Here is a 288,358-nt window from a genome sequence, read left to right as displayed (position 1 = left end):
GACCAACTACCAACTCGGGGATGCGGATTAAGATGAGTGAGACGGACTGATAAGTTTGTTAAAGGATTTACAACTGTCACGCCAAAAATCCAACCCTCTTCATTCTCATGACCAAAATCAAACACCCCACCCCAAGTGTCACGTGCGCAGTGGGTGACAACCCATCACGTCTCATGATTGGGTGGACCCATTCCCAGTTGCTTCATCTCCAGTTTCTACCTTTAATTCCACCCTTCATTTTATTTTCCAACATAAATAATTTCATATTTTTCTTTTGGAATTTTGCTGATAATTTTTTAACCTGGTTATGTTTGATTCATGAAAAATATATAAATAAATAAAAAATATTAAGGAAAATGATTTTTTATTGTCCTATAAAATATTTCAAAAAAAATTAAATATAATTAAAATTAGTTAAAAATTTATATATTTTAAAATTATTTAATTTTTATATTAATGAGTTAAAATAAATAAAAAAGGTTTGAAATAACAAATAAAAATAATTTATCATCTTTAACTTTATTTTTTATTTTTCTTTATTTTTTTTTTTTCTCTTTATTTTCTTTCATTTGCATTCTCCCTCAAATTTTCCGAAAAACAAACATAGCCTAAATATTTTCAAATCTCAAGTCATTTGTTCCTGTAATTCTTTTGAATTGCTTAAATTATTCGTTAAATGTCAATTCATGTTAGGCCTTTGGACTTGTACCTGAAACAAATATCCCAAGTCTAGATAAGGCTATGCCAATTTTGTTCAAAGAAGCCAAGTTCAGCAATTTATTCGAGGATCTCATCTTTTCAAGAGAGGAATTTTTCTATTCAAAAACCAATTCTCCATGCTGGCATAGAAAATCTCATAAATGAAAATGGGATGACAGACCCTGGTATTCATGTTTTAAGGATATGACTTCATCCCATACAAAGAATCAAGAGGTGAGAAAGCGCAATCCTTCCTCCTCCATCTGCATCGGGAATAGCAACGCGTCCCAAACTTTATGGCCTTCCCCTTTCCCTTTTGCCAACCACTTTCCTACTTTTTCCAGCTTGCAATTACATTTAGTCACTTACCTTTCCTTCAACTATAATTTTCTTCGCTTTTTCTCTTATTTATGGCCTTGATAACACTACAAAACACTTAAAGGGGGTTCTAAGAGTCTAAAAGGGAGGTGGAACCAGACCCATTAAATTCAAAATCTCATATATGACCAGCCAAAGGGACAAGGTTGCTTACAATTTAGGCTCAACCCAAATCACCAAATACATGAAGATGAATATGACATTGCAGCATTGTTTAATCAAATTAGGCAGATGGAGAGACAGGGCCATGAGATCCAAAGACAAGCCATGTGAAATGGTCACCAGGGCACGTACTTCCATGGATACACCTTAGAAATTATCAATTTATATATAACTCACAAACAACCCAAAGGTTCTTTACTATAAAAAGAAGCTCCAATATGCCAACATTTACAGCTGAACAGGGCTGCTAGCTCCCTCATCTTTTCACAAAAGCTGAGAATTTGTGGGGGGTTCAGAGATCAAGTAAAATGGGTACTATGAAACTTTGACTAAAAATAATTACCAACATTAGATCTTGATCTAATGACCAGGTCAGAGACTCAGAATTGGTGGTGAGGAAACCACCTGATCAAACCATCTGATGATAAATTCAGTGCAGGCCTACTATTTTGATCATTACTTGAAATTGATGAACATGGAGTCTCAGCTAAAAACACCCTATTTGGTAAGAAATTCTATCAAACAGATTCCATTCTGATAATTTATTGGAACTCGGTTTTATCATACTAGAAGATTAGAGAAGAGAAAGCACAACATCAAAAGGTCATCAGTCTCTGTGAAGAGGCTAAAATAAGGCTCTTGAATGTCATTTTCAAAATATACATAATTTGTGTATGAGAGAGATGTCATACTACTTTTTTGAAAAGCATAAAGGCAGTGAAGAAAATGGAGGAGCATTATTCAGAAGGGTGAAAGAAGACAAACAGCCACATAGTAATGTTTAAAAAAAAGGCCAAAACCCAGTACTCTATTCCCATCTCCTCTCTCCCCCACAACTAAAGGACATTCATTCCTCCACATACATGAAACACCCTCTTCTCTTTTTTCACCTTTGTGAAAATCCATATTTCATGCTCCAAAATGTTCTTCTTCCCTTCAACAATTCCCACATTTTTTACCTCTCTATCTATGCACCACAAAAACCCATTTCCTCTTTGAAAAGAAAAAGAAAAAAAAATACATAAAGAAAGAATCCACCTCAAAAAGAACTTTGCCTCTTTTCAGACCTAACTCTTCCTTTCAGAAATCTGCAGAAAAAAGACACAAATTCCAATCATAACCCCCATTAGACAGCCAGATAAATAAAGAAGATAGAGTGGAAAATAATGAGCAATCTCACTTTCAATCCTTACATACCTTCGTGTTTCTTCATCAAATTTCTAGCAAACAACATACAGATCACCACAAACCCTAATGCTGCTGCCCCTCCTACTATAATAGCAACTGTCTTCCCTGTAGTTTGACGTGTCCCTGCACCAATCCACCACAACCCCAACATTAATAAAGTAGTCAATGAACACTTTTCTATCATAGGAGAAAACCCCAAGTTTTTCCAGTAATTTCTCTGTTTTTCCCTACAGTTTACCTGATGAAGATGAAGAAGAAGAATCTGATGATGACCTCCTGGGAACCCCATTTGGGTAGTAGCTGTAACTGATGAAGCACTTGTGGAGATAGATTTGGCCTGAAATGGAGCTTCCACATTCAACTTGAGCTCTTTGCACAGCACTCTTCACACACTCACTACAATCCGCATCACCCACATCCCCTTCACACTGCCCCAACACATATACAGATTCATAGCTGGTGGCATAGAAGCCATGGCCACTAACCATGCCACTTTCCATGGATGAAAAGGCAGTGTCCCTTCTCTCTGCAAACCCACTTCCTGCAACATTCGTGGCACTGCAAGTCTTGTATAGCATCTTCATGCCTGAAATTTGAGCAAAACCCGCTACTTCATAGAGAATGTAGCACCCATAGAGCTGAATCCTAGAAGCTATGGACGTGCCACACAATTTGTCAGACATCTGGGGAAGCTTGTTCACACAGTTGTAGCAATCAGAAGTGGAGAGGTCTCCCCTGCACTGGAAGAGGCCAGTGATGCTAGTTTGGCCAGTGCCAGAGGTGGTTTTGAAAAACTTGGCTTTGGTAGACTGAGAAACTAGAGACCCAAAAAGGGCTGAGAGGGCTTGTCCCGCGTTTGGATCTGACAGTGCCTGCTCTGCACAACCCTTGTACACCAAGGCGGTGTAATCAGTGGCAGATTCAGCAAGTGGGGTGAGCTCAAGATTGGTGAAGAGAACCATAAACGGGAACAGGAGGGAAAAGGGTTTTGTGGGAAAACCCATTTGGTGATTTGGGGGTTGCTGTGTCGATGAATCAAATCATGGGCAGCTGGAGAGATTTTGGGAAGTTGGCTAAAAATGACGAAGGATTGGAGGATTGTGCCCTGATTTGTGCTTCTTTTCGGCCAAAGGGCCTCTGGTTTTGTGGTGTTGTGGGGAATAGGGATTACTTTCCTTTTGAATGCCTGCCTCTGCCTAGCTTTAGCTGTGCAGAGATGAGAGGGCAAATGACAACCCCTTCTCCCCACAGAACTAGTTTTGAGCTGTACAATAATACTCCCCAACCCTACCATGTACTCTACTCTCCATATACGGGTGATAATAGGGTAATAAAAATATTACTTTTTATAGAAGCTAGGAATTGTTTATATTTGAATAGAATGAGAACAAAAGGATTTCAATAAAATAATTTTGAAAAAAGTAACCACAATATTCTCTAGGTCATGAGGCTATGGCGAGTCTGAACTGATAAAAGGGTATCTGACATTGTGGGAGGCGAGTGCAATAGTATAGTGCATGTGGTTTGACTCGAGTACATCAACACTTGAGTTGGGGTTGAATTCAATAACAAGGGTAGGCTCTTCATTCATCATCCTCTTTTAATGTGGAGCCAAACCATCTGAACTCAGCTTTTAATACTTGGGGAAAAACCTCATGACCAGAATGCCTTCAATCACCCATGCCTCCCATGATAGTATTAAGTTCAAAGAAAATGTTCCTTTTTCCCCTGGCAACACACATTCCCTTCAGTATGATAGTAATGTATGACAAGGACTAGAATATTACATCCATTCGTTTTCTTTTTCTCTATGCCCCATAGTTGAAAATAAAAACTAATCCAATTAACAAATCTAACAATGGCAGCACTCAACAAATCAAACACCTACCTTTGATTTTTTATTTTTTTATTTCGGTATTTTAGTTTGTTTGTCATGCAGTAGTAGTACTCTGAAACTAACATGGGAATGGTGGAGTTGCCAATAATGGATATGTTTCATATTTTAACAACTTAAATTGCAAGAATATATTACTTTTTCTTCTTTCCACATGGCCTGTCCTGACTAGTGAATCCTCTTCAGGGCCACACACAGTTAGGCAAATCCCCGGAGTTTATTCCTCTCATGTTAAGCTACCAATTTTTTGAATTAGATTTTGTTTTATAATGATGTTAAGAGCTAAGAAGTATTTTTTTAGTCTAAACTTTAAAAAACATTATCGGTGATTTCTTAATATTATAATATAATCTATTTAGTAATGAGTTTTGAAAACGCTTTTAGTCAAAAAAAAATATTTCTAAAAAAAATTAAGGATTCCCTTTGATCATATTTCCTAAAACTCATTTTTAAAATTTTTTTTATTATTTAACTTAAAAATAATTTTTAAAAACAAATTTTAGAAAATATGACCATATGTGCTCATATTTTCTTTTTGTTTTTAAAAACTAATGAAAACAATTTTTTACTTATTCTCTAAATATTATTTTCTATTTTACTTTGTTTTTAAAATTTACTTCCAATGTTAAAAATCACTTGTAATGGTTTTTTTTTTAAAATATTTGATGGGTGATTTTTCTAAAAACATTTTTAAAGAAAGCATTTTTATTAAAAATACTTGGAATAAAAATATTATTAAATGTATTTAAGTAATTTTTAAAAAAATTTAAAATATTTCTTAAAATTTATCAAATATTTAATTTTTTTAAAAAAAATATTTCCTTTTAAGTTAAATGCTATCCTTAAAATCAATACCAAACCGAGAAAGAAAATGAGAGGTTGTAAGCGGCCATCACTTTCACATCTTTTCCTTGAGCAATGATTTAAATAAAAGGACTGTGGAAGAAAATGAAATGAAAATAATTTTGACAGTAACGCTTGGCTCTACTGTTATATGAAGTACAATATGGACAAGAGTGCATAGCAGCAGCGTGACAGCTCTCTCGGTAGATGTATATCTAAGTAGTGTAATTACAGCACATGGTCCATTTTTTATTTTTTATTTTCTGGGAACACTCACTCTTTGTTTTTGACTTGTCTCTAATGCTTGTCGTCTGTGGCAAGACTCGCCTTTCTAATCCCACATTTAATTGTATTCATCTGAATCTAATTACCAACAAGACAATTGCATTTGGGGGTATTAATTGATCACTTTGATTCTCTTAATTAACATGATATAAAGGAACGCATCAAATGCACTACGCGTAAAAACTAGGGCCGGAAATATGCAACTTAGGGACGGGTCACCTCATCAGTCATCTCTGGCTTTCAATCAAACTACGTACACACATGAATAAAAAAACACAAAAAATTTTAATGTGATTTGACGATCAATGCAATTTTTATGCCCGTGGAATATACCACCGTGCAATAATTCATTAATAAAAACAAATGAGAAATAATACAATCGTGAAGATCTTATTCTTTTTTTGGGTTGTATGCTCTAAAAAAATAAAACCTTAAATTATAAAAGAATTAAATATATAGTAAGGTAAACTTGTTATTCATCAAATAAATAAATAAATAAATAATCTAAGGGACGTTGCACCTTTCAACTCCTATAAGTTGATCGAGTAGATCAATTCCCACGAGCTCAATGGAAAGTTCAACCCGTAACGTCTCCTATGAAGCACAACAAAACTTTGTCATCTCTAATGAAAACACGAGCCATGTGAACCCATTTTTGTTGAACCCTACAATTAGGTATAGCACATCCTTTAAAGTCCATTGGGAACTTATGTGTAAATCCATTATACCCAACACCATGGATCACTTGTCATCTCTTTTTATGCATTTCCTTCCCCAATGAGAATATTGTATGATGCAAGTGGATGACTTTGAAATAATAAAACATTAAAATGAACAACACTTTACTATATGGAGTTTTAAACTAAAATTAGTATCTCGAAAGATTTACCTTTCCTTTAGAATGACTTTTTGTTTGTTCTTAAACTAAAATTTGCTTAAAAAATTGGGCTAAAAGCAAAGCTGGTTGTGATTGTGAAGGAAACTGCAGAAGAGTAGAAGAGGTTGTATTCAAGGCATGGCCTCTAAGCAAAGAAAAAAGCAGAGTGTGATTGAATTGTGTAAGCTTCCTAATAATAATAAGCCCCCATTATCTTTCATTCTTATCTAATAAGCTTCATACGCTTGTGATGTGATGGAAATTTTGAGCTTTTGTTGATCAACTACGTGAATTTCACACCTTATTTTCTTTAATCATTGGCCTTCCCATGCATCATCATCATCATTATGATTGTCCCTGTCCCCAAAATATATGGACTTTTACACAAAAATATTCCATTTTAAATAAAGAAATATTAAATCTAGATTTTTTTCCTTAAAATAATAATCAAATATTATTTTTCTTTAGAAAGAAGATAGAAATGAAAACTTTTTTGTTATATTATATTTCTAGTCATTATCTAATTGATTTGATATATTTAATTATCAATTATCATATTTTTAAATAATTAAAAATATATAAATTATGAAAATAATTGTATGATATCATACAACTATTTTGGTAATTTGGTATGCTTTGAATTATTATTATTTTTAAAATGATCATTGATAATTAAATAATATGGAAAGGAAAATTTTTGTATTGAAATATAAAAATTTTACCAGTCAATAAAATTAAGAGAAAATTACTATAAAATATTAAATTTAATTTTTTTAATAAAAATACATATTTTTAATAAAAAAAAAAACTTCAATATTTTAACCAAGCAAAAAAATAGTAATGAAAAAAAAAAGTAAAATAAATTTGAAACAATATATAAAAATAATTTATTTACTTCAAATTTTTATTTTTTTTCACTTTTTCTTTCCTTTCTGTTTTTCTTTTTATTTTCTTTTCCTCATATTTTTCTTCAAACATTTTTGGGAACTTTTCAAAAAACTTCGAATTAGTCAAGTATATAACCCAAACTTGAAGGGTGTAAATGTCAAACCTCACTACATTGTTTAAAGTGGACTATCTTGGGCTTGATTAAGAAAGTAACCCATTTTATTTTATTTGAAAGTATTATGACTTGTAATCACCACCGTAAAGTACTTTTCTTAGTCAAACATGGATGAATTTTTTTCCTTCGCTCTTTCTTAGTCTTGGACGGAGCCGATTCTTTTGGATCAAGGTGCTTCCCGGACTTAACACCAATCCATTTCAAAAACACATGGTCAAGCCCAAGCTAGACCAATTTAAGCAATGGGCTGGGGTTTGTTATCGTAATTGCCTATAGCCTAATACAAATTTGTACAACAACAATGCACCCCATGCAAAAGTTTTGTGTAATTTGCTAGGATGATGTTATGAAAATTGCAATCATATGCCACATCCTATTAGTTTATTTTCAAAAACATTTAATTTCATACTACTGTAGATATAGAAGTTTTTTTCTTAATTATGTAAACGTGTTTTAAAGTTGTGAAAATTTATTGAGTTCAGAACGAACAATATCTATATAAGAAAAAATGAGTCATTATAAATGACATCAAAATCGATCCCTAATCCGATGTAGGACTTTGATTGAGTTTGTGAATGGGGTGATTGTAATATTCCAAATCAATTAGGAGAAGAATTTATAGATGGTTTTTAAAACTGTTAGAGCTCGTAATATCCACATGAGAGGGAATGGATCGTTAGATAACTTTCACTACAAATCATCATAGGTCACTAAATTTCTTTGAATAATTTTATTTTAACTTGCTGATGTAGAGTGGTGTTATGTGAAGAAGAATTTTTTTATCACAATAAAAACTTAGGATGACTCTCAACTTGTCATTAATCGTTAATGGATTTTGTAGTTTCCATGAGAAAAATAAAATAAAATAAAAAATGAAATAAAAGAAAAATAAGAGAGAATAAAAATAAACTTCAATTTTGTCGGTACTTCTTTAATGTTATTCAATGATTTAAAAATGTAAAATCTTTCAATAATTCAAATATCCTTTTCCTTTTCCTAATATATTTCATGGACCTTGAGACTATGCTATTGTCTATTCACATAATCTAAGCAAGCTTAGTAAAGAGGGGAAGAATTTGAAATAGTTATCATCAAAAGAAAAAAAAACATTTATAGGTTACTTTTCTAATAATTACTTCTAAGTTTTACCTACAGATTTTTTTTTCCTTTCTTTTAAAACCTATTAGAAAGAAATCTTTAAATATTTAATTACTATTATAAGCACAAATTTCGTGAAGTCTTACAACGTAAGTAAAACAATAATTAAAAAAAAAGTCAAATAAAAATGTATTAAAATTAATAATTGTACAATACAATATCAATGTTAATATTCTTTAGAAAATAATATTTTCGCTTTGATTTTAACAAATAACGATGAAAAATGTTTTTTTTTTAAAGCCAATCGAAAGCCTAAAATGACTTTATCGAAAGGTGAAAAATACGTGTTCTTTTAAGATTTCTCCAACTTGTAAAGAAATTTTGTGAAACCATTTTTTCCCATGTAGAGACGTTTTTGTCAATCCAAAGTCCCCTTCATCAAAGGAAGTCACAATATTTCATAGGTAAAATTGGGAAATTAAATTTGGAATCCTCAAGATTTAATTACAATTGTGATGTTGATGAAAGCTACTTCATCCAAGCATGGTTCGACAACTATTATGGATGGAATAACCATAAGGTACACAAAATAAAATCATTACACAATTTTTTTTGTTTATTTACATGTACGTTTTTAGAAATGACACCAAATTATTTTGATGTAGGTAAAGTAACATGTCACAACATGTGCTCTCCATTACATGAATTAAGTAAGAAACAACCTTGTCGTTTTTGCGGTGCAAAATGTTTCCAATATGAATCACCAAGCTTCTTATAATAACATATTCTCATTTACATCATTTGGAGTAAAGTTAGATAAAGAGCTCACAAGTTCAAGAAAAAGGGTTTATACATTTCATGGACAAAGACAAATACATCATGACCTCTCATCTTTATTACCATCAAATGATTCCCCATGCTTCTTTCAATTATATTCTTATAATATTGCTAATGAAGTTCAAAATAGGTTACAAGTCCTAAAAAACCTTGCACTTAATAAAGCTACTATTCACTGATTAATGAGGATATTGCTAAAAAAACCCATATGTTTTTTTTTTTATCGATTAGAGAATTTTTCATTAAATGCTTATGAAATTCGTATACGAAGTGACATTAAATTGGATAAAAAAGTTTACAATTCCTCATCAGTTGATCAAGTGGCTATTATATGGATCGAAGAAAATAATCCTAATACAACATGAATGTGATATTATAGTCCATACACATTCAAGTTACAAGCATACTATTAAACATTATTATGGTTGCTATAATCCATTATAGTACCCTCTATTATTTCCCAAAGGAGATGTTAAGTGGCATCAAAATATCTTGGAAATGAATTCTACTTAAATTAGCAATGAGGTGGCACAAACAAATGGTGATTCATAAGTGAATAATTTTGAATTTGCAAAAGATATTATGAATTGAGAACAACAATGTGTAGATGGTAGTGGAAATAAAAAGGTATCATGTTGATAGTACTATTGTTACAAATTACAAGAGATGATCAATTGATTCTATTGCATTCTAGTCATTTGTTGCAATATTGCGTAGTTGACATGTATATTAAGCTTAAGACAACAAGATTAGACTATTATAGAAGACAATGTTAAAAAATTAAAGCAAAGTTGTACCAAGGAATCGTAGATAGTATGATAGCTAGAGAAAGTAGGGCAAGTTAAGTTCGGAAAAGAATTGTTTTGCTTACATCATTTGTAGGTGGTCCTAAAGACATGCGTCATAGATATTTAGATGCTATGTCTTTAGTCCAACAATTTGGAAAACCTAATCTTTTTATAAAAATGACATGCAATCCTAAGTGAAGGTAAATTCAAGATGAATTGAAAGAAAAACAAATGCCATAGGATAGATTTGATTTAACTTCATAAGTTTTTTGTGCAAAGTTACAAGATTTGAAGAACCAATTATTTAGGAAACACACATTCGGAAAAGTTACAACACGTGTTCATATGATAGAATTCCAAAAAATGAGATTACCTTATGCACACATTTTGATAATTTTAAGACCAGAATATAAAATTATGAGTGTTGATCAATATGACATATTTGTGAGTACTGAAATCTCAAATCTTATTAGATATCCATAATTACATAAAAAAAAAGTTATAAAACACATTATGCATGGTCCTTGTAGAACACTGAAAAAAATAATCCATGTATATGAGATGGCAAATACAAAAATAATTGTACTCACTTTTTTTCCACTAAAACGATGTGAGGCAAAGACTATTATCCAATTTACTATAGGAGATATGATAAACAGGAAGTATCTATCTATAATGCAACATTAGATAATTGTTGGGTAGTACTTTATAATCCATATATTTTAACATGATATAATTTTCAAATTAATATGGAAGTATATTCAAGTACCAAGACAATTAATCATATTTATAAATATATATATATACGGGGCATGATAAAGTTGTGGTTTATATAGTTGATAGTAGTGATGACATTTTAGTTGATGAAATTCAACAATTTCAAGATGCTCGATGGATATTAGCAAGAGAAGTTATTTGGAGGATTTTTTTTTTAGTTTGTATTAAATGAAATATGTCTAGCAATATCAACTTAAAATTACATTTTTGAAATAAGCAATTAGTCTCTTATTGGGCAAACCAAAATTTAAAAAATGTTCTTTAATCTAATGCTACATCTAGAATAATGCTTACAGAATTTTTAACACATGTTCTCAACATGAAGAAGCAAGAACATACTTATATAGAACTTTTTTTTAGTATTATGTTTAGATTGAGTTGTATGAGTGTTGGAATAAAATGAAGAATTGAGAGATAATTGGTTGGAAGATAAACGATATTATTTGAGACTTTTGTTGAATCATATTAAAGGACCAATTTTTTTTCAAGATTTATTGAGCTACAATGAAGTTCAATATCTATCATTTAAGGAGGTTGTACAAAAACAAGGTTTGCTAGAATCTGATGACTTTACATCCAAATGTTTATGTGAATCTACATCTTTTGAAATACTCTTAGCAATGTGTCTTATTTTTGCTACTATATTAGTTTATTGTCAACCAATTGATATTAGAAACTTGTGGGATACTCATTTTGATTCAATGTTAGAAGATTTCTGAACCATCCATCAATTTACACATGAACCTCAAACTTTAAACACATTAAAGAGTGTAGACTTCTTCATATCCTTTCTTTTTTTTCGTCTGCCGCTCCCCCCTCTACCTGTTCCTCTCTTCCGCAGCAAGCCATTACCAGCTCCCATGTACACCATTTTGCCAGTGCGTCATCCTCACCCACCACCATGGGCGAGCCATGCTCCTGGCCACCTGTCCATACAGCTTCCTCATGGCAAAAAATGGGTCCCCTTCATCTTGAAAATGAATGCAAAAAAACCTCCTCGGGTGGTCCCAACTAAATGGAAAAAAACCATTGGTCTTTTAAGGGGTTTACACATATTTATATCAATCATTAGAACATTCTGTTGATAATTAGGTAATTTGTGTCTTTCTACACTATCACAAAAAAAAAAAAAAAAAAAAAAAAGTGTTATACCTACATTTCATTAATTACAATAGTCAAATTAATGTTAATATTGTTTATGTAAATTTGTAAAAAAAAATGCATTGTTCTTTCAAATCGACAATACTCCATATTCATAATATGGATGAACCTCGGTACAATGCATGGATAAAATGCAATAAGAAAATGTTGTTAAAGAATGAAGGAGTAGAATGTACAAAATATTGCAACACTATTACAAATTATTGTCTAAAGAAACATCTTTTATGTATATTGACTATTGACTTCATTAGTGATATTTATTGGAATTTTCAAACTTCCTTATTAACGGTAACATTAATATAAGTATATGCTTAGACTTACAATTGTTGATAGAACCCACCAAGCTACTTTAACCTTGTTCAATACTACTAAAAAACTCATTGTGTGTCCTATAAATAACTTCATCAAATATAAAAAAATATGTACAATATTTTTTACTTCTAATAAAATGGGAAAGAAGAAAAATCTTACAATCTAATTTGATCAATTTCATGTTTTAGGAAGACATGTATAGTATGTTCTATAAAGGATTAATCCAATGTTATGGGAACTCATACACGTTCCTCACAAAGATTAATAAAATCAAGAACACATCTTAGTTATTAATGAGGTTCATTATAGATGAAGTTTACCTGGAAAAAGACATTAACACTATTAGAACAAGTAGTGATGACAAATTGACTACTACAAAGAAACTCAAGATTGGAAATTGATAACTTTTTTATATTTTGCATTTTTGTTTAAAATATTGGCTTCCTTCACTTTTTTCCGGTTCCATGCTTGATTATGCCAGTTACTCTAATTCTCATTATCACAATTGAAATGGAGGTTTTGTTAATTGATGTGTGCATTTTGTCATTTAGGGTTTAGTGAAGCCTAATTGACCAAAAACAAATATGTGTTTTTCCTTCATTATAAGTCATTGTCATAGAGTACTTTGGAGCTCATTTACCTGTTTTGGAACCTGCATTGATTGAACAAAGTACCTATTTGTTTCTTTCTATTGAATCTTTTTAAAGATCTTGGACTATCAAAAACTTCCTCTCTCATACACAATTTAGTTTTGGACATATGTCATTTGAATAATCAAGTTCTTCGTACTTCATTTTTATTTTATGGGATGATCCATTATTATTGTTTTTAATTAGGTTGCATGAGCAAAATTCCTTTCTTTTTTAAGAACAACTTGTGAAATTTTGTCTACTTGATATGAGATTCATTAATTTGTCTATTAGAATGGTTTGTTAATTTTCAAAACATGGATTTTGTCTTTTTTGTTACTCATTTTCCACTTGAATGTACATAATATTTACAATAATTTTTTTTTAAATAAAAATTATGGACTACATAATAAAAAAAATTATTATAAAAAGTATTTTTTAAAAATTTAAATTCTAATTTTTTTATTCAAATACTAAAATTTAATCTTGAAGCATTTCAATACAAAACTCACATGCATTGCATGTGGCCACTTACTAGTTATAAAAATGTATAAATTAAACATTTACAGGTTCTTTCTAATAATTAATATTTTAAAAAAAATTAGATCATGAACTTGTTTTGACAAAAAGTTTTTAAATGGTGTATTAATTTGAAGTTAAATGTGAAATTATTGTAAAATATTTAAGGATTTTTTCAAGTTTTAATGAGATGTGTAATAATTAAAATAATACTTTGACATATTTTATAATTGAAATGATAATTTAGAAATAGGAAAATAAAATTAGGATGAAAAAAATATAGAACAATAATCTCCAATTCTCAAATATTATGTTTGATGATTGATAGGATATAGTATGAAATAGAAAGACATACGATGTACAAATATTGGTTGGTAATATAGTAGAATAAATTATCTTATTACTTATCATATTTCATATTCAATAAGATATGTTAATCCAAAGTTGGGACATAAGTTATACATATTTTATCATTCTCATCAATTTTTTTTTTCATTTTTTATATTACTTATTTTGCAAAACAAAAATTTTGTTTAAAAAAATTAAATTTGTAGTTAAAAAAGAACTAAAAAATATGTATAGAATAATTGTAAAATAATACTAATATATATATATATATATATATTGAATAACACAATATAAATTTTTTTTTTAATTAAATATTTTAATCCTAAATATATTACAAGTAAATTAAAAAATTACCTACTAAATTTTAAATTATTTAATAGTGTCCCAATAATAATAAACATGAAAGAGATTTCATTTTTTTAATAGCAAATATTATAATGGAATATAATTTTTATTTAATTGTGTCTGAAGTTTAATAATAAATGAAAATGTGATAGAATAGGTGGCTTTTGTTTTTTGTTTTGTTTTTTTTTGCTTTTACTTAATTTTAAATAGAACTTAAAATTAAATAGTGTCTAGTATTAAGTATAAAGTTATTTGTTTTCATAATATTTTATTTTTACTAAATATTAAAAAGTAAAGGAAAACCAAAATATTATTTTTTTCCATTTAAAAAAAAATCAAATATTTTGATGAATAAAAGATTTATAATAATTTTGTAAAAAACTTGAACAACAAACAACTAAAATTCAAAAGGAAATTACATTCATTAAAAAACTAAAAAAAACAAACACCCTCAAAAAAATATATATATATATATATATATATATATATATATATATATTATTTTGAATGATTAGATTTAATAAATAAAAATAGATAAATCCCAAATGACATGACTAATTCCTAAATATGAATGACTAACGTTAGGGTCAAAAAAATTAATAATTTAAAAAAATAATAAAATTAAAAAAGAAAAAGGGTAATGGGGAAAATGATAAATAAAAGCCAAGGAGTAGAAAAAAAGAGCATAAAGACAAGCAAGAGGACTCTACTCTAAATTGACCAAGTGAGAGGCTAACAACCATTCAAATGCTCTTCTTCATGCAATTTACTTTTTTTTCTTTTATATTCTCCATTTTATATTTTAGGGCGCTTTTTATAAATTTTAATCATAAAAAATGTTTAAATCTCATATTTATATTTCCCTGATAAAACTCACACTCAATTATATAAATATTATCCGTCCTAAATCCAAAGTAACTCTCTCGTAACTTTAAAATGTATCCATTAAATAGTATTAAGAAGTTTATTTGGCATTGGAAATTATAATTATTCTCTTTGTATTAAAACATCTTCTTGAAATTTTTGAAAATAAGAAGCCATGGATCATAATAAAATGGAATTGGGGACAAGAATGAGAGAGGGGGTGATGGAAACGGAGGAATGAGAGTAAGGGTACAGGGGAGGATGTGAGCACCGGCACGCAGCGTAGCGTCCTAAACTTAGGTTCTGTTTGTTAGGGAGCAATAGCCACCCGACTTTCCTCCACCGACGCTTCTTTCTTGTTTTTCTCTCTCTTTTTCTTTTTCACGTACTAACCAGAACAACCTCATTTCTAACGTCTCTCTTTCTCTCTCGCTTTTATATGGAATCTGACTTTTGATTTAGGGTTAGGGTTTGGGTATTGACAAGCACATTGCTCACAATCCTCGTCATGTACTTTAAGGACAAGCTTTCTCGTTTTTGGGACGATTCTTCGTCTTCTCCGTCTCAGGTATTTCCTCTTCTCCCATTTCATATATTCTAATTCTCTTCTTCTATTTTATCAGCAGCTCTGTTTAGTTGAATTTTTTGTGATTTTGATGATTTTTTTTTCTTTTTTTAGTTTTAAATTTATGCAAATTGATATGTTGTTTGATTTCGATCTCCGATTCTGCATCTGTTTCAATTTTTTCTGATCCGAATTTATTATCCTTGCAAATGTAAATGCTGGTGAATATGAACGTTTCTGAACTTTTGGATGCTTAGTATAAAAGACATTTGATTATTGCTTTGCAATTTTTTTTTTTTCTTTTTGATTAAGGGAAATCCATAAGTGTGAAGCTAGAATACCCTAACTTAAAGCCTGTTGACGCCTTCGCTTACAGCTTCAGTTTCGTGTTCATCCATCTCTCGATTTAGTTTAAGAATCATGTTTAAAGTTCTCTTTAGTTCCCTCCATTTTCTAAGCAACAAACCAAAGCATCATTGGCCTCTTCCATTTTAATTTTTAATTGTGAGTTATATTCATCATTGTTTGAAATGCTAGGTTTTTGAATGTGTAGGCCAGGCCTAGTTCTAAGGGAGGAAGATCGTTGTCCTCATTGCTTTCCTTTGTTCTACCCTCGGCAAGGTTTGATGGATTCAGATCAAACAAGCATCAACCTGATATTAGACCGATTAGATCACTTCCTGTTAGATGGAGTGGTAAAAATGGAAGGCATGATCCATTGGCTAGCCCTGCAGATTATAGTCCAGTTTGTGAGAAAAAAGAAAATGGTGAGTCAATGTACAAGAACAAAGGAACACTTGATGCTCCTGAAGAAGATGAAGACCATGGTTCTGGAAGAAGCACTAGTAGTTCTGACGTGTTTGAAGAAGCAACTGAGTTACATAGTTCAGAAAATCCTGCCCCCAATCTCACAGACAACTCTTCATTTATCTCCTCAGATTTATATGAGTTCTTGTTATCATCCCTTCCTAATATAGTTAAAGGGTGCCAATGGGTGCTTCTGTACAGGTGAGTTTTGCTAACAAAGTAATAGCCTGCATAAGTTGCTCTTGTATTTGGTTTTTGATTCAGCTCTGATCGTTTAAAATGAAGGGCAGTACGTTGAAACATGGTATATCACTCCGCACACTTATTCGTAAGAGTGCTGACCTTTCTGGTCCTTGTTTGCTGGTATGCTGTTGTCTTTATTTAAGTAAAAACCCCGAAGAATTCATGATTGTTTGAGATTCATCAATGAAAGATTGTTTTCAACTCTCATATCACTTACTAATAATTGAAATGGTGCCAATCATGCTTTACACTATTTAGATTGTCGGAGACATGCAAGGTGCTGTGTTTGGGGGCCTGCTCGAGTGCCCCTTGAAGCCTACTGCAAAAAGAAAATATCAAGTGAGTTGACATATCATTGTCGGTGTATTTGTGCTTGATGCAGTTGTTGTCTCTTTGATATTTTACGTGTTTGGTACTCTTTCTCTTTCTTTTGCCCATATAAATTTGAGGCATCCTAATGTTGAGCTAACATTGAACTTTTCATCTTTTTGGTTGTAGGGAACAAACCAAGCATTTGTATTCACGACCATATATGGTGAACCAAGATTATTTAGACCCACGGGTAAGCATCTCATCTACATAATGCTTCTATTCCTTCTAGAATGAAGATGCAACAAATAAGTTTTGAGATGCTTATATTTATGACTGAAGAAGTGACTTGGTGAACTCTGTTAGCCCCATTGGCATTTGGTAAATTCTGGTGTTTACTATTTGGCTGATGATTTGGTAAATTCTGGTGTTTACTATTTGGCTGATGATTTGCACACTTATATTTGATAGGATTTAGTTGTCTTTTACATAAACAAGGCTTTGTTCATTATTTTGCTTTTTTGAATGTTTCTATGAAGAGTTCATCCTTTCTAGGAAACCAAGGGAATCCAAATTGGTGGCGAATATCATTGGTTGACCTCAATTTATCATCCTTATGTTTTTAGTGGCATTTGGGCAGATAAGGGTATTCTTTCATCACATATGTACCTTTTCCTTTTTTTATGCATATGACAGCATGCATATAACCTGGGTTTCACATGTGTGTGGGGACTCTACATATTCTTTAGTAAAGGGTGTATAAAATTACAGAAGAGAAATTAAAAATAAATAAAAAAATCAAAATTAGGAGTCAATTTTATTTATTAAGTTTTTTTGCTGGTTAAAAAATAGTTGGTTATTTGCTTATGTTGGGTAATTATATCCTGGCTTAGTCCATAGGCTGGAGAATCCAGCCTACTGATTGCTGCCTTAGGAGTTACCTCCAGGAAAGAGGCTTTATGGGGTTGGAGCATTTTACATTGATGACCTCTATATATCTAATCAAATCCTTTGTACACTAGAATTTGATCCATAACAGTAATAATATTGTTACTAAATAATAGAATTAAAACCTTTTAGATAGTTTCCAGATCCAATCAAAATCTTTCTTAAGTACTAAAATCAAAACAGCAAACCTGAAGAAGGAAAAGGAGCCTGATCAAAGGACATATGCGGATGTAGCAAAACTAAGAGTGGGGAGACTTGGGGAAAAGGTTTGGCTGGAAGCGGGAAGGAGGGTGAAGCCTGGTAGATTAGAGCAGTTGGGTCGTTGCTTAGTGGGTAGATGGGATAAGGTGGAGAACCATCCCCCTGCGTTGGATTTTTTGAAAAACTGGGCTGTCCACGCTTGGCTACTCAAAGGTAAGCTGGACATAGCTGTAATGGGAGGTGGGCTATTACTCTTTGAGTTCGAATTGAGTAGTGAGGCCGAGCGTGTTCTTGCTAGAGGGAAGAGAAAGGTTCTAGGCAGTGTATTATTGATGGAAAGATGGCACCCGGAGGTGGGGTGCTTTAGCAATGGTGCTTTTGCTAGCAAGGTTTGGGTGAGAGTGGTAGGTCTTCCCCTTCATTTATGGAATCGAGAGGTGTTTAAGCTGATAGGAGATGGCTGTGGTGGGTTCATTGCTGTGGATAACAAGACGGATTTAATGGCAGAGCTGCAATGGGCTAGGATGTTGGTGAAATCGGCGGGCAGGGACACTCCTTCCTCTGTCCAGATTGTGGATGAGTTGGGGTGCTTCTCAGTGCAGCTGTGGTGGGAATCCCCACCTTGGTTCTCTCAGGTGGTGCCGGCGGGAAGTGGCCTTGGGAAAGGGGATGCAGTGGCTGTAGAAGTTACAGGGAGTGGGTCTCGTGATGAGTGTAGAGGTGGCGTTCTGGTGAAGGTTGGACAGCCGAAGGAGCAGAAAGGAGTAGCTGAGCCGCCCTGTGGTAGTTCTTCAAAAGGGGTTTCAGGCTGTCCATTTGAGTTGGCTGAAAGGGGGCCTAGAGACGAGGTGACTAATGGAGAAGACAGCTGCGGGATCAGAAGTCGAGGTGTAGGGATATTAGCAAATCTGGGAGGTTTTAAATCTGGGCCAGCAGCTTGTGTTTTTGGGCCCGATTGGGAGGCCCAAGTTAGGAGTGGGCTTGGAGAGGATGGTATTAAGACAGACCAAGTGGGAGCCCAGATATTTGGGCCAGATTGGGAGCCCAGGCCCATCACATTAAAAGGATGGGTAATGGGCTGCGATGATAGGCCCTTCCTCATAAAGGGGTCGATTGCGGGCTGCGAAGGGAGGGCCGACATGGGTTTTGAGTCTGAGGTGGGAGGGATAAAAGGAAGGAGGGCTTCTCCTCGTGCCAAAGTCGGGGGGTTGGAGATTAGGGCTACGATGGAAGCTTCGGGTGGCCAAGTTAAGGAGGACGGGGGGATCGCGTGCTTCCTAGGAGGAGATCGGAGGGATTCCGAGTCTCTAATGGCGGAGGCGAGAGCGCGTATGACTGAAGAAGTGTTGTCGGCTGAAGCATCCAGGTACGAGCCCGTTACCGACGATCTTGGGGGGGATCGGGTTTTCTTTTCTTCTTCTACTCTTTCTGGGTGCGATCGGGCTATGGTGGTGGGGGGTGTTAGGGGTACAGTAGTTATTGACGAAGATGATGGGTATCAAGCTCCGCTGCGTGCTGTGTTGACTGATGGCAGTCCGTGGGAGACGGGTACAGAGAGGGGAAAGAACAGGGGTTTCAGGTCAAAGGAGAGTGAGGATCTGGAGGAAGAAGAGGACCAGGGTAGCGGTTGGAATGACAGTAGCTTGGCTAAGTTTAGTAAGACTTTGGGATTCTCGATAGTTGGCGTTGAAGGGGAAGTCCTTAAACTACTGTTAAGGCTGAAATCAAGGAGGGATCAAGGCAAGAAGAAAGGAAATGCAGGGATGACTAGGTTTGATAGGGAAGTGAAAAAATTGGAATGGTCCATTAATTATGAAGGAGAAAGCAGGAAAAAAGGCTCGGATAGAAGAAATGGGGATAGAGCTCTGTGTCTTAAATGAAAATTAAAATCCTTTCTTGGAATGTCCGGGGGGTGAATGACAGAAATAAGAGAAGTGCAATTAAGGCCTTGATCAGATCCCATAAAATGGATTTGGTATGCCTGCAGGAGACTAAAATGTCTCAGATGTCTTTAGGGGTGGTGAGAAGTCTTGGAGTGGGGAGATTTTTAGATTGGGGAGTAATGAATGCGAGGGGGGTAGCTGGAGGGGTGTTGGTGTTTTGGGACAAAAGAGTGTTGGAACTGGAAGGGATGGAGGTGGGTCTTTTCTCCATCTCCTGCCGGTTCAAGAACTGTGAAGATGGATTTAATTGGGTTTTTTCAGGAGTGTATGGCCCTACCTTAAAGAGATATAGAGAGCTGTTTTGGGAAGAGCTAGGGGCCATCCGCGGGCTCTGGAGCGATCCTTGGTGTATCGAAGGGGACTTTAATTTAATCAGATTTCCGAATGAGAGTAGAAGAGGGGGAAGATTGTCTTCTTCAATGAGAAGATTTTCGGAAGTGATTGATGACTTGGATTTGAGGGACCTCCCCCTTCAGGGGGGTCCATTCACCTGGAGTGGAGGACTGAATAATCAAGCTATGACCAGAATAGACCGTTTCTTGGTGTCGGAGGATTGGGAGGGTCACTTTAAGGGGGTGGTGCAGTGTACTCTTCCTAGGCCTGTGTCCGACCACTTCCCTATTCTATTGGATGGGGGAGGGGTCAGAAGAGGTCCTGTTCCTTTCCGTTTTGAAAATATGTGGCTTAAGGAGGAGGGATTTAAGGATCTGTTGAAGGGGTGGTGGCAGAGTCTAAGCTTTAATGGGTCGTTCAGTTTCATTCTTGCTGAGAAGATGAAGGCTTTGAAGGCTATTCTAAAGTCGTGGAATAAGGATGTTTTTGGGCAGGTGGATGTCAATAAGAAAGTGGCCCTGGACAAGGTGAATTTCTGGGATGGTCAGGAGAAGCTTCGTCCCTTATCATTGGAGGAATTGGAAGATAGAAAGGTAGCAAAGGGGGACTTTGAAAAATGGGCTCTAATGGAGGAGGTTTCTTGGAGGCAGAAATCAAGAGAAGTTTGGCTAAGGGAGGTGATAGAAACACAGGTTATTTTCATAGAATGGCTAATTCCCATAGAAGGAGAAACTGCCTGTCCAAGATTAAAGTTGACGGGGTATGGTTAACAGAGGAGCAGGAGATAAAGAGAGGGGTGGTTAGAGCTTTCAAGGACCAGTTGACTGACCCGGGGGGCTAGCACCCTTCTATGGAAGGTCTGGACTTTAATAGAATTGGAGATGAGGATGTAGCAAGATTGGAGGAGGTTTTTTCAGATAAAGAGGTCCTCAAGGCTCTCTCAGACCTGAACGGGGACAAGGCTCCGGGTCCAGACGGCTTCCCCCTTAGATTTTGGCAATTTTGCTGGGATGTTGTCAAAGAAGAGATCATGGGCTTTCTGTTAGAATTTCATGAGCGCGGCAGATTCGTTAGGAGCTTAAATTCGACCTTCCTGGTCCTAATCCCAAAAAAAGCTGGCGCCGAGGACCTTAGAGACTTCAGACCGATCAGTTTGGTGGGTGGTTTGTATAAACTGTTGGCAAAAGTGTTAGCCAATAGGCTTAAGAAGGTAGTGGGCAAAGTGGTGTCTTCAGCTCAAAACGCTTTTGTTGAAGGAAGACAGATCCTCGATGCTGCCCTTATTGCCAATGAGGCAATAGATTCTTTGTTGAAACGAAATGAGAGGGGGGTGTTATGTAAATTGGACTTAGAGAAGGCATACGATCACATAAATTGGAATTTTTTGCTGTTTGTATTGCAAAGCATGGGATTTGGGGAAAAGTGGATTGGATGGATCTCCTGGTGCATCTCTACAGCAACGTTTTCAGTTTTGATCAATGGCACCCCGGAAGGCTATTTCAACAGTTCAAGGGGGCTGCGTCAGGGGGACCCCCTTTCCCCTTACCTGTTTGTGTTAGGAATGGAGGCCCTTAGTAGGCTGATCCATAGAGCAGTGGGGGAAGGGTTCCTATCAGGCTGTAGGGTTAATGGAAGGGGTGGGAATGGGGCTTTGGTCTCTCATTTGCTGTTTGCCGATGACACGTTAGTGTTTTGTAAAGCTTCTGAAGATCAGATGGTCCACTTAAGCTGGTTGTTGATGTGGTTTGAAGTCATATCAGGTTTGAGGATCAACTTGGACAAAAGTGAAATTTTGCCGGTTGGTAGAGTGGAGAATTTGGCTCTTGAGGCTGGCTATAAAGTGGGCAGACTGCCTTCTTCTTATTTGGGGATCCCTTTGGGGGCGAATCACAAGTTTGTGGCTGTTTGGGATGGGGTGGAAGAGAAATTTCGGAAACGGTTGGCCTTGTGGAAGAGACAATTTATTTCCAAAGGAGGGAGAATTACTCTAATTCGGAGTACATTGTCAAATATGCCCATATACTTGATGTCTTTACTTCGAATACCAAGAGTGGTTAGTCTAAGGTTGGAGAAAATTTAAAGGGATTTCTTGTGGGGAGGGGGTGCTTTGGAGAGGAAGCCTCACTTAGTTAATTGGGATACCGTTTGCATGGATAAAAGGAAGGGGGGTTTGGGAGTTAGACGCCTGTCCATCCTTAATAGGGCCCTTCTTTGCAAGTGGAATTGGCGTTTTGCAATTGAAAGGGAGAATTTTTGGAGGCAAGTCATTAGTAGGAAGTTTGGGGAGGAAGAAGGGGGTTGGAGTTCTAGAGAAGTCAGGGAGAGTTATGGAGTAGGTCTTTGGAAGGAAATAAGGAAGGAAGGTGCCCTTATGCAAAATAAAGTCGCTTTTGTAGTGGGGAATGGTAGAAGGGTAAAATTTTGGAAAAATATATGGTGGGGGAACCTCGCCTTATGCAATTCTTTTCCCTCCTTGTATGCTTTTGCCTCCTCTAAGGAGGCTTGGGTAGAGGAGTATTGGGACACGTCGGGAGGGGAAGGGGCTTGGAGTCCTAGATTTTCTAGGCCCTTCAATGATTGGGAGGTGGAAGAGGTGGAGAGGCTTCTTTTGACAATCCGAGGTGCAAGACTTAGTCCTCTTATGGAAGATAGAATGATGTGGAAGGCGAATTCGAATGGGATTTTTTCAGTTAAATCACTCTATAATGATCTTTTTTCAAGAAGAGCTGGTCTTTTTCCTCATGGTTTGATATGGAACCCTAGTGTGCCTTCCAAAGTGAGTTTCTTTGCTTGGGAGGCTTCTTGGGGCTAGGTGCTTACTATGGATCAGCTTAAAAAGAGGGGGTGGGCTGTTGCTAACAGATGTTTTTTGTGCTGTGAGGAAGAGGAGTCAATTGATCATATTCTTATACATTGCTCCAAGGCAAGAGCTTTATGGGAATTATTGTTCGCCCTTTTTGGAGTGTGTTGGGTCCTTCCTTTTTCGGCTAGAGAGACCCTTATTGAATGGAGAGGCTTTATGTTGGGCAAGAAGCATAGAAAGGTGTGGAAGGCAGCCCCGTTGTGCCTTTTTTGGGCGGTTTGGATAGAAAGAAACAGGATTGCATTCGATAATGAGGAATTTTCGGCTCATAGGTTGAAAAATTCTTTTGTTTGTAATCTTTGGGTGTGGACAAAAACAATTGTAAATGAAGGTTCTCTTACTTTACCTAGTTTTTTTGATTGGCTAGGCGCTAGATGAGGGTCGGGTTTGTTTTTTTCTCTTCTTTTGTGTGTGCCTTAAGGGGCCTTTTGTATACTCCCTGTATGCTATTGGGTTTTCCTCTTGGTGCCCTTTTCTTATATATTTCTGCTTTTGCCTATCAAAAAAAAAACCTGCTGAACTAGCCATAACCAGCCTAGGACTTGAAAATGAGATGAACCTTAGGAACTGATCCTGTTTCTGTCATAATGGATCTTGCAAGGGGCTGTGGAACTGATCAATTTGTGGTTCAATGGTGCTTCCACTCATGGATCTTCCAGTCAATTTTGGAGTCTATGCATATCTGTAAATTTGGTTTTTTCAATTCTGCTGGAACTTTTGTTTGGTTTATTTTTTACACTTCCAGTGGATAAAAGCACTTAGAACATTTCTTCTTGTTTCTTATGGATGCTAATTATTTTTGGTAATTTTGTAAGACTAGTTCTTTAGAAAACTTTCAAATTGTCCTTTGTAAACCCTTTTTCATATCAATTCTCAACCTGAATGGAACACCTCAATGCCCAATTCTTTCTCTTTTGTTTGTTTATTTATTTTTTTAGGAGGTTAGTCATAGCGTAAAAATAGGAACCCAATAACTTGTTCCATCTCTTTCACATATGACTGTGTAACATGATTATGATCTTGATGGATAATAGAATCAGAAAGGTCTTGGGTTTTGTGTACTGAATTCTGTAATGAAGACCATGAGAGCAATTAAGATGAAGGATAATTTCTAGGGTTTTTTCAATTAAAGAAAAAATTTTGAGTTTGAATTAATGTATGAGAAGCCACCAATAGTCTTTTTGTATTGTTCTTGTAAGCTTACACTCTGATTCATATAAATAGGTGCCAACCGATACTTTTATTTGTGTTTGAATGACTTGCTAGCACTTGGTGGGGGTGGGAACTTTGCTTTGTGCTTGGACGAAGATTTGTAAGTTGCTTTCTTGGCCATTTGACCATAAACTTGTTCCAACTTGTCTTTGCTTGGTGATGGAAAGCTATTCCTAAATTTGTTTCTCTGATTCTTAATTTCTCTATGAGAAGGTTAAGTGGAACCAGTGGACCCTGTGAAACATTTGGGAATTTATGCTTGGCTCATAATCCAGAATTTGAATTGAAGAATGTAGAGGTACTTCTTGGTTTTCTTTGCATGTCTTAATTTTTGTCTAACATCTAGACTGGATATTGGATAATCTTATTGTCTTTGCATTTTTAGTTAAGAGTATCTTCTTTTTGGCCCACTCCTGTTATCCAAATAATATTATGATTCTCAAGTAGAAGTTTGTAACATATGCTGCCAACCCACTTTATCAAACCCAACCCATGATCGCTTATCTTGTTTTACATAATCCCTCATTCAAGTTGTTGGTCATCATTTCTTCTATATGAAACCAAACAAAAAATGTATCAGTACTCTTATATACCAAATTCAATGGATAATATTTTATCAAATTGGGCAAAATAGTTGTAGATCATTTTAGGATTTACTTCGCATTTTGAAAGTTAATCCTTAACATAAAATTTCAAATTTCCATCCTTTTAATGAAATGAAATTCCACCTAAAGAAATTTGGAAGAGCATAGTTCTCTTCCTAAAATCTAGCAAAATCTCATTAAACATTTGTTGAAAATTGTGCAAAATGATCAAGGATCAGAAATGAAAAAGAATGAAAACTGAACCCATCACTGGTCATTTCAAAATGCTTTTCAAAGGAGGTAACGAAAACCAACAAAAAACAGGTTCTACACAAAGAATGACGATGGAACTCTCAACATTTATAATTTCTTTCAAAAGGGGGAAAAAGAACAAAAAAACATGTTCTGCCTGGAACATTTATACATATGTACATACATACAAACACGTTAGTTAGGATGAGTAGCTGCAGATTTTACTTGAAAATATACTAATTTTTCCCCTTTTAAGTTCTACTAGCTTGAGGATTTTCATATATTTTAGAAGTTTGAAGAATTGTTTTTATACAAATTAAACACTGAAACTTTACCAAACAATGGAAAAGTTCCAAGGTTTGGAGGTCAACCACCATTGCTTGCATAGTGTTTGATTATATCTGCATGACCATATTTTGAACTATGGTGATTGGATAAGCGAGTCGAACTTACCAACTTTGGCAAATTTTTTATGTTTCTGTTTATTACCAATTTTGGGAACAGACTTGAGTATCTAAATTGATCCTCTTGGACTTCTAAAGCTCAGAGCTTCCAAACACATGGAACACCCAGAACATCGGCATAAATTTTGACTAGAAATAAATGTCTGAAAAATTCAGTGTGAAATGGATTGTCTCCCAGGTAGGATTACCAAAAGAAGTGGGCAAGCGATGTTCAACTTGTTTATTTATACTCTTTGAAACATCAGTTTGCATCTTAATGCTAATCGTGCTCTTAGCTCTGAGTTTCATGATTGAATGTCATCCTGTCATCTATATCAGATCTGATTGTATTTATCTTGCATCCTCTCATTTATGCAGCTATGGGGTTTCACACATTCATCACAATACCTGCTCTGACACGAGATTGAGACGGTGTTTTCTTCCCAAGTTGTATCTCTGAAAATATTTATGGTCCTATTCTTTATTCTTTTCCTGTCCGGCTGCCCTCCGTTTTGGTCCAGGAGGGCTCTGATTCTACATGTCATGACTTACCAACCACCCCCAGGCTCCCAATTTGTATGATCCATGTATGTCATAGCGTGTTGTCCATTTGAAGTTTGGGCTGTTTTATGGGCCATGAGGCAGTTGAATATTTGGAAAAGAGAAAGATGAGTAAAGTCAAGACATTGAGTCGTTAACACATTACTTAATGTTTATGTATTGATGTACCTCTATTCTTTCAATATAATATAAGATCCATGGTAATATATACCTTAATCTAGCAAATGTTGCAATGAGAAATTGCCTAAAGACTACATGTAGATGTAGGGAGGCTGAAGCAAGTGCATCAGGTACTAACCTGAGTTGGGACTGCAATCAATCATCCACCAAGTTGATGGCCACAAATTTACTTTGGCTAGATAATGTAGTCATCTTGTAAGTTGTGGAGTTTGAGATGCATAAAAGCTTTTGTGAATCACTGGGCATATTCAACTGTTTTCTAATCGGCCATGATGACTCATATATCATGTTAACCACCTTCCACAAACATGTTTTCAAGTACAATTGTCGGGAATAAATTCTCAACAGAATAGGCTTTTACACTGCTTTGAGAGTTTCCTACAGAAATAAATAAACTAGACGCGATCAAAGCAAGAATTCAATAACATTACTCCAAATTAGGTCCTACAACACTATCTCACAATCTGAATATTCATATTGGGCTCAGTGGTTATGGTTTACCACAACCATAAAATATCTCATTGTAAATACTAACGCATTCAAAAAAAAAAAAGAGAAAAAAAAACGATTCTCTTCATTCTAATTTTTCAATGACAAGGTAACAGAAACAGGTAATTGATAGTTCAGGCGCCATAGCTCGCTGGGCCCAGGGATGTTTGCTGCAGAATTCTTAGGATACACCGGCTCTAGTCTCTCGTTAAAACTCTCTTTTATCATTTTGGAATTAGAGCATCCAGTCAAACACCAAATGATTAAATGTGATAAAGCTCAAAATTCCACCATTACTTAAAGCCTGTAAAATACACTGACCCAGCGACTGCAGGAAATACTGAGAGGGTTGTTTTCGGAATAAGGTTGATCTGAAGGTGTTTTATGACTCCATCGGACCATCATCCCCTGGGAGGCCAAATATGCGGAGGTTCCGATCCATTGATCCTACTGCCAAGTATTTTGCATCTGGACCAAATTTTACACAAGTTGCCTTGCCTGCATGCAGGACCAGAAGTCATCCATCAAGGAAACTGTAACTAAAACTGAAGATCGTAATGGAAGAATGATAGGACAGCAAGATAAATGTGACATGATTGCAAGATAAATGTGACACATGATTGCAAGATAAGAGGCAAAACCTGTGCCAGACAAATCAGGGAATGTTTTGATACAGTTCCACTCCGATTTTACATTGGCAACTTGGTAAACTCTGCAAAACCAGAAGCCTTAATACCAATTTCAATTAACCATAAGGAATTCTTCTAAAATTTCATTAAAAACCAACCTTATATCTGAGCCTGCAATTGCAAGATAATTTCCGCTATGGTCAAATTCAACTGCAAGAACCAAAGAACAGCTTTCATTAAATGTTTCTTTATGAATTGGCTTATAGTGCTATAAATATGAAATAGAAAATTTTCTTTACAAGGATGATAGATGAAGAAATAGAAAAATTTCCACTCCTTTCATCCACTGATATAAATATCATATATCGACACAATCATAGTCATTTGAACAAACAGGAGAAGAAAGAACAGTACTAGGTAAAAAACCCAACAGTCTTCAAAACTAGACTCTGGGTCATCTTACATAATCATTTTTCCCAATGCAGTTCTATGTGGTCATATCCACCATTAGATTTTCAAATTCATGGTTATAAGGTATCACCATATGCTTTATTTAGGGATACCTATCTACATTATCCCACCATGGGACTATTTTGACATTAAACATGACAAAGCTGCTGAGACACTCCCCATAAGTCAAGATTCCAAATTTCCAACTAGTTTAAACTTTTCCCCCTTAATCAGAAGTTTAATACAGCTTAATCTCTTCGTAAGGTTTAAAAACTCGGTGAATAAACTGAATACATACCAGAGTTTGTTGCTGTATTTGAATCATATGGTGTAAAGGTCCGGAAATTCCTCAATTTTCGTAGATCCCACAGCTTAACACCATCATGAGCTGCAGTCTAAAAACATCAAGCATAAAAAATCAGAAATGTATGTCACTTCCTCACATATACACTTCTAATTAGGAAAACACATACCGCAAGGAAGTAACCATTTTCTGAGAAAGATATAGCAGTTACAGCCCCAACGTGCCCGTCAAATCTTGCCACATTTGCCTGCAAATTAACAAAAGAAAGAGAAATAAGTGAATAAAGAATTCTAACAACCCAGGTTAAACTTGCAAGACATAATTTATTACCTGACTTTTTACATCCCAAATTTTAACAAGAGCCTCAGAGGTACCCGTTCCAAGGATTAGACCATCAGGATGAAAGGCTGCAGATGTATAGCCCTCAGATCCTGAAGCATCTGCCACCTGTAGAAAAGGAGAAAAGAAAAATCAGAATAATGACAATATGAAGCTATTGAGGGAAGGAATGTGTGAAATTGAGAGAAACCTGTGTCAGACATAAACCAGATGAAAGATCATAAAAGCACCATGTATTATCCAGAGAAGCAGTCACAAAGTAGTTATTTGTGGCATGGACCGTGACAGCTTGCACCTGACAAGAGTTGATAAATATGTCATTCTTGAATTATGTTGAAGGTGCTTAAAACAGAATACCATAAGAACCAGTACAATATAGAGCTAGATACAGACAACCAAACGCATGTACTATTCATTTGCCATTTGCTTAAGCATGTCGTGAAATAACATGAGCACTTAAGTGCCCTAGCTGGACATGGCCAATAGACTAGTGATCAACTTGATTATTCATGTTTTTCTTTGTTTTCCTGATAGGCATTGATTATACATATTTTTTTATGTGATTACAACTAGAGTCACTCAAGAAAGAGCTATTTCCAATGAAATATCTATTTAGTAATGTAACAAGCTATTGAATGATACAGATGTAAACAATCATATAAATTTCTCGCCATCTAGATTTCTCAAGTGGGACTTGTTACCTAATGCATCCCAATCCTCTATATTTAGCATTCACTACAACAAACAGTTCTTAGAAAAAGCTGCATTCACCTCAAACAAGATTTAGTCTCAAGCATTAAGGGTTCACTAGAAACAGCTGAACTGCTGTGAAGGCAAGTCCCTCTAACTCAATTTGAAAAAATGACAAGTATGATACCAAATTAGTAGGTAATATTGTTTTCTTTCTTGAATTACTTCTTGTTAAATCTGTTGTGTATATATGCTTGAATTTGCCAAAACAGAATCAAATTTTGAAATCATTTCCATACAACAAAATAATAGCAAGAGGAAACCCAGAAAAGTCAAAAAGCAAGCATATTACTGTGGAATTCAAGTAGTAACAGAATTGGGGCCAATGAGACCAGGAAAATTGATATACCTCTGCAGTATGATCCTTCAAGATGTGCCGGCAATTATAGTTCTCATTATCAGACCCTTGCCACACACGAACAGTCTGTAAACAAAGAATAAATAAATCAAATAATGAGATGCAAACTAAACCTGTATACGAAATATATAATACTCCATAGAATACATGGAAATTAAGTTGTATGGAGACATCAGTAAACATTAAAAATCAAAGCACAATGGGCCAAGAGTATTCTTCAGAGCAAAACAAATGGAAGAACAAATCAAACCAAGTTGTACAAGGTTACATCCTAAAAAAAAGGCCCATAATATAATCATGGGTGATGAAATTCAGCAAAGCAGATAAACAGAAATGTAGTCTTAGAAAACAATAACAAGAAACCCAAATTGTATTATTAGGAAAGGCTACCAAGAAGATTCCCTAGTATGAGCTTTAATAAGCTCACTTCAGGTCCTTCATTTTGGCATCAATCTTGAGGGCACAAACCATGTCATTATTGTGGGAATGGCATGCAAGTCTAATGCAGCAAGGGGACTGGTTGTATCTATTGCCAGGGCAGCTAATGGGGTTGGGAGCCCCATCTTGAGGGCTTTGTTTAAGTTTATTGTCTTATAGGGACCAGTTGACCTTGAGAAGTCCAGAGAGGAAGAGGTTGTGAAAGCCTTACCTGCTACTGGGTAGATAAACCCATTGTGGGACGGCTTTTCTTTAGCATTTTTGGCAACACAATCGAATTATCAAAAGACGGACATGCTGAATTTTCCAAGGCAATTTTATTATGTAGGGCATTTTAGACCTTTCCTAATAAATTAAGAGAGTGGTGGATGAGTGGTTTTAGATTCTCATAGTGCTTTCATACAACATTGGCAAATTCTTGCTGCACTTCTCATTGCTAATGAAGCCATAAATTTCAGGCTGAAGAGTTCTAAGGTGGGGTTCATGTGTGATTTGCATATGTAAAAAGGTTTTGATAATGGAGAGTTGCATTTTTTATTTGATTAGGATGGTTTTGGATGAAACTGCCTTGATCAAATCAACTTGTACATTTCAACTACCGGATCTCTTATCCTAGTCAGTGGTGAAGTTTTCTCCATGGTTCTACAGGTTTGAGGCACGGGGATTGCTTTCTCCTCATCTGTGTTAGTCACAGTTTCTCCAAGTACCATTCTAGTTATAGTGGTGGAAGGGACCATTTTCAAGGTTCAAAGGTCCCCAAAAGGGTAGACCTTGGAGCTGAAATTTCATTTCTTGTTCATTGATGATAATCTATTTTCTGTGGGGCAAGTGGTATTCAGTCATTATAGTTTAGTTGCTCTCTTCTTTGTCTTGAAGCTACATTAAAGTCGCAGGTTAATTTGTCAGAAAGTGAGATTATCCTTGTGCAATGGGATATAACGAAAGGTCACCATTGTTGCTTAGATCTTCATATCGAGGACTTTCATCAGCAATCTCATTTAAACCCTGAGCTGTTTGGTATTGAGTAATGAACTAGTTTGAGAAATATTGGGCCTCGTTGAAACAACTAGTTCAAGGGATATAGAATCACTCTTACAGAGAATACCCAGTCAACCTCTTCTCTATTTCATCTCTACTTTTGTGATTCCAACTACGCTTCCACTGAGCTTCTAAGAGAGGAGATGTGTGGTAAACTCTCCTGTTTGCTTAAGGGGTTTCCTATGTGCCTCTCCAAAAAGGAGTGCAGTTTGAACATTAGAAACTTTATGGTTATAAACAAAGATACTTTGGGAAAGAAATTCTGGAGGTCTATGGAGTTCAATATAGCCTGTGGAGAAAAGTTGTGTTGGATAAATTTAGGGAGTTAAGGGGAGGATAAGATCAAGGGGAAACCAGTGGTAGGACAGAGTGTGTATGGAAATCCCTTTTTCAGATGGGATTCTTTCTTTGGCTTTATTAGTTTTACTATGGACTATGGTCACATGGTCAATCTCCAACATCAAGTGATGTGGGTAGGTGAACTTGCAACTCCAATATCCATCCCTCCAAGCCTTATTTGCTATGGAAGCATTGGTTAAGTTTACTGCTGTGAGGAGGGTGATTTTGGCCATAGTACTCCAAAGTTTTGTAAGGAGTTTTCATGTTTAGGAATTGGGGTGTTGCAAGCTTCTTGTCCTGTATTTACAAGTCTATAGAGAGGACACATGTTTTTGCATCATGTCAAAGAAAGGTTTCCAGGTACCTATCAAAAAAATAAATAAAATAAAAACAAGAAAGGTTTCTAGGTTATCATTTTCTATGTGATGATTTCAGTCAGGTCCTCCTAGGAGTTTCCCTGGTTCCGTTTGTGCCAAGGTGCGTGAACTTCTTCATGCAAGAAGTGGTTTAAGAAAAGATTCACACCTTTGAGGCAGAAGAATCAGAGTTCATCTCATTGGTGTTTTTTATGCAAAAACGGGTAAAGAGTTAAAAGGATCTTATTTTGCTCCAGTCTGGAGTGGAGCAACTCTCTCGTCTAGCACACTTTTTTTTCTTTTTTTATGTTTCTCAAGCATTATCATGGCTAACATCAAGGGCTCATCCCAGTCTAGATAAGTAATTTTGCAGGAAATTAAGAAGGAAAGTTTAGAAAACTACTCCCCTTTTGTCGCTTTTGGTATTCTGGAACGAAAGGAGAAGAATCTTCAAAAGTGAAGAGCTTTGTATCGTGAAGACAAAAAATGTGTGCCTGAAGATAAAAAATGTGCCTTAAATTGGTATTTATAGTCTTCAGATTCTTTGGAGAAGGAAAGGTATCTCTTCTTAGTTTTGAGGATAGCATGCTGAGGATGCAGCAGAGATTCTTTTGCTGTCCTTGCTCTTTATTTCTTTTTTCATAGCCAAATAATTTTCATTAATAAAGCACCTAACAAGAGAGGCACAGGATAGGAACTACACGAACCACCATGAAAAAAAAAAAAATTCCAGGCAAACCCATCGTTAAGCCATCCACAAAATCCATCATACAAGTTACATTAGCTTCCCCCAAGGCACTAGAGCCCATGAGAACAGCTTTCTAGGGTAAATTTCTTTCCCTGCTGCCTCTATTGCTCTGCCTCTTCAAAAATTTATCTATTTCTTTCTTCCCAGAGTGCAACATAAACAAAGAGGAGGCACTTCCTAGCTTCCTTGTAACTCTTGCCCAAAAATCCAGCAGCCATCTAAGCAACAAATCCTTAACCAAATGGCAAAGCACGCAAGACATCTTAAACAAAGAAAATTAACTTCCAAAACCCAGAAACCCAACCATAGTGAACCAGAATGCAATTGGTGGATCCCTCCCTTCATTTGCAAAGACAACATCAGTTAACTGTTATCCAGCCTATTGACCTCCCAAATAAAGAAACTCAACTTAAGGGTACGTTTGGTATTGTGAAAACAGAAATGAAACTAGAGATGAATCACAATACCATTTTAAAGAGAAATCAAAATACAAACAAGAGTTAGATTTTATTATTATTGTCATCCTAATAAGTTGTCCAAATGTATGCATGTTAAATGGAATGGATTTCCTATTTCAGCATTCCAAATATGCTGTGAAAGGAATATTGTATCTCCAAATTTCCTTAGCAAGGGAAGATGTCACTTTATCAACAACTAAGCTGCAAGAAAGACAGCATCCATTCCAACTCCAAATCAAAGAAGTCCCTCCAAACCAAGACTCTCCCAACTACTCCAATCCCATTCCTGAGTTCCCAATAATCACCCACCCAAGCATTTTTTTCTAGTGACCAGATTAACAAAAGAATGGTAACTTGTCTTTCAAAGAATTTTCTCCAGACCAAACATCCCAGTCAAATCTAGCCAATTGATCATCAGCCACAGCCGCAAACCTTCTAGCTAAAAAAATCCTCACATCCCTTTCTAATTGTGTTCGAAAAGCTCCAACCATAAGGATCAGGCTTTGCCCTGCATGAAGAATCAACTCTGTATGAATCACCAGAACCCATCCAAATGACCCAAATGCCCTGAATGGGTGAAAACAGAACCCAAGCCACAAAGGACAAATGACCTGTTCTGTTTCATGGTCAATCAATTAGTGCAGGCCATTTCAACCAAAAGGAAAAGGAACTGATGGCTATATGGTACAATTTCAATGTGTCAACTTTTCATTTCACCAGTTTCAGCATATAAAAAAAATCAAAAGTTGCATTTAAAATTATAAAAGATGACAGTTTGAGTTCACTGCAAAAGAAATCTTAATGTATTATGGGCTGATTTTAAATATTAAGTAAAACAATGGTTTTAAACCTTGGGATGGCGTGAAAAAAAAAATGGTGGATATGGGAATCACTGCCCCAAAATTAAGTTGGTATGGCCTATACCAGCTTGAGTAGCAAAATCAGTTTGAACCTCTCCAATTTCTTGTATTAAATAAAATAGCACATGACAAGCCATCAATTCCATCTAGTAAACATGTACTTCTAGCAATGGGAAGAAAAAAAAATCCAAAAATAAAGCATTAATTCAGTACAGGTAAAATTTTTGTGGCTATGCAAGTTGAGGCTAATAAAATCATAACAGCAAACCTTATCCGCTGAGGCAGTTAAAAATAGGTCATCCTGAGTAACAAATTTCACACTGGTAACCTAACAAGAAAAAAACGTTTAATCAGCCAAGACATTACAATTAGAAGACAGAACTAAAGCGATTCAACCAGATAAACCATAAAACCTTCTTCGAGTGGCCACTAAGCGTGGATAAGATTTGTCCTGATTGTCGGTCAAACAGTACAGCATTTGCATCAACCCCCCCAGTTGCAATGATATCCTGGTAACCAGGAATAAAACAAAAGCTGAATGAATTTGTGGAACTGAAGATTGAACAAAATTATTGTATGATTTGGCATATCCAAATGCAACAGAAGGCAATTTGAAACTTAAAGACCACCAATCAACTGCAGATGTAATATTTCAACTAAATGAATGCATGAAGCGAGTTTTATTAAACTAAGCATACATACATACATATATATATAGATGGATAGATAGATTATCCAAATGCAACAGATGGCAATTTGAAACTTAAAGACCACCAATCAACTGCAGATGTAATATTTCAACTAAATGAATGCATGAAGCGAGTATTATTAAACTAAGCATACATACATACATACATACATACACATATATATAAATGGATAGATAGATTATCCAAATGCAACAGAAGGCAATTTGAAACTTAAAGACCACCAATCAACTGCAGATGTAATATTTCAACTAAATGAATGCATGAAGCGAGTTTTATTAAACTAAGCATACATACATACATACATATATATATAGATGGATAGATAGATTATCCAAATGCAACAGAAGGCAATTTGAAACTTAAAGACCACCAATCAACTGCAGATGTAATATTTCAACTAAATGAATGCATGAAGCGAGTATTATTAAACTAAGCATACATACATACATACATACATACACATATATATAAATGGATAGATAGATTATCCAAATGCAACAGAAGGCAATTTGAAACTTAAAGACCACCAATCAACTGCAGATGTAATATTTCAACTAAATGAATGCATGAAGCGAGTATTATTAAACTAAGCATACATACATACATATATATATAGATGGATAGATAGATTATCCAAATGCAACAGAAGGCAATTTGAAACTTAAAGACCACCAATCAACTGCAGATGTAATATTTCAACTAAATGAATGCATGAGGCGAGTTTTATTAAACTAAGCATACATACATACATACATACATATATATATAAATGGATAGATAGATTATCCAAATGCAACAGAAGGCAATTTGAAACTTAAAGACCACCAATCAACTGCAGATGTAATATTTCAACTAAATGAATGCATGAGGTGCGTTTTATTAAACTAAGCATACATACATACATACATACATATATATATAGATAGATAGATAGATAGATAGATAGATAGATTGGACAGATCACAAAAGCAATGAAAAAAGAGTGACATGAACCTCTTAGCTTTATGAAAAGACCAAATTCTTTGATAAATAAACAAGATTCATCAGACTAATGATGTGCACCTCATGTACAACTTATACTTTGAGAATTAAATTTCTCTTTTATTTGAATGTTTCTGAGGGTGGGTTTTGAAGATAGGGTCATAGAAGAACCAACTTTAACTAAAAGTTGCAAGCTTAAATAGGATCATCAATGTCATCTAAAATTACATTTTGCATGTCTAGCACTGAAAGCCACATTTACTCTGTCAATAGATTACATGTTTAGCACCAAAAGTTGTGTCTATATATTGCATGTCTACTGAAAGCCACACTTATCGTGTCTATGAGCTGGACATTCCCCTCTACATTAATGATTGTTAAGTAGCATGTAATGGAAGATCACGGGTTCAATTACGTTGCCAACATAGTTTGTCAAGTTTATGCCAGAAATATAAAGGAATAATGTCCAAGTTTATCTATGTGAAAGAGAAACAGTGGCCACAAGAATGAGGGCATAAGGCGCAAGTGACACAATGACAATGTCCCACTTCATGTAGATTTTGGCTTATCACTATCAGAACATAATTCTTAAACAGCATCAGGATATTGGTGCACCTTGGCAGTGTCAAAGAGCAGCACCTGCCTAAATCTACAGATTTTCGAAGTTCCCAATAGTCATTCAATCCAATTTCTAAAACAACAATTAAACACTGCAAACTAGCACACCAGATAATGCAAAACCATTTAACTATAGACTAACATCATAGGAATGAAGATATAAATTCTCAAAATACAGTTTAAATTATAATGCATGTCATACCTTGGAGTAATAGATATCAGCAGATAAAATGCCTGGTTTGTTAGTTTTGTGGAGAGGATAGCTAGAGAGCTGAGTATACCTCTCCACAGCATCAATAGGAGCCAATGATGTAGGTATCTGAAAAGAGAATGTGAAAATCAATATTTAAAAAATAGCCTTTCTAAATCTTAATTAAAATCTGAGATTAAACCAAATATGAGTAATTGTACATCATGGCAAACAATACCTGTCGCTTCTTCCGCTGCTGTGAAAGTGCCGCATTACAGTCTGTAAGTTCTGTAATGATACTAGCAGAAATTCCAGGACGGAGTTTCTTGCCATTAGGACCCAACTCCTCATCCTCCGCAGCTATCATTACAACAATATGCAAACGATAAATAAGTTGAAAGAAATTAAAAGATAATCAACCTAGGAGTAAAGCAAGAACCTCTTTTCCCGTTGCTAAGAGCAGAAGCATTTACTGCAGTTGCTGTTGACATTGACATGGGTATCTGTCTTTCTGATTGAGCAAGTAGAGACCTTGCTTCATCCCTTTCTTTTTTTAGTCTTGCAATTACACGACAAGCAGCATCATGCTGTGATATGTATCATAGTTTGCAACCAAAATTCACTTTGTTATGTTGGTCCCAAAAAAAATGGAACTTTTGTTTTTTGATCTGATAGTTTAAAAGAAAAGAATGTAGAAATGAAGACAAATGAATAAGAATAAACAAATGTAATAAAAATTGCACAGCATCTAAAACTCAACACCCATTTTTTACCAGACTCCTGAATAGCACAGTATGAGACCAAAGGATAGCTTATGCAAAAAGTAAGGCAAAAAAACAACAGCATGTTGAAATTATTCCAAACAAACATTCAATGAATAAGAAAATCAATTATAGAACTTGAAGAGGTAATAATACAGAGCCCTGAGTCCTAGCTTCCCAACAAAATCCAGAGCATACCACAATAATACACGCCTCATTCGCAAAATTGCTATTAGCAGTCAACTAAGGATTGATAAAATAGGAGTCACCTTCTAGCAGAAGTGAAATTAACATTTCATGTGAAACATTTCAGTTTCATGCCATAATAAAAAACAGTGCAAAAAAAAAGAAGATTATTGCTTGAGGACAATAGAAGTTTCATTTCAGATTATAATTTAATGTAAAAGTGAGTGTTTGTGAATAGATCCTGAGCTCAATATTGTGGATATTTTCTCACACATACCATGCAGGTAGAGAGTTCTTATCAATTAAGCTCTAGACAGTGCCTCAAACATCTGTAAGAGGAGGCTAGCAGCCATTACTGGCAAACCAAAAATGGAAATTATAACCAATTAGTCAGTAAACACCAGGGCTGATCATAAAAAAATTAACATAATAATGCTTAAAAGAGTTTGGAATGAGTTTTATTTATCAAAAAAAAAAGCATAATAATACTTAAAAAAAGTTTTAAGTATTCAAAAGTTAAAGAACACAAATACATGCATAAAAAAACATCAAAAGTGGATTTAAGTGGTTTCCATCAATGCAATGTAATTGAATAGTCACGCCATAGGCATAGTCAATCTTTTTATGTGTATATGGACATATGCAACAACATTAGATGTGCATGCACAACACTTTACCCTAACAATGGTTAATGGACCAAGACTGCTTATTATATGCACAAGCACACATGCATTACATGAACACACAGCTGCATTCACACATATGCAGATGCATGGACATCTATACGAACACTTTCCCTATCGAAAGACACAGTAAAAAAAAAATTGCTTATTTTCTTGTCAGACTACACACTCCCACATGCACCAGATCCATCCATGCCTAAATACAGACCCATCCTTGTCAATGGCTAAAGTTATAAATATGAATGTTCTCCGTAAGTTGGGAAGAAACATGCATGTCATGTATTTGCATAGTGAGAACCACAACTTTGTAAGAAATTGCTTCACTATTCCATAGCTTATGATATACTAATGCCCAAGGATGCATGGACAACTGTACGAACACTTTCCCTATCAAAAGACACAGTAAAAAAAAAAAAATTGCTTATTTTCTTGTCAGACTACACACTCCCACATGCACCAGATCCATCCATGCCTAAATACAGACCCATCCTTGTCAATGGCTGAAGTTATAAATATGAATGTTCTCCGTAAGTTGGGAAGAAACATGCATGTCATGTATTTGCATAGTGAGAACCACAACTTTGTAAAAAATTGCTTCACTATTCCATAGCTTATGATATACTAATGCCCAAGGATGCATGCAAACTGCTAACAGGATGATAAGTTCCAACAAGACAATCAAAACAGTGGTTGCTTCCTGCAGGTGAGTACAGACACACTTGCATTAAAATAAAAAACATAGAGAGTATGAAACATTCATGCCACATCACAGCTCGTCAAATCCAGAATTGGTTGAGTTGTTGTCAATATGTCTAAACATCTCCATGTAAAAGCAAGAATCTGATCCTGTTTAGATTGGCTTCTAAGAAGCCAAGATTTCTTTTTGAAGCTCAATAAAAGCTACTATAGATTGTTAAAGAGGTGTTATTTAGTTGGAGGGGCCCTTTTGTGGGGAAAAAGAGGAAAAAGATTTGGAACTCCATCCCGTTGTGTATTTTTTGGACGGTATGAAAGGAAAGAAAAGATTAACTTTTAGGGAGGGCTCTTTAGCTATACAAAAACTGAAAAATTCTTTTGTATGTAATTTGTGGAGTTGGGCTAGGGTGTATATGGGAGAGGAGTCCTCTTCGCTTTTAGGCTTTTTGGAATGGCTTGCGGTTCCTTAAGGGCTGGTGAGGCTGATTGTTCATGTGTTTTTTGTTCTTAGGCTGCTATGTATACTACCTGTATGCTTTGTGGCTTTTCGCCCTTTAATATATTTGTGCTCATTTATTAAAAATAAATAAAAGCTACTATAGATTGTAACTATTTGGGCAATTTTGTTAATAGAGCTTCTTGCTTAAAAAAGAGCATAATATGGAAGTCAAGAAAATGTTCCTACTCACAGAAACTCTTTTTTTTAAAAAAAAAAAAAAAAACTTGTTTCATTTTTAATGATACTTTTACAATAACAATATTACCCCTTTAAAATTACAGTTTTGGTTTCAACTTCTAACTAAAGTTAAAGATAAAGAGTCATTTCATATGAGGCCTCCCTTTCCAACTCCACAAGTCAATGTTAGGTAGCAAGATTTATAAAATTCAATACACAACTATTTTTTTGGAATAAGGGTCTCAGGGTATATAATGATCAATGTAAACAAGAATTAATTTATATAATAGTTAAAATCTCATAATTAAAAAATGAGGGAGATGGAGAGAGCATGACATAATTACTCACCTTCTTAGAGATAAAAGCAGTAGCATAAATCCAGACTTCACAATTCTTCCTTAGACCAGACTTTTTACATAAAAAAGCTTCACTTTGGTTACTTTTGAAAACTTAATTCATTACAATTCAAATTGAAAGGACTATGAGCCTGCATATGGGACTATGGCTTAAAAAAAGAGTCAAAGTGGGAATTTTAGTTAGCAGTTATTTCTTTTTTGCAAAATTCTATGCCCTTTAGAAGACCACTATTAGCATCCAAGGGCCATTATGTTCCATCCAAGGTTTAAAATGTCGCGAAATATCAGTGATATTTCACCGAAATCTCACGTGTTGAAGGGTGCCAACACAATAACTAATGGGGATATTTCGATTTCCGGATATTTCGGAATTTTTCATCATTTAACACCAATTTTCTCCTCTTTATCAGTGATTTTCTGATATTTCACCACTTTCGGCAAAAAAATCGCTGATTTTCTCAACACCACATCTCATTTAAAAATTTTAAGGCAACGCAAATTTGGGATTACAGAGCCCAAGCCAGGGCAGCCCAGCCCAAGTAACACGTGACAGTAGTTTGAAGTGTTGTTTATTAAGTGCACACTTTTTTTTCTTTAAGTCTTCAATGTGGGATTGCTTGGCAAAGAGAAGAAAAAACATTCAAATACAATCCCCGACATGTGAGAGGATCAAACCTGGTCCTCTGGTGTGAGACATGATTCCCTTTAACATTGGGCCAAATCTGCTACATATTCATTAACACATATACAATATAATATATATATATATATATATATATATATGTATATATATTAGAACATGTCTTTATGTGTATATTATAAATTAACTAAAATAAAATTATTGCAAATAATTAATTTTAATTATTTTAATATATATTTTGTAAAATAAATAAATATAAGATAAATATAAATTTTTAAATAAAATTATCAATATTTTAAATTAAAAAATAGTTATACATATATAATAATATCTTTTATATCCTTCAACATATTCAAATTAAATATATTATAAAATTTAATATTAATGTGTTTTCAAATCCTATATATTATCATAGATGTCACAAAATATATTATAGATATATTATTTTTAAATATGTATATTATTTCTTATTTTATCATTTTTTGGAATTTTCCTCAACATTTTTATAAATTTTGATCAATTTTTGGTCACTGATATTTTTTGTCAATGTTTCCATTAATATTTCCCAATATATCCATCAAATCCAACTACCAATATATCAGTAAAAACCGATATTTTCATCCTTGGACTTCCATCCACCAACATATTCCGGACTGAAGGATACGGGAAACACTGTTTTGTCATTTCATATCCCAAATAGAAAGAGGGATAAATGGTCAAATTACACTATATAACATTCCCATGGATCCAAAGAAGAATAGATTTTATGATCGTGCGTCACACTAGCCACTTAGAACAGGGACTAATGTGTTATTGGCCAGAACAATGTTTTTAGAACAGGGATTCAAGTTATCAATCAGATTAACCACTTCAAAATTCATACCAAAATGGAATAGTATAGTGCCAAAGTCAACAACAAAAAAAAAAAAAAAATGTTGTCAAAGAAATAGAATATACTTTGTTCAACATAAACTAATGGTATAGATGTTTTGTCCACAAGAAGCAAACCAGAACCATAAATTCAAACTTCAGTGGGCATAGAAGCTAGTTTCTAATACCTGGTACAAAGCATGACTTAGCTCCTGCCTAGCAGTATGCAGTTGTTGCTCCAACGCAAAATTGGATAGCATCAAGCCATCCCATTCCTATTATTTGAAAAAGAAAAAAAAAAGGCCTTAAATATTAAAATGAGAGAATCTTTAAAATTAACAATGAAGTGCAATCTAATGCCATAACTAACAACATTGGCAGACAATAGGAACAAATTGATAAACAGTATATGATAAGGATTTAGATTCATGTCCGAAATTAATTCAAAGAAAAGCATACATAGCTCAATGCAAAGCAACTTCCTTCAAAAATCTTGTATCCAAGAAAGCAAATTCATATAAATGAAGAAACACCTAAAACAGGAAAACTTGGACTACAAATTATAACAGTAACGCAGGATCACAATAATGAACATGAGATTCCAGGTCACCCTTCTTTTTGTCACTAATAAGAGAGGTATCAACATTCATCATGTCTGATCCATGGTATACAAAGAGCACTGATATAACATCAACAATAACCATGATTTTCCAGCTCAATAGTGATCATAGTCAGATAAGGACTAAGTGAAAGTAAAAGAAATTCATGGTTAAATACAATCTGCATGTTGCAAAGGGAACAATAATAAGACTTAATGCATGTCTTCTTGTCATGCAATGTTGAAAACAATAAAAATGTATTTGATAATAAAAAATTTTAGGCTGACAAATTTTTCTATAGCATATCAAAGTATTGAATAAAAGAAAACTTGTGATAGAAGTAAAAGAAAACATACAATCTGGAACATTCCAAGCATCCCAGGTATGCTAGCAGCCTGTACAGGTCTGGGCTTCACTATCTGCATTACAAGCCAATGAGAGTAAACATCAACATAGTTTTAGCATTAACAATAATAAAACCAGAAAATTCAATGATAAAATCTGAAACAATATAAAAGCATAACCAAAGAAACAACAGAAAAAAAACATCAATATAAAGCATACCTTTCCTGTTTGTATTGGAACAATATCGTCCATAGTTAGTGGCTCCCCTGTAATTGGACATTTTCCATAATCCTATACAAAGAATGGAAAACGGCATAGTTTTCTATCAAATGGAACATTGAAATATGAACCATAGCAATGAATATAAATTAAATCCTACCTATAAAAAAATGAATATAAATTAAATCCTTCATTTGGTTTCCAAGAAAACTGATAGAAAGCATCTATAAACCACAGAAAATATCAACCCCCTCTTCAGCTTCTGAGAAAAGCTGGGGGAAAATAAAAGTGAAATTCCAGGGTCTTTTGTTTTAGGTTGTTTTGGTTCCTAAAAAATTGAAAAAACTCTCCTACAGATTCAGGTGGTCTGAGGTCTTCGTCTGCTCAAGTAACAACAATGAAAAATCTAAGATTTTATTTAAGTTTCAGTACATCTTCCTCCAGTCAAATTCCTCTGAAACCAAATAGAGCATCCCCAAAAAGGTATAGGAAGGGCAAAAAATAAGAACCATAGATTAATTGTTTCCTTGTAAATATTGAAAGTACAGGCACACATAGCTCAACTACATCAATATACTTTCTTTTCCGTCTTTTTCTCAGCCGCCGAACTGAGCTTCCCTCCACCTCCCACCCCACCCAACAGCCACAGCCCTCCGGTTGGTTACCCAGAAACCATGTGGTTAAAAGAAAACAGAAAAACAAAAAAAAAAAGGTAAATTCCAAATCCCACGTTTTCTGCCGTTAAGAAAATACAAATAAAAAGTCACCTAAGAACCCCAATAGTTATCAACTCAATAAAGTGATGTGAGGTCGCAAACAGGGCAAACCCTAGGGTTTAAAATTCTATCTGAGTAACCAAACAGTGCAAAACCCAAGAAGGAAGAGCAGAAAATGAAGAATACCGATATGTGTCTCTCGATCAAACGTTTCTCGAAGAGAAGCCCAGATTTCTTGGAAACAACCGGCTCTTCCGGCACCTCGCCGGACACTGTAAAGACAAGCAAAAAACAAGAAAATCACAGATCGAGAAATGACCTCCACACACACACACCATTCGAAATACACATAGAAATAAAGAGATAGAAAAAGAGAGAAAGAGTTACTGGAGCAGTTCATAGTGGCTGAGAAAGCTAGGGTTTCTCCGGAAGCTCTGCTGAAGAAGGGAGTGTAGGCAAGAAAAAGAACCAAATCACTGTGAATTTTGGATTTTAGATAGGGAAACTGGATGTTTTTGTAAATAAACTCATTCTCCAGGGCTGATGGTTAAATTTTTGGGGTTACCTGCCTAGGGTTGGACCGAGTTTGATTGGGCTGGATCGGAATGGGTTGAAAGACTAAAATGACCAAGCCCAAGCACACGTTCATATTGCTTTCTTTTGCATCAGTCTTTAGTGAGTCAGTGACTAGTTTGCTTTCTTAATTAAATTCATAAATATACCTTATTTTCTCTCTTCTAAAAATTGAAATTTGTGAAATTTTTTATTCTAATTTTTAAGGGTATTAAACCCTAAGTTGCATATTTCATTCTTTTAATTTTGGTGCTATTTAATCACACATTTTATTTATTTTTTATTTTTAGGAAATTATTTTATTTTCTTTTGGAAATATATGTGTGCTAGATGTAATTTTTCGTTTCTGATTTTAAAATATGATAATAATTTCTTTAAAATGTAAGATAGTAGGAAAAAAATCAAACTATTTCTTATTTATAAATTCTTTTGCTTTTAAGATTGAAAAATGAAGGTGCATCCAAACCACATAAGTTTCTTTAAGAAAATGACACAATCATCTATCAAAACATAGTTTCCATTTAACAAATTGGTAATTTTTATTTTTTTATAAAAAAAATTATGAAGCAGAATACCTACAAATTTGATTAAAAGATGAGTTATAATAATTTTCAAAACTAAAATTTATAACATTTTTAGGAAATTTTGACCACTAAATGATCGAATGAACAGTAATTTCATTTTCTTAATGTCACTTTATCCTTCTTTAATTTCATTTGACCCATAATCTTTAACAATGGGGCACAATGTAAAATTTTGGAAACTAGGGTGCATGCTTGTATAATTTTCAAAAATCTCTGGAAGTGTAAATATATTTTTTTCTTTTGTATCTAGGGATGATGATGGTAAGGGTTTGATAGAGGTCTCTATCATCTCAATTTTTGTACCATTTATGAAAACTTATTCTTGTCTCGATTCATTTAATTTTTTGGAAAAATTATGTTTTGGATACAATTAGACCAAAAAATTAGCCTTTAAGTCCAAAAAAACCTGTCAATTTAAGCTGAAAACCCAACAAAAATATGAAAATTGATAAAAATGATATAAAACTTCAATATTTTCTGAAATGCCCTTTATGAAAAAACAAAATCACAAAATTTAGGTTGAAAATCATATAGAAACTTTTTTTTAAAAATAAAAAATAAAATTTGAAAAACGTTTTTTTTAATAAAAGTATAAAAAAAACGTTTTTAGAATAAAATTGAAAAGGAAAAAAATATTTTTCTTTTAACAAAATCGAATTTCCCTTTTTAATAAATTGAGTTTTTTTTTTAATAAATTATTATTTTTAAATAAATATTTTTTTAGGATTTGAAATCATATTTTTTTAATAAATTTGAACTTTTTTTCTCTTAATTTTTTATAATTAATTTAAAATATTTTTTTAGGATAAAACAAGGATAACTTTAAAAAAATAAAATTGTAACGCTTTTCTAAGTAAATTTTAGAGTTTTTTTTAAACAAAAATTAATTTTTTTATAAATATTTTCTAATTCAAATAGAAATTGGTTTTTGCCAAAAAAAAAAAAAAAGATTAAAAGATATTTTGCAAATAAAATTTTCTTCTATTTAATCAAATAAAAAATTATGGTCTTTTCTATGTCATTGTCACATGTGCAATCAACCAGCTTTTTAAAAAAATTGATTTGTCATCTTCATAAATATTTTTGTCCCATAAAATTTCATATCATTCTGTCAATTATGTCACTTACATAAAATGAAGGTCAATTTCAAGGTCCAATTAGGTCAAAAGCATAATTCTCCCTATTTTATTTTTTATTTTGTTATAATTATATTAAAAATAAATATGTTTTTATAAATAACTAAACAAAAAGGATAAAATTTTATAACTTATTTTTTTGAAATAGATATTTCTTATTATTTTATATGTGTTACGAGAAAAAAATGAAAAAAAATAAATTAAATTTAGTTTAATCTAATTATATAAATAATTAAATAAGAACCCATCTTAAACCCGAAACTTTTATTAAAACAAAATCTTAAATTTGTTTTTAATCCATTTATCTTCATTCCGAATGGGGTAACCTGAGTACTCAAAAGAAATTAAATTTTTGGCAAAAGTATGGGACAGCGCCCTGCCTACACTAATTAGACCAGTGCAGTGCTTTGCATGCATGCCTCCTCTAAATGAGAGGCATCTCTACCTACATCAGGAAATTGAGAACAAGAGCCAGACACAAAGTGTATTTATAAAGTCCATGCATATCTTTCAATACGAAAAAGTGAGAAAAGACAAAAGCACTTCAAGAGCGTTCGATATCATTTATATTTGAAGTGTTTTTAGTAGAATCACCAAAGGTGCAACACTAAATACTGGCAACTGTTTCATATTGTAAGTAAATGCAACGAAAAGACATGAAAATAACTCTGTAGACATAAAAAAATTAGTGGATTAAATTACCACTAATTTAGTCTTCAAAATAAAGAACCAAAAAAAAATCCTCTTATGATAAGATTCTCTAATCTCCAACTATAAAAAGGATAATAATAATAATAAGAAAATTATTATTATTATTATTATTATTATTATTATTATTATTATTATTATCTTGTTGGTAAAACCTCCCGGAAAGGAAAATTTGCTAAAATCGAGAAACTAAATCCCTTGAATTAAGCAACTAAAATTCGGGAATTTGAAATTCAAATTCGCTACCTTCACCTATAAATAGAGGTGTCTTCTATTTACAAAGGGGAGGAAATTCAGAAAAAAAAAAAAAAAAATCTAGAAAGGAAAATCCTAAGGAAAAAATTCAAAGGTAACTTTGTACGGGAATAAAAAAAAAAAGGTTTTACAACAAAAGAAAGAGCTTCATCAAATCTCCCTGGAAATTTGGTAAGCGGCAAAAGAACTATTACACTCGTTCTTCGCCATTCAACAAGGTCATTCGGGAATAAGCCACTTGTGACCCTCGATTGATATTCGAAATCAAGAAAACGTCATTATCGTCTTCCAAAGTGTGATTAAGGCAAAAGAATTAGAGGGAAAATATTATTTTGGAAAGACTATTATTTTTTTTTGAGATTGTACCCATTATATTTTTAATTTCAAAAAATATTTTGTTCGCATTATTTTCCTATTTTGTTTTCTAATTTCACAGGACCAAAATTTACGAAATTTGTGCATACAAATTTTTGGCACGCTCGATGGGACATCTTTATCTCTCATCTCTTTTGTTAGAAGATTGATCTTTACTACATCAATGGCACCCAAAAGAACTCAAGTTGTGCATACAAGGGCAATGACAAGATCGTCATTGCACAATCGACACATGACACCGCTACGGGCCCCATGACTCGTAGCAAAGCAAAATCAACATCTTCAATTTCAACAAAACAAACAAGTGAGTCTGCTTGTTTTCTAAAATAAGTAAGAACACGTGATGAGCACCAACCACTCATCACCTTGGTCTCTCTGGGGGCAAAGAGCCATAGTCCTCGTAGTAGGGGAAAACTCCCTTCAACACTACAGGACTTTGGGGATAAATCTTCTTGCTCTATTATTGAACTCTAGCACCGGCTCACACTCAGGATCGCCAATTGAAATGTAAAATGAGGAAAACTACTCCAATCCTTTCGACTCTTTTACTTATCCTTTCTCGATGACTATGTCGATAATAGCAACCGGCACTACATCCGTAAAGAAACAATTAGTAGAGATGGCTTGCGCCATCGCCAAACTCACCAAGATGGTTGAGGAGAAGGGTATGCAGATAGCCTCTCTCATAAACAAGGTTGAGGCACAAGTACAAAATACGGGTAAGTCAAGTCAATGACTCAACCATCTTCCGAATGTTGCATCTTCTCTCAATGATACACCACATACATATAGGACAATGCAAGTTAAGAGACAAACGGCGGAATCTGCTCAGTGGTGTCATTATCTGTCCAACAACTTTAGGATATGATAACTAATACCATTAGAGCGCAATACGGTGGACCCTCACAGAGTACACTCATATACTCTAAACCTTACACTAAGAGGATTAATAACCTACGTATGCCTGTGGGTTATCAACCTCCAAAATTTCAATCATTTGACGAGAAAGGAAATCCAAAACAACATGTTGCCCATTTCGTTGAAACTTGTAACAATTCAGGTATAGATGGTGACTTATTAGTTAAACAATTCATCTGTTCTCTTTGAGGGAATGCTTTTGATTGGTACATAGACCTTGCACCTAAGTGTATCGATAGTTGGGACCAAATGGAACGTGAATTCCTCAACCGTTTCTATAGCACCCGACGAACTGTAAGTATGATGGAACTTACTAACACTAAGCAATGAAAAGACGAGCCGGTAGACTACATCAATCGTTGGCCTTCTTTAAGCCTTGACTGCAAAGATAGATTATCTAAGGTATCAGTTGTGGAGATGTGTATACAAGGAATGCATAGGGGTCTCCTATACATTTTCTAAGGGATACGACCTCATACCTTTGAAGAATTAGCTACCCGAGCACATGACATGGAGCTTAGCATAGCCAACCATGGTTCTAAGAAGGATCTTACCGTTGATCGGCAAATAGAGATAGACATGATGGAAAAAGGAGTGACAAGACCTCGAAGAAACCCATCAAAGAGTCAATGACGATAAATATGACTCCCATCAAGATCTCAGCAAGGGATAAAAAGAAATGAGTAAAATAGGCTAGACTAATCTAGGAAAATGAGAGGTGTCGATTCACTTTGAAGGAATTAGAGGAGAAAAAATATCATTTTCCTGACTCGGACGTGTCTAACATGTTGGAAGACTTGCTCCAGAAAAAGGTTATTAAGTTACCTGAGTGCAGGCATCCAGAAGAAATGGATCGTGTTAATGATCCTAACTACTGTCATTACCATCGAATTGTCAGTCATCATATGGAGAAATGTTTCGTTTTAAAAGATCTCATAATGAAACTTGCAAAGCAAGGAATAATTCATTTAGATTTGGATGAAGTAGTAGAGTCAAATCATGCTACAGTCACATTTGGGTCATTTGATCCTATTCCATTACATGTTTCGCCTAAGAAACTGGGGGCATGCACTGGTACTATTCAATGCAAGTCACTGAACCCAAAGCAAACACAAGTGTTGTGTCAGGATAGCTTTCTTCGTCTTTGCTCTAATAATAAATCAATGCCATATGACGAAGAGGGTTGGACATTGGTGACACGAATAAGACCTCACAAGAAGCAAGTGTCGCATTCATACCTTAACCTTCCTAGGAATGGACGACATGAGTGGAATACTCGTCAACATTTGAAGAAGAAAGAAAAAAGAATCCTGAGAGAAAATGAGCAATTGTACAAATAGACGACCTTTTGGTCCAGAAACCCATCACCCCTATCACCCTAGGGGAATAATTCCCCTTAGGGTTCTTTGATAAAAGAGTGACAATATCAATTCATATGGTGTCTTGCAATGAGACTTCAAAAGAAGAGGGGTTAAGTGAAGATGAGGAAAGCATTATTAGTGTTGAGTCAAGAAAAACTAAGGAATAAGAGGGGGTAGTAACAAGCTTACAATACCTACCCTCACTATTTAGTAGCCACGAAATGCTACAACTTCCTAATGAGATGTGAAATATGTTGATTCAAGTACTTAAGAATCCAACACTCTATGCCACCAAAATGAAGGGGGCAAAAGTACTCGAGGATGAAAGCCACAATTGTGCCAAATGTTGTGTAGTCATCACCTTTACCGATGAAGACCTTCAGTTAGAGTCAAAACCACATAATCGACATTTGTTTGTTACCAGGTACATACGAGAATAAAATATCACTCATATCTTAATTGATGGAGGGTCTGCAGTAAATATCATGCCCAAAACAACAATGAAACGACTCGAGATTACTACGAAAGAACTAACTCGCAGTCGCCTAATGATCCAGGGCTTTAATCAAGGAGGACAACAAGCTATTGGTATGATCCGCCTAAGGCTTGTTACAGGTGAATTGAGTTCAAACACATTGTTTTATGTAATTGATGCAAAAACATCTTACAACGTATTACTTGGGCGACCATGGCTTCATGAGAATGGGGCAATTCCTTCAACACTACACCAATGTTTCAAATTCTATAAAGGGGGGGTAAAGAAAGTAGAGACTGATGCTAAGCCATTTACAGAAGTTGAGTCTTATTTTGTTGACGCTAAATTTTACATTGAAAATGATGCTATGGAGGAAGTCCTTCCTGCGATCATTCCCTCAACTAGGAAGACTAAATTTGAGAGAAAAGTTTAGCAGTGTAAGTTGACATTAATAGAGGAAATTTCACAACCATTGATGACTCGAATTGAAGAAAAAGAGAAATCCTAAAAAAAAATCGACATTGGACTCAACGATTGTCACTATTTCCCCAGTTTTTAGGTATATCCTAAGATCTCGACGAAGTGAGGGTCAGCCACCTTTCATAGAAGACAAAAGTGAAGTACAACCTCGAATATTGGAAAATGGGGACCTTCAAGTCTTGAAAGAAGATGCAACCATTCCCCTTCCAAACTTATAACTTATCTCTAGGGATGAGACACAAAAATTCGTCAAATCCTCAAAAGATCAAACAAAGCAAGAATTCATTCATGGTAAAATAATAGATGAGGAGTTCAACCTTAAGGCTTACAAGTTATTAGCCAAGGCAGGGTATGACTTCACTCCGTCATCACGATAAGAAGAACTTAGCCTCGAGACTACAGGTGAAAAGATGCATGACCTTAACGAAACTTAAAAGAAGTTGAAACAACAAGAGTATGCAGTCAAACCTTCTCAGGCAGGTTTAGGGTTTGTACCTTTTGAGCCTATCAAAATTTTAGCTAAGACTAAGAAGACTAAGACAAGTACACAACATATCATTGTAGAAGACATGGAAGAGAGTAGTGGGTCAAATTTTCCACCTTGAATTTCAGTATTTGATCGGATTGAAGCTCCAATTACATGAGCTTCAGTGTTCACTAGGTTGAGCGATTTTAACCAAGTAGAACAGAATTTAGCACATATTCCACAAAGGTCAATACAACAAAGGATTGAGACTCTACCTCGAAAGTCATGGCAACGAAATCCCAATAAGAAACGGTGTATTGAACTAAAGGAGGATGCAAAGAAAAGAAGTTTAATCCCATCAAGAATGAAGCACTATTCAACTTGGGAAATTCGTACTAATGGTTCGTTAAAATTAAAATGACGTATCATTGTGATTACCAAACTGTCGGACAAGGGATGCACTAAAGATGTTGAAGGAATTTCGACGCACACTAGCTACCATATTACAGTGCAAGTTGACTCTAATTCAGAATTTTCAGAAGATGAACCAAGGGAAGCTCCTCAAGTATTTGAGGACTGGGGGCAAGCCACTGTAGATGAGTTAAAATAGCTCAATTTAGGAACAAATGAAAACCCAAGGCCAATCTATGTAAGTATGCTTCTAAGTCCTTCTGAAGAGAAAAGTTATTTTGAGTTGTTACTTGATTATAAAGATGTCTTTGCATGGTCGTACAAAGAAATGTCAGGTCTTGATCCAAAAGTTGAAGTACATCAACTCATGGTGAAGCATGGTGTTCGACTTATTAAGTAAGCCCAAAAACGATTTCAACCAGAACTTGTTTCGCAAATAGAAACCGAAATTGACAAATTGATTGAAGCTGGTTTCATTAAGGAGGTAAAGTACCTGACATGGATTTGCAAACATCGTTCCAGTTAAGAAAAAGAATGAACAAATCCGTGTTTGTGTGGATTTCAGAGATTTAAATAATGTTTGCCCAAAAGATGACTTCTCATTACCAATCATCGAGCTTATGGTTGATGCAACTACTGGTCATGAAGCTTTATCTTTCATGTATGGATCATCGAGGTATAATCAAATACGAATGGTGCCAATGGATGAAAAGCTTACTGCATTTCGTACCCTAAAGGGTATTTACTGTTACAAAGTGATATCTTTTGGACTAAAGAATGCAGGTGCAACATATCAACGTGCTATGCAGAATATCTTTGATGACATGCTCCATAAGAATGTCGAGTGCTATGTTGATGACCTGGTTGTAAAGTCTAGGAAGAGAGAAGACCACCTGCGAGATCTCCGTATGGTGTTTGACAGGTTAAGAATGTACTAGCTCAAGATGAACCCGCTTAAATGTGCTTTTGGTGTTACTTCTAGTAGGTTTCTAGGGTTTATTGATTCGACATCGAGACATTGAAAGTGGATCAATTTAAGATAATAGCCATTCGAGATATGCCAAAGCCGAGGAATCTTCAAGAACTTAGAAGTCTTTAAGGACGTCTTACTTTCATTCGACGGTTTATTTCAAACCTTGTGGGACAATGTCAATCCTTCAACCGACTTATGAAAAAAGATGTCTCATTTGTTTGGGACGAAGCTTATCATAATGCCTTTGAGAACATAAAAAAATATTCGGCTAATCCACCAATCTTAGGTGCTCCTATGGCAAGAAAGCCATTGATACTCTACATCGCCGCACAAGAATGCTCTCTTGGAGCATTACTTGCATAAGAAAATGAGGAGAACAAAGAAATAACATTGTATTACCTAAGTCAAACTCTAACGGGACCGGAACTAAATTACTCCCCAATAGAGAAAACTTGTCTTGCTTTAATCTTCTCGGCAAAGAAGCTAAGACATTACATGCAGGCATACACAGTATATGCTATCAAAGCAAGTTCTTTTAGGACGATTAGCAAGATGGGGGTTGTTGCTCACTGAGTATGAAATAATCTACATCCTTTAAAAGGCAATCAAAGGACAAGCACTTGGAGACTTCTTGGCAGATCATCCTATCCTTACAACATGGGAAATTTCAGATGACTTCCCTAATGAGGAGATCTTTTATGTTGACATTTTTCCTTCGTGGATGATGTTCTTCGATGGGTCAGCATGCTATGATGGAACAGGTGCATGTGTTGTATTTGTCTCACCACAAAGACAGATACTACCGTATTCATTTGTTCTTAGTGAGAGATGTTTCAACAACGTCGCTGAATACCAAGCCTTAATTATCGGTCTACAAATGGCGATTGAAATGAAAATCACAAGCTTAGAGATATGTGAGGATTCTAAGTTGGTAATCAATCAACTATTAGCTTGTATGAGGTTAAAAGTGATGACTTAGTTCTTTACTTCCACTATGCCACCCAATTGATGAAAAAGTTTGAGTGAATCTCTTTAGTTAATATCCCACAAAAAAAAAAAAACAAATGGAAAATGCTCTAGCTAATCTAGCTACAAGTTTGACACTGCTTAAGGATGAGAATGTACATGTCCCTTTTTACCATAAGTGGGTACTACTACCATTGCCAATATTACAACAAGAAGAAGTAAACGCTACATTAGTATTCACTATTGACAGCGAAGATTGGCGACAACCATTAATTGACTACTTAAAGCATGAGAAGTCACCTGATGAACTAAGACATCGAATAGAAATATGATGTCGAGCTCCACGCTTCATTTACTACAAAGAAACACTTTATCGACGCTCATTCGATGAAGCATTTTTTCGATGCCTAAGAGGAGAAGAGGCAAACCAAGCAATTGAAGAAGCTCATTCTGGGATCTGTGGGGCTCACCAGTCAAGGCCAAAGCTTTATTTTCGAATCAAAAGGATGGGATAATATTGGCCAACTATGGTTAAGGATTGTATGGAATATGCAAAGAAGTGTCAATCGTGTCAATTTCACTCAAATTTTATACACCAACTCCCTGAACCACTCCATCCTACGATTGCGTCATGGCCATTTCATGCATGGGGGCTTGACGTGGTCGAACCCATTACTCCTAAATTCTCTGCTGGGCATGCTTACATATTAGCAGTAATAGATTATTTTTCTAAATGGGCGGAAGTTGTGCCACTTAAAGAAGTGAAGAAAGAAAATGTAGTGAACTTCATTCGAAGTAATATTATTTATCGGTATGGGGTGCCAAGATACATAATCACTGACAATGGGAAACCCTTCTATAACAAATTGATAAGTAATCTCTATGAGAGGTTCGATTTCAAACAACACAATTCATCAATGTACAATGCACCGACCAATGGTCTCGTAAAGGCATTCAACAAGACCCTTTGCAACTTATTGAAGAAAATTGTTGATAAGTCAAAAAGGGATTGGCATGAACGAGTAGGAGAAGCACTTTGGGCATATCAAACAACATATCGAACACTTACACAAGCAACCCCTTATTCTCTCATTTATGGTGTAGAAGCTGTATTGTCCCTTGAGCATCAGATCCCTTCATTAAGGATTGCGATACATGGAGGACTAACTGATGAAGATAACGCCAAGTTATGTCTTCAAGAGTTAGAAACACTAGATGAAAAGTGACTTGAAGCCCAACAACGCTTAGAGTGTTATCAAGCACGTCTTTCAATAACTTTTAACAAAAAGGTTCGTCTTCAGTATTTTCAAATTGGTTATCTAGTTCTTGCCATTCGTAGACCCATCATCACCACACATAAGATTGGGATCAAATTTACATCAAAATGGGATGGACCTTATGTGGTGCAAGAAGTTTACAACAATGGTGCTTATAAGATCGTCATTGAAGACGAATTAAGAATTGGCCCTATCAATGGCAAATTCGTAAAGCATTATTATGCTTGAGTCATACTATGTCCTGGCCCGCATGAGCATAAACTGCGTATGGCGCACCAAAAAAAAAAAATCCGCTAAGTTGAAAATCTGAAAATGCGACTTAGGCAAAAGTTAAGGCATATGCTTGCAAGATTAAATTTTTCTTTTAGTCTTGGAAAAAGTTAGAGCGTTAAAAAAAATTAAAAAAAAATGGAACTACGTTTGACTTGATTCCCTCTCTTTGAAGGGTACGTAGGTAACTCGGGAAAACCACTTGAGTTTAGTCACTACAAAAAAAAAAAGTCTCATTTTTTTATTAATAAATAAATCTGGCTAACAAATGCTAGACTTTATTTATTACATCTTAATAAAAATAAAATAATGAATGAAGGAAAAGAATGAGAGCTAAAACTAAGTAAAAAGGTACAATGATCACATCCACACCAAGCATGCAAGCTCGTCATGTTGAATCCTTAAGTCTTTTTAAAGTGTCTCTAAAGTCTTAACATCGACATCACTAAGCATAGGGGTTTGGGCGATCATGACGTGTTCTTTCCTCAAACGAGAAACATCACTTTGTTTATTGGCTATAATCTCATCGATCTCCAAGATTGAGTTGTGAAGACGCTCCTTTTGTATACCTAGTTGCTCCAATTCCTTCTTAAGTGCTTTCTGTTTAGCATCGAGAGTAGCTAAGTCAACCTTTAATGATTGACGATGGTTTGTTTGTACACCTTATAACATTCACAATCTGAGACGCAACAATAGTTAAACGTTCACTTTGTATTTCCGAAGATATCTTCATCGAATGGGTGCGTTGCATTACATCGAAGTGATCTACACTTTCCATGTACTTCTCAATCTGAGACTTCAATGGTGAAGGGCCACTCAAATCTTCGTGATAACATTGAAAAGCTTATCAAGTTTTCCTCTCAATAATGGGAGACACTCATTGGAAGTTTTGATAATCATCTCCTTAATGTCTTCTCCTATCATAAGTGCTGCTTGGCGTTGGGCATTAAGGATGATTTGTTCGACGTCGAATGTGTGAGTGGAAGTAGAAGGAGCAACCACAGTAGGGCATGGAGATTGTTGTTTAGAAATTAAACCTACAACTGCTAAAAATGTCAATTCATCATATGTTATATATCCAATTGTGGTCTTTTGACCTTAAGATTCAATCAGAACATCACTTAAGATGTTAGTAATATCTTCATCACCCAAACGAGAATGAGGCAAAGGTAATGGGATGATAGAGTGATTATCTCGTTGTATAGTTAATGTAAAGGGCATCGACTCCCTAGTAGCAACAACATTTTCAAACCGATCCTTAAGAGATGACTCATCCCCTTCATCGACAAATTGGTTGTCACCCTCCACCTAAGGCAAATATTTATATTTGTTAGTATCAATGCTAGATAAATAAATAAAAATTACCTCTTCACCATCAAGTTCTATCGGTTAAGTAGATGTTGGGACGTCAGCAAAGAAGACATCTACATCAAGAGGATGAGAGTTGGTCTCATCATAGTACACGGGGTTGGGTCTAATCTTTCGGTGTTTGAAGTGACATTCACTTGTATTTTCAAAGTCGTCATTTGATGCACAAAAACCCTCTGCATTTTTATGTTGTTTCAAAGTCTTGTGATAATTACCACCATTGAAAACAGTTTCCTCATGCTCTAAGTATGTAGAGGTATTAGTTTGATGTCCACCCATTGAGTGCTTAGAAGAAGCTCTTGAATCATCAGGTAAATCATCAAAATCATTCTCAACATTGTCTTTAACATTCTCCTTAGTAGAAACACTCGAGTCATTCTTGCACGTTCTACTTTCTAAAGATTTTGAGGGTATTTGCCGAGAAGAATCAAGAGGGGGTTGTATACAAGCAGTAGTAAGAATTTCCTTACCAGGATTACGCACTCTGATCCACCAATCCGCATAAGCCTTAGTGACTAAAAACTCTTCAAGACTATGATAATATGGTATAGTAACTTTAGAGTAGGTACCAAGCTTGGTGCATGACTCCCAATGTTGATACACCGCCTCTAAAGTTCCAATGCGAAAAATCTCTGACAAACCTCTTGGAAGGTCTTGAAGATACCTAAATTGCCTGGAAAACCGATGAGGATAATATGATTGGATCACCCGATAGTTACCTTGTCGCAAAAATAAATAGCTAGAGCGAAGACTTATGAGATAAGAAGCTTTGGTAACACTAATGAATTCATTATCAGTCCAGTGCACACTCTTTCAATGCCAAATGGTCCAACTTTATGACTTTGCAAGACATTATCAAAGCCTGAGATTGCAAATCATCAAAAGACTTATTAGAAAACTCGCCAGTGTAATAAGTCATCCGTGGGGATGGTTCCAAGAAGGAGAAATGAAATGGGTGTCGAAGTATTCACTAACCATCCATCCGTATAAGTAATGAATAGGGAAAATAGATGCATTAGTCCTAGGTTTCGAAGAACAAGCGATTTCATTTAAGCAATTGTAAATGTTTGCCAACACCAGAATAGAAATGCTAAATGTCTCAACTTAAGCCATTCTACTAGCTATTTTGAAGACTCCAGGATGAATCAAATTGACACCCCCCAAGGAAAAACAAACTTACATAACCAACATGCTAAGAAAGCAGCCAAGTAAGTCTCTTTAACATCTGTCTCAACTACGCCAAGGTTGTCAAAAACTTCCATCTTTGACTGAGTACAAGATTTAATAGGATCAATTTCCCCGGAGGGGTTATGAGCCTCCTTAGGCCTCTGCGCCTTATTCTTTGTACTTTTCTTTGGAGGTTTTGCATACTTCATAGAGCATTTATACCAAAATAACACCCAAGAGGCTAACTTGGCTGAAGACTTCCCTTTCGTCTTAGAGCAAATTCGATGACATGTAAGGAATAAGTTTCGACAACTTGGTGGGAGTGAGGACTTTGTTGCATCATTGGATAACTCTTCCGCGCTTGGTACCATCTCATCATAAAAAGATCCACCGATGGGTAGTCTAGCAATACAATACAAGTCCCAAAGAGAGATGGAAACCTCTCCAATGGAAATATGCAAGGTGTTGGTGGTAGGACACCAACGTTTGCAGAAGGCCCTAATCATAGAGACATGACGATCATAGCTTAATAAGGATGCAAAAATAGCTTCATAAAGCTTACATCCTTTAAGAAATGGTCCATGCTGACCCAATACCTCTTCAACCCATTCCCAATATCCTTCGTTAAAGAAAGATTTCCCAAGTACTTTGAATGAGCTTCCCTATATGGCTTCTCCATCACGAACACGAGAACCCAACAATCCAAATTCATCATGAACTTCAGTAGTAGTTGGGTGAGAAGAATTCAACAACGGAACATCAGAAACAAGTTTCACCTTATTAAGTTTTGAATTGCTGATATTTGTAAGCTTGCAAGATGTGACTCGAGACCAAGAAGAAATGTGTAATGGGTCATTTGTCACTGGCATTGACAAAGATTGAAGGTCAATAAGTGACTTATGCACTGACAAAGTAGTCCCTTCCTCAAAATCTTCACTATCATCCTCAAGAATGGTTACGGTCTTTTCCTTGAAACATTTGAAGAATGTCATCCTACAAAAAAAAAAAAAAAGGTAGAAAGAGAGATGAATAAAATATGGGTCTAAGTTTTTAAATGCTACTATACATTTAAGTCAGACCAATTTGCATGGGTGAAAACCTTAGCACTCATGTTGTATTAAGTGTCGAAAATACGACACCGCTTCGCATCAGGGCTACGACTTGATTACATGAGGGTTAAATCTTAAATATTCATTTTTTTTATGGATATTTAATTTTCTTAAAAATTCCCCTCAAGTATTAAGGTAATTTTTTTTTTAAAGTTAATTATTAATTAATTAAATTAAATTAAATTAAATTACCTGAAATCAAATTTACCTTTGTGAATAATGGAGGCTGATGTGCGTTCAAAAAAGGAAGGTCTTTTCCTCCCCTAAAATATCACGATGCATTCAAGTCAAGCAAATTTGCATGAGTGAAGACTTTAGCACATAAGTGCCAAAAATACAACACCACATAGTATCAAAGCTATAACTTGTTTGCATAAATACAAAGTATTATTCTAGTTTTAATTAAATATTAAAACTTGAACACCACTATGCATTCAAGTCAAACCAATTTGCATGAGTGAAGACTTTAGCACATAAGTGCTGAAAATATGACACCACTTCGCATCAAGGCTACAACTTGATTACATGAGGGTCAAAATTTAAATATTCATATTTTTTTATGGATATTTAATTTTATTAAAAAAAATTCACCTCAAGTATTAAGGTAATTTTTTTAATTAATTAATTAAATTAAATTACCTGAAATCAAATTTGTCTCTGCAAATGATGAAAGCCAACACATGTTTGAAAAAGATAAGTCTTTTTTTTTTTTTTCTTCCTAGAAAAAAAAAGGGGGTTCGCAAAAAAAAATGAATAAGTATAACACGTGTCAACATGTATATATATATGTACATGAAAATTGGAAAGTGGGTTCACATGTCAACTATATATATAAAACTAGAAAGTGGGTATCAAGGACCACAAACCAACGTTTTTCCATGGTAAGGTTTGACTTATGGAGATTTTATATCCCAGAGTTTGCAGCCAAAGTAGTGTTTACTTAAAAAAAAAAAACCAAACTAATACATCTTTCAAACTATTTGTCAAACTAGTCTTTTGAATCCACATCAGCAATCTACATCAACAAACTTTTACTTTGAAGACCCAAATTTTCATTCGAAATCATTCAATAAAGAAACCCTAACTATTATTTTCTCTTCTCTGTGGCTCCCACCATCTCTCCTCACCGTCTGCGGCTCCCACCACTTACGGCTCCTACCATCTACGGCTCCCACCAGCAGCTCCACTAACAGCATCTTGTAGTGGCTAGGTAAGTTTTTTTTCCCTCATTTTCCTTAGCATTTTTACTAACCAAACAGAAGAAAACGAAAAATTAAAAACAACCTTTGAAAATTTTAAAAATCTTAAGTTGTTTTTTGTGGTTTCTACTTGTGAACGGAAGAAAAAAACACCAAAAAATGATGGAGAAGAAAAAAAGAAAGATTGATAGAGAGAGATAAGAGCACTGAAGGAAATTGGTTTCTGTACTTTGGGGGTTTGGGTAGATTTCGAATTTGGGCGATGGTGGGTTAGGGTTCGAAGAGGAAGAAGAAGTGCAAGTCAATATGCAAAAATAACAAATTTTTTACCCAAATGCAAATTCTTTGATTTTGCCCAGTTTTTTTTTTTTTTTTTAAAAAAAAAAATCTTCTAGCTCCGTTCTTAACCCAACGAAACCCACCTCTCAAGGAGGCCTTCATCTTTCCCTTGACGCCATAAGCCTTATACAACGCGATCCTCTTCCTTCTCTTGATCTCGGGATCACTGAATCCCCATGATGAAGACGAGGAGTCCTCGTAATAATAGTTTTTGGAAATGGAGGTTCTGCCGGAGTGAGGAGGAGGGTATGGCACCCCACTCACCCGCATGTTGGTGGAATAGGCGCTCGACTCACCCAGCCTTTTGTAGCTATCATGGGAATATTGTGGATCTCTCATTTCTCTCACCTCTCTCATCTCTACTGGTTGAAGCTTGGAATTTTTTTAGTTTTGATGATCGAAAGAGGACAATAAGAAGGGTAGGGAGGGCTGCCGGAAAGGATGGTTTGGAGAGCGCAAAAAGAAATTATTTTAACTTTCTTTGAGGGATATTTGATAATTATTTTTGAATTAATTTTTATAATTTTAAAATTTTGAAAGTTGATTGAATTTTTTAATATAAAAATGATTTGTTTAATCATTTTTTATTTTCCTTTTTTTAATAAAAAATTAAAAATTAATTATAATCCACTTGTTTAAAAATCGAATGGGAACAAAAAGAAATAAAAAATAGAAGAAAATTAAAATAAATAAAAAAAACCACAAAGGTACATATATATATATATATATATATATATATATATATATATATATATATATATATATATATATCACTTATAATTATTATTATTATTATTATTATGAAAACTAACAAATATCAAATTGTGTATAGTTATTAATTGTTTTCAAACACAAGTTTTTGATAGATAAAATATTACAAATAAAATATATTTTTAATAAATATTTGAAAAACAAGAAAACATGTCCAAAATCTTCCCATCTGTATTTTTATTCTAAAAAAAATATTACAAATAGAATCAAATTTAAAACTATTTTCAAAACACTTCCTAATAAATCCTTAGGGTTATGAGTTATAATTACTTGTTCATTATTCAAATATTTTATCTTCTTATTTATTAAAATTACTAGATTTACCGAGAAACCATCATTACAAATGCTTAAGTTTTTCAAATTATTTTTAAATTTGTTTTCATAATGTATTAACTTTATAAAATTGGAAGTGATTATTAAATTTATTTTTCTTTCTTTTTCTCCTCTAAAAAAATATATACTTTTTATTATATATATATATTTTTTAAAAAAAATTTATTAGGATCAAGGAGATCTGAGTGTGTCATTTTTCAATCATTATTTTTCTAAAGATAATACTATTGCGCATATAACAATCTCTTCCCCATTGCAGGGCTCCTAGAACTCGAATCATGACCAAACTCTAGGGCTCGTAGAACTCGAATCATTTAATGGCATGTGGAACATTTAATAGCACCTCTACAAATGCTAACAACTTTATAAAACTGTAAAAAAACATGTAGAACCTAGGCTGGATCTCCAAACCATGAAAATTGCTTGTAATTATTGGTTAGCTTTTGAATTGTATCATATATTAGAAAGTGTATCAAATTCTCAATTAGTATAAATTCTTTCTTGTAAAGAATATTGTATAAAGTATTTTCTAAGTTAATTTATTATTGTGATATCATATTTCCTCATAGAATAAGGAAAGTTATTTAGAATATTTTTATAAATATTTTAGGTTATAGAGGGAAAAATCTATAAGATCGAGATAGACTCCTAAAGATTATAAGATATTTGAAGAACTCAATAGTTATAAAAAAAAAAAAACACTAAAAACAAATTTAATATATAGAAAATATTAGTTTTTACTTCAAATTTAACTTATTAAATTATAAACTATAGAAATTTAATTAAATTTAAAAAATTTAAAAATTAACCAGACACAAGCAAAAGTGTATTAACTATTCCGCTTTCTCTTTTTTAATTATTTTAATGGAAAATATTAAAATATTTATAGTCGTAACTATTAATTATGTTGAATATGTACACATTACATCCATTTTTGAGACTTATATAAAATCAAATTTTGAACAAATTTAAAATTTTTTCCCACTTAATTTGGGTAGCTTAAACAAAGACATTTTAATTGTTAATGGAAAAATAACAACCTTTTATTCAATTTTAATGCTAATAAATAATAAGAAAATATTATTAATAAAAAATATTGAATTATTTGGATATTAAGGTGTTATTTGTTATTTGATTATTGTTAATAACATACCCTATTATTGTTATTTGTTATTTCATTACAAATTGATGTTATTACTAATGTTTTCTATTGTGTAATTTTGTGGTAAAAAATGAAATTGATTTGATTTTTTTGGCTTCTTTTATAGGTAAACTATGTCTAATTTATCAGTGGCAAAAGTTTGTTTTTGTAATGAGAAAATGGTGAGAACACAAACCGATATTGATTATGTTGGGGATAAAGTTGTGGTTGAACCTATTGATGTGCCTCTTGGGACAACATATGAACAACAGTTGGAAATGATATACTCGGTCACTAACATCAATAAAGAAAATTTTCGATTAATTCTTAGTTATAAGTATCCTATGAAAAAATGGAATAAATTCCAACCTTACCCAGTAAAGAATGATAATGGTGTAGCTCGAATGTTAGAAATGCATAACAGATTTGGGATGGATGAAGTTGAGTTATTTGTTGAACAAGTACCTATTGACTTACAAATGAATTCACCAATTGGTAATTGCATGCCTTTGTTACTTGGTGAAAATGATGTTACTAGTAATATTCAAAATCCATTTACTTTTGAGCATAGATCAAAAGAGGATGAGGAAGACAAATAAGGAAGACAATGTGATGATGACAGTGTAGGAGCCGAGGATGTTCATAATGATGATAATCAAAATAGGGAAGGTAGCTCGCCTTTTTTAGCTGTTCGTGAGGCAATTGAAAGAGAACAAATGAGATATGTGGCTGTGGATAGGGAAGAATGTAACTTGTCAAACAATCGAGATACAGAGGATTTAGATGACCCAATTGAATTATCTCCAATGTAATATCATTTGGCACCATCACCACAGTTTGAAAATGTTGAAAACATTGGTCATATTGTGTCAAGTGAATGGACCATATGGGGAAACACTCTTATGGGACATCCAATTGGAGAGTTCATAGTTGGACAAATATTTAATTCCAAAGGAGATTCGCAACATGTTGTAAAGATGTACTCTATTAATTCGCATCAAGAGTATATCGTTTTGTCATCCACAAAGAAATTGTTGGTCCTAAGATGTAAGAAAGCTAAACAGTCTCATGTCCTTGGAGACTTCGTGCTACGGTTGTTAAAGGGACATATTTATTTGAGATCAACAAATATAGTGGCCCACACACATGTGTCAATCCTTGCATGAACCAAGATCATCATCAGTTAGACTCAAACCTGACAGCTGCCCATATAGAGGGAATGATTAAGACACAATTCACATTTTCAGTGGCTACCATTCAAGCAAGTGTTGTAGAAAGATTCGGGTACCATATCTCATACACTAAGGCTTCGAAAGGCAAGCGTAAAACATTAACTAATTTGTTTGGTGATTTCTATAAATCATACGCTAAATTGCCACATTTTTTTGGTGTCTTAGAGCAAGCCAATTCAGAATGTGTTGTAATTTCTGAAACATTCCCAGGAAATATGCGAAATGAAGAGGTATTTCAGCGAGTCTTTTGGGCATTTCATCCTTCCATAGAGGGCTTCAAGCATTGTCGTCATGTGCTAACTATTGATGGTACACACTTGTATGGGAAGTATAAAGGCATTGTAATGATTGCCATGGGCTGTGATGGAAATAATCAATTGTTTCCTCTTGCTTTTGCATTAACTGAGGGTGAAAATGTTGATAGTTGAGGATGGTTTTTGGCATGTATTAGAAATTGAGTAACTCAAAGGAGGGGTCTTTGTGTTATCTCTGATCGTCATCTGGGCATTATGGCCGCGTTTACTAATGTTTATCTTGGTTGGTCTAAGCCAAATGCATATCATCGAATTTGTATGCTCCATCTTGCTAGCAACTTTATGACTCACTTTTTAAGGACAAATGCTTCAAACAACTTTTATGTAGAGCCGTCTTAGAAACTAAGGTAGAAAAATTCAACATGCATATAGAGACAATTGGGAGAATCAATCAAGATGCACTAAGCTGGTTCGAGGCTATTCTCTTTGAGAAATAGGCACTATCACATGATGGAGGTCGACAATATGGCATAATGACCACGAACATGTCAGAAGTGTTCAATAGTGTGCTTAAAGGGGCACAGAGTTTCCCTATCACCGCATTTGTTCAATTGACATTCTATCGAGTTAATAGTTACTTTGTTGTAAGAAGAGAACATGGTGCTAGTCGACTTGCTTCAGGTGAACAATACACTTCTTATGTTGATGCTAAGATTAATGCAAATGTTGTTAAGGCAGGTTCTTATGAGGTTGTTCTGTATGACCACTTCCAAGGACTGTTTCATGTGAAGGCCAGTAGGGGTAGTAAAAAGACATCATCTGGTGGAAGAACATATCGTGTTAACTTACGTGAGCATGGATGCACATGTGGCAAAACACTCATATATGGATTCCCATGTAGTCATATTCTGGCGGCATGTCATTTTCGTTCAACATTATTATACTATACAATCGTACTTTAGCACTTGGGCACCACTGTTTAACCCTATACACAATGAGTACGAGTGGCCACCATATGTTGGTCCAGTTATTGTGCCTGCAGATTCAATGAAACGTGTGTCAGGTGGACGACCTAAATCTACTCGTTTGCACAATGAAATGGATGTTAGAGAAGGTAAAACCTCGGTTACATGTGGTTTGTGCAAACAAAGTGGTCACAATCATCGTTTTTGTCCAAATAAGAACATGGGTGCTGGGCCTTCATGATGGGTGCTAGGCTTTGGATGTATTATGTTATTTGTATTTTGGACAATACTTATGTTATAAGAGAGACTTTGCTGTTAATTTAAAAATTATAATATGAATATTTTGATGAATCAGGTTGTTTTTATTTTGGAGAATACCCTATTTATATGGGAGACTTCGTTGAAATTTTTAATATTTGGATGCAAACATTATATTATTACATTTTTTTTTCATTATTGTACTTGGATATTGATATTGGTTGCAGATGAATATTTTGATTAATCAGGTTGTTTGTATTTTGGAGAATACCCTATTTATAGGGGATACTCTACCTAAATTTTTAAAATTTGGATGTGAACATTAGTGTTAGACAATTTTTTTTTAAAAATTATTGTACTTGGATATTAACATTGGTTGCAAATAAATATTTTGATTAATCAGGTTGTTTGTATTTTAGAGAATACCCTATTTATAGAGGATACTTTGTCGAAATTTTTAAAATTTGGACGTGAACACTAGTGTTTGACAATTTTTTTAAAAAATTATTGTACTTGGATATTGATATTGGTTGCAAATAAATATTTTGATTAATTAGGATCTTTGTATTTTGGAGAATACATTTTTTATAGGGGAGACTCTGTCGAAATTGTTTAAATTATAATATTAACATTAGTTTATTATGACAGTATAGTAATGGAGCATAGAGAGGGTAGATTTGATCCAGATCCATTAGATCGCTCTATTTTAATGCTACAGGACAGACATAGGTCTCAATTAGTGGATTCTGGTCAGGTATATATGTATATATAAATATAGATGTATAGAAAAACATAATCATAAACCTTAATTAAGTTCTTATTTAATCGAAATGGTATCTTTTGTAGCTTAATCAGGTAATGACATGTCGACAACGTTTATGGACATTCATGCGAGAGTGGGAGATGGACCCTCGTATTCGGCGATATGTGATACAGTCTGGATTTTATGGTGTATATCGTGTAGGCCACATTTCACTAGATTGGCCATTGATCACGAGTCTTGTTGAGCGATGGCGGCCTGAGACACACACATGTCATTTACCTATTAGAGATATGACTGTTACTTTATAGGATGTAGCCATGATTCCAGGATTACGTATTCATGGGCTTCCTATCATTGGCACATGTGATATAGATTGGTCACTACTATGTTCTAAGCTTTTAGGTGTCGTCCCACCTCCATCTCAGATTAGAGGGTCATCTATATCAGCACGATGGTTGCGTGAGCAGTTCTCATATCCACCAACAGGGGTCGATGATGTTAATTTACAACGTTATGCGCATGCTTTCATATTAGCACTATTGGGTGGAGCATTGTTCACAAACAAGACTGGCACACATGTACAGTTATGTTACTTCCACTGTTGAGAGACTTCACTGAGATTTCTCACTATAGTTGGGGCAGTGCAGTGTTGGCATACCTATATAGAGAGCTATGTCATGCAAGTTTCGATAGTGCCACAGAGATTTCTGGACCTATCACACTATTACAGGTATTTCAACATAACTATCTATTCTAATTAATTGACTCACATTATTGTTGTAAGTTGTCTAATTTTGATAATGCTATTTGATTTTGTAGTTGTGGTCATGGGAGAGACTTCATGTGGGTTGACCTGATTTCGGTCATCCTCCAGTGCCTATAGTAGTCCCACATGTACATGATGATGTAGTTAATGGTTTACATGATCATCTATTGCCAGATGAGGCACTCTTAGTCGATCCATTGGGCCACAGGTGGAGAATACACTTGTCTTGGTCTCATAACCCATCACCACATGTGTTGACATTCTATCGAGATCAATTGGATGCCCAGACACAAGATCAGGTAAAGTGTAGATGCGTAAGATTACCTTCGCAATATTTTTCACCAATGTGACTAATTATTTTTAAAAAAAAATTACAGGTATTATGGGAACCATATACAACAGATTTGATTGGACATTTTTTGGCTATATGTTAGGCTGATAAAGAAATTTGGCAAACTATGTCGTCTCTAACTTGCTTTGATATTATCGAGTGGCATAGACCAGAGCGAGTTTTACGCCAGTTTTGTATGCAACAAAGGATACCTCTACTTTGTTTGATAGATATGGAACTACATTTAGTGGATAGGCGAGAACGACATCAGTATGATTGGGTCACATTCCATGCTCAGTATATTTCTCTTTGGGCTACTCGTTTTGAGCGTATTGCGATAACACCACTTGTGATTACTAACATGGCTTTTAATGATCCATATATGCAGTGGTATTGACGTATCACGCGACATCTTATCGCACCTGTTTTGCATAGAGATCATATGAGATTCCATAGTACAACTTCTGCCACTAAGTTATTGGTGAGAGCATTTGAGATACAAAACCATTTTTTAATGACTGTTAAACTTAAATTATGTGCAAATGCCTCATGTTTCATTTTCTTATACAGATCACCGCCGTATCGTAGATGGCTATTTCAAAAGATTTGGAGAAAACTCACCGAATTGCTATTGATGTTTTACGTGCTATAGGAGAGGACCATCGCATACACTCGACACATGAGCCATCCACATCTTCAGGGCTATCCATGAGACCACCATCATTGATTATGCCTGTTAGGGTACTACCCATTAGAAGTCGGGGGAGAGGTGGTCGTTGAGCTAGTCACCGACATGTATCTTTGGCATCTACTTTGGTACAACCCTCACATCCACCAGTCACATCTACCTTTCCTCTATTTCAGCCATCTGCATCATTAGAGTCGCCACTCTCTCCCCCTGATGTATCCATACCAGCCCATTCATCTCGACCCGAGACTACCATACCATCTACCTTTACCCATATTCAGCCATCTATATCATTGGATGCACCCCCACCTATTACAAAGTCTATTGCACCCCCACCTGTTACAAAGTCTATTGCACCCCCACCTGTTATAAAGTCTATTGCACCTCCACCTGTTACAGAGTCCATTGCACCTCTACCTTTTCTTCAGGGGATAGCTTATGCCGCACGATTACATCTACAGGTACCTAGAAGACATCAAGCTCCACGTGTACGTCGAATTCTACCTCCATCAGTTCCATCTAACTCGACAGCTCATGTAGATGACGTGTCATAGTCTATAGAGATGGAGACTTTTCAAATAGCACAGATGGATATAACAAATATGGTCATCTACCGTAGATGTTCACAACGAAAGAGAAAGATTCCATCATGTGGGACACATTGAGATCTTTTTTCATGTTTGTAGAACTATAATACTTTGGTTTATACATTTAAGGTTATATAAAGTGTTAATTCAAATTAGTGATGTTATGTTATTCACCTGTTTCCTTGATAATTCAAACAAATAAAACTCAAATGCATCCTAAAGTCTAAATGAAAGAAATTCTAACTAAATAAATTATTACAACCATTACCTATTTTTCTTTCATATAATTAAAAAATTATACATTTTAACCAAGACATAAGTTCAAATCATACTTAATAAGAAATAACCTAAAATCATAATCATTGGCATTAATTTTCATATGAAAATATAAAATTTAAAAATAATATAAACAATTTCTTTAGTTATTTAAAAATTTAAAAATAATATGAATAAATAATTTTCTTTAGTTCATATGTGAAAATATTCGTAAAACAAATAAATATTTTATTTACCATAAATATATAAATTTTTATGGGAATGCATGTAGACCAAATTATTTTCTCAAAATTTCAAGGTAGGTACTATTCTTACCATTTTTTTTTACAAATAAATTATTTTGGTCTTAAACTCCATATCCCAAGTATTCACTTTGGATTGGTGTTACAAATATATGTATATATTTAATCATCCATGCACGCCACAAACAACCACCATTGAAGCCTCTCCACAGCATCACGTTGGACACCACAATACGATGTCCACGACATGACTTCTACGTCCCAAGGCAACCACTATTATGGCTCATGTTTCTGCCAACATTGTGGCTCCATCCCACCAAGCTCCAACAAAAAAAAAAAAAAAATACTTACAAATTTGAAGAGAAGAAGATTTCTCACAATGAATTCAAGTCGGATTGAAGAACACTCAAAATTAAAAGAGCTCTCTAAGAAGGTTCAAGTTAAGTTTCTCAACTATTGTCCCCTTTATATAAAAAAAAAAGTGCATATAGGTATGACAAATTGGAAGAGGACTGAAAGTGTAAAGTAAGAAGAAAAACGAATTGGATGAGGATTCAAAGTGTAAAGCAAGTAGAAAAACGAAGTGGAGTTTGGAATAAAAAAAATTATTTCAAGACTCACCTCATCCACATGACAATGCATGTATGTCATCATGAAGTAGGGGCATTTGTAGACATAAAAAAATTAGTGGATTAAATTACCACTAATTTGGTCTTCAAAATGAATAATAATAATAAAAAAATCATCTTATGATAAGTTTCCCTAATCTCCAACTATAAAAAGGATGATAATATTATTATTATCATTATTATTATTATTTAGGAAAATTTGCTAAAATCAAGGAACTAAGTCCCTTAAATTAAGCAACTAAAATTTGGGAATTTGAAATTCAAATTCTCTATCTTCACCTATAAATAGAAATGTCTTCTATTTAGAAAGGGGAAGAAATTTAGAAATAAAAAAAAAAATCCAAAAAGGACAATCCTAAGGAGAAAATCCAAAGGTAACTTCTTACGGGAAAAATGAATTTCACAACAAAAGAAAGAGCTTCATCAAATCTCCCTACAAGTTCGGTAAGCGGCAAAAAAACTGCTACACGCGTTCTTTGCCATTCAACAAGGTCATTTGGGAATGAGTCACTTGTGGCCCTCAATTGATCTTTAAAATCAAGAAAACATCATCATTGTCTTCCAAAATGTGATCAAGGCAAAAGAATCAAAGAGAAAATATTCTTTTGGAAAGAATATTTTTTTTTTTTAGATTGTACCTACTATATTTTTAATTTCAATAAATATTTTGTTCGCATTATTTTTTTATTTTGTTTTTTTAATTTCGCAAGACCAAAATTTACGAAATTTGTCCAGCCAAACTCTTAAAAACCAATTTTTTTGAAATCACATAAGAGCTAGGCTGAATAACTCAAAAAGCTTGGGCTTGTAGGTGCTTGGGCTTAGAAGGTGATGAGCCAACAGTCTCATAAGTTAGTTAACATTCAACCAACAATTTGAAACTTGATCCACTACATTCTGAATCTCATGAAGCTAACATCTAAACCTATCATGTGATATGAATTAATTTGATAAAACTAGCACCTAATGAATTCGATCCTTTTAAGTTAGGGTTAACTTTATTGACTTCTTCTAAGGATTTGGTCAAATACATTTTATTCAAAATAAGGAAAATATTCGATAAAATTTCAAACGGGCCAAATTATTAAATAAATTTTAAAAAAATAACTGATGTAACATGTTTTGTTGCTTCTGCGAGTCAATAATCAGCATCAATACACTACATTGCTTTTTGGATGTCATCGGAATTATGCCCGTGACAAAAAGAAAAAATTCACACATAATGGATTCTAGTTGCATGGTAAATAGACTGCCAAAATTCATGTAGAATCAAAGAATCATGGGGTCAATTTCATCTGCATATCATCATAGAATCTGGGCATTAATGCCACCATGTGAGGGAAGTTCAGTATGGTAGAGTGTTTACTCTTTGAGTCCCCTCAGTAATTGGAATTTCAGTTCTGTAGTTTCACAAAAAGAGTCATGTTGTAGGAGACCCAATAATGTTAGATTTGAAAATCCCGTGGAACACCGGAAACATCTCCATGCTATCGAATTTTGCCAAACTGGGCAAATGGAAGCTCTCTAGAAGGGAATGGGTATATTTCAGTTACCAATCAAGGCATAAAGATTGATTAATGCTACGAAGCTTAGCCGACTAGCATAAGTGTAGGCTCAAATCAATATGGTTAATCATAAAGTGGACGGAAACCCAGAGATTCCAATGCCATGCACGAAGGTGGGAATGGAACTTGGGAAACTCCTTGAACAGATTATCAATTGATGCAAAGCAACCTAGTCAATAGACTTTTGATTTTCTTCTTCGTGCTGGCTTATGTAGTTTGTCTGCCTCTTGTTCTTACCAAGGGAATCAAAAGTGGAACCACCCTTTATTCCTCTTTTCTGGTTCTGTTTCCATGCTAGCTACTGTTTTATTTATACCCCGAGCAGTAAGGACACAGTGATCCAAGGGTGACGATTAACAGTTTGGTTTTTTCATGTACTTCTGGTGATGGTCGATCTAAGTACCGGAGTTTTCCCTTTCCCTTTCCCTTTCCCTTTCGCTTTCCCTTTCTTTTTCTTTTCGAACAGGCGAATCAAACATGGTTACGGGGAGTTGCATGAAAGATCAATGAAACCTTGTCGTCAAACTTACAGTGGAAGCATGAAACATGGTTTGATTCTCTAGCATAGAATGCTCCATTAACAAGAATCTCCCCAGACATGCACAGTTTTGAGCATACAGGATGAGGATATGCAAGCAAATCAAGGATTTTTCTCACATTTGTGTCACATCCCAAGCCTAACAACTCATCACCTATTATTGTCGTCTTGTTAGTTAGCTCAATTCACTTGATCTCTAATACAAACTTGTATGTATTATTTGAATCAGGAAGAAAGGGAAACAATATTAAAAAATTATTTCGGATAATTTTTTGTATTCTTGGGATGGTAACTATTTTTTATTTTAATTTTTTATTTTAAAAAATAGAAAACAATTTTCTATTTTTAAAAACATAAAATATGATCCTTTCAGAAGATATTTTTTTAATTGTTTTTTATAATTTTTTAAAAATAATTATATAAATATGAAAAATGATTAAAAATAAAGTACTATACATAAAAACTATTTTTAAAATATGTTAAAAATATTTCAAGTTTTTAAGACAAACATTTATTTTACAAAACATCATAAAACAGTTTTCAAAAATTATATCTCAAAATTGCTTCATAAGACCGTTTCAAAACAACGCCTTAATATAAAAAATTTAAACAAAGTAATAAAAAAAGAGCGGCTCGTGGCTCGTTTTCATGGTACTTTTATTCACTTTTTCATAATCATAACGCACTATTGAGATTTTTGGGAAGCATGTTTTCTCTCTAGGAATCTTCAACTTTATGAGAAATGGACATAGTATTCTCATGCAGCCATCAGCAAAAAATGTTTTAAAAGGATAAGATATATATGCTTAAAGTTTCCTCCAACCAAGGAAATTTTGTTCATAAACCCTATAGCCTCTTTTCAAGGCAAAATGCCCAGACAGACCAGCATGGATGGATTGAGAACAAACCAACTCCCAGACTCAAAACAAACCCTACTTTTGTAGTGTTTAATCACCTGTTGGGATTTTGTACTGCCTTTTGTTGTTATTTTATATTACTTTAAACCCAATTCTTCTTCTTCTTCTTCTTCAATATCATCAATTCATCACAATCTCCACAACTTTACACGTGTACAATATATTCTTAATGTACTTGCGACATAATAGACTATTTTATTATAAATTAATATCAATTCTTTCTAGGAAAAAAAATGATGGAAATGACAATTTTGTCATTATGTATATTCCCCTACAAATCTGACGTTATTTTGTCACTATGCATATTCCCCTACAAATCTGACGTTCAACCATAATATTTTAAATTTTTTTTGAAGATTTAGCATCATAATTACTATAATTAGCTCTTAACTATTAGAAAATTGAGTTAATCCGCATAAATCACGCGGGAATGTCCAAAACCAGTTGATTAGGTCCAAACTCCATAAGGGTGAATAGACCCAGGGGTAGTTTAGTCATTTCACTTAAAACTTGGTCAAAACGCGAACGGACAATAGCAGGGAGCTTTGGCTGGGTGCCCGATCCCCTTGCGTGGCAACAGCAGGCAGGGCTACATGGACACGATGGCAACAAGGAAAATGGATGGTGGGCCGACAAGCTCGGAGTCAGGCCCAATAATCCAGGCCGACTGATATGTACGGACATCGAAAGCCCTATATAACGGACTCCACCGTTTTCTTAGCCTACGCCCTTTGTTTTTACTTTTTATACTTTTCTCTCTCTACTTTCTATCTCTAGCTTCTGTTATGGAGCTGCGTTTTTTTCTTTAATGGGTAGTTCAGTCTCAGATTCGAGGCTGAGAAGAAAATAAAGGAAGGTGAGATATCATTTCCACCTTTTTTTTTTTCTAGCCTGCGAGGCCGATCGCCATGCTGCAAGACGTCGTTCATCCGCCCCAGCCTCACCTTCCCATCGTAAGACAATGTTTCACTCTTCACTTCCCACATTCTTTTCTCAACGTCTCATGCATTTCCTCTCTCTCCTCTCATCATTCGTCTGCCCTTTTGCTTGTTTCAGTCTTTTCGTTCCGGTGGGTCGGTGCATATTTCTTATCATTTTTGCCGAATTTGAGTGGTGCAGGCTTTATGGTCAGCCATTCATTTTTTTCACTTCAAATTTGTCCATGCGCACTCATACTTTTCGTTTTTGAATTTTTGTCTGTTTTTCTTAATGTTTTTACGTGTTTACAATATGCCTTGTTCTCAAGGGCAGTTTTTCTTTTTCTCAAAAACCTTTTTCCCTTCTTTGCTCAATATTTGTTTTTGGTTTCGTATGTCCGTAGCTCTTCAAACTCATCATCCTCCTTGCTTCTGATAATCATGGTATGCGTAATTCACATTAGTTTCCGGATGGACGTGAACACCAAAATGTCATTTTCTAAGGGCCACCATCATCCACTGCTGTAATCCAATCATGAAATTTTCCTGAGATTTAATTCAGATCTTCTTTGGACAATTGTGGAATAAATAACCTTAGGTGCTTAATGATTAAGCTTTCTAATTTTGATTCTTTCATTAAGTTGATGAAGGGGCCTAGCTTATGGCAGCACTTCACATGTAAGACATAATGGCTCTTGAGTGCTTTTAAATTCCAGATGTTTGTACAAATTCGGATATTGCCATATCCTCACAAAACTCACATACCATCAACTTCCTTTCTTTGTTAACGCTATTAAATTTTTGGCTACTCTCGTTGTTCATACATGTCACGTGGAGCACAAATGACAGTCCTTTTCTGCTTTGCGCAAAATATCCACCATCAAATAGCCGTCCTTGAGAGCCTTTTTCTTGTTTTCTTTTATCGAAAAGGGATGCAGAAAAGTTTAGGTGTATTGGAACACAGCACATTTGAGAAAGGGGGAGACATGTAATAGACCCATAACTGATAACCTGGGAATATTAGCTTTTAGATTTTATTTTGTTGTTGAATCATGGTTGGTTTGTGTCTGAAAGAATTGGATTCAAATTCATTAAAGAAAAACATGAAGAATTGTTCTTTAGGTTTGCTTAAAGACAAGGTGATTTCAGTTGTCGGTTGTGATATTATGGCCTTTACATGATATATTTAAGCTGTTTTTAATCTGTCGTTGCAACACTGATTATCTATGATTTGCAGGATGATATTTCCAGCCCAATAAGTGCTCAACTTTTTGAATTTTTCAACTCCGAATTATTCCCGGAAACCCTACAAAGCTCTGGAGGCACTTCCTCTTCAAATGGTTGTTGTGAAGACAACTCCTCTTATCCCACAACTCTTCCCTTGCCTCCAGAAATAAGCAAGTTCACTAGCAACCATGAAACCGCAACTCTTCCTTTGCCTTCAGACATAAACAAGTTCAATAGCAACCATGAAAATAATGCCACCACTGCCACAACCACCTCGACCACCACAACCGCTAGCAACAATAGCAATCTCTCTATAATCTTTGATTCTCAAGAGGAAATAGATAACGATATTTCTGCTTCAATAGGCTTTTCTCCATCCCCTCCATTTTCTGTTCCTCCATTTTTCAATCCCCAATCTGAGCAGTTCGATATCTCTCCTATACCACCTCAAATACAGATAACGGATACTGTTGTTGATGGGCTCTCACAGTATCCTCCTGACCCTGCTCCCGCTCTTATCGGCCCTCCATTACCATCAGTATGTGAAGAGGAGTGCTTGTCTTCCATCCCTCTTCCATACATGCGTCTCAACCCGTCATCTCCTTCGTGCTCTTTCATCGAGCCGGCCACCATGGGATCTTACCTGCTGGGGAATTTTACCGCTGCATTATCTGCAGACAGTTGTGGTATTTTCTCTGGGGGTGTTCTTATGGCTCCTGAATTGCAAGCACAAGAATTGGAGTACCAAGGCGATAACGGTGGAATTTATTGTCAAGACTCGATGCAGCGGGTTTTCAACTCTTCAGAGCTACAGGTAGTATATATCAGCCATAAAATATTTGAACTTCTTCCTTTGCTAAAATTTTTCTGTGTCATGAGTTATGGTTGGAAACTCACAGCCATCTCTCCCACTATGTCTACAATTAAACAGTACCAAGGCTGACTTGCATGACACCTTTTCAGTTTGGTGGACGTGGTGGCACCCCAAATTAATTGCATCTCCATATGACAACATATAATTCTGGAAATTCACTGAAAAAAATAGTTAACCAATATGTTACAGATAGAACCAAGTGAAAAATATAAGTTTTTTTGTTCCCTTAGAGGAAACCATTCAAATTAATTGTAACACGAAAGTGAAATTTGGATGATTATGAGAGGATCAATTGATTCCTAGGTTGACCAAGCTGAGTTTTGGAGCTGTAGAATGGGTAGAGTTGAAGAACTTGAAGAACAATATTAGAATTAGTACTGCACAGGTATGGGGCCCCATGTCCATGATGCTAAGGTGAATCCCCATAGAAAGGTCCGTGATCAGCTCTTCTGTTTTTTATTTTATGTTTGTGTTTTTCTGAAGGCACTTAGTAATGAGAACCAGCAGCTGGTGGGTGGAGGTGGGACTACTACTCCTTTAGCATCAGAGATGTCAAGTTTGGAAGAATCCACTTTCAAGGTTGGAAAACTCTCTGTGGAGCAAAGGAAAGAGAAGATCCATAGATACATGAAGAAAAGGAACGAGAGGAATTTCAGCAAGAAAATCAAGGTTATCTCTCTCTCTCTCGTTCTTCTGCTATCATTTTACATTCAGATCATGTATAGGCATACGTATGATAACTTAAACTTTATTTTCTTACTAAATGTTAGAAAAATATAATAATAATAATGCAGTATGCATGTCGCAAGACACTGGCAGACAGCAGACCACGAGTTAGAGGAAGATTTGCCAAAAATGATGACTTTGGAGAGGCCCCTAGAGCCAGTGGTGGACACCATGATGAGGATGACGAGGAAGATGTAAGATCTGATCTATTACCTGTATGAGATACTAAATGTGGCATGCAGCCCATTAATTTCTTTTCCCTTTTGTATTTTCCCAAACAGATGGGTATGAAAGAAGAAGATGAACTGGTTGATTCCTCAGATATCCTGGCACATATCAGTGGTGTGAACTCCTTCAAATGCACTTTTCCCATCCAATCCTGGATTTGATCATTGCCTTTTTGCAAGATGAAGCATTTCAACAAATTTTGCAGGCTCTTATTTCTGCCTGGATTTCGTGACCTCGGTTTAATAAAACTTAAATAATTGGGATCAGTATCCATTGTATATAAAAACAAATTTTGTAGATACGAAATATATGTACCTTATGCTATAGCTTGAACACATATATATCCATGTATTGCATGTTACATGCTGAAAGGCACGAGTTGTACGTACAAACTTATTTGTCTAAGTTTAAACTTTGTGAACTCAGCTATATAATACTATTATGTTCATATTCCTTAACAACGATCGAGTTTATATAGTTGACACATTGCATTATCTTTGGGGATGGACATGAAAATCTTTTTCTTCTCCTGCAGATTGAGCCTTTATTCTTGTGTTGTATGTCTTACACTTGAGGATACAAACTACTTTATTTGTATCCAAATGCACTGTACAGTACCGTCTAGATTCTGCAACTCTCCTCCATCGGATGGGTTGGACCAGGGGAGCCTTTGGGTCAGGTTTTTCGCAAAAGTTTAACTGCTACAGTGCTGTATGGATTCTAATTCTATTGTTTGGTTGTGATGGAAAAGAAAATGTGAGAAAATTTATGCAGATGTCTTATGTGAAACTCTTTTTCTGTGTTTGAAAGAAAAATGGTGAGAGTAATGGGAAGAATTGCAGAAATTGTTGGGCTCAAAATTGTATAGAGGTTTCACTTTCTTTTTCCTTTTCCCTTTGGTTTCCATTTCTTTTCACAGTTCCTAAGAACCAAACAAAGGTTAAGAACAACATGCTAAAAGTAGTATTGATGTTCCCTTTGGTTTTCCCTCTTATCCAAGACACCACCGGACTTCCCTAATCTGGGCTTGGTTTCAAAAGCCCAATATGGGTTATATAGCCTGGTTTGACATCATCCACTAAAGTTCAATCTAAGTTTAGCAACAGAAGCATAGCTATTAGGTTCATAGGCTTCCACTTCTGGGCCTAGTTACAAGGGTACCTTCTTTTGCTCAAGAGCTTCTCTGAACAGGTCCCAATGACTAAACCCATTACCAACCTGTGGGCCAGGCCCATATAGATGGTCTTACCTCTAATGACCACAAAATTAATCAGGAAAAGAAAAATGTTTAGTTTTAATTGGCTGTATGTGAAGTAGTGGTAGACTTTTGGCAAAGTAATCATTGTCTCATTCATCAATCAATTGCAAGTAAGATTAGTTGGAGACTTTGCATGTGAGCACTAGACCTAACTTTAGGGTTTGGGATGGAATCTTTTGCTAATTGGGTCTTGGGAACAGTTGGGTGTCAATGTTCTTGGGAAGTGCATCAGACTTTCAGGGAAAAGGACCTAACATTACATGAACAAGAATGAATGTTTTTTTGTTTGTAAGAAAGAACATGGGGTTGGGTTCTCGAAGTGACCAAAACCAAAGTATTCAAACTGTTTTTAATATGCTCTAGAAGCATAAAAAGATGGGCATGTGATCAGATCTGGAGAAGCAGAGTAGTCTTCTGATGGTGCCAAATTCAGGTGTGAGGTAGAGTCTTAACGCTGGGGTCATGTGCCAACATTACATGAACAACTTTTGGGGATTTTGAGAGGGTGGAATGTATTTCTTGAGCTTCCAAAGCTTGATATCATTCTGAATTGCTGTGGAAAATTCTAGCCGGGGCTCATGGAAAATGTTGGAAGATCCAAGAGAAAATTTAAAAATGGGCCAATGATTTGGCAAAGAGGCATAGATATAGGAGGTGATTGAGGATGGCATTGATGTTAATGTGCTTTCTTTCACATAGCAGAAAGTAGTACACACCCACATGCAACTTACCCATAAAAATACATAAAATAAAACAAAATGCTACAATGTCAAAGAGTGGATGCATGTTGAAGTACTTGAAGATAGTCCAAATTTATTGCAACATTTATTGTTGGCTATGTCTCTAGCCTTTTGCTTGACAAAATATTTATTTATTTTTTATTTTTTAAAATAAAACATCAATGCCCCACTTATTATTAATAGATAAATATGTCCAGACAAGGTCCAAATAAAATATTAAAGCTCTTGAATGTTTCAAACTTCCTTACAATTTGGTCAAATTTCATGATTCTTAAACTTTTCCTGCCCAAGAACCTAGTAGTTTTCTGTCAAAATCTGAAACCAACCTGCCTTTCGATGGGTTCACATGAGCTTATGGGCATCTGAAAGTAGGGTTCAAAACTCAAAAGCCCTTTTTTCAAAAAAAATAATTTCAAAAATATTTTTTAAAATAGTGTAAATTTTAAGCATTTTCAAATTTATGGTATATTTTTTTATAATATTTTTTAAAAATAATTTTCATTTAAATATAAAAATGATCTTTTCATAAAACAATTTTAAAATTGTCATAAATTTAAAAATATCATATTTTAATAAATAAATAAATATATATATATATATATATATATTTTTTTTTTTTAAAAAAAAAAAAAATTGTTCATTTTATTTTTATTTTTATCAAAAGCCCAATAAAAGATAGAAGCTGCCTAATCCCATTTGACAAACCCACCATAGGGAGGTCACCTACATTTGAAAAAATAGACTTGACAAACAAAGCTACAGAGGGGGGGAGGCTTTCCCCATTTTTTCAAAATGGTTGGTGGCTAGGGGCCTCCTACAATAACTAGCATTTCCTTGTCAACCACAGTTTAAAATCAGCTTCATTCAATTGGGTCAAGATTCATTTGGGCCCTCCCCCCCTTTTTTTTCCTCTCCTGAAACAATAAGGCCACTGTTGCTTGCTACAGTGGAGAACATGGCGTAGTGTGGATGGGTTTCAAATTTTTGCAGCAAAACAAGAAGATTGGCACATGATCTCATGAACAATAGTGGAATGGGTCTCATCTTCATCTTCAGACAAAATATTCATTTGTATGTTTGTTGCCCTTTTCAACCTAGCTTGTTGGTTAGTGAATACCTAGCTTTATTTGAATTTTTTTAGAGGGTGATACCAAATAAAAGATGCAAAAAAATGATTACTATAAGAAAATACCAATGAAATATTCAATGGCCTAAAGTATATGGATGGCTCAATTTGAATTTATTTCAATTTTTTTTTAATTTTCCTTCTCATAAACATCTTATCCTTATCTCTATTGAAAAAAAAAAATCTAAAATATTCTCTTTTAACATAATTTGTGATCTACCTAACACGATTCCTTTGATTACTTAAAATCTAATTCACATTATTAAAAAGTATTATAGTTAAGAAAAGTACATCCAAAGAAAAATTCATGAAAATAGTTTTTAAAATCTTAGGTTATGTTTGATTTCAAAAAATTTGACGGAAAATACAAGGAAAGGAAAATAAATGAAGGAAAATAAAAAAATAGATTAAAAGTTAATAAATTATTTTTGCACATCTTTTTCAACTTATTTTATTTATTTTTCTCAATTATATAAAAATAAAATAATTTTAAAATGTATAAATTTTTGACTAATTTTTTTTTCCCAATTTCACTCAATCAAACCAAACATTAAAAAAACCTTTTTTTTTAGTATCTTTTTCTTATTGTACTTTTCAGGAATTAAACATAGTCCAATTAAGGGAAAATGTGACAAAAAGAAAATAAAAATAAAAAGTAGAAAAATAAGTAAGACTATGTTTTATTCTTGAAAAATTTAAAGAAAAATACGAATAAAAGAAAAAAGAGAGAAAAAGTAAAAAAGAAAAAAAATAAAGAAAAATAAAAAATAATTTTAAATTTAATCAATCATTTTTATACATTTCCTTGTACTCATCTCTATATTATAACAAGATTAAGCATTTTAATAATATATAAATTTTAAATTAATTTTAAATATATTTGATTTTCTTTTATAATTTTTATAATGAAATCAAATATAAAAAAAATATTTTTTTAATATTTTTTTTCCTTTTCATTATATTTTTTAGAATCATGGCTTTAATATTTTATAAAAATATTTTTAATTTATGAATGTAAGGGTCCAAAAAGAAATATTCCACCACACCCATCTAAGTTTTAATAATAAAAAAAAGAATTCGTAATTTTTAACCGTTATAGCTTTCTCTCAAAACTATTGTTGGGCAGGAGAAGTTGGCATTCAAGTCTATTAATAATGGGTGCCGCCCAGTGAATAAATGAGTGAAGAAGAAGAATATGAGCACATTAAACCCAACAGCATTGAATAAAGTAAAGAGAACAAAGTCTAAATTCCCACCAGTAGTATATGTGTACACCACCACCCCCTTTTTTCTTATTATATTTTACCCTTCTTTTGTTTTTTCCCTGGCTTTCTCTCTCTCTCCCCTGTCCCACAGATTTTCCAGGAAAAAGCAGCCAAACAGAAAAAGAAACACGTCTACGTCAGCGTGATATTGCCACAACCCCTCCTGTTATTTTCGTGCACACCAGCTCATTCCTCTATCCCATTATCTGATAAACATAAACCTACTTATTCAAAACAAATATGTATATATGATTTGAAAAGTTGAATCAGTCAATCAAATTTGAGTCCACCAGGGTTTTTTGTTTGGGTCATTTTCCCTTTTGTAGTTAGGATTTTCCACAATCTCAAAATTTTCGAAGAAAATTAATCTTCTGTGGAAGACCGAATTTGAAAAGTAGGAAATGAAAGAATTTTTTTTTGGGAATATGAAAAATAATTCTTTTTGAATCAAATATACCTTTTATTAATTTTTTAATAATTATCAGATTTTAAGAATACCCTCTTAGGAGTATTACTTAAAAGTCAAGATTATTATTATTTTTTAATTTAAATATTTATTTTATTTATTGTTAATTATTACAAAAAACGATAAAGAGGGTTGATGTTTGCCTTACTTAAATTATTTCATGAAAAGGAAAGAAGGAATCAAAGGACCCATTAGATTTTGTATAAATCAATATGAGGAATCATTAAGTGTGTCTGATAATCACTCTTAGAAATCATAATTCTACACTTTAGATGAAGCTACCTTTGTCTTGGGAAGAAAAATTCAGAGGAGTCTGATATATTCTCCACAAAAATGTTGGGGCAAAGGTGATGGAGAAAGGAGCCGAGGTAGAGGCAGTTAAGGGAAGAGCCCAAGGATTTGGCAACAAAACGTGGCTTACGGCTGACTTCCTCTCCATTACGCCACCACAAAGTCTTCCACTTTTTTCAGTTGGTCTCCCTCCCTCTCTCTCTCTCTCTAGAATATAGCGGTGTTGGTATGTCAGTATGTGCTTTGTCCAAACAGTTGCACCCTTTTCTTAAAATCTCCAACTAGTTGTTGCTGTAGAAGTGGGGGTGCCGCTTATCCTTCCGTTTTCCCCTTTATCTTTCTCTCCACTACTATTTTGGCTTTCTCCATTTTTTTTTTCTCTCACTTCCTAGCAAATCTGCCCCCTCCAACACTGCTTGTTTCTCGGGAATCTGCTGCTTACTGCTGCCATCTCTGCTTGATTTGTGTGGGTTTTGGCTCCTGGATCCGGCTCTTGAGGTAAGATAAAGTTGTGGGTATGTTTTTATTTTATTTGTTTTTGTGTTCTTTTAATAAAAGCTTGCTGCTTTTTTGTTGGGTGTTTGTTTATTAATGTTTTTTTAGCACTTTGTGTGGATTGATTGATTGTAATCCTAATTTTCTGTGCTTCTTCTTCTTCTTCTTCTTCTTTTTTTTTTTTCTGGGTTTTTTGGTTTAATTCGTTCGAGGGTTTTGTTTAAAGGTGGTAAGGAGCAGATTATATAAGCCTATAAACATGTATTCAAAGCTGGTTGGATTGAGGAAAGCTGAACTTCTGAACTTCTGCTGTGTGATTAGATGTTTAGTTTGTGACATGACTGATTTTCTCGAATATCTATGTAACTTCTGCTCTGTGGGATGGTTGATTTTGTTTGACCTTGATTGAATTTTTAAACTCTTTTTTTGGGGTGTATTTCTATAGATTGATTCCTTCGTTTTCAAGTTTCCTTGTTCTTTTGTCAATGGTAGAAGGATATAAATACTGAGATTATCATAATCCTTGAAAAATTCCAAGTTTCTCATAATCTACGTATGTCAGTTGAATTGTGAGCTTCCTATTGGATTTTGTTCTCATACAGAATAGTGCAATCTGAGTACTGTATCTCTGCGGGGAATCACATCTTCTGTTTTCTTTGGTTTGATGGATTTGCCCCTTTTTACTACCTTTTATTTTTGCTTTTGATGTCCATCTCACAAAGTTAAGAAAAGAAAGAAAAGAATTCCTTCATTATATGTTCAAAGTTAATAATTGAACAGACCACACCAACTTTCAGGTTTTGTCTTGCTTTTTGAAAGCCTATCTTCCCCATCTTGATCCATGAGTAAATTTAATAAATTTTAGTTTCTTTCTTCAATTTTTATGGAATATGGTATACCCATTGAGATTCTTGTTCTTAAATGTATGTCTGCTTAGCTTTGTCCCTATAGAATATATTAATTCTCACTGTTCACTTTGCTTTACAGGTTACTCATGGTATATGACTCAGATGTATGTTATGCAGTCTGCCACTAAATGAGTTTTATTTAGTTCGAGAAGGAATATGGAAAATGTACTTGGTTGCCGTTAATGGTGCTACTTAGTTGGAAGGGAAGAATGGAAAATAAGTTTGTTAATGGGCCAAAAGATGGCCAAGTGAAAGAAGATATGTTGAATAGCTTAGGAGAAGATAGAGAATCAGCACAAGGCAATGATTTGGATTTTTCTGAATCCAAATCCAAGAGGCTGGCAAGAAAAGGAAGATCAGAGCAAGCAGTGATATTGAATGTTAAGAAATTGCAATCTAGAGGAAGTGTTAAGGTGGAATCATTTACTCATGGCTTGAATAATAGGATGCCAAAGCATATTATGAGTTTGGATGAAAGATATCTCCGTCGCTGCCTGGAACTGATACATATCAGTGCATCAAAAGCTGCTCCGTGTAACATATCTTTGAACTTAAGCTCCCTGAAGATGGGCATTTTTTCTGACACTTTGAATTTGCCTAAATTTAGAGGTAGAAATACTTGTGATATGTCTAAGCTTGTAATTGAATGTCCAGTGGCAACTGGAACTGGGGATGTAGTTGTAAGCCCTGCAGGACAGTGGGTTGTTGGTACACTCATGGGAAGTAAGAGTATGATGAAAATATTGAAGAGTCCTCTGTTTCGCCAATTTGGTGCATTAGAGGATGATGTCAAATTTGGAGGAACAAGTCTGATTGATGCTAAAGGAGCAATGTGCACTGATTTCATTAGCTCTCCTGGTGGGTTAAGCATCAGGTCACCACAGAATTTACCCAAGGGGAATATTTCACAAGGAAATCATAGATATGGACCTGAAGCCGTACATAAAAGGCTTATTTCAACATCCAGTACAAACTCAACATGCTCAGATCAGTCTCCTTCTTCTGGTTTTGCCACTGTTTCTCAGGGAATGCTCCAATGCACATGGAAGGGTGGAATTCCACATTTTGTTTTCTCTGTGGACGATCAGAGGGAGGTCTATGTAGCCAACCAGTGGAAGGCTGAGCTACCAGATGATAAAGCTTTGGACTGCATGTACTTGTTTCATTCCAGAACAGGTGGCCAAAAGGAACACAAGATTCCTGATAATAAAGCAGATCTTGTAGGTAAAATGAAAGTGTCGTCTTCTTTCACACTTTGCCCAAATGATTCAAAAATCATGGAGACTGAGTTTGTTTTCTTTGGTGGTAGAGAAAATTATGCCTCTAAGATGCAAACTTCCAGTAGCATCATTAGGAAGAATAAGGGGTTGTCAAAGAAGGTGGTGGAAGTGTTCAGAACCAGTCACTCATCCAAGCAGAGGACTACTTCCAAATTTGGTGGAACGACTGCCATACTAGAAAATGACTCTTGGGAACAATGCCAAGATACATGCAACAATCCCAGTGCACTAGGTAGGACAAATCTTTTAGAAAATGATCTTCCACCAAATCTTGAATTGGCTGCCATAGTCGTGAAAGACCATCTTCCTGGCAAGCGTCAGGAGGCAGAAGTTGGAGGTTGGGGTTTGAAATTTCTCAAGAAGGTTGGGCTTAAGCAAAACTCTGCTTCTCTAGAAGCGTCACTACCTTCAGAATGCTGTCTACGTAGTACAGGTGATTGTTCTACAAGCATGGACATTCTTGTCCCTGCTGGTATTCATGGTGGACCAAGAACCAGAAATGGTGGTCCTTCTAGTCTTATTGAAAGGTGGAGATCTGGTGGACACTGTGACTGTGGTGGCTGGGATATTGGGTGCCCACTCACAGTACTCAAAACTAGAGCAACCAAAGAAGAGTTTTCACACCACACAGATATCCAAGAGGAATACAAGTCATTTGATCTTTTTGCACAGGTATGCTTATCTCCTTATATTGTTTTGCATTATTATGATCAAAAGTAGCTGATGCTTTGCCAACTACTGGCTTTAAGCTACAGTGAACGATAAATTTTCATGGCAACACACGCTCTTATTTTTGCCTCCTATGTTTATCCTCATAAGCAAAATTTCCACTTTCCTCTGGGTTATCAATTGTCATGATTAAGGTCTTGCAATAGATGCAAACGAATTGGAAATATATGACATGGTAGTTTGGCTGTCCACTATTTTGACAAAAAGAAAGGAGACATGCTTTATTGACTACCATCTGTTTATAGTTTTCAACATTTTGGGTCTTTGGATCTCAACTAATACTTCCATCATCTGTTCCAGAAAGACTACAATATAATCTTATAGTTCTTTGCTTTTCTTCTGGTGCCATGGCATTTGTTCTTATGAGAGGAACAAAATCAGGGACCATTTGTAGCCTCCATAGTTGTTAAGAGTTTCCTGTTCTTGTTGATTTTTAAGCAATTACACCTTTATCCATACTAGCATTGGGATGACCATGGCACAACTTCAATTTTGCAGGGTTCAGAGCTCAGTGCACCTATCTTGAGGGTGGTAAACGTGCATGATGGTTTGTATTTTATTCATTTCCGATCAATGCTGTCAGCTCTGCAGTCTTTCTCAATTGCAGTGGCAATTATTCATACTCGGAGTCCCATTCTCCGACCCAAAACTGTATAGAGTTGAAGTAGCAAGAACCAGGGATGAGCTAATGTAGTTATAATCTCTTACTGTATTACAGTTCTGAATTAAATTATTTATACATGAATTGAGATGTCTGTTGTTTTTTTTTACGGTTGTGGAATGCTCTAGTCTCAGGCTGTTTTTGTATGTCAAGGTAGTAGATACTGATTCAACCGCTTGTTCTTCAATTCTCAACTTGTAATCCTCTCCTTGAATGAATTCACAATGCTTTTATTACAGAAAATTTTGTACCAGATTGTCTTGATGGCTATTGTATGATCTAGGATGACCTTCTAGAATTCTTTGCGGACAATAAGAACTCAAGATCGAAAAGAACCAATTTGAAAAACATATTTTGCAAAATACATTTAGAGTTTGCAATTTGAAGAGGGCAATATTTTTTTCTTTTAATTACTTGGTTATTTGCTAGTGTACTTTGTCAACAGAGCTTGAATTTGATGATCTAAGTTGGATCTTTTATCAATTGATGCTGAGATGGCAAGAGGTCAGAATAATTGAGTTGTTGCGCAAAAGATGCTGGCTATGTTTTAGTTCCATTCTAACTTGGAGGATCAAGAAGGTTAACTACAGTGTTTTGCTATCTTTACACCTGAACTACCATGCTGTATACATGCCATTGGAGTATAGTGGATTTTGAAAGGTCTGTTTCCTTGCACCTGTTGTTTGTGTCTTATAGCTTTTCTCTTCTTTGATCAAGGATTAATGTTAAATGCATTTATGCCATCATTTTCAGGGACTGCCATTTGCATCTGATCTGATAGAAGCTCAGAGGTCAGTTGAGGCTCAGCTCAGCTGCAGCTCATTCAAAATCTATTCACCAGTTAAGACTCGTAGATTTTGCAGTTGGAAACAAGCTCACTGTATTTACCACCAGTCCATTCCTCTTCTTGAGGGGAACTTATCACGGTAGATCCTAGAAAATGTATGCTTCCTTCTACTTCTTCCCTTCACTTTCTTTGGATTTATATATTATCTTTTAATGTTTGGATGTGTTATCCTTTACGATGTTTGTCCATGGACCTCTGACAAGATTACAATCATCACCAGACCTGTGTGATGCAGAAACAGGGGTGAGAATGGAAAATTTTATTGCCAAGCGTGTCCTTGGGTGTGCTTCGCTTTAGATATGCATGCATGTATATACATAAAAATATATTGTGGTTAAAATTTAAAGAAACCAAACTATCAATAGAAGTATGAAAAGTATACTAGGAAAAGAAAGAATAGAATTCTCAATTTGATGATCGGAAACACTATTTGGCGTTTCACAGATAAATTGTGAAGAGGGAGGGTCAAACAGCTGGAGATTGTTGGGAGATCTGCTCGACAGTTTCAGAGCACTTCAGTCCGTGTTCTTTGAAGTCAAGGTGTGCAAGTGCAATGGATCTGTCGCCTCGCTGGGTGGATTAGGTCACTAAAGTGTGGGACCATGGAATAGATGCTAAGGAGCCTGAAAAAGAGGAAACCAAAAAAGAAAGGCAACGGCAGAATCTAAATCCTTTTTTCTTCCGTCTTGAACTCAAAAGGTAAATGTGAAGCATTCAACCAACTTTAAGTGTAAGCTAGATCACAGTTTGCGATGCTATTGTCCCGAGAAATAGCGAAGGACATACAAATTTTGAGTTCATGCAGGTGTTCAAGACTGCCATCTATCAAACATCATAGGAGAGGGCCCTGAACACTCCTCATGATGTGGCTACTTGTGCTCCCTTTTCCTCTCATGTGTACGGATGAACTAACTATGGATGATTGCTGATGAAGTCCAGACCTGAAATGGTAACATGAACTCATTTGCCTACAAATTTATTTCCCACAAGCTACAGATGATGCTTTTGCAACTGGTGTTCGAGTCTTTTTGCTTTTGCAGGTCACTTGAAAGAAATAGTCTTAAACCTTTTCCTTTTCCTTTTCCTCCTTTATCATCTAAGTATTTTCTGAAGTGCCCTTTTTGCTTCCCGTACCACTTTGCATGCAGGCATTTATAGAGGCTTGAAACTCCAATCATGGCAGAGATGGCTTGAAACTCCCCAACGGTTTTGAAGGTGCACCGGCTCTATTGTATGATGTTAAGAAGCAACATCATGCGCTTCTTGGTAACAAAAATCTGTGCAATTTGTGCAAACCTTGATATCAAAATTGTTGAGACCTCAACTTCAAGATTCATGTAAATGCAAAGAAAGCCATTAAACTTTCTTAGAGAAATATTCCTTTAAATATTCTTACTTAATTTATATTAAACATGTATTCTCCCAAGCTTTGTTCAGAACAAACACCAGTTTTTCCAAAATTTTGCTTTCGAAAATCAATTTTTACTGGTCTCCTTTGATTTTGCAACAGATCTCCTTTTCCTTGCATGGATTTCCTCAGGAAGTCCCACAAGCACTTGTTCACAATGCTTAAGCTAGGATAAACATGGGTACTCACTCAAAGGCTTGGCCTTCATAAGTTCATATCATCTTCTTGAGAACTTGAATCTTCTTCACTATTGCTTTGATCTTCATCTATTAGCTAGACACATCATCACTATTAGTATACTATACTGATCATGTCATCTTATAATCCTTTTGTGAGGTTTATCCCATTTCTATATCTAAAATCCTTATTTTTCCTTTTTAGACATTTGTTTGCCAAACAATTCTTATCACCACATATAAAACATTTACATTTGCTCCTTTGAGGTTATATCTCTTAACATGCTGTGGACCTCTATTGTATTTTTTATATGTTCTACTTTTTCTAATGATTTTACTACCTTTACTCAAATTACTCTCATGTCTACTTCTAAAATTTTCTATTACATTCCCCATTCCAACTCTTTGCAACATATTTTAACGAGCAAATTTATTGTAATAACTACTTCATGAAACCAATGACCTTGACATTTCAAACAAATTTTAATAATCAGACAACATTTTACAAAGAAAAAGAATCAGTTGTTGGGATGCCTTTTTGGGTCAACCTAACGAAATGGATAGACTTCATTGAAGGTTTCCATTGGTAGAAGATTGAGATGCCTTTGATCGGCCTCACTTGTCATTGGTTAATCATGGAATTGCAATCCGGAGCATGAAAGGAATCTAAAATGGTTAACTTCTGCAACTTGTCAATATAAGAAGACACTTTTTGGTAACAATAATTATCTGTGGATTAATAAGAATTTACTTTCAAAAGACTATGTAGGAATACACTTTTGGCGCACTTCTTGTACTATTTTTCTTAGACATTTGCTCTTAAGGAATCTACCTTTACTTTTCTAATATAGTCTTGTGCAATGAGAACATATGCCGGTTTTTTATTCTTACTTTCTAGGGTGTTCCCGAACATATCTTGGATTTAGATGTTCCCAAATCCTTTTCCATGTTGATGAAGGGTATCTCGAAGACCAAATGTCTTCTACCTAATGACTCTCCCTTTGGATCCTAGCACAAAGAGAAATGTAAACTTCTCTTTATCCTTGATAGGATGGTGGCTAAGGTTTTTGCTTTAAAGAATGGAAGATAAAAAGTTGTCTAACCCTAAACCCTAAGAAGGTTTATATAGACCAGTACAGAGCTTAAGTAACTAAGTGAATCTAATGGGCTTAAGCCATTTACTCCATCCCATTAATGTTAGGATAGAATCTTGAAAAGCATGATATGATGTAACAATAAAGGATTTCCTTCAAGGATTTTGGTTTTCCCTTCACTATCTTATGCTTTATCTATATTGAACATCAGACAACATTAGACATGCATCACTTGCATTATACAGGACTTGGGTGTATTAGGACTTGCGTGAAAGACCCAAATAATGGATTTCTTGCAAGTTAATGACTCGTTCACGATTGGTTCATTAACTTGACAATCCATTTAAGGTTATAATACACTATCTCCTAATTAGAAGGATGACTTGCCTTCGTCATTAGGATGAGTTTCCATTGTGAGTGCATTAGTGTGTATGGTTATATATTAGATAAAACCTACAGTAAGTTATGACATAGGCTATCGAGTAATCATAACCTTGCCAAGTTATTGTACTAAATGAGATCTCAATCTTTAGAGAATATTGAACTAGTATTGACATCTTCAGTGACTTTGACCTATGGTTGAAATCTTAACGTGGTCACATATTTCTTATGGATTAAGTCACTGTTGATTGAGGCAGGTGACAACATGTATTCTCAAAACAGGCACCATAATATTTCATACAGTGTGTTTCCTTAGGTGATCATATGAACATGTGATTATGAAATTTGTAGTAATAGTAATTCTTTTAAGGAAATTTGATACATGTTTTTAGTGCACTAGAGTGTACTAGTTGATCAAATAATAGAAGGATTTGAAACTTAAGGATGGTAGAGGTGATCTTGAGATGTTTGGTGGAATTCATTTTGTTAGATTGCTAGTTCATGGGGAGTTTGCATGCAATTGTTAGTAGTTTATGGACTTGAGTTTTTCATTTCAATCTAATATCATAACATACTGAAGTGTAATTGACTCTTTGTAGTGAGACGTTGAATCAACTTTAGACATGAATTTTGAAAGAGCCCATACTTTCATATGGCTCTTAGTGGTCCCCACTCAAGCTCTTATTCCTTGGTGATAGTTGAGTTCTTTATTTATATGTGTGCATAAAGACGTTTTAATAAATATGCAACACTGCACAACAACTTGTGAACAATCTCTTTGGACTAGGGTAATTAATTAATTGGAGCCCAATATGACTGATTAATTAATTGAAACCTAGTTGGCTAGATTAAATGATTTAAGCCTAAGATGAGCTCGAGTCACTTAAGCTTATAAGAAAGTCTATATAAACCCCCTTAAGGGTTTAGGACTTCAATCTATGCAATCTTGCTATTCAGTTTTCTAGAGAGAGGGAAAGAGAGTTTTAGCCTCCATCCTTACAGAGAGGATTCCACTAGCCTCACATGCCAAGGTCTAGGAGAGAACCATCAAATGCAAGATTGCGAGGTATTCGAGATCCACATTGAACTCTTCATTGACAAGAATTGATTTAGGAGCATTCAAATTAAATGTATGTTTTTTTTTAGCACATAGATTTGTAGTATATCATGTATATGCTTTTGTTGCATAGATCTAAAGATCCCTAAATAGTCTTGCATGCACTTCAATGATCTAGGGGGTTTGGAATGGAGTAATCTAGATATTTTAACAACTGGTTTTAGAGCCTTAGGTTAGGATTAAGCATGCTATAACCTTTCTTGGTTATGCTCTGTTTTCTTTTATAGGGTTTCTTGTTCATCCCATTGCCTTAGGATAAACATGTGAATGTTAAGTGGCTATTTGGATTATTTCTTATTAAATATTTTCTCTAGATTGGGTTGTAAACATTATAAGAAGTATAAGATTTTTATTTGCAATGTAAAAATCATTCTTTTGTTCATAGATCGGTTCTAAGCTCCTTTTTTTAGGAGCATAGAATTTTCATATGATGTAAAAATTCATTTTTTTTATTCGTTTTTTTATTACCTTAGAAAAGAGATTGAAGGTTTTAAGCATTCATGGATGTTCATGGTGAGATACCAACCTTCCAAAGATAAGTTTCTAAGGGAAAAACAACTATAAAAGATAAGGAAGCCTCTTTGGTGTGCAATTGCAAACGACAACACTCAAGTGCTAGGATTAGCACTTAAGCAGCTTGTAGCACTCAAGGGTTCATTGAACGCTCAAGTAAGACGTTCAAATGCTCATCAAATGCTCAAGCAAGACAATCAAGTACTCTAAGATGGTTTAAGTGGTCTTTTAAGCGTCTTCAGGTATTCTTAGGGTTCTTAATTTTTCTAACTCTATTTTTGGTTGTGAGGGTATTTTGGTAAATTTGGATATTTTGAATACCAAATTTTGGTTACAAAAATTTGTGACATGTTCCCTAAGGTTATTGAAAATTATTTTAATTTCCTTTTCCAATTTGTAAGCTCTCTCTATATATGTGGCATATCTTGCATAAAATGGAATTTTTAGTAATTCTTAACGGAAATAGATTTTTGTTTCTTTGAAAATTAGATTGAGATATTATTTATTAAATTTTAGAATAGTGTAGATTAAAAGAATAAAACCTGTGAAAATAAAATTAAGAGAGCAAAGTTTCTTTTTGAAATATTATTTTAAAGGATTTTAAATTATTTTCTTTAAAATTATTTTAAGGTAATCCTTGTAGAATAAAAGCTTTTCTTATTGGATGAAGTATTCTCTAGATTTTTATTGTTCACATGTTTGTAAGTTTCTTTATTACACTAATTTTAATTGGAATAATAAATAATTTTGGAAAATTTCAAGATAGGTAATTTATCGTAAAGGAAATAACTAAAAGTTTTTTGGTAATTTTTAATGGAATAAATTATTATAAAAATGAGATTTCTTCTTTACGAATATTTATTAAATTGGAAATGTGTAAGAATAAAGAAAGTAAATATGAGAAATTTTGAATATGAAAGCTAAAGTTCATTTCTAAATTTAATTTTAATGATTTAAAATATTTTCCTTAAATGTATTTTTGAGAATCCTTAAAGAGTTAGGTAGTGTTTTTTTTAGTTTTTTGCTGAAAGCAATTTATTTTCAGAATTTAGGTTTTTGTTTTTCTATTTTTTTCATAACTTATTATAAACTTTTTACTAAATATAAAAAATCAAAATATTTAGCTTTTTCTAAATAAAAAAAATAACATATTGGTTTTTCTTTACTTTTTAATACTTAATAGAAATAAAATACTATAAAAACAAACAACCTAATATTTAACACTATTAAGCATTAAAGTTCTATTTAGAATTAAGTAAAAAAGCAAACACCACCTTAAATCTTTCTTAATTGGATAAGGTGCTTTCAAAATTTTAAAATCTCATAAATTGGAAATTTCCTTATTACATAATAATTTTTAATTTGGAAATTAAATATTTTGAAAATTTTCATATGACATAATTTTATTATTGAAGGATATTGCAAAAAGGTTTAAGAAAACTTAATAAATTGGTGGAAATAAATTTCTTTGAAAATATTTTCAAGAGAAAATATTTATTAGAATTGGAATTGTGTAAAAAAGGAAAATTTTATGAAACGAATTTTTTTAAAATTTGAGAGTAGGAATTTTTATCAAAATTAATTTTTAAATAAAATACTCATAGAAATTTTTTTTTTTCAAGATTATGTTCTCCTATTGCACTAAGCTTCTAGTTAAGAATTTTTTTTTTTTTTGAAAATTTTTATAGAAGATAATTTATTCATCAAGGTAATTGCTCTGGTTTTAAAATTTTTTAATTATTTCAAAATATTAAGTAGGAAAAGACTATTGGCAAGCTTATAGCCTCCAAGATTAAACTCATATTCATTTGGATAATCATCATTCTAAAGATGAGTTGGTCTAAGGAATCAAGGGATATGGACTTTCATCATCATCTTAAGAATCATCTTGATTTTGGGTCATGATTACCCTAATGGTGGGTTGTGCCAAAGAATCAAAGAATGTAAATTTTCTTAAAGATAAGACTGGATATGTTAATAGTGGGAGCGACCAATCCTAAAAGATGAAACTCTTTGGCAATGTTGATGTCAAAGATCTTGGTTATACTTATGACATTTTCTAAATTTAAGGCAAAGAGATTAATTAGTTTATAAGAGGGAGAGGGAAGTAGATGAAAATTTTGATATTTATATGGCAAAGCCTGTAGCTAAATGTTTATAGTTTGAAACTTGGTTTCAACTTTAAGGAAATCTTTTTGGTGGTAGCCATGCTCAAATCTTTCATACTACTTTTATCCATTTCGGTGTATCTCAATTATGAGATATGAAAAATGGATGTCAAAATAGAGTTCTTGAATGATTATATTGATTATAGCATCTATTTGATGCAACTTGTTAGTTTCATAACAAAGGGTTAAGAGCATCTATTATGAAAGTTGCATAATTTCATTTTTAGATTAATGCAAGCATCTTGCTTATGGAGCAAATGTTTTTATTAGGAAATCAAGACCCTTGGTTTAGATCAAAACAAGGATGAGCCTTATGTGTCAAGAAAGCATAAGGAAGTGTGGTGGTGTATTTTATATTTGGATGACAATCTACTTATTGGGAATGATGTAAAGTTATTGTCTACTTATTTAGATGACAATCAAATTTAGGATTGGGGTATTAGATGGATGTCAAACATATGCTCTAGTATCTTAGGAAAACAAGGGATTACATGCTTGTGTTCCTTAGCGATGAGACAATACCCTTTGGTTCACGAATTTAAACTTTCAATCTAGTAAAGACTCTCATAGTTATGTCTTTAGGTATGCGTACACTCCAGGTGATATTTATTGTTACTTTTGCAACAACAAAAAGGTTGTTCGGCTTAAGAAGTTCCTCATGGGACTTGGGATAGTCATCTTGGTTATATCGACCATGACCTTGTTTTGTGATAATAGTAGAATGGTGACATAGTCCAAAGATCTAAGAAGCCACTAGAAGGGAAGACACTTAAAGATGAAGTATTGCATGTTTTGTGATATAGTTTATAGAGGTGACTATGAAGGAAATTCTTTCTACTATGCCTAGTTTGGTTTTAGGGCTAGTAGGAGATTGTTAAGATAAAGTCTTGAAAAACATGATGAAACGTAACAGTAAATAGATTTCATTAATGATTTTGGTTCTCCTTTTACTATCCTACTTATGCATTTTCTATGTTAAGCATCAAACATGTATTACTTGCATTATACATGATTTAGGTGCATTAGAAATTACATGGAAGATCCAAGTCATGGGTTCCTTATAAGTTGATAACTTGTTCACGATTAGTTCATGGGCTTAAACAATTGATCTGAAGTTATAGTACACTACCTCCTAATTTGAAGGAATCTAATTAGATGGATGACTTGTCTTGGTTATTGGGATGAGTTTCCCATAGTAAGTGCACCCATTTGTATAAATATTGGACAAAACCTACGATGAGTTATGACATGGGCTATCAGGAAGTCATGACCTTACCATGCTACCATATTATATGAGCTCTCAACCTTCAAAGAATATCGAGTTAATGTTGAGGTTTTTAATGATTTTAACCTATGGATGAAACCCTAAAGTGGTGATATATTCCCCATGAATTGAGTCACTATTGATTAAGGTAAGCATTAACATGTATTCTCAAGATAGAAACCATAATATCTCGTGGGTTTGACTCTTTAAATCCTTGACTCTTTTTTACTTCTCACATTTTTTTTATCTTGTTTATCATTCATATGCATATTGCTTATATTCTAAATTGGCAATGAACACTTCATTCCATTGAGGTTCAAGGGAATGACACTTTTCTTCGAGTTTGTATTGCTCCACGATCTCTCTGCTTGGTCTCCATACTCTCTTGAAGATGTCCCACTTAGGGCATGACACCTTAATGTTATCATATCTACTTAAGTTATGAGTAGGAATTTAAGGGCCCACATAAACTTGATATACCTTAATAGTGGGTTTGACCTTCTCTTCATTAGTTTTTAGAACAAGTTGATGGTCTTAGTTTGGTTAATGGAATTGAAGGTTTGTCTACATTGAGATAGAATAAGTACCATATCCATCAAATCTACTTTCTTTATACTAAGAGATGGGGCCTTGTAGCTATATCTTGAGAGACATATTATCGTCTAATGCCATGTGTCAACATGAGCATGAGTGTGTTAGATCAAAAGTTGATTGGTACATTTTTATGGAGGCTTCCCATTGGTTGAGTCTTACTTACCTATCAAGTTTAACTTTGGAGCTCTACATAAAAGGCATAAAAGTTTATTTCTAAGGAGAGAATAACAAGATTAAGAGCAATTCAATTTTAAGCTTCCTAAGAGCTTTTTAGCCTATGTCCAAGTGTTCTTGCTTAAGTACTTTAAGTCCTCCATGGCTTTCCATTGGTTGAGTCTTTTCTACTAATGACGTTCAACTTTGGAGCTTTACATAAAAGGCTTAAAAGTTATTTGTAAGGAGAGAATAACAAGACCAAGATCAATTCAATTTTAGGTTTCCAAAGAGCTCTTGAGTCTATATCCAAGTGTTCTTGCTTAAGTGCTCTAAGTCCTTAATCCCCATTTCCAGACATTATCTTTTTTTTTTAGATAGTTGTAACTATGGTTTTGATTGTCCTAACATGTTTAGACTATTATGATTTGTTTCATTTTGAGTATGCATAAGGAAGGACACATTTTGGTTGTCCTACTTTAGCTTGTGATGCAACATTGGCTCACGCTACCTTAGACAAAAAAGAGGAACCATACCTTTATTTTTTAGACTATTTTCTTAAACTCGATTGTTTTGACCTTTATAGGCTTTTAGCCATAACCAATTTAATAAGTCAAGTTAATCAAACCAATTGTGTGAGTTGAGCCAAGCCTATCAATTTTTAGGTCAAACACTTTCAATGCCCCATTTTCAAGGTTGTAGTGTTTTAAGCAGCCAAATTTGAGTGGGAAGATTTGAAATATTTTGATGAAAGCACATGACATTTTGGGATTGGTGTTAACGTTTATGAGGTTCACAACCCATCATTAGTACTAGGATCGTAAATGCTTTGGCGGATGACGATTTTCCTTAAGTGTTTTCCAGATAAGAGGTTTACATCATTGGCAGCTTTTGTTGACACTTATTTTTCACTTTTGTGTCTTCTTTTTCCTAAAGTCTCATTGAAAGCCCTTTTTAAAAGGGATAACCATCATGCCATATTTTCCTATTCGAATCCCTCCCAATAACATTTCTTACACCGCTTAAAAGGCATCTTTCTTGTCCTTACCTTCTTTTCCTTTACTATGGTGATTTTCATTTCAACTTTATTATTATTATTTTTCCTTTTGTATATGTTCGTTTGATTTCAGTGTGTTTACACCATTTTTCATGTTGTTTTTGCTATTTCTTCTTCATTTTTTTTCTTCGCGTTTAGGTATTACATTTCATTGGGATTTTAATTTCCACTTAAGCCAAAATATGTAGCGATCTTTTCAAGGCCCTAAACACTCATTCAAACTCAATTTGCTTTAATCTTTCGGTGTCCTTGGAGTTGCTCTACTTTTTTTCTTGCCTCTTACTATTATTTTTTGTATTTTTTCTTCACATTTGTTGTTAGTCTACATTTTCTTAACTCCTAATCTCTTTAAGACATTAGGGTGTTTGTTTCTTAACTTTTTGTTGAAAGCAATTTGCTTTCAGACTTTAAAATGTTTGTTTTTCCATTTTTTTTTATAACTTATTATAAACTTTTTTGTTGAATAAAAGAAGTTAAAACATTTAGATGTTGTTTTTTTTTTTTTTTTTACTTAATTCTAAATAGAAACTTAATGCTTAATAGTATTAAACATTACGTTGTTTATTTTTGTAGTATTTTATTTATATTAAGTATTAAAAAGTAAAGAAAAACTAATATATTATTTTTTCTATTTAAAAAAAAGCTAAATTTTTTTGTTTTTTGGTTTAGTAAAAAGTTTATAATAAGTCATGAAAAAATAGAAAAACAAACAACTTAAATTCTGAAAATAAATTGCTTTCAACAAAAAGTAAAAAAAACAAACACACTTTTAATTTTTTTTAAATGAAAAAAATAATTTATTGATTTTTTTTTTACCTTTTAATACTTAATAGAAATAAAATATTATAAAAACAAACAATCTAATATTTAATACTATTAAATATTAAAGTTTTATTTAAAATTGAATAAAAAAACAAACATCAGAGTTCCAAGAATAGGATTTAAGGTTTATTACATAACCATCCAAATATTAATTATTTTTTACAAAATAAAAACTAGGCTACAACGTAAAAAATGAATTTATGTTCATAGTTTTTATGGAAAGCATTTAGTGAAATTAGCAAACCACATCGGGAAAATACGGCAGTTCATGAGTCCATCTCAAAATGATTTAGCTCTCACCAAGACGACACCGTTTTGACAGTGGAATCCATCAACTGGCCACCCATTCCCACGTCCTTGGTCTCATGACTCTCATTGCACGTCAGACCCACCTAACTAATCATATTACTTAGAAAAAATTAAATTAAATTAAAATTACAAAAAAAAAATGTTGTGTACTTGTAATTCTTTAGATTTCCATGCCTGGAACTGCCAAAATCGTACTTTGTTTGACAGAAAAGTGTTCTCACGGCGCCTCACCTGCTTTCCCGTTTTTCCGGCCTTTTTTATTTTTCATTTTTTGCTTACTTTTTTGGGAATCCCAAAAGGTTGACGCCCTGTTTGGTAACCTTTTGCCGCCTTCCCACTCCCAGTCTCTCACCCAATATTAAATAACGTTGAAAATTATAAGTTAGGAAAAGTGATTGACTTCAAAATTCATACTTTAATTTTCAATAAAAAAATATTAAAAAAAAAAAATCCAACTTTTTTTTTATTTACAATGAAAATTATTTAAAATTCTTCTTTTTCTTTTAAGTCATATAATTATTTTAAAAAATAATTCCAAAATATAGTTTTAAAAAACAATTTTAAAAAATTATTATATAATGTTTTATAAAATAATAGTTTATTTAGACCTAAAATATTTTTAATTTATTTTTAAATATATTTTAAAAATAATTTTTATATCAAATACTTTATTTTTAATCATTTTATATATTTATATAGTTATTTTTTAAAATAATCTTTAAAAATAATTTAAAAATCTTTATCTTTTATTTTTAAAAATAGAAAATAAGAAACAGTTTTTAATTGTTAGAAATGTTTTCTTGCTTTTTATTTTGGAGAACAAAAACCGTTTCGCAAGCAATGGCCAAACAAACATTCCCTAATATTTTATTTCCAAGATTCACATGCTAAAGCCAATTACTATTTTACCCTTCTTTTTTTGAATAAAATCTTTTATGTTGATTGTAATTAAATAGGAGCAAAGGGTAGCCAAAATGAAGATCAAAAACTCAAATTAAAAGGATGGATAATGAGAGTGAATACTCAAAGTTCTTGCTTTTAGGGTTTTTCTGGAGTGTTTTTGAATTTGAAGCGGTATTTATTTATTTATTATTTTTCATTTTAATTTTGTAATTTCAGTTCCTACAATTTCCCTAAATTGACCAATTTTTACATTTTTCTTTTAGGGTGTTGTGGATTCAGAGCGGTTTTTACAGATTGTAAAGGAAGCTTACATCCTAAAATGATCATGTTTTTTTATTTATAATTATAATAATTATTATTTTTTTATATTTGTTTAGTTTTTTTAGAAGAATATTCTGTGAAGTTGCTTTCACAGGATTCTGTAATTGTCCCCCCCACTTTTTTTTTTTTAATTCTTTTTGACTTGTAGCCAACTCAGGACTCAAGCAATGGTCCGTTCAAAAATCAACTTTTTGTTCAAATTAATTTTAATTTTAATTTTTATTTCCCCTATCCTTTTTCTTTAATATAATGCATATTCTCTTTCTTTTTCCAGATTTTTTTTATTATTATTAGTTCTATTAAAATATTGGGTTTTTTTTTTTTTTTAAATAATTTTTTTCAGGTCCAGTCTGATCTTCGTAGTGTATGGTTGCTGAGAAAATGGATGAAAATAAAACAAAATTCTGATTCATCTTCTTTTCCTAAATTTTCTCGGCAACCAAGCAGAGAATTATCTTCTTTTGCATTACTAATACTATTGTTAGTTTTCATTTTTGCATGTTAATCATTTGGGGTTGCTTAACTTTTTGAACTCTCTTGTGGTACTTCTCTTTAAAGCAAATGATTGTAGTTTTTTAGTTGTTGTGAATCTGTGGCTTAGGGTTTATGCATTTTGGTTTTCATTTGCTCCCAGCAGTTTTTATTTCTGCATTTTTTGTTTGAATTTTGAAGATTAATTAAAGACTTAGAATAAAGTAAAATCCTTAGTTAATTTCCATCTTTCTCTTTCTTGAATGACAATCTTGAAATGTGCTTGACAATTTTCTGATACTGTTTTTCAGGGCCCATTTCTCTTGAGTTCACCTTTGCAGGCTCACAACTTCCTCTGAAAGCCCATAAGGTATGTAGTTTCTTTGGTTACTTTTGGCCCTGTACCAATGCCTCTTTCTGTTTTCTCATTACAAAAGCTTGTGTATTTCCCTGTGAATGGTATTTACTATCTACCCTTTAAGGACATTTTCTTTAATAGCTTCTTGTTGTATGCAGAGTACTAAGATGACAAAGGTGTTTGTAAATAAATTCAAGACCAATGGACTTGTGTTTATCATAAATTATATCTTTAGGTGGAAAATTAATGGATGATTCTTGTTCTTCCTAATGGACATCTAGAATCGGGTTGTTCGGTCTTTGAGCAGCATTTTGGTTCTTTACTAGGGTTAAAAAAATACTCTGCAGTGATTGAACAATCGAAGAAAGTTCCTCAATGCAATAAAGCACTCAATGAGAACCTCGAATTCGAGGTGCTGATGAGAACATATTAAAGTAACAAAAGGAGGTGGTCCCTATATCACCCATCAAAATGTAAATGAATGTAGACTTAAAAGAGTATCAATTTAGCTTTGCCTCCATCAGACTGCCATTCAAGCAGGCCAAAGATTTTGAACTGCTGAATTGAAATCTTAAATCTTTTTCAAACTACTACACCCACCTAGTTATAATTTCTGTAGTTTGCAATCCATTTATAGAAATTGTTCTCACAGTTGAGGCTTATTGGACCCAGTGTAGGCAAAAGATTGAAGTGGTACATACCTTCATCTTTGCTTGAAGTGGATGTCAATTTCTGGCTTTTGAGCATTGTTCTCAATGGCAAAGTCGATTGGCTGGTTGATCCAAAATTTTTATTAGACATTACCCAGAGTAATTTAAAGGTTTAAGTTTTCTAGATCAAAGTTCGATAAACAATGTTTGAGAAAATCATGCACAAAATTCAAGAAATCCTCTATGCTACCTAATCTCTAAATGAAAAATCATTGATCAAAATTAATAATTGGAAAAATACCTCTTAATGAAGCAAACCTCCTTGATAAGATTGTGATTCAAGTCGCCTCTAGTGTCGGCAGGAAATGCATGAAATTATGAATGGCATAATCAGTTACGTTGGGGCTCTGATCAACAGCCGCTCAGGTCTTGATGTTGATGGTTTTTTCTAATCTTATTTTCCTAATTTCTTCTTCACCATTTTCTGTGATGAGCTCCTTGGTGCTATGGGCTACTCTGAATCTTGCTTTGCTAAGTGTCACAGTGATTCATTGTGAAACTACAACTTTTGGGACCTCTGTGAGAAAGGGTTCTTTCGATACAAGGTTTTTTACATTTAAGGTTCCGGAGGGAAGTAAACAAAGTCATGCTGTATACAAGTCACATGAGTCATGACTGAGTTGTTTGAATGTGCTCATGGCTTTTTACTAATTAAATGCTTGTATGTTTTGTGCTCATTCCATTGTCTCAATTGCAAAATGTAGCATTATTTGACTAATCAAAACTTTCAAGATAGTACTACTTTACCAGTGTGTCTATGTACAATAAGGGGGAATTAGATTATAGTTGAGATTTGTTGTAATAATATTTCCTAAACAGAAAGGAATTTGGAACTCTTATTTTAGGTAATTGGAATACTAAATGGAATTTGTGATATGGAAAATTTTGGCTTCTCTCCTGTACTATGGAGGTTCAGCACTTCACCCATCATTGCCAATTCAGCCCATGGGTCCACCTGATCGTGGTCTATGTTGACCTAGCATCAGCAAGGTATGGATGGGGTGCTCAACCTTTTGTTTTATGTCAGGGGTTTTGTTTGTAATTTGTCACAGCAAGTAGGGTTTCTCAATTTTTTATCCTCTTATTCCTATGTTGTTTGGAGTTATGCATTTCAGTTGAACTATTTATCTACAATTAGTTTTCTTCTGGAGTCTTTAGATCCCACATCGAAATAGAGGCAACCCATTGTGTTTTTACTTTAAATTGGCAATGATTGCAGAATTGTGTAGTCAAGGTTCAACGCTTCATAGAAATGCATTTTATTAAAATGCTATGAAAAAATACTGAATTATTTCAACTTTCACGGGTTGCGCAGAGGACCCTTCTTATTTCCTTGGAAGACATTAATATCTTCTCTTATTTGATTAAATTTGAGTAATAGGGATATGCATTTTTCAGAAGCTAGTGAGGGTTGAACTATTATTTGCTTGACAAGACTGTTATTTGCCATCTGCTTTTCACATGCTCACTCTTCACAACTGCGCAACAGTACCTATTATGAAAAAAAAAAAAGAACTGTGCAGCAGGCATTGCTTGAATTTATCTAGGTTTTATTTGGACATCACATGCAAATTATTTCACTAAATTGTATGTTACTTAGAGTTGGAATGAGCCCATATTGTTTTCCATGGAATTTGAAATGAGTGCATGTACGTTTGTGAAATGAAGTAGTCTCATCCTAATGAAGTAGCCCTTTAGTTCTTTAAAAGTAGTAACTCTCTTGAAGTCAAACAAAAACAAAGGCTTCTTCTTTAGTGGTGTCATCTATATATATTTTGCTTTGCTCAGTCTCCCAATGGCCGAGGTTTCTTCTCACACTGTTGCAGATCACAATAGATGTTTTTGCATCTCATGCTTATCATGCACTTCTGGGAGAATGCAGGTACCATTTCAGAAGCTGGAGTGAAGGGGCTGACCACACACTGAATTTTGGAAAATCCTTTAGGATCTATGATGCCGTCACGCAAGGTTAAAATTCCAAAGGCAAAAATTTTGAAGGCCTGCAATTCAATGAAAGCAATGGGCATTGCTGAAGAACTTGTAAGGCCAGTTCTCAATGATCTTGCAAATTTATATGACAACAACTGGGCACTTATTGAAGATGAAAATTATAGAGTTCTTATAGATGCCATTTTTGAGCAGCAGGAAGTTAAGGTGCATCCTTTTGTTTTGTGTTACTTATTGTGTTCTTTATATTGGTGCGGTTTTTAATTTTTTCAAAGATTTTTAGTCATAATAATTCTTATTATTTTATTGCTCTCATCTACAGGCCAATGAAAGGGAAATACGAGAAACTGATCTTCTTGTGCACTTAATTTGAGTCTGTGATTCTGTTCAAGCCTTTTTATATTTTGTTAGTAATTCCCTTTTTTTTTTTTTTACCAGGGTACAAAATCCAAGGCAAGAGAGGAAGAAGCGTCTTTAGATGATGAGTCAGAAGACTCTGAACTGCCTCTGAAAAGATTGTGCTCAAGACAGCAAAAAGATGCTTTGGTGGCAATGGTTGACTCGGTTGCAGGTTTTGGTGGAACTCCATCAAGAAGTTCACAAGAATTGCCTCAATTTCATTGGAGGAAGAACAGAGTCGGGTCAACTCAACATTTTGAAGGAGATGAACTAGTTAAGTCAGTGCCTCTTTTACCACCAGAAGGTGTCAGTAACAAGTACCCGGAGACTCGTCCAATCCTAAGAGAAAAAGAACCACCTCAACCATGCCTTAAGGACCAAAGAGGTCGATCTGATCCTCTTTTTCCTCGTACACAAGTGCAAGACAAAGGAAAGAAGCCAATTCATCCTCGACTTGGTCAAATAGAGAATAGATTAAATTATGAAAAGGAAACACATATTGAGTGCTTTAAAGTGCCAAAGATTGAGCCTGACTGTGTTAATTCTCCCACAGAAGATGCAGTTAATAAGTGTCATAATGCCCCTTCAATTGTGCCTAAAAATAAAACATTCACCAATGACAACTTGCAACTTGTGGTTCCTCTTGTTGTGATCCATCCAGGTACGACTCTATTTTTCTTGTCCTGCAACAGTGGCGATTTCAATTATTGACCTTGAAAAGATTCAAAAATTTGTTTTTGAAAGATGTGGAAATTATATTTAAAAAGATAAAGTTGTTTATGCCACTCAACACTCTCTCTCAACCAGCACCACCATTAACAACAATGAACTAATAACCATATATGGATTCCATTTTTTCCCTCTAATGTAGATGGCAACTGACTGATGAACTTCATTTTAAAGTCCTTTCTTGGTTAAGTTACACCCTGAACCAGATGCAGTACATTCAAACATAAGTAATGATAAGACTGGCTTAAGCTTATGTCTGTCATGTTTATCACAAGACCTAATTTTATGCATTGGTTCTATTACAATCTGGCAGTTCGACACAGGAAGCACCAAACACAAATATGCTTTGGTTCTTATTGAATATTTAACTTTAATGGGTCTTTTCTGGTTGATAAACCTTTTTTTTTCTGTAGCTTCTCCCAGTCTAAAAAGTGAAGATGGTCCTTCAAGTGGAAATTGCTCTCACTCTAAAGAAGATGAGCACAAAGTCCATGAATCCAACTATTTGGATGTAGCAGATGAAGGTATAATGTTTAGATTCCAAATATTTGAATGTTGTACTTCAATGAATGCATAGCTCTGTCTCAAGTATCTGTTCTTGTTTAATTATGTGAAGATGGTCCTTCAACTAAAAACTTATTCTAATCTTCTAGCAAATGCTTCTGGAGAGGATCAAGCCAATGGTGTATCTGATTCATCACAATTTGATATTGCTTCCTCTCCCAATGGCGAGGTGAAAATTTCCCTCATCCTCAACACTTCTCAGCAATCTGGTTGTCACATTCCAAATTTAGATGCAGTTTCAAAAGCACTGGAGGATAAGTGCCGTGGCACGTATGGAATTACAGAACCTAGTTTCTCAGTGATGAAATTGATGCAAGAATTCTGTGAGTACTTCTTAGCAATAGGTGCTGATTCTACCGATGACGAAAAGTTAAAGACCATGGAAACATCATCAACACTTGATATATTAAAGGAACCTGCAGCACAAGATGTGCTTGGCAGAGGTGATCATAAAGGCAAGTTTTGCATTCCATCAAGTTCTTCAAATGGATCTGTCAAATGTCAGAATCTTGTTGAAGTGGGTCAAAAAATTCCAAGACCTATATACATGAATGGTTTGGATATTCTTCGCTGCACTTTAACTTCAAATAAGGTTAACAAAAGCTGTTACATTGAAAGGGATGAGAATTTAAAGGTATTGAGAGGCCCAGAATCTTTGAATTCATGTGGTATAGTGGCTGTTCAGAAGCATTGTTTCTCTGTTGACACAGTGAAACCCCTTCAATATTTTGATGACATAACCAAAGGTGAAGAAATGGTAAAGATCTCCTTGGTAAATGGAACCAGCTCCCAACTTCCTCCCAACTTTTTCTACATTCCACAGAACATAGTTTTCCAAAAAGCATATGTGAATTTTGCGCTTGCTCGTATATCAGATGAAGATTGTTGTTCAAATTGTTTTGGGGATTGTACATCATTGGCCATACCTTGTGCATGTGCCCGTGAAACTGGGGGTGAATTTGCTTACCAACAAGGAGGACTTGTAAAGGAAAAGTTTCTAGAGGAATGTATCTCTATGAATCGTGACCCTCAAAACCATCGCCTTTTTTATTGCAAAAATTGCCCACTAGAAAGGTCTAGGAATGAAAACACATCTAATCCATGCAAAGGCCATTTAGTGAGAAAGTTCATAAAAGAGTGCTGGTGTAAATGTGGATGCAGTAAGAAGTGTGGAAACCGGGTTGTTCAGCGTGGTATAACAGTGAATTTGCAGGTCAGACTTCGTTATTGGTATTTCAAAAAATGTGCTTGATATACTTAGCTGTGATATCCTGGAATTAAGAATTTATCTTGGTGGATAATCAATCATAAATCCCTGTAAGTCCTTAAAGTAAGGCACTTGTGTGATTTGCCAAAGGTCATTCAGTGGTACTTTTATGTTTCAGGTATTTTTGACTCCTGAAGGGAAAGGTTGGGGTCTCCGAACTCTGGAGAACTTGCCAAAAGGTGCTTTTGTTTGTGAATATGTGGGAGAAATAGTAACCAACACAGAATTATATGAGCGAAATTTGCGAAGCACCGGTAAGGAGCGACATACATACCCAGTGCTGCTAGATGCAGATTGGGGTTCAGAGGGAGTCTTAAAGGATGAAGAAGCCCTTTGTTTGGATGCAACATTTTATGGTAATGTTGCAAGATTTATTAATCACAGGTATTTCTTGAACATCCATTTACATGTGCATGTTTGCGTTTTAAGTTTTTAGTCAATGCTTTTCCATTTGTGTTGCTTGAGAAGATTTTGTAAACAAATGCCGGTTTTAACCTTTTTGTTATTTTCATCAGTTTTCTTATGATCTTTGGATTGTTTAATTCTCTTTCTCCTCTTCTACTTTCTTTGGATTGTGAAAGGAAAAATGAATTCATCATCTCTTCTTCAGACAATTTTTTGTATATCTGATCATCTGCACATATTATTTTACTAGATGTTTTGATGCCAACTTGGTTGAGATCCCAGTAGAAGTGGAGACCCCAGATCATCACTATTATCATGTATGGTGTCTAACAAAAATGATTTACTTAATGTTGGAGGCAATCCATGGAGTTGTGAATCTATGAGTTTTCTTCTGTTCTTATGCAGCTTGCCTTTTTCACAACAAGAAAGGTCGATGCTTTGGAAGAGCTGACTTGGGTAAGTAGGCTCTTTCTGTTTCTGCTGTATATATGGTAAATTGATATGGAATTTATTTGATGTTGAAGGCAATACCAATACATAGATTATTATTATTATCTATCTGTTTCAAGATTGCAGAGGATGGGGTTTTGTTGTTCCTATTTAAGCCATGATTTTCTGGTCAACTTGATTGAACTTTGAGGCAAGTATATTATTTTGAAAGTGGGATGGTTATGAACTCTGGAGAGTTGCAAAGCACCCGTATCTCCAAATTATGTTAAATATGTAATCACAGTGCATTACATTTGTTTATCAGTACATCTTCAAACATAAATGTATTATGCATACTTAAATTTATTGTATTTTAAACATAATCTAGACAAACTAGGTGAACAACAACCAATTGTTCGGGCCTGAACTGCACCTGGTTTAGGTTTAGATGATTATCTTTTGTGCAAGTATAAGTTTCCTGCCTGTTATCTCATGGTTTTATGAAATTGGTGTTTTAGTTCTGTGGAAGTTTGTGTAGAAACATTAAGCATCCTTATTCGATAAAAAATGGTTCAAGCTTGACTGTGGTGTGTATGTAATCCACTGCAGGACTATGGCATTGACTTTGATGACCATAATCATCCAGTGAAGGCATTCCGATGTTGCTGTGAAAGCAAGGGCTGCCGAGACACAAGGAATTCAAAGAGACATGGTGTTAAAAGGCGAAAGATGGAGATGAAGGCGTAAGCCTCATAACATGAAGTGTAAGTGTCTTAATTCATTGAAAGCATAAAATGGATTGTAGAATGTTAAGAGAAGTATCTCAATGGAAAAAAAAAAAAAAAAAAAACTTTTCTAAGTGATTCAATTATCATCAAACTCGAGATTGTTTGTGCAGTAACTAGATGGAGCTCGTGAATTTTGAGATGACCAACTAACGTGGGGCGCATTGAGAGCTGTGGGGACTATGGTCTGGGCGATGGATTTTGGTGTTGAGTTTGGTTTGAACTCACCCCTTTTAAGGAAGGGTCCTTGTTAACTGAATGGTCTTTGTGATTTCATATTTGATTGACTAAATATAGTATGAAATGGGTTAAGTGATTTCGCTACTTGTCATATCTTGTGTCTATCAAAGCATGGATGAACATGAATAGGATAAGTGAAGAGACATATTATTCAATCTTCCTTTTGTATCCCTTTTAATATATGATAACTCGAAGTTTAGATATGAGATCGAGATTATAAATTTATTCTCATTTTTTTTTTATATCATTCAATTTACGAGAGAAAAGTTTTGATTAAAAAAAGGAAATTTCTAGTAAAAAAAATATATATGTATAAAATATATAGTATAAGGACATTTCTTATTATCAGTTATTTTTACTCACCTTTTTTTTTTAATTTAAAAAATGGAAGGTAAATGATAAAATTTTAAATTTATGATAATTAAGTGTATTTAGTTCAAACCATGAGAGAGATAAGTGAAGTTTACCCTATAATATTTTTATTTATGAATTTAAATATTTAAACCATAAATCTTATTAATAAATAAATAAATAAATACTTATTAAATTATAAATTATACAATATTTCTCAAATAATATTAAATATAAGAGATGTTTTATTATTTTTTCATTTAATGTAATATTTCAAAGATGTCATATCCCTTCGAAAGTGATAAATATGACAATCTAAAGTAACTATTTCAGAGAGTGGTAAATTAGGTGATAGTGGATTTTTACAAATTTTAACAATATGATAACAAGAGATAAAATTAAAAAAATTAAAGAACCAAAAACTTTTTTGAATAAGTTATTTTAATTTTTTTTTATTTTATAAAAAGCAAATTTTAAATTAAATTTATATAATCTAAAATAAAATTAACTCAAGTCTTATTAAAAATAAAAATAATTTTATAATTACAAATAAATTAAAAATAGTTTTTAATAAAATATGAATAATAATATTTTGATATAATCATAAATTATATATATATATATATATATATATATTAATATTTTATAAAAACATAATTGATTTAAACATAATAATTGTTAATACTATTTAAAAAAAATTATTAAATTTATTACTTTGTTTTCAAAAAATTGTTCCTCAATAACAGCAACCAAACAATGACATTAATTTTTTAAAAATATTTTTGTTTTTAAATTACAAGCCTAAATAAGTTTTTTATTATTTAGAGAAAAAAAACTCTCAAATATATTTTTTTTTAAATAAAAAATTTATTTAAAACTATTTATAATGTGAGAGTTTTTTCAAAGCATGGATTAATCACATTCGGAGGAAGTACGAAGACTCATGATGGAGAGTTTGACCTAAATAGACTAAAATTTGGTAACTAATGAATGAAAAACCATCTATGTTTGTATAAAATATTCCACGTTTTTTGGGTAGCACAATCCAGGCCCACACCCACAAGGCCACAAACCAACCGGCTTGGGCCTTTTCTGGAGCGGATCACAAAGTTGACAAAGACCCGGCCCAATAAAGAACGGGCTGACCAACAGGACCCTGACCGTGAATACCATTATGGCATTATGGTAAAAGCTGAAGGGTATATATGGGAATTCAGTTGAGGACAAACCCTAGGCGCTCAACGTCGCCTCCTATATATATAGTACAAAAACCCCTAACCCTTTTCTGTTTTCACTTCCGCAGGCCAAGATGTCGAAGCGAGGTAGTCTCTTTTTCTTTAACCTAGGGCTTTCATCTCTGATCAGTTTGATTTCTTAGAAAATAAACTAAGAATCTTAATGATTCTTTGTTTTTCTCTTTTCATTTCTCGAGTCCTCGACTAGATTTAGTTTTTTTTTTTTCTTTTACTTCGCATCGTTTTCGTTTTCGAAGTAACCAAATACCTGTTAGTTGAAAATGTTTCAATTTTCTCGTTATTTTTCGGGATCGCAGGTCGTGGAGGATCGGCCGGAAACAAGTTCCGGATGTCGCTGGGTCTTCCAGTGGCAGCGACGGTGAACTGTGCCGATAACACCGGGGCGAAGAACCTTTACATCATATCGGTGAAGGGGATCAAGGGTCGCCTGAACAGGTTGCCTTCGGCTTGTGTGGGCGATATGGTGATGGCTACTGTCAAGAAAGGGAAGCCTGATCTCCGGAAGAAGGTCATGCCCGCCGTCATCGTCCGGCAACGCAAGCCGTGGCGCCGAAAGGATGGCGTCTACATGTACTTTGAAGGTACTTATTCTCTCTATGGTATTGTTAAAGAACTTGGTGTTGTCATCCATTTTCTGTGATTGCTGTTTGAAATTGAAAGGTTAAAATTTTTTGTTTTTTTTTTTGGAAAGTTAAAATGATCTGATGTTGTGCATTCTATGTTGAGATTATTCTCTTGCCCGGTTCGCTGAAGGACGTGCAGATTTCACTCTTTGGATTAAAAGAATGTTCTCTTTTGTGATTTAATGCATTCTTGCATACTATGAAGATCTCCTTTTGGATGAATTCATCCTGCTTGCTTAGAGGCCCTCCTTGTGTCTGAATTCATCCTTGTTAAGTTATTCTCTCTTACCCTTTTTGCAGCACAATTTGTTAAAGTTTATTCTTGGTTATGTGGTATGGAGGGCTTTTTCCTCTATTTCCACCCACATTTGCCTTTTGCTTCCTTTTCAATTTCCAGGCAGCACAAGAACGTAATTTTAGTGTTGTCGTTGTCTTATAGCAGGGCTGTTAAATTAACTGCCACTATCAGGCAGAATCCTGTGTTTTTGTGAAGTGGAAATTTTAACACTGAATTTTTCATGACATAAGTTGTAAGCTATAATAATCCCATTCCACCAGACATAAGTCAGGTAGCTACCTTTATATAAGTGGTTGATACAGTTACGAGTCTGGAAAATTAACAGTGTCCATCGTTACAGATGGGCCGGAACTTTTCTAGCTCATCTGCTCCATTTGGGCCCTACAAGTTATATTGAATCATTGTAGAAAGTTCAGATGGTTTTACTCTTACTGCATTTTTATATTATATGTTTTAGCCTTGTGAGGGAAGAAAACTCTCCCATCATTTGAAGTGGAATGTTTTCCCCTCAAATGGAACCTTCTCTGTATGGTAGAGAAAAATGCATCCTACTTCACATTCAACAGTATTACTTTGAATTTCTGTGGAATGCTTCAGACTCTGATCACATTTGTAGTGCCTCATATTATTCCACTCTATGAAATTAATAGATATGGTGTAAATTTCTTTTAGATGTCATGAAGCCACGATTTTAGCTTGAAACTTGGTAATACCCTTTTCCTGGCTGATTTTTGTGCTGCACTTTCCAGTGTTGACATCTTCAAGCACAATTTTTTTTTTTAAAAAGGATTCTTGGTCCTCACATATATGATTGTTTTACTGTAACGTGCCAATATTTGTTCCCTCCCTAGCTGTAATCTAGATGTTACGTGTTTCAAGTGCATGGTCAACTGATTTTGCTATTTTATTTTTCTCATGGTCTCTATGCATGAGATATTTGCTAAAAAATTCATACATTAGTCATGCCAACTGTTTTTACTTCCTCTTCAATTTCCATTAAAGTAGCTTTTTATGGTTTCTTGTTCAATGGATTGTGGCTTTGGTGGTGGGGGTGTGTGTATGTATATGTAATATTAATCTTCTTTTTTGTATTGAAATTGTATTTGTTGTTAATTGCTTGGCTAATGTTCTAAGATCTCTGCTGTGTGAATTGGTTGAATTTGCAGACAATGCTGGTGTCATCGTGAACCCAAAGGGAGAAATGAAAGGTATGGTTAAGCATATGGAATTGTTACTTTTAAAGGCATCTGTACTGATGGTACCGAGAACAGAACCTTTCAAAAGTCAAAATTGATGGCCTCAATGTTGAATTGAAATCATAAAATCAGACATTAATTTCTCTCTGCCTCTATCCTGGAAAACTAATATGCCTGCCTTTTCTTTCAATATCCTACCTTTGTGGTAAAGAAAATTTTGCATACATAATTATGATATTGGAAATGGATGGTTAATATTTTTCTTTCTGGTTGTTGATTGGTGATTTTTAGGTTCGGCTATTACTGGTCCAATTGGTAAGGAGTGTGCTGATCTGTGGCCCAGGATTGCCAGCGCAGCAAATGCCATTGTTTAAGAACTTTAATTACCGTACATTTTGATTAATTTGGTTGGGATGTTGCTTTATTTTTAAATTTTGTTAGGAAAACAGGAAAGTACTTTGTCTCAAATAGTTTGGTTTAAGGTGTACTATGGTTGAATGAGTATGTTTTCGATTACACCACAGCCTATGTGATTTTTATGCGATTCTGGTTTATTTTGTTATTTTTATATGGATTGATGATCAAGTTATACGTTTGATAGTCTGCATTGCTTTGATGGATATGCTGCGGTCTGTGGTTTATAAGTATCATGGAAAGGTAGAAAAAATAGAAAATTGATAAGAAATTCAAATTCTCTCCCGGTTAGTCATGGAAAACATTGAGAAATTTGTTAAAGATGATATGTATCATTGAAGTATTTTATTTTATAAAAAGAAACGAAATCTGGAAACCGATGTGTGATTTAAATGGAGCCTTTCGAAGTGGAATATGTAGATAAATTCGTGTGGACTGTGATTTTCAACTTGGATCGTTTAAGGTTTAATGCAGATGTTGTCGATTCCAGATAGTCAGAAGAAATTTAGGGAAATCATTGGGAATTATCTTTAGAAATTGTGTTTTTAATTTTTATAACTGTTTTTGCAAAATTATTTATAAATAGAGATGAATTTTTTGAGAACTGTTTTTAGGAGGTGCAGGATGGTAGAGATGCATAGATGGGTTAGCGCACTAATTTTATTCCCTTTTCACGCTTTAAAGACGAGCGCAAGTTTTCCTCTCATCCCATGTGAGAAACAAACTCTTATACAATTAAATTTCGTATTTAATTTGAAGCATCTAGCACCAACTCATTTCAAAACTTTAGCTGCTCAATTACAGTAGTTATTAATTATTGTGATATGGGTTCCGTCAAAAGACTGATTATTCATATGGGATATAAAGATGGTTATGCGAAGCCACTGTCATGACCAAGCATCTAGCAAGTGGTTCTGACATGTGAGATGGCCTCCCATGCGTATAAGTGTAGGGAGGACCCTCTCTTCACCTACCTATTATTATAACACCGTAATTTTTTGTGATATGAAACTAGAAAGAGCATGTTCTGATCACACCTAGCGTTGCTTCAGCCTTCAGCTCATCTTTCCCTCGTACCCCATTTGCGCCTTGGCACAATACTCGAACAGACTACCATCAAAAACACGTCTCACGGCCTCTTTGGACAGGAAACCTTCCTCATCTCTTGCCAGAACATACAGAAGTCCCCACTCCAGCTTGCTTGCAATCCTGCAATCCACGCTCAAAGAACAAAAAATTAGCACCCGAGTTATAATTCTGAATATTAAAATTGAGCATCAGGCCCTGAAACATACCCGCCAAAGAAGTCGAAGGCCGCCCGATTCCCCTCAGTCATGTTCCAGAGCTCTCCCAACGTCAACTTCTCAGGCACAGTCTGGGCATACTTGCTAAAGATGTTCTCTAGATTCACAGGCATGTACCTGCAAGTCAATTGGAAAAGAAGGGTACAATAGATTGAACTCTCCTCGAGTATATATAGTACATGTTCCATACTACACCCAATAGTGCTTACCTTCCTTCAGTGTCATAAGTTCCGGAGTCACTCCCATGCTTGGATTTGTGTATGTTGTGTATGTAGATAGGAAGAAAAGGAGAAGGGATCCACCCCTAGAAAGATAATATAGGGTGTACATGATAGTCAGAAACAAGAACTCAATGCTCAAGAATGGATTCAAACTCCGTTTCAAATTCAGTTTCTGAGTTAAAATTGTTGCATGTACGTGTACTTAGAAAGATTGTCATGATGATTAGCTTACAGGGAGAGTGGTGTAACTCAATGCTCCGTTGATCACAATCGCCATAATAAGTGAGGCAATCGTGTTAAAACCAACAGCACGCAGGCCTGTTTCCAAGACGTACAAAAGAAAAAATTAAGTAGAGACGATGGATCCAAATTATTGGTATAGTTTTGAAAGTGAGATGGTACCGGTATAGGTCTCCCAAGGGTAAACGATCCCATTGTCGTCTTGGTCAAAGAAGGCTACATGTTGCTGGAGAACACTCATATTGTAATTCTTATGACCCGGTGTTCCATTTGGATGCCCAGCATCAGGAGCAGCCAAAGCTCTTGCCATATCTGATTCATTCATACATATATATATATAGATTAGTCCAAAGCCAAACCAAATTAATTAATCGATGCTTTAACTCATCAAGCCATCAAAGTATTTTAGGATTCCACATGCCAAATATAGCAGACCAACATGCACTTCTTCCAACACTCCATCATAAAAAACCATGGGCTTTCCAAGAGTGAATAAGCAAAATTAATAACATTAATAAATAAAAGAGAGGATGATGAAGAGGCAGGGAGGAACATACAAGGCTTAGGAAGATAGGATTCCAAATCAGTCTTGACCTTTCTCTCGAAAGTAACAGGGGCACACTCGGCCACTGTAGCCAATGCATCAACCTCCACCCCCGTCGCCATCTCTTTCTCTCTTAGCCTCTTCTTCTTCTTCGATCTTCAGCTCTCTTATCTCTCTGAGACTCTTCTCTCCTCACGTTTTGCTTATGGTTATATGGTAACGCCTCCTGCCAGGCCTGGCAAAAGTGAAAAAGAAGCCAAAGGTGCTCCGTGGCAAGTCCAAGCCCCGCATGCAGGAGTGGTGGCCTCATCTTCTGACACTTGGCCTCCCTTTCACATGCATTAGCTTCTACTCTTCCACTTGCTCTTTGCTTTGCTCTTTCTCACAATTTTAAGCCTCATCTCCTATGCTTTCACTTCTCTTGATAGCCAAATCCTGCTTTTATTTTATTTTTTATTATTTTAATACTATTTTTTCATTTCTTTATATCTTTATCCTTATATTATAAAATTCAGAATACAGTTTTTGTTGTAACTTTTATTCATTTTTTTTTATCTTTCATTGTTTTCAATTATTTACCAAACTACCATTAGCTTTTGTTTAACGCAACACAAAGAATGACATTGCTATGATTACACACAACTCTAACCTTCTTGCCTCACACCAAGAATCGATGCCTCTTCTACTCAGTGCCTTGTCATTTGCACCTTAAAAGAATCTTGATTTTTATTTAAGGTGGTGTTTATTTTTTTGGTTTTTTACTAAAAATAATTTGTTTTCAGAATTTAGGTTGTTTGTTTTTCTCTTTTTTCATAATTTATTATAAACTTTTTACTAAATAGAAAAAGTTAAAATATGTAATTTTTTCTGAATAGAAAAAAATAACATATTGTTTTTTTTTTATTTTTTAATATTTAATAAAAATAAAATACTCAAAAAATAAATAACCTAATATTTAATACTATTAAGTATTAAAGTTCTATTTAGAATTAAGTAAAAAAATAAACACCACCTAAATTTATTCGTGGTAGTTGGTGACATCCCTTAAGTCGTTGAGAAGTTTATTAAAGAATACGAGATGTTGTGTTGCAGATGTGAAAATAAGTGTAAGTGTCTATCAATGTTAGTCCCGCTAGTGAAAGATAACATATGATTTAGATAAAACGGTATACTTGTTCTTTTTTAATGAATTCTCTTTATGATTTATTAGCCTTGTATTTTTGTATCTATGGAGCATCTAGTGTCAATGAATGGGACTAATATTTCACCATATCCCATAAGCAAATTACAAAAAACTTGGTTATTGGGCCGGGCTGGTCGCTTCTTTTAGATTCATTCTTCAACTCAGCCCAATCCACAAAGTTACAATCCAACACAAGCGTCGCTTGCAACGTAGTGAGAAAGAGGAAGAAATCAAAAGGGAAAAGGAATGGCGAGTGAGGCGGCAGGGATGGAGAGCGGCGCAGCAGGGATGGAGAGCGGCGCAGCACCAACGGAGGCGGCCAAGCAGCCACACAGGCTGGAGAGGAAGTGGACCTTCTGGTTCGATAACCAGTCCAAGCCCAAGCAAGGCGCGGCTTGGGGGACCTCTCTTCGCAAGGCTTACACCTTCGAAACCGTCGAAGAATTTTGGTGGTATCTCTCTCGCTCGTTATTTCTTTAATCTTTGGTTTCGAATTTTTTCTTCTGTTTGGTTGATCGGAAAACACGCAGGAAAGTAGTGGAACTTTAATTTTGGATCTTAGATTTACCCTTTTTTTTAGCTTAACACCAAAAAAAAAAAAAAACACAAAAAAAAGAAAAATGGAAAAAAGTAGCAACAACCGATCAATTGAACGATTTGATTAGTTTGTTTTAGTTTTTGTTTTCTCGGACAATGGAGGGTTAATTCTCGTGAGCTGCTTGCTTTTTCATCGGTTTGCTCTTTCGTTCGTCTCTTGGATTTGGTGGGATGTGTTCATTGGAGTTAGATAAGGGATTTTTTTTTTTATTTTTAATTGAACAAAATTTATATTGATGTTCTTGTTATGGTCTGTGTTTTTTTAATTTCTCTCGCTCTCTGTTTGGTAGCCAAAAAGGGAAGGAAATATAATTCTCAATCTTATGTTTTGGTTCCTTTGGTTCCCTGGAAATCATTGTTTTTCTTGCTTTGTTTGATTTGTTTGAGTCAATTCTGCAATATTTCCCACATTGGGATTGATTCTTTTGTATTCTTTTTTATCAATATCAGTTTTTTAAATCAGATTCATTTATGTACCTTCTTACACATATTGAAAACTGAACGTCTTTGTGCAGTCTGTATGATCAGATATTTAAGCCCAGCAAGTTGCCAGCCAATGCAGATTTCCATTTGTTCAAAGCTGGGGTTGAACCAAAATGGGAAGATCCTGAGTGTGCAAATGGAGGCAAATGGACTGTTGCCAGCAGCCGAAAGGGTAATCTTGATACCATGTGGCTAGAAACGGTAAAATGTGAACTTTGCATATAGTTTTCTGGATCTGACAATATTTTTGGGAGACATGAGCTGTTGGTTCATTTTAGAGTTGAACATATCAGCAAGTTGATAATTGATGTGTTTTATTGGGTAGTTGATGGCCTTAATTGGGGAGCAATTTGATGAGGCTGATGAAATATGTGGTGTGGTTGCAAGTGTACGTCAAAGGCAGGATAAGCTTGCTCTGTGGACTAAGACAGCAACCAACGAGGCTGCTCAGGTTCTAAGCCTTTTTCTTTATTTTTTTTGTTTATTTATTTTTTAAATTGGTATCAGTAATCTTAACTTATAGTTGCTTTGGTTAATTCATGAATGATTGTGTAGAACTTAAAATGATAACTTTTCTGTGGAAAGTGGTATGCATCATGAATATGCATCTCATATTAAGTATATTTTATAGTACATGTATAATACGTGTTATGATGTATAAGATACGGGATGTGTGCAGATTTGACTATTTTCTAATGGCTGTTGAGGAAAATTAAATTTAAACTTTACTGAAATAAAACTTTAGAAACTCATTTTTGTTTTCTTTAGCTTCAGTAGCAAATTATTTTTTTTGTGGCACCTTTTTTTAGTGTTTTTTTTCCTGTGGCGGGGAGAGGAAGGAGTTGGTGAGGGATGAACAGAGTGTTTTCTAAGGAAATAATTATGAACTTGGAATGTTTTAGCTCCAAACCAATGTAGTGATAACCTTGTAATATGTATTGCTACATATTGCACTTTATATTTGATGTATAATGTGATATATTGTGCATCATAAAGTGCAGTATATCCTAAAATATATGAGCTTTGACCCAAAATACTATGTTTTAAAAAAAAAATCCATAAAGTACCCCTATTTCCAAAATAATGCCCAATCTAATGCGTTTGCGCCACATAAATTGCCATGTCATAAAACCGTAGTTGGTAACTACGGTTTTACATTTTAAAACCAGTCAAAATCGTAGTCACCAATTACGACTTTAACTTTAATTTTATATATAAATATATATTTATATATATATTTAACTTTAATTTTTTTAAATAAAATATTATATTATTTTGATTTTATATTGATTAAAAATATGTAAGTGGTGTAATAAAAATATTTAACTTTAATTGATCTCATTATTTAAAGAATACTAATATATGAAATTAAATAATTGATGTCTTTAATTTGATATAAAAATATATTTTGATAATTTTATTAAAATATTTGGCACTAAACTCAATATAAATATAATTAGTTATAAATATACTATTTTATACCCACATAATGAAGAATATTATATTATTTTGCAACTTTGTGCAAAAATTAAAGGCAATTATGCACTTGTACAAAATATAATATGACTTCAAGTGGGTAAATAATTGGAAAATTACTTAAATACAACAAAAATATTTTTTTTCTTTCCATTTTTCTCCTTTCAAAATGGGATCAAAATGGAATGGAAAGGCTTAAAATGTTAAACTTAAAATGCCAACCTAAAAGAATTTGTTTTTCCACTTCTTAAAATATAGAATTGTAGAAAGAAAATACCTTTGTTTTTCCAATCAATTCACTATTTAGTTTAATTGTTTTGGTAAATAGATGAAAATGCTTTTGGAATATTTTTGTAAATTCATTGATAATAAGAAAAATGTTTATTATTGGGTACTAATGGGAGTTTTGGGCAAAAATGATTTCTTTAAAACAGAAAATTCATAAAATAATTTTATTCTCAAAATAATTTTCAATGAATAAACCTAATCGGGAAAGGGGGAAAAGGTAAAGGAAAGTTAAAGCCGTAGTTGGTGACTATGAATTTGACTGTTTTTAAAAATAGTCAAAGCCGTAGTCACCAACTACGGTTTTAAACTTAAAAGTTAAAACCGTGGTTGGTGACTACAGTTTTGACTGTTTTTAAAAAATAAAACCGTAGTTACCAACTACGATTTTATGACGTGACAATCTACGTGGTGCAGACACATTAGATTGGGCATTATTTTAGAAATGGGGGTAATTTATGGATATTTTTTTTTAAAACGTAGTCTTTTGGGTCAAAGCTCGAAATATATAACATTACAGCCGCCCTGTTTATGTGTGTATGACTTCATACACAGGAACAAAGTTGCATGATTCACTAGGCATGCAATGTGGCAATTAGAAAACATTTTTTTCAGGTTGTCCTTTGTTTTATCTTAAAAAAAAAAAAGAGTAGGGTTAGGGTTTGGGTTTTTAGTATTCTAATTTCTATTTTACAAAATTCCAAATCCTTCTCTCCATTAAATATTTGGATCAGATCCCATTTCTTTCACCACCTGTTTATGTTTATGCTCCCTTTCATCTTGTTTTAGAGAAAATAAAAAGCGAGTGGCAAATTACGCTTATAGTGCGAACATATATACAGTTATACACACAATTATACATATCCCCATATTCTATACAATCTGATATGCAGTTATAATTGTTTGTGCTAATAGTTTCCTTTTGATATATTGTTGGGTATTTGTTTGGAGGTTTTGTGTAGTGCTTTGTGAAACTTAAAAGTTAGAACTTGAAACTTTTGGCATTAAATATATTCAAGAATGTTATTGACAATTTGATACAAGTATATTGATGGATCCTATTGATAAATATCATATTTTAGATCTTTCTTGCAACATACCTATGTTTTATATGCGTTATATATATATATTTTTAATTTTTGAATTTTAATTTTTTTTTTAATTTTTCAATATCTGTTTGCCCATATGTAAAATACTTATTGTGCACCATAGGATAAAGTATACTACAAGAATGGAGGAAAATGATGCATGATGCATTTTACTAGTTGACGACCATGCTTTAAACATATTCCATAGGCACATATATCCGTACTGTTGAGTGACACAATGAAAATGGTATCTTATTCTTCAAGAAAAGAGTACAAAGCAAATATATAGACTTTTATCTACCTCCCCCCAACCCCCCAAAAAAAGGCTAAACTTCTACCAAATAACTTCTAATAACACACCCCCTCAAGCTGGGGCATATATGTTTTACTAAGACTTAGCTTGGAACATATGATTGAAAGAAGATTTCTCCTTAAAGCTTTAGTAAACACATCACTCAATTGATCTTCAAACTTGATATTCGGAGTTATCACTTTCTTGCTCATTACAACTTCTCTAATAAAATGATAGTCCACTTCAATATGCTTGGTTTTTTCATGAAACGTTGAGTTACTGACAATGTAAATAGCAGCTTGATTATCACAATATATAGTAATAGCCTTTTCAAGAGAATATCCAAGGCCCTATAATAGGTTTTGAATCTACATTAACTCACACATTGTATGTGCCATAACCTTGTATTATGCTCCAACCTAACTATTACAGGATGGTAACTAGATTACCACAAACAAATGTATAATACCCATTAGTGGACCTCCTATTAGTTGAGGATCCTACTTAGTCCACATTCAAAAAACTCACAATGTTAAGGTTGGAGTTGGACCTTCTTTTATAGAGTACTCCCATACCTATAGTACCTTTGTACCTTAGGATTCTACATACTACTTCTAATGAATTTGCTTAGGTGCTTCCATGAACTGACTAACTGTTTCTAACAGAAAAGTAATGTTAATTTGTCAGGTTTAATAACTATCAAATAAATGAGTTTGCCCACAAGACTCTGATATTTTCTTTTATTCAAAAGTACAGGGCTCTTATCTCCATTAAGGTTCACATTTTGCTCCATTGGAGTCTTAGCTGGCTTTACTCCTCACATGCCATTTTCATTATGCAAATCCAATGCATATTTCCTTTGGGACAAAGCAATCTCACCTCTACTATGTGCAACTTCAATCCTAGGAAGTAATGTGATAACTCAAGATCATTTGTTTGAAAGATCCTTTTCAAGTAATCTTTCACTTTTTCAACACCTATAGCATCACTACTAGAAACAATAATATCATCCACATATACAATGAGTACTACTATGTTTGTTTCCCTCTTGAGAACAAATAATGAGTGGTTAGAGTTACATCTTCTAAAACCAAATGATAGAATAACGATACTTAATTTATTAAACCGAGTTGGAGAAGATTGCTTTAATCTAAAAATAGCCCTATTTAGTTTGCAAATTCTAATTTTTGACTCCCCTTGAGTAATAAACCTATGTGGTTGCTTCATATAGACTACCTCACTTAAATCACCATATAAGAATGCATATTTCAAATCTAATTGATATAGATGCCACTCGAAATTAATAGTTAAGGAAATCAAAATACAGATTGAATTAAGGCAAGCAAGAGGAGAGAAAGCCCCAAAATAGTCCACATCATATGTTTGAGTATATTGTATACCTTTAGCAACTAACCAAGCCTTCAACTATTCTATGGTCCTATTTGTGATGATATTTAATAGTAAATGCCCAATGACAACCTATAACATCCTTTCCTTGAGGCAAATCAACGAGTTCCCATGTGTAGGGAATTAAACCGAATTCCCAACCAGTGAGAAACAAAAAATAGAGAAAACACACGCCAAAGAAAAAACAATCACACACACAAGACAGTATTTACGTGGTTCGGCAATTTGCCTACGTCCACGGAGTTGCAGGGATATCACTATTATCAGGGAAGAATACAGAGTACAACCTAGCGGCTACAATATTCTCTCTATATATATAACACGACAACCCCACCACACTAAAAAACCCTAATTACAAAAGGTGGTTCCACAATGGGCTAAACGAGCCCAACAGGCCTCAATAAATCTCCCATTAAAAAGCCATGCAATATTATTCGGGTCGGGTCGTCAAATCGGATCAAACAAAACTAGGCTCCACAAAGCCCAACACCATGTACCTTTGTTTAAGAGAGCATGCATCTCCTCTTCTATGACCTTCTTCCATACACTGTTACTTAGAGCTTCCTTATAAGACTTAAGAGTGGAAATAGAGGACAAGACATGAGCAAACCACCAAGGATAGTGAGTACAATTAAGGTTGCCTTTCTTAGGTGCTATAAGAAGGTTTGGATCATCAAGAATTAAGGGAACAAAAATAGGTGGTGGTATGTGATCATCCATTAACGAGTCTGGGGGAGGTAGAAATTGAGTTTGATATACTCCACTTTCTCTAACTAGTCTTTTTTGTGGATACAAATGTAATGGTTTGTCAGTCTTAGTACAAAAGTATCTATAACAACAAGAAGAGTGATAAACTTAGACTGAGATAGGTTATTTTCTAATTGTAAACCATGATAAGAAAAATAAGTAGTCTTAAAGAGTGTTACATTAGCACTAATAAAGTATTTTCGAGACACAAGATCAAAGCATTTGTATTCTTTCTAAGTTTTATAATATTCCAAAAATACACATTTGATGAATCGAAGATCAAGCTTGTCTTTTATTTGGAGAAAAATTATGACCAAAGAAAACACATCCAAATACTTTTGCAAGGAGAGAAAATAGGGGGTGATCAAGAAATAACATAGAATATGGAGTCCTTTGATGCAATATAGAAGAGAGTAACCGATTTATCAAATAACGTGCAATTAGAATAACATCCCCTTAGTAGGATTTTGGAACTCGTATGAAATATAATAGAATGAGCAACATCCAATAACTGATGAGTTTTCCTTTCAGCAACCTCATTCTATTGGGTGTATATACAAGGAAATTGGTGCACAATTCCATTTTTAGTACAAAAAGAGGAAAGAGAACTATCATTATATGCAAGGACATTATTGGATTGAAGAATACCAATTGAAATACCAAATGAATTTTTTATTTCTTGTAAAAAATTTAAATAAGTGAGGTACTTCAGACCTTCTCTAAACAAAATAACCAAGTGACTTAAGAACAATCATTAATAAAACTAGCAAAGTACCTAAACCCCTAAACATTAGGGATGCAACATGTACCCTAAGTATCTAAACAAAAGGATTTGGACTCTTATCATTAAACCTAGATGGAAAAGATAACCTATGATGTTTGTCTGGTTCACATGACTCACACTTAGGCTTATTGGGCAACTTTGGAGACAATTCTGAGGAATATACCTGCTCAAAAGAAGCATGACCTAATTTGTAAGGTCATTGGAGAGGAGTAATAGACAAGGAGAGCAACAACTTCTGACATTTTCTACCATGAGACTGGAATATAGATTGATTATTGAGATAATAAAGCTCATCTCACTCAAGTCCTCCACCAACCATCCTCTTCGTTTGGAGATCTTGAAAAACACAATGAGAAGGAAAAAAGATAGCAACACAATTAAATTGCTTAGTAAATTGAATAACAGATAATAAATTAATAGGAAATTTAAGTACACATAGAACAAAATTAAGTTTAAAAAGGAGATGAGAGAATGAGATGGATCAACCCTTGACCAAGAACAAAAGAAGAAAATCCATCAGCGAGCAGAATTGAGGATGTATTAGAGGACTTAGTTATGTGAGAAAATTGGGAGGATTCTCTAGTCATATGATAAGAAGTTCTAGAATCTATAACCCAAAGGGAAGAAGAACAACCATAATTTAGAAGAGCATGTGTGTCTGAATGTGCTAAGGTAGCAGTAGGAGCAGTAATGTTGGATTGCAAGGAAATCTTTGAGGATTGTTGTACCAGTTTGTTATAATCATCTAAAGATAAGGTAATAGACTCACTGCTACCACTTGTAGGTTGAACAGGAGTAGGAACATCAATTCCACCATTGGAAGAAGGGAAAACCTGATTAGCCCATGTAGGAGGACCAAACTTATCCCAACATTTATCAGATGTATGATTTGTTCTACCATAATGTGAGCTTTGCCTGTCACTTCTAGCTCTGCCTCTGCCTCCTCCTAAACCTCGGCCTTGGCCTCAAATAGGAGGACCACCTTCACCATGCAGAAGTATCGTTAAGACATTCCTTGATGAAAAGGACTATAAATGCCTTAAGCATGAAATGGCAACTTCTTTCTATCAAGCATACCATGTTTGACCTCAACATGTTCAGAATCAAGGATTGAAAGAAATTTAGCTACCTGGAACTCTTCCCTTTGCCTTCTTTGAACCTCAATATCAATAGGCAATGGGTGATACATATTCAGACCCTCCTACAACCCTTTGAGAGATGCATGGTGCTCACTCAAAAGTTTGGCAAAATATTTTTTGCTTAAAATTATGCCTCTTTAACTACATCCCATATTTGCTTTGCAATTTCTAGAAACATGAAATTAGCACTAACATTGAGTTCTATACTGTTCTACAACCATGTCATTATCATGAAGTCATCCTGTCATTCACCAAAACTTTTAGATTCTTGGGGAGGAGGATCTTCTATGAGATGTTTTGGTTTTCCTTTTGTCACAATTGCAACTTTAGCCCATAATAAATAATTAGGTCCTTTTAGTTTTACTGGAATAATTTGAATGCCAATGCTATCTTTAGATTTATGATCATTACTAGACGTCATGCTTGCACTTATAATAGGAATGAAGGGATGTTAGGAAACTTGCAACGCTAACACATACACTACATTTGCATCACAAAGTACAACCAATCGCATAGGCGCTCATGCTAGAGGTCATTGTAGCAATATTATAATAAATCACTGTAGCAGAATCACTATAGCTCAATCCTATGGCATGTATTGTAGCATTACATTGTAACGCTCTTTTTTTAGGGCTACAGTTCTGAATTAAACTTGCTCCAATACCATGTTAAGTGAAAAAGAAAATATTGTCTTATTCCTCAAGAAAAGAGTACAAAGCATGTGCATGTATATAAAGAATTTTACAAAAAAAAAAAACAAAAAGACTAAATTACCCCTTCCAAATAACTACTAATAACTACACATTCTATTATGTTGTTATACTTGAATATTCTTTTAGTTTCTCTTTATGGTATGTTGATTGGGATTTGCAAAATTTGGAACTTTTGGACCGAGTATTTATTAGAAGATTTTTTTTCTTGGATTTTATGATCAAACTTTGCATTAAATGTTGTATTTTGTAAACTTAATTTCATCAATCCTTTAGGCTTCATTTGGACCTTAGAGAGTTTGAAGGGAAGTACAAGGAAAAGAAAAAAAAGAAAAAAGTAAAAAATGGAAGGAAAGAAAAACGGTAGGAAAATAAAATGTAGATTTAACATTAATAAAGTGTTTTTACATGCTTTTCTCTATTTATTTATATTATTTTCTCTTCCATGTAAAGAATGAATTGAAAATTCATATGTTTCTAAATAATCTTACTCATAAATCGGACATCAAATTTTGGATCCTTCATTGCTATTTTCCTTTTGTTAGTACTTTGTGCGATCCAAACAGATGTTTAATGAATCATGAAATTGGTTATATATTGCTCTATATTTTCATTGTAGGAATATCTCTGTGTTTTATTTGTGTGAATCAATTTCCCTATACATGGGGGAGAGGGGCCAGGGGCAGGAGTCATGATATGATACGATACATGATTCAGAAAAGTAGTTTATAAATTATAATGCAACTTTAGATGGTAACTACCTGTTCATGTTGCTTGTTTTTGTGAATTTTCTGTTCTACCATTAGGTAGTGACTGCTCTTCTTCTTTAACTGTAATTCACTTTCCTTATTAGAATTATAAATAATTTTGATGGTTAAGCTTTAGTTTATAATTTTACAGAAACTTCAAACCTTGGAAGATATGAAAATTTACTGTGGTTATTGTTGTGGAAAATTGAGAAATGCAAGGAAACTATTTTTGTTGAAACTTCATGGAATGTTAAGCATACAAGCAAATGATTGCACCTTACATAAGGAAAGAGTTGTTTAATAGTATATTTTCTGCTTATTCTGCAGGTTTAAGTGAAAATAATGTTCTATGTTTCCAGTCTTGGTTGTTGGGCTTGTATAGGGTGGTTTGACCACCAAAATACTATTGGGTCCTTGCCACATTCTCCCTCCACCTGTGGGGAATAAAAGAAAAAGGAAAATTTCTTTATTTTGAAGGATGGATGACCTCTTTATGAGCTCTTTAGGTTTGATGAACAGACTTAGGTTTCTCTTCTTTGGTGCCTATCTTCCATTGTAATTTGGTCAACTATTTCATGGATCTCTTGATTGTTGCTTTTGCCTTTTTCTATCAATTATTCCATGCTTCTAATAAAAAAATAAAATAAAATTAAATTATTCCATGCTGGCATTTTCTATTTGGTCTCCAATTTGCCATATCCAGTGACAGAGATTTTGGTTGAAGTTAACAGCTTTAACATTTCTAAATGCCCATTCTTGAACAAAATATCACAATGATTTTAAATGCCAAAAAGGCATGTAATCTGATAAATTTGATTTGATTCTTGTTGTGCAGATGAGCATTGGAAGGAAGTGGAAGGAGGTCATTGATGTCACTGATAAGATCACTTACAGCTTTCATGTAAATAGCATTTCATATTTATCTCATGAGTTTGGGAAGAAGTCCTTTTCCTCAATCACGTTGGTTTGGTTGTGTTGCAGGATGATTCCAGAAGGGAAAGATCAGTCAAAGTTCGATACAACGTGTGAGCACGTGTTGGTCATTTTGTTGTGTGAGTTTATCTCCTTGACGAATCAAGATTGCGACAAACACCAAAGAGGCATTACCATTTTGTTCGTTTTCTTTTCAATATAAAACATTAGTAATTGAAATATTTTTCATGAATGACCCATGCGGTTGATGGATGTAATGTAATGGATTCTAGTTTTGTCCACTGCCTGAGGCTGTTTGCCATTCCTTATAGATATTGCAATGGGAAAACCTGACTTGCTTGTTTTCTGGGTTCTCCCCTACTTCTTGTAGCTTTCCATCAATTACAATGATATCTCTGCTTTAAGTTTTCTCCTAAATTCTAGGAAGTAAATGTTAAATATGCACCCACTGTTATTATGAAGCTGTGAGAGTTGGTAATGATCAACAGGATCTCTATCTTATAATCCACCATTCGAAAGGGCAAAATAGGAGATATTTAATGTACTTTCATGATTTCATAGGGTTATGGAATTGATTACTTGAAGTTAGACAGAATTTTCTTATTTTTTATAAAGCACATTGCTGATACCTTCATGACCTTTATCCCAGTAATTGAAAAATGAAATACTAGAGCTAAACTGAATACATATAGCATGCTCAGGGAAGCCCAGACGAAGAAAGTATTTACATCTGGAAATCCATAAAAGAAATTAAACATTTCTCAAACATTTTATATTCCATCATGCAAGGAACCCAAGTCTCTCTCCGTTCTTCTTTGCCAGTCGAATCAATCCTTGTCTCTGCTTCGCGTCCGCCCCTATGGATTTGCAGAATTCCGTGATTACCTAACAGTATTCAAATGAAAGATAGAAAAAATGAGCATCATCATAGGAAATAACATCCTAAGAACCTGAATAATAAGCAATTCAATGATGAATTTCACCTGAAAAAACTAGGATTAAATGATAGAGAGATTGGGGGGAGGATTCACCTGTGAGTGTAGAGCAATTGCTTTGCCCCTAAGCTGATTGAAGGTCTTCTTTCCAATTATATTACGCGTGACGACAACAATTGGAGCAAAAAGACCCTTTCCTTCGTTTACATTCTTCATCATGGGCCTGAGTCTCACCGGCTTTCCCACTGGAACATTGGTCCGGACCGACCTGGCTAGCGCCGCATAGTCTTCGCCCGCCATGGAAGTTCCCCAGCTTCCATGGAAGGAAGAAGTACACAAACCCCCTTTAAACCCCGTTGCACAAACCGATGTAGCCATTGAAAACCAGAAGAAACAACTAGTTCCTCTAGCTACAGATATGTAGAGCCTCTTCCTCTGCTTCTCACAACTTGTGGTGCAAGGTTTTGATGGCTTTTCTCTGCTTCAGGTTTTTTCTTCTCTTTCTTTTTCTTTTTGTTGTTGTGAAGAGATATGTTTTGGTGTAATTTTGAGAGCCTGTGGTTTTTATTGGACCGAAGTGTTGAGAGTACAGGAGGAGGTCTGAGAGCCACACATCCTGATGGCTTGGATTTTTGTGCGGCTTTCCTGAACGCGTATGACACTTGGATGTTTTTCTCTTTATGGTCCCCATTTTCTTGGTAGAAGATCTGAATCTGCCTCCCGATGGCTTTCTCTTTCTTCTCAATGGGACCCCCTCCATGGATGATCAGTGATCGCAACCGTCCAACTCAGAAACTTCGTTGGGTTTTGTGACTAAGTATAACGCATCCGACGGTGTTGAAGTTCCCAGGACTCCAACGTTTAGACCTCACCATTTGAAAGAAGGTCACATTCCCACTTGTCTACCATCACCTGCATGTGAACCAAATTGTTGGAGAGGGCCGGTGGACCGCAACCATGCTATTCTCTTGAACCTCTGTTGAACATGAGAAGTATGAATTTTTTGACCATAGATGTAGGCATCATAGGAAGGTTCTAAGAATAGAAGCTGTTACGATCGAATTTGTGCTCTGTAATTGTAGAAAAAAACACGTGTTAGTGTTGAACATGTATTTTCCTTGTTAACGTTGTCTGTTTCCCAAGTTAGCCAACAAGTGTCCGGTTGTTAATGTGAAAGGAGGAATTTGGGCAGTGTTGCTTTCTAAGTAAAGCCTCTTCCACCTTTTCATAAAGTTGCAGACGAGAGGCACTTTGTGTGAAAGATGGTTACATTGAGAATGATGATCACCATGGCTGATTTAAGCCTTTGATCTTGTCCTAGACCAGACTAGAAGTTTTAAGGTATATCATAAGTTCTAGTTGGAACCAAACCTAATAACTTATGTTAGTATGTGACAGAAATTCCTTCATATCTTTTTCCAAAAATTGTTGTTGATTTCTATTGTTTCATATCTATTATATTTTGTATAAAAGTTATTCTAATTTTCTATTTTTAAAAACAAAAAAAATAGGAAGTACATTCAAATAAGCATTTAGTTATATATTTTTAGACTTTCAATACTTGCACATATGACTTACAATTTTTAAAACAATGGATGTGATAAAAAATTAATATGATGAAGTTTAATAGATTGTAAAAAATAAGAGATAGTTATTAATTGTAAAAGATAGAAGGATTCAAGAAAGGAAGAAATGTGGAGTCAAAACTTAATGTCCTAAAAGATAAAAATATTTCAAGTTTGTACTGATTTTTAAGAAGTGAAATGAGAAAAATAGAAGTAGTAAAAAGGTTCTTAATACTGTATTATGAAGTTATAGTTGTTATATTATGAATTTTTGTTATATATGTATCTTTGTGTGTGTGTATACTTTATCAATTATTAATTTATAATTCTTTTGGCCCTTAAAGATTTCTAAAAATATTATTATCTTATACAGTTAATGAGGCTATTGATTTAGTACATTGACCCAAGTTGGAACTAGACGATTTTATTATTTAAGCAAAGTTATTGATTTATTAAGATAAAATTTAACTATTAAATTTCTTGTATGCATTTGCTTGTTTGGAAGTTTGGGATGTCTCCAAAGAGGGAGTACTTCACACAAGCATGGGTAACCTCATTGGGGATGGGGTTGTGGGGTTTCCTTTTAGTGAAGTCTTCTTGTTGGTTTGTACATCTTATAACTCCCACATTCATCCATATTACTTTAAGGGTGCATAATGTGTGGTGTAAGTACAATATTCAACTATCCTACCAAATCATGAAAGAAGAATCCAAAGAGATAGGCTACTTCATTGGGGATGGAATAGTGAAGTCTTCTTGTTGGTTTGTACATCTTATAACTCCCACATTCATCCATATTACTTTAAGGGTGCATAATGTGTGGTGTAAGTACAATATTCAACTATCCTACCAAATCATGAAAGAAGAATCCAAAGAGATAGGCTACTTCATTGGGGATGGAAGGTTGTGGGGTTTCCTTTTAGTGAAGTCTTCTTGTTGGTTTATGCATCTTATAACTCCCACATTCATCCACAATACTTTAGAGGTACATAGTGTGTGGTGTAAGTACAATATTCAAGTATCCTACCAAATCATGAAAGAACCAAAAAAAAAAAAGCATTTAGCACACAAATATCCATGCTAGGACAAGGATTATACAAGTGTTCCATTGATCATCATGTCTCTATTGGTACATCCCCAAGACTTGCTTTTGTGAAAAACTAATTTTATAAATATCGTAGTTACCACTTATTTTATTATTATTTTAAGAGAAAACAAAATAAGAAATAAAACCCTAAAAAAATTGACTTATTGTTTTGGAAAAAACATATCTTTGAAAACTCGAGTCTAAGTTTAGGGGTTAGGTTATTTATTGAGAATGTACCATAATGGTAGCACCCCTTTAAGCCTTAAAATTGGTCTCTATTAAGTAAGTTGAAGTAATTATGACAATCAATAGGTAAATTAGTAGATACCATAAGTCAAAGTATATATCAAAACATGCACACTCAATAAACAATAATCACAAAAAGTAGAGAACATACCTTTATAACTTGTTAAGCGCTTCCATAAAACAAAATAATTAGTTCACAAGCAACAATATCATAACATATACAATATGCATTCCACCCAAGATCAATAAGCAATGACATATCAACACAAAGATCAAATAAAGCAAAGCTAACCAATAACGTGAAATAAGCATACATGCTAATGCACACAAAGAGGTAAATGAAGGAAGCGTATCTTGATCAATGTTTTATGAACCGGACCGGTCATTGAACCGGAAAAGTTACCGGTTCACTAGTCGAACCGGCGGTCAAATCGATGACGTTATAAATATATATTTTATTATTTTATATATTATTAAAAATTAATAAATTAATAAATTCTATCTAAATTTTGATAGCATCTACTTTGTTTGTTGAGTTTTTTCACAAAATTTTTTACCTATAGAAGTCATCAATCATCATATATGATATCTATAACACAATATAAGATGTTATACATTCATAATGTCAATAAACCCAATATTTTATCAAATAATCAAACCATTGCTATCCTATAATAACCAAATTATCAAAGAGTTGTTAACTTAACATATTGTCCATAATAGATAATACAAATGTCAACCACAACACTTAAATAGTTACTCAAAATATAACAAGTCAATGTTTGAATATTCATGAAGATTTTTGCATACTAATAAATATAAAATTCATGTCTTCATTCATTTTGGAAATTGGAATATGGATATTGAAAATGAACATCTAGAAAACCAGAGTTCTCCACATCAAGCCCTTCTATAGTCACGCCGCCACCACCATCCTCATCATTTACAAAAATATTGAATATATATCAACAAGAAATCATTTTTGAAGAAAAAAAAATAATTATTGAACTTTTATAAGTTTAAATATTCTACAAACCAATGTGAGAACTTGAACCTTCCACTTCATTTATTGAAATTGACCATTCTTCATATAAAAGAATTTCCAATTTTTCAACATCTAGCTCTCCTGGCTGATCCTCTTCAACTATCCAAAAATCAGTCTCATCAATGCATGCATAGTCAATGGGATGATAGATTCTTTTCTTGTTATAGAACCTAAAAAAGAAAAGTATATAATTATTCATAATTGTGAATAAAAGAATTTAAATTCAAAACAACTAAGAAAACATTTATACCGATTTTTTAGCCGCAAATTATAATGAACATATACAAGATCATTAAGCCTTTGATGTTCCAATCTATTCCTTCTTTTGGTATGTATACGTTCAAAGACACTCCAATTCCTCTCACATCCAGAAGACGATGCAATTTGGCTCAATGTTTGAATGACCAACTTTTGCAAATGTGGTGCACTGTATCCATGTAGCCTCCACCATTCATCTAGTTACCATTTCACATTAAAAATAAGAACAAAAAACATTAACAAGTTTAAAATATTAAATAGTAAGTAAGTAACTAATGAAAAAGAACAAACACACTAATAAATGAAAATAATCTTTTACTAGGTTGAAGTACTTCACGTGAAGAATAAGCAAGGTCTTTTCCAAAACCTCCCAATTGATCACGAAACAACTTTATTTCATTCATTGTATCAAGCTTGCCTTTAAGAACTTTCTGATCAATAACATTCATGACACCTCCAATAACGGTTGGCTTATTACAAAAGTTTTCTTGATCATATTGGAAACATGGATTCGATTAATAAGTTGCTGAATGAATGCTTTTATTTAGTTGTTGATCCCAACGTTGCTTTATGATTTATGTACAAGGCTTGTATAGTTTTTTGTTATAGTTAAACAATTTCTTGATGCCTAAACGAACCCTATACATGCCTTCATACACATATCCCATCAAAAGCCTCTCATCACAATCAACAATACGCAAATTAGTGGAGACATAAGAGTCACAACAATCAAACAATCATTCTAAAATCTATTATCCAAGATAATGGAAACTACAACTTTGCTTTTATTATCCTTTGAATATCTAGAGTCCACAAAGATTAACTTACTAGTCACCAAAGCTTGCAAGTCATGTTTATGATCATGAAGACTCTTGAGTGCAATGAATTTAGTAGCAAAGTAAGTTGCACCAGGTCAGAGAATCTCCATCCATCCGACTCTTTTTTTCAACCAACTTAACAAAGCAACATGATTATAAACAAAAATTGTCACCTTTGATGCCCGTCTTACAAGTTCAACAACATGGTCCATCTTACCAATATCCTTAAAGATCAAATTAAGACAATGAGCTGCACAAGGTGACCAATTGATGTGTTTATGCTTCTAAGAAATCAATCTCCCCGCTGCCACATGATTTGTTGCATTATTAGTCACTATATGAACTACATTGAGGGGACCTACCCATTCAATCACCTCATCAAATAATAGGAACAAATTAGTTGCATCATTGACAATGTCTGAAGCATCAATAGATTTCACAAACGATATTCCTTCAGGACAATACAGAAGGAAGTTGATGAGTTTTTTTGTCTATTATCTGTCCAACCGTCACCCGTTATTGTACACCCAACTTTTGCCGAAATTGCACGATAAGAATCCACAAGTAACTGAACTTCCTTCTTGGCATCCTTTAAAAGATTAACTCGCAACTGATGATAATTTGGACCTTTATATTTAGGACCAATTGCAGATATAACATCTAACATTGACTTGAAGTAGAAGGAATTCACAGTATTAGTAGGAATGCATGCATTATAAAAGAATCTCCCAACCGTCATATATGCTCTCCAAATAGTTTTTTTCCCAACTAATACACTCTTCATGGAAGACTAAGCTCCTTGAGTATTATTGGTACAAAATCCTTATTAACTTATGATTTTTTTCTTTTTCCACTACTAACTGCCATAAGACTTTGCATTTCTTGAACCTCTTCTTCACTTTCTGCCACATCCCCTTCAAATTGTGACACATTAGGACCATAAGGATTTCTATATTCATATGCTTCTTGGGTTGCTTTCTTGGAATTCACAAACTCTTGCAAAGAATTTTCCATTCAAAATCTGACATCAAGAGCAACCAATTTACATGGACCAATATCTTCTTTCACTCTAGCAAGATATGGTTTCATTCTATGAATACCCTCACCTTTTGTAATCTTTTTACAATATAAACAAATAAGAGTTTTCCTTCCATTTGCATATCTTTCTTCAGAAACATGTTCCTATGCAAGGTTGGTCTTACTTCTAGTTGTTTGTGAATTGGTAGTTGAATCTTGACCAGAGGATGGAGTCAAGTTTGATTCCATTTTTTATTTCTCTATCAAATTAGAAACAAAAATCTCACATTAATCTAGAGAATGAAAGTCATCAACAATTTAATGATTTATAATCAAGTCATCAATAATTTATAAAAATTGCATATTAATCTAGAGAATAAAAGTCATTAACAATTGAAAAAAATGAGAAATTTACTTTCAAACCAAACATTTATCTAAAAATTATAAATTGTTGTCACCACAGCCGGGGAGAGCGGGGACTTTGTGAACATTTGAAAATTGAAAATTCATATCTTGCCACCATAGCCCAAATGCTCAGTCAAATCTCACACTCTCTTTACTTCATCTCGAAAATATCAAAATAGTCTATCAAATAGGGGTTGCATACATCATGAGTTTAAAATTTCACCAGATAAAATTTGTTTTTAAATAGTAAACACATATTTAAGATTTCAAATGGGACTAGTTAGGAAGACTTGAGTCGGAGGAATCATGATTCATGACTAAATATACCAAGTAAGTTTCGATCTCAAGTGTTCAAATCATCTTACAGTTGGATCAAGGTATTAACCGAATGTACCATACCACATACCATAAGGGATTAAGTAAATAACCAAACTGAGATAAAACCAATTATAAATGTTGGCCTCAATATCATATAATATATAGGTGGCTGGTTGTAAACTTAATATAATTGGCAAAAATTGAATATTAATTGTTAAATCTAAAAAATAAATTTCAAAACATTTAATAATAAATATCATACCTTGATTTGCAAGTTGCAGCTATTGGCCGGACTTCAGAGTGGAGGCTTACAATAGGGTAGGAGAAGGGGGAGGAAGGGGGTTACAACTGGCCGAAGGGGGATTACAGTGGTAGGGAGTGGCTTGCCGGCTTGCAATGACACGACAAAGAAGAGGCGACGGTGTTACGGTCGGTGGAAAGAGATTTTGCACGGTGAAATGACCGGACGATGGGAGCCTGTTGCGGCGTGTTGAGGACGGGTGGCAGCTGTTGCGGTTTGGAGAGTAAGGGTTTGGAAGGAGTTTTTATATCCTCTAAAACAACGTCGTTTTGATGCTGAAAAATAAATAAATTTAATCGAACTGATCGGTTCATCCGGTTCACCAGTTGGATCACCGGTTCAGTTGATCCGATCTCGGTTTAACCTGTTTTTGATCTAATTGACCGGACTGGACCGAAACCGTGACCGGCCGGTGGTCGGATCAGCCGGTTCGGTACGATTTTTAAAATCATGATCTTTATAGCATTTAAAAGCACTTTTATAAAAGTTAAGTAGCAAGTAATAAATATCAAATTGCACTATAAGTACTACATATCAATAGCATTTCAACACAACAAACTAACAATTGCAGACAAAATTCACCCATAAACCTTAATTTAAATAAAAAAAGAGGGGAAAGTTTGTGTACTTAGTTTAGCAAATATAGCGTTTCTTCCAAGGGCAATATTTAATTTATAAAATACAATAACATTGACTTTAAAGGGCAAACTTAAATCTAACCAATGAAATGGATATTAATAAGAAATTAAATATGATTAAAGAAACATGATCAAATTTAGAATCATACAAAATCATAATGTAATTTAAGGTTATTTTGTTTGATTAATCCTATGCTACTCCTTAACTCAATAGTTCCTAATATTGTGAAGATTTGAAATATTCCCTAAATAATTTAAGCTTTAGCTTAAGAATTCGTTATTTAAGTAAATGGAAAATCATATAAGAGGAACAAAATTCATTTGATATGTTGGGATTTGTTGAGTCCCATTTTGATCTTCATGAATTGATCCATAAGTCTCCATTAATTAGAGCCATGAAATTCAATTTGTATATATCATTTTTTAAACATTTTTTAAACATGCTTGCCAAATGAAATTAGGCAGCATATATTTTCCAAGAATATTAGTTTTGTGGCCTAAGGGAACTGAATTATTTTGAATGGAAAATCAAATGATTATAAAAGGGGTTCAAAACTAATTTTAAAACAATAGATTATTTAACATGTATAAAGTGTCATTTTGAAGTTCAATGATTAAAGAAGATAAGGGTGAGAGAGTTCTTGAAAAACATTAAGGGATATTTTATATCTTATATGAAAATGAGAAATCATGTTTTTCTAAAATAGAGAGTTTTATTCCAAAACCTATTGTCATGTAATTTGTCCACGGGCTTTCAAAGAAACATAATTTATATTTTCACAATCAGATTTTTAAATTTAATAACATTTGATAAGTTTAGATTATGATGATCGAAAGCTATACATTGATATTTTGTTCTTTCCTATATCAGTGTAAGATGGTAATCTGGTTATCTAGATCAATCGTCTACATTCACTTGCATTAAAAAAATGGTTCACTATTTATGTAATTAATTAATTAAAATTGTTCTTGTTATTTCCTTTTTTATTGCTTAAACTATAAAATCCGGATATCCTAACCTTTCTCAACCTTTTCTGCATCCATCCTTACTTCTTAGAATTATTGGTCATTCATTTGTTTCTCATTTATTCAACCATTTCTATATTAGTCCAAGAAATCTATCATAATATCACCATAATCCATCACATAAAATTATAAGTGGACAGGATAATAATCATGCAAACATTTTAAAAAATAGAATTAAGTCATTATTCACATTACAAGATACAATTAGAAAAATAGAAAAAATTACATTATGAACCGGAATTCTAAATATAATATTCAGTCACTTTTAGAGTACACACTTCACATTAAATCATTCATTCATTTTCAAATAATTGATGAAATCTAAAACCAATCCAACCAATTTTCACAAATTATGAAAATTTTATATGATTTTTATTTGTCTTATGTTTTTGTGGTACTCAAATTTTGCATATATAATTTCATATATTCTCAAAATCTAAAGCAATTATTTTATATATTCTCATAAAAACTATTATATTATTTATAATTTAAAAGTATGTAAATTTTATATATTTTCATAATTTGAAGTTATGAAGGAATTATGTGAATTTTTTGTTTTTGATAATAAAATTATTAGAATTTTTAATTAGTTATAATTTAGATTTGATTGTATTCTTAGTATTCTTTCTTTGCAAATGATAGAAGTTGAAATCTCTAAAACTATAGATTTCATGTTGTGAAGTGTTCAAGTTTTAAAAGATTTCTAGGTTGCAAGTGTTTTATATTTTATAAATTCATGTAATTTTAATTATTTTTAGGTTTTCTTTAGTTTATTATTGCATATAATTTTTATAATATGATGTTGTTTTTTATTCAAAATGACATTTTTATTTGAACTATTATTTTTATAATATGATGCTATTTGATTCATGATATGACATTTTTATTTAAACCATTTTTTTTCCTTACAAGCCCATTTAATTTATAAATGATTTTTATCATACTATTGGTTCATAAATCAAAAGGTTTTTAAATTATAATAAATATTACAAAAACTTGAATTTGTGGCTCTTGACATTTTGGATCCAAATTACTTATCCTAAACCTAAACTATATATACCAAGTAATTGATGTCAAAATTTATTTTGTCATGATAAAATTTAGATCAATAATTAAAGAAGGAAATATGATATCCTTGTGGGATAGCTCAAACACTTTGATCTTCTTTATCATCTCAAAGTTTGTTAGAATAATGAGTTTTTGATGAAAATTCACTAACTTTGTCAAATTAAATCAACCACATTTCTTAAAGTGAATGTAATCAATTAGAAGTGTGGATATGAGTTAGAATTAATGTGACAAAATAACTCTTGAGACTATGATGGTCATCATTCTCAAAAAATAAAATTCATATTACAACTAGAAATGGTAAAATGATAAAAAAGAAAAAGATAAAAAAAAAAAAGAAGGAAGATTTGTAAAATAAATATATTAGAGATCATAAAAACAATTATTACAAGCATGACATAAAATGACATTAGGTGTATACCTATCATACACGCAAGTGTTTCATTGACTTTCACCAAACTTTATTAAAAGTAACAAATTCATAGGTGAAGATGGACTTTACTCATAGAGAGTAGTTAGTATACCTTACCTATATGTTTCCAATTTTATTTTTAAATCATAATAGTAAAATTAATTAATTGATTGGTGATGAAAATGTTTATTTTTAGATTATCACTTTGGATAATTACTTCCTTCTAGTACAACTTATTATACACCAACACAAATCTTAATGATTTCATTTTATTTAACACAATATAATACATGTCCTATTTGTCAATATATTTATATATTTTATCTATTGTTATTTGTTTATACATAACATTAATTATTTAATAAATATATTCTAACATGTTTGTTTTATCAATTATACAACATTGGTAACAACTAATGTTAATGTTATATCAAATAAACTTTATTAAAGGCTTTAGAAGAACTAAAAATCTTGTGTCTAATAATACATGGTTCTATGTTAATGATACTTTGCATTCTGCTAGATTCGAAAGAATCAAGCATTATCAACTTAATTCCTGAGGTGATCAGTGAGGCATCAACTCATTGCAATATCACATGGTTGTATATTAAAGGTCCATACGTTTCTTTTATTGCCTAGTGACTAGTTAATACATTTATAAACCCTTATAGGGTCACATGATATGTTATGCAAATTATAATTTTAATGAGACTATTTTTCCACTATTAGGGGAAAGAAAGCTATGTTTGGAATAACAATATGAAATTCTTGAAACACTTTTAAAATCATACATTTGTTACAAATATTGCATGCATTAATGCCCTTAAAGGATAATTAGGTAGATTGCAATAAATAAATTCATAACACATCTAAAGCATGATGAATGGTATCCTAATAAGACAATGAATTAGTATAGTGATGGTTAAAAGACATAATTCCCTAAAAGAGCAAAATGCATAAGAAAAGGCAAATGTATGCGAAAGTTGGTGTTCTTGAAGAGGCCATACCTATGAAAAAAATAATAAGAATGACTTATTTTTCTAGAACTAATTAAATAAATAACCCCCTAAAGAAGCACAAGTTGTTCTTGAAAATGCACTAATTGAAGAGCCCTAAAAAGAGACAAAATGATAAAAGATAGCCTTTGAAGAGGCACACAAAGATAAAAAATAGGCCTTGAAGAGCTCTTGGTGCCTAAAAGTAAAGATATATATATATTAGTTATGTGCATTACCGGAGGAAGATGAGATCAAGATAATGTTGTCATTGACAATATATCTTCTTTTTAGATGACCCTTGACATCATAAGGAATAGTGAAGGTCCTAAGTCATGAATTGTGTAAGAATAGAAAACTAGAAATAATTAGTCAAAATGAAAATAAGCAATTAAGATAGAATTAAATTTGTTTATAGAAATATAAGGACTTGAAATTAGGATGCTTAAAAATGTAAAGTTTGATTGGATGCAAATGAACTTGAAGTCCAATACTTGAAGACATAAAGTCAATTTGATATAAATAGACTTGAACTCTAATACTTGAAGATATAAAAACTATTGGATACAAATGGATTATTATATGAAAAAGAAATTGAGATAAAAAGAAATAAATGAACTATAGCATAGGGTTTCCTTTGGATACATTGTATTGACTCTTGTAACAACTTAATCACTCAATCATATGATTAATAGTCGTTGAAAGACTTGATATATACTTTATGATATAACTATAATACGCTTATAGGGATCCATAAATATGTTAAATTCCCTAATGCATTCAAAATATATAAAGCAAAAAAGTTCCTAAAGGATTTGAAATGTCTAAAGCAAATAATTTCTTAAACGATTCAAAATTCCTAAAGCAAATAATTTCATGAAGAATTAAAGTGTTTAAAGTAATGATTGAAAATCAAATCGTGATGATAATATACTTGATGAAATTAGGTCATTGCGTAGAAAAAAGTAGGGATTTGTAATAGTTATAATTCTTTTAGAAATCCTGAAGAGCTCACAATAATAATTAATTATCTAAAAAAGGAAATTGAAATGAAAGACCTCAATTTTTTTTTTCCTCACTCACAAATGGAGTAAAAGTGGATTTTTTTTGTTATATATAAGTCTCAAAGTGCTTTCATATGGGCAAATCATAACTAATTTTTTTATAATTATTCATTCATTTGAAGTGAACAAAACTTCATTTCATCCAAAAGAAGAAGTAAAGTAGTGTTTGACCCAAAAGTACCATATCTTAATGTAATTATCACACCGGTGTATCTTGTAAATTGTACATGAATAAACATAATGTTCTCAATCAATCTTCTAGCAAGATACAATTTTACACCAATTGAATAACATTTAAATGAAGTTAAATACATATTGTAGTATTTTAGTGAAACACTTGAAATGGGATTATTTTACTCAAAATGATTAGAATCACTACTTTAGATATACAAATGTTGATTATTTAACAAATTCTCATAATGCTCGTTCTTAGATAGGATACATATTTACTTATGGTACATGATACTACAATATTATAGTAACAAACAATAGCAGTTTTTGTTGGAATTTTTTATGTGTGGACTTACATAATCAATGTGATAATGTCATAAATCAATGTTATTTTATTTTTGCATTGTGGTCTATAATGGGGCTGAACACATATTGTTGTTTGATTTTTTATGGGCTCACCCTAATTCATTTGATTGACCCATTAAGTCAAGTGGTCCAAATAATGTGTGTAATGTATGATATATATATATAAGTGCAAAGGAAGGTTTCTTCTTCTTGGGATGAAAAAAGAGCATGCACTGCACACTCGTCTTGAGAGCACACATGAACTGAATCTTGGGTGTAGAAAGGGAAGAGCTCATTGAACCCGGATTTTCATACCATCTTGGACTGAGCATATTCTTGGACACCAGTGGAGCACGAAAATGGATTTCCATGACATTAATCAAGGTAAACATTTCATTTATTGTCATTTAATGCATATTTTAATGTCTACATGTGAGCTTATGTCGTTTAAAATTTTATCAATTGGTATCAGAGCTTATACATGGATGACATTTGAGCTGCATATTTGAGTTATTTTGGTTTTCCCGTTTTCTGGTTTAGAAGCCATTTTTGGAGGTTTTTTTTTGTGTTGATTCTCGATTTTCAAGCCCGATTGATGTTGGAGACTTGTAGAAAATATTGTTTGGAGCAAAACCTTTTTTTTTTTTAATGGTTTTTGGAGCTCATTGATGGGATTTTGAAAATTAAGGCTTATTTTGGTTCTTCCTTTTATGCGTTTTTTGTGTAATTTTTGGGTTTAGATTGAAGGATTGATGTTCAAAGATGGAAACCTAAGTGTTTTCGTTGGAAAATGCACAAAATTTTGGCTGAAAAAAAAAATTCTCTAGAAGAACCAGGGTCGTGTTTAGCCTGATGGAGAAGATGAACAATGCATGATGACGTCATAAAAAACTTTTTTTTTTTTATTGTCTTGGTATTCTTGGAATTATTATGCATTTGTTAAATTTGGTTTTATTGGGACAATTAATATTATTATTATTTTTCTTTATGATATAATTTTTTATCTTATATCAATAATGTTGTCCTAGGCCCTTTTTGTTAAATATTTAAATTTATTATGACAATAAAGAACACTTGTGTGATTGCCTATCGCAATTCCAAGTGTGTCAAGTTGTGCAAATTAAATATTTGAGTTTATTATGACAATAGTGAACATAGATGTGGTTGCCTATCATGATCCTATATGTGTCAAATTGTCTTTGTTGAGATATTTTATTTTCCACTTTTGGTTGCTTTATTATTGTGATTACTAAGGTCCATACAGGTATTGTAATTGTCTTATCAATGATTATAATACTTTGTAGGATGCTTAGATTGGCGAAGGAAATTAATTATATATTATGAATCGTACTAATTTTCTTTTGCCATTTCGGTAATAAAATTAGTGCATCTTGGTTGTGATATTTAATTAATTATCTTTACCGCTGTGGAATTTCAAGATTCCAAGCTATTGCTAAATTGAAAAATTCTGGAAACTAGCAAATAACATGATATTGTAGTAACATCTATATTGTTTAATTTTTCTATTTTCCTATTTATTAGCAATCTTGAAATTACTCTACAATTATCTGCCATCAAGCCTCTTATTGGAAATAACTTCAAGGCAGTGGTATCTGAAGTTTGATGGGATTATCACCCAAAATGGTTTTAAAAAGAATACAGTTGACAAATGCATATATTTGAGGGTTAGTGGGAGTAGTTACATAGTTCTTGTTTTATATGTTGATGATATATTACTCGCATCAAATGATTCTGACTTGTTGATTGAGACAAAGCACATGTTGTCAACCCATTTTGACATGAAGGATCTTGGTGAGGCTTCTTATGTTTTGGGCATAAAGATTCTTCGTGATAGGGCTAATGAGGTGCTTAAATTGTCTCAAAGAACCTATATTGAGAAGATATTGAAGAGGTTCAATATGCACAATTGTAGTTCTACTAGAGCGCCAGTTGTGAAGGGTGATAAGTTTTCAAAGACTTGGTGCCCTCAAAATGATGATGAGAAAGAGGAAATGAGAACCATTCCTTATTCATCTTTGGTTGGCAGCCTTATGTATGCTCAAGTATGTACACGCCCTAATATTGCTTTTATTGTGAGGATGTTAGGAAGGTACTTGAGCAATCCTGAGAGTCAACATTGGAAAACTGCTAAGAAGGTCCTTAGGTATTTGCAAGGAACTAAGGACTTAATGTTGACATATCAGCACACCAACATACTTAATGTAGTTGGGTTTTGTGATGTTGATTTTGCTGGCTGCATAGATGATAAGAAATCCACTATGAACTATATTTTTGTGATGGCATGAGGAGTTGTATCTTAGAAAAGTGTCAAGCAGACACTTACAACATCCTCAACTATGGAGGCAAAGTATGTGGCATGTTATGAGGCTTGTTGTCATGCTATATGTATGAGGAATTTTATTTCAGCTTTAGGAGTTGTTGACTCCATTTCTAGACTGCCGAAATTATTTTGTGATAATTCTGTAGTTGTTGATTTCTCTAAGAACACTAGGAGTACTTCTCGCTCCAAGCATATTGATGTAAAGTTCTATTTTGTTAAGGAGAAAGTGACAAAGTCTCTTATTGATATTGAGCACATGTCAACAAAAGGTATGTTGGCGGATCCACTAACAAAAGGCTTACCCATAGTTGTGTTTCATGAACCTGTATCTCAAACGGGGTTGTTGGGAGCCTAGGTTGCATTAAGTTAGTGTGAGCCATTTTTGGTATTGTAATATTATGCTATTGTTGGAAGGATTGTTATTATTGTATATTTTCCTGTGAATCAAGCAATGAAGCATGTATGATTGCTTTTGATTATTTGTTTTGATGAGATTTTTTAAGACATTGATTTATGATTATGTATATGTTGTGATGTTTGATTATGTAGTACAAGTGAGAGAATTGAATGTGATAATGTCATAAATCAATAATATTTTATTTTTGCATTGTAGTCCATAATGGGGCTGGACACATATTATTGCTTAATTTTTTATGGGTTCACCCTAATTCACTTGACTGACCCATTAAGTCAAGTTGTCCAAATAATGTGTGTAATGTGTGATATATATGAATATATATATATATATATATAAGTGTAAAGGAAGACTTCTTCTTCTTGGGTTGAAAAAAGGGCACGCACTGCACACTCGTCTTGAGAGCACACACAGACTGAATCTTGGGTGTAGAAAGGGAAAAACTCATTAAACCGGGATTTTCATACCATCACGGACTGAGCATAATCTTGGACATCGGTAGAGCACGAAAATGGCATTAATCAAGGTAAGCATTTCGTTTATTGTCATTTAATGCATGCTTTAATGTCTATATGTGATCCTATGTTGTTTAAAATTTCATTAGTTTTTTCTTCAAATCCTTCAAAGATAGTTGTGATTCACGAAATAAGTTGTGATTGCATATCATTAAGATTTATGATCAACATATTTGAGTTTTGTATGAATTATCCTTCATGAAAGATAAATCTATAATGTTAGATGAGGGCAATATTGTTTGCATTGCACAAATTAAAGGATAATATGTAAAATGTGATAGAATGGAACTTATCTCTTCTAAATTATTTTACACTTATAAGTTCTGGAAAAGTTGTGAAATTGATCTTCGTATATGATCATGTCATAATCTAAAAGTGTATTCATGAAGACATTACTATCTCTTACATTGAAGAAATTAAGACATGACATTGGAATACAAAGATTGAAATATTTTCAAGCTAATGCATTAAAGTACAATTATGTTTACATAGTGTGGTTGTTAGTGTATGGTACTTATTGTTAATTTTTTTTACCTTCATCTAAGTTTTGTCTCGATAGGTTATCCTAATAAGACTTTTATTGAGACGATTTTAATAATCTAAGTCATTAAAAAATATTACATTTTTTTTCTTTCTTTAAGATTTCTCTTATTAAGATTTTAATGAAACATATTTTAAGAATAATTGACATATAAGGGAAGAGTATTACATATCATGTGTAGAAATTTGTAAATATCATCAATTCTCATATTGAACTTTTTATATATCCATATCGTGTTTATCATAATCATAAAAGTATTTTTTGACGTCATTCTGATCGGATCACTCTATATGTTGTTAGAAATAGATAACTTCAAGTTCTTTTTTTTTTTTTTTTTTTAAATTCTTTCTATTAATTCTTCTATTTATTTTCTTTTCTTTTACAACAAAATTTTTTTTTCTTGGAATTATTAGTTTTGGAATATTTATATCTTAATCATATTGATTATTAGTTCCTTTGTTCTCCCCGACAGTGGAAACGACACCATTTGTGTGTCCCTCTTTGTTGCACTCTCCGATGAGGCGATGTCGTTAAACTTATGTGAACGTCAAAACCCCTCTACTATCTCCGTTTTGATCATTATAAAACGACACCGTTTGATTTACACTGCTAACGACGTCGTTTTCTGCTTACGTGCCAAGCCGCGTTCCTCAGAGTTGAATCTTTCTGTCGATCCAACGTTTCTCAGCGCGTCAAGGTGACGAATTCTTCATCTTGGGATTCCAGATTTCTCTCTTGAATTCTATCAAATTCTTATTCATTATATCCCACAACTGTGATCGAAAGACCAAAAAGAAATCATAGGAGATGGGATCACTGGCAACCAATTTCACAGCATCACTCTTCCTCGTTCCCCTGGGCATTCGCCGTCTTCTCTGCTCCTCCTCTCTCTACCTCAAAAACCCTTCTCAATACAGGTCGAAATTATGGTATTTCTCAAATCCCAGGTGGAAAAATTTGGATTTTTACGTCCTTATCATCGCCCTTCCCATTGCTTCATTTGCAGACGTTTTCCTTTTCTTGACATTTTCCGGGCACCCTATCTATCGATTCGCCTTCATCCAGAGATCACTGGTGATTTTGCTCTTCTGGATACTTGCCGTTTTGATCGTTTTACGGGAAAATTTTGATCATATTCTCATTCACGAGAGTTTGGTATTTGTTTTCGCTGCAATTTCGTTTGTCGCCGAGTATTCGGTGATTGGTAAGGGAATTAATGGCCTGGGCGAAGCTGTGTACGAGTGGTTAGGTGGATTGACTCTCCTTTGTGCTGCTTCTTGCCTGTATCTATCAATTAGGCCTACTGCTTTCTTCGCCGAGTTTTTGTTGTGTTCCGGGATTGTGTTTAAGGGGACATGGTTATTGCAAGCGGGGCTGTCATTGTACTCTGATGTATTCTCATTGAAGGGGTGTCATAAATTTTTGACTGATGTTGTATGTGATCTTGAAGAGGATAGCTTGAGGGGTGTGGCTTTAATGAATCTTTTGTTTATTGGGCATGCAATTGGAGTCTTGATTACATGTCTCGTGTTGTTCGGTACCTTGTCTTCTAACCAGAACTTGAGGCATGACGATGGGACGGGATCATTGTTGTCAGAGCCTGACTTGCTTCATGAATTTGACGTTGAGTGAGCTTTGGTATGCTTCATGAATTTGAGGTTGAGTGAGCTTGTATCATGGTACCAAAGAAAATGGTATCATGTGGGGATTGTTTGTTTGTTACTTCTCTACAGGTAGGCTGTGTTGACCTTTTTCTTCCATTTACTTGTTGGCATACAGAATTTGTTTCTTAGATTCTTTTAATCATGAGCTGGCTGTTCCATTTTGATTTTACTGTTAATTTTACTCGTAATTATTGAAAATAATGATGGTCAAATTCCAGTTTGAGGAACTACTGGAGGTGGACCGTATGCATGATGTGTATATCTTTTTGATTGATTGATTGATCTCGGTTATTCAAGTATAGCAAATCAGGTTCATGGGAAGTCTGCACAGTCTCGCTTTAAAGCTCCAATTCTTGGTCATTTGTTGAAATGTAGCTCTGCTAAAGATTAATTGTTGCACTTGCGATAGCAATATGGATGCCTATTGTCATTCAATGATGCCTTTATCTGCTTGGGGGGATTTTTACTTCAGACTTACTTTCCTGCCAGTTCTTGGTTCTACAGCCTTTAGTGAAGATACATGGAGGTGTTTGTAGAAGATTGATGATCCAGAAAGTAGTTGTTAGCCACTCATTTCATTTTTATTTGAATTTGAGAATCATGCCCCTGATTCTGGCATGAGTTTCTACATAAAGTTTGTGGACATCAAGTTGGGTGTTGTTCCTCCCACAGAAAAGAAGTCTACAAAATCTTCACTCAAGAACACAATTTGTGTTCTAGTCTATGTATTATAGGCCATGTTTACACAGATGTTTGTGTGTGTGCAAAGAACAAGGTGGACTTGTTTTTGGTTGTTCAATTAAATATACTGGTGATAAGAGACATAAGCTATTATGTGCCTTGGCCACCAGACACAACTGCATTATTAAATTACTAAATGCAAAGCAAATATTCGTCTACATGTTTCAAAAGCAAACACAGGTTGATATGTTCATAAAGCAAGGGTCATTAGCATGTGGACATGTTTGTCAGGTCTACAAGTGTCTGAAGCCTAATGAGTGGAAGGTAGAAGTAACCTGCATAGCATAAGTTTATTTTGAAGTGTCATTTGGTCAAGAACACTCTTAATTTACAGCAACCATAGTTTGCACTATTACTGCCTACAGCTCATAGGAAACTGAGGAAGTATCTCCCTTTCTAATTACGGTGGGCTGAGAAAGATAAGATTGCATCACTGATTGAAACTATAATGATAATCAGTATTTATCATGCTTCTCCTTGTGTCAAGTAAAAATGTTGGAAACCACTTGATGGAAATATTTTTACTAAATAATGGAAAATGGATCATATTATGAAAATTTTACTTGTAACGTGTTTCCATATTGCAAGATAAAGCCACTGTGTTTTTTAAAAAATTTATCAATTTTTTCTAGTGTGAATAGAAGTAAATGCATCACTTCATATGCAAAACTGTGGCTGTTTGCAGAATCTCGCTTTTGTCTTTTCCCTATAAATAATTTCCTTAGAAATATGGTGCACATAGTTTAAATTGACATGGATGAATCAAAAATTAAATAAAGCAGACTGAGCACATGTGCAATTGAAATTTGTATTCCATGATATCAAATAGTTAAATCTACATGGACACACTTGTCCATGAGCACGGGGCTCATAAACTGGATTGTAGCCATATTCTAACATCTTGTTCTTGTAAATAATTTCAGTATTGAAGAAAGCAAACTGTTATGATCATTTTTCTGCTATTGATGAGTAACATATGGTATCTTTAGATTATTGGAACACCCTGAAACCTATAATTGTGTCTAGTGAAATAGGTAACTGGGGATCATTAGCCAAATTATTTATTCTCATGGACATCTTAACAATATGGCTGCAATTTCTATTCAAAAGAAAGTTAGATGGTCGAAATGATTCCTGAATTCATCCCCTAGCTTGTGTTTAGAGAAGAAAAATAGTATCTAAGTCAAGGAAAAACAGTTACCTTATTGTTTTTCTCTCTTTTGTTTTTGCCCTGTACCTCTCAATTATGCATTACTGATAGGGGCATACACATGAGAGCAGGACTTCTGGGACCATTTTGAGGATCTACTTTCATAAAGTTGCAAATGACTGGTTTATCCTGGAGTAGTACAAATGGCTCTGAAGTTGGGGATCAAGAAGAAGAATCTCTGAGTATGGTCATGCTCTGCTCCAAGTAGAGAATCTACCATCCCATGATTGACTGGATTGATGGATTCTTGCATTGATTGTGCTTCAAACCCACAATTAAAGGACATATTAATATACAGTTATACACAAGCTTGGCCCTTTCTTTCTTGCTATATTTCATTGTTTTTTAACTAGCCAGAAGGCCTAAGTTTTACCTTGTATAGAGAAAATTCTTATACGCAATTCAGCAAGGAACAGTTTACTGAAGTCAAAACCATGTAGTTCACATCTCAAGGTACATTGTCCCCAATGTGTGTGTATTACAGCATAAGCTTTGTAAATTTCTTGCTTGCTTGCTTGGTTTATTTCTTTTGTTTCTTTAACAAGTCAGAGGGCAAATATTTTTCCTTGTGTAGAGAAAATTATTATATACAATTCAGTTGTGGATAGTTTACCAAAGTCAATACCATGTAGTTTGCATCTAATGACTTGATTACGGCACATTACAGTAGCTTCTTCTAGAAACAGAAAATATTTGAACTTTCTTCCATCAAGTGATGAGTTATTTCTGAGGTTAAGATGGATGGTTTTGTGATGTAAAGGGAATTAATTTTATGTTGATCCTTTCATTGGCCTTTGGCAGATAGATCTCTCTGTATCTCTAGTAAGATTTTCTTGAGTAAAATTTTATTCTTACTTTGAAATTTCTCCATGGCATGTAAATTTGCTGGCTTTTGATATCATAGACACTCATCATACTAATTGTGGTGGCACATTGTAGTTTTTAATACTCAGTACCTTGCAAGATAGATATATTACTGTCTTGTCCAATTTATCAAACTTAAATCAGCTGCTCTTGTATGACAAGAAAGGTTCTTAACTTCTCTCCTGGAATCATCAACAATCTGTTCTTCTTGTAAAATATAGTTTCTTTCTTTTGCAAGACCTGTAGAATGTTCCACCATTGTTGATTTTCATGGATTTCAGACTTCATTTCATCAACTGTGATTTTTATCCTTATTTTATTTACAAATTTATCCTTTGTTAAAGGTCCTTTTTTTAATAGAAGAGAATAAAGCAGTGGACATGCAACTGAGAATGACCACATCAAGGTCCAGTGCCAATGGCTGTTCATTGGAATTAAGTTCTTGGGGGTCAACTTCTTTTGTTGTAATTCTATCTTCCACTTCAGTGCATGAAACAGAGTTGATGTCACATTTCATGGTTGCAGTGAATATTTATGTCTTCAAACAGTGTATATTTTCAGGCTCTTCAAGTTTTAAATGACTCTAGATGGCACCTCTTTGTATGGCCATGTGCCAGCAGCTGAGAGCACAGTTAGTTGACTTCTAATTTTGAAGATCGGTCATATAAGGTAATTCTGTAATAGCACTATTTCTTAATGACAATTCCTAATTGGCATTAATAACAAGCTTTGATGATTCTACTGATCAAAAAGCTTCACTGTGTTTAGCATAGCACCCTTTGTGGTGAGCCTTACTTGTTCAACTTGGAGGCAATCATACGACCTATATTGAATGACTGTACAGTTGGCACCATATCTGGTCTGTAATGGTTATGTTGGTCATGGATGGGGAGTGTATTAGGTGTGTTGGAGATCAAAGTCCAGGGATATGTTTAGAAGAGGACATCTTGACAGAATCCTTAGTAAGACAATACCATTGTGATTTTATGATTTGATACTTGACTGGAATTCAAGTAAATCATCCTTCAAAGGTGCCCTCACTTGTCAAAGCATTTGTGAAACATGAAAGGCTTTCCAAAATTCTGTTAGACACTATGACTAGATAGGATGACTAACTTAAACACTTGGAAATCAAGTCCAGAAGCAAGGCATACAAAATATCATAAGCTGAAAGCTCTACTGAAGAGATGGGTAAAACCCCTCTACTTCGTCAGCATGTGTATCATGACTAGCACCTACTGTGGGAGTTAATATGTGCCAAACAACTTGCATTTGCTGTTTCATTATTTTCCTTGCTCTCAAATTACAGAGTTGAGCAAAACGAGGCAAATCATTTAGGGGTTCATATATGAACATGCAAAAGAGTCAATGTCAGCAAAGGAGCTTTGAGGCAATTCTCTTTCAGACTTATTGATTCTTGTTTATTTTAGTACTTAGTGATCTTGTTGTGGCAATGATCAATTCAAAACCAGATATATATGTTGTCTTCCAGAAAATGAATTGATTGGGTCAGATTATTCTTAATTTTCCATTTCCTTTGTGTCTGTAAATTGGATTAAACTAGAATATTATGTTTGTACTGTAAATTGCCAATCACTCAGTCATACTTCAGTGTGGTGCCTCTTTGAATTGTCTGTTGCCATAATCTTTCTGACTTAGAATTTATAACAGGTTTTCATGGTAAAATCCAAGAGAAACCCATTTTTCTTACTTGCAATGGTAGGACTTTCCATTTCCTTTTAAATGTTGGCTTGAAATACTTGTTAAATAGATTTGATTTCATCAAAGGTATTGTTTCTGGAAATTCTTTTATTCATGTATTGCTTACAAGTTAGATGCTGATATGTACCAACTTTCTTCTGTGCTTTATGATTTTATGATTAACAAATGGTGGTGTGAGAATTGAATGGGGAATCGTTTTTATAAATGTGTAGTAGACTAACAGACACATTGCGCATTTTGGTTTTTAAAATGTAAAGCACACCAGAGATTAGGAATGTTAAACTTTCTTGAAAATTTCCTGAAATTATTAATTTATGCCCTTCAACATAAATATTGTGACAAAAGAAGCAATGGAGATCCAGTGATGGACTGATTGATAAGTTATAACTTGCTTTACCAAAATAAAAAATAAAAAATTTGTGAAGTTATGACAATAATCAACATGGTTATATATTTGATGATTGATAATGAAATAGAAATTAATCTAATTTGGTATATTTTATCAGGGAAAACTTTGGCATGGTCAACCACTGTTGGCGAAAACGACTGAATCCATGGATTTTAATAGGAGATCGGATCTTCTTGGTGAAATGACATCTTCGATTGAGAACTTTTGATCTTGATAAACTGACCAGCTTCCTTACACACCTACATCCTGCATCAGACCATTTACCTTCATGAATAAAATAATATAGTCAATACTAACAGCTAAGAGAAACCTTATGTGGTCATTATTTCTTCCATAATTCCCTATTGCAAAACTTTTGCTTGAAATAATTAGGAAATAATCAGATGAATAGTGGGTTGAGCCAAGCTCTTCATCAAGTTTTTAAACATTGAAAACAATAGAAACCAGCTGCTTCCTACATTTCTTTCTTTATTTTTTTTTCTTTCTTTATTTATATTTGTTATTATCTTTTAAGATTCATCAACTGAAGCATACCTTCAACCTTCTGAATATGCTCCTCTTCTTCCATGCTTGCATTCTGCAGAACCTGCTCATTGCAAAACCGGAAATCAGTGGTTCTTTCTTGTTCAGCTGCAACAGTTCAATTGGATTTGCTCATTTTTTGCAACATTGAAGTACTGGTTCAGTCTCAATATGCTTGTTAATGTGAAGAAGAATAAAAGAAAAAGAAAAGGTTTCTTAGTATAACTACTGTTAAACCACTTGTTCTAAGGTTTTCATTTCATTACCTCAACTAAACTTTCCAAACGGTTTTTCATCCTTCTTTGTATGAAACCTCTGGTACACTATTTGCACAATCTTTTCAGTCCAAAGATGCAAGAACACCTGTCCTTAATAATTCCATAAACAACCAGAATGAAGTTTTACCTTTACATGATATTTCACATAGGCATAAAAGTTCAAGAGACTCCACACTGTCTTGTCTAGCTGCTTACCTTCAACATGATGTGAAAAAATATCTGCAAATAGGTCACGCAAAGATAATTTAAGAAAAGCCTTCTCAGACCCAGGACATGAGAAAAAACTGCTATTTATATACATTGAAAAGCGTTAGGTAGGTTAGGAAAATCTCGTAAGGTTTAATCTTGAACAAAAATAGATGTCACCTTTGAGTTTCAGATGAATGATTTATGTTTCAGTTATTTGTGGTTGGGGCATTTGATTTTAAGTTTGTTAGTTATGCAATGGTGTGTGACCATCTTTTAATTAGATGACCATAATGTAGTTAGAACTACACTATACTGCAGATGGCTTTGATTTAATATTGTATGTCTAGCAAATACCAAAAGAGACAAATCCTCCATTAGTGCTCAAATCTTCAAAAAGCTCTCCTCTCAACTCAGGAGGAGGAATGGGTGACCAGGTGCAAGGAGGTGCTTTAGCCCATGCTTCTGAACTTCCCACATCCATGAGTTCCTGTCAAAAAAATTCCGTTATTCCAAGGAATTGGAGGCAGAATTTGATTTCAATTCTAGAAATCGTGAGAACACCATTAGTTTTGTAATAATTGTCTGCCACAAACCTGAAAGAAGGCGGTTGCAATAATCACATCTGAATTTTCTCTGAAGCGCATTGGAAATACTGCAGTGATCTTTTGTGGCTGTCAAATAGACAAATCCACTTCTGTTTAGACAATTCTAGTAGCATAAGAAATTATAACTCATACAGTGTTACTTTATATATTATAACTGTGAAGGGCTTCAGTTGCCACTGTTAAATAGGTTCAAATAAACTCAACCAAATATGTTTTTAGTGTGGTGTAAATTCCAAATTAGTAAATAATAGAGGTTATGACCTTGCAAGTCATGATACTAAGTTTCACATTATCAGCTTCAGTTTTAGTTGGAATCCTGTAATCTTGAGGAATTTTGGTCAAAATACTGGAAACCCAAGGTTAACATCAGTTGAAATTTCAAATTGTTGAAAATTTTAAAATCCTTTGATATGAGGAAAGAAAAAAGTGTTGCATTCTAAGACTGTCAAGAAGTGTAGGACATGACAAGTCCTCAAAATTGAGACATGAGGACGCAACTACACCTATGTGTCAATGAATATGATAGTTCTCTATGTTTGAATTTGTGCTTGTTTGCAGAATTTAATCATTTTCATAGCAGGTGTTGTAAGCTGAAAGAAAACGCCATGGCCATGATACAGCTTTTCTTTTGCACAACATTTGTGAGTAAACATGGTCGTTTTTAGGTGTACAAACTGGTGTTGAACATTGGTCGACATGAATATATATTTTATATATATGTTGTTTTTGGTGTGAACACTGAACAAGTGTCTGACATGCCAATTGTTAATGATAGAAATGACCTACAAATTATAACTTGAATCTTTCATACTTCGAAATTTTGGCCAATTTCTGTGATGGGATAAATAGCTGGATAACCATTTTTACATTTTTCGGGGATTGCCATTTTTTGTTAAGAAGAACAGGTGTCCTAAAGAGGCTTTTCTTTTGTCCTTTTTAGGTGTGTTTTTGTTGTAGGCATACTTTAGTTTGCTATTTCTCTTTTATATTGGCCAAGTCTTAATTTTCCCAAAGAAGAGGTTTATTTGAGACATGGAAATTACCTGCCTGATGACAAAGAAAGGCTCTCGTGGATGATAGACAAGTTTGATTGGTTTGTACATCCCTTGTGATGTGTCCTGTGAATTGACATTCTGCAACATTTCTTTCAGCTGAGAGCTTAGGATTACAGCTTGTACTGAGGAAATCTGTGCTATTACCTTTGCACCGTCTGGAACATGACATCCATGGACACAATTAGAAACTCACTAAATGATTTTCAAATGAGTACTTTTTTTGCATTCAAGAATAAGAATGTTATCTTCTAGTAAGTATTTTATTTGTCTATTATTTTTCCACTACAACTCAATAGTATGAGAAGACACATTATTTTGGTGAATCTAGAAGATTCTAGAACTCACAAGGTGTAATGGAGAACTTATTATGTTTATAAGTCTCAATGGGACTTTTCTTGTATTTTTTTTGTTGATTTAATACTAATGTTACAAGCTTAACCTACTTATTTCTCTGTCTAACAACTGGTGTTTTAACTTAAGCTCCATGACTTGTTTTTGGGAAAACTAGAAGTCTTATGCTATTTCCTTCAGAATGTTTAGCGTCAAACATTCTTGGATGGATGCTCCAACCCAAATCCTGAGACTTCCGTGCTGGGAAGAAGCTGGAATCCTCAATTAAAATGGAGATTTTCTTGGAGCTAAAATGCTGGTACACTTCATCTGCTTTCTTCTTCCACACATGGTTTATCCCTAATTTATGTCTGGCTTTGTTTCATTTAGCCCACTGTTGGAAATGTGATGATGCATGCTGATATCTCTTCTTGAATATAACAATGAGACAGTTCATTCTCAAATATCATGATATTGCTTTACTCTTTCAAGTTGATCTCAGTATCCATATGCCACTTACATCAGTTTCTATAAGACTTAATCTAGTCCTCCTCTTGGAATCCTATAAAACCACCATCCCGTGGCAAGTTGTTAAAATTCATATTACTTTTTTTTTGTCCTTCTTCTTAGCAACTAAATTGAGTATTTAATTCATCTTCCAAATAGATCTGTTCACTCAGAAGAATATGAATTATAATAATATATATAACAATGACAGTTGTAGTAGAGTAATAATAATAAAAATAATATAACTGGTATAAGAAAATGCATCTGTGTGCTAATAAACTATTGTTAGATTACTAAGGTCAATTGAAATTACCAAACCTTTGCCTTGTGGAATTTTAGCAAGATCAAGTCTTAGAGTGAGCTGATATCCCTCTCTTGCAGGTTCAACAATCTCCAAAACATCAGAACAAATTCCCTTTATCATCTCTATGGTGTAATGTGAAAGGCCATGTGAGGGCAGAACTCCTTGGGACAGTAGTGGGGTAGCTATTGACAAGTAGGTGTCATGTGGATCAGATGCAGAAGACTGTTAAACACAGAAATGTCAGAAATTCTGAAACTATTTGTCAATATTTTGATATGGTTCCAAGATGATAAAATATTTTTACCCTAGGATGCACCTTATTCCCAAAACTGAGTGAGTAATTCCTGAGTCTAGATTATCTCATGGTTTTGAATTTGTAACTTTTCCATGAAAAATGATAGATGATACATGATGGAGCAGTTGATTAATCCATTTAGTGAAGGGTCAATCAAGATCGGGGGGAAACAATGGAAAACTTATTTAAAGTGTAGTATCTAAAGTATGTGAGAAACTTGTCAAAGGTTTTACCTGGACATGGTATTCCACTGACCCAAATTCATACAAGTGGTGGTCAATCTCCATAGGCTTCTCAGTGCTGCCATGAAAGAAGTAATCTTGATCATTAGTGTAATTTTAATTTTGTTCTGCACTAATCAAACTTCTTCCATGCTCCATTTGGCTGCTGAGAAGATGCTCAGAAATAAATGAAACCCCAAAAACACTACAATAGCATTTTCATTCCCACGAAGATCCAAAAATTCTTTTCTTTTCCTTCATCTTCTCAGGAAACCAAACAGGGGATTAGTTTTTTAATAATGAAATTATATGTGGCAAAACAACTAATTCATACTGAAACATTTGCAGCAGGAACAATGGCAAATATCCATGAGATTGATTCTACTAACGTTGAGTTATTAAACTAGGAGGTTAATGAGAGCTTGTCAAATTAACTGATGATATGTACTTTAAAGAAGATTAAACTTTTGTAAGTTGGTTAATAATTACTGATTGATGTTTGATTTAAAGGTTCAATGCACCTGATAGCTCTCACAAAGCATTACAATGACTCATTTTTCATTGAAAAATGCAGGGCACTAAAAGTGACTTTTTGTTTTGCACCCTATCCAACACTATGAAATGGCAGATTCTCATTTCTGGATGACTGAAACTGAAGATAAAACGTGCTAGAAGGTTGCCATTTTCCCACCCAAGTTGGTGATCTTTGACTTCAGATTTTGAAGACAAGAATTGACAGATCCCCCTTACCCACTTGTTGGAAAATGTTGTAACTACCAACCAAAGTGAAAGAAGAGAACAGCTTCATCCCACAGGGCAATCATTGGAACTCTATTCACTGGGTATCTACCTGGAAATCACATTTTCTTGTCTGCCAAACAGCATGAGTGCTCAAGAGGTCCCCACCAAAGGTGAAAATTACATATGGCTCCCTCATCCATATGTGCAATTCTGTACCTTGCATTATGTCCTGTTTGATTCCTAGCTCCTACATTTTCAATTCTTTAGAATGATGGATTGGTTAGGCTATTTACTCTGCCACACTTGCCATCCAAAATATCAAAATGAAAATCTCTTTCCTGGGTTTGGTTTCTGGAATAGAGTCGTCAAATGAAATTACTATTGTTTCTTTCTGCTAACTTAATCACTTTCTTTTACTGTTGCTGTTGATTTAATATCTAGAAAATATCATCCTATCCTTTAATATTCGAATGACACATGTCAGAAAGTAGATAAGAGCTTCTGTTTCTCTACTGCTATTTATGTTATAATGACTCACACTGGTCCACACTGGATGAACACAACTGCTTCAACATTGTCACACACAGTAGTCATAGTTGCAGATCAATTTGGACAGAAGCAAAAAAATATGTAGATAAAGAATTACATAAATTGCAGTGACAATCTTAAAATTCATCAGCAAACCAGTAAAAGAAAAATTACATGCATGCTTTGCACACCTGTTAAATAAAACACTGATGTTGTGTTGCCATTTCCCAGAGACAAAGGATTCTTACCGGTATAACTTGAGCAGGATCTCCTTCAGCGCTGGTGAAGCCCTTTCAAAGCACGCCATTCTGGGTAATCTCTTTTATCTCTGCCTAGTTCTCTCCCTCTCTACACATTGGGGGTGAAGGGTGATGAACTAAGAAATGCAGTGTTGAACATCTTAGTTAAATGTCTGGGTTGGTAAGAACTTTGAGTGAATTGTAAGTCCCATGTAGCAATCATGTTTAGGAAACCTTTGAAGCAAACACCTACTCCCCACCATGCCAAATCTATATCGCTTTCTTTGCAACCACTATGAAAAAGCTCCAAGGCTCGCATATACTTTACATGTAAACAAACCCAAACTTGAACTACCTGCCTTCAACAACCATTTGTTTCCTTTTTCTCTGGTTCTAAAAAATATTTGGTCATCTCTCCTCATCCACCCATGTCCAAACATGTACGAACTTATGTATTTTTGGTACTTTTTTTTAATCATATAATTAAAAAAAAAAAAAGGAAAAAACCTTAAAACATGTTTGGGAACATTTTCAAAAATATTTTTAAAGAAAAAATTTTTCTGAACAGCTTTAAAATTAGTTTTATGATCTTTTTTAAAACAAAAGTTGATTTCAGAACTTGGGGAAATACTATGGTACTATAATGGTACCTATCAAATAAAAGTACAAACATTGAGACCGACAAATGTACGTGACATTTTCTGATTGATGATAGATTTTTAATAGGTATCGAAAAATTACATTTTTGTATCGTAGCTTGACCTTTTTAGGTATTTCTTAAAAATATTTTTCTTTTACCTATAATGCATTATTTTTAATCATTTTTCATATTAATATCTTTATTTTTTAAAATAATCCATAAAAAAAAGTGAAAATAACATAAAATAATTAAAATATACATAATAGCTTTCAATAACAAATTTATAAAAAAACTGTTTTAATTGTTTTCAAAAATAAATTTTCAAACATGTTCTTAATTTTCTTATCCACATGGAATACCTTGTGTGGTGGAAAGAAAAGCAAATCTAGGAATAATTGAAGTAAAAAATATACCATAAGATTGGTAGTGGTGCACACTGCATAATATACATAAAACATGGATCACATGCTCTACAGTGCCAAGCCTTCAATTATTGTAAATGATATCCATTCTTCCAACACTGCCAATTCAACAATTATTGTTTATGAGTTCTTGAGATTCTCGAGTCTACCATTAAAAAATTAAAAAATTAAACTATTAAATTAATTAATTTAAGACCCGACGGCCTCAGATAATCCTCCCAGTGTGAGAATATAATCTTGTCCTCATTCGCACCGTGGCTTCTATTGACCGCCAGCTTTTGTAATGGAGTGAAAACAACCGTCCCATCAAATGATGCCTAACCATCGAACAGTTAAATCAAAACTATTGAAAAAGAAATTGCAAATTGAAAGAAGTAAATATATATATATATATATATATTTTCTATTTGATTTCATTATAGAAAATTTTAAAAATAATTAAAATTGGTTAAAAAATTATATATTTTAAATTATTTAATTTGAGTTAAAATTAGGGGAATAAATCTGAAGTAATAAATAAAAATGATTTATTAATTTAAAATTTATTTTGTCTCATATTTTTTTAAATTTTTGAAAAATATGAAAAAAAAAAACCCCTAGAAAAAGGAAGGGTTTTGTTTGAGAATTGATTTTTGATAACTGAACAAAAAACATAGAAACCATGTTTGATAATAAAAAGTTATTTTTTATTATTTGGTTTTAAAAACAAAAAATATAGTATTTTTAGAAAACATATTTTTAATTATTTTTTTGAGAATTGTTTTAAAAAATAATTATATAAAATGATTAAAAATAAAACATTAAATATAAAAAAAAATTTTAAAAACATATTTAAAAATATTAAAAAATAGGTTAAAAATATTTTAGATTTTAAAAAAAAATTTTATTTTACAAAATCAAAAAATAATTTTTTTTAACTATTTTTAAAAATATTTACCAAACATATCCTAATTTACCATAAGCCATCAATGCTTTAACAATTATGCAAATGGAATTATTAAATTACTTTATAATTGATGATAATGAATAATGGTACAACTATTTCTATTAGATGATAATTTTGACCAAGGGTGATGACTTAGGATAATTCACAAAATTTATATTTAAAAAATATAAATATTATTTCTATGCGGAGGATGTGATATAGGCATGTGCTTTTCTAGAATGAAAAAGAAAAAAAGAAAAAGAAATTGGTACCTTAAATTGACCCAAGAAAATATTCCAAAAATAAATGATAAAAAAATAAAGATGGGGGATGAGGTCAGAAAGCACCGATCATAGACATCTTCGTACGAGCGCACACAGCATTCGCACAAAACTGACGCATGCCGCTGTGATCACCAGCCGATCACCCATCTATCATTAAGAACTGACCAATCACATGCTGTCCCTATTTTATTTATAACGAGATTAACTAACCTACCTCAGATCTCTCTCCGTATTACCCTCTTCCCTCCAATACTGACCCTCCGATCTCCACCCCCGCGCCTTTTTTATTCGCCTCCTGATTTCTGATCCAACGGCTCTCCTTCTCCGCCTCATATACTTTCATCTTTTGTTTTGTTTGTGTGTGTGTTTTTTTTTTCTCTCCTTCACGCCTCATTTATTTTTACTGTTTGTTTGCCGAGAAAAGATAGGAAAGCGGAACAAAGTATGATTTTGAATCCTTCTATTTTCCCTCATTGTTTGAACAAGATTCTCTTTTCAACGCTTTCTGATATATGGGTCAATTAAGCTGACCTTTTCGTTTTGTGAAAGCAGAGGGGCAAAAAAAGAAAAACGTAAGATTTGAAAAATCTATTTTATTTTCTTTTCGTTTTCCCAAGTTTTCTCTGCAATCAAACAGGGTCAACGGATTTCTTTATCTTTATCTGAATGATATCTCGGGGTCAGAATCATGGTTTGGTTTCATTTCTGAATATTAGAGGTTGGATCATATTGAAATGTGCGTTGACCTCATTGGAGAATTAGAAAATCTGGAATTTGTGCGGCGCATTATTTGCATAACTGGAATCTAGGTTTAGGGTTTCAGGGTTCTGGATCTTTTGTGATTGGGTGAATGGAATTTTTTATTATCCATCCAAAATCTCAGGCTTTTGTATTGGTTGCCAGCCAGAAGGCGTATGTTTTTCTAAATTAATTCAAAGATTCTGGACTAGTGGGGTTGTCAACAGATATGGATGTTAAGGACCCTATTAACTGCACAAATAAGCCTCTGGTTGCTTTAGACTCACCAAAGATCGAAAATCGTGATGATGGGGAGGACAGTGAGTCAAATTCTTTGTTGCCACCACGAAGAGGTGGGATGTCGAGAAGGCAGGACAAAGTACGGAGGAAAGTCCAGTGGAACGATAGGAATGGGAACAAGCTCGTGGAAGTTCTCGAATTTCAACCAAGGTAATGTTTGCTTGCAAATTTAATTGTCCACATATACTTAATTATGGTAAAAACTACCGAGAAGAAATTCCGTATGTTTCCAATTTGCTTCTGAAGTGGTATAAATTGGCTTTGCTTTTAGTAGTGAGTTTTTCCAAAACTTGTTATCTTGTTCCCTAGATGGGTTCTCTTCAATCTGACCGAACAATTCATTTTGGTTTAGAACAAATGGGTGTCTCTTAAAATTCTGCAATGAACCCAACTGTGGAAGGAAAGTACTTCCAAAAATAAGAAAAAGGCAATCTAATGTCATTCAACATCTTAAATGAGTAATTTTTTGCTGATCTGTAGCTGTGGAACAAATACTTCTAAGAGGAGCGATATGTATGTCATGCAACATTCTTCATACACCTATATACATGTCAGGCACGGACCCAAATGCATCCAGAATTTAAAGCTAAACCTTTGATATCCTACACATGTCAACACTGGTCAAAAAGTAGTGGAGACATTATGACATGAATGGTTGTTTTTGCACAGAAAATGAATATGGGTAAGGAAATTTAATAAGATAGAGATAGACAGGGTAGTATTAGTTGTAATGTTTTATGTATTACATTTATTGAGCTTCATCTTCAAAGTTATGCAATTGCTATCTTCATATAAAAGTGTGAGTGGCTTAATCCAAGTCATATGTTTATCAAGTAAAATATGACTATATGTGAATATTATTGTGTCTCACCTTGTATCACTATTGGCTTTCCATTTTACATGTAAAAGTAACCATGTTGTGCCCTTTCCATGTCCTGTTTTTCTTCACATATAATGATGATTGAGCAGGGATGATTGACCCTGGATATAAAGAACTTACCTTTTGGATCATGTCAAATTGTCAATTGTGGGATGGTGAGAGGACATGGCTCTAGATAGAGCTGAATGGTGATCAAGGGTAGTTTATTCCAATACACATTTCTAGACCTCTTCATCATAATAATCATTCCTTTCAGCCTTGAGCTGTGACATGGATAATTATCAAAGCAGACCTGGAAATTCCTGTAATTCTTCATGATTCTAGACTTTATTGATCTTTTTTCATTAAGTACCAATTTGCAATGTGTCTTTAATTCCATTAAGACACTCTGGGCATGATAACAGCAGAACTGGAACTTCTTTTTCAGGTGGTATCAATAATGCAGTTTGCAGCATTTCTGCGAGCATAGGATAAATGAGATCTGGAACCATGCCATTTGTTAATCACATTTATAGTCAGTTATGTGTGTAGATAGATAGATAGATAGATAGATAGATATGTGTGTAGATACATAGATAAGTAGATATGTGTATAGATAGATAGGTGTGTAGGTAGGCAGATAGATAGATAGATATGTGTGTATAGATAGATAGATAGAGAGAGAGACAGATAGACAGGTGCAGATAATTATATATTTTTTGTTCTTATTTCCCCAGCAGTTTTATTTAGTGGATTCCCTTAGAATGTACAAGTATTGGTTTTCTTTTTCTTGATCCTAAAAATAATCTGACTTTAGAAAAGAACTATCATGGGTTTTGTTATTTCATATCCGTAGAATTCTTTTTCCCACCCTCCTAGTAGTTCTATCTTCAGATTTGGCATTTTCATCATATGTCCCTTTCATCAGTCATCTATTTTCTTGCTGACACTGGAATTGTCTCAAATCAACATAATCATGTTGCTTAGTTGTTGTTTTGAATCTGTATTTTGATCTTCAGCAATCTCAAGCTATATCTATTCATGCCTCTGTTTTCTCTTCATTGAGAATCTGGATTGTTTTTCTTTTGGTGTATGCTCTGGCTGAATGTGTACTGTGCCTCATCACTGCACACTAACATTGGCAACTTTATCGAGCATCAGAAAAGGCTTTGTTGCTAGCATTATTCATTTCTATGTCCAAAAATGACTGGGTCAAAGAAAGAAACAGAGACATTAAATGAGAATACAACACTGGAGGGGTCATAGTTACTGTTGTTGTATCTATTTGTCTTTTAAATGAGGGTCTGAGATCAGAGATTGAAAGAATGGTAAGCCATTGTGGTTAGGCTCCTAAAAACAAACCAAAGAACAAAAGAAAAGGGCACATGTGATAGCTTCCCCAAGAATGACACCTCTCTCTTTGTTGTCTTGTTGTTTTTTTGGTTAGGCAAGAATGAAAAAGAAGAGATTCAGCATTTTGGGAAAGAAAAAAAAAAGTAATTGAAAAAAGTAGGAAACGACAAAGGTGATAAAAGAAGTTGGAGAAAAGGAGGAACAAACTGGGTGTTTCTTATTGACCACAATTATATGCAGATACAATTTGTTCAGCCTTATATATAGGCAATTGGGCCCTAGTTTACATGGATTGTGATCCTGATGATTATTAGTAATAAACCATGTTACTTGGTTATGTGTTTTAGGTTGTGACTTAAGCCCATCTAGGTCCAAACCTATTGAGGGTGCCTGTGTGGGACTCATTTCAGTTGAATTTAGGTCAAGTTATTTGCTACTTTTGGCCTGTGTAGGGCCTAATGTTCAACCGGGGCAAAGTTTGTGATTTGTGAGCACTTATTTCAATTAACCTTGAGAGAAGCTGTTAAAGATATCAGGCTGATTTTGGGACAGAGTTGTATATTCTTGGAACTAATGTGATGAGAGTTCTTTTCCTTCTTTGTTGAGCTTATCAGTCATCCATGGAAGTTTATTCAACCTAAGAAGTTGGTTTTTATAAGTTGCATGGTAATCTGGCATATATCTATGCACTGTGTCATTTTTCTTTGCTGCCCACCCATTGAGAGAATCAGAAACAATCTGTAGCTGGTGCTGTTACCATTCGCTATTAGCTTTTGTTTGCAAGGTCCAACTTCTTAGGAACTCTAGGACTGAATTCAAGACCATTCCATTGAAGCCTTCCCGATCTCCATCAAATATACAAATTCTATTATGTCAAGTTTCCCCTGTTTTCATTTAGGGAAGTGCTTGCTAATGCACTTTCAAAGAATGGCCTTTAATGAGAAAGGAATGTGCAGTGATGGGTGAAAATCTAGGGAATAGCTTGGTATTTGAAATATTCCTTGAGGGATTAGAGAAATTAGGAATTTAAGGCTTGTTGAAGTTTCAATATAACCAGATGCAGTTGATTCAAGGGAGTCCCCCAATGTCAACATCTGCCTCCTCAAATAGGCTCCTTTTGGTTACAATAAAGGTCCTGATGTATCAGAAAGCTGCATCAGAAACTAAATTAGCTTCTCTACATTTTATTCTTGGTGTCCTTGGACCCAATTTCAGCATCAATGAGACACTGCAGTTGTTTTTCTGCTGGTAACACATAATCATGGCAGAGGTTTCTTAGAGTCTCTTGTCACATTCAAAGATTGCTGACAATCTGAATCTTCCCTTGACAGCGTTAAATAGCTTTAATTATGTTGAAGTGTCATGAATAGTGAGCTCTTGAGCATCCATATTGATTATTTGCAGGAAACCCATCATCTTTATTCCAGGTATCCATGTCTTTACTGCATCTTACAATGAAATTGGGCTGTTATTCTCCTCGGAAACTTAAGTTCTAGATTAAAGAAACTAGGTTTAATTTATAGCTTTATTGGAAATCAAGATTAAAATGAAAAGTAAGCTGTTGCAAATCTTTAGCTGGTCATGAAAAAGTTAGATCTCAAATTTTCATGGATTCTAACCAAGCCGAGAACTTATTTCTCTGTAATCCATGTGAATTTCTGAAACAACCGTCAAATTACTTAAACCCAATTCATTTATACTTTGGTCTTCTGCTCCCAATTATGCTCAATATACTTTGGGTTTCTTTTATCTACAAATAAAGTATGATACTTCCATAGTAAGTTATTCCATTTACATGTGATTATATACTTTGGCAAGGGAATTGTTAATTCTCCATGCTGATTCGTGTCATGGTGAGATCTGTAGTGAATTTAAAAGGTTTCATGGGAGGTGATAGTAATTTCTGAGCTCATATTTAAATGGGTCTATTTGTAGTAGTAAAGGTAATTACTCATTATTATAATGGTCTTTTTTTTCTACTATTGGTGGATTAAGCAGTCAATTATTATATTGACAGTTTAATAATAGTAATTTATTATTATAATAATTGACAGTTTAATCCGGCAATATTAGGTGAAATAATTTTAATTTATTATTGTAATAATTGACAGTTTAATCTGCCAATATATATATATATATATTACCATGCTTGTTTAGGTGCAATCTAAGTTAATAGCTTCAAATACTTGATCTAACTACAAACACAAATTCTTAGTATCTGAACTTATTTCATTTCTTTAACTGAGAGTGGATTATGAAAATCTTACACTTGAATATTTATTTTGAAAACATGCAAATATATACTATTTTTGAGCTAGACTTTAGTTCATTGTTTTCCAATATAATAGCTTTAAGTGTAAAAAATAGTTTTCCAAAATTGAGTCAACTCTTTAATTGTACAGTTGATTGGTATGGGGAATTGAAACTCATTCTAGAACCATAGAAACACAAAGGTTCCTACATTTTTCAGTTTTCTAGTACAAGAATTATATTATATTGCTTAATGCACTGTAGAAGGATGGATTGTGCATTCAGCTTGAAAGAGTGAAGAGTTTTTTTTCAAAAGAATCACCAATAGTATTTGGATTTCTGGTTTTTATGTATGCCAGTTCACTTGTGGTGACAAGACTCAGTAATTCTACTAATGCTCTGTGATAGCTGTTCTGTGTGTTCAAAATTGTTGGCCTGTCAAGAAAATATGAATATACCTAAGATGTAAGTGGCTTTTCATATTTAACAAGTTACGAAAACATGCCAAAGAGGCTGGTGGAACACTTGTTAGAAACATGCCTTTATTCAGTATGGCTTACTTGTTTGCTCAAATTTTAGACTAACAATCTTTTTAAATTCTTCAATTTGTTTAGTGCCACCAGAAATAAAATAAAAATAACCAGTACCCTTTGGTTATCTAAAGTTGTAAATTACAATGCAGTTGAAATTGCAAAACAAAATTTCTCCATTGGAGAATCGCTTGAATTTGTGATGTGATCAACTTTGGTATTGAATAACTGCAATATATATGAACAATTAACTTTGTATCATGTTGTTTAAACCACTCCTTATTCCCCCATTTGTGCCTGCAGTGATGTGAGTGATACTGATGATGAGGAGTCAGATTCTTGCATCTGCACCCTAATGTAGACTTTTATCACAAGATATATGCCTGATAACCGTAAGGGCCATCCCCCTGCAACACTGATTTTGATGATTTTAGTATAAAGGTAGCCGTGTTTCCAAGTCTCTATTGTAAGGATGGACGACCAAAGGACCCAATAAAGGGCAAGGCAATCTCTCGTGCTCCGGAAACATTTTTTCACTTTCTATCAAAAGGTAATGTTAATACATTTCATCAATGGGGTTGAGGTGGGTTTTCCAATCAACTGAGGAGCCACATGGATTGTTTCTTAGGGATAGAGGTGGATGACAGGATAACGGCAATCTTCCTTCCTCATGTAATATATTCTGTAGTACAATTAAGCTTTTTGTTTGCTTTTGTCACATATGTTGATATGTATCTTTTGGATATTCACTCAATAGATTACTCTTCACGGTCAGCATAGTTCATGACTTAGCAGCTACTTCAATACTATTCCTGTTTGTTTGATGTTTATCTATTTCCTTATCTTGAGAAAGTTCCAGTGGTTCACCTTCTGTACCAATCTGATCCAACACAATGCTCTGTTTTGAGGTATATATTACTGCATTTAAAAGATGAAGTCCAGGTTACCACTCGAATGAATTAAAGAAAACAAATAGTTGAACTGACGGACTTCATGTTAAAGTTCCAACCAAAACCAGTGTGCACTACACTTCATCCTTCTGAAACGGTAACATAAGTTTTGGTATTAAACTTCTATAAACTTCCATGAAACCACATGAATTAGCTCCACATTTAGAGTGAAGATTCGACCACTGGGAACAAGGAATATTGTTTGACTTGAAAAAGGTTTGGTTGAAACTTCCATAAACTTTTATAGTGTTTTCACTTCTGTAATACAGAGTAGTAAGTCTTTTAAGTTTTATTACTATATGGAGTATAAAACCATGTATGAAAGGTAAGTCTTCATCTGAAACATGTGTATCTTCATCTATTGAGAATTTATCTCACATAGTATACTGTATTATTGGTCAAGAAGCAATCCAAGGAATAACAAAAGATAGCCAAGTCTCTTTGACAGTACAAGATTAGCCAACAACACCATCACTCAAGATACAATAAGATGCAAATACAAAACACCAGAGACAGGGAAATAGAACACAAAACCACTCCCAGATTATTTCACACTGCTACCTTCACTAAGCTACCTTCTGCAATTCTTCTGTTCAAAGGTCCTCTTTCAACTTTATATCAATATCAGTTGCTTTCTTTTGTTCGGTACTCTTTTGTGGCAGTCTGAATTCACAATCTGTCTGCTTATCATTCCAGAAGTCACGGGAGGTCTTCTGTGGTCTGTGATTCAGAAACCTTTGAAATCAGTCTTCCCACACTTTTCTTTTAATGGCATGATTTCTGATGAAACCAACCAATTTGAGAGGCTGGTATCAACCGGGCTTTCAAGCAACAGAGGCTTGTTAGCTTTAAAATTGAAAGGTGCCTGTGGTGATTGCACTATGGCAATATTCTCTTTTCTCTGATTCTTTAATGGTGGTTTTGATTTTGCCTTGATTTCTTTCCATTGAGTGAGATTTTCAACTGGGTTCAGTACAGAATATACATATTGGCTCCTATCTCGAGCATTTTTATTCAACCCTAGCGCTTTCAGTTGTTGATCTTGAGAAGCATGAAGGGACATAAGATTGTTTGTCTTCTCGTCAGCCATTTGAGTCAAAGTGACTCTCTTCTGAGATTCCGTAGGAGCAGAGCAGAATTTAGTGAATTCTTGCCTTGTTTTTAGATCATCCACATTGCCCCCACCATCACTTTCATCATCATCATCATCCTTATCGCCATCATTCTCATCTTCATCATCCAGATCATTTTCTTCATATTCCAAGTCCTCATCCTCATCAAAGCTGTCTTCACAATTGTGATATCTATAATTCAAGGGGTAAGAACTCATTCCTGAGGCAACTGACTCCCCTTCAGGGGATGGTCTTTCTTTTTCTGTTTCTTCTTTGCCCCTTGCCCAGCTTTTCTCCTCATCACTCCCCAAAAATTTATCTGTACTGTTGTCGTCTGTTGGTATAGGCTCGTAGGTTGTGACATTCAAATTAAAGCTAACCTTCTTTCGAATTCTTAAGCTTGATCGCTCCTTAGGTTTATCTCTACATACACGCCAATAAAAAAAAAAGCATAAAAATGAGAAAAAAATTGCCATTGTTTTTGGGGGAATCGGGCCTTTCTGGGTTGATGCACAACAATAAAAAGCAGAAGAAAACCAAATGGCCATGAAGCGACGACTGACCTGAACTCGGATTCTGAGGTGATGGGTTTCTCTGTGACGTCGAGTTTTACAGAGATGGAAGATTCCAGAGGTTCATAACATCCAAGCCCCTGCAACGAAGTTGGAAGAACAATGGCGTCTGGTGAGAAAGTAAACAAAATAATGGAGTCTGAAATGATAGATGAGATTACCTGTTCTCCCTGTAGGAATTTATGTGCGGGTTTTCTGCGTTTGTGTTTGGCGGAATATCCAAAACATCCAAGAAAGCACCCCATTGGAGGTCTCGTCTGTATCTTCTAAGACTGCCTTGTTGAGGAAGAAAGTTTTCTAGAGGGTTTTCATGGTGAGAGTGCCTGCCTCAAATACAAAGTAGAAACTAGAGACTCAAACACGAGAGACAAAGATAGAGAGAGAGAGAGAGAGAAATTTGAAAGAATTGGCTCCAAAGATGTTTTTGAAAAATAGGAACGTTGGGGGGTAGGAATAATGATGAAGGGGAAAAGGATGAGTCCAATTAAAGCAGCCCTGTCTCCTACACTGCTTTCCAAAATTGCTGCTCTCTTCTCCTCCCCACCTTGTATTTTAATTTTTGCCTCTCCTGGGTGATGGCTCTCCCAATTTTTGGATTGCTGTTTGTCTCCAGACTCCACCCACATACATTCAACTAAAATTTTGTTTTAGCCTTATCCATTACTAACATGGACTGGAAGTCGAGGATATGAATTAAGAAACATTAATTTGAAATTTTGATAGTGTGGGTCCATGAATGAGTTGACACACGGTGAGGCAGTGGCTGTATTAAATTTGAGTTGACGGGGCTTAAAGCCTTAAAGGAAGTGGAGTTATCTGCTGGCCCACTGCCTAGACCGTTTAACCCATGAACCAGCCGCTCTTAGTTCGGGGCTGTGTCTGAGAAAATAGAACCGCCAAAAAGTTTGGAAATTACAAAAAAAAAAAAAATTCATTCAAATTTCCTCAATTAAAATACGTCTCAAGATAATACTCAAATGAACTCGAATATCAGCAATAGAATTGCCAAAATACCTTGAAATTATGAGAAAAATCATTTAGTTTCTGCTTACATATCGGCCTGCATGGCTGCATAGAAACCCAACATTGTGAGTAATGGTTCGGTGAAACTTGTTGAAACCTTCATTCATGTGTCCTGCTGTGTCCAGCTCCCCACATCAACAAGGAGTTTCAAAAATGATGCTTTGATTGTCTCTTAGTTATAGTGATAAATGACTTTGAGTTAGGTTTTATACACTCAATGTACCTTCGTAATACCCAAAATACCCTTAATGGGTTGCCTTGTACAATTGGTATAAAGTTTGTTTAGATATTATGAAAGCGTGAATAAATTGAAGGCAACATGTGTACGAGTGTGTAAACAATGTTATTATGTGATTCATTATGAGGAAAAACCTTGAGGAGATCCATAATGAGGCGTCTTATACAATCCCTTCTGCCATCAATATAATTGTTTTGTACTGAAAATGTGAATAAATTGAAGATGACATGTAAGTTTGCAATAATATTATCTAGTGGTCTACTATGAAATCCAATCAACAAATACGGAACAAAGACCTTGAGGGGATTCATAATGGGGTGCTTTATACATAGTGACAAAATTAGAAAATAAGTTTTTTAAGAGGCAAGATAAAGGAATTTAATTTAGAGGAGATAAAAGAAAAGACAAAATGGTCATATAGCTTAATTTTCAATCAAATCTCTTGGGAAATGGGATCAAATCCTCATCTTGACAATAACTTTCTTTTCCAAATTTTGGGCATGGGGTGTGTGCAAGTATGCAAACAAGGTTATCCAATATTCTACTATGAAATTTGAACATGGGATATCTTTGAAAGGCCTTGTACAATTAGTATAATTGCCAATAAATTACATCTAAAATAAACTTCTTGTAGGAAGAATCAACAAATTTAGCAATAGAAAATGTTTTAAATACAAGTCAAGTAATATAAAAGTTGTATAGTAGGGAAAGAGTTTTACATCTCAACTTTGATTAATTCTAAGACACATATTCAACTAAACATAATTTTTACCATGATAAATTGATGATTATTCTGATTCTTTTGTGTTTGATGTATCGACAAGCCAAATACTCCATTTGTTACAATATTAAGTTAACTAGAATTAATAGAACTAGTTTAAAAAGAAAAAGAAAAAAAAGGACAAAAAAAATAACTATCTTCTTTGCAAAGCCCAAACAAAGGATCTCACAATGTGAGCTACAAAAGAAGTATTAGGAATACCGAATAAATTAATAATTAAATCCAATTGGTATAAGGTAAAATGTTATCGAAATAATGTTAAATTCATAAATCTAATTTCTTGCATAAATTTTTTCGTTTAAGTCCATCATTAAATGTTAGGTCCTTTAGACTCATAATTTCTATTTACCAAAGAAATAATCCAATGAAACACAACTATTTGGAACAAGCTTTGGTGGCAAGTGGTTACTCTTGGTAAACTTGCAACAATTGTAGTTTTTTCACAAATTTTGTTCCTCATCTCTATTATCTATATTGCAATAGCAAAAACTCCTTTGTATTATGGTTTGGGAGGCAATCTTTTCCATCGTAAAGATGCAGCCACAAAATCAAATGCATTAGTCAATGAACATCTGAGGAAGAAGTAAACATTATTTGGGGAGACTACAAGGAAAAAAGGGAGAGGATGATGAGAAAACACAATCATCTTTTTTAATGATGATTATTTCATAAAGAGTCATATTTTTTACAATCATCAATTAGAGGGTCATTTGTTAACCATCATTTAAACTGCATTGTGAAGTTAATGATGATTATTTTTTCTTGCTATCTTTTCTTAATAACGTCTATTTCTTTAAGTCATCTTTTGTTAATGAAGTCAATTTTCCACTATCATTATTATTCATTGATGACTGTTATGAAAATGGTTATCTTTACCTATTATGGTAATTTTCTTTTCAATGTTATATGCACTAATTGATGATCATGAAAAGTCATCAATAAATATTTAATTTTAAATAAAAAATGATATTAGGACATATTGTAATGCTACTAGGGACTTGTTGTAATGCTATTGTGGATTGATTTTCATCTATAGTAGACAATTTATATTTTAAATTTAACAAAATTATAATATAATAAAAAGGGAAAAAATTGAAATTGAAAAACTTTAAAAGCAACAAAACATATAAGTAATTGATATTACTAATACTATATTATAAGGTATAAAATCCGTTATAGTATTTAATACTAAAAAAACATGTCCATAACAAAATGGTTGATTTATAAGGAAAAAAAAAACTCTCATAACCCCTATGATTTCTTTAGATAGATAACATGCCTTATATAACGCATGAAACCTGTGATTTCCAATGACACCAAAATTTTTCTAAGTAATGCATAACATTATCAATGATAAATATAATGTAATTTGAAACAATAATAGAGAAAAAAAAAGAGTAACATCAACAATATAAAAACAAGACATAGAAAAGTCACCAACTTTTCTTTTTCTAAAATGAGAAGAACAATATTTTCATTGTGATCTTCAATGTGCTATAACCATTTCAAAGATAAATTGAAAAGGATTGATTGGTCAAAAACTATATTTTCTCTAGATAAGTTCCTTTAACTTAATAATTGTATAAACAAGGAGGACAACTAATCAACACTGGAATGCAAGATAGAACATGAATAGTATACAATGATGAAAAAACAAACTCAATTCAAATGAAAGACATGAATATAAGTAATTCAAACACTACTTTTGATAGGATGAGAATGGGCTGAAGTTCTCTTAAGTGCTTGAGGCATTTATTTTTCCTATCTTTTTGGTTTCAATGCTCCTTGAACACATCCTATGTCCTTGACTTATGCTCCTCTCTTTAGGAGTCATACATTAGGCGCCTATCGAAAAGAAAATTTACAAGCAACCTCAAGCATATATCTACTCCCAAATCACATAACAATATTTATGCACTCAAATTGGTCTTACAAGATTAACCTAAAAATGTCACACAACAAACATTTGGTTTTTACAACTCACAAAAATCAATAAAAACCACTAATGAACTTATTACAAGTTCAAGCCAACATTGAGAGCTTGAAAAACTTCAAACACCATCAAAGAGACCATTTTATTAAGAGTTCAACCTAAATTAATGGAATAGTAAAACTATGGTTTTTAGAAAGTTTGGGGAAACGGAAATAGAGAGGGAAAATAAAAAGAATGAATTTGAAAATCCATAAGATAAATAGGATTATTTAAAAAAAAATTGCTATAATAATTTTCATAACCAATTTTTTTTTCAAGTATGTTTCATAAAATCATGTTATCACTACCTTTTTTTTGTTATAGATATTTTAAACTATAAAAAAAATAGATAATATAAATGTAAGCAAAGAGCTTCGCATGCCTACTAAAGGTGTACCATTATTGAGTATCAATTTAGTTACAAATGCTACCCATTGAGATGTGGTTTGACTAACCTCTAGTCAAAGGTAAGGGCCTTAGGATCTATGATGGGTGGTGGTAGTTGAAACCTTTAAAATGATCGAAATAGGCTACTAGAATCATCCCTAAAAGAGAAATTTCCATTAACAAACAAGAAAAAATGCAAAAAAGAATAGAACCTGGTGCAATTATGGATTAAAGATGTAGAATGAATATGCAGTTATGGATGTAATATTATTTTCGTAAGATATCATTTTTAAGGAAAATGATATTCATGGTTAATATTTGGTTTTTTATTGGAATAAGAATGAAATTAGAAAATATATTTCATTTTTCTCTCCCCCTTTTTTTTTTCTCTCTATATGGTGTATTTTACCTAGTTGACAATTTTATTTCTTTCTTACTAATTAGATGCAACTTACTCCCTTGGGTCTTATATGACTTAATATGACTTTAGACTTTATCAAATTCAGATTCGGGTTATTTGAAGTTGTAAAATTTAATGTAAGTATGTATATATGATTGATAAAACTTTTGGAATGACTAATATAAAAAATTACGAAGAGAATGCTTTATATTTCCTAATTTAGTTTTTATTATGTTTTCGGTTCCAAAAATTATTTTTGATAAGTTTGAAAATTATCTTTGAATTTGTGTTAAATTCTAAATATTTGATTCCAAAAAAAATCTTTGAAATATTTTAGAATCAGGAAACTTTCTAAAATTTTAAATTAAAAGAGGTTTTATAAATGTAAATAGTGTTATAAAAATATGAGATTTTGTACCACTATTGTAACTTGTGGATGATTGTCTATATATATCTTTTGTAACTCCCTATAAAATGGAAGGACCCTTAATGAAAATCTATTCGGTTTTTTTGTACATTCCATATTTTCTTTCTTGTTTTCTTCTTCTTCAATTTTGTTATAATACGTTATCAGCACGAATTGTCTCTGTAAAACAAATAGAAAGACTTTTTCTCTTCTTTCTCACAACAAAGGGATGTCATAAACTTATACTCTAATTTTCTATTTTATTTGTGTGATAAAATTATCCTTTGATTTTCTATTTCATTTATTTTATTTGAATACATAAATATGTACAAATATTACGTAGAAAATATGTTTTTCTTTTTAGTCAGAAATCATGAAAAAAAAAAAATCATAATAAGAAGTTATAAAAAAAAAGTGCAATCCTTATAACTAGAAATTTTTGGGTAAATTACAAAATTACAAATACATAGTAAAAAACTATGTATATGATTTCTAATTATACAGTCTAAGTGGAAGTTATACAAAACAATATTATATAGTCATAAACTATAAAATGAATAGTTCATAGCTTGAAGGTATGCATAAATCTATACAATAAATAATTCATAGTTTGAAACTATGTACAAATCTACACAATAAATTGTTCATAGCCTGAAACTATGTACAAATTTTCACATTTTTGTTTTGACAAAATAATCATAACCTAAAGTTATGAAATATATTAGCTTTTAATTTCTTTTAATTATATTGTATAACCGAAAGTTATACAAAACAAAATTTTATAGCCAAAAGCTATACAATGAATATTTCATAACATGAAGTTATGTATAAATTTATACATTTATGTTACAATAAAATAAAATATATAATAGAAACTATATAAAAAATGTTTTTATAGCCAGAAGCTATATAAGCCATACTTTTTGTACTCAATGTATTTGAAAATATTAATATTTTAATTTTGTACAGTCATAAGCTATACATAAAATTTATTGAAGGCAAAAGTTATGAAAAAATTTCTACTGATAATTATTTCATAGTAAGACTCATGTAGACAATTTTTAAAATTTTGTTGTTTAACTAGAAGTTTTGACAAATTTATTCTTTATTTAATATTGCCTTGTTAGTTTATAAAAAATATTGTTTATCATGATCAACCTATGTAGAGAAGGAAAATACATATTCTTATAATTTGAAGTAATATAATAATTTGTATTTGGTGGCCTGAAGCTACATGAAAAATAATTTGTATATCGTTATAGCTTAAAACTATATAAATAATTAATTTGCATATTTTTATAGCCCGAAGCTATATGAAAAACTTTTATATATTCTTATAACCCGAAACTATATGAATTTTGTTTTTTGTATATATTTTTATATCTTGAAAATAAATATGCAAAATATTTTCATAACCTAAAGTTCTATGAAAGAAAGCATGTATTTTCTATAAATGAAAACTATAGAAATTATTATTTTTATTTTGTTATAGCTAAAAGCTATATATATATATATATATAAAGGTTAATATTATATAATTTCTCATAGCTAAGACCTATGTGGAACAATTAATTTTATAATCTTTCATGGCTAAAAGCCATATAGAAAATTTATGACCTAAAGTCATATATGTGAAACAAAATATGTGTTACACATAAATAGAAATTATTATAAGTGCTATAATATAAATATTGTTGTTTCACTTATAGCCTAGAGTTACAAGAATTTTTTATATATATTATAGCTTGAAGTTATGAAATATGGTTTTTTTTTTTTTTTTTTTTAAGAATTCAATTATTGAAATCCTTAATTTTCTATGATTGGATTTGAATGTATCATTAGTATTCTTTCTATTAGATATGAAGGTTTAAATATCTAGATTTATAATTTTTATGTTTATTTTTTTTTAAAAAAAAATAGTCGTCATGTTTCATGAAAAGGCATAGTTAAATTTTTACATTTATAAATTTATTTAAATATTTTTAGTTTTCTATTTAGCTTGTTATTGTCTGTAATCTCTATGTAATTAAAATATAATAGCCCTTTAGTTCCTTAGAATAATATAAAAGAATGATATACTCACTAAAAGACTACGATCCTTCTCTAAGTTTACTATAATTAGATGTAATTAAGAATAGTAAGTTTTTCATTAATAACCACTAATCTTTGCTAATCGGATTGGAATCGTTCCTTTTTATGAATGTAACTGATTAGCAATATGATCATAGACTATAATATGATCTCAATCTAAGTATACAATAACTTCTTTATCCATGAGGGTCATTGTTTTCCCAAAAAGAAATTCAAACCCTATCACCAAAAGTTGTGAAGTGAAATGAGAAAAAATAAAAAATAAAAAATAAGGTTTGCAGAATAAACCTATCATAGTTGAACAAAAAATGATTCTTGATGCATACTAGTCATACGATCAAACATTTCATTGACTTTTACCAAAATTAGAAAAAACAGATTAGTAAATAGAAGGTTAACATATCTAACCTAGATTATTATAACATTTTTTAGAAATCCTAATGATAAAATTTATTGATTGATTGGTTACAAAATTTTTTTATGTTTTATTTACATATAATATTGATTGCTTAATAAGTATATTCTAAGATGTTTGTCTCATTAATTGTACAATGTGTAATAATTGATGTTATTAACGCATATATCAATTTATGGAAACTTAATTGAAAGCTCCAAAAGAGCTCATGCCATGTCATTAGTTGATCGATGTCATTAATAATTATATCAATTTATGAAAACTTGATTGAAAGTTCTAGACGAGCTCATATTATGTCACTAGTGGCACAAAAATCATACTTGACGTTCAACCAAATCTAGAAGAATATGAGATGACCAACTTGGTTCCCTAGGGTGAACAATAATGATCAATTCCTTGAAATGTCAAATGTATATTCATTAAAGAACCAAAAGTTTCTTCAACTAGTGACTGATATATTTGAATATTTGAAACACATTATTACATGTTAAGCAAATTTCTAATTTAATGAGACAAATTTCCCGTCATTAGGGGGAGAAGAGCTAGTTTTAGAAGAATAACATGAAATTATTTGGAATGCGTTGACTTTGTCTCATCTTGATCCTCATACTAATCAATGTGAATTGGAAGTTCAAAAGATTATTTATTTGTAAGGACTTGCAAATTAACTATTGGATACTTTCATTGATGTAAAGAAAGTGACAAAATGATTTTTACTAATTGAGAATATTCCAATACGGGTTTATGTCCCTGAAGGACTATTAAATAATGAGTTTAAGGCACACATGAAGCGTGGTAGACCTTGAAGAGACAAACATAAGGAACGATATATGAAAACGTGGCACTCTTAAAGAAGTTGCATATAAAAATGGGTTATTAAAATGACTTATTAGTCTCAAGCAGCCCCTAAAGAGGCCTAGTTTAAATAAGTAGCCCTAGGGGAGACATATATTATACAATTAGCTCCTAAAAAGGTACAAACACCTAATAATGATGAGATCTCAATTAGTTATTTACATTCAAGAGAAAAATGGAATTGAAATACCTATATTATAGATAATGTATTCTTTTTCCAAATGGTCATTGTCATAATAAGAAATGATAATGACCTTGAACCATAGATTGTGAAGGATGCCAACATAGAAAAGATTGGCCAAAATGGAAAAAATATATCTTGAAAAAATTAGACTCGTTAAAAAATAAAAAGTATTCGGACCAATAGTCAAGATGCTTGAAGTTGTCAAGTTTGTTGGGTATAAATAGGTATTAATAAAAAAAATCCAATAAGAACAATGAAATCACAAGATATAAAGTATGACTCAGGGCTCAAGGTTTCTTGTAGAGACTTGGTATTAACTACAAGGAAACATATTCTCCTATGATGGATGTAACCGCATTTAGATATCTAATTTGTTTAGCAATCTCAGAAGGACTGACTATGCGTCTCATGGATGTTGTTACTACATATTTATACGGATTTTTAGATAATGATATACAAATGAAAATCCCTGAAGGATTTCAAATGCCTAAAACAACTAATTCAAAACATTGTAACATATACTTAATTAAGCTACAAAAATCCTTGTATCGATTAAGCAATCCAAAGGCATGTGGTACAATTACCTTGATGAATATTTGAAACGGGAAGTATATGTTTAATACCTTATTTGCCTATGCATATTTATTATGTTAAATATTTGTAATTATTATAGTATATGTGGAATATTTGCATTTTGTTTGAACTGTTGAAGAGCTTACAAGAATAATTGACTATTTCAAAAGTAAATTTGAAATGAAAGATCTTGGAAGACAAAATTTTTGCCTTGACTTGCAAATCAAGTACTTTTCAAATAAAATGTTAGTTTATTAGTCAACATATACAACGAAAGTCTTAAAGCACTTTTATATGGATAAATCACATTCATTAAGTTCCCCTATAGTTGTTCGCTGACTTAAAGCAAACAAAGACTTGTTTCATCCTAAAGAAGATAATGAAGAATTGTTTAGTCTAGAAGTACAATATCTCAGTGCAATTGATGCACTAATGTATCTTGCAAATTGTACTAAACTAGACATAACATTTTCTATCAACTTGTTAGCAAGATATAGTTCTGCCCCAAGTAACAATTCAAAATTCAATATCTTTAATCCAAAAATGAAGCAATCACTTGCAAAAGTGGAAAATCCCCAAATTGGAATGTGTAATTATAGATGAAAGTAATGTTTGATTTCATTCTAAAATTTCCCCACAAGAAATGGGAAAATAAATAAAAATTTGAAAATGTTTATGGAATTATAAAGTCACTTGATATTTATGAATATTTATGTCAAATTAATTAAGTCATGTTAAATAGAAATTCGACTAGATGAATTTTAAATTGAATATCTCTATTTTTTTTACCTTAAATTTATTGGTTGAAATAATGAATGGAGATGAAATGCGATATTAGGTTATTGATAATTATGTTTCCTAGAATTGAAGTTTATTTTTCTTTGCTCATGTTTTATTCTATCTAATCTTGATAACATTTTGAATTCTAGAAATTAAATCATTTTAGTTCTCTTTATAGTCTAATGAATAATTTTTCATGGTCTATCATATATAGGTTACTTAAATTTGGTTAATTTTCTATAATTAAATTATATTCAAATTCATTTTCACATTTTTTTTGGACTTTAGAGATACTAATGGATGAATGAGACCTTAAGCTTAACTCTGTATTTTATTCTCTTTCCTCTCATCGTTAGTATTGTTAAGTACTAGTGTAGGTATAAGGTTGTCGAGTAGTGGTGTAGGTGTAGGCTAACAAATAAATATGAGACCTTTGATTGAGATTATTCAACACAAGGAAATGATATGTCCAACATTGGTCCCATCACTCTCATATTGGTATTTAAAAATGGACATGTAAAGGGCATACCTGTCACCTCTAATCTATCATCATGCATGTATTATGTTTTATGTATTTGTTATCCTTTTAAGGCACCCCATATTTACTTCTCCTTTGTCACTACTTCATTTCTGACTATATTTAACCTCATGCATATTTTTTCATAATAAGTTATCCACATGCATGTCTTCATCATCAAAATAATTCATTTTATTCAACACAATTTCATGATCAAATTAAAATATAGTGGAGTAGATGTATAGTACATGAAGTAGATTAAACTGAAAACCATTAAAAAAGAAGAAGAATATCATGCAAAATGAATAATGATAAGAACATAGTGTTTCTCATGACACAATGAATGGTGAGGTATAGTTTTACTAATAGACTAATGAACTATATATCACCTTATTCACATATTTCAAATCATCATCTTCTTGGTTGGGAAGAAAAAGTCATTTGAGAATGGGAAAATAAAACAAAGACAAAGACAAGGATCCACAAATAGAGACTTTAAACAAAGTCGCAGAAAACAAACAAGACATTCAAGAAACAAAATTAAGTTCTATTCACATGACATGCATGTTACAACATTCTGTCTTAGAAAAGCATTTTAAGTTGGACCCATTTATGAACATAGCATGACATGCATATAAAATCAAGAAAGTTAAAGCATCCAAGAGAGCTTCCTCTTATCAATTACATGCACCACACCATAGCTCATATCTAAAGGCCTTTTAAAGTTTTAAACCAACAAAAGTAGAGGCAATGTGCATGGATGTATGTGAATGCAACCCAACAATATACTTGGGACTTGACTTCTAATTCCCATTCTATGCAACCAAATAAAGTTCAATCATAATTCAAGAAAATTATGTAGTCCCATTGTCACACCCCAAATTAATTTTCAAGGATAGAAATTAGAAATATAAAATAAATTAAATATATTTAAAAAATGTATAAAGGTCTTTTCACATTTAAAGTCTTAGGTATAAATTAGGTTTTGTTTTTACTTCTCTATACATAAAGCCTTTTATACGAATATTAGAGAGATGAAAAAACATAGGGTTGAGAATTGAGAGCTTAGGGTTTGAAGATTGATTTTTCCAAGTAAGATTTTAATCACTAGATTAATATTTTATATTTGTTAAATAATTTTAAACACTTTAAATATTATTTGGAAGATCTCAATCTAGATTAGGGTTTGTTTATTTAATTTTTTTTAGATAAAGAAATTAAAAACATTTGAACATGAGTAGATTTATTGATAAAGGTAAGAAAATTCTAAATATTCAAATGAATAAATCTAAATAAGAAAATAAATGGATAAAAATAAATCTTAGATCTTAGATGTGCAAAAAAAAAAATGGTTTTGTGGATGTACATGGCTTATATTGAAAAAATAATAAAAATATATAAAATAATAATATAAATTTGTGGTTGTACGTGGAATAAATAAATAAATAAATAAAATAGAGAGTTCAATGGTCATGGACATGAAGGTTTTGCATGAGTGTAAGTGTAGAGGAAAAAAAAATAAAAACATGTGGTTGTGAAAATGGACATGTAAAGGGAATATCTGCCATCTCTAATCTATCATCATGTATTATGTTTTAAGTATTTCTTACCCTCTTTAAGCTACCCCACATTTACTTCTCCTTTGTCACCACTTCCTTTCCAACTATCTCTACTTAGCCCCATGCATATTTTTTCATAATAGGTTATCCTCTTGCATGTCTTCATCATCAAAATACTTCATTTTAGTCAACACAATTTCATGATCAAATTAAAATATAGTGGAATATAATAGATGTATAGTACATGAAATAAATTAAAATGCAAACCATTAAAGAAAAAAAAAAAAGAATATCATGCTAACAAATAATGGTAAGAACATAATGCTTTCTTATGACACAATTAATGATAAGGTATGAGTTTTACTAAAGGACTGATGAACTTATTATCACTTTATTTGCATATATTTCAAAACACCCTCTTCTTGGTTGGGAAGGAAAATTCATTTGAGAATGGGAAAATAAGACAAATACAAACACAAAGACCCACAAATAGAGACTTTAAACAAAGTCACATGAAACAAACAAGACATTCACGAAGTAGAGTTAAGTTCTATTCATGTGACATGCATATTACAACAATCTGTCCTAGAAAAATATTTTGAGTTGGACCCATTTATGAACATAGCATGAGATGTATATAAAATCAAGAAAGGTAAAACATCTAAGAGAGCTTCCTTTTATCAATTACATGAACCACGTCATATTTGATACCTAAATGCTTTTTAAAGTTCTAAATCAACAAAAGTAGAGGCAATGTGCATAGATGTATGCAAGTGCAACCCAACGATATACTTGGGGCTTGACCTCTAATTCCAATTCTATGCAACCAAATAAAGTTTAATCATAATTCAAGAAAATTGTGTAGTCTTATTGTAATGCCCTAAATTTATTTTCAAGGGTAAAGTTATAAATTAGAAATATAGAATAAATTAAATATATTTAAAATAGCAGAAAGGTCTTTTCGCATTTAAAGCCTTAGGTATAAATTAGATTTTCCTAACTTCTCTATACATAAAGCCTTTTGCACAAAGATTGGAAAGATGAAAAAACCATAGGGTTGAGAGTTGGGAGCTTAGGGTTTGAAGATTGATCGATTTTTTCAAGTAAGATTTGAATCCTTAGATTGGTATTTTATATTCATTAAATAATTTTGAATACTTTAAATATTCTGTAGAAGATCTCAATCTGGATTAGGGTTTGTTTATTTAATTTTTTTTAGATAAAGAAATAAAAAACATTTGAACATAGGTAGATTTATTGACAGAGGTAAGAAAATTTTGAATATTCAAATGAATAGATCTAAATGAGAAAATAAATGGCTACAAACAAATCTTGAATCTTAGATGTGAAAAAAAAAAAAAAAGTTTATGAATGTGCATGACTTATATTGAAAAAGTAATAAAAATTTGTGGTTGTACATGGAAAAGAAACAAAAAAAGAAGAAATAAATAAATAAAATAGAGAGTTCCATGGTCATGGGCATGAGGGTTTTTCATGAGTACGGGTGGAAAATGAAAAAATAAAAACGTGTGGTTGTGATGTGTGTGTTGTGTGGAGTTTGGAAGTTTTCTTAAAAAAAAAAAAAGAAGAAGTGGAGTTTGGGAATATTGTGGAATATGGAAGCTTTTTTTTATTTAAAAAAAGGTCAATGAATGACTTGTGCTTTGGATAGTTGACATTGTAGAGAGAAAAAAAAAAGATAAAAAAAATCTATTAGTTGTGGTGTGACTGTAGGGGGAATGTATAATAATTATACAATAGAAGGTTTGAATGGTGCTTATATTTTTGGTGAAGAATGAAAAAGTGAGAGAATAAAATAATAAGAATAAGAGTTTAGTGCAATAAATAGAAAGAACATATTTTTAAGAGACTTAATTTGAAGGAATATGATAAATTCTTACGAATGGATTTAAGAACAAGAATTTTTAAATTAATGATGGTAATTGGGGTTATTTATATTAACCAATGCTTTTAGAACCAGACCGAACATTGAACCGGAAAAGTTATCAGTTCATGGTTCACTGGTCGAACCAGTGATGTCATAAATATATAATTTATATTTTATTAAAATTAAAAATAATTTTAAATACATATAATTAAAAATTAATAATATTTGTAATATTATTTATTCATTTTTATATAAATGTACTAATATTTTAATTTATTAAACAAAAATATATATAGTTGTAGACCCTCCATTTTGTCATCATAGCACATGTCCTATTAAGTATTTGTCCGATACTTTACATTAATTCCTTGGTGGCCCATTACTACTCGTGTAGCCTATCTTTTCTAAGCCACCTTGGGGACTTTGGTTGAGGGATTTATCTAACCCCGTTGTGACTCTTGGCAGCCCTAATTTAGACTTAGGTTCAGTATAGGCACCCTAGGCCCATTTAGATACACTTGGCCCATTAAGCCCCACTTTAAGCCCACTTAGGCACCCTACGCTCATTTAGGTACACCTGGACCATTAGACACCACCTTAAACCCACTTAGGTTCACTTAAGCACACTTGGCCCACTTCGTTCGCCTTAGCACATTAGGACACACCCTAGGTCACCTTTAGACATTTCTGCATGGTTTGCATGGTTGTGTGGCTCGTATTTTTGCATAATTGCATGACTCATACTTTTGCATGGTTGCATGGCCAGTATTTTTTATGGTTGCATGGCTCGTATGGCCTGTATATGGTTGATTTTTATTTTTTAGCTACGTGCTTTAAATTTCTTTCGATTTTCAATTTCATGATATTTACTGATTTTAATTTTAATTTTATTTTATCTTTATTTCATTTTTATTTTTATTTTTATATTTATTTTATTTCTTGGATGAGGAAATGGTTGCTGGTTATTTGGAAAGAGAATCACCACTTAAGAGAAAAAGGAAGTTTGAAAGCGTGTTTTGGGAAGATTTACAAATTATTTTTGGAAAGGAAAGGTTCCACAGGCTATATGTATATTTATATGGGAAAACACAAGAAGCATAGACAGTTTTGGAACTAAGTGGATTTGGGACCATATAGAGGAACCTTTTGAGTCTCCACCAAGAAGGCAATCGTGCCATGAAAAAAGAAGACCTTCACTTTGCCATAACAGGTATCAACATAAAGGCTCCATTAAGGAAAATGAGAGGATGAACATGGGCGGCCACTAAAGAGTTTCCATTAAGAGACCATGATCAAGGTTTTTTTTAGGGGAGGTGTTGAGACGTCATTTGTTTATTTGGCCCTGGTGCCTAGGCTTGAGCCTATGCGGCGCCCAGAGTGGCCTTCCCAGGATTCGAACTCGGGTCCAAGCCTTAAGGACTTTTGGTTTGCCCTCCTGGTACCATCTGAGCTACTCAAATAAACAAATGACGTCTCACTAGCTCAGATGGTACCAGGAGGGCAAACCAAAAGTCCTTAAGGCTTGGACCCGAGTTCGAATCCTGGGAAGGCCACTCTGGGCGCCGCGTAGGCTCAAGCCTAGGCACCAGGGCCAAATAAACAAATGACGTCTCAACAGGAGGGAGATCGACATTGCTGCAAGGGATGACCGCCATTAGAACTCTCCATTTTCGGACTCCTGAACGCTCTCATTAGATTCATCTCCAAAGATGAATCGTGATGGGACTATCTTGAGATTGACATTTTTCATCATTGTTTATTAAGGGATTCTCTCCACCAGATTAAGACTTTCATCAATAAGCATACTACCACCAAGCATGGATTCGTCTACGGTGGCCTGAACAATCTAACTTATGGAGTGGACATTGAATAAATTCGATTGCCGGGTATCCTTCAGAGAATTGCAGTAGCATATTTTTTGGCAGCTGTATGTGAGATATAGCTCAAGGGTGACAACAATGATAAATCCAGGGGTGGATAATCTATCATCAGAGAGCCTTGGGTTTTCACTCTTCTAGGTCCTCACTCTTTTGGGTATTCTCTTGTATCCTAACAGAAGAAGAGAATAATAGAAGAATTCAAGAAAGGCGGAGATACAACAACCAATGAGGTCACTGAGTTTTTTTATTTAGAAGTGCAACAATTCCCTCAATCTGATGGTCTCTCTTCTCTTGCTTCAAGGCTTTCCCTCTTCTGCTTCCACCCGCGAATTCTTTATTCCTCATCCCGATGCAGGTTGCTAACTACAAGGAAAGAGGAATCATGCACCGATGTAGGATGGGAAGAATCATGCATCGATAAAAGAAAGCAAATTCCCTCCATGCACATAGATGGAAAGCGGCCACTCCCAAAAAGGAAAATTTTCAGTGCGTTGAGAAAAAAAGAAAAATTCTGAGCGTAAGGGAAATGACACTATAGAGAAAAGAGAAAAGAAATTTTCTCCCGTTTCTGTGCAAAATCGAACATGAGAAGATGTATACCTTTAGCGGTGATGAGACTGCTCCATTCTTCGGTTTCCTCGATGTTGCTGTCGTCCTTGTTTTCTCTTGTATGGGAGCGACATATGGAACCGCAAAGAGCGGGGTTGGTGTGGCCTCTATGGGTGTGATGAGATCGAAGCTTGTTATGAAGTTGATCATTCCAGTTGTTATGGCAAGAGTATTGGGTATTTATGGTTTGATTATTGCGATTATCATTAGTACTGATGGTGCTCACAGAATCCCTCATATTTTCCTTGGAGATTATCTCTTAAGGGGAGGTAATGGCTGTCGATCTATTAATTTTGTGGGAGGGAATGAAGGAAGTAAATCGTTTACTGGAACCAGTAAGATCAATTCATCTGGAGGTTTGAGTAATTATAATTCAATGCTTACTTCTAATTTTGATGGAAAAGGGACATGGCTTATATTCAATTTAGGGGACACGATCTATATCAACGATTTTAATTCACAAGATAAGGATCCTATAAAAGCAATACACTTTAGCAATTCAAACCCTGTCTGCCATGCATTTGATGCAAAAGCTAAAGACGGGCATGACTTGCTTATTGGATTGAATTCTATAAATGTCTATTCGGACTCTTTGAGACATCAATTACAAGATTTTGGGAAGAAACTTGTTGGTGCCCAACATTATAACAAATATGGTTCTGTTAGTACCAATTATTGTACTAGCATCGCTTTGATTCCTCAAGGCTATGGTGTCTTTGTTGTTGCTCACTCTGTTGGAAACTTGTCCATGTATGAAAAGGCTAAGGATGGAACAGGATCATTACTGTTGCACATACATGGTACAGTAAGGAGTTTGGAGTTACTCGCAGCTGCATCTAGGAAAATTCTCTCTAAGGAAGCACATCCGAGAGCATATGAAAGGAAGATTAGAGGGGATTTTGGGAAGGGGGCATCTTAGTGGATATGTGGACTGGATACATTGAGAGAGCATCACACATCATCGAGGCTGCATATTTCTTGGGACAGCTACCACTCATGCAAAAAAAGGGAAAAATGCTTGATTCTTCAAGAGAGAGGAGAAGTAAACGAAAGTCATCACACACTAACACCACGTAGCCACCATTCATGCACACCTCCATATGCATACTCCAAGGATCACACAATAGCCTTTAAAGGGATGCAATACACCATGCGTCGTCCCGAATTAGAAGACAGTCGCATCATGCAAAACTTGAAGGTTGCCACCTTTCAATACCACACATGGATGCATTGGAGCTTTAATTGACGCGCCAAGAGATACCAAGAGATCCCTTTGTAGCTATACACAACCTTCAACACAAGGAAGATGAGGGACACCGTGACTATTTGATTCAAGGAGGGAAGGTAAGTAAAGGTTTTGAGTTTTGGTTTTAAAAAATAGAAAAGTTGGAATTTTGTCAATTGAGCTTCGATTCATTGTCTTAGACAAAAAAAAAAAAAAGTTATGATCTTTGTTTTGATTTAGTTTTGATTCTCATATTAGTTCGAAAATGTTTATTTATTTATTTATTTGTTTGTTTGTTTTCTTATTTATTTTTTATTTTTTGTTGTTTTTGTTTTTGTTTGATTCTTTGATTTAGATTGGGGAAGCTTGAAACTTTGTTTTTGTTTTGGTTTTGGTTCATCATGATAGTTGTATAAATCTTGATATTTGGTTGACTTTATTTGATCTAAGGTCGTTTAGTTATTTGCTTTGACATTTGTTCGTTAAATTTAATTATTGGGGGCCATCGGAAACTCATGAAGGTTGGCTCCATTCTCACCACTTTAGTTTGCTCGATTGTTAAAAATTTTACTTTGTTATTTTGTTTTCTTTTGTTTTGCTTGGTATTCTATTTCTCATACGTTTTATTGTTTTCAAATTAATCTCTTTTATTTTAAAACAAAACACTTTTCTCAAAAGATCCCTTTGAAAATCTATTTTAAAATTTCATTTAGAGTCTTTATAACCAAAATCACATTTTCTTTTCAAATAATATGCAACTATGTTTTGATCGGTTCGCATCTTTCTCAGTTTTCAATAAAAACGACAGTTTTGAATGAGACACGAATCCAAGCTTATGGTCCCAAACAAATGGGATAATTCTAAGCTAGATTCATGTATATCAATTAGGGAATTGGTGAAACCCCTATATAAAAATATTTTCAAAACTCATCTTTGTTGCCACATTTGCTACTTGTTATAATCATATTTATCTCTTTTTTAGGAATTATATACAAGATGTATGTGCTAATTGATTATTTCGTATACTTTGATCATTTTTGCTATGCTAATTAGATAACAAGCATGTTAGGATTTCTTATTTTATTATTTATTATCTAACCCCCCATGTCCGAGGAAACGTATAATGAGTTATCTATGTTATCCAGGTACACTCTCTATCACCTACATTCTAAATTCTGTGAATATGCTTGTCATTGTGAACTATGCCTATGTTTGATAGTGTTTGGGTGTCTTGATACATATGTTTCATTATTCTATTATTTCTGATAAAGCGCAAGTTGGATGATATACTATTTGAACTAACTTTGATGTCTTGTGATAGTGCTTAAGAAGCAGTCCAGGTACGCACCCTAAATCTTCTTTATGATTTGTGATTGGTTTCCTTGTTTAGCATGTTATTTTTTTGGAAATCACCTTAGTCTACCTAGGTACCCTCAATTAACCAATTAACTGCCACATTCCTCTCAACTTAGTTAATAGAGACCTCTTTAGGGCTTAGAGTGGTGCTACCTCTTAGAAGTGTCATCCCAATGGGTAACCTGATCCCCGGACTTAGACTTGGGTTTTTCAAAGACACGCTTTTCCAAAACTATGGAGTCACTTCTTTAGGGTTTTCTTTCTTGTTTTATTTTCCCTTTTAAAAATAAATAAAATAAGTGGCAACTTCAACTTTTCCAAAACTAAATTTTTCACAAATAAAAATGAGTTTCGCTGATCAGGTGAGGATGCACGTGAAAAATGTAGGTCCACAACATTATTTAAATATGAAAAGAAAATGGTAAAAATCGTATTTAAATATTAAACATATTGAAAATGAAAAAAAAAATTGTATTATGTAATTATATATATATATATATATATATATATATATATATATATATATATATATATTATTTTTTAAAAGAACCTATATAGTTGTTCCTTGTTAAATTTCAGCATAAGGGTGGTTGTAGCAGAGTGGATAATATTCTATTTGGAAACCTAGAGGTCTATGGTTCAAGCTACACTGCTTCCAACAAAAAAAGTTGAGTTTTTCCTTAAATTTATTGATCCCACATCAAAAGTGAGAGGAAACATAAATAGGTTTATAAACCTTTTCCCATCTCTTGCAAATTAATTGGTTAAACCTCTTTCCATCCCTTGCAAATTAATTGGTTAAAAAAGTTGAGTTTTTCCTTAAATTTCTTGATCCCACATCTAAAGTGAGAGGAAACATAAATAGGTTTATAAATCTCTTCCCATTCCTTGCAAATTAATTGGTTGTTGGGCCGACCTATAGCGCTCATTATATAATAGGTCATTTTGCCAAGAAGACTCATCATAGGAGTGGACAATGGGCCAAGGGAAATGTGAGCTTGCTAAAAGGAAAATGAGGTAGTGGAGTTGACCCATTTGGTTCTTAAAGAACCGTTCGGCTTGCCCGGGTCATCAGTCTAATCGCCGGTTTGATCAGTTCGAGACTGATCCAATTGGTAGACAGTCCAAAAAGGGGAACCAAACTGGAAAGCCCTCCGACCGGTCCGGTCCGATTTTTAAAACAATGATATTAACATGAAATATTATAAGGATTGTCAATAAATAGTTTTAGATAAATAATCAATAGATATAATCATTTTTTTTTCTTTATGTTATTGTTAGATTCGGACCAGCCAATCCAATCCGGTTTTTAAAATAATGATATTAACATGAAATATTATCAGGATTATCAATTAATAATTTTAGATAAATAGTCAATACATATAATCATTTTTTTTCTTTATGTTATTGTTAGATAAGGAGTAGATTTTTTAAGATTAAATTCTTCCAGATTTTGAGTGCTTGTTTGAGGTAAAGGAAATTAATACATATTTTGTCAACGAAAATAATTTTTTTATATGTTATTTTGAATTATGTAAATTAATCTTAGTCAATGACCCTAGTTAGCGAGTTGTAATTATTAACCTTTCAATCTTAGTCAATAACTTATAATTGTTAACCTTTACATTTCTTGGTGGCAAATGTAATTGCTTTGACTCTATAGTTTTGGTTAGAGGTTATTAATGCTAGTAGTGTTTGATTCCGTTCACCTTAAAAGGAACAAATTTGAAGTTACTCTATTTGTTGAGTCTCATCTAATCAGGTAACAAAGTCCCACCTAATCGGGATTATTTGTTATTTGATAATCAGAGTAAAAATATTTTGAATGCATTTGATTTAGATTATATATGAAATTATTATTGACATAAATATGAGATGTTTGTTTAAAATTTTTTGGATGCTTTAGCATGTTTGAAACTCAAACGTTTTTATGAAAAAGATTATACATTGTATTTCCTATTTATAATTATAATTGAAAATATTTTATCAATAAAATTGTATTAATATTTCTTATTGGGTTTTGAGCTTGTGCATTTTTGTTGGCATTTTTTAGATACTCTCTATTGAGGCAAAGAATGATGGTTAGGATGATAATTTGTCCTAATAGGATTTTTGGTTTAAACTTTAAATTTTGGAGATTATATAAATGTTAGAATTTAATTTCTGTTTGAATTATTTAAGTTTGAAGTTGTATGAATAATAACACAATGGTTGATGTGTAGGTTTTGTTTGGAAGTGAGTTTTGAAGATTATAATATATTTTACTATTTTGAACAAAAATTTGGTAATTGGTAATTTTCTAGTTATAAGATGATTGTTTGTGTTGTTTTCATCTTGAGTTTTCAGACTTGAGGTGTGAAATGACTATCATGCTCTTAGAGGGAGTCTTGAGGTATGATACCTACAATGAGAACATTACTACACATCTTGTAAATTGCTTTCAAATTTCCAAAATTTTTGTATCTACATTACATTAACTCCAGTGCATCAAATCTTTGTATCAACCAATAGATCCAAAGTCTCTTTTGACTCCATCACCTTTGATTTTAATGAAAAAAGAAAATGGATTATGAGTCTAGTCTTTTCTTAGAAATTATATACTAGCTACAAAGATTATACACTACAAGAAAAAAGGTCTTCATTGACAGTTTTTCACCGTCAAGATAAGGTATATCTGTTAAGGTAGATCAGTATTCACATATGTCGTCTATGCCAGTGTCAAGAAATGATAAAAGCTAGCTTGACATATGCATATGTTAAGTAGACCTTATTTCTATCAATGTAGGAATCTTATTAATATGACATATGTTAAAACGTTTCTTCCACTTTAGTCAAGGTTAGGTTAAACATATGTGAAGGTTAACTCATTGTTTTGTCAAGATTATATTCAATATATGTTAAGCTTAAGTATGATATATGTCAATGTTGTTTTATATGCTTTTAAATTTAATTTACACATATGTCAAGGATGTTTTTTGTTATTTTTTTTTTTTTTAAAGTTGAAATTTTAATATGTTAAGGTTCTTTTATTCTTATGTCAAGGAATACAATTTCTTTTATGTCAAGATTTCTTTATTCATATAAAAGAAATTGTTTTATTTCATATCAAGGTTGCATATGGAACATGTCAACAACCTAACCTGTTGCCCAAATAATTTGCATCAAAATTGAACCTGTTGTGTGTGTATCTATATATATATATATATATATATATATATATATATAAAGTACATGAATGTATAAAATATACTTTAAAAAAAATATGAACATGTAGGCAAATATATTGACAAAAAAAAAAAAAAAACCTTAATATCCTTACATAATCTTATATTATCTCACATACATCCAAAAAAAGACAAATATGTACCCAAAAATCCAATAGTTATACATGATAAATATAATGTAGCCATGATCTTGTGCCTTCAAAAGTGTTGTAATTGCTGCAAATGCCACCAAATCTTCTGCAAGTAAGAAAAAAAAATCAGTATATGTTTATATTTGAAAGATTAATAAAAGGATATAAACATGTATCCAAATATATTCCTAAACAACCTAACAACTATATAAAATCTTGTTATCTTGTCAAATATATATGAAAAAAGAATAGATATTTACCCAAAAATAACCAAATATCAAGTAGCTGTACATGATAACAAAAATTTATGCGTGATCTTCTCCTCTAAAAACTGCAGCACTGCAAATGTCACCTAACCTTTGGCAAGAAAGAAAAAAGTAACATTATTTTATATTTATTTTTTAAAGTTTATTAAAAATTCAATGAAAAAAAATCTACATCCAATGTATATTAAACATGTCACCTAATCTTTTGCAAGTATGAAAAAAAAACAACATTATTTTATATTTGTGTTTGAAAGTTCATTAAAAAGATATAAATATGTATCCTAAATATATCAAAATATATCCACAAACAACCCAGCAAGTATACATGATCTTATACTATTATCAAAGAGTCCAAAACATAGTTCTGAACCAAGATTAGAACACTAGATGTATCCACTCATGACTACTATCTACCACTCATTTTCATCCAATTCCACTCATAGTGAGAAACTCGATTCAATTAGTCCAAAACTACATGCAGCAATGACTAAACATGGGTTTGAATCCAATCTTCCTGTCATGAATTCTATACTAGACATGTATTGCAGGTGTAGTTGTTTCTCTGAAGCAAATAGATATTTCTATGAAATGAATCAAAGGGATTTGATCACATGGAACACCTTGATCGCGGGATATGAAAGATCCAATCCAACTGAGACATGTAAATAGTCCTTTATCTGATGCCACCAATATCTGATTCTTTGTTTAAATATACTTAAAGTATTCTCAAAACTGTGTTTGCTTGCTATTTTCACAGCAAGAAACTTGTTGACTGGCTTGCCAGAGAATATTGGAAGGCTTTCACGTCTCATTCATCTTGACTTTCATCAGAACAGTGAGTGAATCTAGTCTCTACAAGGTTTTTCCAGTACGTATGTAAAGTTTTAGAGGAATTAATAGTGGTTTTTAAGTATACTCTTTTATCTGAACTATTTTCTCTCAACTCTTCTAATGAAACATGTGCATCTGAGTTATGCAGGAATTTCATCAATACCAGCATCAATAAAGGGTTGTTGTTCCCTTGTAGAGTTTTATATGGGGTCATTTTCTCATTCCTTGTTGCAACAAAATTTAGATATTTGGGAGTGTCTGGTGTACGTAGATTTTCTTTCATTTTAAATCTTTTTATATTTGATATTCATCTAGTTGTTGTGGCTTCAAGTTTCAAGAATAACGTGTTGTCTTTGCTACCAGCAGAGATTGGGGCACTTTCTCTTTTAGGGACATTAGATCTTCACTCAAACCAGGTGGGTAGACATTCTATATTCAGTTTAAGTATAAAATTTATCCGACCATGTCAAATTCTTCTGAGACTTCAGATATACCCTCTTTGAGTGATTTATCCTACATGTTATTTCTTCTTATCTTAGTTAGCTTCACATTTACCAGCATTATGGCTGCCTGCATGACCTTAGCATTTTTGAATTGTGGACAACAGATTCATGGGAGGATTATTCGAAGAGGCCTTGATGGGAATTTGGCCTTGTCTAATGCCCTTATAGACATGTATTCCAAATGTGGAAATATTGCTGATTCGCACCAAGTTTTTGGGGGTATGTCTCGTAGAGATTTGGTTTCTTGGACTACCATGATGATTGGGTATGGGACTCATGGGTATGGAGAAGAGGTTGTTGAATTGTTTGACAAGATGGTCAGGTCAGATGTTAAGCCTGACTGAGTCTTGTTTATGGGCATTCTTAATGCTTTCAGTCATGCTGGACTTGTAGATGAAGGCTTGAGATATTTTAAATTAATGGTGGGTGATTATAACATTAGTCCAGATCAGGAGATTTATGGGTGTGAAGTGAATTTGCTAGGACGTGCTGGGAAAGTTGAGGAAGCTTATGAACTCATAGAGAGCATGCCATTCAAGCCTGATGAGTGTGTTTGGGGGCCATTTCTTAGAGCTTATAAAGCACACAGGTTTCCCAATTCTAGAAAATTAGCTGCTCACAGGATATTGGATCTGAGGCCTAATATGGCAGGGACTTATGTGATGCTATCAAATATATATGCAGCTGATGGTAAGTGGGGGAGTTTGTAAGACTGAGAAAGTTGATGAAAAGAATGGGAAATAAAAAGGAAACTGGTAGGAGCTGGGTCGAGGTAGGAAATCATGTCTATAGTTTTGTTGTTGGGGATGAGGTGGGCCCCAAAATAGAGGGGATATATCAAGTTCTGGAAAATTTGATTGGGCATATGAAGGAATCAAGGTATGTTCCTGATTTAGATTGCTTGATATATGACTTTGAAGATGGCACTTGAGAAGCAGTTGAAGTCCAAAAGGTGAGAAAACCATACACAAATGGGGGATTGAAGAGAGTCATTTGATTTTTATGAACAACCTCGAAGTGGGTACTAGCAAGAAAGTTTCGAGGTGAATTGACCTTTCCATCTTTGAAAGAGATCCTATTTTATTATAACAGAGAAGAAGAATGATCTGTAGTAATAACATGATGGTGTGCAACAAATAAGACATCTTATCAGATCAGCAAAGACCATTGTATATACAAAATTCATAATGTACTTATCTTATGACCTTAATTTGTACTACAACACATTAATAACCAAAGAGAAATGCATTGAAAGATTATTCTTCAACTTACTTGGTTGTGAGTGCCCTTTGTTGTTTGGGACAACTTCTAGGACTGCAGCTTTAGATTTTGATAACATGTTTACAACCTCAAATCCATGGATGTGAAATGAAAGACAAGATGTGTTATTTAAAATGCATACCATGTAGGACTAAGACATTCAACTCCTAAACTAAATTCAGGTTGATACGATCTTTGAAAATTTTGAGATCTCAAATTTAATCACTAGCAAGGAGCTAACCTTAACTTGTTATGGCATTGGCAAACCAAAAACTAATTGATGAGAGGAGCTTTCCTTCCATGGTGAACACCATTTCAATGGAGAGGAAGAGTGGCACTTTCCTTTATGTTGGATAACATTTCTATGAACCTGCAAGATTAACAAAAGACAAGGTTAAACTCATTTTGTAGCATTACTAAGACAGCCAAGTAAAATCTGCTTTAGATAGATTATGTATCATTTTTTATTCATAAAATCTACATCCAATGTATATTAAACATGTCACCTAATCTTTTGCAAGTATGAAAAAAAAAACAACATTATTTTATATTTGTGTTTGAAAGTTCATTAAAAAGATATAAATATGTATCCTAAATATATCAAAATGTATCCACAAACAACCTAACAAGTATACATGATCTTATACTATTATCAAATATATATATATATAAGATATTTACTAAAAAAGAACCAAAAATTAAATAATTATGCATGATAACAAGAATTTATACATGATTTTATACTCTAAAAATTGCAAGTGCTACAAATGCCACCCAACCTCTTGCAAGTAAAAAAAAAAAAAAAAACAAAACAACATTACTTTAAGTCTATATTTGAAATTTTACTAAAATGATATTAACATGTACCAAAATTTATGCAAAAAGAATCCAACAAACATACATAATAAAAAAAAAAAACATGAATTAGTACTTTCATCAAATGTATCTTTTAAAAGATATAGGTATGTACCCAAAAGTATCCAAAACTTCAGCATCTATGCATGACAATAAGATCTTACATATGATCTTGTCACCTCAAAATTGCAACAACTGCAAATGTCACCTGAAACCTTGCAAAGAGAAAAGATGCAACATTAATTGAAATTTATGTCTGAAATTTTATTAAAAAATTATAAATTAACATACCCACTATACTTGGTCTAAGATAAGAGTGCTCAAAAATGAGACCCATTCAGATCTCACTTCATCTAACTCAGCTCGTGAATAGGTTTTTTTTCCTTCAAACTAAAATATATGACAAGAGAAAATATGTTATTGTGAAACATTAAATATATGTATAAGTTCTCATGTACTTATGAAAATACATAGGCAGATAAACCTGAGATGTTAAGAGACTTCTATTTGCAATTATGTCTCGCATGTATCGCATGACAAAATATCCGCACATGACACCATCCAACTGTTTGGGCCCCTATGAGCAAAATTATAGCAACAAAATTTCACAATCAAATATAACATCATATAAATTTGGTCAATTTTTTCATCATTCACATTTTAAATTTAAAAAAAGAATGAATGACATAATGTTAGTTTCAAGTAAAATTTGCACCTAAATTATACTCAATACATGTCTAGCATAATACCTTAAGCTCCCATGTTTACAACTTGGAGGGTTAAATTAGGTAAAATATAAGAATGTACAATAACATGTATATGTGAAATATGGAGAAAAAAAATGAATAGATAAAGGTAATGATTAATTATATTTATTAAGAATAGTGATTAACTTTAAAAAAATATAATAGTTAACTTTTGTCTATGTGAGAATATCCCTTAGAAAAGATCATGACTTTGAAGACTTCATTAAGGTAAATCAATCAAGCTTCAAGAGCAATTATCGATAATATATTTGGAAATATGTAGTATTAACCTCATTTTACATCTCATAGATTGACATTATAGAAGAGAAATGCAATTAGTAATTATAAGGAATAAATGTTTTACATATGAACAATTTGATTGAAGATGGATAAAAGAGTAAAGAGTTTTGATTAAAGAGAGAAAGAGAGAGAGAGAGGTTGTGCCTTACAAGAAACATCTAAACTAAATATAGGATGTATATAAGACATACTAAGGCTAAAAGAAAGATATAAAGAACAACTCACACCTAAGTAACATGATCAAAGCTATCTAAAGGATCCCCATTGCTTCCTTACCCACACACACATCTAAATTGTTCTAAAGGATTGTAAATGCTATGGATATAGTGATCAAAATTTAATAATTGTTCTTCCTATGACCAACATTTCAAATTGACTAATTATGTATATATTAATTTTTTTATGCTTGAATTTTCTAAGGTTTGATCTTCCACATCATAATACAATTGAAAAAAGTCTTCTAGTCATGCATTTTTAACAAAAATTTTACTATTTTTCTTCTAGTTTCTATTACTATTTCTTGAAATATTAATTGTAGAAGGTAAAAATGGATCATAAATCTTTCAATCACATGAAAAAATGGGTTTGTTCTTTTTTAGTACTACTTCATTAATTAATAGTGGAATAATGGACATATGAGTACATTGTATTCATAGCATTTTAGATTATATTTTCGTAAGGTAGTGAAACAAACATATATGGTATCCTTCTCAACTCAAGTTAGAAATAGGAAATAATAACAAAAACAATTATAAACTAAGAAAATTCATATATATATATATATATATATATATATAGGTATATATTCATGTGAGAGAAAGCCACATAGAATCTTTACATTTCAAAAATCAAGTAAATTTTCATTCAAGAAAGCAACTTAAATGTAGGTAAGTCTTCAAAAAGTTTAGGAGAAAAAAAAAATGTAACCTCAACAACCATCCACTTGAGCTCTTTTTTAGATCCTTTCTTCTTTTGAGATACAAAAATTCGAAACCCCCTACAAAAAATAAGATTACATTAGTGTTCGTTTTGAGATATGAAAACTAAAATTATGGTAGGCTTACATGTTCACAATATCTTTTATATCTTGGTATGGTTGTTGCAATTGCGAGTCTAAATAGTAGACTATTTGTGATTTGAGGTCAATTACAGCCAAAACCCAATGAAACCTACAATATATTAACATATAATTTAGATAAATAGCATTTATAAGGCTAAGAAATTAAAAACAATTATGATTAACAACTTACCTTGGGTTATATGGAAGAAAAACCAAGTCTGCCAATTTGGAGTCTATTAGGCGATCAGCAATGAACCTTGCTCTTTTTTCAATTTGTGGGGCTATTGTTCCAGCCTTGGACACCATTCCTGGATGAATAAATATAATTTTCTCATGTAGTGTCTCATCCAGATGTTCATGCAACCGCCTAATGAAATATCACCCAATTTAGAATTACTTAACAAAAAAAAAAAAAAAAAAACAACTTCTACTTATTTATATCATGAATGTAACATAAAAATTTACAACAAAATCTCACCAAATATAGAAACATATGCAATTCATAGTCAACTCTTTTGCAGAAATTACATCATTCATTTCACTTGTCAAGAGGAAAGTTTGAAATTTCATCCCAAAAACATTGATTGGAAAGTCAACTTTGGGTGCCGGTTTACCCTCCAACATTGCTGAAATTGTTTTAGAAAATAGTTGTACATCTCTAGGATTCTCATATTTGATTTTCTTTGGGGATGCTTGTATCTTCTTCATTTTATTCTTCCTCTTGCCAACATCCTAAACACATAAATAGATGCATGGCATTAAAATGAAAAATAAAGAAACCAAGAGTGTAGGAAAATATAACTCAACTTTGAAAGTTTGGATATAACGTTATTCACCTCATCATCATCATTTATCACAAATGCAATAGGCCACAAAACCTCATATCCAACACCCTCCCTTATTGTCCTAATGTTTTCAGAAAGTGGGAATGGAAGAAGTGCATTAGGTTGAAGAGGGTAAAGGATGACCACTAATATATCAGCACCATCAATGGAAATCTGTGAATCTCGTAAATAAGTTCCATATGCAACGATGTTATCTTCAGTTTCAAGAGCTAATTTGCATTTATAAACCTGTAAAAACATATTTTGTAATCCTTAGTCTTTCATTATAGTTATTTTATATATTGTTTTTATAAATTTAACTTAGAAAAAGGCATATATACCTGAGTTAGTGGAGAAGCTTTTCGAGTCCCTTGTGCTGATAGGTTCTCCACATGAGCACTATCATGAGTCTTCCCTCCTATTTCTTCATGTTGCAACAATTGTTTCCTTATGTTTGTGCTGCTCACTTTAGAGCGGGGTGTGAGGGGTTCTTTTTTTCCAGCTTTCAAAGCAATGATCTCCTCTTCCAAGCTCTTGACTTTCTCCATTAACATCCTTTGACATTCCTCCTCTTCAAGAGTTTTTGTGGGTTTTGGTGTGTTGAAGAATTGTTTGGGCTTTTTTTTTCCACCTTTTCCTCTAACCCGTCCAGGATGCTCTAATGTACCCAATGCTAAAGTGAGGATATCCTTTTGGCCAACACATGTGATCTTCCCTTCCTCAACAGCCTTTGTCAACTCATCCTCCAAAAAAATATAAGATACTTCAAAAGTCATATTACAAAAAAAAAAAAAAAAACAAATGAAATTGACTAAAACTAAGTATAGGTTTGACAACTTACAATCTTTTCCACTACAGGCCTCGTAACTTCATCATATTCACCTTTTTTCAATCTTGCTAGCTTCCACAAGACCCATCTATCAATAGGTTTCCTCGAACCTGTCTTTTGCATCTATCAAAAAAAAAAAAAGTGAAGTAATTAAACTTTACAAAAGTAAATGTCCAACAAAATAAAATATACTAATTCAACTTACCAATTCTTCTTGAAGTCCTGCATATCCTTTCCTACTCACTCGATGAATATAAACGTATTTTGCCCTCCTTTCTTTTCCTTTTTTTGATTTAACTTGAAACTCTTTTGACAACCTATTAGCTACTAACTTTCTCCAGTCTTCAATTGGAATGTAATTATATTCAGTTGGTGGCTGCAAAAGATACTCGGGCTTATCCTTATAAGGCAGGATATACTCTTTTGTCAATCTGTGCCTGAATGACCTAAAGCTAGTCTCAATGGATGATATGACGTTGTTTTTGCTATTCTCATCAACCAAGAATGCACCCTAAAATATAAGATCTTGATTATTTACACAAAATAAAGGAAAATAATTTCATTAGATTACTACATACTTTATAAGAAGATATTGATTATTTAATAATCATGTCAGTCTACACAAAATATAGAAAAATAATTTCAATAGATTTCTATATACCTTAACGCAATCCCATAATTTCTCCTTCAATTCCATAGGCACTACTCTCCAATCAGTATGATAAACTGGCACCATGGTTCGTGCTAACACACCCATGTATGATACAAGCTGTACATATCCCTCACCCACTCCCTCACCATCATCATTATATTGAATGTCAATTTTCAGTCCTTCACTTCTCTTTTTAGCAATTTCAGGTTTTAAAGTTGGGCCTCTTAACCTTTTTGGTGAAGTAATCTTCTGTTTTCCTTCCTTTTCATCCATCTACATGACAATCAAAAGAATATGATTAATCTAATAATACATACATATATATATATATATATATATATATATATATATATATATATATATATATATATATATATCTTACATTCAAAAGTAAAACATGATATTTTAATAGTTACCTGCTTTTTATCTCTTCTTGGAGCCATCCGTAAAAATGTAGCACTTTTCTCCCAAGTTCCCAAATAATTCAGAATTAGGCAATAATAAACAACACTTGAAAATGTATCTCAACTAAATCTAAAGAAATTAGTTACGAAATGATTTCATAAGTATGAATAAATCATTGTTGTACAAACTTTGCAATACATGAAAATTAATCTTAAATGTTGATTATGAAATATGCATAAAATTAATAGGCTAATCTATTGCTAAACCTCAACAACAACATATCATCGAGTTTAAAGAAAATTACCATGACTTATCTTATAAACACACACACACACACACACACACATTCTACCATTATAGCTTAGTTAAATTACATCTATTTTAGTCACTACTGTTATAAGGTCCTAATTGGAATGCATGTTTCTAGTTAGGATGCAATACTCATAAAATGAAGTTTAAGAGTGTGGGTTGAGGATGCATTGCAAGGTGTTTGATTTTCCTACTATTAAGTATATAAGTATTAATCATATGTAATGAGATGTGGTTGCCTTAACTTTAATGACTCTAGGATACATGGCTTCACTTACACAATATTGAGGATGGAGTAATGTCACTAATAGTTAACAATAACAAACCAAAGACTACATTCGTTGAAGTAAAATAAATTGAAGAAGATTTTCTCTAAATTCATATAAAGTCAAAAATCCACCAAATTCACATTAATGAAACTTTATTTGAATTTTTTAAAACTAATGTTATCAACTTGATCAATTATCTCTCAAAAGTTTTGTTCTCTAGCATAAACAAGTGACCTAAAACAAAGGAAGGAGCAAGAAAATAAAAATTATGGTATTCATACACCGTTTCAGTTGGAAATAAGAATATTCAACTATCAATTAAAACATATTTTTCCATTGTTAGATGACTCCTAACGAAGATCAACTTCATATAAGGTAGGTTGTTATTATGTTTACAGTTAATTCATATATGTTATTTATTAATGTTTCAAACCGATTCATTATGGGTTGGTGGATTCAATCTATCTTCTCATAAAACCTTTTGCTTTGTTTTGCATAGTACGTAGTTTAACACTTTGATTTAAAGTTTTTAATTCAAATCTATGGAAACCTTCACTGCAATTACCCCTTAAATTATTTAAAAGTTGAATCAATATGAAATAAGTGAGTAATGGCTTTATCTTGTCTAATCTTAAATTAAACATGCAATATCAACATATAAGCAACATTTATTTAACTACATATCAATTAAGCTCAAATGAAAGTTCAAACTATTCAAAATATATAAATATGATGCTAACTACATTTATTTAGAATAGCTTAGCAAGTATATAACAATAAAAATATATTTGACAAGAATAAAATAAAAACATAACATTGTTGAGCATCATATTGTATATTAACAATAACTCAAAAATCACATAATACACTTAGTAATCACAATCACAACCAAAAAAAAGTATTAAGCTTAATTTTCAATCCAAATCCCCTCACAATCAGTACGCATACAAATTTCATCATAATCTTCAACTTCATCAAAAGACTTAATATTAGGCATCCCATTCGCAAATGGGTGATGCTCCATACAATTGTCGGCTATGTTGTCATCACCTTCTATGTCAAACAACTCCATTTTTGGCCTTGATAATACAATAGACCATCTTGGATCAACTTGATCTTCTACATAAAAAACTTGTTGAGCTTGCGTTGCCAAAATGAAAGGATCTGATTTATGTCCTATCTTGCTCAAATCAACTAATGTAAAACCAAGCTCATCAACTTTGACACCATTCTTGCTATCAACCCAATCACACTTAAAAACACAAATGTTAAACATGTTATAATCAAGGTCCCATATCTCTGTGATAATGCCATAAAAACACATGTCACCAAGCACAGGATTCTTATCTTTGGAACTTGCAATTTGCATGGTCGATGCCACAATACTAACACCACTATTTTGGTTGACTCGTGCCTCATCACGGTTCTTGATGTGGTAACGACAACCATGAATGATATATCCAGGGTACGTAAGAACTTGTTGTCTTGGTCCTTGTGCCAGCCACTTAAGTTCCTTTTCAATAGGTTCTTTCTTACTTATGTCATCTGAAACCTGTAAGGTTCATTAATGATATGTAAGTTAATGTAATTTAAATTTTGTAAGCATTAAATTTTAAGGGGAGTATGAATAGTTTCATACCTTTTTTCTAAGCCAATGACTAAATGTGCGCACATGTTCATCCTCTAGCCACTTTACTCTCTTTGATTGACGAGGATATTTTGTCTTCAAATATTTCATATGTTCACTATCAAGCAAAAATAGGCAAGTCATGGTTTGTATAAACATTAGTTAAAGTTTTAAAATCATATATTCACATATATGACACTTACTCAATAAACGGTTGTACAATGGTTGTATTTTGTAGAACATAATGATGTGCTTGCTCCACCAATTTATAATCATGAATAGTTATTGCACGACCACCAAGTAATGGTTTCCCACATTTCCATTCATCTTTCATACTAGAAGGAATCCCAATTGCATCCATGCCCGATAAATACTCTGTACAAAACTCTAAGGCTTCCTCTGCGATATAGCACTCAGCAATGCACCCTTCTGGACGATTATGATTTCGAACATAACCCTTGAGGACTTTCATGTACCTTTCAAATGGGTACATCCATCTCATATACACTGGTCCACATAATCTAACCTCTCTTACCAAATGCACTGTTAAATGAAGCATGATGTCAAAGATGGAAGGTGGAAAATACTTCTTTAGCAAGCACAAAGTCACCACTATGTCCTGTTGTATATCATTCAATCTTGACACGTCCACCACCTTTGCACAAAGTGCATTAAAGAAAAAACACAATCTTGTAATGGCATATCTGACATGCTTAGGCAACACGGATCTTATTGCTACTGGTAGTAGTTGCTGCATAAGTGCATGATAATCATGGGACTTAAGACCATTAAGCTTTAGCTCTTCCATGGACACAAGGTTTCTAAAGTTTGAACAATAACATTCTGGAACCTTCAAATCAGCTAAAGTCTGCAATACTATTTTCTTCTCCTTTCTACTAAGAGTATAGCATGCAGGAGGAAGATAAGTTCGCTTCAACCCAAACCTTGGTGCTAAGTCAGGCCTTAAGCCCATTTTGAGAAGATCAAGTCGAGACTTTACTCCATCCTTTGTTTTACCTGGAATGTTAAGCAAAGTTCCAATGATGCTCTCGCAAACATTCTTCTCTATATGCATGACATCCAAGTTGTGTCGGATATAAAAATATCTCCAATATTCAAGTTCAAAAAATATAGACTTCTTTTTCCAGCAACTTGTCGGATTAGCAAAGGATTCACATTGTTTAGCCTTTTTTTTTTTCCCCCATGAGTTATGAATCATATCAACCTTTGTAAATATTTCATCTCCAGTAAGTTCTTTTGGAGGTAACCTAAACTCTTGTTCACCATTAAATGCCTTCTTTTGCTTTCTAAATGGATGGTTGCATGGAAGAAATCTTCTATGCCCGGTGTATGAGTTCTTATTCCCATGTTTTAGCCAATGTGAATTTGTTTCTTCACCACATATTGGACAAGCATAATATCCCTTAACGGTGCACCCAGACAAGTTTCCATATGCAGGGAAATCATTAATCGTCCATAACAAAATAGCCTTTAATGTGAAGAACTCTTGTTGATGTGCATCATAGGCTGTCACCCCTACCTCCCACAATGTTTTCAAATCATCGACTAATGGTGCCAAATAAACATCGATATCCTTACCAGGTTGTCGTGGTCCTGATATTAGTAAAGATAACATCATAAATTTCCTCTTCATGCATAACCAAGGGGGAAGGTTGTAAGTTATTGTGAGAACAGGCCAACAACTATGCCTACTGGTCATGGAGCTATGAGGATTGATACCATCTGCTGAAATGTCAAGTCTAAGGTTCCTACAATCCGAAGCAAATTCAGGCCACATTTGGTTCACTAGTTGCCATGTTGGGGAATCCACTGGGTGTCGAAGTTTACCATTATTTTCTCTTCCTTGTGCATGCCATTTTAAGTCTTTTGCTATTTTGGGAGATTGAAACATCCTCTTAAACCTAGGGATGGGTGGGAAATACCACAACACTTTTGCAGGAATCCTCTTAGTGTTTCTTGCCCCTGCCTTGTTTACCTTCCACCTTGACATTCCACAAGTAGGACATGAAGATGCTTCATTTAACTCATTCCTGTATAGTATGCAATCATTTGGGCATGCATGTATCTTTTTGTATTCCATCCCTAATGCATTCAATGTTTTCTTTGCCTCATACATGGATAAGGGCATCTCATTGTTGACCGGCAGCATATCCCCTAATATTTGGAGTAAATCTGAGAAGCTTTTATCTGACCACCCATACCGTGCCTTCACATTGTACAATTTAACTAGTGCAGAAAGTTTTGTGAACTTTATACAACTAGGATACAAAGGTTTTTCAGCATCTTCAAGCAATTTTTTAAATGACATTGGGTCTGTCATAAACTCATCTTCTATAGCATGAACCATTTCTACTGTACTAGCAACATCACCACAATCCATCGTGTCATAACGTTGTGCCATTTCAGTTGGTTGGCTACTAGTAGGACCTGCTTCTCCATGCCAATACCATGTACAATAACTCTGGTCAATTCCATTGAAAAACATATGTTCCCGAATCTTGTTAGGTGTATGATGTATTAAGTTTCCACATCGCATACAAGGACAACGAATTCCACGTTGATTGGGACAATGTTCTAATGCAAAATTAATGAAGTATTCAACTCCTTCCTCGTACTCCCTTGACATTCTATCTTTAGACATCCAACTTCGATCCATTCTATGATTCAAATACACAATGAATTAATCATGAGGAATTTTAACATTAGAATCAACTTGTTAAGAGTAAGGGCTCTTGCTCTATGCATTAGACCTTTTTTTTTTTTTGTCTACAAAAGCAATTGTTTTAACACTTTTGAAATGTTAATGTTGTATCATATATCAAAATGATTCATCATGTAATATATCCATGTTGTCTACAAGTATATGAAAATGGGGTAGTTAATTATAAAAATTGTCTTATTCAATTCATGTCATTGTAGTTAATACCACAAATTATCAATTTAAAATTTCTATTACTTCATGATATTTCATCTTATTAAATACATTTAATTTCATTAGGTATTGAACCAAAGTAATAAATGTGGTTCTCTTATAGAATTATGATCCTATCTAGTTGATGTGCTACCATGCAAATGAGAAATAAATATATCTTACATTTGTTTAAGTCTTTATTCACTCTCGAATCGTCAAAGATAATTTATTATGCATATTTCTGTAAAATTAAAATAAAATTATATATCAAAATATTAAACCAAGAAAGATAATTAGCTCTCATGATTCTATCTTGTTAAACTAATATCAACTTATACTACATGTCTTATGCATTCTAACATCTCCAACTTCCTAGTTTAGGTGGTGGTTCCTATCCCATATAGGAATACATAATCCCTACATGTCAACAACTATTATGTTTCGTTTCATTTTAGAAAAATTTCGGCAGCATTTCCCTATAGTTCTCCAAGTACACAAAATGGAGAAGGCATATTATTCAGCCTTGTCCAAATATGCACCCAGAGAACAAAAGGAACGACTGTCGAAATTTCTAAAAAATGAACCAAGCATAAGAGCGTAACTTCAAAGATATTATGTTTTCCTTATATTGTCCAATTGGACAATTCAAGCATCATTTGTAGAAAAAAAATAGTCTCATTCACATGCTAGACAAATTTAGAAGTTGTCAACTTCAAAGTTGTTTATCAATGAACCATTTTCATTCTTTGACAACTTAAATGTCCTTAGCATGTAATAAGAGAATTTTTTTGTCATACAAGGATGCTAGAATGGGAACTCTAATGTTTCATCCATGAACTTATTTAAATCCTATCTAAGTATCCTAAACACATTAAAATGTAATACATTTAAATCATTTAACATATTTGTTATTTGCCTAGTAGAAGAAAAAAGAAATATATTTACTTGAAAACTCATGAGTAGGGAAATTTCATTAGACTTGGCAACAAAAAAACAGAAGTTAATACTCAAAATATAAAGTCATCAACTTCACAGGCAAACCCATACATAGATGATAATGTAGGCCATTTAAGTTTCTAAAATAAGCAATATTCTTTACAATACTAATGAGCAAGTTAAATAATAATAATAATATGTAATAACAATGAGCCTTTGTCCTTCGAAAAAAAAAATTAGAGATAGTAATATTTTAAAAAGAAAATGTCAAAGAATGTGGAAATTCATAATCAAAGGAGTTTAGTCTTTTCATAACATATCCCTAATCATACATCATATAAATTTTTTTTTTTGGATTTAGTAGGTCACAAGAGTTGTTGATTCTTATGAGGTTTAAGGACACAAAGCATATATTAGTGTTATTGACAAGTTCAATTAGCCACCAATTTGATACAAGCTATTTTAGTGTTGGAAACAATAGAGATCTCGTTTCTTTGAATGGTTAACTCTACTTGATCCACATTATATAATTGCTGAAAGTTTTGAATACCACAAGTGATTATTTAACAGGAAAGAGAGTTTTCTTAGGCAATATCCCAATAGTTATGAAGTTCATTGCTCTTTTTATGGCATCCAAACATGGTTTCTAGACTTGAAGACCATATGATTTTGATATATATACCATTAAAAAAAATTGTAACTCATTAAATAACCTCACATTCAATGGAATCAAATTAAATCCAAAGTAAACCCACCTACTAGACCAAATCTACTAACCACCTAATAACTCAATTGCAAGTTTGATTAGTTATGTTCATTTTCCTTTAAAAAAAATAAAGTATTGAGAAGTTAGAGTTTCATTGCAAAGTATAGAGAAAGAGAAACCGGAGAGAGTAAAGAATCACCTTAACAAGACTTGTCCCTTGAAATTGTCCTCTAGTGATTGAGAGATTAAAAAGCTAACCCATGATTAAGAGGACCTGCATTTTTGGTACAAGGAGATAAACTTTTAAACAACAAATAGAACATCAAAGGGAGAACAATAGCTAGAATAGGCAAAAGCTTTTTTTAGATGCAGACAAACTTGTTAACTACATACAAATAGAACATCAAATGGAAAACAGTAGCTGGAATAGGTAAAAGCTTCTCTTAGATCTTTGAGTAGAGAATGAAGAAGGAGATGGAAAAAAAAAAATCCTTATGTCCCTAGATTGAATATCTTTAAAGCAAACAAATAGTGTGGAAATGAGTTATCAATGGAGGAAAGTGCAATAGATGAAGAGTTAGAAATATGCATACTAAAATTTTAATACTTTGAAACTGGCACCTGAACTAGTCTTTGATATTTGAGAAGGAACATCACCAATTTCCATTAAAACTCTTAGTTCTTTTTCCCCTTGTTTGTTGGTTTTTTTCTCTTTTAGGTTTCATGTTTCTTATTGTACTTTTAGGCTAAAAAATAAGATCATCATTAAGTACCAATGCAGTTTGACAAAGGTTTGCTTTATTTCTATAATGGGTTGGAAATTTTGGACCATTATTACATAGCAATAAAATATTTTATAATGAATTTTGTAATAAATACATTAAAATTATAAAATATCCATTTTAATTTATTTATGATATTCATTTATAATCTTTTTCTTTCAATAATTTTAGAAGTTTCATATTTCATGTTTATCTTTTTTATAGATACACATTTTTATTAATAAATAATTTTACCATAAAATTTGTCATATTTTTTTAATACAAAGTTTTTTCATTGCTTTCATAATAATTCTAAATAAAATACTATTTTAATTCATCTATAAGAATTATATTGAATCTATTTAAATATTTTATATGAATTTATATTAAAATGAAATCTCTTTTAAATTAAAGTGACTTAGTTTTGGATTTTACTTTCTGTCATTATTAGGATGTATGATACAAAAATTAACTTTATTTATTCTATCAATTTAGATTCAAGCTTAAGTCATATTTATAAAGGGGAAAGTTGTGTATAGGCTTCCATATGATAAATATATGGTTTTGAATTTTAATTTCCGAAATTACCCTTAAAGCTTCCCACCGGAAAAAAAATTTTCTCTCTCTTGGGGTTAGGGGTCTCCCTACCGGAATTTTTTTTTTTTTCTCTCTTGGGGGCGCACGGCAGATCCAAGATCCAAAAAACATGGGGAGCAAAAAAACAACAATTTTTTTGGTTTTCCTTGGGGGTTTTGCAAGAATTTTCTCGGAAAGCAAACGAGGATGGGGCGGGGCGGCGGCAGAAAACGAATGCGAGGGGGGAGGGGGGACGACGGCGGCAGATCCAGAAAACACGGGAGCAAAAAATGGGAGAAGCAATTTTTTTGGTTTGCAACCATCCCGGAAAACGAATGCAAGGGGGAGGAGGGGAAGGAGAGGGCGGCAGCGATGGAGTTGAAAACACGGGAGCAAAAAAAAAGCAATTTTTTTTGTTTGCATGGTTCCCGAAAAACGAATGCCGGAGGGTGGGGTGGCGCGGCGACACTTGAAAACACAAGAGCAGGCGGCGACAACAGATCTAGAGAAATTAGGGAGAAAAAAATGCATTTTTTTTTGTTTTCCTTGGGGTTTTTGTATGGATATTTTCGGAAATCAAACGAGGGTGAATTTTCCCGGAAAAAGAATGAGGGAGGAGATCCATAAAACACGGGAGCCAAAAAAAAAAGCAATTTCTTTTGTTTGCATGGTTCCCGGAAAACGAACAGGGGAGCGGCGGTGGCAACAGCGACGGCGGCAGAGACTCAAAACGCAGGGAGAAGAAAAAAAAAGCAAATATATATATATATATATATATATAATATTTCAGAAATTTATAAAATAAAGGGCAATTTCGGAAATTAAAATATGAACAGTAAATCCTAACCAAGGCGGGATACAAAAGCTATCCGTCGTTTTTTTTTTTAAAAAAAAACATAAGATGCTATTCGGTAAGCTTATCATGATTTGCAGGCCAAGGTTGTGTTTTTCAGCCTGGGTCAAAAATCGTGGATTTAGGGTTCAGGAAATTTAAATCCAATGGCACAAAAGCAAAGAGACCCCTAGAACAAATCCAGAAAACACAGGGAGCAAAAAAAAAAGCAATATTTTTGGTTTTCCTTGGGGGTTTTGCGTGGATTTTCTCGGAAATCAAAGGAGGATGAATCTTCCCGGAAATCGAATGGGGGATGGATTTTCTTAGGAATCAAACAAGGATTGCAAAAATAATAATAATAATAATAATAACCTGATTAGATTAGTACCTGGGAGGAATGAGAGTGGCAGAGGAAAACAAGGGCCTTTTTAGGGATTCTCTTGTCTGGAAGGCAACTTCAGAAATGGCTTCTTGATGCCCGAGTCAGAGAAGTGGGTGGACTTTTGATTTTTAGATTTAGTAGAGATATCTGGAAGGCAACTTTAGAAATGGCTTCTTGATGCCCGAGCCAGTGAAGTGGATGACCTTTTGATTTTTAGATTTAGTAGAGATAAAAAAAACAAATTATGAGAACAATTTTCCTCACTCTATATAAATAATTATTAAGAATAACAATTCTCCACTTCCCATTAGTCATGCAGCCAATAAGCACTTGATAGCACTCAATAGTTAGGATGATGATGACGTGAATCCACTACCTCCAAGGCTCCTAACCTTCTCTAACATTGAATTTACACTTGCTGGCTGGGAGGATAACATGTCCAATTTATTTTTCAATGAACTCTTTGTCATGCTTCTTGCAGTTTTGGAATTAAGTAAATATATATTCATTTAGTATCTCACTACCAAGACCACCATTTGGAATAATAGGATATTTTAAAAAAAACTACATTTTCTAATATAAAATATATATAAATTTAAATTACATAACATACCAAAAAAGGACTTATACAGTTTTAATATAATTTTTTTTTAATTTCATATTCTTCCATTTTCTCTCCCCTAATTTTCTTAACAAGACATTTCATTTGAAAAATTCAAGATGAAAATGAAATTTTAAAGCTCATTATATTAATCTATTTTTTTTAAATGGGGAATGAGAAAAATCAATGTACTTTGAAGAACTGAAATAATATATAATAGTATTACAACTTAACCATTAAACACCCAAAATTAAAATTTAAATAAGGAGGTGCATTCATCCATCTCTTATAATTATTATAATAAATGTAAAGACAAACACATAGAGAATCGTAAAACAAAAAGAAAGATTAAAAAGAGAGAAAATGAAAAAAAATAAAAATAAACTAATCTCAAAACAGACATCTTGTACTTGGAGAGAGAACATTTTGTTTTACTAGATAAGACAAGTTAGTCAATCATAACAATATTTTCTAATACTACTACCATTCAAACTATAGTTTCATTTTTAAAAACTAAAAATTATTTTTAGAAATTAACATCATTATCATACAATTGTTTTCTCATAGGGAACTTCTTAAGAGAAAATTTTGCCCATATTTAAAAAAAAAATACACGAAAAGATTAAATAAATCAAAAATCATAAAATACAAATAAAGGAAAACACAATACTGTAAAATTATATTTAGCTCCATCTAGTTTTCATTTGATAGTTAGTTAAACACGATTTATATTTGTTTTCCAATAAATTCTTATTTATAATTTAATATGCCATCCTAATACAATAATATATAAGAAACATAATGAATTTCTACATCTTATTTAATTTATATATTAGCATTTTAAGTATAATCCTAATGAAAACATTTTTTACCAAGTGATTATGTATATGGTAACGTGTTTTTTTTCTTAGAATATTATAAATCCTCTATTTTGTTCTCTTGACACATTCCATATAGGATTGTTTTCCTATATTCTTTTACCCTTTAGTGTGCAATTGTAGTCATTTTTTGAGTTGTTTTGAACTCTTATTGATGGTTCACTAAGACTATATCGATCACTAGTTTTAGATTTTTAATGAGATATTTTGGAGAGACTAAGTGGATCCCAATTTTGTCTGTAGTTACCCTTAATTCTTAGTTTAGGACTTTGTTTTTTTTTTTTTTTTCTTATTGATTTACAACATATTTAAGTTTGTTTAGAATTCTAAAACCTTAATTCTTACAAATAAATTCATGTTTTAAAATAATATATTATTGATTTCATTTTCTTTAAAAATATGAATTGCAATAAGAGTTTTGATAATGAATTGGAATGAGTTTTTTTTTTGTTTTTTTTAAATAAATTAATAAGATTCAAGTTTTTTTTAATTTGTTAACTTTATCTTATAAATTATAGAAATTGAGCTATTAATCAATATATTGAATGATTCAATTGAAAAATAATATGTTAAAGTTATTAAATATATATTCTAAGATTTATTTTATGATAAAATAATTTTCCTTTTTAACATTACAAGAATCCTAAATCAAAATAAAGATTTGAGTTTATTAATATATCAAAGCAGTTCTCCTTTTAATACTTTATGAACCAAAAACAAAAGTAAAATTTGAGTTGATTATGATTATCTAATTCATGTCTTAAAATATAAAATAAAATGTGTTATTTTTTTTATAATAAACATGTCAAGATAATTATTATTTTTAGATATCATGAATCATAAGTAAAGTCCATATATGATATTAAAATTCACACATCAAAATATAAAATAAATTAATTTTTTAAATAAAAAAAAAATGTAACTTGTATGCTTTTATGAAGTATTTATATTTAGCCTTCATATAATTTAAAACAAGGCAAACACACCTTAATCTAACCCAAGCGTCAACCATCCAACAATAGTCTCCATAGGTAGTTAGCCTAGCTTCCCATTTCTCTCACCCATCAATCGTGTTTTCTTGCTATTTGATATGGCTGAAAACGTATCTTAACCCATGAGCCATACCACCCTCTCTTTAAAGCTTATTTTTAGTTGCTCAAGACAAGTATGTCAGGCCATGCCATACCCTGCAACAGCCTATCCTTTATAGGCAATCAAAAAACCTATCCCTACCACCTTCACATCAACCGTCTTTCTTCTATCACAGCCCATGCTTTGGGCTGCCCAAAATCCATCTGTCACAATGAATAGCCATCCATGCTTGCCATCCACTAATTCTCCCTCCCTATCCCTCCGCACATGCACATTTTGATCAGCACCGCCACTGTGATTCTGTCTCTTCTTTCCTCAAACTGAACACCATAGCAGTTTCCCAGCCTCACTGTGATTCCGTCTCTTCTTTCCTTCAAACTGAACACCATAGCACTTTCAATATGCAGCAAATGATCAGTGAAGAGGTGGCTGGGATGGCTCGACCCGAACGTTTTTTGGCTCATCATGTCGAACTCAGTTGTCAACTCCATCGGAAGTCACCACGGGTAAGTCGACATGCAACTATTGTTCAGCTCTTGTTTTAGATATTAATTGTTGAATTAAAAGAGTATTTCAAGATTTATGCTTATGGGTGTTTTTTGGTGGGTTTTTCTGGAAAAGGGAAAAAAAAAATTATATCAATGTTTTAAATACCCGATGGAGTCATGCAGTCAGGTCTTGTGTTTGTCATGGGGGGATGACGACATGGACAATGATAGAAATGGCAGCAGCGGCTCCCAGCGTCGAGAATGCCTAGAGAGGAATGACGACGGCGTCAAGAAGGAGAAAGAATAACGCTGGTGTCGGGGTGTGTGTTGTTTCTTTGAAAAAAAAAACACCCGTTGGGGACCGACCATACCTGTGCGTTAGCGACGTTGCTCAAGAATTTATTGGGTATGCTAATTGATATTGTTCCTGGTGCAATGATGAATCCAGCACTTCAAGTCTCTCTTAATTTGGAGTTTGTGCACTTGATGAAAAGAATTCAAAAAATTATAGTTGTGATAAAAATTCTAATATTTTATGTAAGACTTTCTATTTCAAATAAAAAATAAGAACTATGTACAAGCATGCACTAAATTTCTTAAATTAAAATTGGTATAGAATAATTATGTTGGTTTCTTCTTTACCCGTAATTATATTTTTTTTGAGTTCTCTCTAGATAAACTAAATGCATTGGTTTTTCCTTTATACACAATTAAATTTATGAACAAATCCAGCACTTCAAGTCTCTCTTAATTTGGAGTTTGTGCACTTGATGAAAAAAATTCAAAAAATTATAGTTGTGAGGAAAAGGAAAAACAATATAGTTAATCTAAACAAATTTTGGTCCGAAAAGTTTTAATACTGATTTAGTCTACTTTTGAGTTTCAAACTATTTTTAATCTAAAAAAATTCTAATTTTGATGCAATTTAAACATCCAAATAAATTTCAGTTCATAAAGTGTCAAGCTTCTGATATTAGGGTGACAGTGACACGTAAAAAAGGGTGAAAATATAGTAGAAAGGAGGGTGTCAGATATGGACGAGGATGAGGACATCGTGTACAATGAAGCTACTATTGCGGAAAGGATAATGAGGATGGTGAGAATAGTGAGAACAAGCACTTTGTGGATACTCATATGAATAATTAAATGATGATTTTATTTACGAGGCCAATGTTGAACTCAGTCTTGTGGACATGTTAGCCTTCTGCGGACCTGGCTACTTCGACCCAAAATTCATCATCTGTGGTCAACATGTCTTGATTCCTTTTGTTTAAAATCTAAAAAAATAATTACGATTTAGAAATAATTTTTTCTTAGGGTTATTTGGATAAATGTATGACTCAAAACAACCTTCTCATCATTGTAAAGACTTGTGAGGCCACATTCTCTGAGGAATTGAGCGGGGGTTGCTGGCCCATTCAACTCTCTCTCTAACTTTCTATCTTTGTCGCACAAAATTCTTGACTTCTAATGGAATTTTTCTATTTTTTACTCCAGGGCTATGGGAAGAGCTCTAGCTGCAACCCAAGTTCAATTATTTTTTGGATTGGGCTTTGCTTGGTCCACCTCAAAGCTGATCTTTAAGTGGGGTTGGGGCTTTTGCAACTTGGGCCCATTTGTTTGGTGGATTGGGCACAGGAATGGTCAGTCATATCAGTTTTGATGAAACCAGGACACACATGAAGCTTCCCAAATGCAGACACGTTCACCATTCTTCCTGAATATGGAAAAAAAACCCTCCGAAATAAGGGGAGAAACCACCCAGAAAGTTTCTTCCATTAATGAGAAATGGGAATACCATTGTTTCTCTCCTTATTGTTTCGAAAGATAATATTCCATTGTTGGAAGTCATATCAATGGTAGCGAAACCAGGACAAAAACAATGGACGTAGAAACAGGGATACAATTTAGCAATGATCCTTGTGTTTATTGACAGCTTACCTTGGAGAATAATATGCAGATGTATGAGTTGGCCATGTTTTGGCGTGTTGTGATGTACGTGTGAGGATGCGGCGCCTTGAAGTGTAAGTGGACAATTTGTATTTCATAAGAAACAGGTCATTGTAAATGAGATCAGTGCGCCGCCCTTGACCAGATGTGGAAGCCTTGAATGAGTCTTCAGATTGAGCTTCCAATCCCATGTCCTACCCCATGGAATTTCTTTATTAAATAAGAACTGTTTGCATATAATGAGATGAATAATACATGAACATTCCAAAGTAAGAAATGAGACCGGTTTCCTAGTTCTTACTTTTAAAAGGATTATCAATTTCACACAGACAGCTAAAGTTCATAATTATTACACCAAATACAAGAGAAATTTCAGGGACACGTGACTATATTCTGCCAATTTTACCCTTATTTTATTTTAGCTAAATTTCACCTACATTAGTTAAGACTTCTTACAACTACATTTGACATGCTAAACTCTACATGCGCTAGTTTGCAAATATAATATTCCTCTAGCTTTTCTTGAATTAGATGGTTTATTAGGGTTTGGAGCTTAATATGGAGCTTGAGCAGGATTGAGATGAATCCATGAATGTTAAATCTGTAGCCAATAACCCTCTATTTTGTGGGTTTGGCATTTTTTGCTGTAGTATTCTACTAAACTCACGCTCATATGTTTGCATGATCCCATGAGAAGGTTGACAAACATATTTTTTGGTTGTCATTTCTGGGACTTACAGTTGAATGGTCCCGTTGGAGCATTTATGAGATTTTGTAATTTACTCAAATAATTTGGGGCAACTTTAAACTGCCCACAAAGGCATTTATTTAGGCATATAATTTTTATTATCCCACCAAATGTCCCTCTACTAGTAGAAATTCTGAAATGGTATTATGTAACTGGGGTGCAAGTTGCAGAGGCTATTTAAGTATTAGGCACAAATAACACCAAATTGTTAAATCTAAATATCATTATAAATGATTTGTCCATGTGTGACAAAGACCACTGACTGCATACATTTTACATGCGTACATTATTATGGTTGCAACAATAAACAAAATAAAAGGAAGTCATGTTACATCATTTAATAAATGTCATAAAAAATGCAAAAAAACAAAAACAAAAAAAAACAAAAACAAAAATTAAAACCCTATAAAGGATATATATTTGCATGGAGAATAAATATCTAATTCAATAAATTTTCATAAAAATTATTTTTACTTTTCACAAAATTTTTAATGGTGCCTATTGTCTTAGGATTTTCTTTCAAGTTGCTTGTAGATGGGAATGGGCCTAGATAGAATTAAAAGAAAAATAAAAGAATTAAAAGAAAAAAAATGAGAAGTGAGATTTTCAATATTTACTAATATAACCTTGATAGATTTATTAATAAAATTAGATTGACTTATAAATTATTTGTCAAGATAGCTTTTACCAACCTTGACACAAAAATATTTTAACTCTATATATTGACTTATAATTTTTCTATCAAGATTGTATTACTATAAATTAAAGAAAATTTTAGCAAATTCCACATATGTCATTATTGCCTTTATTTAGATACCTTTACATATGAATATATTAATTTTATATTGACTTATAAATTCTCTGTCAAGGTTGCATCGTCATAAGTCATGGAATAATCACTGGAATTCATATATGTCATTATTTCTTTTAACTAAGTTTTATATGTTATAGTTGCCCATTTAAATAAAAGATATTGACATATACTACTTTAAGTAAAGATAATATATGTTAACAATGACCATTTTTCTTGTAGTGATATGAGAAATATAAGTTCAATCAATCAACAATATATGTTGTAACAAGATTAAGCTTAAGAAACCCATATTTATTTATTTTTCTTTACTATTTTTTCTTCATTTTAAGAGGAGTCACATATGGAAATTGAATCAAGAAAATAAGAAGAAAAGTCCATTTCTTTTCTTAATGACTAAACATAGGAACTAAAAGAATTTGGAAAATGGAAAAAAAAAAATCCTCCATTTTCTTAAAGACCACACATTGAAACTGAAAATTTAGAAAATAGGAGAACAATAATTCCTCCATTTTCACAATCGAACAGTGAACTAGTTGTGAAGTGTCCCAAATTCCTAATTAGTAAAGATTATTTTTTGTAAAGAATATTGTATAAAATGTTTTCTAAGTTGATATATTATTGTAATATTAGATTTTTTATTTATTTATAGAATAAGAAAGGTTCTTGAAAATATCTCTACAAATGTTCTAGGTCATGGGAAAAGGTTATGAGATAGAGATGGATTTTTAGATACTATACGAGGTAAATAGAGATGTGAGGAAGAACAATATATACCCAATAGAGCGAGAAGACTTGTGGTAGGGTATGAATACAAGGATTGGGGAAACATGGGATGTTTTGGGAACTCAATAATTATATTTGATTTTATGCTTTGTAATATTCTCTATTATATAGTTGAATGATTCTCTTTCATCTGTGGATGTAGGCATGCTTGGCTGAACCAAGTTAAAACCTCATGCACCTTTGTGTTGATTATTTTATATTTGTGTTCTTGATCTAACATTATTTGCATGAAAGCTTCCATTGGCACAACAGAACCTATGAATCTTGAAAATCAATGAAAATTGTTCCTTATTTTCTTAGCAACCAAAATTGGAAATTGAAAATCTAGACCATTGAGAAAAATAGTTTCATCATTATGGTAATAACCAAATAAGAAAATTAAAAATGTAAAGAAAAAAAAAACCTTTGTACATACACTCTTCCAACACTTGTTCTATTCTAGACTTCATTTTTTGTCTCAATAAAACCAGAAAAAAAAAAATTCTATAATAGTTAGATGTAGATGATAAACTAACAAACATATAAGTGAATTTGGCGATGGTGAAAGTGAGCAATGCTGCTATTGATCATGATAAAAGTATCATGAGTGGCTAAATGGAATTTTGGGCATTAGCTCTAAATTTAAATAGGTTCTTTCTTAATTTATTGCCTCAACTTAATGTTCAATTGGGAATTGGAATTGGTATATTTTTAGAAGCAAAGTTGATGAAAACGATGAATTTGGTACAAACAAGGTTAGGTTAGTAGCTCAAGGCTTGAATCAAGCAAAAATAAGGTCTATAAAGAAACTTTTGCTAACATAATTAGACTTAACTAAAGTAGAATACTACTTATATTTGCTTATACCAAATGAATGTTAAAAGTGCATTTGCAATGGATATGGTAATGAAAATGTCCATATCGGAAAACCTCCAATTTTTTCTAGTAATAATTTTTTAAAATATATCTTTAAATTTAAAGAAGGATTTTTTTGGTTTAAAGCAAGCTTTAAGAGCTTGGCATAAAAGATCAAGCAAATTACTTGTGAAAAATGATTTTAAAAATGGAAAACATAATACAATTTAATTTATGTACAAAAATAATTTCAAAAAAAAAAAAAAACCCGATGATATGTGTATTATTTAAATTTATATTGATGACATTATTTTTTTATTTATTAATGACTCCCTTTACCATCATTTCTTGAGACTTTTTGTTGATGAGGGAGAAATATTATTATGTTACTCTCTTGTGATTTGGATTTATTTTAGGAACCCTATGGGCATTGATGTTATATATGTATATATATATTCTTTGTTATTGATCTCTTATCATTTGCTTATTATTAAAATAATCATATACATGCATGCTCAATTTCTTATTGTTGATTTCTTGAATGTATCATTTTCAACACTCTTAATATTTTTGTTAAAGTTGGAAAATGTGGTCCTGGTAAGTGCCACATGGTCCTGGGTTCGAATCCTACCACTGATGATACTTTGAATTTACTTGGTGTTGGTTGTTGCAAGACAATCAATACCTCGAGGTTTGGATCCCTATGGAGAGTCCTAAGGGCTTAGCCATGAATATATATATATATATATATATATATATATATATATATATATTATTGGATATTTTCCAAAATCAAACGGAGCATACATTAAAGGGGAGCATTTTAACAACTTTGGCTTTGCCATCATAAAAAAAAAAAAAAAAGAGAAGATCCCAAGGTTTAGTTAAGTAAAAGTTTTAATGATAACAAAACAAAACTTGGATTTAATATGTAATTTCAAGTATGATATGCAATAAGATCTCCATGGGTTAATAAACAAGAAGCTATGTGCAAAGGATTGAGCTTAAAAGGTAGAGTTTAGATTGGATATTGATGGTCTTAAGCATGTTAAAGTAAGCTTTGTATGATCAAATAATGAGAAATATGTCTTAACATGGACATTTAAAAACTAAGGTTCTATTTAAGAATGTTTTGTAAAGACAATTCTCAAAAACCAATTTTTGAGAACAATTTCTAAAAGTAGTTCTCTAATGTTTTTTAAAATAAAAATCAATTTGAGAACTTGAAATGTTCTCAACCTATTTTCCATATTTCAAAATATTTCATAAAAATAACTTTTATTTGCAGTGATATACTTTCAATTATTATCCATATTTGTATAATTATTTTTTTTAAAAAATCATCGAAAAACAAGTGAAAACAATTAAAATATGTTATTAGAAAAAAAAAAATCCTATTTTTAAAATAAGTTATCAAAAAAATTGTTTTTTTTGTCTAAATTTTGTCAAACATGTTTTTGAGTTTGAAAAACGTTTCTATTTTTAAGAAGAAGAAGAAGAAGAAGAAAAATGAGGAGGATGAAGGTTTTGTAGAAGAAGAAGGAGAAGGAAGAGGAGTAAGAACTCATTTAATACATTATTGATGATTTTTATGAAAAATGAGATTGATTTTTTTTTTTTATGAATAAAAACCTATGTTTTTTTGTCTAAATTTTGCCAAACATGTTTTGGAGTTTGAAAAAAGTTTCTATTTTTAAGAAGAAGAAGAAAAAGAAGAAAAATGAGGATGATGAAGGTTTTGTAGAAGAAGAAGGAGAAGGAAGAGGAGGAAGAACTCATTTAATGCATTATTGATGATTTTTATGAAAAATGAGATTGATTTTTTTTTTCTTATGAATAAAAACCTATGTTTTGAGTTTTTTTCATGATTAAAAAGACTTTTTCAATCTTAAGTTTTCAATTTGAGCCAACCTGAGCTATTAAAATCATTTGAGCAATATTTTGATGTTTTTTTGTTGTAGTTAACCAAAGTAGTTGACCGATTGACCAAAGTCAATTGGTTCACCTTAGCTTAGCAATGACTACTGAAAAATTAACCAATTGACTAATTATGCAACCAGAACGAGGAGGAGGATGAAGGTTTTGTAGAAGAAGAAGAAAAAGAGGAGGAACTCATTTAATGCATTATTGATGATTTTTATGAAAAATGAGATTGATTTTTTCATGAATAAAAACCTATGTTTTGAGTTGTTTTCATGATTAAAAAGACTTTTCAATCTTAAGTTTTCAAATTGAGCCAACCTGAGCTATTAAAATCACTTGAGCAATATTTTGATGTTTTTTTGTTGTAGTTAACCAAAGTAGTTGACCTATTGACCAAAGTCAATTGGTTCACCTTAGCTTAGCAATGACTACTGAAAAATTAACCAATTGACTAATTATGCAACCAGAAAGAGGAGGAGGATGAAGGTTTTGTAGAAGAAGAAGAAAAAGAGGAGGAACTCATTTAATGCATTATTGATGATTTTTATGAAAAATGAGATTGATTTTTTTATGAATAAAAACCTATGTTTTGAGTTGTTTTCATGATTAAAAAGAGTTTTCAATTTTAAGTTTTCAAATTGAGCCAATCTAAGCTATTAAAATCACTTGAGCAATATTTTGATATTTTTTATTTTTTTTGTAGTTAACTAAAGTAGTTGACCGATTGACCAAAGTGGTCAATCAGTTCACCTTAGCAATGACTACTGACAAATTAACCAATTGACTAGTTGTGCAACCAGTTCACTAGTTAAGTCTCAAATAGTTATGTTGAAAAGGTGCCTAACAACTAGTTTTATTATTATTATTATTATCATATTTTGATTTTTTTTTTGTAGTTAACTAAAGTAGTTGACCGATTGACCAAAGTGGTCAATCGGTTCACCTTAGCAATGACTACTGATAAATTAATCAATTGACTAATTGTGCAACCAATTCACTAGTTAAGTCTCATTAGTCACTTGCAAATGTTAATGGCTAGTAAGTGGTTGACAAGATGGTGGAATGGTTATGTTGAAAAGGTGCCTAACAACTAGTTTTATTGTTATTATTATTATTATTATTATTATTACCAAATGATAAGTATGATTATTAAACCGATTTATGATGGACTAATAGCTTACAAATTATTACTTCTTTGAGTCTAAACCATTTTTGAGCATTTATTGTGCATCAAACCCAAACTTGCATAGTCTTTGATTGCACTAAAAGTCCATGTCATTTTCACTTGTATATCTACTATAAAGGAGAGTTCCATTTTATCCTTATTCAATTATATATTTTTTAAAAGTTGAGAGAACCTTGTAAAAGCTTTGTTAAAGCTTTGTGAAAGGTGCAAAAACTTATAGAGGTCCCTTAGCACTTGGCAACCCAAGGGTATATATTTGAGTCTTGGTTGGAAGACTCTACAAAAAATAGTGAAATTCTCAAAGCTTGAAAGAAGCTCAAGAGGGTGGACATAGCCAAGATTTGTTGAACCTTGATAATAATCTCTATTTGTACTCCCTTTTGGAGTCTTTCTATTATTATCTTACTCTTGTATTGGTTGTAAGTTTATGTTATTATTCCTCCATATTATCTTGTAATTTTGTAAAAATTTCAAAAATTAACCCATGCTTGATTCACCCTCTCCCTTTATCTTAGGTGATTATCATAGGTTTTCTATTAATGAACTTCATAATGGGTTAACGAATCAAGTTGAGCAACGATAAGACCTATCACCTTAGTCACCCTTAAGCCTAACCTAAATAGAGAGGTCAACGAAGGCAAGCATAAAACGCCATATAATTAGATGCACTAGCCACATGACCTAAACCTAAACTAGAGGATCAAAAGCTAAGTTACAAGCTTACCATATTAGTGGAAGTAGAGTATGAAGATCCTAAATGAGGTAGGAGTGGTATTTCGATAGAAATGGAAAGAAAGACAACTATTTTCACTTCTCCCTTTAGGTTGTCTTTTTTCTCTTTTTTTTTTTTCTTTATGTTAACTTGATCATAAAAGAAACATCAAACATAATAAAAGAACCATTGAATACCCCAACTTAGCCGACACAATTTTATATTCCTTACGAGGAATAGAGAAAAAGTGTTAAGGAAAGTAAATAGTAAAAACTATTAAAGTGATGATCGAACTATAAAAATGATAAAATTATCACTAAAATTATTTAATATCATAAGATAAAAAAGACGGAGAAGAATTATTTTTCACTAATAGAAACTTTAAATCCCAAAATAAAAAAGAGAGAGAGTTAGGAATTAATAATTTCAATGATCAAAGTAACTAAGATATGTCTAAAAAATAAATTTTTAGTGATTTTAAAACCAAAATTCAAATCTATTGAAAGAACTCAATTCCCGGGATAGTGAAGGAAAGCAGTAGAAAATTGCTTCCATTTTCAGACATTAGTGCTAAATAATTTTTTGTTTCATCTTTGGATGTTTGGTCCTAAGATTTTGAAAGGAAGGCCACGTTTCCCTTGCACTGACGTGGCAACCACTCTAGCGTAAGATGGAGGCCAAGTTTTGACAAATGAAGGTCCACATCAGATCAGAACAGTACATGTCGCCATACATCCGAACATATCACAGCCATCCAATCCATGAAATCAGAGCCGTTCAATTGGAATACCACCCACTTTCCCTCATTCTAAACACTCCATATTTTCTCTCTCACTCGGCAGATAAATCCCTCCTTTTCTCCAAATCCACAAACCCTTACACCCATCCCTCCCAAATCCAAATCTCCCATTTTATTTTTTCAGAGAGATAACGTTAAGTTTTAGAGAGAGAGGAAGCTATGGATTCAGATCAAGGCAAGTTATTCATCGGTGGGATTTCATGGGAAACCTCGGAAGATAAGCTGAAGGAGTATTTTGGGAGCTACGGTGAGGTTTCTCAGGCGGTGGTGATGAGGGACAAGGCCACTGGGAGGCCCAGAGGGTTTGGCTTTGTGGTCTTTGCAGATCCTTCGATTCTCGATAGGGTTCTTCAGGAAAAACACATCATCGATGGTAGAACGGTGAATCATCCCTCTTTGCCCTTTTCTCGCTATTTTGCTTTCTGGGTTTTGTTGTTTCCATTTTATTTCTATTGCTTATTAATGTTTCACTTTGTTTATTTATCTGTAATAATTCTATTGAGTTTTTGGATTTTGTTATTGGAACTTATTATATCAATTTGGTGGATATTATTCATGGTTTTTCTTTTGTTGCGTTGTTGATGAGGTTTTTCTGTTGTACAAACTGATTTTAATTTTATTGCGTGTTACTGGTTCAGTTTATTGGTTGATTTTGTATCATGTATTTTCACGACACTCGGATTGTGGGCTTTTCTTTTCAATTTCTTTTTTAATTTCTTAATTTTTTGGTTACCTCCCTTTCAGAAAATAAAAATAAACAAATTTTGAAGGTGTCTTTGTGTTGTGCTGGGATATTATCTGTGTGACTAAAAGAAATTATTTTTATAAGATTATGCAATGCTAGTTAGTGGCTCAATGAGTGAAGCCTCTAGTCGGAACTAGTTGTGTTCATTGAATGTTTTTGTGCCTCACTTTGTTTGTTTAAATACTTTGTTGGTCAGTGCAGCTTAGGTTGTCAAAGAACCTTTTTCTTTAGCATAGAAAAGAGGGGTTTTGGAGTGGGGTGGGGAGTGGGGTGGGAGGGGAGGGGATTTTTGTACTTGATGATTGTGATTCTGTTGATTATTCTGTTGATATAGAAAAAAGTGGGAAACCTGTGTCTTCAAACCCCAGCTGCAGTTCTCTTCTTGAAATTGTGTAACAGAAACAAATTCAAACAATCCCATATAAGTTCATTATAGGATTATTTGACATTCTATCACATTGAAATGATTTTTATATTGGATTTATAGCAATCTTATAACTGGCTTTTGCTTTGTTGCATGATTTGGAATGAGTTTGCTTTGTTATATATGGGAAATCAGAGTTTTGAAGTGATTAGTTTGCATACATTTGTTACCATTTTTGGTGATGATTCTGGTATATCCTCTATTCTGATTGCCATATTCTGAAGGGTGGATTTGTGCCCTTAAAGTGCTGTAGTGAATAAAAGAAGTGATTCACTCTCATGGGACATCTGGTTCAAGTTTATAAAGTTTCTGATGCTTTTTCTTCTAACTTACATATAAATATGAGAATCATAATACTTAATATAATGGTGCTAATTCCATTCCTCTGGATATTGTTGAATGTGTTTATGCACTGAACCATGTTTATTTCCATCTGCGGTTTAACCACCTGCTTTGCTATTCAGGTTGAAGCTAAGAGGGCCTTATCAAGAGAGGAGCAGCAAACCTCCTCTAGAGCTGGAAATTTTAATTCTGCAAGGAACTCTGGAGGTGGTGGAAATGTAAAGACCAAGAAAATATTTGTTGGAGGGTTGCCTCCCACCCTGAGTGAAGAAGGATTTCGTCAGTATTTTGAAGCTTTTGGTCATGTGACTGATGTAGTAGTAATGTATGACCAGAGTACCCAGCGGCCTCGTGGGTTTGGATTTGTTTCCTTTGACACTGAAGATGCAGTTGATAGGGTTTTATACAAAACTTTTCATGATTTGAATGGTAAGCAAGTGGAAGTTAAGCGGGCCCTTCCTAAAGATGCCAACCCAGGTGGGGGAAGCCGTTCTATGGGTGGTGGTGCAGGTGCGGTTGCAGGAGGTTATCAGGGCTATGGTGCTTCTGGGGGTAACCCAACTACATATGATGGTCGAATGGATTCCAATAGATACATGCAACCTCAGAATACAGGAGGTGGTTTTCCACCTTATGGTTCTTCTGGGTACAGTGCACCTGGCTATGGGTATGGTCCTGCCAATAATGGTATGGGATATGGTGGTTATGGTGGTTACGGTGGTGCCAATCCTGGATATGGAGGCCCTGCTGGTGCACCCTATGGAAACCCAAATGTCCCAAATGCTGGTTATGCAGGTGGACCACCTGGTGCCCCTAGAAGTTCATGGAACTCTCAAGCACCCTCAGGATATGGTGGTGTGGGCTATGGAAATGCTGCTTCTTGGGGTTCAAGCGCTGGTGGTGGTGCTGGAAGTGGTGGTACTGGTTCAGCATCTTCAGGTCAATCTCCTAGCGGAGCTGCTGGGTATGGAAATCAAAGTTATGGATATGGAGGGTATGGTGGAAGTGAGGGATCTTACGCAAATCCAACTGGTTATGGTGCTGTTGGAGGGCGTACTGGTAGTGGTCCAAATAGCAATGCTGGTGGGGGAGAGCTACAGGGGAGTGGTGGTGGCTACATGGGAGGTGGCTATGGTGATGCTAATGGGAATTCAGGATATGGAAATGCAGCATGGAAATCTGATCCATCACAGGCTTCTGGAAATTATGGAGCTCAGACAAATGGTCCTCATGGTGGGCAAGTTGGCTATGGTGGTGGATATAGTGCTCAGTCCCGACAAGCCCAGCAGCAGTAGTTTTGTTAACATCAGTTTCCAACCGGTTCATCATCTTTGCAAATCCATTCCCCTTCCTTCTCATGTGGGTTATAATGGTTTCTTATTTCAAGCGGCAGAGGGGGTGGTCCTAGCAGGATGTCAAGCATGCTTTGGGACTGGTTGGATTGCTTGAAATCCCAGTAGTTTCCATAATATATTTTGCTAGTCTATAATGAGTACTAGTTTCAAGGAGTACTAGATGCCTCTTATTTCGTATTTTCTTTTGAGTGTAGTTTTAATGTTTGGCGTGCCTATAGTTGTCTCTACTCTCTACTAGCTGTTCTGGAGGTTTTCCTTTTATCTCGTAGTGTTTAAGCTATGCTAGCTTATAATAAATCTTATTTTTATGAGTTTGATTGCGGTTAAATATGTTGTTAATGCTGTTGAAATAAGCATTTTTCCATTGGCATTTTAACTAGGGATTAGATGCTTTAGGAAGATTTATCAGTAGATGATTATGCTTGATAAGAGTATTCTCTTAGCCTGTCTGTTTGGTATGAAAGTAGGAATACTGAGACATAGTGAAGCTTCTTACTAATAGGATTGGAGCTTGTGGGCCACTTGGATTGATCACTAAATAATGGGTAGCAAGTAGCAACTAGAAACTAGCAACTAGCAACTAGCAATAATCTAGTGGTAGTTGACAATTTGACAATGGCATAATCATTTTCCCCCTGTATTTGCCCTTTTGTACAGGAGAAATGCTGGAGTTCTGAAAGTGGGGTCAAGTGTCCACTCATGGCTGACAGGTGATTCCAAGCCAGGCCATGACAACACTGTCAATTTCGTGGATTCTTGCCTTTTCAAGTCATCACAAAATATCCTAATCTTCATTCTCGTTTTGGTGGGTTGATGGATTTTTCTGAGGTGAACAGCCTGCGGTATGTTGACATGAGCAGTTGGCCATGTTTTTCAGTTTATAGTATCAGTATTACCTAATCAATTGGGTTGCCTTTTGGTTATTTGGAAAAAGTAGAGTGGGCATTTGTTCCAGATTCTTTTAACCCATGGTGTTTGAAGTATAAGACAAATTGTGACTACTTTTAAACTCATTTTGCATATAAAATGATTTTCTATATATTTTGTGGCAAGTTGCTGTTAGAAAATTAGTCCAAATTTATGCTCATGTCCTTCATTCTTGTTATGCATTTTCCAATAATATGAACCACTGTAATGTTCCAAATTTGGATAAATAGCTTGGCAAACTTCTCCATTTTTTTGTTTTCTTTCTTGCACAGTATTCTTGCAATCATAAGTAGGGATTATGATTGTTGAACTCTCTAATGCTGCACTATGAGGGGGAGGATGATGTTTTCCCTCAGCAGCAAGTGAAAGCATCATTGCATAACATACCCAAACAAACTTGCATGTCACTATAAGCCTTTACCTCTGTATATCTTGTACCTAAGACATCCAGTGAATGTTGAGCCACCACAGTTCAGTGGTGTTCTTGTTTTGGGTATTTGTCTGGTGAAAGTAGTAGATTCCTATTGTGGAGCGTACCTATCCACATTTTCATTATTCAGACAATTTTTGTTGGCCGGGTTTTAGACTTATAAACCCTACACTGTTTTCCCCCTCTCAATATTCTTTAAACTAGGGGCATTTCATCATTGATCTAGGCCATTGAAAATTAATGATTAGTTGTTAAAGATTTTGTAGGTATGATACTATTGCCAGAGGTATCACAGAAAGAAAAGACCAATCTTGTTAGGTTAAGGATTAGAGCATTTATAACAATAATGGAAAGCATATTTTGTACTTGGCTCTGTAGAAGCAGGCTATAGATTAGTGGGCATGTGAGTTGAAGATTTTCAGCCAGTCTGCTTTTTCAACTGAGACAAAATTTAGTTGCTTTAAAAAAATTCATGTCAACATGGTCTATGATTTCTTTTCTATCCTTGAAATCTTTGCTTGAATGGATGTTTAACATTTCCAAAGGCACCTTCATGAGTGGGGCTTGGCCCACTGTTAACCTTCTTCTAGAGCTTCTCTTTGTATCACAGACAAACAAATGGGTTCAAAGTTGTCAAAAGTAACTGAGCAGATGAATTGAAAATTTGAAATGAGGGCCTGAGATTTTCTTGCACTGTGTTACAAGCCAACACCAATAACAATCTCATACAAGATAAAAAATAAAAATAAAAATAAAAATTGAAATGAAGAGCGACAATGCAACCTGGTTTAGTGGATGATTGAGTAGCGTCAATAAGTTGACACCACACTTTCGTATGGATTGCTAAATGCAGCAGCATTGCCAGGGCGTGAGAATACAATCTGCAGTTACAGAAAAAGCCTATGAGCGTGAATTTTTTTGGGAGAACTGTTCATGTATTATAAATTTCTGCAGATCCAAACCCAAAGTTAAATGAGCTGTGTGGAAATTGTGATTGTGTAGAGTGGTACCTGATAATTTCCCAGAGTGTGAGTTTTAAAACCAGCTGCACAATAATCAAAATAATACTCCCATGTCCTTATGAACTTCTCATTGAATCCAAGCTCGATAATTTTGCTGCACCACACCAAAAATGCCCCCAAAATCAGTTTTAACTGCGCCAAAATTTCTATTTTTTAAAAACAAAAATGTTTGTGACAACCATTTTCATCCATAATACCCAACAAGCTATAAATATGAAATAACTTGAAAATAATGTCCAATGGTAAGTTTTGATTTGCTTCTTCCAAGGGCATGTGCTAATATCCTTTTAATCAAATATTTCGTACTGGTAACATGTATCCAGAAAACCTGTTTCTGGAAGAGGGATACTTCTTGATTCACTAATTGCTGCACATAATACTTCTTTGCAAGGCAGAGTTGGGGTTTCTTACCTCTGATTCTCTAGGAAATTTTTCCTCCAATGTCTCAATGTCTGGTAATAATGTATTCCTATGTTTTCCAGGTGCTCCATGCTGCATTTACATAACTCACTTAGATTAATTTTTCTAGAAAAGTGGAAGAAAGATGATTAATTCCAAAGCATTGTATTAGCTTTTACCAGAGTCTTGATGAAGCAGCCATGGCTGTTGTTACTCTACTTAATGAAGGCAAGCATCCACCAGGGAAAATGTATTCCTTTATAAAATCTGAGCTTCTTCTGTATTCATCGTACCTTTCATCCGGGATCGATATGAACTAAGGAAAAATGAAAAATCAAACACCCTCGGTTGTTGGAAAAAAATATTGAACTTCATAAGAATGACATTTTTATTTTGATCAACAGTATAATCAAATCCCAGAACCATTCAATTAGAATGTGATATTTGCAGAATAATCCCTTTTGCCATTCCCAGCTAAGAAAATCAACTAGAGAATGTATTTCACTTCCATTTCCAAAATTGGGTTCATGAGAAAAATTACTAAAAGTTGGTTCACCCCAAAACATTGATAACCTTCTATGTTGGAATCAAGCTATCAATACCTGCAGGACAAGAAGTCCATCTTCTGCCAATACTGACTCACAACAACCAAAAAACTCCTCCATATACTCATGCCCCACAGCTTCTAGCATCTCACTGTAAAACATTCATTAGTTAAATCATTGTAATTGCCTTGAATACTATCATCTGATCCTTATACAAATTGCAGTGAAGGAACTCACCAAGATATAATTCTGTCATATTTATAGGAATCGGACAATTGGCGATAGTCGCAAAGGAGGAATCTTATGTTGTCCTAGAAGAACAGCTAGAATTATTACAAGTATGCTCTGAAGATACAACTACACATGCTGTAAAGTGGAGTGAAAAGAAACAAGCAGGAACAACTAGAGACATGCGCAAAGGAAATAAAATGAATATGCACTAGGTTCTAAGAATAAACTGAAGTTATTTGATGTTTAAAATTCACTTAAAGGGTGACATTCAATCAGATTTCGTATTTCATATTTAATTTCCATCTTGTTTACCACTACATCAAATGCTGAATATTGGTTATAAAGTGATCAATTGATGTGCTTTTAGGCCTTTGCAGGCATTTGATGCAACAGAGGAAGCAATCCGAAAGGAATCTCAATGTATCAAATTCAACTCTAGTTCTATAATGTTCATCACTTTTACCTGAAGGCCAGCTTCCTTCACTTTCATTTCTGCAAATTTCAGCTGCTCCTCAGATAGAGTGATGCCAGTGTATTTGCATCCAGTTCGTTTCACAACTTCAATAGCTAAACTTCCCCAACCACAACCAATCTCTAAAACTTCATGCTTCTTATCAATTCGTACCTAGGTTGGTTAGATGGGAAAACACATAGAAAATTAATTTTGCATGGCAAGAAAATCAATTCAAAATTCAAGCAGTTGTTGCAGAAAAGACTCACTTTTTCAATGAGAAGAGAGATTTTTCTCAGCTGTGCTACTTTCAAGTCTTCACCTTCCGTCTATCAATTGATTTAGCATGGACATGAATAATTTATTAGTCAGACTACAGTCTCACATGAAGAAATCCGATTTCATGAATAATTAAGTTCAAATAAAAAGAATCCGAACCTTGAATACTGCGCAAGAGTAAGTCATTGTCTCATCCAAGAACAGAGAAAATAGTTCATTACTCTACAAACAAAAAAAAAAGACAACTTGTAAGCTTACACTTCATGTATCCATAGTTAAAAGATTCATCTCATAGTTAAAAAACTATGAAAGCCACATGCATTCTTTAAACTTTGTTAACATGAAATATTATATGGGCAGATGTTTGCAAACCTCTTTTGAGTAATTTCTTTCTAGATGCATAGCAGTGAATAAAAATTAGGACTTGGGAGGTTGATTTCTCTTACAAGATCATAATGGCGGGAGATGTTCCTCCGAGCTTGTGTAAGAGTATTTTGCCTTGAAACATGCTGGAAGAAGTACCTTGCAGATGCTATTCCAGCTGTGAAAAACAATGGTGTCCACCACCCCCTAAAGCAAACAGGGAGTGGATGATAAATGTGAAAAACATTTAAGAGAGTACCAATAACAATATCGCATTCTAGCTAATCTACCAATAATAAAGTACCTTTTGTTGTTTAACCTTGATAGAGAAGAATCCAAATCTCTGTTGGCAATAAAAATCTGCAGAATAGAATTCAGGCAGGCTCAATCTCTGGAAGTGAAATTGCTTATAAATGAAATCATGTCAATTGTGTTACCATGAAAAGATTTTGAAGCCCTTCGTCTTTATCAACAAGAGAAAAATCTCCATTGATATATGCATCTGCAAGGCCTAAATCAGCCTGTGTAGCAATCTGTAAAGAATGCAAGTGCTGTTCAATTGTGGTGATAATTTTGTCTATAGAACAATATGATTCAACCAAGAAAAAAAAAAGACAAAAGGCCCTTTCTTGGCTTATCCTTCAGCCTCATCACTGTGTTGCATGTGATCCACATTTCAGAGAAAATGTCAAATATAAAATAAGGGTACATGCCTTCCAGTAAAACTGAGGATTGTGAATCTTCAGAGAAACTTTCAAAAGGCATTTCTTCCTTGATCCTTCAAAGGTGTAAATCGTGCCTCCTTCCTCCAATAAACTGTGGTTCAACAAAGAACATGAATTATCACCATTGAAAGTTCGAATTTAAACAAATAACAGAACAGAATTCAATTAAATATTATTTATCAGCTCGATATCTCAAGGCTAGGGAGCACAAAATGAACTGGGAACAAGCAGAGATAAGGAATTATTTTAAATAGAAGATCACACTAATATGGTTCAGTCAGGTGGAATGAAGACAAATAACAAGGCTAGCCAATCCTGTGATGAAACTTCTAGTTCTATGGAAATGTGAATAGCAATAAGCAACTCAGATATCTAAAGTAAAATTTAAGCAGCAAACAGAAAATTGAAGTATTATTTGAACAAGAAAGAGGGCACTATAAATGACAATTTGGAAAACCATATGAAGAAAACACATATATGTATGTGAACTCACATTAAACAACCAGTAGAGATATAATGTCCAAGAAACCTAGTGACAAAAAGGCGCGCTCCTGTTTCTAGTAAAGAAGGTACCATATGTTTTGGGTTGTTTAGGACAGCACAACCTTTTCCAAGCATACCGTGTGCAGCAACCATCCCAGCCTGTGAACAAGTATGCTTAACTTGTGATTGATATTCCACCAACTCATCAAGCTTATTTTAAAAACTAGAGTAACATAAAGGCCTCAAAAAACAAATGATAGGCTAACCATCTTTCTTCAGAGGTAATATCCCTTATACAACTTTTGTGAATAATTCCACAGGATCTTAGAACCATTATATATGTGTGTATATATATATTCATATCAGTAAGAACTAATAGCTACCTTTAATCCATCCTCATGGAAGCCATAACCTGAAAGAAATGTAAGAGAACATACCCAAGTGAGAATATAAATAAGACACTACTCCAGATTTCAAGAACTAAGAATTAAAGATGGTATCCTCTGTGGGAAAAATGTTTAAAAGATGTATTGTTAAAAATCATAAGCAGACATTTTCCTGGACATTAACAACAAATGAACTGATTCCTGTGCATTATTTTGAACTAAATCTTAAATTTACATTATGCAGCTTGTAGTCTACTAAATTTTGTTATTTTTACCTTCAATTCTATACCAGCACAGTAACCAAATTCCTATATAAACATGCTCCACAATGAAAGAGAGAGATACTGATGGGAAGCAAATCAATTTGTTTCTTTAGATATAAAGATGCCATATGCATGAGTACTTTTCCAAAGGAAAAAAGCGCACCCTGGTATGCTCCACAAAACCATATTCCCCTCTTCCCCTGAATATGATCAAGCTCAAGTGAAGCTTTTGATGCAGCAACTGATGGGAATGGATGGCTTGTTGACCACTTCAGCAAGGTATGATCTGGTGTATGAGGGGGATTAAGGGTCACAAGAAAAGGTCGACTTGTCTGATCAATGTTCTGCATTTTCAAATATTTCAGAGTAATCAGACCTGTTAACTGTAGAATGGCAACTCTTTCATGCAGACAGTTAATTTAATGGCACTGGAAGCTATTAGTATGTTAGAACACAGTCTTGGATCCTATGTAAAAATTATCCAACTTCTTGGTGATTACTTTTTCATAACTTCTATCAACATTTTAATGGCTATCATGCATACTCAATAACAAGTCCTCATAGAATCAGGGTCCATATCTTCTAAAAAAAATGTTGAAAGAAGTACAAAATCAGTTCACACAAAAGTGAAATATGGGACGAACCTGAAGGACATTGAGCCAGTACGTCAAGCACACTTTGTTGTCTATAGTTCCAAGAAAATTCCAAGCACTCCATGCTGCTGGGTTTTGGGGCATGAAATTTTTGTCACAATGAAGGAAAATATCACTGCCAATAGAAAGTTAAAAGAATGATTCAACATTTAATTTTTTTTTAAAAAGGAGAATATATTTATGTCATCTCCTTTAGATCATTTCTTAAAAACTAAAAGAAGCCCATAAAACATTCAAACTAGTAAAGTATCATAGAGTAAACACCTATCGAATCTAAAGTACACAACAAGAATTGTAAGGGCTGAAAGGTAGCAGTTATCAACCTTTAATTCATGCATACAATATTAAGATTCAAAAACAAATAAGCATTCCTTCATTTTATCGGTAAGTAGACGAAGTTCATTTTACTAGTTATTTCTATGTATTCCTCCTATAATGGAATTTACATAAGGAAATAGGAAGCATAATCAACAATGAATGTTAAAGAAAGACCTTACCTAGAGACATATTGGAAGGCACCGAGTACTCTCATTTCATCAAATGTTGCCTTGTTTCCTAATATGTTCAAGGCATCAGGGGCATGGACAGCCATTATGCACCCATCGTGCATTTCTTGTGACCCATCTCCACAAAATACAGTGCAACCTGCAAAAACTCTTACATCTACCATTAGCAAAATTCATAGCTTTGACGTTAAAAAATGCAAACAATCTGAAACTTGAGAGAAAAATAATACAAGTGAATTATGAGAAGACAACACAATAAATTGTAGTATGGCCAATGTTGGACGTTTACAGTACACTAAAGGCTACAAACTTGTTTCTTGATTTTCTCTTTTAGTTTCCTTGTCTGTAACCTTTAGCAAGTGTAAAGTGCTTGCATTAAGTTGGATTCCGTTGTTCCTCACATAATCTAGTTCACTTGGGACCGAACAACAACCGGATAGTCGGTAGGATGTAGCAGTGTTTCAAAAGGCTATTGAGGCTTAAGGCTTGAGCCAAGAGTTTCTAGGAATTAAATCTTTTACAAAATAAAGACTTATTTGATTTCAAATTAACCCTTCAAATGGAAGGAGAAAAAGAGATTTGAAAAGAATAAGGAAGTTTTTAGTTATTGTACTGGTTCAATTCATATGTAATCATCATCTTACTTATCTTTTGTTTTTGTTTTGAGCCTTCTGTCTCACATTATTTAGGTAAAATATCTCAAAAGACTGTCTTTAACCCTTTAAAATATAGGGATAAGACATCCCAGCTGTCCATCATAATTAAAATGTAATAAAGTCTGGCTAGTGCATTGTATTTTCAATTGGTAGAAAAAAATAGAGGAACTGAAACAATTAAAGACCAAGTGTTAACACATACCATCATCTGTAGTTGAAACAGAGACAACCTCACAACCAGTTCTTATTTGACAACCTTTACTTTCTAGCTCTTCTCTGACCTGTATCCCAATGTAATCATCTCTTAATTTCAAGTCTCAACAGCCATTAGGCCTTAACATAAATGTTGTGAAAAGCAACTCATATTTGGGGTAAAGTAAACCAATTTTTGGCATGTCAAAGACAATAATTCATCACCTTATTAACATAATAATGAGAGCGCCATTTGACAGTGAGCCACTGTGGGCGCCCAAAGAGCTGCACAGAAAATCAACACATAACTAAAAAGTTGCCTTTAAGTTTGACGCAAATAGTATGAAGGCAATGAAATGAACCTGCAGGAGATGGTGGTTGCGGCAAAACGAAAGAACTGAAAAGGCCGAGAAAGTCATTACTCCTTCTGCCGGGCAGGACCAGATTGAAGCACATATCGGGACCTATTGCAATCCATTATTATGATCATTCTCCTGGTTAAGAGGTAATGACTACTATTAACTTAAAAACTCAAGGATGTGACATAATACAATGCTTCAGCGATCTCACAAGATAAGCCTTCTGGAATAACTCTGAGTAACCACGACACTTTATGAAGTCGCCCAAGGTCTGGTTCCGATCCATGTCTGGGTTGTTCTCAAGCTCTTCAAGGTACCTTGCAAAATACCAAAATCAAATGTTACATCAATCCACCCACATTTGTGAGGTGGAGGGAGAATCACTCACTTGAGAACATCATCCTTAAACTTGATCACATCTCCAATCATTTGCCAAAAATATGGATTCAGTATGTTCTTCTTCTGTGCAAACAAACTTGATAAACCATTTCGGCTGCCCCACTCGCAGCCTCGCCCTTCATCTAAGCTCACTGCAAAGGACATGTCTGATAGCTCCATATCTACCCCAAGAGTCTCAAAGAACTCCATCATATTTGGATATGTTACCTGCTATCCATAACCCAGTATTTTTCCATTGTCAACAACCCAACGTGTTAAAAGGATAGCGCAATGTTCAAAGAACGAAGGTTCATCATTGAGAGTATCAACTTTGCTGAAACTGAATCAGATTTCTGAATTATTTGATCAGACTTTTAGTTTAAAATAATCAGATGATTTGCAAAGAAAGCCATTCGATTTATGAAGTTCTTCATGAGACTTGGGAAGACAATTAAATTAGAAATCAATAATCGGTTTTTTAGTTAATGAAGTTCATTTTAGTAATTCCACATGTCAACATTTAATTATGATAGGGTCTACTACTACCTTGCCATTGAGTGTAAGAGAACAAATGATGGTAATGGAGTGGGCAAAGTTGCCACGTATTCCAGTTAATGTTACCATATACAAATTGGGAATGAAATTGGCTATACATATAGGAAATGTTAATGTTACCATATACAAATTAGGAATCAAATTGGTTGTACATATAAGAAAAGATTGACAAATTGGCTTACCATGTATTTGTTAATGTTACCATATACAATTTAGGAATTTAGACTCCGTGTATAGGATATATATAGATGGATGCAGAGGACAATAAATTGATCAGAGTTCTCAAAGTTCTCGGTTTCTCTAGAGTTTTTTTGAGTATTTTGACATGGTATCAGAGCAAGGTTTCGGCACCTTCTAAGTGGAGTTCGTGATCTTCTACCAATCAAACACTTGGCGTCGAAAATAGTGTTGATCGGGTTCATCGCAACCTGGTTCTTGGTCGTTTCTATTCCAATTTTCTGGTGGGCTATTTCCTTTGTTTCTCGGTTGCATCATGTCATCAGATAAGTTGGAATCGTTTCCTATTAGATTTACTGGCAAAAATTATTGTGTTTGGGAGTTTCAATTTAAATTATTTGTCAAAGGAAAAGAATTATGGGGTCATATTGATGGGAGTAATCCTACACCTCGTGATGCCGAGGCTTTGTCTAAGTGGGAAATTAAGGATGCTCGGGTTATGACCTGGATCCTTAGCTCGGTTGAACCTCACCTTATTCTCAATCCAAGGCCTTATAAAATTGCTGCTGCTATGTGGAATTATCTCCACACAGTTTACAATCAAGACAACTCTACTAGGCGTTTTCAATTGGAGTATGAGATGACTAATTTCATACAAGGAAGTCTCTCAATTGAGGAATATTTTTATGGTTTTCAAACTCTTTGGACTGATTATTCCGACATTGTTTATGCTAATGTTCTCGTTGCAGCTCTCTCTACTGTCCAAGCAGTGCATGCAACCAGCAAGCGAGATCAATTCTTGATGAAGCTACGACCCGACTTTGAAATTGCACGGTCTAATCTGATGAATCGTCATCCTGTACCATCTCTGGATGCCTGCTTGAGTGAACTTTTGCTTGAAGAGCAGCGTATCGTAACTCAAGCTACCATGGAACATCGGTTAATGTTAGTGCACCTGTTTCTATAGCTTATGCAGCACATGGGAGGAATAAGGGTCAATATATGCGGGCTGTCCAGTGCTTTAGTTGTAAAGATTTTGGTCACATTACTTGGGATTGTCCCAAGAAGTTCTGTAACTATTGGAAGAAACAAGGTCATATCATCTCTGCTTGTCCCATTCTGCCTAAAAGGAAGCAGGGTACTACTTATCATGCCTCCACTGGTGCCTCTAGTTCTATTGCATTCCCTGTTGCCTCTTTGGTTGTTCCTATTCCTACTCCTATAGCCTTAGCAAACCCGAACACACTCACTCCTGAAATGGTACAACAAATGATCATTTATGTTTTTTCCGTTTTTGGGCTCTCAGGTAATCATACGATTTCTTCTAAGCCATGGTATTTTGACTCTAGAGCTTCTAACCATATGACGAATATTGTTCTTTCTCTTTCCAATGTCAGAAATTATGATGGAAATCTGAAAATTAACATTACTGATGGTAGTTCTCTGCTTATTAGTGTTGTTGGTGATCTTTCCTCTTCCTTAACTGATGTTTTTGTGTCTCCTGACCTCTCCACAAATCTTCTTTCTATTGGTCAATTGGTTGATAATAATTATAATGTCAATTTCTCCCGTTCTGGTTGTGTTGTGCAGGATCAAGTGTCCGGGAAGATGATCGCGAAGGGGCCTAAAGTGGGACGACTCTTTCCTCTTCATGTTTCTCCTTCCACTATTATTCCTAGTTTTCCTTTACTTTCCTTTGCATGTAATGTTGTTGGTTCTGGACATAAGATGTAGCATAGACGTCTTGGCCACCCAAACTCTGATGTACTTCGTACTTTGTTTAATTATGGATTATTGGGAATTAAAGCATGTTCTTCTCTTGATCTTTCTTTCGATTGTACATCATGCAAACTTGGCAAAAGGAAAGTTCTACCTTTTTCTCATTCCTCATCTTGTGCCTCACAATGTTTTGATATTATACATAGTGATGTTTGGGGGATTGCACCTATTGTTTCTCATGCACATTACAAGTACTTTGTTACTTTCATTGATGACTTTAGTCGCTTTACTTGGGTTTACTTCCTCAGGGCAAAGACTGAAGTTTTTTCAGTCTTTAAGAGATTTCTTGCACTTATTGAGACTCAATTCTCTGCCAACATCAAGGTCTTACGCTCTGATTCTGGCGGAGAATACATGTCTAATGAGTTTCAGGACTTTCTTCAAAGCAAAGGGATCATCTCTCAATGTTCTTGCCCTTCGACACCACAACAAAACGCTGAGAGGAAAAATCGCCACCTTCTTGATGTGGTAAGAACTCTTTTACTTGACTCATCGGTTCCTCCTCGTTTTTGGTGTGAAGCACTTTCTACTGTAGTTCATTTAATCAATCGCTTACCCTCTCCTATGTTAAATCATGTTTCTCCTTTCTCTAAGTTGTTTGGTCATTCTCCTTTATATTCTGATCTTCGTCCATTTGGTTGTGTTTGTTTTGTGCATCTACCTACTCATGAACGACATAAACTTACTGCTCAGTTTGTTAAGTGTGCTTTTCTTGGTTATGATATCCCTCACAAGGGTTATGTTTGTTACGATCCCCATGCTCATCGTATATGAGTTTCCTGGAATGTAATTTTCTTTGAAAATCAATATTTCTTTCCATCTCATGTTGAATTGCCATCTGCATCTGTATCTCTTTTGCCTAGTTTTTCTAAATCCCCAACAATTATGGAAGGGTTCAAACCTGGTTTTGTGTATGAAAGACGTAGTCGACATGAGTCCAATTCCACTTCCTCTGTGCCCTCTTTCAATCTTGACCCAACGCTTGATCCTGCTCCTGCTTCCACCACTCTTTGTCGGTCTACTCGTCTTTCTCAACCCCTTGATTGGTATGGATTCTTCTCTCCTGTCTCTTTTGTTGCTACTTTATCCACTATTTCTATTCCCTCTTACTACAAACAGGCCATGGAACATGAGTGTTGGCAAAATGCAATGCAAGCAGAACTTCAAGCACTTGAGGAGAATCATACTTGGGATATTGTTCCTTGTCCTCCTATAGTCAAACCTATTGGGAGTAAATGGGTTTTCTTTGTAAAACTTCGTTCTGATGGCTCTTTGGATCGGTACAAAGCTCGCCTCGTAACTTTGGGTAACAAGCAGGAATATGGGGTTGATTATGAGGAGACATTTGCTCCTATTACCAAAATGACCACGGTTTGAACCATCTTAGCTATTGCCGCTTCACAGTCATGGCAACTACATAAGATGGATGTGAAGAATGCTTTTCTTCATGGTGATCTCCAAGAAGAGATTTACATGAAGCTTTCCTCTGGTATGACTAATTTCTCCTCATGATGTTTGTAAGCTAAAACGTTCTTTGTATGGGCTCAAGCAGGCGCCCCGGGCTTGGTTTGAGAAGTTTTGCAGTACAATTCTTTCCTTCAGCTTTACCCAAAGTCAATATGATTATTCCCTCTTCTTCCACACATCTGCGTCGGGTATAGTCCTTCTCTTGGTTTATGTGGATGATATTATCATTATTGGCACTGACTGTAGTTTGATTACTAAGCTTTAGTAGTTGTTACATACAACTTTCCATATGAAAGATCTTGGACAACTCACATACTTCTTAGGATTGGAAGTTCATCATCGGGCTAGTGGTATTTTCGTGAACCAGTATAAGTATATTCAAGATCTTATCACTTTGGTTGGTTTAGAGGACACTTCTTTTGTTGATACTCCTATGGAGGTAAATGTCAAATACAGGAAAGATGAAGGGGACCTTCTGGATGATCTTACTCTCTATCGGCGTTTGGTTGGGAGTCTTATCTACTTGACCACTACTTGACCTAATATCTCCTATGCTGTTCATCAGGTCAGTTAGTTTATGACTTCTCCTCGGCATCTCCATCTTGTTGCAGTTTGACACATCATCTGCTATCTTCGAGGCTCACCTACTCGTGGGTTGTTCTTTCCTATCGACTTCTCTCTTCAACTTGTTGCCTATAGTGATGTTGATTAGGGTGGGTGTCCAGATATACGTCGATCTACTACGAGTTGATGGATGTTTTTAGGTGATGCTTTAATTTCCTGGAGATGTAAAAAACAAGATCGTGTTTCTAAATCCTTTACTGAGGCCAAGTATCATGCCATGTCTACTGCTTGTTCTGAAATTGTATGGCTACGCGGTATTCTTGAGGAGTTTGGGTCCCTCAGACTACTTCTACACCTTTTCATGCTGATAACACTAGTGCTATTCAAATTGCCACCAATCCCATTTTTCATGAACGTACCAAGCACATTGAGGTTGATTGTCATTCTATTCGAGACACCTTGAAAAGTCGAGTGATATCTCTTTCTCACATATCTTCTGATCTCCAAGTGGCTGATATCTTCACCAAAGCTTGGACTCGACAGCGACATCAATTTCTTGTTGGCAAATTGTTGCTGGTTGACTTACCAGCATCAATTTGAGGGGGGATGTTTATGTTACCATATATAAATTAGGAATGAAGTTGGCTGTACATATAGGAAATGTTAATGTTACCATATACAAATTAGGAATCAAATTGACTGTACATATAGGAAAAGATTGACAGATTGACTTACCATGTATTTGTTAATGTTATCATATATAAATTAGGAATGAAGTTGGCTGTACATATAGGAAATGTTAATGTTACCATATACAAATTAGGAATCAAATTGACTGTACATATAGGAAAAGATTGACAGATTGACTTACCATGTATTTGTTAATGTTACCATATACAATTTAGGAATTTAGACTCCGTGTATAAGATATATATATATATATATATATATATGTATATAGATGGATACAGAGGACAATAAACTGATCAGAGTTCTTAGAGTTCTCGGTTTTTGTGGAGTTTTTTTTGAGTATTTTGACATTTCATTAGTTCATAATACTTCATTAATAATTAATAATTAATAATAATAAAATAAAGAAGCTAGATTGTTGATGAACATATACTGAGGGGCATATGACGTGGGTTCAGTGATAGAAAAGGCCAGCACAGTGGCTGCTATTTCATTGACTCCGGACGTCTTGGATGTGTTAAGATTAGCTCTTTACCATTTTGTACATCACGTGCCATCATCCCTATCAGATCCAACAAAATATCTAATCCCTAAAGTTCAATCAATGACCAACCAGCCGCCACTTTATCTAAGGATGTCTTCTTAATTTTTGATTTTATGCTTTTTCCTTTAAATCTTGCGAAGTAATTTCTCTTCTCAAGAAAATGAAAGCAATAAATTTTTGTGACAATATTTTCTTCCTTAAAAAAATTAAAGCACCATGATGGAACTCATTTCCTGATATTTGGTTCTAAAAAACTTTAGGATAAAATAAGAGGAAAAAATAGAGAATAAAATAAAAAATATAAATTGTTTTTATATATTTTTATGAACTTATTTCATTTATTTATTTTTTTTAAAAATTAAATAATTTAAATATAATTTTTTAAAATTAATTTTAATTATATTGGATTGATAATCATGCACAACTTAAAATAATCACAATTTCCAAATAAAAATTGCTTCGTTATACAAAACATGTGCCGAGCAGTACAAAATTTACGGACATTATGGTTCCGTTACGAAAACCTAAAATGCCCGTGACCTTATTATAAGCTGTACAAAAAAATATTAAATTTATTAACCTCTATAACCCTATTTTTTAAGGTCTAATTGGTCCAACATCTGTCGGTGGTGGATTTGCCACGTCGTATGCTGTGGCTCATGCATGATGTTAAACCATTAACCATTATTTCTCAATTTGTTGTCATATATGTACGTTTAATGACCAAGAAAATTTATATTTTCTTCAAATTATTTTTCCGATCACATATTTCGTTAAATTATTGACATTTATCCCAAATGAAAAAATCAGCCTGTTCTTTACTGCTAAATCGTTTTTGAACATATTTTTTTCGGAAATATCTATGTGGAAATCTTAAATTTTGGTCGAAATAAAAAAATTAATTATTTTTTGTGGTGTAAGAAAGTGACTTACCCGATTGAAGACCATGAAGCCTAGGTCCAGAGGGACGCCGTCGACAGTAACAGTCTTAGCATGGCCGCCCAAGTAATCTTCCTTCTCGTACAACACCACCTTCATGCCGGCTCTGGCAAGTACATACGCCGACACCAGTCCGCTTACTCCGGCGCCGATCACCGCCGCTCTCATTTTCGAAATTCTTCTACTTGGGCTCTAAGCTTCTTTCTGCATCGAGCGCTCAAGTGCTCGTCAAAACTCAAATCCAAACGCATACCGAAAGTAAAATATGTTGCAGAAAACAGTAAGGGCTGTGGATTGTTTTTCATATCTGGCGCAGCGGTTAATTACCTGAATGGCTGAATCTTGAAGGGATAGTGACGAATCGGGAGGCCTGGTAAGAATCTAAGCGACTGGCATACACCGAGAACTCAAGTGTTCAGGGATTGAACGAGGGAATGCCGGAGATTTTTGACAGGGAGCTGGGGACGAAGATGAAGAGACGAGTAACGCTCGTCTCTGCTGTCTCTCGCTCTTCTCCTTCCTGCCGTGCAAAGGCAGAACCTGTGGTGATAAGCCTCGAGTCAGACTTCTCTCGGGATATGTAGAATCTAACCTCAGTTCCATTATTATTATTATTATTATTATTTTAAATATTGGAAAATGGAAAAGCAAATCTGGAAAAAGTACCTATCCATAATTTTTTTTTTCTTCCCTTCCTATTCATTTTTTGTTTGGTTAGTACCGAAAATTGTAAGCTAATTTCCAGTACCATGCCCAACTTCTGTAGGCTAATAGAATTAAGACCCATGACATGTAAGAGAAATTAAAAAAAAAAAAAAAAAAACCTAATTCTTCGGCCAACATTGTTAACATCTATTACAATGAGCAATTATAAAATCATGTTTAATGTAATTATTTCTTTTTGGGAATAAGTTAATGAACTGGAAAAATAACCAAAATTTTGGAAAAAGAAATTACAATTTATTTTTTTGGTAATATAAAGTGATAAACCCAAGACGTAAAGATAAAGATTAAATTTAAAAAGAAGTAATTTAAAAATAATAATAATTTGGTGATATAGTTTATAAATTATTAAGGACAAGGTAAATTTAATTTATCTTAAATTCAAATTATATGTTGAAAAAATTGGATGATATTTGAAGTGTGAAAAACAATAAAAAAGGGGAAAAATATAAATAAAATTTTAAAAATACATATAAATTTAAAATTAAATTAGTTGTGTACTAATTATTAATTGAGAAAAATATGAATAAATTATTTATTAGTGTTTAAATTGAATTACACAAAAAATTGATCGAAATATTAAAAATACAAAAAGGTATAATTAGTAACAATATGAAATCCAAACCCCTCAGTGATTTTTTAGTAAATTTTGATTTTGAATTTTTCGATATCCATTTAACACCCTCTAAATGTAATGAACTTATCTAAACAATATCCAAGTCATATCAAGACACAAATTATTTTACAAAAATCAAAGAAGTTGAGAGTAGGGAGGGCACGTGAGATTCATCACATTCTTTGTACCCTTTCTCATTTTTATGTATTTTTTAAGTTTGATTTTTTCGGGCATTATTTGAACACCCCTTAAGTATAATGAATCTATCTAAACAATATCTAAGCTATAAGAAGTCCCAAATAATTTTTAAAGCATAAAAGAAGTGGAGAATGGGGAGGGTAAAAAGAATGTGAGGATTCCTCACATTTTTCATACCCTTTCTAATTTTTAAGTTTTTTTTAAGTTTGATTTCTCTAGGCATCATGTGAAGACCCACTAAGTGTAATAAATCTTTTTAAAAATAATCTAAGCCATATGAAGTCCCTAAATATTTTCAAAACATAAAAGAAGTGGAGAATGGGGAGGGCACGAAGAATGTGAGGATTCCTTACATTCTTTGTACCCTTTCTAATTTTTAAGTTTGATTTTTCTGAGCATCATTTGAACACCCCTTAAGTGTAATGAACTCATTTAAACAATATCCAAACCATATGAAGTCCCAATAAAATTTTAAAACATCAAAGAAGTGGAGGATGGGGAGGGTACAAAGAATGTGAGGATTCCTCACATTTTTCATACCCTTTCTAATTTTTAAGTATTTTTGAAGTATGATTTTTCCGAGCATCATTTGAACACCCCTTAAGTGTAATGAACTCATTTAAACAATATCCAAGTCATATGAAGCCCAAAACAAATTTTAAAAGAATGGAGAGGGTGCAAAGAATGTGAGGATTCCTCACATTTTTCGTACTCTTTCTAATTTTGAAGTATTTTTTAAGTTTGATTTTTCCGAGCATCATTTGGCCATCCCTTAAGTATAATGAACTCATTTAAATCATATCCAAACCATATGAAGTCCCAAAATTATTTTAAAATTTCAAACAAATGGAGAATGGGGAGGGTACGAACAATGTCAGGATTTCTCACATTCTTCGTACCTTTTCATATTTTTAAGTATTTTTTAAGTTTTATTTTTCCGAGCATCATTTGAACACACCTTAAATGTAATGGACTTATTTAAACAATATCCAAGCCATATGAAGTTTCAATAAATTTTTACAACATAAAGGAAGCGGAGAATGGGGAGGGCATGAAGAATGTGAGGAATCCTCACATTCTTCGTACCCTTTCTAATTTTTAAGTATTTTTAAAGTTTGATTTTTTCAAACATCATTTGATCACCCCTTAAGTATAATGAACTCATTTAAAGAATATCAAAGCCATATGAAGTCCCAAAATTATTTTAAAATTTCAAAGAAATGAATAATGAGGAGGGTATGAAAAATGTGAAGATTTCTCACATTTTTCGTACCCTTTCTATTTTTTAAGTATTTTTTAAGTATGATTTTTTCGGACATTATTTGAACACCCCTTAAGTGTAATGAACTAATTTAAACAATATTCAAGTCATATGAAGTCCCAAAAAATTTCGAAGACATCAAAGAAGGGTAGAATGAGGAGGGTACGAAGAATGTGAGGAGTCCTCATATTCTTCACACATTTTCTAATTTTGAAGTTTTTTTGAAGTTTGATTTTTCCGGGCATCATTTGAACACCCCTTAAGTGTAACGAACTCATTTACACAATATCCAAGCCATATTAAGTCCCAAAATAATTTTAAATTTTCAAAGAAATGGAGAATGGGGAGGGTACGATGAAGGTGAGGATTCCTCACATTTTTCGTACGCTTTCTAATTCTTAAGTAATTTTGAAGTATGATTTTTCTGTGCATCATTTGAACACCCCTTAAGTGTAATAAACTTATTTAAACAATATCCAAGCCATATAAAGTCCCAAAAAAGTTTTAAAGCATGAAAGAAGTGGAGAATGGGGAGGGTACGAAGAATGTTAGGACTCCTCACATTCTTCGTACCTTTTCTAATTTTGAAGTATTTTTGAATTTTGATTTTTTCGGGCATCATTTGAACACCCCTTGAGTGTAATGGACTCATTTAGACAATATTAAAGCCATACAAAGTCCCAAAATTATTTTCAAATTTCAAAGAAATGGAGAATGGGGAGGGTACGAAGAATGTGAAGATTACTCACATTTTTCGTATCCTTTCTAATTTTTAAGTATTTTTGAAGTGTGATTTTTCCGGGAATCATTTGAACACCCCTTAATAAACTCATTTAAACAATATTCAAGCCATATGAAGTCCCAAAAAGTTTTTAAAGCATCAAAGAAGTGGAGAATGGGGAGGGTACGAAGAATGTGAGGATTCTAATTTTGAAGCATTTTTTAAGTTTGATTTTTTCAGGCATCATTTGAATACCCCTTAAGTGAAATAGACTCATTTAAACAATATCCAAACCATATGAAGTCCCCAAAATATTTTAAAATTTCAAAGAAATGGAGAATGGGGAGGATACGAAAAATGTGAGAATTTCTCACATTTTTCGTACCATTTCTAATTTTTAAGTATGATTTTTCCAGGCATCATTTGATCATTCCTTAAGTGTAATGAACTCATTTAAATTATATCCAAGCCATATGAAGTCCCCAAAAAAATTTAAAGCATCAAAGAAGTGGAAAATGACTTCACATTCTTCTTAAATTTTCTAATTTTGAAGTATTTTTGAAGTTTGATTTTTCCAAGCATCATTTGAACACCTCTTGATTGTAACAAACTCATTTAAACATTATCCAAACCATATGAAGTCCCAAAATAATTTTAAATTTCCAAAAAAATGGAGAATGAGGAAGCTACGAAGAATGTGAGGATTCCTCACATTTTTTGTACTATTTCTAATTTTTAAGTATTTTTGAAGTATGACATTTTCGAGCATAATTTGAACACTCCTTAAGTGTAATGAACTCATTTAAACAATGTCCAAGCCATATGAAGTCCCAAATTTTTTTTAAAGCATCAAAGGAGTGAAGAATGGGGAGGGTACGAAGAATGTGAGGATTTCTCACATTCTTTATACCTTTTCTAATTTTGAATTATTTTTGAAGTATGATTTCTCTGGGCTAGGGATGGCAACGGGGCGGGTTCGGGACGGGTCATCCCCATCCCAACTCTGCACCGTTTATTTGAAACAATTCCCATTCTTGTCCCATTTTAAAAATTAAATGGGGCGAGGCGGGGCAAGGCTGGGGAGGCGGGTATGATAAATTCCCATACCGCCCCGTTTAACATTTTTTTGAATTTGAATTTTTTAAAAAAAATAATTTTAAAATTTTTAATTATATTAAAGTAAATATATTTTATAAATAATGAAATTATTATATTTTTTATAACTTATTTTATTAAAAATATTTTATTATTATCTATATATTAAAAATAATAAAATAAAAATTATTAATTTTAAATTTTAAATTTAATTTAATTTAAAATTTAATTTTATGTATAATTGGGGTGGGGCGGGGTGGGACAATACCCAAACCCGCCCTGGGTTTAAAAAAAATTTCCAAACTTGTCCCAAACCCGTTTATTAAAATTAAACCCTGTCCCATTAGGGGCAGGGTGGGGCGGGTACTAAAAAAGACTCATCCCATTGCCATCCCTATTCCGGGCATCCTTTGAACGCCCTTAAAGTGTACTAGACTCATTAAACAATATCCAAGCCATATGAAGTCTCAAAATTATTTTAAAATTTCAAAGAAATGGGGAATGGGGAGGGTACGAAGAATGTGAGGATTCCTCACATTTTTCGTACCCTGTCTAATTTTTAAGTATTTTTGAAGTATGATTTTTCCAAGCATCATTTAAACACCCCTTATGTGTAATGAACTCATTTAAAAAATATCAAATCCATATGAAATACCAAATTTTTTTTTTAAAGCATCAAAGAAGTTAAGAATGGGAAGGGTACGAAGAATGTGAGAATTTCTCATATTCTTCGTACCTTTTTAAATTTTGAAGTATTTTTGAAGTATGATTTCTCCGGGCATCATTTGAACACCCCTAAAGTGTAATGGACTCATTTAAACAATATCCAAGCGATGTGTGAAATCCCAAAATTATTTTAAAATTTTAAACAAATGGAGAATGGGGAGGGTACGAAGAATGTGAGGATTCCTCACATTTTTCGTACTCTTTCTAATTTTTAAGTATTTTTGAAGTATGATTTTTCCAGGCATCATTTGAACACCCCCTTAAGTGTAATGAACTCATTTAAACAACATCCAAACCATATGAAGTCCCAAAAAAATTTTAAAGCATCAAAGAAGTGAAGAATTGAGAGGGTACAAAGAATGTGAGGATTTCTCACATTCTTCATACATTTTTTAAATTTTGAAGTATCTTTGAAGTATGATTTCTCCGGGCATCATATGAACACCCTTAAAGTGTAATGGACTCATTTAAACAATATCCAAGTGATATAAAGTCTCAAAATTATTTTAAATTTTTTAAAAAGTGTAGAATGGGAGGGTACGAAGAATGTGAGGATTCCTCACATTTTTCATACCCTTTCTAATTTTTAAGTATTTTTGAAGTATGATTTTTACGGGCATCATTTTAACACCCCATTAGTGTAATGAAATCATTCAAACAATATCCAAGCCATATAAAGTCCCAAAATATTTTTAAAGCATCAAAGAAGTGGAAAATGAGGAGGGTACGAAGAATGTGAGAAGTCTTCACATTCTTCGTACTTTTTCTTATTTTGAAGTATTTTTTATGTTTGATTTTTTTGGGTATCATTTGAACATCCCTTAAGTGTAACAAACTCATTTCCACATTATCCAAGCCATATGAAGTCCGAAAATAATTTTTAATTTTCAAAGAAATGGAGAATAGGGAGGGTACGAAGAATGTGAGGATTCCTCACATTTTTCATACATTTTCTAATTTTTAAGTAGGATTTTTCCGGGCATCATTTGAACACCCCTTAGTGTAATGAACTTATTTGAACAATATTCAAGCCATATGAAGTCCCAAAAAATTTTTAAACTATGAAAGAAGTGGCAAATGGGGAGGGTACGAAGAATGTGAGGATTTCTCACATTCTTCGTACCTTTTCTAATTTTGAAGTATTTTTGAAGTATGATTTCTCTAGGCATCATTTGAACACCTCTAAAGTGTAATGGAATCATTTAAAAAATATCCAAGCCATATAAAGTTCCAAAATTATTTTATAATTTCAAAGAAATGGAGAATGGGGAGGGTACAAAGAATGTGAGGATTTCTCACATTTTTCGTACCCTTTCTAATTTTTAAGTATTTTTGAAGTATGATTTTTTCGGGCATCATTTGAACACCCCTTAAGTGTAATGAACTCATTTAAACAATATCCAAGCCATATAAAGTCCCAAAAAAGTTTTAAAACCTTAAAGAAGTGAAGAATGGGAATGGTACGAAGAATGTGAGGATTTCTCCCATTTTTCGTACCTTATTTTAATTTTGAAGTGTTTTTGAAGTATGATTTCTCCGGACATCATTTGAACACCCCTAAAGTGTAATGGACTCATTTAAACAATATCCAACCGATATGAAATCTCAAAATTATTTTAAAATTTTAAAAAAATGGAGAATGGGGAGGATAGGAAAAATGTGAGGATTCCTCACATTTTTCGTACAATTTCTAATTTTTAAGTATTTTTGAAGTATGATTTTTACAGCCATCATTTGAACACCCCCTTAAGTGTAATGAACTCATTTAAATAATATCCAAGCCATATGAAGTACCAAATTTTTTTTAAAGTATCAAAGAAGTGAAGAATGGGGAGAGTACGAAGAATGTGAGGATTTCTCACATTCTTCGTACATTTTCTAATTTTGAAGTATTTTTTAAGGATGATTTCTTTGGGCATCATTCGAACACCCCTAAAGTGTAATGGACTCATTTAAACAATATCCAAGCCATATGAAGTCTCAAAATTATTTTAAAATTTAAAAAAAAAAGAAAAAGTGGGGAGGGTACGAAGAATGTGAGGATTCCTCACATTTTTCGTACATTTTCTAATTTTTAAGTATTTTTGAAGTAATATTTTTTTGGGCATCATTTTAATGCCCCTTAAGTGTAATGAAGTCATTTAAACAATATCAAAGAAGTCCCAAAAATTTTTTAAAGCATCAAAGAAGTGGAAAATGAGGAGGGTACGAAGAATGTGAAGACTCTTCACATTCTTCGTACATTTTCTTATTTTGAAGTATTTTTTATGTTTGATTTTTTCGGGCATCATTTGAACAACTCTTAAGTGTAAAAAAACTCATTTAAACATTATCCACGCCATATGAAGTCCCAAAATAATTTTAAATTTTCAGAGAAATGGAGAATGGGGAAGAGGTTATATAGAATGTGAGGATTCTTTACATTTTTCGTACCCTTTTTAATTTATAAGTAATTTTGAAGTTCAATTTTTTTGGGCGTTATTTGAACACCCCTTAAGTGTAATGAACTTATTTAAACAATATTGAAGCCATATGAAGTCCCAAAAAATATTTAAAGCATGAAAGAAGTGGAGCATTGGAGGGTCCTCACATTCTTAGTACATTTTATAATTTTGAAGTATTTTAGAAGTTTGATTTTTTTAGGCATGATTTGAACACCTCTTAAGTATAATAGACTCATTTAAACAATATTCAAGCCATATTAAGTCCCAAATTTTTTTAAAGCATCGAAGAAATTGAGAATGAGGAGAGTACGAAGAATGTGAGGACTCATCACATTCTTCGTACCTTTTCTAATTTTGAAGTATTTTTGAAGTTTGATTTTTTTTGGGCATTATTTGAACACCCCTTAAATGTAATGAACTCATTTAAACATTATCCAAGACATATGAAGTTCCAAAATAATTTTAAATTTTCTAGAAATGGAGAATGGAGAGGGTACGAGGAATGTGAGGATTCTTCACATTTTTCGTACCCTTTCTAATTTTTAAGTATTTTTGAAGTATGATTTTTTCGGTCATCATTTGAACACCCCTTAAGTGTAATGAACTCATTTAAACAATATCCAAGCCATATGAAGTACCAAATTTTTTTTAAAGCATCACAAAATTGGAGAATGGGAAGGGTACGAAGAATGTAAGGAGTACTCACATTCTTTGTACATTTTCTAATTTTTAATTATTTTTGAAGTTTTATTTTTTTGGGCATCATTTGAACACCCCCCTTAAATGTAACGAACTCATTTAAACATTATCCAAGGCATATAAAGTTCCAAAATAATTTTAAATTTTCAAGAAATGGAGAATGGAGAGGGTACTGAGAATGTGAGGATTCCTCACATTTTTCGTACCCTTTCTAATTTCTAAGTATTTTTGAAGTATGATTTTTTTGGACATCATTTGAACACTCCTTAAGTGTAATAAACTCATTTAAACAATATCCAAGCCATATGTAGTCCCAAAAAATTATTAAAGCATCAAAGAAATGGAGAATGAGGAAGGTACGAAGAATGTGAGGATTCTTCACATTTTTCGTACCCTTCCTAATTTTTAAGTAATTTTGAAGTATGATATTTTTGAGCATCATTTGAACATCCCTTAAGTGTAATGAACTCATTTAAACAATATCCAAGTCATATGAAGTCCCAAAATAATTTTAAATTTTTAAAAAAGTGGAGAGGGGGAGGGTACGAAGAATGTGAGGATTCCTCTATCAGCTTCTTTATAAAACCATTTTCTACAAGAAATGGCTCCTCTATAGCTGACTAAAAATCACTAGGATTACTGTCATTGAGGTCACCTTGTCCATGGAAGCTGAACAGAAGAGGTTTTACCTAATCACATGCCCAAAAAAACTATTTTCTAATAAGTGGAGAGCAATCTATGCATGAATCCAACAATTTATCATCTTACTTCATTATCTATGAAGCGGTCGACTGGTTAAATTCTACCAGTTGACCTATTTTCTCTACCAACAGACACTGCCATTTCTTATGATGGAGCACCAAAATGGCCAATGTCTACCGGTTTCAAAAAAATTGCAACTGCTTCATATGGTGGTCGATCGGTACATGAATATCCTTTTGATATCATTTAGGTTTTTGATCCGATGATTCGTACACTCAAATGGTATTGCCCAATTATGACATAGATTGCCCAATTAATGATTTTGCCTAAGTATTTTCTAAGTTTGATTTTTCCATGCATCATTTCAACACCCCTTAAGTGTAATGAACTCATTTAAACAATATCCAAGCAATATGAAGTCCCAAAAAATTATTAAAGCATCAAAGAAGTGGAGAATGGGGAGGGTACCTAATCACAGGTACATAGTCCAAAAACAAAGACATATGATCAAGTACTTGTATGTGCTGCCATTTAGTTTACAGTCATTAGCTTTCATCTCTACAAAATTCCTCAAAGCAATCTCTGTCAAGCTTGCTCGACCATACTACATTATCATGATTCTCCATGTATCTGGTGTTATTGGGTGACCTTTTCTTCTCATTTCAAAAAAGAGGTACCTCATGCTTCTAAAATTTTTGCTACATCCTGAGATTTTTATTCCTATGTTGCAAGTCTCTATGGTGTGGCTAGAACCATCTCTCTTTCCTACCTAGGAGAAAAAAAGTAATGCAGCATGACTATGCAGACTACAATTATGCAAAATCTCGACAACAAGTTGTGATGTGAACTAAACAATGCATTTCTCCAAAGTTTCTTCAATTAGGCACCAATCCATTGAGGTTGATAAAATCCTACAAATTTCTTGTAGGTTCTAGTCATTATAAGTCTTTGGAAAGTGCTCTACTAGATGAAGATCCATCATTCCTCACTCCAATTTATTAAAATTGAAGTCCAAATTATGCGGTTGTCTCTTGGGGACAATACTACCAAATTCCTTGTGTTCTTAAGGGTAAAGTTTACATGTCCTTTGCATCGGCATTGCTTTTTTTACCATCTCTGTTTCTTTTTTTTTCTCCAAATAAGATATTACCCAATTAAATACCTCATCTCTAATAGTTATCTTGGATGCCTGTATTTCATTCAGAACCTTGATAACCTCATCTGTCCTTGAAATTTTATAGAGCTCCTTAATGAACATTGAATAAGATTTCCAAGTAGCTCTGATGCCCCTCTCCTGCATACTATTGAACACTTTCCATGCTTCAAATATATGATTTTGACAAACATGACCTGCAACCATAGTTGTGATCGCCACACTATCTGGTTCAACTCCTCTTTCCAACATCTCATCATATAGCTTGCAACCTTTCTGATTCTCATTCAATCTGAAGAGATGCTGCATTAGCTCGGTGTATGTGGAAATTGTAGGTAAATAGTCGGATTCTATCATGGTCTGAAGCAGATCAAATGCCTTAGGAATATCATTTCTCCTTAAGTATCCATTGATAATAATCCCATAAACCTTAGCATCAATAAATTTTCTTTTCTTCATTATATCAACAATTTCTACTATATCAGTAATCCTGTCAGCCCTACATAGTCCTTTCACCAATGTCTCAAAATCATTAGGCTCAAGAGTCAAATTTTTATCATTTAGATCATGAATCAATTCTAAGGCTTCTCTTATTCTCTCTACAATACAAAAGCTCTTTAGCATGCATGAAAAAACATCTCGTTTAGGAATCTGAGAACGCCTAATCATGTCATCCGCAACCAATTGAACCCCAACAATATCTCCACATCCCGCTAGGCAAATAAGTAACAGTTCATACAAACTCATATCTAATCCTATTTCCTTATGGACCATCTCCTTGTAAAACTCCAAAGCAATGTCGGCTTTCTGAGCATTACAAAGTGAACGTATCAAAATCATCTAAGTTGCCACATCAGGTTCACAACCAGATTTCCACATCTTCTCAAGGATCAATAGGGTTTTTCCAATTAACTTTGCCTTGCCATAATGTACTTGATCATATGAACATAACATGTTTTACCTAATCACATGGCTAAAAAAACAACTTTCTAATAATAATAGAACAATCTATGCATGAATCCAATAATTTAATACCTTCATACATTATATATGAAGCAGTTGATCGGTTAAATGCTACCGGTTGACCTATATTCTCTACCGGTAGACACTGCCATTTCTTCTGATGAAGCACCAAAAGGGCTAGTGTCTATCGGTAGCAAAAAAATTGCAACCGCTTCATATAGTGGTCGACCGGTACACAATTATCCTTTTTCTGTCATTTAGGTTTGTGATCCAGTGATTTGTTCAGGAATGCATAAATCTTACACAACATTTCACTAACAACTAATGATACCTCTAGACGCTTCCAACATTCATTGGTTTCACGTCGGTTTGAATTGTGTCTTATGTATCCTGAATAATGGAGAATGGAATGAAGGATTAGATAATGCATAAATCTTATATACAAAAATCATACTCTTGATCTATTTCCATGCCTAGATCATTTCTATATTTATCATAATAAGCTAGGTTACTCTCTTGCTTCTTTTTATGAGTAATACATAATTAGAGAAGGTGTGGAAGTACTTCTGAGTAATACACATAGTGATACGCACTATGATCTGTTACTTGCCTTTTCTCCTTAGCTACTTCTTCATTTTCAGCACAAACAAGGTTAGGACTAGACTTAAAAAGAAGTATTCCTGTAATTCATATAGAGATGACAAAGACCTATTTTTTCTTCTTATTGAAGTTGTTATTTTTTAGTTAAAAAACATCTTCACGTAGATGGAAATAAAATAAGCAAGAAAACTAGAAAATAAAATACAAAAACCATAAATTCTTATGAGTAGTAACCATTGATCCAAAATATATTTGTAGTTTACAACCATGGAAGCAGGAGTTCAAGTCTCGGATATGTAGGATATAGTAGTATTAAGGATCAGGCCCGCTGTGCCATGGTTAGCAAACTACCATTACCCCCATGTGATGAGGAGGAAACCCTTTTATAGGGATTGGACAATCAATAACGTAAGACTTAAAAATTCATGTCATTCCAATGGAAACCCATTTATATCATGTCCACCCACAATTATAAATCTAGAAAAGAAGTGTTAAAGAATCTTAAATTGTTGGAAATTCCAATCTTCACATGACACATTTCAAATTAAGTTAGAAGTACCATATTACTTTCTAAATCTAGCAATGTATAAGTAACTACATCATCCATATACCATCATCAGCATTGAGGGAAAACATTTATGCCATTTATGTGAATGGCCTATCAGTACCCAAATAAGTCATAGGAGGAAGTCATAAATAGAAAATGTCAATTACATTAGCCAAATGTCTAAAAAAAAAAAAAAACCAAACTTTACTAGCTATATAACTAGTGGAAAATGTAGAAAGGGTCATTTATAGCCCATGGCATGAAGCAGGAAGTGGGCTCGCAAGAATACCATCAACTCATCATGCTAGGCTCGTATAACCTGCATACCCACTTTGAATTCCTCTTGGAAACCATCAATGCACTGCTCCAAAGATGTCAAATGTCAATCATTGGCTAACGCCATCTCCTTTAAGCGGGTACCAAGGGAGCTAATCTGGGCATTAAGGTTATCCGATGCCTCAACCTCGTTCCTACCAATTTTTGAAGGATGATCTATAACTGACGTAGCTCTTACACCATTGTTTGACGATATTGCTGTCACATTTGCATTTTCAGAACCTTTTCCCTTTACATCCTAATTTTCATATTCCTTATCTTGGGAGGACTCGTTGTCTAAAGACACATCTACCTTTGAAGGGGGAACAAAAGACTTCTTTCCTTACGAGCCATCTTTTTTTTTGAACAAAATGCCTGCGACGAAGTGAAGCCCAATCATATGTATCAAATGATTTTAGTTTCTTCCTGTCTGTCTTGTTACACAAATTCACATTGAAGTATTTCACAATCTTTGTGATAAACATGCCATATGGGAGTACTAAATCTTCGCTTAATGAACAAGCTTTCATATGGCGGAAAATTATGTAACCCATATTAATCTTTCTTTCTGTCAGAATATTGTCAACCAAAAACGCCTCCAAGAAAGATACATCATCTCGATGTCCTTATTTAGGGATAAAAATGTACGAGATCATGTGTTGTAGGATGCAACTCAACACAGTCAATGAATGAGATGTTGGTCTACCAGATTTCTAATAACCACAGAGTCTCTGTATAGCTTCTACAAGTTTGAAACCTTCCACCCTTGGCCACTTCTTTGCTTCATACAAACAAGCTCCTTCATTTGGAATGTCTAAAATTTGACAAAGTTGAGCGACATCAAAATTGATTTGTACACCATTAACGGTTGTACTAATCAGTCATTCCTCTTCAAATTTCATATTGCAGTAGAAACATTTCACAACCCTAGGATAAAGAAACTCTTTCACGGACACAATAGGAAACTAACCCATTCTCGTGAAAAGCCTATCAAATTGGAAATAACTGAGCTTTGAAAAATCAATGTTTCTACCTGATATTACAACCTGATTGGAAAAATGAAGATTAAATCTTTGTGCTAGCTCTAGGGTTGTGAACGTAGCTCGATCAACTGTGGCCTTCTTACGAACCTCAACATTTTCATCCACCACCGCTCTCTACCCTTTGTTGGCGCTGCTCTTTGCTACCTCCGGGGTCTTCTGTTTACTGTCGCTGGTCCTTGGTACATTCGATCTCTTTCCTTTGGTCCCAGTCATCTTTGCTACCTCCGGTCTCTTTTCTTTGCTGGTGTTGGAGCTTGCTTCGACCGGTGCTCATTTTGGTGCCATGGTAAGTTGATTTTGGGTTGAGGTATTTTGGGAAGATGAAGTTGAATGGAAGAGTAGAAGGAAGGGTTGAAGGTTATAAGTGGGTTTCCCAGATCGGTCAACCTTGCTAGCAGATGGAAATGTATATAGTTTGAGATTGAGACATTTTAATTAAATTAATGTCCTATATAGATGAAACATTATTTTTGTTATTTCATTAATTTCAAATTTCCCATACTTGTCATTTAATTTATCATTGATTATATGAAAAAATCTTTGGATCTAGCTTAATTAAATTAATTGAGGTTAATTAAATAAAATTTATAATAAGTATAATATAGTATGATAACTTAATTTAATTAATTCAGGTTAATTGACAAATATTTTTCATAAGTAGGACATAGCGTCGTACATAAAATTAAATTAAGGTTAATTGATTAAAATTTGTAATAACTAGGATATAGTAACATAGCTTATATAAATTAATTTAGGTTAATTAACTAACCTTTCTCATATGTAGGATATAGTATGATGCCTTAATTAAAATTAATTAAGGTTAATAGATTAAAATTTAGAATAACTAGCATATAGTACAATAACAACATTTAAATTAATTTAGGTTAATTGACTAATATTTATCATAAGCAGGATATAGCATATTAAATTAATTAAAGTTAGTTGATTAAAATTTGTAATAACTAGGATATAGTAGCATAACTTATATAAATTAATTCAGGTTAATTAACTAACCTTTCTCATATGTAGGATATTAATTAAAATTAATTAAGGTTAATAGATTAAATTTTAGAATAACTAGCATATAGTAAGATAACAACATTTAAATTAATCCAGGTCAATTGACAAATATTTATCATAAGTAGGATATAGCATCATACGTAAAATTAAATTAATTAAGGTTAATTGATTAAAATTTGTAATAACTAGGATATAGTAACATAGCTTATATAAATTAATTCAGGTTAATTAACTAACCTTTCTCATATGTAGGATATAGTATGGTGCCTTAATTAAAACTAATTCACGTTAATTGATGAAAATCTATACTAAGTAGGAAATGGTATGAAAACTTAATTAAACAAATTAGGGTAAACTCCATTGAGAAATGTAAATATTATAAATCATGTCCATATCTCCATTTCATATTTTGTAAAGTCATACATAGATCCATTTTAAATGAGTGTAATCATCCACATTAGACTGACTTTCCCTCTTGCCTATTATTGTTCTATTTAATATCACCTAATAAAATGAAGCAAAAATGACAACTTTCAACCACCAAGTGTACCATTGTACAAGTTGTTTTTCTACATGTGGCAACCTATTCAAATATCTAATTACTTCAGCAACCAACCACCTAGATATGTTAGTAGTTATTTGGAAAGCAACATTTTCTAAGGGAGTTGGAGAGTGAACGAGGTATTCTCTTTGTTGGAGCATTGCATACAAAAAAAACATCTAGAAGACAATTCTTTAGCTAAAACTGCATCACAATTGCACTTTCCATTGTCAAGATATCATCTTTAACTCAATAATGATTAGTTAAACAAAACCATAATACTGTTTTCAAAGTAACTACCCTCAACCTTCAAATGGATAGGGAAAATATTTCCCAAACCTACTTGTAATTTTAAAATTATATATATTGTTTAAAAAAATGAAGGTTATCATTGTCTATAGCACATGCTTAGTAATATTCATCAATTGACTTTTTTTTATTTCAAATTCATAGGGAAAGACACGTGTGTAGTGTATACCGGTTGGATTTTTTCTTTAGCCGATAGACACTGCAAAGTAGGAGCAATTTTGATATAAACACCAATAGGTCGACTGGTTTCACATCGGTCGAATTGACCATGTCAACCAGTACTCAACCTCGAAAATGAATGACGTATGCATTATAGGTTGACTGGAATTATGCAATCGATTTATACGAAAGTGATACAATCCTTCGTTAAGGTCTTATTCTGACGATTTTTAACATGTTTTCTAAAATGTAGGTGGTGCACTCAGCAATGGAGAAAACAATCAAGTAGGAATTTGAAGTGAAACTTGATGATGTCATCCATGATGATCCATATACCGGTGGGAGTTACCACCAGGATGCAAATTGCTTGAAAGAGAAGGTGTTGCAGTGTATTTCAGTTGAAGAAATCTACAAATTGTAATTCAATTGCATAGATAAGGCTGAAACATTTTACAACATGTTTGCCAAAGTTACCGGATTTAGCATTCGAAAATATGATTTGAAACGAGACAAGAATGGATATATAATATCTCGAAAGTGGGTGTGTTTCAGAGAAGGACATCGAGCGACAAAGTTTATTCAAAATGGCAAGTGACAGCATGAGCCACGATCATTGACTAGAGTTGGATGTGAAACTGCATTTCGTATAAGGTTGAATAGAAAAGTTGGAAAATGGATTGTAAAGGAATTTAGAGGAGAGCATAATCATCATTTGGTCGATGCTATCAACACACAGTTACTTCGGTCTCATCGGACAGTAAGTAATCAAGATAAGGCACAAGTTGATGTTCTGCATAAAGTTGGTGTTAAAACAACACAAATTATGGACTATATGGTCAAACTCAGGAGGACATCAACATGTTGGTTTTGCACAAAAAGATATATACAATCACTTTGATGCAATGTGTAGAATTGAAATTAAAGACAGTGATGTAGAAGCCACTTTGGCTTACTTGTGCAGAAAGACAAAAATGGATTCTTCCTTTTTTTTTATTTTATAAATTCAACGTTGATGAAGAAAGTCGACTAGCAAGCTTGTTTTGGGATGATTTAACTGCTCGAATGGATTATGCGTGTTTTGGAGATGTGCTAGCATTTGATACAACCTATAAGACAAATGCCTATAAAAAGCCCCTAGTTGTGTTGGTTGGTGTTAATCATCACCACCAAACAGTGGTATTTGGTTGTGCACTATTGATGAATGAAAGTATTGGTACATATGAATGGGTGTTGGAGACATTTCTTATTGCATTGATGAATAAGAAACCTATATCTGTAGTAACTGATGAGGATAAAGTAATGCGTAAGACAATTAAAAAGTACTTCCCGATGCATGTCATCGCATGTGTTCATGGAATCTACAACGAAATGCATTCACAAATGTGCATATTAAGGGCTTTACAAGCATCTTTGCAAGGTGCATGTTCATGCGAGGGAATCCGAAAGATTTCAAAAAGGCTTGACATGAAATGGTTGAAAAGTTAGGTCTTAATGGGAATCGTTGGGTCACCGAGATTTATACAAAACGCAAAATATGGGTTGAGGTGTATTTACGTGGAAATTTCTTTGGATGAATGAGAAGCACACAAAGGTGTGAGAGTATGAATGCATATCTAAATAGATTCTTGAAAATTCGTTTGCGACTGTATGAGTTTTACAACAATTTGATAGGGCGATAATGAGAATTCGGTAAAATGAGGCAAATGCAAAGTTCGAGGCAAACAATTCTTCACCCGTTCTTTCAACCAAACTATCCATACTTGAAAATCATGCTACGTCTATATGCACGAAGGAATCATTCCTTAAATTTTGTGAGGAGATGAAGAATGCAGAGTTATTCTTTGTGGTAGGGCTTGTAAGCGATGATTCAATGCGGGCATACACATTATCTAAGTTTAGACACCTGAATTGCAAATGAGAAGTCCAATTTTGGCCAAATATTGTAATATTAAAATGTTCATGCATGATGTTTGAGTCAATTGACATCCTTTGTTGCCACGTGGTTGTTGTTATGAAGGTAGAACATTTGGAAGAGATTCATCTTTCATATATTTTGAAAATGTGGACAAAGTTAGCAAATGTGCATCCAAGATCACCACTGGTGAATGAGACGGATAACAACATGGATCGGTTTGTACAATACGGTTCATTGAGTTCAATGTGCAACAAACTCTCTTACTATGCGTCAGATACATCATCTTCATTTCTAGAAGCAAAGAATGAAATATAAAATTTAATGATGAGAATGGAGGAACTCTATAAGAGTAATTTGAAAGGGAATAAATTAGCAGTAGATGAAGCCACAAGTCCTCACCAAGTTAGTGATCCAAATATAGTGAAGACTAAAGGAAATCTAGGCAAAGTTGCATCAAATTTTCAAAATGGAAGGCAGTGTAGTCGTTGTAAAAGAGTAGGTCACACAATTCGAAAGTGTTTAGAAGCTACAATCCCTCATACTGGTAATCAACGTGACATGGTATGTAAGATTCAATAAGCATTTACCGCAAATCCTAAGTTTTTTTGTTGTACTTACATATATAACTAACATAATTGTTTTCATTGCATTATGAGTATGTTGCAGGTAAGTAATTTGTCTTCCCAATGTGAGATTGAAATGAAAATGATGCCTTCAACAAATTCATCAGTTGACATGTTTGCAACTTTACATCATGTACAATAGGCTTGTTATATAACAACATAAACTTTGATAACATCTAATTCAATAGTAATTGACATCACTTAATCTTTGAAAATGCAGGGAATGTGAGTAGAGCATTTATGGAATGACCCATCCAACATGTAAATAGATTTCAGTGCCCTTGTCAAGTAACCTCAGGAAGCGAAAACATTTTGGACATTAATTTTAACTATGCATTACAGAATGATTTTGTTGAAGTAATTGCAATGGAATTGGATAAGTCAATTTTAACCATGGAATGTGCATGTGTAGGTACCAGGATTTCAACAATATGAAGAAACTATTACAACACCATGTGAAGGTAGGGATCCAAACAATACTCCAAATGAAAATGATATGCAACATTTTTTCTATTCCTTAATGGAGTAAGGGATGGAAGCTATTAAATCAGTATTTCTATCATTTGATGTTATCACTTTGGGTAATATGTACTTTTAAACCAAGTATTTAATGATAAGTATGAATTTGGAACCAGAGTCAAGTTGATTGATAGAAATCACTATCCTTTAGATTTATAATTTAATTGATTACAAGTGGTCAAATGATTGATCAAATGAGAAATTGATTCATTTATATCATTTTCAAAATATAGTTGTGCATTCAAATATAATTAAAGGAAAATGTGGTTAAAGTTTTACAATTATGTGGTTATGAATTACCTATAGGAAAGTAATTGATTCGATTTAATTCATATGAAATTGGTAAATGTAGTGATATATGTCAATTTGGGTATATCATAATTCGGTAATTTGGAATTATAGTTTCCATCATTTCCTATCCTCAAAATTGTACTTAATGGCTCAATCACCAATGTTAACTGGTTGAAAATTTTCCTCTACAACTTATAGTTATTTATCGGCCGGTAGCCATACAAAGAAATTGCATGATTACATTGAACAAGTTAACTAGTTGAGAATTGACCTCAACCGGTTGAGAAATCGCCTCTGTCGGTTGTGTGAATTCCTCAGCCGATAGACACTGCATCCAATAATTTCTCAATTGGTTGAGAAATTTCATTAGTCCGTTGTGTGAGATCCTCAACCGGTAGACACTACATCCAATAGTGTATGAACCGGTTGTGAAATTTCCTCAGTCGGTCAGGTTAAATCCTCAACTGGTAGACACTACATCCAAAAGTTCATCAACTGGTTAAGAAATGGGCTCTGCCCGTCGATTGATACATATAGGTTGAAATTAAAATGCAACTGGTACATACTGCCTTTACAATTCCTCAATAAAATTCACACCTGTTGACCACTAAATATGAATTGGCTAACCTATACCTCATCAGTACTCACTATATACCCTTTGAATTCAAAGCTCTTATTACTCGCTATATTTTTTAGCATAGATAAATGAACATTTATATATATATATATATATATATATATATATATATATATTTGAAAAGCAACCCAAAGTATATAAGGAGAAAAAAAACATCTAAATACCTAACAGATGTAGAAAATTATACATGTAGAAAATGAATGATGTTATATATTACAATTTCATTTTGTCTAACATATTCAAATAAGAGTATAGCATATTCAAATAAAACGAACTGATCATGAACCAGGTATGCTCATCCAAGGTCACAACTTCCCATCAACATGACCATATGTGGAGATGAAAATGATAAATATTAGAAAAACAACAAACGTCATAATAATATTCTTTTCATTACTCTTGTAGATGTATTTGTACAAACAATATCCAAAATGGTTTGTTTTTCTCTGTTTTCCTAATGTAAAACTAAATCACTTGCTATTTCCCGACATATTTTAACAAAATTACATAAGTTAGAGGCCTTCATGCAATCACCATTTTGGAATGTCTGCATATGTTTAATGACATGCACTCCACAGTCCCACCTAAGAAAAATATAAGAAAAGCAAAACAACTTATTAAATGGATGTATAATTATAGCTCAGATAAACAATATTAATGTGAGTTATATATTCTTACTAACCCATTATCTTAGGTTGGAATCGAATGAGCCTAATCAATGGAGAATTGGAAGACATCTTTCCTTATGTCATAGAGTTTGAAGAATGTTTGACAAAATTCAACCTAATTTATTTTGAAAGTGTTAGTAATTGTGCAAGAGAAAAATAAAATAAAAACAAATAGCTGAAAGCATACCATTATTTTGACATTCTTAAACCAAAACTCGTCCCGACTCTTTGATCGTAATGAATCCAAAATTTGGATATGAGCGTTTTTAAAGTCAATGACGCAAAGATACCAATGGTCGGGGCAATTGTCATGCATTGGAATAAATAGCTGTAAAGTTAGAAAAACTATATCTATGAGTTGGCGCACAAAATATCTACTCTATTGTAGGTGAAAATAATATCTACTCTAACTTTGATATATGCAATTAAACATTACAAATAATTACTAACCTTCTTGCAATCATCCAATTCGCTAATGTACTTACTCACGATGGATGTTTTTCTATCAAAAAAAGGTTGAGGACTCCCGCACAAAATCATTTGGTAACAATACAACATAATACCAACATTAGTATATTATACTTAATATGTAACTAAACAACAAGAGAAATCTGAGTTTACTTAAAATGTCGTGGGAAGATAGCATCTTATACTTTTTATGCCTATGAATTGCCTCTCAAAATAATTTAGCTTTGATGCTTCTCGATTTATTACCTGTTGTTAACCAATAACTTTAATAAATGTATTTCATTAATAAAGCACTCATTTGATATAAATCAAATAGATACTTACAACATCCAACAAATTTTGTCTGGGACATAAACACTCAAAATCTCCACGTACTCCATGTTCATGATCAAAGTCAACAAGAAACTAACTACAACAATAATATGATCAAACATTCTTTATAGAAATGGAAAAAAATGAAGACTAAATTGTAACATCACATCTATGAATGTTCTAAACACTACAAACCTTTTTTACAATGATTTATTGAAAACATAATCAACAAGAGATTGAAGTACATTGAATGATTGAGCATCCACCACGTCTTCACGAATGGACATGGGGATTGACTAAATTGAAAATAAGACATAATTATTAGCTATATTTTTTGTGTATAAAAAATAAGAACATGATATTAAACTATTTGTATTATACCTCTGATACTTGACGTTTTCCCATCTTCCTTAAATTGTGTACAAACAGGAAAACCTTGAATTTACTTGGTTTCCTCTCCCTTGATGTACATGTTTTCATGACATGCTTGGGAATACCACATATTGCTCGTAATTGTTCCTAATATGGAAAATGTCATTAATATACATATATTTACTATGTAATGGTTAAGTAGTTGTAAAGAAAATATTTTTTTATATTACATATACCTTTCCATAATCTTTTCTAGTTCTTTTGATTGGAAGTGGTAAAATATCTACATTTTCGTTGGGAATGATATGCACTTCAATTGATGTAGCACATGCATCTTCATTCTTTCCATTCAAGTCCTTAGTGCATAACTTGTCAATTGACAAAGTGTGAATATAATGTTCATTTCCTTTCTTATTGTCTTTCTAATCCAAACTTTTCTCGCATGAGAGAATGTCACTCTTCGTTCCCTCTTTGTACTTTCTCAAAGGTTTTTCTCTTAACCCAAGGAAGAGTTATTTCAAAGTTGTATATTTCTCCTAAAATTCAATAAAAACTTTTTCATAACTACTATTACTTACAACATGACACAAATCAATTACATGTGTCTTTAATTGTTGAAAGGTTTTATCAATCTCCATTAAGCTCCTACCATCAACCTAGTGATATATAGGAACTTGATTAATAACATCATAATACAAGAGTTCACTACTAATATTTATACTCACGATGAATCTTGTAAAACTTACTCGTTTAATAACATCTTTGTTTGGATGGATTTCAAATTTCTCATCCTCTTCATTCTCTCCCTCCATTGTCATCTCATTTTCATCAACGCAATCCCTTATCTCATTTTGTATCATCCATATTTTCACCTACAATATATTCATCAATATATCACACATATCCTATTTAAAATCACTAAAAACAAAAACAAATATTAAACGACTTTCGAAACTATAACTTACATTGTCATTTATATATCCACCGAGTTTTTTCAATCTTCATTTCATATCCAGTACTTCATCATCTTCCTAAGCAATAATTCGAGGAGAAGGTCGAGTATATAGCGGTGGAAATTTCTCTTCAAATGATATATGCTCGTGGTAGAATAACTGCAATTATATTTTACATAGATATATAGTTAGTTCACAAAATTTATTATAACAAATTTAAAATTCAGTATGATGTAAATTATGTACAAGGACATTACCATAAAAAACAATAAGCAACCGAAAACCCCACTTTGTTGTTTCCTCTTAAACTCTTCGATCTCGTGCACAAGATAAGATAACACAAATTCAGCCCAATTCATCTTCTTTATTGAATCGATGTCTTTCATAAGATGTAGGAAAGAACAATTCACAAAAAGCTTCATTGTTGGGCACAATAATGCACCCAACACAAATAATACAAAACAAAATTTGAAATCGTTTCCACCTTCTTTATCTTTCCTAGTTTGATTTTCTAACATCACTAAAGGCAATCGCTTTTTTTTTTATCACACTATTTTTTTTACATAAATCATTCTTATTGCTAACATCTTTGTTCATGTCAATCTTCAACCCTCTTGCCCTCAATCCCATAACAAATTCAACATCAATCGAGGATAATTTGATTCAAGTATTGTACAACTCTAACATATAAGTGTTCAGATTGAAACTATTTATCAACCAAAGACATAACTCATGATCAATTTTCCTACATCGAAGTTGCAAGAGGCTACCAAATCCCATTTCTTCTATGGTTGCCTTTTTGCTTTGGTTCTAATTCTTCAATAACTCTAATCACTCACTTGGGTGAGCATCGAGTCTGAAGATATAACTGAAAAAGATACACAAACATCAAACATGTTTACATTAATATAATTTGCAACAAATACATAAGTAATGAAACTTTTTATTCATTACAAAAAATTTACCTTTGGACCCACACATTTTTGAAGCGAATATTGTTTTGAACTTTCTTTTGAATTTGCCATGAAATCTTCTTTTTTTACTTTTGAAAGTGCATTCCACTTCTTGCTCAATTTTTTCCTCAACTACATTAATTTGTCACTTACTTTAAATTCTAATTTTAAAATTTAATTATATTAGCTACAACAGTATTACTCCTTACATCATCATTTATCTTCACTCCTTTATCATTTTCTTTGATCATGGCCAATTGATCGTTACTACATAACAATTTCAAACAAATATAACTATAACAACCACAAAAAAAAAAAAAAAAACAAAAAAAAACATATTCTTTTACATATTTCCATTTTCCCTTACTAGTAATATATCCAAGCTCCAATAAGTCTTTTTGGATTTCTAACAACTTCAACACCATCACGCTCGCTCCTAAAAATTAAATCAAATCATTTAAGTCAATTTTTATAATATGATTTCAGATATAATAAATCAATTTTACTTCCACCACCACATTATCTCAATATAAGTTTTTTTTTCACATTTCAATAAATTTTATATTCATATCTTACTACAATAAATCAAATGCCAAATAAAATACAAATATCATTACCACTACAAAATCCTCCATAAATCTCTCTACATTTTAAATGGTGACAAAATTAGCATATAAATTATTTTCAATGTTCAATTATGGATCTAACCACATTATTTTTCATTAATGTGATCAATCCATAAATCTAACAAAAAACATGAAATATAATGGATACAATCTTGTAAAACACATTATCAATGCTCACAATTTTTTTTCTTAATATAGAACTCCACAAATAATTATGACACAACCGCCTTTTGATTAACAAAAAATTATGTCCTTTTCAGCTTTCTTTTTCTTCGTACTTCACATTATCTTCTTCTTCTTCTAGCTACGTTTTCAATTCGAGCCTTCAAACCACAAAGTTTAGAACCTGAAAACACCTCCTTACAACTTTTAAACCAAATATAAAATATGAAGAAAATAAGGAATATGGAGAGGAGAGGGGGGAGTGGGAATATCACACTCTTTACTTCAAAACCTAAAAAAACCCTAAATATGAAAAATGAAATTTGGACATAAATAGAGGGGGATATGGAGAAAAGAGAGAAGTCGGAAAGATGCCACTCCTACATCAAGAATTTAGCACTTGAAACAACTAGAATATCTCACCCAAAAACACCCAAAAATAACAGCCGATGGAGAAGAGCGAAAAAACACAGGTACCTGGAGAAGAGCCGAAATGCACATATCAGCCGAAAAACACACACATATGGAGATGAGTGGGGGATGAGTATGGAGAAGAGAGGAAAATAGGGGGAAAATTGGGAAAAAGGGTAAAGAAACAGCTACCCGGCCCAACTATGGAGGATGAATGGAAAAAAGAGCAAATTAGGGGGAAAACGGGAAAATAGGAGAGAACAGGAGGGGGAGGTACTCGGTTTCAGTCGGTTTTTTTTTTTTTTACTTTTCATTTGGATGGCTGAGATGAAATATTTTCCATCAAACAGCTGAAACAAAATGGATGCATGATACCTCCGGAGGCACTGTAGAATTTTCCTATATATATATATATTTAATATGTTGAAAATTGTTTTTTATTTTTAATAAAATAAAATAAAATAAAAAGTTTTTTTTAAAAAAAAAAAATTGTGGCCCATTTAAATATTATTTTCCCTAAAATAAATTAAATGTAGGGTCACATCCCTTATGGAGTAGCCATCCATGTCTACAGACGTGAGACAGATTACTTGGTTGAAAACTACCCTAAGTATTTTTTTATGGGGAAAAGAGAAAAAAAAATATAGATATACAATATTAATTCCAAAAGTGAGAAAAATGGTCTCTACTTTATAAGAATAAGTATGTGAGTTCTATCAGTGCATGGACATAAGGTCTTGTAAGGACTAGCCAACTAATCCTTATTTTGTGTGAATCTGATTGCCATAACTGGAGGTGCGATCTTGGATTTTCATTTTATTACTTGTAACTGTTAGAGATTTTTATCTTACATTTGGTATCAGAGCCAAGGTTCTCTGGTTAGGCTTTTGATTCAATATTTATTGTCTTAAATGAATTAAGTTCTATATTTGTATATGATGAGAGAAATTTATCTCCATATTCATTGGGTATTATGATTCAATCCATATGGAGAAAATTTAGTAGACTCCATATTTATTGGATATTTTTAATTTAATCCATATAGAGAAAATTCAGTAAACATTTCTCATATATATTTTTCTGGAGTTGTAGTAGACATTTCTCATACGCGATGTTATGTTTTTTTTTTTTTTTTTTTTATGAGATTTATCTCTGAATGGCTTATCTCATATTGTCTAATTATCTATCTCATTATCTGGTTATATATTTATGAGATTTATAGATAAATATAAATAGATAAATTGGATCTGGAGATATATTCGGTCTGATTATTTGTTCTCTTATTTATTTATCTAGAGATATATTTGATTTAGTTCTCTTATTTATATTTATATGCTTTACTTGATAAAAAAAAAATGTTGCCCAGAAACCTAAAATTACCAGTCCCATTATAAAGTAATTAAAAAAAAATCATTTGCATGTCGTATTCTATTCCCATAGAAAAATTTATGATTACGTGTTGACTTTTTGTTGATTGAATTACTTTACATGAGTAAATTTTAATTTTTGCTTCATTGCATATTAGTAAGCTTTGTTATTTATTTTGCAGTTCAATCTATATCTGTTCCAAATTTTGATTCATCTCATATACCTTCCTTGAATGGTGATACTTATACTGATTCGAAAGAGAAAATTCTTCTTACATTGGGGTGCATGGACCTTGATTTAACATTTTGTGTGGATGAGCCATTGGTTCCTATAGAATCAAGTACCCAAACTGAGAAAGCATCATATGAAACATTGGGAGCAATCTAATCGCTTAAGTTTGATGTTTTCAAGTCTAGTATTGGGAAAAGTATTCGTGGTTCAATTTCTAAATGTGCTAAGGTGAAAAAATATCTCAATGCTATTGAGCAACAATTTGAGACTTCTGACAAGGCTTTGGCTAACACCCTAATGACAAAGATGTGTTCTATGAAGTTTAATGGCACCAAAGGAGTGCGTGAGCACATAATGGAAATGAGGGATATTGCTACTCAACTTAAGTCATTAGAGATTGAGCTGTCGGAGTCATTTCTAGTTCACTTCATTCTTAATTCTCCTCCATCTGAGTATGAACCTTTTAAGATTTCATACAACATACATAAGGAAAAATGGTCTATCAATGAGCTTTTGACCATGTGTGTGTAAGAGGAAGGGAGACTAAATCAAGAAAGGATTGAAAGTGCCCATTTGGTGACTCAAGAAAAGAAACCAGGCAAGAAAGGTAAATGAAAGCAAAAGTCACCTCTTAATCATGTTAATAAGAGCGATATCAAGTGTTTCTTTTGCAAGAAAAAAGGACACATCAAGAAGAATTGTCCCAAATTTAAGGCTTGGCTTGAAAAAAAAAGGTAATCTCATCTCTTTAGTGTGTTACGAATCTAATATGGTTCATATTTCTTACAACACTTGGTGGATTGATTCTAGTATTACAATCCATGTTGCCAATACCATGCAAGGCTTCTTAAACCAAAGGAAACCAACGAAAAGTGAACGCTCTATCTATTCAGGAAATCAAATAATTTCACATGTGGAAGCGGTTGGGACCTACAGACTTGTTCTTAGATCTAGCTTTGTTTTAAACCTTGATAAAACTTTTTGGTTCCATCATTTTTTAGGAATCTTATTTCAGTTTTGAGAATTTTACCATATGGTTTTAGTTTTAAATTTGTTGGTATTTCATTTCATTTGATAAAAGATAATGTCATTGTTGGTGATGGTATTTTGGATAATGGTTTATTAAAACTCTATTTAAATCCAAGTTTTAATCATAGCCTTACAACTATGCATGGAAATGTTGGCATTAAGCGTGGTGTTATAAATGAGAAATCTTCCATATTGTGGCACAAGAGATTAGGTCATATCTCTATTGAAAGAATTAAAATATTGGTAAATGATGGGGTCCTTGAAGCTCTTGATTTTACTAATTTTGATATTTGTGTGGACTGCATTAAGGGAAAGCAGACCAACATGACTAAAAAGCAAAGTGCCAGGAAGACTTCTGATATTTTAAAAATCATGCACACTGACATTAGTGGTCCTAATGATATGTGCTTAAATGTTCAAAGATATTTTATCACTTTTATCAATGACTACTCACAATATATGTATCTCTTTTTGCTTTATGATAAGTGTGAAACACTAGATGCTTTCAAAATCTATAAAACAGAGGTATAGAAATAATTGGGTAAACAAATTAAGATTGTGGAGTCAAATAGAGGTGGTGAATATTATGGTAGGTACACTAAAGGAGGACAATTATCTGGTCCATTTGTAGGGTTTCTATAGGAACATAGCATTGTTACCCAATACACAATGTCTGGCTCACCATCCTAAAATGGTGTGGCTGAAAGATGTAACCGAACCCTAAAGGACATGATTAGGAGTATGGTTAGTAACTCCAACCTCCCATTATCCTTGTGGAGTGAGGCCATAAAGACAACGACATATATACTAAATCGAGTTCCAACCAAGGTAGTTCCTAAAACGCCTTTTGAGTTATGGAAATGTTGGAAACCCAATCTAAGGCATGTACATGTATGGGGTTGCCCAACTGAGGTTAGAGTTTATAATCCACAAGAGAAAAAATTAGACTCAAGAACAGTCAGTGGATATTTCATTGGCTATGCAGAAAAGTCTAAGGGATACATATTTTATTGTCCTTCTCGTGCAACGAAAATTATAGAATCTCATAATGCAAGGTTTTTGGATAATAGTGTGATTAGAGGAAGAAATGAATCTCGACACTTAGTGTTTGAGGAATGCTGCAATATTGAACCCACTCTTAAGTCTTTAAGTAGGTTGATTATTTTCTTGGATAGTCATCAAGATTTAACAATCCAAGAAGCACTAGTTGTTAATGAACCACATCATGAGGATATTCTAGTGGATTCAGTTATTCAACATCCTCAACAAGGGAATGTTGATATAAAATTAAGAAGATCTACTAGAGAAAGGAGACCTACAAATTTTTCTGATTATGTTGCATACCTACAAGAATATGACATTGATATTGGTGTTGAAGATAACCCCATTACGTTTTCACAAGTCGTGGGTGGAAGTGAATCCACATTATGGTACAATGCCATGAAAGATGAGATGAATTCAATGGCTAATAATCAAGTTTGGGATCTTGTTGAGTTGCCCAAAGGTGCAAAGGCCATTTGTTGTAAATGGGTTTTTAAGACTAAAAGAGATTCCTCGGGCAATATTGAAATATATAAGGCAAGACTTGTAGCTAAAGGATTCACTCAATAAGAAAGAATTGATTATCATGATACCTTATCTCCTGTTTCAAAGAAGGATTCATTTTGGATAATCATGGCATTAGTAGCTCATTTTGATATGGAGTTACATCAAATGGATGTGAAAACAGCTTTCCTTAATGAAAATTTAGAGGAAGAGGTTTACATGAAACAACCAGAAGGGTTCATCACAAATGGAAATGATCACATTGTTTACAAGTTTAAGAAATATATATATGGACTAAAACAAGTATCCCATCAATGGTATATAAAGTTCCATGATGTTATTTCTTCATTTGGTTTTATAGAGAATGTTATGAATCAATGTATATACCATAAGGTTAGTGAGAGCAAAATAATTTTCTTAGTCTTATATGTGGAAGATCTTTTGCTTGCTTCAAATGATTTGGGCTTGCTTCATGAGGTGAAGCGATTTATTTGGCAACAATTTGATATGAAAGATATAGGTGAAGGTTCTTATGTCATTAGCATAAAGATTGAGAGAGACAGATCCCAATGGATATTAGGATTGTCTCAAGAAACCTGTATCAATAAGGTATTTGAGACATTTCGCATGAAGGATTGTTCATCTGGTACTGCACTGATTGTCAAAGGTGACAAATTTAGTTTGAACCAATGCCTAAGTAACGATTTGGAGAAGAAAGAGATGAAAACATTCTTTATGCTTCTATAGTTGGGAACTTAATATATGTTTAGGTTTGTACAAGACCTAACATTTCTTATGCAGTAGGAATGTTGGGCATATATTAAAGTAATCCAAGTCTGGAACATTGGAAAGTTGCAAAGAAAGTCATGTGATTCTTTAAGGGGACTAGGGACTACAAGCTTATATACAGGCGATTTGATCATTTGGATGTGGTTGGATATTTGGATTCTGACTTTGCTGGCTATCTTGATTCTAGAAAGTCAACATCTGGATATGTCTTCTTATTAGCTAGAGGGGCCATTTTCATGGAGAAGTGCAAAGCAAACATTGGTTGCTACTTCGACCACAGAAGCATAATTTGTTTCATGTTTTGAAGCAACGTCACAGGCTATTTGGTTGAGGAGTTTTATTTTAGGGCTTCAGGTTGTTGACTCAATTTCTAAGCCATTGAGGATTTACTACAATAATTTTGTTGCAGTGTTTTTGGCCAAGAATAATAAGAGTGGAAGTCGCAGTAAACACATCGACATAAAGTACTTAGCTATTAGGGAACATGCTAAGTTAAACAAGGTGGCTATTGAGCATATTACTACCAGATTGATGATTGCGGATCCTTTGACGAAAGAATTGCCACCTAAGGCTTATAAGGAACATGTTGAACATATGGGACTCAATTCTGTTTTGTAAATTTCATGTAATTGAGACACCTTTTGTGTTTTATCTCATTTTTGGTCGATATGAAAACTCTAATTATTTCAATCTTGTCTTCTCTTTTGGTTGTATACATAAATTTTAGAGAATGACAATATGCATGTTATGAATGTTAAGTAGACCTTGAATGAGATTTTGGAAACTCATTCATAAAGGAATGCCTCACATATTGTTCTTATTCAAAAGAGAAAGTTAAATTGTAATACATGGAAGGAAATACTCATTGTTAGAGGACTTACTGCCATGATTCATGTGCTTTAAACTCTTTTGATTAAGTATAACGATTTAGGGAAAAATATGTTATGTATTAATTTAATTGATACATATTAAGTAATTTTTATGGGCCAAGTAGGAGAAATGTTGGAACTATTTTGTATTTTTAATAGAATAAAATAAAAGAATTTTTTTTTTTAATTGTGGCCCATTTAAATATTATTTTTCCTAAAATAAATGAAACGTGGGGTCACATCTCTTATGGAGTAACCACCCATGTCTACAGACATGAGACATATTACTCAGTTGAAAACTACCCTAAGTCTTCTTTGAGGGGAAGAAAAGAAAAAAATATATAGATATACATTATTAATTTTAGAAGTGGGAAAAAATGGGTCTCTAGTCTACAAGAATAAGTCTGTGAGTTCCATCGGTGCATGGACATAAGGTTTTGTAAGGACTAGCCAACTAATCCCTATTTTGTGTGAATCTGATTGCCATGGCTGGAGGTACAATATTGGATTTTTATTTTATTACTTGTAACTGTTAGATATTTTTATCTTACATAATAACCTAGCAACCATTCATGGTTAGGACTTTCCATGGGACCCAAACCATCCAAACCTTGGGATATTGATTGTCCAATAATAATCAGCACCAGATAGATTTTGGATATCATTAAGATAAAATTTGAACTCAGGATCATATGTCACTTGTTAAGACCATACTCCCTAGTATTCACCTTGACCAAAATATATATTTATAAAATAAAAAATAAAAACGAAACCTTTGAAAAAAATAAAATAAAAAAGAATGAAAATATCAATTCTTTTCATAAATAGAAAGAAAACTAATTAAGAGTTTGTTCTGATGGTTTTTTGAAAATGATTTTTTTTGTTCGTAAAAGTTACGAAACTATTTTTTTAAATTGAGAATGCATTTGTTAATTTACCTTTTATAAAAAAATTATTTTAAAAATATAATTTTTTTTAATGAAGACATGGTATTTTAAGTTGTTTTCACATTGTTTTTATTATTTCAATAAATAATTATATATATATATATATATATAATACTACACATAAAAATTCTTTTTGAATTGTGAAAACCTTCCCAAAACAAGCTTTACAAACATTTAGACAATATTTGTAGTTTTTAAAAGAAATTCATCAAGTTCAAAGCAAAATGAATGATACCAAATTAATCATGAAGAGTTTAGTAAGTTGAAGAGTACCTTTAGGAACCTTTGTTATAAAATTGAATTGGAGCACTAAGTTCCTAAGATCATCTCCTTTTTAAGCACCTTTCATTCATTCATAAGCTTTTAAAATCAATTTTATTCTTTTATAAATTGGATGAAAGTCATTTTGTGGAAAAACTTGAGCTTACATTGACCAAAAATCACTTAAGAAGGGATTTTCAAAATATTTTAAGAGTTTAATAGTGAGTTAAATTCCCTTATTTTAAGCTAGAAATTGGAAAATGTGCAAAATGACATGATTTACAAGGTAGACTATCCAAGTCAACCAGCTTCAACTCACATTTTTTTTTTTGGCAGTAATCAATTGACTACCCAAGTTAATGGGTCAAGGTTCCTTACCTTTAACAACTAGCTATTATACTGTTGTGCTACTAATGGCCCCCAAAGTTAATCTATCAGTATAAACTATGCCTAAAAATATAGTTTATTTATGCTACTCACATATAAGAGCTTAAAATTGCATTTATTGACAGGAAGGCTCCTTGAAATCACTAGTCATTAATGTTAAAAACTTTCAACCTTGTTCATGAGTGCAATTGAATTTAAACTTGTATAACCTAGAGCACCATATTCAATCTTAGATTCTTTGTATTTATTTGAGCCTAATCTTGTAATAGGATTATATTATTTATCTTCCATTTCATTGTAAACCTTTTTTTTTATGAGAAATGAGATGGGGGGGGGGCTGAAATTGGATGTTAATTTTTTTTTAAATATTAATTACTAACAAAAGAACAAAAGATAATGAAAAAGACAACAATTAAGTAAAGGATAAAGAGAAAAAATGTGCAAACTCTTCATAGTGGCTGGAAAATCTGTTTACATTCACTCTTCTTAAGTTTCTAATCAAGTGAGAGTTCTACTATTAAGGCTTCCTATCCAAGCCTTCAATCTTTACAATTGGATGCATAGGCTCCAATGGGCACTTTCACTCCCTTCAAGTACTCCACTTGAAGTATTTTCTCTCACAAAGAGTAAATAATTTTTTTTTAATACTTCCAATCCTAAAACAAGTTTAACTCACAATACAAAGGAAACTAGGATAGATTTGAAAAGTACACTAATGGAATTTGTGAGTGGGAAATTAATACACTTAGATGAAGAGCTTTAAATGAGAGAAAGAATGTTTTAACAATTGAATATAATTGAGTGCAGTTATTCTCTTGTTAATAAATGCTCTAAAACTCTTCAATTTATAGGTTCCTAGACCACGAATCCAAAAATCCACAAAAGACCTTCGAATAATCTAGCTCCAGTTTGATTGATTCGCTAGACATTAGGCATTATGCTCCATATTGGAGTTTCTTAGCTCAATTGAAGGTGTGACCAACCCTTGATCGACCCTTGACCCGTCTTTGACTAGTCGAGGCTATGCCTCAAATGACTATACCCTAGCTATTGAAAGAGAGAGAAAATAATGTGCACCCTCGACCAACCCTCAACCAGTTAAGTAACTAGTTTAATCATTTCCTAACTCTTTCCATCAATTGTACTGAAAATTGCTTAAGCTAACCCGATTTGAAGTTTGAAACTTTTAGTAGCTTGTGTAAACCTTCTCAAAATCTTTTAGGATAAGTTTAGAAAAAAAAATAGCTCAAGGTTTTGAATTAAAACAAATATTCATCCATTTCCTTGATAAAAAATAATGTTTAAAGCTTAAATGAGGATTAAAAAAAACTTTTAAGGAAGTATATGAAAAGTATTTTAAACTTAAATGCACTAACAATTACCATCTTACAGATTATCCTAAGTCACTTCAAGTCTTCAAAAGTCTCAAGTCTTTATGATATTGACTTTCTTCTATAGTTGCTTGAGCTTTCTTTAGAATTTATCATTTAAACCTCAAAAATTCACTTGATTTAAGTCATTAGTAAACTTATCCTTATTTTGTAATCATCAAAACTTGATTAGAGAAACCTTAGACTACCACTTTTGAAAAGAGTTCAAATGTGGAGGAATCACTCAAGATGTGTGGTTGGAGGTCTATTGGGAACAAATAATATAATTCTAAGAAGATTAGGGTTTGGTTGAATCCTTGAACATGTAGTGGAACCCTTAGCTTGGGATCAAGAGTTAAGGAAAGTAGTCGTAAGCTTGGATCTTGGATTGTGTTGAATTATTATAAATTAGAGTTTACAATCTTTCTTTCCTTCACTATTTAAATTTTGACTACCTTTATTATTGTATATTATTGCCTATATTTTTTTATTTGCATTCATCCAAGTTAGAATTTTTAAAAAGTGAAAACACCAAATTCAATGCCCCTCTATGGTGTTAATGTAAATTGGATTAGCTAGACTTCACAAAATTCTCACAAGTTATTTGCTTTGTTGGGATTAATCCTTCCCCTCAAATTTTTTTTTTTCATTATCTTTACTATAAAATGACTATTTCCATCTTAAATTTGTAGACAAGGGCTGATAATAAAGCCTTGTAATAAATAAAACAACTATTTAAATGCTATAAAATACAAAAGATAAAACATAATGAGAATTTAAAAGCTAAATATGTATATCATTAGTTGCTAATCCAATATAAGTAAGAAAGATCGAGGTTCTTGACTAAACCATTTTATTTTATTTTTATATTAAATACAATAGTACATTTATTAAATAATGAATATAAGTATCATCGATCAAAATTTAAAATTTTATATTTATAATTATCTTTAAATTTTAAAGCCTCAACAAAAAAATTATTATAAAAAATAATAAATCTTTAAATTTTGTATTGAAAGAATAAAAACAACTATAATAATATAAAACTATCTATTTAAATAATAAATTGAATTATAAAATATTTTTTATGAATGATATTAGGAAAAGTGGGTTTGAAAATGAAATATTTGTAAAATTAGGGCATCCTTGTTTTGGATGTGGGAAGTCACTATTAAATTTAAGAGAAATATTTGTGTGTATTTTTTTTTTTTTTCAATCCCCCAAGCCATCCTCCCACATGCAGAAACATCCAAAAGTAGGTAACTTTTCATACAAAACGACAAAAAGAAAAAACCAAGTTTCAATAAATAAAGTCTGTCTCATCTCCTGCCATAAGAATAATGTCCACATGTTGTAGTTGTGGGGTTGCTGCAGGATTGCGGCTAGTTTGAAGGCAACGTGGCTCAGTGCTGAACCCATAAGCATCACTCCTTTTCATCTTGAAAACGAGTCTCGCTGATTAGGCAGCTAGCTCCACACTTTTACAATGGTCAATTAGAATGATCAAAAAGAAGGAAAAAAAAAAGAGAGAGAGAGAGAGAAGAAGAAGAAGAAGAAAAGTTTCATTACTTCTCTGCTTTTGAGAATTAAGAAAAGAAAAATAAGATTTTGTTTTAATATATTTTTTATTTTTTATTTTTAACAGAAAATTTTTTCGACTTATTTTAAAAATATTTTTTTAAAAAACAAGATATTAAATTTTTATTATTATTTCACATTTTAAAAATAAAATGTAAAAAGGAAGGAAAAAAATAGAAAAAATAGAGAAGAAGGAGAAGAAGAAAAGTTTCATTACTGCTCTACTTTTGAAAATTAAGAAAAGAAAAATAAGATTTCGTTTCAATATATTTTTTATTTTTAATATATATTTTTTTAGACTTATTTTTAAAATATTTTAAAAAAAATCAAGATATTATTTTTTTTTATTTCACATTTTAAAAATAATTTTTAAGAATATAAAATAAATTTATATATTTTATATAAATGTTATCATTTTTTATATAAATTTATTTTTATTTTTATTTTAAAAAATAGAAATTAAATAAAATCCAACTAACGTGTATGTTTGATTATCAGGAATTTTGAGGGAAAGAAATAGAAAGGAAACTAGAAAAAGAAAAAAGTAAAAGAAATAAAAAATAATTTTAAATTTAATAAATTATTTATATATGTTTCTTCAAACTCATTTTACTTATTTCCCCCTTTTTATGTAAAGATTAAATAATTTTAAAATATATAAGGGCCTATTTGGAGAAGTTTTAAAAATAGTTTTCTATTTAAAAAATAATAATTTTTAAAAATTCATAACACTGTTTGGTTATTGTTTTTTGTTTCCAATTTTTAAAAATAAAGTGAAATAGAGAATAATTTTTAAAGAACAAATAAAGTTGTTTTAATCAATTTTTAAAAATAATAGAAAAACACACATTCTATTATTTCTCTTCTACATGAAATTATTATATTTTCCTTTTTTTTGTTAGGCAAATTAACTCCAAATTAAACAATATTTAATGTCTTGGATTTGTTAACAAGTCTATTAATTTTTTTAAAATAATTTAAAACTTAAATAATAAACTCATTAATGCCATAAAATTATTAATATAATAAAATATTTTTTTTCTAACATATAATAAAATAGTATATTTTCTACTAAAAATATAATTTATGATTTTATTATAATATTACTATTTATGTATTACTAAAAACTATATATTTTTTAATTTATTTATAATTACAAATTATTTTCATTTTCAATAAGACCTCACTTAAATTTAATTAATTAATATTATATAAATTGAATTTAAAATGTTTTTGCAAAGTTAAAATATTTTTTTAAAAAAATAATTTATTGGAACATGTATTTTTTTTTAAATCCTTTATATAATAATAACTTACCAAATATCCTTAATTTTATAAAGCATTAAAAAACTTTTTTTGATTCTTTAACTTTAAAAAACAAATTCTAAAAATAAAAAATAAAAAATCATGATCAAACAAAAAATTAAAATTAAAAATTAAAGTAATTAATTGACTTGTATTAAAAATGAATATTAAAATTATTTTTATTTTATAGAAATTTTTGTTTCACTACAATAAAAAAATTATTTCATAATTTTTTGATTTACCATACATATGATACCACACTAGGGCATATTTCCTTTTCGATTGAGGTTTATAGATCTTCATAGAGTTGCACGATTATTCCCATTTATGAGATACATGTTGAGTCGATGATCTGTTTTTATTTTACAATGATTCCCTAGTGGAGCCTCTTTTGAGTCGTCCAGTCAGGCTCACACTTTTCAACATTTAAATGTCATCATGTTTCTTCTTCTAGGAGATGTTTCTTTAATCTATTGATCCAATTCAGCTACGGACATGGATGACTAGGGTTACACACTTGTTGACGGATGATTTGGTGTCATCTGGTTTTCTGACCTACCACACATCTGATGCCATACTGGGGCATATTTCTATTTTGGTTGAGATTTTTAGGTCACCACTAATTTGTATGATCGTCCCCAGTCACAAGATACACGTCGGGCCGATGGTTTGCTTTCATTTTGTCTTGATTCTCCAGTAGGGCCTTTTTTGAGTTATTCAGTCAAGCTCGTGCTTTCTAATATTGTCGTGATTCTTGGGCAGGGTTATCTCAGGTGCATAGACTCCTATATCATCATTCCAGTGGAGTACATGTCAGATCTCTTATACATCCCCATCGAGTTATTCTCGAGTTATCAGGACAGACCAGATGCCCTAGTTGCTATATTGGAGAATATCTCCCTCTTTTAGCCATCGTGATTCAGTCAAATAGGTTGTGAATCCATATTGATAGTCGATTTGACAGTTCTAACTCCTTAGCGGAGCATCTTTTGAGACTCATGAAGTCTCTTTCAAACCCTTCCTATGGACTGAGAGTTGTAGCGACATGCAACACTGGGGCATATTTTTCCCTCATTATCTCCTCGTATTTTTAGTTTTGGCGTTCAGAGCCACCATATTCTTAGTTTCAACTTTCAGAGCCACCATCTTCTCAATTTCGGCATCTAGAGCCACCATATCTTCTGAGTTTCGATGTTCAGAGCCACCATATCTTTTCCAATTTGGCATTCAGAGCCACCATCCCTTCTTAGTTCGGCGTTCAGAGCCACATCTTCAGTTCAGTGTTCAGAGCCGCATTTTTATTTCGACATCCAGAGCCATCGCATTTTCAGTTTGGCGTTCAGAGCAGTTGTTTGTTTTAGTTCGACATTCAAAGCCACACCTTCAGTTCGGCATTTAAAGCCACATTTTCATTGTGGCATTCAGAGCCACATTTTTGTTCGGCATTCAGAGCCGCTTCCTCCGTTCAGCGTTAAGAGTCGTTATTCATTTTTCATTTGGCGTTTAGAGCCTTTGTTCATTTTGGCGTTCAGAGTCGTATCTTTATTTTGGCGTTCAAAGCTGCATTCTCATTTCGACATCTAGATCCACCTTTTCCGTTTGGCGTTTAGAATCATTGTTCATTTTAGTTTGGCGTTCAGAGCCGTATTTTCATTTCGACATCTAGAGCCATCACTTCTTTCGTTTGGTGTTTAGAGTCGCTGTTCATTTTCCGTTTGGCATTTAGAGCCGCATTTTCATTTTGGTGTTCAAATCCATACCTTCAGTTCGGTGTTCAGGGCCACCATCCCCCTATTTAGTTCGACATTCAGAGTCGTCATATCTTTTTTCTGTTTGGTGTTCAGAGCCACATCTTCAGTTTGGCATTTAGAGTCGTCATATTCTTCAGTTTGGCGTTCAGAGCTGTTGTTTCATTTTGGTGCTTAGAGCCATTATTAATTATTTTGTTCAGTGTCACCATTTTTTTCTTTTTCTTTAGTTTTGGCGTTCAGAGTTGTTTTCATACCCATTCAGGCATTTTGAGTCACCATCTTTTTTTAGTTTTGGCATTCAGAGCCGTTCTACATACTCATTCAGACATTCAATGCCACCATCACTTTTTAGTTTTGGCGTTCAAAGCTGTTGTGCGTACTTATGTAGGCATTTTGAGTCATCATTTTTTCTCCTTTTGACGTTCAGAGTCACTTCTCCTTAGCCATATCATTCAAAGTCACGGCTTTTAACATTCATATTCACTAGCATTGCACATCTTACCTTCATGGTTTTGCGTTCGCCGTCAGTCTTTCCTCACCTTGTTACTTTATACTTATCGCTTGCTCATCATGTTCTCCCAAGCTTTCCGCTCTTCCAGGCTTCCTTTTCCCCTACACATGATATAGTCATTTGAGTTCTTGACACATATTTCGGTCATGTGGTCAGGCCCTCTACACTTAGTGTTCTCATGTAGTTCACATAGGGCAGTCCCCTTTTGGACGCATTCTTTCTTGTACTCCAAGTTAGTTCGACCGTTACTCATATTTGACATTGATCTTTGAGTCACATTGGGAGACATCTTAGGAAAAGCCTAGGTCCATAGCGCAGCTTTAGAGGAACTCCGAGAGCTACCCTCTTCTTGGGCTTTTAGAGCCCTTTTTGTTCATTTGTTGGTTTGAGCGAGTTTGCGTTCTACTTGTGCACCATTGGGGGTCTTTCTTCTTCTTCGGTAGAGTTCACTTTGTTCCACTCACTATTCACACTATCTTTTCATTCTAGTGTTCATATTCTTTACACTTGTGAACTCTACCGAAAAATGGCATATTTGTAGACTCCTTTGTAGATAGGACTCGAGGTAGTTGAATTTTTTTTTCTTTTCATTTTTTGAGAGGGGGGGGGGGGGGGGGGGGGGGGGGGGGGAGGACCTCCTTATGCCGGGAGGAGCTACGTGGGCAGGTGGCAAGAAAACACCACCACCTCGCCATGGTGGTGGTTGAGATGAGGTTTGTTTAGGACACGTGATGATGGATGATGAGTATGGGAACAATGGAACGGGGAGGGGAGATCTTCATTCTGAAGAGTTGTTTGAAAAGAAAGCAGGAGTGGCGTTTGAAAGGGGTGGAAAGACAGAAGGAGCTTCATTGGAAAAGCTCAGGTATGGCCGTTATGGGTACCTTCGCTTTGGGATTTCTTGTTTTTTTTTCCTTCCTTGCCATTACTAATCTTGAACATCGTTTGTTGTGGATTGGATCTTGTTGAATCTAAGATTGCTTCACACTTGCTCTATTTTGTTCTTTTTTTTAGTTTCTTTGATTTCTCTTATAAATGAGTGGGATATTGGGTCGTTTTCTCATAATTTGATATTTGTTTAACCTCTAAGTGCTCATTGTTTGTTCCACCCGCTTGTGTCCATTTAGTACATCATGAAAAAGTGTTTAGTTTGATTTTAGAGCACGCTCTGCTTCTTATAGTCCGTCCAAAGCTGCCATCAAAATCCCAGATTCATGCCTACCCATTTGTCCCCGCACGAACCTGTATATACATCCTCCATAAATCATCTAACTAATCAACTTTCATCCCACCAATGTCCATCACCACCTAGATCTTCATCAACATACCCCTCATACCCATTTCTCTCACTACCCATGGCTACCCATCACACCCAAGATGCCCCACCAGCCGCCCACTACTCATGTCTCACTCACGCATAAGCACCATGCATGCATAGTCATACCCATTTCTCTCACTTTGAATCTCATTCTCATGCCCACCGAACCCGCCAACCATACCCGTCAACCCCGCTCCGAGCACTCTCTAGCACGCTATGATCCAGACTCAACCTCTGCGGATTACCTTCCCCACCAGCATGTGCATCAAACTCAAGCACGAGCTCATCGTCAAACAACTTCAAGACCATAGACAGGCGTAGAGCCAACGTGCACATCACCGGCAGGGGCTGCATGATCCAGCGGTACGTGAGCAACGTCATTAGCCACGGTGTCCACGTTCACCACTACATGCCCTCCAAGAACATCGACATCAGGTCATCCTCCACACACGCGGAATGGCGTGAGAAATCGGACGACGACGAAATCCACAACCGAGATGACCAAGGGAGCAAGCCCCGTTCATGTCGATAGTCTCTTTAGCACCGGGATTCACGCCGACATCAGCACCTGTCAATGCAGCCATGCCGAGTTCGGAAAATGAGAGAGTTGGATGGCTTAAGCTGCCAGAGAGAAGAGGAAAAAGGATTCTGCAGTTGGTTCATTTTTGCATTTCCAGTTCAGTCCAGAGTTGTTGGTGCTAAATACCTACACTAATGGATGACACGCGCACAGTAGAACAATTGGTGTGATTTACTTGATGCTGGGTCACTAGGTCCTAGGAACATGGATTAGCTTGGTTGGTCCTTACTCCGTCTGGATTTCATCATCACATTTTTTTTACAAGATATTTGGGTATGGCCCAACTAGTTTCGAATGTCTACTGAAGAATTTGAAGAAAAATATGAAGAATTTGAAGACAAACTATGGAGGAACACCTCCATTCATTCTATGATTTTTTTTTTTTTAAAGCATAAATAAATAACCTACAGATATGAGACAATTCCGGAATGGAATTTCCCTTACATGGAAAGTGAATAAACTCTTACATGGGAAGTGAATAAACTACTCTTACATGGAAAGTGAATAAACTACTCTTACATGGAAAGTGAATAAACTACCTTGCTAGAATTACTCCTAAATCAATTATAATAAAGGTTGTACATTACACTAATTAGGGAAGTAAACAGAGGATGCTGGCTTGATTTCCAACACTCCCCCTCAAGCCGCATTGTAGATGTTGATCATTCCAAGTTTTTCTGTCAAATCTTCGAAGTTAACTCGAGTAAGAGCTTTTGTGAGAATGTTAGCCGTTTGACAGTTTGTCGGAGTGTAGCTGACTTTGAAAGCTCCTTCTTCAATCTTTTCCTTGATAAAGTGTCGATCTATCTCCACGTGCTTAGTTCGATCATGATGAACCGGATTCTTAGCGATACTGATGGCAGCTTGATTGTCGCAGTATAACACCATGGGATGCTTCAATGGAACCCGTAATTCTTCTAACAGCCTGTTCAACCAGATTCCCTCGCAGATACCTTGTGCCATAGCACGAAATTCTGCCTCAGCACTGCTACGGGCTACCACTGACTGTTTCTTGCTTCGCCATGTAACCAAGTTCCCCCAGACAAATGAACAATAGCCTGAAGTTGATCTCCGATCAGTCACTGAACCTGCCCAATCTGCATTGAAAAAATCTTAATCTCTTTCTTTGTTGTTCTTTGAAAGAAGAGACCCTTTCCCGGTGTCATCTTGAGGTATCTCAATATTCTGATCACAGCAGTCATGTGTTTTTCGGTTGGATTATTCATGAATTGACTTACCACACTAACGGAGAAGCCGATGTCTGGCCTTGTATGAGAAAGATAGATGAGTTTCCCCACAAGACGTTGATATCTTCTTTTATCAACTGGCGCACTTCCATCACTTTCTTCCAGTTTGACAGTTGTATCCATAGGTGTTTCTGCCGGCTTGCATCCTAGCATTCCTGTTTCATTCAATAAGTCCAGAACGTATTTGCGTTGTGAGACTGCTATACCTTTCTTTGACCTAGCAATCTCCATTCCGAGAAAGTACTTGAGGTTTCCAAGATCCTTGATCTCAAATTCCTTTGTCAGTAATTTTTTAAGTAAGTCAATTTTCTCTTCATGATCACCTGTCAAAATTATGTCGTCCACATATACAATGATAATTGCCAGTTTCCCTTCTGGGAAGTGTTTCACAAATAATGTGTGATCGGATTGACATTGAACGAATCCGTACCCTTTCACTACCTTAGTGAACCGTTCAAACCAGACCCTGGGAGATTGTTTGAGACCATACAAGGATTTTCGGAGTCTGCAAACCTTGTTGAAATTTGATGTCGTCTCAAGTCCAGCAGGAATGTCCATGTAAACTTCTTCCTCTAAGTCACCATTGAGGAAGGCATTCTTCACATCAAGTTGGTGAAGCGACCAATCGAGATTAGCTGCCAAGGATAAAAGTACATGAACAGTATTGAGCTTGGCAACTGGAGCAAAAGTTTCTTGATAGTCAATGCCATAGGATTGGGTGAATCCTTTGGCGACCAACCGAGCCTTATACCTGTCCACATTACCATCTGCCTTGTACTTTACTGTGAAAATCCACTTACACCCAACTGGTTTCTTACCTCTTGGGAGGTCAGTAATTTCCCACGTACCATTCTTTTCCAGCGCCCGAACTTCCTCATCGACTGCCGCCTTCCACTTAGGATACTTGAAAGCTTCCTGAATATTCTGAGGAACTTGTATATCTGTGATGCTAGAAGTGAATGCACGAAACGTAGGTGATAGCTTATCATAAGAAATAAAATTTCCAATGGGATGCTGAGTGCATGATCTAACTCCTTTCCTCCAAGCTATGGGCATATTAAGAATATCATTTTCTAACTCGGAATCAACAGTACCATCAGGAGCGTTGTTACCTGGAAGTTTGCTTGGATTAGGACCCGGTTCTGCCTCATGGATTTGTTGAGAAAGTGCTCTTTCCTCCGTTTCCTCTTAGATGTGCTCCTTATCCCACAAGTCAACAATGGACTCGGGTTGATTAAATGACTCTGGAGGAATGTGATTTTCAGTGGTGATGGGTGACTCACTGAATGACTCAAGATCCCAAAATTGATATTCCTGAGTTGAATTCTCCCCCTGAATATCGTTTTTGGGATAGTAAGGCTGAGTTTCAAAAAAGGTGACATCCATTGAATTGTAGAATTTTCTTGTGACCGGAGAGTAACACTTATACCCTTTTTAATTTGAAGAATACCCAAGAAAGATGCACTTGAGTGACCTAGGATCAAGTTTACTTCTATGTTGTTGATTGATATGAACAAAGACAGAGCACCCGAAAATTTTGGGTGGGACGGTGGAGATGAGACGAGTAGTCGGAAAGGATTTTAGGAGTGTTTGACAAGGTGTTTGGAATTTTAGTACCCTAGACGGCATCCTATTGATGAGGTAGGCTGCCGTAAGGACAGCTTGCCCCCAAAATAATTTTGGAACATTCATGGAGAACATTAGTGATCTAGCCACCTCTAACAAATGCCTATTTTTCCTTTCAGCGATTCCGTTTTGTTGTGGGGTATCAACACATGAACTTAAGTGAACTATCCCTTCTTGTGCTAGAAATTCTCCTAGAATGGAGTTGAAATAATCCCTAGCATTATCAGACTTTAGAATTTGTATTTTTGACTGGAATTGGGTCTGAATCATATTTTTAAAATTTTTGAAAATTTGACTCGTTTCAGATTTTTCTTTCATGAGGAATACCCAAGTTAATCTAGTGTGATCATCTATGAATGAGACAAACCACCTAGTACCAGTTACATTTTTTATTCTTGACGGACCCCAGATATCGCTATGAATCATTGAGAATGGACTAGACTCTTTATAGGGTTGAATGGGAAAATGAGACCGGACTTGCTTTGATAATTGACAGATTTCACACTCAAAGGATTTTGGATTTTTATTAAATAATGAAGGAAATAAATGCTTGAGATACATAACATTTGGATGACCTAAGCGATAGTGCCACAACCTAATTGCACTATCGTTATTTTGACATGAAACCGAAAAAGAATTACTACCAACTGTCATTTGAGGTTGTTCTTGTGGATCGTGGCGCTCCTTAAGGATGTAGAGTCCAGAGCATTCCTCAGCATTGCCAATCGTCTTTCCCGAATCCAAATCCTGAAATTCACAGTGAGTGGAGGAAAAATTAGTAATACACCTCTTTTCCTTAGTGAGTTTACTAATTGACAATAGATTACAGTCCAAGTTAGGAACAAGGAGAACAGAGTTGAGAGTAAGATCCCTTGATAGCACAACTGAACCTGTTCCGGCAACCTTTGATAGTGAACCATCTGCTATTCGGACTGTTAAATTATTTGGACATGAGCTATATGTATCAAAAATTGTCGCATCTCCCGTCATATGATCAGATGCTCCTGAGTCCACTATCCAAGGTTTTTTACGTTTCTTACCAGCAGTGAAGGCACTCAAAAAATTACCTTTGTGAGCCAAGGTTCCGGAACCAATTACCTGGTTGGAAGATGAGCCAGTTTGTGACTGTACTGACAAAAGAGGAGACATGAGACAAGATTAAACATGCTCTGATACCATGAAGAATTTGAAGAAAAATATGAAGAATTTGAAGACAAACTATGGAGGAACACCTCCATTCATTCTATGATTTTTTTTTTTTTAAAGCATAAATAAATAGCCTACAGATATGAGACAATTCCGGAATGGAATTTCCCTTACATGGAAAGTGAATAAACTCTTACATGGGAAGTGAATAAACTACTCTTACATGGAAAGTGAATAAACTACTCTTACATGGAAAGTGAATAAACTACCTTGCTAGAATTACTCCTAAATCAATTATAATAAAGGTTGTACATTACACTAATTAGGGAAGTAAACAGAGGATGCTGGCTTGATTTCCAACATCTACCCATTAAGAAATTTGTGATGGGAAGCCTTCACAATCAACCCGGGGCCCACACTTTGCATGGCCACCTTGGCATGTAGTCCACCGCCACTCATCATTTTATTTATTTACTTATTTGTGCCTTCATATTCTGATATTAAAATTCAATTCTCCAATTTTCCAATTTCGAAACTCAATTTCCAATTTCCAAAATTCAAATTTTCATAGTTATTTATTTAATCACTATTATTTTAGTTATTATTATTACTTTATTTATTTATTAAAATTCCATCTCCAATTTTTTTTAAAAAAATTCCGATTCCGAATTTAAATTTCCAATTTCAAAAATCTCAATATTCACGTTCATTTATTTAATTATTATTTTCATTTTTATTATTATTCTTTTTATTTATTTATTTTAAAATTCCATCTTTAGACAATTTTTCAAAATTCCGACTTCCGAATTTAAATTTCCAATTTCAAAAATTCCAATTTACAAATTTATTTAATCATTATTATTTTCGTTATTATTATTATTTTATTTATTTATTTTTAAAATTTCCATCTTTAAATAACTCTTCAAAATTTCAATTCCCGAATTTAATTTTCAATTTCCAAAATTTCAATTTTCACATTTGTTTATTATCATTATTATTTTATTTATTTATTCATCTATTTATTTTAAAATTTAATTTCCAAAACTCCAATTCATAATTTAATTCTTCAAAATTGAATTCTCGAAATAATTTTATAAGACTCTAATTTTGAATTTAATTTTCCAATAAGAATTCTAAAATTCCGAATTTAATTTTTTAAAATCTCAATTCTTATATTTAATTTTCAAAATTCCAATTTCTTTTAAATAATTTTCAAATTTAATTTTTTTTTAACTTTAATTTTCAAACAATTTTCCAAATTTCCAATTTTCAAACTTATTCTTTTAGAAATTTCCATTCTCAAATAATTTTCCGAAATCCCAATTTTCGCATTTAATCTTTAAGAAATCTCATTCCCAAATAATTTTTCCAAGTTCCAATTTACATGACTCCTAGTTTCAAATTATTTTTCTAAAATTCCAATTTTCCAATTTAGTTCTTAAAACTTCGATTATCAATTTAGTTTCAAAACTTGATTTTCAAAAATTTGTCTTCCAGATGGTTTTAAATCTTTTAAATTCTTTATTTGATTTTTTTATTTGTCTAATTTAATTATTTTATTTATTCACCTTTCACATAATTATTCATTTATTTATTTTATTATTTTACTTATTTTATTCGTTTATTTATTTATTTGTCATTATTATTATTGTTGTTATTATTACCATTATTTTCTCCTTTCTTTATTTTCCTTTTCTTCATCAGAATCTTGATTCACCAAAATCTAACTTTTTAATAAACGTGCTGTCATTTTTCATTCAAGCATGCATCTTGTGATTTTCTTCGGTTTTTAATTATTTTCCTCGTTTTTCATTGTTTTAATAAGTATGAAGACAATTTTCATAATTCCAAGACAATAGAATTTGTGAGATTAATTCATGTAAGATCAATTGGGTTTTGGTGGGACCTAACATATGTGGTTTTCTCATTGATTGATTGATTATTATGCTTGATTGGCTTACCTCACTCTATGACATGCATAAGATTATTCTGTATTTGTGCGCTAACCTTATCTCTTATGATAGTGCTTAACTTGCGACTAAGGTACGTTGCGTACTTGATTGTGTTTATCAATTTATTTGTTATCATTCGTGTCTTACTTTCTCACATTTGATTACTGTTCAGTATCCATGTTTAATTAACAAAATTGTCATACTTGCTTCATTTTATTAGTAGAGACCCATCTTTTTGGACTTAGAGGGGTGCTATGATTTTTATTCCGATAAGTAACTTGACCCCTAAACTCAATTTGGTTTTTCACAGATCACATTTTCCGAAATAAGGAGTCACACTTAAGATTTTATTTCTTATTTTGTTTACTTTTTAAAAATAAAATAAAAATAAGTGGCAACTCCAAATCATTTCCTAATCAATAATTTTTTTTTTCAAATAAAAAGTGAGTTCGTCATCGAGTGGGAATGCATTGAGCTGAAATGCGGGGTCCACGATAACCTAAGTGAAAAAAAAATTAATACTTACATGAGAATGGATAAAATTTAGAAAGTATTTAATAAATCTATTTAATGATTTAATTTAAATTATTAAATATATAAAATATATTTTATAAAATAACTTAGTATTGCAATTTAAGGTTAAAAATGATTTTAATAATTTAATATGATTTAATAATTTTAGTCTAATTTAACTTCAAATCTTTTTAAATAATCAATTATTAAGTATTAAGTTTTATTAATCATTTGTGAAGATGCTTAATGGCTTAAAATAACTTCAAGTTAAAAAAATATTGATTTAAAACTTATTAGTTATTAGTAGTTTAAGTCATTTTGTTGATTTATCATACACCTTTTAAGACTGAACATAGAATTGATTTAATTTTTTTAAAATTATTAAATTGGCATATTTATTATCATTACTATTAAGCAATGTGGTTAAGATAAAAAGGAAGAAAGTGACATAGGCTACTAAGGCAAAGAATGTTTCAAATTTTTAAAAAGTTAATTATTTTAATTTATTATTAAGTCATTTTTAACTTCAAATTATAATATGAAGTTATTTTACAAAAATATTATTTAATTTATTTAATGACTTATGACTTTAACTCATTTTGAACCTTAAGTCGGAATATTATTAAGTTATTTTACTAAAACAAACTTAATGTGTTTGATGATTTATATTAAGTGATTAAGTTGATTTACTAAACATCATCTTATTGTTTTAAAAATATATTCATTTCTTTAAATTATAGAAGATATATTTAAAATGTTAGAAAATGTGAATATATAGAAAATTAAGCGAAAATAGAAAATTCATTTTCTTAATTATCAAAATGTGAATATGAATGAAACATTCATTTCATGGAAATCAAAATTCAATCTTATCAAAATTTTGATTTTTCTATTTTACATGGCATTGTAATTTATCTTTATTATCATTTGTATTCAAACATAGTAAACACACCTCAGACAAGATTAAAAAAAGAAAAAGAAAAATTAAAATGAAGAGCCACAATGCAACCCGGCTTAGTGGATGATTGAACAGCGTCAATAAGGTGACACCACACTTTTGTATGGATCGCTAAATGCAGTGGCATTGCCAGGGCGTGAGAATACAATCTGCAGTTACAGGAAAAGCCTATGAGTGTGATTTTTTTTGGAACAAATGCTATTTTAATATTATGAATTTTTGCTGATCCAAACCCAAAGTTAAAGACAAAAGCTGAGTGTAATTGTGTAGAGAGGTACCTGATAATCTCCCAGCGTGCGAGTTTTAAAACCAGCTGCACAATAATCAAAATAATATTCCCATGTCCTTATGAACTTCTCATTGAATCCAAGCTCTATAATTTTGCTGCACCACACACCAAAAATGCCCCCAACATTAATTTTAACTGCCCAAAAAACCATTTTCATTTATAATACCCAATAAGTTACAAATATGAAATAACTTGAAAATAATGTCCAATGGTAAGTTTTGATTTGTCTTCTTCCAAGGGCATGTGCTCAGAATCCTTTTGATCAAATGTTTCATTTTGGTAATTTATATTCAGAAAACCTATTTACTAGAAGATGGAGGATTCTTGATTCAATAATTGCTGCACATAATACTTCTTTGCAGTGTAGAGTTGCTGTTTCTTACCTCTGATTCTCTAAGAAATTTTTCCTCCAATGTCTCAGTGTCTGGTAATAATGTATTCCTATGTTTTCCAGATGCTCCACACTGCATTTATACCACTCTCTTAGATTAATTTTTCCAGAAAGTTGAAGAAAGATGAATAATTCCAAAGCATTGTGTTAGTTTTTACCAGAGTCTTGATGCAGTGGCCATGGCTGTTGTTACTCTACTTAATGAAGGCAAGCATCCACCAGGGAAAATGTATTCCTTTATAAAATCTGAGCTTCTTCTATACTCATCGTACCTTTCATCCGGGATCGATATGAACTAAGGAAAAATGAAAAATCAAATATCCTCAGTTGTGGGGAAATAACATTTAACTTTATAGGAAGAATGACATTCTTAAACCCCAGTATGATTAAACCCCAGCCTTCCATATTGATATCTGCAGAATAATTACTTTTGCTATTCCCAGCTAAGAAAATCAACTAGAGAATGTATTTCACTTCCATTTCCAAAATTGGGTTCATGAGAAAAATTACTAAAATTCGGTTCACCCCAAAACATTGATAACCTTCTATGTTGAAATCAAATTATCAATACCTGCAGGACAAGAAGCCCATCTTCTGCCAATACTGACTCACAACAACCAAAAAACTCCTCCATATACTCATGCCCCACAGATTCTAGCATCCCACTGTAAAACATTCATCAGTTAAAACATTGTAATGGCCTCAAATACTATCATCTGATCCTGATACAAATTGCAGTGAAGGAACTCACCAAGATATAATTCTGTCATATTTATAGGAATTGGGCAATTGGCGATAGTCGCAAAGGAGAAATCTTATGTTGTCCTGGAAGAATAGCTAGACTTATTACAAGTATACTCTAAAGATACAACTACATGTTGTAAAGTGGAGTGAAAAGAAACAAGCACAAACAGCTAGAGACATGCACCAAGAGTTTCTTGTATGAAATAAGGTTCTGAGAATAAACTGAAGTGATCAATTGATGTGTTTTTAGCCCTTTGCAGGCATTTGATGCAACAGAGGAAGCAATCTGAAAGGAATCTCAATGTATCAAATTCAACTCTTGCTCTATTATGTTCATCAATTTTACCTGAAGGCCAGCTTCCTTCACTTTCATTTCTGCAAATTTCAGCTGCTCCTTAGATGGAGTGATGCCAGTGTATTTACATCCAGTTTGTTTCACGACTTCAATAGCTAAACTTCCCCAACCACAACCAATCTCTAAAACTTCATGCTTCTTATCAATTCTTGCCTAGGTTGGTTAGATGGGAAAACACAGAAAATCAATTTAGCATGGCAAGAAAATCAATTCAAAATTCATGTAGTTGTTGCAGAAAAGACTCACTTTTTCAATGAGAAGAGAGATTTTCCTCAGCTGTGCTACTTTCAAGTCTTCACCTTCCGTCTATCAATTGATTTAGCATGGACATGAATATATTATTAGTTAGAAACAGTCTCACATGAAGAAATCCGATTTCATGAATAATTAAGTTCAAATAAAAAGAATCTGAACCTTGAATACTGCACAAGAGTAAGTCATTGTCTCATCCAAGAACAGAGAAAAGAGTTCATTACTCTACAGACAAAAACAAAGACAAGTTGTAAGCTTACACTTCATGTATCCATAATTAAGAGATTCATCTCATAGTTAAAAGTATAACTATGAAAACCACATGCATTCTTTAAACTTTGTTAACATGAAACATTACACAGGCAGATGTTTGCAAACCTCCTTTGAGCAGTGAATAAAAATTAGGAATTGGAAGGTTGATTTCTCTTACAAGATCATAATGGCGGGAGACATTCCTCCGAGCTTGTGTAAGAGTATTTTGCCTTGAAACATGCTGGAAG

The 288,358-nt window shown here is 33.2% G+C and overlaps 20 protein-coding genes, 1 long non-coding RNA gene and 1 pseudogene across 43 annotated transcripts in view; 12 read left to right on the top strand and 10 right to left on the bottom strand.

Moving 5' to 3' along the window:
- Positions 1-1,843: 1,843 nt before the first annotated feature.
- On the bottom strand, positions 1,844-3,861 carry LOC100266585 (plasmodesmata-located protein 2). Its single transcript, XM_002285426.5, has 3 exons — positions 2,666-3,861; positions 2,437-2,550; positions 1,844-2,327 (listed from the first exon to the last, which is right to left on the bottom strand). Exons 1-3 carry the CDS (start codon positions 3,429-3,431, stop codon positions 2,320-2,322), a joined length of 888 nt encoding a protein of 295 aa, XP_002285462.1. The 5' UTR covers positions 3,432-3,861; the 3' UTR covers positions 1,844-2,319.
- An 11,378-nt stretch (positions 3,862-15,239) lies between these two features.
- LOC100244243 (uncharacterized) lies at positions 15,240-26,547 on the top strand. Of its 2 annotated transcripts, none has more exons than XM_002285423.5 (8): positions 15,240-15,635; positions 16,186-16,640; positions 16,730-16,802; positions 16,941-17,021; positions 17,181-17,244; positions 24,504-24,591; positions 24,705-24,789; positions 26,149-26,547. In XM_002285423.5, exons 1-8 carry the CDS (start codon positions 15,576-15,578, stop codon positions 26,185-26,187), a joined length of 945 nt encoding a protein of 314 aa, XP_002285459.2. In that variant the 5' UTR covers positions 15,240-15,575; the 3' UTR covers positions 26,188-26,547. The 2 variants fall into 2 exon arrangements, with proteins under 2 accessions (XP_002285459.2, XP_019075632.1); XM_019220087.2 differs by having other exon boundaries at positions 15,275-15,635; positions 24,546-24,591.
- Positions 26,548-26,966: 419 nt separating this feature from the next.
- LOC100249408 (pre-mRNA-processing factor 19) lies at positions 26,967-43,920 on the bottom strand. Of its 2 annotated transcripts, XM_002285416.4 has the most exons (18): positions 43,701-43,920; positions 43,500-43,585; positions 42,598-42,669; positions 42,390-42,452; positions 41,623-41,709; positions 37,006-37,153; positions 36,805-36,926; positions 36,579-36,695; positions 34,481-34,576; positions 34,336-34,395; positions 29,822-29,896; positions 28,913-29,017; positions 28,714-28,830; positions 28,553-28,630; positions 28,378-28,474; positions 27,788-27,839; positions 27,642-27,712; positions 26,967-27,498 (listed from the first exon to the last, which is right to left on the bottom strand). In XM_002285416.4, the coding sequence occupies exons 1-18, from the start codon at positions 43,711-43,713 to the stop codon at positions 27,383-27,385; spliced, it is 1,575 nt and encodes a 524-aa protein (XP_002285452.1). In that variant the 5' UTR covers positions 43,714-43,920; the 3' UTR covers positions 26,967-27,382. The 2 variants fall into 2 exon arrangements, with proteins under 2 accessions (XP_002285452.1, XP_059592915.1); XM_059736932.1 differs by having other exon boundaries at positions 26,967-27,712.
- Positions 43,921-53,521: 9,601 nt separating this feature from the next.
- On the top strand, positions 53,522-54,220 carry LOC100853493 (uncharacterized). Its single transcript, XM_010651886.1, has one exon. It carries the CDS (start codon positions 53,522-53,524, stop codon positions 54,218-54,220), a length of 699 nt encoding a protein of 232 aa, XP_010650188.1.
- Positions 54,221-72,703: 18,483 nt separating this feature from the next.
- Positions 72,704-76,412, top strand: LOC100242670 (uncharacterized). Of its 6 annotated transcripts, XM_059736931.1 has the most exons (6): positions 72,710-72,932; positions 73,036-73,106; positions 74,134-74,937; positions 75,481-75,666; positions 75,792-75,917; positions 76,005-76,412. In XM_059736931.1, exons 2-6 carry the CDS (start codon positions 73,104-73,106, stop codon positions 76,110-76,112), a joined length of 1,227 nt encoding a protein of 408 aa, XP_059592914.1. In that variant the 5' UTR covers positions 72,710-72,932; positions 73,036-73,103; the 3' UTR covers positions 76,113-76,412. The 6 variants fall into 6 exon arrangements, with proteins under 6 accessions (XP_059592912.1, XP_059592914.1, XP_059592913.1 ...); XM_059736929.1 differs by lacking the exon at positions 73,036-73,106 and having other exon boundaries at positions 72,704-72,932; XM_059736930.1 differs by lacking the exon at positions 73,036-73,106 and having other exon boundaries at positions 75,807-75,917.
- Positions 76,413-81,004: 4,592 nt separating this feature from the next.
- Positions 81,005-85,423, top strand: LOC100247804 (uncharacterized). Of its 2 annotated transcripts, none has more exons than XM_002282033.4 (3): positions 81,005-81,595; positions 82,580-84,452; positions 85,008-85,423. In XM_002282033.4, the coding sequence occupies exons 2-3, from the start codon at positions 82,683-82,685 to the stop codon at positions 85,164-85,166; spliced, it is 1,929 nt and encodes a 642-aa protein (XP_002282069.1). In that variant the 5' UTR covers positions 81,005-81,595; positions 82,580-82,682; the 3' UTR covers positions 85,167-85,423. The 2 variants fall into 2 exon arrangements, with proteins under 2 accessions (XP_002282069.1, XP_059592911.1); XM_059736928.1 differs by having other exon boundaries at positions 81,043-81,612.
- A 12,619-nt stretch (positions 85,424-98,042) lies between these two features.
- On the top strand, positions 98,043-106,681 carry LOC100252920 (probable inactive histone-lysine N-methyltransferase SUVR2). 2 transcript variants are annotated; one of them, XM_010651840.3, is made up of 11 exons: positions 98,043-98,147; positions 99,080-99,138; positions 101,719-101,990; positions 102,222-102,843; positions 103,325-103,435; positions 103,565-104,688; positions 104,861-105,126; positions 105,398-105,464; positions 105,553-105,603; positions 106,186-106,340; positions 106,475-106,681. In XM_010651840.3, the coding sequence occupies exons 3-10, from the start codon at positions 101,787-101,789 to the stop codon at positions 106,321-106,323; spliced, it is 2,583 nt and encodes an 860-aa protein (XP_010650142.1). In that variant the 5' UTR covers positions 98,043-98,147; positions 99,080-99,138; positions 101,719-101,786; the 3' UTR covers positions 106,324-106,340; positions 106,475-106,681. The 2 variants fall into 2 exon arrangements, with proteins under 2 accessions (XP_010650142.1, XP_002282057.2); XM_002282021.4 differs by lacking the exons at positions 98,043-98,147; positions 99,080-99,138 and adding an exon at positions 99,502-100,202.
- A 1,486-nt stretch (positions 106,682-108,167) lies between these two features.
- On the top strand, positions 108,168-110,848 carry LOC100242525 (large ribosomal subunit protein uL14). 2 transcript variants are annotated; one of them, XM_002285407.4, is made up of 4 exons: positions 108,168-108,274; positions 108,505-108,789; positions 110,296-110,337; positions 110,617-110,848. In XM_002285407.4, the coding sequence occupies exons 1-4, from the start codon at positions 108,262-108,264 to the stop codon at positions 110,697-110,699; spliced, it is 423 nt and encodes a 140-aa protein (XP_002285443.1). In that variant the 5' UTR covers positions 108,168-108,261; the 3' UTR covers positions 110,700-110,848. The 2 variants fall into 2 exon arrangements, with proteins under 2 accessions (XP_002285443.1, XP_059592910.1); XM_059736927.1 differs by having other exon boundaries at positions 108,178-108,274; positions 110,296-110,848.
- Positions 110,849-111,568: 720 nt separating this feature from the next.
- On the bottom strand, positions 111,569-113,323 carry LOC100264814 (peroxygenase). The gene is made up of 6 exons (XM_002285403.5): positions 113,062-113,323; positions 112,667-112,816; positions 112,497-112,582; positions 112,253-112,347; positions 112,035-112,160; positions 111,569-111,948 (listed from the first exon to the last, which is right to left on the bottom strand). The coding sequence occupies exons 1-6, from the start codon at positions 113,168-113,170 to the stop codon at positions 111,795-111,797; spliced, it is 720 nt and encodes a 239-aa protein (XP_002285439.1). The 5' UTR covers positions 113,171-113,323; the 3' UTR covers positions 111,569-111,794.
- Positions 113,324-114,351: 1,028 nt separating this feature from the next.
- Positions 114,352-125,338, top strand: LOC100259631 (eukaryotic translation initiation factor). 2 transcript variants are annotated; one of them, XM_002285408.4, is made up of 5 exons: positions 114,352-114,683; positions 115,344-115,512; positions 115,637-115,762; positions 124,824-124,889; positions 124,970-125,338. In XM_002285408.4, exons 1-5 carry the CDS (start codon positions 114,478-114,480, stop codon positions 125,015-125,017), a joined length of 615 nt encoding a protein of 204 aa, XP_002285444.1. In that variant the 5' UTR covers positions 114,352-114,477; the 3' UTR covers positions 125,018-125,338. The 2 variants fall into 2 exon arrangements, with proteins under 2 accessions (XP_002285444.1, XP_059592909.1); XM_059736926.1 differs by having other exon boundaries at positions 114,389-114,683; positions 124,824-125,338.
- A 168-nt stretch (positions 125,339-125,506) lies between these two features.
- LOC100254512 (protein PROTON GRADIENT REGULATION 5, chloroplastic) lies at positions 125,507-126,498 on the bottom strand. Its single transcript, XM_002285401.4, has 2 exons — positions 125,953-126,498; positions 125,507-125,806 (listed from the first exon to the last, which is right to left on the bottom strand). Exons 1-2 carry the CDS (start codon positions 126,232-126,234, stop codon positions 125,702-125,704), a joined length of 387 nt encoding a protein of 128 aa, XP_002285437.1. The 5' UTR covers positions 126,235-126,498; the 3' UTR covers positions 125,507-125,701.
- Positions 126,499-142,939: 16,441 nt separating this feature from the next.
- On the top strand, positions 142,940-155,296 carry LOC104879302 (uncharacterized). 10 transcript variants are annotated; one of them, XR_009465678.1, is made up of 5 exons: positions 142,940-144,180; positions 147,488-152,355; positions 152,925-153,832; positions 153,938-154,274; positions 154,864-155,296. XR_009465678.1 is itself a non-coding variant. In XM_010651834.3 (2 exons), exon 1 carries the CDS (start codon positions 143,255-143,257, stop codon positions 144,077-144,079), a length of 825 nt encoding a protein of 274 aa, XP_010650136.1. In that variant the 5' UTR covers positions 143,046-143,254; the 3' UTR covers positions 144,080-144,180; positions 144,330-145,027. The 10 variants fall into 10 exon arrangements, 1 of the variants encoding a protein (XP_010650136.1); XR_009465675.1 differs by lacking the exon at positions 152,925-153,832 and having other exon boundaries at positions 142,945-144,180; positions 146,134-147,595; positions 149,641-152,355; XR_009465679.1 differs by lacking the exon at positions 152,925-153,832 and having other exon boundaries at positions 142,980-144,180; positions 147,488-147,595; positions 152,215-152,355.
- A 1,962-nt stretch (positions 155,297-157,258) lies between these two features.
- Positions 157,259-164,002, top strand: LOC100252766 (uncharacterized). The gene is made up of 2 exons (XM_002285395.4): positions 157,259-158,330; positions 163,476-164,002. Exons 1-2 carry the CDS (start codon positions 158,110-158,112, stop codon positions 163,531-163,533), a joined length of 279 nt encoding a protein of 92 aa, XP_002285431.1. The 5' UTR covers positions 157,259-158,109; the 3' UTR covers positions 163,534-164,002.
- A 488-nt stretch (positions 164,003-164,490) lies between these two features.
- Positions 164,491-166,434, bottom strand: LOC104879301 (uncharacterized). The gene is made up of 3 exons (XM_010651833.3): positions 165,968-166,434; positions 165,798-165,886; positions 164,491-165,657 (listed from the first exon to the last, which is right to left on the bottom strand). Exons 1-3 carry the CDS (start codon positions 166,049-166,051, stop codon positions 164,850-164,852), a joined length of 981 nt encoding a protein of 326 aa, XP_010650135.1. The 5' UTR covers positions 166,052-166,434; the 3' UTR covers positions 164,491-164,849.
- A 21,885-nt stretch (positions 166,435-188,319) lies between these two features.
- Positions 188,320-194,477, bottom strand: LOC109123501 (ubiquitin-like-specific protease 1A). 2 transcript variants are annotated; one of them, XR_009465600.1, is made up of 9 exons: positions 194,312-194,477; positions 194,126-194,230; positions 193,989-194,058; positions 192,500-192,592; positions 192,307-192,405; positions 192,131-192,230; positions 191,402-191,530; positions 188,561-188,657; positions 188,320-188,406 (listed from the first exon to the last, which is right to left on the bottom strand). XR_009465600.1 is itself a non-coding variant. In XM_059736639.1 (6 exons), the coding sequence occupies exons 1-5, from the start codon at positions 194,425-194,427 to the stop codon at positions 192,310-192,312; spliced, it is 480 nt and encodes a 159-aa protein (XP_059592622.1). In that variant the 5' UTR covers positions 194,428-194,477; the 3' UTR covers positions 192,073-192,230; positions 192,307-192,309. The 2 variants fall into 2 exon arrangements, 1 of the variants encoding a protein (XP_059592622.1); XM_059736639.1 differs by lacking the exons at positions 188,320-188,406; positions 188,561-188,657; positions 191,402-191,530 and having other exon boundaries at positions 192,073-192,230.
- LOC109122595 (putative pentatricopeptide repeat-containing protein At1g56570) lies at positions 188,878-191,159 on the top strand (annotated as a pseudogene).
- Positions 194,478-194,595: 118 nt separating the features above from the next.
- Positions 194,596-197,305, bottom strand: LOC104879298 (uncharacterized). The gene is made up of 6 exons (XM_059737062.1): positions 196,843-197,305; positions 195,980-196,699; positions 195,787-195,897; positions 195,287-195,688; positions 194,958-195,194; positions 194,596-194,853 (listed from the first exon to the last, which is right to left on the bottom strand). Exons 3-6 carry the CDS (start codon positions 195,895-195,897, stop codon positions 194,596-194,598), a joined length of 1,008 nt encoding a protein of 335 aa, XP_059593045.1. The 5' UTR covers positions 195,980-196,699; positions 196,843-197,305.
- A 1,011-nt stretch (positions 197,306-198,316) lies between these two features.
- On the bottom strand, positions 198,317-201,458 carry LOC132253826 (uncharacterized). Its single transcript, XM_059737061.1, has 3 exons — positions 199,240-201,458; positions 199,049-199,154; positions 198,317-198,961 (listed from the first exon to the last, which is right to left on the bottom strand). Exons 1-3 carry the CDS (start codon positions 201,456-201,458, stop codon positions 198,317-198,319), a joined length of 2,970 nt encoding a protein of 989 aa, XP_059593044.1.
- Positions 201,459-208,919: 7,461 nt separating this feature from the next.
- On the top strand, positions 208,920-209,844 carry LOC109122634 (uncharacterized). Its single transcript, XR_002030071.2, has 2 exons — positions 208,920-209,241; positions 209,357-209,844. It is a non-coding gene; the product is annotated as an uncharacterized LOC109122634 (long non-coding RNA).
- Positions 209,845-218,939: 9,095 nt separating this feature from the next.
- On the top strand, positions 218,940-222,877 carry LOC100257917 (heterogeneous nuclear ribonucleoprotein 1). Of its 2 annotated transcripts, XR_009465671.1 has the most exons (3): positions 218,948-219,353; positions 220,606-221,918; positions 222,496-222,877. XR_009465671.1 is itself a non-coding variant. In XM_002285383.4 (2 exons), exons 1-2 carry the CDS (start codon positions 219,132-219,134, stop codon positions 221,776-221,778), a joined length of 1,395 nt encoding a protein of 464 aa, XP_002285419.1. In that variant the 5' UTR covers positions 218,940-219,131; the 3' UTR covers positions 221,779-222,166. The 2 variants fall into 2 exon arrangements, 1 of the variants encoding a protein (XP_002285419.1); XM_002285383.4 differs by lacking the exon at positions 222,496-222,877 and having other exon boundaries at positions 218,940-219,353; positions 220,606-222,166.
- Positions 222,878-223,825: 948 nt separating this feature from the next.
- Positions 223,826-238,387, bottom strand: LOC100249441 (uncharacterized). The gene is made up of 25 exons (XM_002281922.4): positions 238,129-238,387; positions 237,796-238,005; positions 231,097-231,314; positions 230,920-231,025; positions 230,712-230,813; positions 230,575-230,634; positions 230,360-230,438; positions 229,493-229,640; positions 228,987-229,110; positions 228,506-228,686; positions 228,077-228,105; positions 227,704-227,852; positions 227,199-227,301; positions 226,923-227,018; positions 226,790-226,845; positions 226,569-226,692; positions 226,282-226,344; positions 226,113-226,172; positions 225,856-226,017; positions 225,399-225,472; positions 225,219-225,312; positions 224,796-224,932; positions 224,629-224,709; positions 224,206-224,311; positions 223,826-224,076 (listed from the first exon to the last, which is right to left on the bottom strand). The coding sequence occupies exons 2-25, from the start codon at positions 237,967-237,969 to the stop codon at positions 224,005-224,007; spliced, it is 2,598 nt and encodes an 865-aa protein (XP_002281958.1). The 5' UTR covers positions 237,970-238,005; positions 238,129-238,387; the 3' UTR covers positions 223,826-224,004.
- Positions 238,388-285,754: 47,367 nt separating this feature from the next.
- Positions 285,755-288,358, bottom strand: part of LOC100242555 (uncharacterized) — a 14,866-nt gene continuing 12,262 nt past the window's right edge. Inside the window, exons 15-24 of the mRNA XM_059736925.1 lie at positions 288,289-288,358; positions 288,021-288,083; positions 287,853-287,912; positions 287,598-287,759; positions 287,259-287,332; positions 287,079-287,172; positions 286,666-286,802; positions 286,500-286,580; positions 286,106-286,211; positions 285,755-285,976 (exon numbers count right to left, since the gene is read on the bottom strand). The exon at positions 288,289-288,358 is cut by the window's right edge and continues 54 nt beyond it. Of these exons, the coding sequence (XP_059592908.1) occupies positions 285,905-285,976; positions 286,106-286,211; positions 286,500-286,580; positions 286,666-286,802; positions 287,079-287,172; positions 287,259-287,332; positions 287,598-287,759; positions 287,853-287,912; positions 288,021-288,083; positions 288,289-288,358 (919 nt within the window). The 3' untranslated portion in view covers positions 285,755-285,904. The remainder of the gene's footprint in view (positions 285,977-286,105; positions 286,212-286,499; positions 286,581-286,665; positions 286,803-287,078; positions 287,173-287,258; positions 287,333-287,597; positions 287,760-287,852; positions 287,913-288,020; positions 288,084-288,288) is intronic.

Source organism: Vitis vinifera, chromosome 5 (genome assembly GCF_030704535.1).
Source record: "Vitis vinifera cultivar Pinot Noir 40024 chromosome 5, ASM3070453v1".
NCBI lineage: Eukaryota > Viridiplantae > Streptophyta > Magnoliopsida > Vitales > Vitaceae > Vitis > Vitis vinifera.
The sequence above is the reverse complement of the archived record's forward strand: the minus strand, read 5'-3'. Positions and strand labels throughout refer to the sequence as shown.

Bases quoted from the DNA above. Each gene is read 5' to 3' on its own strand.
- LOC100259631 (XM_059736926.1), top strand. From the start codon at position 114,478: ATGGCGAGTGAGGCGGCAGGGATGGAGAGCGGCGCAGCAGGGATGGAG. The intron at 115,513-115,636 runs GTAAAATGTGAA...TTTATTGGGTAG, and splicing joins ATACCATGTGGCTAGAAACG to TTGATGGCCTTAATTGGGGA. The intron at 115,763-124,823 runs GTTCTAAGCCTT...CTTGTTGTGCAG, and splicing joins CAACCAACGAGGCTGCTCAG to ATGAGCATTGGAAGGAAGTG.
- LOC104879298 (XM_059737062.1), bottom strand. From the start codon at position 195,897: ATGCAAAAGACAGGTTCGAGGAAACCTATTGATAGATGGGTCTTGTGG. The intron at 195,689-195,786 runs GTAAGTTGTCAA...ATTTTTTTGGAG, and splicing joins GGCCTGTAGTGGAAAAGATT to GATGAGTTGACAAAGGCTGT. The intron at 195,195-195,286 runs GTATATATGCCT...ATGTTTTTACAG, and splicing joins AAGCTTCTCCACTAACTCAG to GTTTATAAATGCAAATTAGC.
- LOC104879301 (XM_010651833.3), bottom strand. From the start codon at position 166,051: ATGGGGTGCTTTCTTGGATGTTTTGGATATTCCGCCAAACACAAACGC. The intron at 165,887-165,967 runs GTAATCTCATCT...ACTTCGTTGCAG, and splicing joins AATTCCTACAGGGAGAACAG to GGGCTTGGATGTTATGAACC. The intron at 165,658-165,797 runs GTCAGTCGTCGC...GCGTGTATGTAG, and splicing joins ACCTCAGAATCCGAGTTCAG to AGATAAACCTAAGGAGCGAT.
- LOC100252920 (XM_010651840.3), top strand. From the start codon at position 101,787: ATGATGCCGTCACGCAAGGTTAAAATTCCAAAGGCAAAAATTTTGAAG. The intron at 103,436-103,564 runs GTATAATGTTTA...CTAATCTTCTAG, and splicing joins TTTGGATGTAGCAGATGAAG to CAAATGCTTCTGGAGAGGAT. The intron at 104,689-104,860 runs GTCAGACTTCGT...TTTATGTTTCAG, and splicing joins GTATAACAGTGAATTTGCAG to GTATTTTTGACTCCTGAAGG.
- LOC100264814 (XM_002285403.5), bottom strand. From the start codon at position 113,170: ATGGCGACGGGGGTGGAGGTTGATGCATTGGCTACAGTGGCCGAGTGT. The intron at 112,161-112,252 runs GTAAGCACTATT...ATTGACTTGCAG, and splicing joins ACTTATGACACTGAAGGAAG to GTACATGCCTGTGAATCTAG. The intron at 111,949-112,034 runs GTATGTTTCAGG...CGTGGATTGCAG, and splicing joins GCCTTCGACTTCTTTGGCGG to GATTGCAAGCAAGCTGGAGT.
- LOC132253826 (XM_059737061.1), bottom strand. From the start codon at position 201,458: ATGGCACAACGTTATGACACGATGGATTGTGGTGATGTTGCTAGTACA. The intron at 199,155-199,239 runs GTAAGTGTCATA...TTTGCTTGATAG, and splicing joins ATTGTACAACCGTTTATTGA to TGAACATATGAAATATTTGA. The intron at 198,962-199,048 runs GTATGAAACTAT...TGAACCTTACAG, and splicing joins GTCATTGGCTTAGAAAAAAG to GTTTCAGATGACATAAGTAA.
- LOC100252766 (XM_002285395.4), top strand. From the start codon at position 158,110: ATGGATGTTAAGGACCCTATTAACTGCACAAATAAGCCTCTGGTTGCT. The intron at 158,331-163,475 runs GTAATGTTTGCT...TTGTGCCTGCAG, and splicing joins GTTCTCGAATTTCAACCAAG to TGATGTGAGTGATACTGATG.
- LOC100244243 (XM_002285423.5), top strand. From the start codon at position 15,576: ATGTACTTTAAGGACAAGCTTTCTCGTTTTTGGGACGATTCTTCGTCT. The intron at 16,803-16,940 runs GTATGCTGTTGT...TACACTATTTAG, and splicing joins TTTCTGGTCCTTGTTTGCTG to ATTGTCGGAGACATGCAAGG. The intron at 17,245-24,503 runs GTAAGCATCTCA...TCATATAAATAG, and splicing joins AAGATTATTTAGACCCACGG to GTGCCAACCGATACTTTTAT.
- LOC100249441 (XM_002281922.4), bottom strand. From the start codon at position 237,969: ATGAGAGCGGCGGTGATCGGCGCCGGAGTAAGCGGACTGGTGTCGGCG. The intron at 231,026-231,096 runs GTGAGTGATTCT...GTATTTTGCAAG, and splicing joins TTTAAGGATGATGTTCTCAA to GTACCTTGAAGAGCTTGAGA. The intron at 225,473-225,855 runs GTAAAAGTGATG...CTGTTCTTCTAG, and splicing joins TGAAGGAAGCTGGCCTTCAG to GACAACATAAGATTCCTCCT.
- LOC100254512 (XM_002285401.4), bottom strand. From the start codon at position 126,234: ATGGCTACATCGGTTTGTGCAACGGGGTTTAAAGGGGGTTTGTGTACT. The intron at 125,807-125,952 runs GTGAATCCTCCC...GAATACTGTTAG, and splicing joins CAATTGCTCTACACTCACAG to GTAATCACGGAATTCTGCAA.
- LOC100257917 (XM_002285383.4), top strand. From the start codon at position 219,132: ATGGATTCAGATCAAGGCAAGTTATTCATCGGTGGGATTTCATGGGAA. The intron at 219,354-220,605 runs GTGAATCATCCC...TTTGCTATTCAG, and splicing joins ACATCATCGATGGTAGAACG to GTTGAAGCTAAGAGGGCCTT.
- LOC100266585 (XM_002285426.5), bottom strand. From the start codon at position 3,431: ATGGGTTTTCCCACAAAACCCTTTTCCCTCCTGTTCCCGTTTATGGTT. The intron at 2,551-2,665 runs GTAAACTGTAGG...GGATTGGTGCAG, and splicing joins TTCTTCTTCATCTTCATCAG to GGACACGTCAAACTACAGGG.
- LOC100247804 (XM_002282033.4), top strand. From the start codon at position 82,683: ATGGTGCTACTTAGTTGGAAGGGAAGAATGGAAAATAAGTTTGTTAAT. The intron at 84,453-85,007 runs GTATGCTTATCT...TCAATTTTGCAG, and splicing joins CATTTGATCTTTTTGCACAG to GGTTCAGAGCTCAGTGCACC.
- LOC109123501 (XM_059736639.1), bottom strand. From the start codon at position 194,427: ATGGTGTCCAAGGCTGGAACAATAGCCCCACAAATTGAAAAAAGAGCA. The intron at 194,231-194,311 runs GTAAGTTGTTAA...AATATATTGTAG, and splicing joins TTTCTTCCATATAACCCAAG to GTTTCATTGGGTTTTGGCTG. The intron at 194,059-194,125 runs GTAAGCCTACCA...TATTTTTTGTAG, and splicing joins ATAAAAGATATTGTGAACAT to GGGGTTTCGAATTTTTGTAT.
- LOC100853493 (XM_010651886.1), top strand. From the start codon at position 53,522: ATGGTTAAGGATTGTATGGAATATGCAAAGAAGTGTCAATCGTGTCAA.
- LOC100249408 (XM_059736932.1), bottom strand. The intron at 37,154-41,622 runs GTATTAGAAACT...TACATATCACAG, and splicing joins TAAGTCATGCTTTGTACCAG to CATGATGCTGCTTGTCGTGT. The intron at 29,018-29,821 runs GTATATCAATTT...AACTCTTGTCAG, and splicing joins TGAAGGATCATACTGCAGAG to GTGCAAGCTGTCACGGTCCA.
- LOC100242670 (XM_010651845.3), top strand. From the start codon at position 73,949: ATGGTTGGTTTGTGTCTGAAAGAATTGGATTCAAATTCATTAAAGAAA. The intron at 75,667-75,791 runs GTTATCTCTCTC...ATAATAATGCAG, and splicing joins ATTTCAGCAAGAAAATCAAG to TATGCATGTCGCAAGACACT. The intron at 75,918-76,004 runs GTAAGATCTGAT...TTTCCCAAACAG, and splicing joins ATGAGGATGACGAGGAAGAT to ATGGGTATGAAAGAAGAAGA.
- LOC104879302 (XM_010651834.3), top strand. From the start codon at position 143,255: ATGGGATCACTGGCAACCAATTTCACAGCATCACTCTTCCTCGTTCCC.
- LOC100242525 (XM_059736927.1), top strand. The intron at 108,790-110,295 runs GTACTTATTCTC...TTGAATTTGCAG, and splicing joins CGTCTACATGTACTTTGAAG to ACAATGCTGGTGTCATCGTG.